At 45.4% G+C, this 275,530-nt stretch overlaps 19 protein-coding genes, 4 long non-coding RNA genes and 2 other non-coding genes across 45 annotated transcripts; 12 read left to right on the top strand and 13 right to left on the bottom strand.

Moving 5' to 3' along the window:
* The first annotated feature begins 8,043 nt into the window (after window positions 1-8,043).
* Window positions 8,044-16,321, top strand: LOC111853202 (cdc42 effector protein 1-like). The gene is made up of 4 exons (XM_023829891.2): window positions 8,044-8,198; window positions 10,617-11,080; window positions 11,632-12,587; window positions 14,363-16,321. Exons 3-4 carry the CDS (start codon window positions 12,176-12,178, stop codon window positions 14,977-14,979), a joined length of 1,029 nt encoding a protein of 342 aa, XP_023685659.1. The 5' UTR covers window positions 8,044-8,198; window positions 10,617-11,080; window positions 11,632-12,175; the 3' UTR covers window positions 14,980-16,321.
* On the bottom strand, window positions 15,670-26,169 carry LOC111853192 (SH3 domain-binding protein 1-like). The gene is made up of 18 exons (XM_023829878.2): window positions 25,952-26,169; window positions 24,340-24,382; window positions 24,135-24,239; window positions 23,957-24,033; window positions 23,705-23,816; window positions 23,183-23,259; window positions 22,954-23,041; window positions 22,619-22,687; window positions 22,416-22,506; window positions 22,059-22,195; window positions 20,458-20,569; window positions 19,943-20,024; window positions 19,765-19,845; window positions 19,544-19,657; window positions 18,766-18,863; window positions 18,552-18,672; window positions 17,991-18,163; window positions 15,670-16,692 (listed from the first exon to the last, which is right to left on the bottom strand). Exons 1-18 carry the CDS (start codon window positions 25,996-25,998, stop codon window positions 16,442-16,444), a joined length of 1,878 nt encoding a protein of 625 aa, XP_023685646.1. The 5' UTR covers window positions 25,999-26,169; the 3' UTR covers window positions 15,670-16,441.
* Window positions 26,170-33,723: 7,554 nt separating this feature from the next.
* On the top strand, window positions 33,724-44,040 carry LOC111853184 (interferon-induced very large GTPase 1-like). 5 transcript variants are annotated; one of them, XM_072704716.1, is made up of 5 exons: window positions 33,724-33,837; window positions 36,050-36,116; window positions 37,274-37,915; window positions 38,100-38,149; window positions 38,341-44,040. In XM_072704716.1, exons 2-5 carry the CDS (start codon window positions 36,071-36,073, stop codon window positions 43,222-43,224), a joined length of 5,622 nt encoding a protein of 1,873 aa, XP_072560817.1. In that variant the 5' UTR covers window positions 33,724-33,837; window positions 36,050-36,070; the 3' UTR covers window positions 43,225-44,040. The 5 variants fall into 5 exon arrangements, with proteins under 5 accessions (XP_072560817.1, XP_023685607.2, XP_023685611.2 ...); XM_023829839.2 differs by having other exon boundaries at window positions 33,724-33,814; XM_023829843.2 differs by having other exon boundaries at window positions 33,724-33,810.
* A 2,160-nt stretch (window positions 44,041-46,200) lies between these two features.
* On the top strand, window positions 46,201-53,726 carry pick1 (protein interacting with prkca 1). The gene is made up of 13 exons (XM_023829885.2): window positions 46,201-46,411; window positions 46,831-46,910; window positions 47,459-47,570; window positions 47,753-47,881; window positions 48,790-48,856; window positions 49,273-49,362; window positions 49,601-49,654; window positions 49,894-49,956; window positions 50,071-50,204; window positions 50,504-50,596; window positions 50,721-50,771; window positions 51,186-51,330; window positions 51,452-53,726. Exons 2-13 carry the CDS (start codon window positions 46,870-46,872, stop codon window positions 51,724-51,726), a joined length of 1,254 nt encoding a protein of 417 aa, XP_023685653.1. The 5' UTR covers window positions 46,201-46,411; window positions 46,831-46,869; the 3' UTR covers window positions 51,727-53,726.
* Window positions 53,727-55,931: 2,205 nt separating this feature from the next.
* On the bottom strand, window positions 55,932-64,410 carry plbd1a (phospholipase B domain containing 1a). Its single transcript, XM_023829880.2, has 11 exons — window positions 64,123-64,410; window positions 63,215-63,437; window positions 62,869-62,952; window positions 62,622-62,763; window positions 60,648-60,788; window positions 60,261-60,405; window positions 58,656-58,856; window positions 58,097-58,237; window positions 57,811-57,996; window positions 57,628-57,734; window positions 55,932-57,511 (listed from the first exon to the last, which is right to left on the bottom strand). Exons 1-11 carry the CDS (start codon window positions 64,193-64,195, stop codon window positions 57,335-57,337), a joined length of 1,620 nt encoding a protein of 539 aa, XP_023685648.2. The 5' UTR covers window positions 64,196-64,410; the 3' UTR covers window positions 55,932-57,334.
* Window positions 64,411-64,671: 261 nt separating this feature from the next.
* trnar-ccu (transfer RNA arginine (anticodon CCU)) lies at window positions 64,672-64,744 on the bottom strand. Its single transcript has one exon. It is a non-coding gene; the product is annotated as a tRNA-Arg (tRNA).
* Window positions 64,745-67,669: 2,925 nt separating this feature from the next.
* LOC111853175 (guanylyl cyclase C-like) lies at window positions 67,670-87,559 on the bottom strand. 4 transcript variants are annotated; one of them, XM_072704937.1, is made up of 28 exons: window positions 87,450-87,559; window positions 86,923-87,164; window positions 86,117-86,229; window positions 85,612-85,679; window positions 83,276-83,494; window positions 82,239-82,342; window positions 81,779-81,875; window positions 79,784-79,901; window positions 78,959-79,118; window positions 78,522-78,607; window positions 77,934-78,051; window positions 77,495-77,567; window positions 77,239-77,341; window positions 76,683-76,745; window positions 76,476-76,547; window positions 76,089-76,193; window positions 75,840-75,926; window positions 75,394-75,526; window positions 74,577-74,714; window positions 74,064-74,152; window positions 73,872-73,963; window positions 73,370-73,528; window positions 72,934-73,126; window positions 72,680-72,854; window positions 71,414-71,512; window positions 71,196-71,290; window positions 69,717-69,793; window positions 67,670-69,612 (listed from the first exon to the last, which is right to left on the bottom strand). In XM_072704937.1, the coding sequence occupies exons 2-28, from the start codon at window positions 87,122-87,124 to the stop codon at window positions 69,411-69,413; spliced, it is 3,240 nt and encodes a 1,079-aa protein (XP_072561038.1). In that variant the 5' UTR covers window positions 87,125-87,164; window positions 87,450-87,559; the 3' UTR covers window positions 67,670-69,410. The 4 variants fall into 4 exon arrangements, with proteins under 4 accessions (XP_072561038.1, XP_023685583.1, XP_023685582.1 ...); XM_023829815.2 differs by having other exon boundaries at window positions 77,928-78,051; XM_023829814.2 differs by having other exon boundaries at window positions 75,840-76,193.
* A 2,806-nt stretch (window positions 87,560-90,365) lies between these two features.
* Window positions 90,366-95,842, bottom strand: LOC111853248 (cold shock domain-containing protein C2-like). Its single transcript, XM_023829958.2, has 4 exons — window positions 95,695-95,842; window positions 92,820-93,141; window positions 92,031-92,153; window positions 90,366-91,391 (listed from the first exon to the last, which is right to left on the bottom strand). Exons 2-4 carry the CDS (start codon window positions 92,996-92,998, stop codon window positions 91,229-91,231), a joined length of 465 nt encoding a protein of 154 aa, XP_023685726.1. The 5' UTR covers window positions 92,999-93,141; window positions 95,695-95,842; the 3' UTR covers window positions 90,366-91,228.
* A 56-nt stretch (window positions 95,843-95,898) lies between these two features.
* Window positions 95,899-100,163, bottom strand: polr3h (polymerase (RNA) III (DNA directed) polypeptide H). Its single transcript, XM_023829957.2, has 7 exons — window positions 100,009-100,163; window positions 99,597-99,708; window positions 99,320-99,416; window positions 98,763-98,849; window positions 98,016-98,079; window positions 97,665-97,881; window positions 95,899-96,734 (listed from the first exon to the last, which is right to left on the bottom strand). The coding sequence occupies exons 2-7, from the start codon at window positions 99,705-99,707 to the stop codon at window positions 96,684-96,686; spliced, it is 627 nt and encodes a 208-aa protein (XP_023685725.1). The 5' UTR covers window position 99,708; window positions 100,009-100,163; the 3' UTR covers window positions 95,899-96,683.
* A 2,392-nt stretch (window positions 100,164-102,555) lies between these two features.
* On the bottom strand, window positions 102,556-117,033 carry LOC111853220 (aconitate hydratase, mitochondrial-like). Its single transcript, XM_023829923.2, has 17 exons — window positions 116,978-117,033; window positions 114,873-115,015; window positions 113,550-113,808; window positions 112,304-112,396; window positions 111,337-111,495; window positions 111,107-111,257; window positions 110,694-110,798; window positions 110,510-110,601; window positions 110,127-110,232; window positions 109,805-109,962; window positions 109,644-109,717; window positions 108,424-108,535; window positions 107,861-108,139; window positions 106,378-106,569; window positions 105,902-106,034; window positions 105,646-105,767; window positions 102,556-105,298 (listed from the first exon to the last, which is right to left on the bottom strand). Exons 1-17 carry the CDS (start codon window positions 117,011-117,013, stop codon window positions 105,164-105,166), a joined length of 2,349 nt encoding a protein of 782 aa, XP_023685691.2. The 5' UTR covers window positions 117,014-117,033; the 3' UTR covers window positions 102,556-105,163.
* Window positions 117,034-118,313: 1,280 nt separating this feature from the next.
* tob2 (transducer of ERBB2, 2) lies at window positions 118,314-123,102 on the top strand. Of its 2 annotated transcripts, none has more exons than XM_023829809.2 (3): window positions 118,314-118,533; window positions 121,206-121,285; window positions 121,563-123,102. In XM_023829809.2, exon 3 carries the CDS (start codon window positions 121,602-121,604, stop codon window positions 122,820-122,822), a length of 1,221 nt encoding a protein of 406 aa, XP_023685577.1. In that variant the 5' UTR covers window positions 118,314-118,533; window positions 121,206-121,285; window positions 121,563-121,601; the 3' UTR covers window positions 122,823-123,102. The 2 variants fall into 2 exon arrangements, with proteins under 2 accessions (XP_023685577.1, XP_023685578.1); XM_023829810.2 differs by having other exon boundaries at window positions 118,319-118,433.
* Window positions 123,103-126,353: 3,251 nt separating this feature from the next.
* LOC111853236 (zinc finger CCCH domain-containing protein 7B-like) lies at window positions 126,354-143,928 on the bottom strand. 3 transcript variants are annotated; one of them, XM_023829947.2, is made up of 24 exons: window positions 143,844-143,928; window positions 143,544-143,653; window positions 142,163-142,223; window positions 141,925-141,961; window positions 141,399-141,596; window positions 140,622-140,780; window positions 140,267-140,347; window positions 140,126-140,182; window positions 139,971-140,013; window positions 139,597-139,841; window positions 138,492-138,762; window positions 137,305-137,363; window positions 136,257-136,356; window positions 135,703-135,864; window positions 135,296-135,501; window positions 134,770-134,870; window positions 134,483-134,664; window positions 134,196-134,272; window positions 133,872-134,086; window positions 133,582-133,687; window positions 132,961-133,069; window positions 132,087-132,220; window positions 131,795-131,964; window positions 126,354-129,672 (listed from the first exon to the last, which is right to left on the bottom strand). In XM_023829947.2, the coding sequence occupies exons 3-24, from the start codon at window positions 142,219-142,221 to the stop codon at window positions 129,492-129,494; spliced, it is 2,952 nt and encodes a 983-aa protein (XP_023685715.1). In that variant the 5' UTR covers window positions 142,222-142,223; window positions 143,544-143,653; window positions 143,844-143,928; the 3' UTR covers window positions 126,354-129,491. The 3 variants fall into 3 exon arrangements, with proteins under 3 accessions (XP_023685715.1, XP_023685716.1, XP_023685714.1); XM_023829948.2 differs by lacking the exons at window positions 143,544-143,653; window positions 143,844-143,928 and adding an exon at window positions 143,380-143,537 and having other exon boundaries at window positions 139,597-139,838; XM_023829946.2 differs by lacking the exons at window positions 143,544-143,653; window positions 143,844-143,928 and adding an exon at window positions 143,380-143,537.
* A 17-nt stretch (window positions 143,929-143,945) lies between these two features.
* On the top strand, window positions 143,946-151,669 carry LOC111853239 (ran GTPase-activating protein 1-like). The gene is made up of 16 exons (XM_072705056.1): window positions 143,946-144,071; window positions 144,704-144,821; window positions 144,919-145,046; window positions 145,270-145,329; window positions 145,692-145,871; window positions 145,959-146,093; window positions 146,211-146,369; window positions 146,555-146,668; window positions 146,912-147,011; window positions 147,121-147,205; window positions 147,790-147,991; window positions 148,666-148,782; window positions 149,398-149,500; window positions 149,807-149,895; window positions 150,058-150,179; window positions 150,835-151,669. The coding sequence occupies exons 2-16, from the start codon at window positions 144,710-144,712 to the stop codon at window positions 150,914-150,916; spliced, it is 1,788 nt and encodes a 595-aa protein (XP_072561157.1). The 5' UTR covers window positions 143,946-144,071; window positions 144,704-144,709; the 3' UTR covers window positions 150,917-151,669.
* LOC111853237 (chondroadherin-like protein) lies at window positions 151,581-159,511 on the top strand. 2 transcript variants are annotated; one of them, XM_023829949.2, is made up of 9 exons: window positions 151,581-151,660; window positions 151,919-152,125; window positions 153,147-153,320; window positions 153,505-153,699; window positions 154,476-154,777; window positions 155,894-156,389; window positions 156,981-157,667; window positions 157,891-158,057; window positions 158,741-159,511. In XM_023829949.2, exons 3-9 carry the CDS (start codon window positions 153,147-153,149, stop codon window positions 159,006-159,008), a joined length of 2,289 nt encoding a protein of 762 aa, XP_023685717.2. In that variant the 5' UTR covers window positions 151,581-151,660; window positions 151,919-152,125; the 3' UTR covers window positions 159,009-159,511. The 2 variants fall into 2 exon arrangements, with proteins under 2 accessions (XP_023685717.2, XP_072561156.1); XM_072705055.1 differs by having other exon boundaries at window positions 151,587-151,660; window positions 151,898-152,125.
* A 19-nt stretch (window positions 159,512-159,530) lies between these two features.
* On the bottom strand, window positions 159,531-161,131 carry LOC111853246 (uncharacterized). Its single transcript, XR_002840415.2, has 3 exons — window positions 160,870-161,131; window positions 159,886-160,066; window positions 159,531-159,756 (listed from the first exon to the last, which is right to left on the bottom strand). It is a non-coding gene; the product is annotated as an uncharacterized lncRNA (long non-coding RNA).
* trnaq-cug (transfer RNA glutamine (anticodon CUG)) lies at window positions 160,578-160,649 on the top strand. Its single transcript has one exon. It is a non-coding gene; the product is annotated as a tRNA-Gln (tRNA).
* Window positions 161,124-162,781, top strand: LOC111853244 (E3 ubiquitin-protein ligase RBX1). The gene is made up of 5 exons (XM_023829956.2): window positions 161,124-161,259; window positions 161,922-162,000; window positions 162,090-162,160; window positions 162,305-162,390; window positions 162,488-162,781. Exons 1-5 carry the CDS (start codon window positions 161,182-161,184, stop codon window positions 162,498-162,500), a joined length of 327 nt encoding a protein of 108 aa, XP_023685724.1. The 5' UTR covers window positions 161,124-161,181; the 3' UTR covers window positions 162,501-162,781.
* A 673-nt stretch (window positions 162,782-163,454) lies between these two features.
* LOC111853241 (hsc70-interacting protein-like) lies at window positions 163,455-168,642 on the bottom strand. Its single transcript, XM_023829953.2, has 13 exons — window positions 168,497-168,642; window positions 167,965-168,117; window positions 167,586-167,643; window positions 167,156-167,240; window positions 166,919-166,992; window positions 166,777-166,843; window positions 166,603-166,687; window positions 166,386-166,496; window positions 165,405-165,507; window positions 165,185-165,301; window positions 165,040-165,088; window positions 164,830-164,912; window positions 163,455-163,990 (listed from the first exon to the last, which is right to left on the bottom strand). Exons 2-13 carry the CDS (start codon window positions 168,072-168,074, stop codon window positions 163,859-163,861), a joined length of 1,074 nt encoding a protein of 357 aa, XP_023685721.1. The 5' UTR covers window positions 168,075-168,117; window positions 168,497-168,642; the 3' UTR covers window positions 163,455-163,858.
* Window positions 168,631-175,845, top strand: LOC111853245 (uncharacterized). 4 transcript variants are annotated; one of them, XR_011984771.1, is made up of 3 exons: window positions 168,632-169,566; window positions 172,674-173,425; window positions 174,274-175,845. It is a non-coding gene; the product is annotated as an uncharacterized lncRNA (long non-coding RNA). The 4 variants fall into 4 exon arrangements; XR_011984770.1 differs by having other exon boundaries at window positions 172,674-173,271; window positions 173,368-175,845; XR_011984769.1 differs by having other exon boundaries at window positions 168,643-169,566; window positions 172,674-172,783; window positions 173,169-175,845.
* A 2,942-nt stretch (window positions 175,846-178,787) lies between these two features.
* LOC111853235 (histone acetyltransferase p300-like) lies at window positions 178,788-205,592 on the top strand. 3 transcript variants are annotated; one of them, XM_023829943.2, is made up of 31 exons: window positions 178,788-181,314; window positions 183,925-184,523; window positions 184,797-184,973; window positions 185,069-185,390; window positions 185,732-185,845; window positions 186,169-186,408; window positions 186,518-186,626; window positions 186,761-186,895; window positions 187,954-188,071; window positions 188,151-188,334; window positions 189,343-189,417; window positions 189,606-189,691; window positions 189,795-189,920; window positions 190,036-190,497; window positions 190,841-191,053; window positions 191,386-191,563; window positions 191,833-191,951; window positions 194,508-194,747; window positions 194,887-194,975; window positions 196,124-196,204; window positions 196,796-196,852; window positions 197,010-197,087; window positions 197,197-197,264; window positions 198,019-198,169; window positions 198,266-198,412; window positions 198,549-198,662; window positions 198,822-198,987; window positions 199,168-199,335; window positions 199,602-199,763; window positions 201,113-201,394; window positions 201,508-205,592. In XM_023829943.2, the coding sequence occupies exons 1-31, from the start codon at window positions 181,227-181,229 to the stop codon at window positions 204,229-204,231; spliced, it is 7,872 nt and encodes a 2,623-aa protein (XP_023685711.2). In that variant the 5' UTR covers window positions 178,788-181,226; the 3' UTR covers window positions 204,232-205,592. The 3 variants fall into 3 exon arrangements, with proteins under 3 accessions (XP_023685711.2, XP_023685713.2, XP_023685712.2); XM_023829945.2 differs by having other exon boundaries at window positions 190,039-190,497; XM_023829944.2 differs by having other exon boundaries at window positions 186,521-186,626.
* Window positions 205,593-211,874: 6,282 nt separating this feature from the next.
* Window positions 211,875-223,079, top strand: LOC111853243 (transmembrane protein 235-like). Of its 5 annotated transcripts, none has more exons than XR_002840412.2 (6): window positions 211,875-212,243; window positions 213,924-214,004; window positions 218,081-218,218; window positions 220,653-221,054; window positions 221,339-221,459; window positions 222,657-223,079. XR_002840412.2 is itself a non-coding variant. In XM_023829954.2 (4 exons), the coding sequence occupies exons 1-4, from the start codon at window positions 212,072-212,074 to the stop codon at window positions 220,898-220,900; spliced, it is 639 nt and encodes a 212-aa protein (XP_023685722.1). In that variant the 5' UTR covers window positions 211,875-212,071; the 3' UTR covers window positions 220,901-222,586. The 5 variants fall into 5 exon arrangements, 1 of the variants encoding a protein (XP_023685722.1); XR_002840413.2 differs by having other exon boundaries at window positions 221,350-221,459; XR_002840410.2 differs by lacking the exon at window positions 222,657-223,079 and having other exon boundaries at window positions 221,339-222,586.
* Window positions 223,080-223,523: 444 nt separating this feature from the next.
* On the bottom strand, window positions 223,524-229,022 carry tha1 (threonine aldolase 1). Its single transcript, XM_072705057.1, has 8 exons — window positions 228,923-229,022; window positions 227,824-228,071; window positions 227,467-227,550; window positions 227,299-227,387; window positions 226,693-226,878; window positions 225,507-225,644; window positions 224,206-224,398; window positions 223,524-223,932 (listed from the first exon to the last, which is right to left on the bottom strand). The coding sequence occupies exons 1-8, from the start codon at window positions 228,970-228,972 to the stop codon at window positions 223,625-223,627; spliced, it is 1,296 nt and encodes a 431-aa protein (XP_072561158.1). The 5' UTR covers window positions 228,973-229,022; the 3' UTR covers window positions 223,524-223,624.
* LOC140581649 (uncharacterized) lies at window positions 226,851-227,969 on the top strand. Its single transcript, XR_011984772.1, has 3 exons — window positions 226,851-226,955; window positions 227,549-227,668; window positions 227,833-227,969. It is a non-coding gene; the product is annotated as an uncharacterized lncRNA (long non-coding RNA).
* Window positions 229,023-248,940: 19,918 nt separating the features above from the next.
* On the bottom strand, window positions 248,941-253,420 carry LOC111853178 (uncharacterized). Its single transcript, XR_011984776.1, has 3 exons — window positions 251,330-253,420; window positions 250,308-250,851; window positions 248,941-250,219 (listed from the first exon to the last, which is right to left on the bottom strand). It is a non-coding gene; the product is annotated as an uncharacterized lncRNA (long non-coding RNA).
* A 9,841-nt stretch (window positions 253,421-263,261) lies between these two features.
* LOC111853173 (suppressor of cytokine signaling 3-like) lies at window positions 263,262-266,012 on the bottom strand. Its single transcript, XM_023829811.2, has 2 exons — window positions 265,856-266,012; window positions 263,262-265,129 (listed from the first exon to the last, which is right to left on the bottom strand). The coding sequence occupies exon 2, from the start codon at window positions 264,996-264,998 to the stop codon at window positions 264,372-264,374; it is 627 nt and encodes a 208-aa protein (XP_023685579.2). The 5' UTR covers window positions 264,999-265,129; window positions 265,856-266,012; the 3' UTR covers window positions 263,262-264,371.
* Window positions 266,013-275,530: the final 9,518 nt, after the last annotated feature.

The raw sequence follows: 275,530 nt of genomic DNA on the forward strand, positions 1-275,530 counted from the left end.
TCATTCTCTACTCATGATAAATAGACCTCTGCATTTAAATTATTAATGTTGATGTGTCTTTCCTCTTGGGACAATAAAGTCCGGTTGATCATTTGAGGGTGTTTTCATACCTGCGGTCCAGGTTCTCTGGTTCGAATCAGTTGATGAGTTTGTAAACCTGTAGCATTTCCCCCTCAGTTTGGTTTGCTTTCACACAGAGAAAAATCCAAGCAAAGCTACAGTGTGCCACTACAAACCACGTGAGAATGTTCATTCTGCTTATTGGTCAGATGTGTCTGTGGCAGGAGCAAGAAAGTAAATACAGGAGGAAGGTCCAGTGTTCTGGGCTATGCAGTAAATACAGGAGGAAGGTCCAGTGTCCTGGGCTATGCAGTAAATACAAAAGGAAGGTCCAGTGTTTTGGGCTATGCAGTAAATACAGGAGGAAGGTCCAGTGTTTTGGGCTATGCAGCAAATACAGGAGGAAGGTCCAGTGTCCTGGGCTATGCAGTAAATACAAGAGGAAGGTCCAGTGTTTTGGGCTATGCAGTAAATACAGGAGGAAGGTCCAGTGTCCTGGGCTATGCAGTAAATACCGGAGGAAGGTCCAGTGTTCTGGGATATGTAGTTGAGCATCTCTCAGTTTTATGTGTTTTTATTTACTTTCACACGGCACTGTTCAGTGGACCAGTCAAATCCTCTCTTCTTCAGCTGTTGATTGAACATTTAGAAAATGTCTGAGTTTTTATGAGTTATTTCAGGAGCTGACAGAAGTAGTCATCTGCCCAGATTTCAAGAAGGCAACGTACCTCCCTGCTAGACCATGTGAGACCTTGAGTCATTTCTCCCTCTCTGTCTAGCTGCTGATCCTGTTTTGCGTGCTCTCCCAGAACACAAAGCACACCTGGCTACAGGAACCATGTAGCTCAAACTTGTGGATTACACCCGGAGGTTGGGTCTGATTGAGGTCGGATCACGCACCACAAATGAACCGTTCCAGAGTTCATTTGGGACCAGTTCGAAACCACTTCCTCTCAAGGGTCTTGGTACAGATGTTTTCATCTGCACCCTAGTGCCCAAACAAACTAACCAGAGTCACTGTGAACCGGACTGAAAAGTCCTGGTGTGAAAACACCCTAAGTCTGCGTCTTTGAGTGTGAGCGCTCACGATTTCAGTCCGACTCAGTGAGCAGTGGGAGAGCACATCTACAACAATGTTACCTAATCCCATGAAAGAGGGGGGGGGACTTGGCGGCCAGAGGACAGGAGGGAATAAAGAGAAGAGTCAAGAGACGGAAAGTATGAAGGCATGAGAAAACTGATCACCAGTCCTGCTGGGCGGAACACCAGATTGCTGGAGCGGGGGTCTATATTTAGCCTGGCTCGTAAAATCCAGAGGTAAGTTATGGGGGGGGGGGGACATCTGTATACTGCTGTGTGTGTCACCAGAGGGCTTCCTGTTCCGGCTGAACAGCAGCCCAGGTCCGCCAGCACAATGGGCCATTGTCCGTGGCTCAGAATTCACGGAAACAGTGATGCAGTTCAAACAACTAGTGAACACATGGGGGTCACCGCAGCCCTCCTCCCCGCTGCATCTGCAAGCCCCTCCCACAAGCCAGCCCAGCACCACCAATCACAAACAGCTTCCTCCAGCAGGACCCGGGACCTGACTTGACCCATTATAGTGGCTGAATCGTTTTACAGAAATAGAGAGCAGACAATGCATGTTGCAAATCTGATGACGTGAATGTGATGTCACTCTGGATCAGAACCAACCTAATCTGGATCAACACCTGATACACCTTCCTACTACTGGCACAATTTTACCATTGAATTTTTGATTCCTCTGGGTCCAAAAATCAAGAATCCCTGCACTTGTACTCTTCTACAAAATGTTCTATAAAACAAATCATAGTAGAATAATTCGTTTAGCAAACAATTCTACAACTAAACACCTCCAGAAGGACATATATAAAACACTGAACGGTGACTCTTATATTAACTAAAGCAAGTAACCCCGTAAAGTACAATCAGTCCTTTGTTTCGTGAATGAGATTAACCAGTTAGTGGTGGTTTTAGGATATTAAGAATTGCCAGTAGGAGACCAGCTGTGCCACTCAATGGTGAGTCAGCTTGAGGTACTTAACAGGGTTTGCTGTAATAAAGCCCCCCAGTTGTATGAATGGCTCAGTACCGGTTATAGAAGCTCTCTCTCTGTCCCCCCCCCCCCCATGACATCTGTGTCCCATAACCAGCCAAAGTCTTCTCACACAATCCCAGGTGCTCTGCTGCCCCTTGCACCCAAGTACAGACTCACCCATCACTCCGCCTGCTTACTTAGATAAATATTTGCTTTTTCTTTGAGAGGATATCGGGAAGAGGTGTGGAGGTTAACCGCTGCCACACCCCCGCAGACGCACAGCGTGCGAGAAAGTCAGGTGCATCTGTGAAGCCATCATCAGCACTGATTTCGTGCGAGTGAATATGGGACACGGGCAGATGTGCCACTTCAGTTCCGCCTGATCTCATGCGCATGTAGCTTCAGGCCAGTTGTGCAAGCCCTCTGTTTTGCTAGAGTCTCCTTCACGAAGGCCAGTAGTTTGTCATGCATGGAGAATGAACAGAGTCGAGCTGCACGGAATTACAAAAGCAGGGACTTTGCAGAATCGGGTGCAGCAGCTGGTGTGGCAGCCCGGTTCCATCCTGATCCATTGTATCAGAACAAGGGCGTAGGTTTGGTTTCAAAATAGGCAAACCTCAACCCCCCACCCCCCTAAACACACAAGGAAGTCCTACAGCTTTGGTAGGGACATGTCACTATCATCCACACAAATCTACGCCTAATTATCAGAAGTACAGTCTTAGGCAGTCCAAAGAAATGTTTAAAGCTGTTTATCTGGGTAGCAAGTGTACTTTGGCTTAGAACAAAAAACACAATTTAACATTAGAACATGTGCACATTAAGAGTAACACAATAAAAACTAGTAATAATTTCTTCTGTTTTCTAAAAAGTTACCTAGTTACTGATACCTAGTTAGATGGCTAGATGAACACCGCTTCAGTTCCCAAACCTCTCCTCAGGGGCACCTCAGCCGTTCCATGATTTTGTTAAATTTCACCAACAGCTCAATTAAATGAATTGGTTTAAAAAGTCAGTGACAGATTGACTCGCTGTATGAGGTGAGCTAGTGGCCAAGTCAAAAAATACATGGCTGCACTGGACAGTCGCTGCAAATACTGGGGTGATTTTAGCAGAGGTTCTGAAATGGCTACGCTGACACACTTTGACAGGCATAATATCATAGTTTTACACCAACACGAGGATAATTTAAACATCATTTTCTTTGCCTGCCTGAGACTTTTGCACAGTACTGTATGTATGTGAAGATTCTCAGTCATCCAGGTGAGACTGTCTGGTGGTTGAATCATGGCAGCTGGGCTTCTCTCTTCTAAGGCAGAAACGTCTCACTGGTCATCCAAGGGGTTTCTTCAGCCAGATTATCAGATTTATCAGAAGAACGCTGGGATCTTGCAGCGGTTTTGGAAAGTGAGGTGAAGCGTGAGCGGAGTCAGCCTGGGATAAGCTGGGAGGCTACCCGCGGTTCTCAGATATAAACATAGGCCTTGGTGAACGCATCTCTCATCACCACCAAATGAAGGTTTTGTTTTACGCCAGTCCCAGATTCACACCAATCAAGGTCATAAACGTGTAAGAAAAGGGGCAATGCTCTCTGGGAGAGTCTGTGTGTCTGTGTGGGGGGGTGGGGTGTTATTTCCTGGAATGCAGCTCTTTTTCTGTCTGGGACACTCATTCTTTCTCTTGTTCTTCGACCTGCCATCCTCTCTCTCCTTCTCCCCACCTTTTCCTGCTTTACCCTTCCTCTCTTCTTTTATTCATTTGGCAGAAGACTTTTTTTTCCTGATCGCCTTAGCGTTCCAGCCCCATAAGACTGGTTCCAACGACCCACATCCAGCACAAGGGCCGACAGGGAAAGCGGAAGGGTCACTCGGCCCAACATTGTTTCCCAGCATGCATCTGAAGGACCACGCCTCACATGTAAAATGATTACAGACTGGCAAATCCCATCCAAGGTATTTCTACGCCTTATGTTGCCTGGGATAGACTGTCCAGGAAAGGCAGTTGGAACATGAATGCAATAATTATTTTGTGTAAATATATTGATTAACTAGTCAGTTTAATTCCCATCGTAATATATTAACAATCACAAAGAAAACGTTCCATGTAGGTCTTTTTTAATTGTTCCTGTTACGTTGCTGACATTTCTCCTAAAACATTTCCACAGATGAAATTCCAAAATTGTCGGCTTATATGGGCTTTTTTACACTTATTTATAGCGACTTACAGCAGAGGGAAGGATTACATTTTATATGAGCTCCCTGGGACGTGAACCCACAACCCTTCCACTGACAGCATAACGCTCTACTTGTTGAACTACAGAGAAGAAATTTTCATCATTAGTTGACACCGACTAACTTATGTGTTTTAATATTAACTCTAAATTTGCTTTAAATTAGTTTCTCAGGATTTGTCCCAAACGCCTCTAGATCTTTGTTTGGGGACGTGTTCGGTGTTGGGGTTCCCTTCTCATAGCACAAGGCAAGGAGCGGGACTCATTTTCAACCCAGGAGTTATTTGCGCAGAACCAGCCCATTCTGTCTCCGTTTTGGTGGAACTTTGATAAATGATGCCACAGTTCATTCATCTTATTATCCCAATAACTTTATTATTAGCATTTCAAGAAGAAAATAAGTAATAAGTAGCATATTAAACTGTAGTAGTCTGACTTTTTCAGCCCTGCCTGGTCTATTTCTAACATCCATCTTTTGAGAAACTTCCAGAGATTAGCGATGGCAAGCGATTGTTGCACCCCTGCAAGAGCATGCTGAGCTCAGTCAGCTTGAAATGACGATCAGACTGATGCTCATGCCATGTATTTATGTGTGTGTGTGTGTGAGAAAACTTGCTGAAGCATTGTTGTGGAGTTTTAAAGCTGCCAATTCATTTTGTTTCTGACACAACAGCTAAGCGGTCCTCCGGGAATTTCTTGCAAGCTTCCCGATTGGCCCCCCCGGGCACAGCACGAAGACAGAGACCCCATTCTACATTCTACGGGGGAGTGGCAGTGGAGGTGTGGAGATCCCACTGAGCGATTGCGCAGAACAAGGCGAAGTGCAATGCGGCAGGTTGTGGGAAGATGGGAGTGAGAGACCAGCCCTCGACAGCAGCCCTGCGGCGCGTCTCCCTCGAATGCGTCCTGTCTGACTCGGACTGACCTGCGCCATTGTTCCCCAGGATGTCCCGATCTGGTAGCACGGACCCCTGACACCCCCCCCCCCCACATGCCTGATTTAACACCCACTCCCCTCCAGTGCCCATATATCCTAAATCTCCAAAGCTGTTAAGTAACAGCCGGCAGAGCCACGAGCCCCCAGCTGAGATGCTGTAACCAAAAAATAAATAACGACGGCATGAAAACATGCCGGCTTCGTGGACTGTGAAGCCGCTTAATGCTGTGGCCCCGTGAAGGCACACCTGCAAAGAACGGAAACAGATTAAGAAAAAATCCATTAAGCACAGACCACAAGGAGGCTCTCTGTGACGGCGCAGCCTTTCCACACTTGTGATTGCTGTCATTGTGCCTTTATTGCACACAGGAAGCAAAGTGCTGATCTGCGATTGAATCTTATCTAGATGAAAGCAGCCTCGGTCCATATACTTTGGTTACGGCCGCCAGGCAGAGGCGCTGAGCTCCCGGTGGTGACCTGGGGTCAGAAGAATTGTGGGAGAAGCTGATAGGCGGGGGGGGTCCTGGCTTCGTGGAAGGAGAGCCTGACCTACTCGCCCGCAGATACGCTAGGCCAAGACGCAAAGAAGCGCGTGGGAATCACAGCCCTTAAGGTGACGAAATACGTGGAGGCCCCACTACACTCCCAGTCCTTGGCAGCTTTTCAGTCGTCCACGCCACTCTTCAAGCAACACGGACCTCTGATTCCTCCTCAATTAATTCCTCTCTTCCCCCATCGAAACAATTCAACTGCTACCACAACAGTGTCACCGCTGGGTGAAACACCAAGTCACTTAGTTCCAGCGAACACCAATTAAAAGCCATAATTGGAGCCATAATTTATCTCATGCGATGGCAGAGGTGAGGCTGAATCCATGAGGCCGTTCCGGGAGAATGACTCCACGGTCCATGACTCCACGGTCCATGACTCGATTCATCGTGCAGAGCTGGCAGAAGGTGGGGGACCAACAGGAAAAAGACAGATTCTGCTACTGGCTTCCGAATCGGTGACTGGTTGCCCAAGCATAGGAATCAATTTCCCATGGAAGGGGAATATGGAAGCGTAAAAAGAACAGGGGAGGGGGGAGGTGTGGTGAATCACTGGGGTCACACTGGCTAACTCTGAAAACCTGCATAGCTTCACTGTTTCCAGTGGCGGTACTGGAATGGCAGCTGCTAGACATAAAAAGAGGGGGGGGGAGGTTGTCCATGGGGAGCTATTTTTTGAGTGGCGTCCAAAAGTTGCAGACTTCATGGCCAGACGACTGCCATACTGCAGCCAAAGGCTGTTTTCCTTGGGTAGGAGTGGAGCAGGAAGGATACCCGGAGAAAAGGGGTATTTAGAGAGTGTGTGTGGGGGGTGGGGGTGCAGGCAGATGGGGAGGGGGAGCAGGAATAACCCTTCCCAAGCCCAGTCTTGTTCGTAACTACGGTCGCTCATTTTCTTTACAGCGTCCCCCATTGTCCAGAAGTCACCGGCCCCTTTCTGATCAGCACAGCCTCCCTGGATGCAGTGTTAATGCCCACTTGGGTGCTTCCTGCCACAGCTGGTACACCAGAAAAAAAACGCGGTCAAAGCTGAATTAGTTCTCTGTGTTTTAGTGTATTTTTACTTAGGAGAAAAAATGTTGTTTTGTGGTGAAGGGCAGGAGCAGTGCGGATTATACGATTTGCTGACAGGAGGGGATTCTCACCGAAAAAAGGGATCGGGCTCTATCCCACTGCCCAAGGGCGTACTTATCACTTAGTGGGGACATAAACCTTCTCCAGTAAATTCACTTTCCTGTGGACTTGGGATCACGAAGAAGTAGAAAAAGGGGATTAAAACTGTGTGGGTGTGTGTACTGGGGCTCAAAGTCAAGATTTTTCAGACTACCGTGGATTTTTCCGGCGCATTAAAACTTGGACGGATAGGGATGTTGGTATGTCCTGTTGGGAGAACGGACTGCCTACTGCAACGATTATCTACGATGTTGCATAACCTATACAGCCCTTTCAAGAGACCTTAATAGTAATGAAGACTTAATTATAATGTCTAGGTTGGGGGGCCTGCACACATACACCAGTGGCTAAAATTGTGGAAACACTTCAAATTTTCAGAGATTGCAGAACTTCGTTCAACTGTTGCCCCAATTTAATCTTCCGATGTATGAGATTTGTAGCATTCTTTGAATGTTTATAAACATTACCGCCAATATTCGTCTAGTAAATTTTCAAGCGTAATGCCAAAAACGCTGGGTGTTTCCACACTTTTGACCACTCGTGTGTAGGCCTATGGCATGTACGGTTATTACCTGAAGAATCCAGACGTATCTAATCATTACATACTTCCAGTTCGCCGTTGACCATATGCTGGACCTCGACGAATAACACTCCGCTCGTCGCTGAGTTTCCTACGGGCTGTTTATCCAGGTGCAGGATTCTGCCCCCACGAGGGACGGGGTTTTACAACCAGCCCGTTCGTCGTGTGTTGTTGGAAGGTTGTAGGAACATGCAGTTATTGGGACGTTTAAATTCTAACTCATTTCAAGGTTCCCAGACTACCAAGAGCAAAAAAACATAAAATATTCTTAATAAGAAAACACGTAAGTGATATGCATCCATAAAACAATCTGGACCGCAAATTACATAACGGTAAAGGTTACTAGAACGCGCCCTGTTACCAAGGTACAGTTACTTCCTTTACTTTCTGATTGAAATCAAACGTGAACAGCATGTCGCCAGCTTTACTTTCTCAGTTCTCCATTTGATTCCTGCAGTGTCGCTCACGTGTTTTGCTCCCGCCCTCTGCTCTCCTCAGTTGGTTCCCTTCATTCGGAATAACTTCTAGTTAATGGATAGTACGGCTTTTTGTGCTGCAAGGAATATATCTTCATCTATATGTAGGACTATATAGGCTACACTTCCTAAAAGGTAATTAAGTCAACATGTATTATTATTATTAATGTCGCCATGAAGATTCTTTAAAAAATATATTATTATTAGTAGCTTTGGCATTACTGTAAAGTATTTTTCATGTTCATCATTTTATTTTTGTAAAAAGTATAATGATGTATATATTAGCTACATTCATTCTGAAAGCAGCTGTTAATCTATAGTCAGTCCTTCTAATGTAACGCAAGTAAATATAATTTGCAACGTCAGACTAGTTAGATAGCCTACCACTGTTTGTAATGTTCAAATAAACCTGTAAATGTTGGAAATGTGAGTTCATTTCGGCTGTTTTGATACGGGTATGTGGTTAAAAGACGCTGCAAATAGAATGGGATACAGGCAAGTAAGATTAATGTATTGGGCTACTTAAATAAGACATTAATTTAATTTGGAAGGACTTTTGCAAAAATCTGTTTTAACGCAGACAAAATTGTGCAGAGACCCGATTGATCCTAGTTGGTAAGCTGTAGAATACTATAGAGGATATCTTTATGACACTTGGCTAGAAGGTTTGCGGTTACGAAATGAAAATATGGGTAAAAATGTGACGTGTTTTGTTGTATGTGTATGACTTGAGGCTGTTAGTCATTGTTTGTGTGTGTGTGTGTGACGTCGGTATAGTGGGTGATGCTTGCGCACTTGGATTGTTTGGAAGAATAATCTGATCTCAAAAAAATCGGGAACCAAATCATCTAAAAACATTATCAGATTTAGTGGCTTTAATGTACAGGAATAGGATTAAAAGAATGTTTTTTTTTCTTTTTTTTCCGAAAATGTCCTGCCGAGCAAAGGACGGGTGACCACGGAACAAAATTAATCAATGAACTGCAAAATATTGCTAATATAGTTTTCTGGAGTACCAATTCTGTGTATTTGTTCTTTTTGACTTTTGTGATGGGGGACGCATCTGCATTTTTATTTACCTGAATCTGCTGGATTTTAGAAACATTGGTAATGGGAAGAGGTACAAAAAGAGGGAGAAAATGCATAAATTTAAATATAAATATAAATATAAAGAATAAATTATTAGAGATGCAGACAGTGACAGCTCGCTCATAGCTGGTGGTCGGTGCGACGGAAGGGTTACCGAATCTGAGTGGCAAAGAGATTTAGAATGATAAAAATGTAATTCTTTTGGCGCAGACTTGCTCTGTTTTTCTCGAAGTGCGATACAGTACACTTCTGGAGAGAACGTTACAGGGTAGACGACTTGGGTGATTGCAAAAGTAATTCCTTATCTAGTGTTTGTCCATTTTGTTCTGTTTTGTTTATAGTTAATGAGGTCAAAAGGACGAATGCTTAGGGGAAGGGGAATAGCGGGAAAAAGATATTCCAAATAACATTTTTGCATGATAAGAGAACCGGATGCTAGTGACATACTGTATGGTCCATAGACGCGTTATTACTTTAGATACGGTTCAGTCGGGTTTTGCGTGGGGGCTTGATGTTCCCACTGAAAGCTTAAGTTATGACATCAGCCCGCAACCCGCATAAATACGTTTGATGCAACAGGAAGCAACCGTTCCGTTCAAACTCCCAAACTTAGGCGCTGGCAGCCGGACAAAATATACAGAAACTGAGAATGACGTTACTCATTTGACAGTTATAATGGCTTAAGGTAATTCCCGGTCATTATCTCACACTTTTTCTGATTAGAATTGTGGTTTCTGAAAACACATTAATTCTATCACGCAGCAGCACATCCTCGTGGCTTTTGTCAGCAAAGCGAATCTTTTCTCAGCGAGAAGTTACTAGTTAAGTAAACTAGAATATATATCCGCCCGCTGAAATAAATACCATTCTTTACATAATGGGGGACGCAAAGCTACAGAAGAAGCAGGATTTGACCCCCAACCCTAGAGTTTGAGGAACCGCCTCTAGCCACTTCACCACCGCTACACCCTTATACTAGCCTTTTTTTTTTTTTTTTAACTTTCAAGACAATATGTTAGCATTCTGAGCTGTGTCAACATCTCCACTTACTCCTCTGTCATCAGTAAGTTACATGTCCATCATAGAAACTGATGGTCTTCAGAGTCATGGTCAATGTCAAAAACAAACAGTTAATTTTCAGGGAATGTATTTGCACACAATGTGATCTATAAACATATCATTCTGAACTCAGAGTTGCTATTTAAGAAATTCAAACTATGCAATCAACAAGTAATAATCCAACACTTGAACAAACGGTGCTATAGTTTATTTTATTCTGTTTACTTTTGAACCTCAGTGCTTGATATTGAATAGCTAAATGGCATGGTGATCCCTTCAGGACTACAGATGGGCAAAACAGCAAGGAAGCAATTCCACACAAGTCAGTGTTTCCTCGGGTGCATTTAACCCTCCGCTCTTGCCTCGTTTTTTCAGTTAGTATCTCTCTTTCTTTTCCACCCACAGGGGACACTTGTCAGAGACAGACTCATGGTATGAGTGTGATTGAAGGCAGCAGAATTGGTGGAGTTTAGGATAATAGAAGATTAAATGGACTGAAGAGCTCAGAGCAAAAGGAGGCATCGCGGGGGGAGAGATATGAGGGATTATGGACTAACCTGGTGAATGACCTGTCCCAGAGCGACTCCTTTCTTTCGAGACCCAGACAAATCGCGTTGCAGATCATTGACTGCCTTTTACCTGCTTCTCGAAACATCTGGCGTGCAGACAAAGCTGAGCTGTGGAGCAGAGGAGTGGAAGAAAGAGAGCAGAGAGAAATACACCAGGTTGTCTGATGCATGTACAATAGGCTCTGCAGACCAGTCATGGGACGGAATCAGCACTTCACCAGTCTCTGAAGAGTCTTCCACAAAATGACCCCACCGGGAATGAAAACGACACGGCCTCTCTGTCATCCGATATCTGATCAGGTTGGGAGTATTTTGTACCTAATTTATAATCATCTGATTCATATGTGTGTGTATAATGATTATGCACAAACCTTCAGTGTGGAACAAATCCTTAACATAGTATTAGTTTATAATCCATTAGAATTAGTAAACAACTTTTGTGTTGTGTGTTTTCTTAGCTGAAACAAGCACTGCTGAATGAGAACGTAAACACGCATTTCCAGGAGTGGAGGAAGCCTCTTGACGCTGAAGTTATTTTAATGCACAGTCTACCGCATGTGTTGCTTTAAAACCTTCTGCTGGGTTCTTGAAATTTATCTGGTATTTCTAAGAAAAATGTTTCCTGGAATGTTCCCGCGAGCGTCCAAACACATCAATGGGTGCTTAAAACCAGATCAAGTCCAAGTATTGGACTCTAATAGATTGTTTTTTTGAAGACTGTATATTATAGGAAAATGTGCATCTATTCCAAGCACATTTTTAGTTCTGTATAAATCAGTCAATATGGTGTGATTACTGTTCAACAATGAAATAACACTTTTGTTTTTCTATTTTGTTTTTATATTCTGCAGAAACTGAGACAGACTCATTCAGACACCATCAGTATTGTAACTGGATTTATCTCCAAAAAAAGCACTGAACTGAGAAATAGTGGTGATTCGACTCTCTGATTGCACACATCCAGCAACATTTGGATTCTTGGTGATCAAAATGCTTCTGTCATAAATCTGGCAGTCACAGACCTTGAAGCGGGACTTCTTGTGATGAAATGCATCGAGTGGGGACCCGAAGCTCCTTTGGATGATTCTGCTGGATGACCACCTGAAGAGCACAAAGACTTAGATAGCGGCCATCGTTTTTCACTCACCCCATGCAAGACCAAGGCTAGTGAATACGCGTGAGGCGTGTCCCACTCAGCCAACGAAAACAGCCGTCACTTTGCCACCATTTTTTCATTTCCACTTAGAATCAAAGGGATATTTCTTTCCCTTTTACTGGAGTTAAAGGCATCCCATTGGGAAATGTTACATTGAACGAGATTTGATTGATCTCTGAATTATAGTTCTGGGGTATTAAATTCACTTCCTGTGTGGGCATTCCCACTAAGTTACAACAATGAGTTTGGGCAAACTGCCTGGAATGAAAAGCTTGATGTCTGGTTCCCAGGGGAGGCGGCCCTTTAAGAGTGATCTGTCAGTGGATATGATCAGCTCTCCGCTGGGCGACTTCCGCCACACCATGCATGTGGGTCGCGGTGGCGACGTCTTTGGTGACACGTCTTTTCTTAGCAACTATGGCGGAGTGGCTGCGGGCGACGGAAGCTCTGGTGGGTTCTTCTCACGCACTCTCCGCCACGTGCGCAAGACCCCATCCCGTCCCCGGTGCGGCTCCAGAGAGCTCTCTCCCCCACCCCCGCCCATATCCCCCATCATCAAGAATGCCATCTCGCTGCCGCAGCTGAACCTTGGCGGTTCCAATGGCTGCCTGCAGAGGGTGCTGTTTCCCAACTCTCCGGGTTCTACCTATGGTGAGGCTGCGCTGCATGACAGGGCACCTAAAGAGCACAGTTCCTTTCACACATAACATCGATTGTTATAACAGCACTGGTATTTATATGTCATCGAGACACTTTATGGAGATTTGTCAAGCTATCATGCTTTGATCGTACTCAGAGAAATTAAACAAGCTGTCACATGGCTGTCTTTATTTGTTTAACTTACCACAGAAGTTTAGATCATACACTCTGCTTCAGGTCCAGCCCTGATTACCAGTCCCATTGGTTCTATATGCCACACACACGTGTCAAAAATGTCATGAAAACTAAATATTTAGTCAAAACTTATTTAGCACATTCACACCCTCCAGCCCTCCTACAGTCAGAAAAAGGTACCAATTTGTACACTTTTAGGTACAGATATGGACTCTGAGGAACACTCCCAAGGTACAACTGACGTTAATGTACCCCCAATGATACAAAAATGTCCTTGAGCCTATTCTGTACCTTAAAAGGTACATTTACTTACAGGTATAGGGTGCAATGGGCAGACCCGTGAGGGTGCAGACCCAGTGAGAAGCAAAGGTACAAATTGGTGCTTTTTTTCTGATAGTGTACACCAGTCATAAAGGGCAAACTAAGCTCTGGTGGGACTGATTTACTACACCCACCCACAAAGAAGCACGTGGTCACAGGCACACACCTCCAAGGCTGGGAGGGGGGGGGGGGTCATGAGGAAGCAGTGGGGGCTGCACAGCCGCAGTTGGAGGACAGGCATCTCCACCAAGTTTCTTTCTGGGGGTGGGCAGGCAGGCGACCGCTAGGATGCCTGGAATTCCCCCCAGCCCCCAGGTATTTACCCAACGCAGAAGGAATTTGTCCCCCCCGAGTATGGGAAACTACAGGATGTGGGGTTTGGCCTTTGGATATATTCATAACTGCCCCCCCCCCCAAGTCATGAAGAATCCTGTAACTTCTTTATGTGGTTTGTTTTGATTCCCCCCCCCACCCTGTCACACATTTGCTAACCTTTGCACCGCTCATATTCACTTAGTTTATTTATTTTTTTTAGTCACGCTCTTTTTCATCATGATTATCTGTTCCGGCTCATCGTGCGCCAGTTAACAACATCTGCCCTTGCAAAGAAAAAAAAATACATGCGAGCAAATGAGTGTTAGTCATGGCACACAGGAATGTCTGTGGGCGGTAGTCAGGGCACTTCGCTGCCAAGCGACAGCTGGGATATACTCCACTAGCTTTTGCTTCCACCTTCTGGTCTGTTGGTGAAACTGCAGGCTTATTATGTTATTTACCTGCTATTTTTCTGTACCTTTTTGTGAGTAAATGGTTAAAGGAGGCAAGGGGGGACATGATCAAGGTATATAAGATTCTAACAGGTCTGGATGCTATTCTACCAAATAGTTATTTCAGTATTAGTTCAAATACAAGAACCTGTGGCCATAGGTGGAACTTAGCAGGAGAACATTTTAAACTGGATTTGAGGAAGCACTTCTTGACACAGCTTATAGTTACAGTATGGAATAGTCTTCCTGTTAGTGTAGAACAAGCTAAAACCCTGGGTTGCTTTAAATCGGAGGTGGATAAGATTTTAACAACTCAGCTACTAATTGAGTTCTTGCTACTTGAGCTTGATGGACCGAATGGCCTCCTCTCGTTTGTAAATTTCTTATGTTCTTAAGAACATTGTATTTGGCTTATTAGGTTATGCATAGCATATAGCACGTTGCCACATGCCGTACTGCAGTTTTACATCTGTTTATGCTTTCTGGATGTTTGCTTTTCTGCAGGTATGCAGTCTGGTTTTCTCACATTGCCTCGCCCATCACGCACCGACCGAGAGCCACCTCCCAGCTCTAATACCTACACCGCAGAGCTTCACTACGAATCCATCTCAGACTGCGCTGGGTTACCTTTGGCGCGCTCTGACTCACTCACCTCGTTCACAGTGGATCTGGGACCCTCCTTGATGAGCGAGGTGTTTGCGCTGATTGACAACCCTGCCTGTGACCTGGGGGCCAATCACAGCTGGATGGGGGAGGAGCTTGAGGTCTCTCCAAGGCCGACTGCCAGTGGCACAGCGGTGACGGCTTCCACAATGGAACTGGGGCTGCTAAAGGACTGGAATGGTAGGAGGAGTCCGGACATCCAGGGGTGCCTAGAGGAAGGAGGGTCTCCCGAAATGGCAATGGCAGATGTGGGTGCGGGACATTCTGTTTGGCAGGAGCCAGCTATGGAGCCTGAGAAGTTTCAAAAGGCTGCCGATGTGCTGGATCATCATTATGGGGGTCGCAGACTCTTAAAATGTCTACAGACTGAAGACAACCCTGGTGGCGACTCCAGAGTCATCACACAGAAGAGAGCCCCCTACGCCTACCCAGAAGAGGAGGACGAAATCAAAGTCTGAAGACTGTCTGGATTTGTTCTCCGATCCTTCTGAGAGTGCCTATATCTCCAGAGACTGTCGGGCAGTGGCTCAGATGCCCTGGCTGAACCGCCCAGCTGACATAAAAAACATGCATGCTCAGCTGCTAGAAAACGGTGATTATTCAACTAATCCAGGACATTCTAGAAAAACTATACTGGGAAAGCACAAGAGCTCGGGCTATAACGTTGCAATTCCTCAGGCCACCTGCTACGTGTGCAGTTATCCACCCATCTTGATGAATCAGGAGTCTATTCCTGAATGTGATGCAGGGGACGACCTAGAAAGGCTGCTAACCTGTTACAGGGCACATGCATCATCGAGAGATAGAAATTCATCTCGGTGTATGTACACCTTAAGGTGTCAGGCCACAGTGATAGTCACTAAGCCACTGTGCCAACCACACATGCACCCTTCCTGAACTGTCACATTCGCTTTGAGCCATGTTGCCTTCACCTCCATGTCAATGGAAACCGTACTGACTTTTCTCAGATTGCTCAGGTTAACAAGTGGCACGTAAAACACAGATTGTTTATTTCACCCAGAAATATTCAGAGCTGGAACTTTGTAAAGGTTGTAGGAAATGGACTGAAATTAACAGACAAGCAGTATTTGTGAAAGCAGCCTTCTGTACATGCGAGTCATTGTGAATAAGCAAGCTTTCCCAGACTGTTTCATTTCACCATTCTGGATCATTTACAGCTGCCTTTATTTTTTAGAAAACAGGTACTTTCAGTTCCCGCTATTTTAATCCAATACGTCACACAGCATTAATGCAAACAGGAAACCACCTGCTTTTAGAACATCAGAAACCAAATGCGAACGGTGTAGCATCCAGTCTTGAAAGATTAACAGATCGTCAAATTTAAGAGCATATTTAGATGGATTTGTGGCTCTTTCTGTAAATTACTGGGGAGATTAGCTGCTCTTACACCTGCAAGACTACAGAAGAAATAGCAGACGAAGTACCATTAAAAAGAAAAGAGTAATTCAGCTGCGGTGAATTTAGCCTTTAGATGAGTCATTGTATTGTTTTCGCTAGTATCTTTGTGCTCACCGCAAGAAATATACTGCACGCGGAAATGTAATGCATAGAAGAAGCAAACTGCAAGCAAGTTATATGAAAGATTAGGCACAATTATAACTGCAAAGCTTTTCACACAGACACAGAGTTTCCTCCATGCATACAGTATGGTAACGGATTATGAGGGAACTAGCTGGCATAGGAACACAAGGGAAAATGTACAAAACCAGAGTGTAACTGGCACACTCACAAATAATATCCTCATCATACAGTATGATAATAAAACGCTTCTGACAAACACAGATGTGTATTTTCTGCTGGGGTCATTTCCCACGTTTAGCGGAAAACAGCACGAAGGGCGTAATGTGCACGAGCGCGGAGGGACCCTCGGCTTACGAAGCCCGTGACGTTCCCAGGTCACTAGCCGAGGAAGCTAAGGTGCTTGTTGATCAGCTGGGGAGGGTTCGGAGGCGGGAAGCTGGGGCATTTCACCGTGCCCTTTTTGACAGGCGGCTTCCTGCTCAGATGGTCACAGGACATCGTCGGTAACAACGGCGCCTCCCCCTGGGCAGGCGGAAGTGACCGACCCGAGGGTTTGCAGAAGTCATCGTTCCCCTTTGGAGCCTCTCTGGGTTGGAAAAACGGTTTCTGTTGCACACTGGGTCTCCAAGCTGTGTTAGATAGAGAAAGACAAACACAACATGGTAGTCAAAAGTTTGGACACACCTATTGGAAGGTTTATTTGAACTATTCTCTACATTTTACAATGATTAAAAGACATAAAACTATAAAATAACATATATGGGATTGTGCACTGACCAGAAAAGTTTTAAACAAGCAAAAAAATACTGGGGGGCAGGTCTGTGGGTTGGAACTCAGAAGGTTGCTGGTTCAAATCCCTGGGTCGGCAGAGTGATCCCACCACTGGGCCCTTGAACAAGGCCTGTAACCCCAGTTGCTCCAGGGACTGACTGACCCTATATTTTCCTATTACCCGTTTTCATGAGGTGGCCTCCTGGGATGCTTTTCCAGCTGTCCTGAAGGAGGTCCCACATATGCTGAGCTCTCATTGGCCGCTTTGTGTTCACTCTCTGGTCAAACTCCTCCAAAGCCATGTGTGTTTCTCAGTATCAAGAAAGCAAAGATGGTACTTGTGGTCTTGGCAAGACCGGTTTGGTGCAATGAATTAAGGGACTGGTCTTATTTGGCGAGGATGCAACCGATGTATCCTTGATATTTGGGGCAGAGCAAAATCGACATCCAGAGATTTTTACTGTCTTCTGTACCTCTGTACTTGAGTACTGGAACTGGTCTTCGGCAATGGACGATGACGTAAAACGGGTACACGAGAACACAAGTACAGACAAGTACACTTTTTGAGAAACACCCCATTTCTAGTGTGTTTAGGTCAGGGGACCTGGTCATGTTATTCGACACCATCACTCTCCTTTCTAGGTGGCTTGGCGTGTGCAAACCTTTGCGCGGTGCTGTATTTGGTGTATCTTTTGTCTGAAGCAAACTGAGGCAAATAGCAGTTAGGCTGAGCTTCCATTGAATGTCCAGGTATAAGTATGAGCAGTATTGGAACAGGAGCTACACAAAAACGTCTAACGAAGCAAGAACCTAATAAAACCTAATAAGACTGGTATTATTACAACAGTTAAAAATTATGTGGCATAAACTACTCTTAAAACAAAGTTCCTCTTTCTGTGTTTCAGACTGATTTATTTGTTAAATCAAATGTCCTTGTTGAATATTTTTGGTCCAAATATGAGTCTCTTTGTTATGTGTCCTTTCCCTAGACATAAAAGCATCCCCCACCCCCACCCCCCCACGCTGACGTGAGTGACACCTCGGGAAAGTGCCCTTTCGTATGCTGAAAAACACTGGTTGTGTCAAACCCACCGAAACCTAAGTAATCGTGTCGCAAAACTGCGGAAGGCGCGTGCAGTGGCGGTATGCGGTCGACCTTTGGGCGGCGCTGCTGCTTGATGGTTGGGGGGTCCGTGTGAGCCAGAGCTGGCGGCGGGGGATTGGTGACTGGTCAGCACAGGATGCCTGCTCTTGGAGTCTGAGGAAGAGCTGTTACCCATGGAGCCCAATTGGGAGAGTGCTTCAGAGATGTTTTGTGACAATGATGGGCTAAACACAGAGAGAGAGAGAGAGAGAGAGAATAGGCAAGACATATACTGACACACTGGTCTGTCACTATCTTTGCTAATACTGCCGCTAATATTGTCATCGCTAATGCTATCGCTAATATTGTCAATGCTAATGTTATCGCTAATACTGTCAATGCTAATGTTATCGCTAATACTGTCAATGCTAATGCTATCACTAATACTGTCAATGCTAATGTTATCGCTAATAATGTCAATGCTACTGCTATGGCTAATACTGTTGTCACTAATGCTATGATTCATTCTATCGCTGATTATGCCAACAACCATACTATGGCTGTGTTCGAAATGAACCAATCTCATGTTATGTCTCAAACACCTTGGGGTGCACGCCCAAAAATATTCAGTACCTGTCAGCAAGAGGTGTTATACTAGGGTCTGTGCAAGAGTGTGGATCTGCAACACAGGGCAGGGACTGTGAGGAAGTCAGATCGGAATTCCCCGGAAGCTCAGGAACCTTAAAGTCCACCTCTAGAAAGGGAGAGAAAGAAAGAGAAGTGAGAGGAGGTAAGGCACGCTGGCGGTCAGAGAGCTGCAGATAGAAAGCGTGCAGGGATGCGATACCTTCAGGGAACAGGCTGCCGGCATGCTGTATCAGCGGCTCTATCACAGAAACCACCTGGACAGAGGAGGCCGATGCCATGTCAAAGGTCACATTCTCCCTAAAAGGGGAGCAGGAGGATTCAGTCATTATTATCATAATCAGTCAATACAAGCTTTATTGATGGAAATTACAATGATACTTCGACAAACAGAAATGCTCAAATCAGCTAATAAATCCTGTGTTTAGAGCCTTAAACAGTCAGCTCTACTTAGCTGGGCCAGCGTGGGGCAAAGCGCGTTACTACCTGTGATCGGAAAGTCACTACTTCCAGGGTTGCCAACTTTGGTCAGCTGACTGGCATGAAATTTTCAATTCGAGACAGGTCTGCACTCTGACTTACATGTATGTAACAGTTTTATTACCTTGCAAATAGTCTGTAGGGGTTACAAACTACCCCAACGCATTTGATGCAGCTAATTTTAGGTTTATAATGGAATGATACAGATTTCTTGCATGAGTGCGAGCGTCTGAAAGCGTGAGCGTCACGCCAGATGCGGGAGAGCTGGCAACCCTCAAATCCCATGATCGGCAGACAGTCGGTTGAGTAAACCCTTAACCTCAGCTGCTCTAGGGACTCTCTGACCATAACTCTCTCCACTCTATGTTGCTTTTGATCAAGGCATCTACTACATGAGAGCATATGACAGAACTGGGTGATATTGTTGGCCCAGAGAATGAGCTCTGGGTGTGTAAAACACAGCACAGAAACAGAAACGTTAACCCCTGCCCCGGACCCACCCCTCCATCTTGGGCCATAGCAGGTTGGGCCCCAACACGATGGCGACGTTACTGGGGGTCATTTTGTTCACGGCCTGCTGCTCCGACAGGCGGGCCAGAAACTGAATCAGGTACCTGAAGCAGGAGGAGGAGGGAGATGGGGGAAAGGAGTAGAGGTTCAGGGCTATGGACATCCCCAATGTCAGCGCACGCGGAGGAGGGCGGGATGGGCACCCACTGACCGAAGGTTGTTGTAGTTCTCCGCAGGAAGCTTCCTCAGTACCTCCCTTAGCCTCCCCACCCGGTCCGAAAGCTCCCTTTCACTGGGGGGGGGGGAGAAAGGGGAGTAAAAACAAAAACATTTCTCATTCTGATGGTCCATCCACTGGCTGTGTGCGTCCCAGCCAATCAGCACCTTACCTGACTGCTTTGAACCACTCATCATAAAGATCAAAGGTCATGAGTGGCTCTGGTAGCTCCCTGAGATATGACTTCAAGGCCCCTGTGAAACACAAAGATGTTACAACACATCGGATGAGGAAGGGAGACGGTCTAAAAGTGACTAGAGCTCTGTAACAACATATAATAATGCTGCACTGTGTAATAACTCAACAGAATGAAACAAATTGTATGATGATGATAATAATAATAGGGTAACGTTGCAATATAAAAGTGTAATGTAGTCTATAAATTTGTTACATTTTGTGACGTTTTTACATAATGCATTGTTACACAGTGTATGTATGTAATAATATCGCTTTGCGTGATGAAAATTTGTTAAATTTTGTCGAGTTATTACATAATGTGTTGTAACAAGCCCTAAATTTGCTTCCTGATAATGGCAGTCTATCTCTTCCTGATCATACTTTCCTTACATAACTGTGACCAAAAGAGCACAATTAAACACCACTTAGCCCACGTCCCCCTGCTCCCACCTGCCACGGCGTGGGGGTCAGAGCTGAATTCACTGTGGTCCACACTGCCGCCGTCCAGGCTGTGTTTCAGCCTCTTTACCACAGAGGCCGCCGCCGCCAGTCGGAAGAGGCCCTGAAATGATGGCAGAGGGGTGAGAGAAAGACAAACATTGGCTGTGTCCGAACTGTCCGCTCGCTCACTCGCTCACTATATAGTGCTCGCTACATAACTCTCACTAGGGGATTAAATCAAACAGTGGTTGATATATTTCAGACACTAGGTGGACATCATGCTGCTAAATAATTATTCGTTGCTATCTGTCGCATAAACAAACGCCAGGACATCCCCTTTAGCGTTAAACTATTATGTTAAAAAATGCACTGTTTTTCTTTATTGTAAATTTTGTGTTAATGTTTATGCCTGTTGTTCTTTATTGTAATAAAAAGGCATCACACCACAACACGGACACTCACGGTTGCCAATTCTCATGCATCTGGTGTGGCAATCATGCTTTCAGACTCTCGCGCTCTAGCAAGAAATCTTATGGCAAATCTATATTATTCCATTGTAAACCTAAAATTAGCTACATCGAAATTGTTGGAGCGGTTTGCAAACACTACAGACTATTTACAAATTAATAAAACTGTTACATACATATAAATGTGTGTGCATGTTTGCGCAGCCTTGTCTAGAAATTGATTATCTCACTCCAGCCAGCTGAGCACAGTTGGTGACCCTGGACACCAAGGTTGCTATTTTTGGATAAGTACGTCGCGGTAATTGACATTTCTCTCCACAACGTGGAAATAAAAATAAAACAAAATTTTACAACACAAGTCACATGAAACTTCGTTTACCACATACTGTACTGTATCTACCTACCAAGCAGGACAAGGGCTGCAACTTTAACTACGGTGTTTTATACTATAAACATCAATATACTGTATTAAATGTGAATTAACGTTACCCATGTAAAGCAATCAAATACATTAAAATAACCGTTTGCCTTTAAAGCAGCAGTAGCCCTGGCACTGTCAATATAGCGCACATGCAAATGGTTTAGAAGCCACTTACTTAGCAACAATTAACGGTTACAGTCTGAGCAAAGTTTGTCAAACATGGTTCCGATACTCACGTGACAGGTCGTCATGGTCTAAGGCAACTGATGCTGGTTACAACTTCTGAACTATTTTGGTGTGCCTCGCACCAATTTTGTAGAGCACTATATAGTAAATGAAGTTTACAGTGGAGAATTCCAACAGCACTACGAAATGGCCTGATTCACTATGTACTGGACTACGTAGTGGGTGAGTGGACATATCGAATACAGCCACAGTATGGTTGTCATTGTCAATGACAGAATTAGCGATAGCATTAGCAGCAACAGCATTAGCGGTTGCGTTAGCATGCCCAGTGCCGCCTCAGTACTGTGACTCTTAACACCATAACCTATATATATATATATTGTATAATGTTTGATTCTTCTTCTGTCCTTATACACAATCTGATGTCAATAAATCACACTGAAATGAAACTGCACCAGATGGAACTGAAAGTGGAAAGCAGACGGTCAGAGACCGTGGGTATCCGCCCCCCGCCCCCCCCACCGGCCTTGCCTCACCTCCTCCTGCATGCCTGTGTTCAGTAGCATGTGGATACACTCCTGAATGGGGGCTGCGATCTCTCGGCCACTGTCCAGCAGGTGGGAGAGCAGCGGCTGGCCGTACACGGGTTTGAAGGAGCCGCTCAGAAGGGGGCCTGTGGGTGCGAGGACGGGGGGTGGGGGGGAGTCAGGTGCTGTGCATGCGGACCACGGACGCGGCACGTGGCACCACCGTATTTAGCGCAGACGGGCCAGATACGTGCGGACAGTGACATGTACACATCCGCTGACAGGTTCACACACGCACCCACACACGCCTACATATGCATTCATGCACATGCACACTCACACGCGCACGCGCGCACTCGGCTGAACCTGATTGGCTGTGGTTCTCCTTCAGCTCTGTAAGGTTCCGCTCCAGAAAGGAAAGAGACTTCTGATGATAATCGGCTTGTAACTCCAGCAGCTTCAAGGACCAACAAAGCAGATGGCACTCAGTGACCACACATCACCGCGTGGAAACGAAGGGGGAGGGTGGGGCAGGGTTAGGAGGTGGGGGGGGGAGGGGGTGGACTCACGCGGGTGAAATAGCTGCTGTATTCGTCCTGTTTGGTGCTGAAGTGGTACAAGTCAGCAGAGTACTGGTCCTGTAACGACACAGACGTCTCTGAGGACCGTACCTCCACCACGACTGCCTGTGTCATTCTCCTGTCTACGTTGTTTAATCTCAAAGTATCAAACAGAATTCAGGTTGGATACACACTGTACACAAGCTCAGGAAGGCCATCTCTGTCTCCCGCCCACCCCCCACCTGTTGCCATGGCGACAGATGGTGCCACTGTAAGGTACCCAATGCCTAGCGCCAGTCACATGACCGGCGACGTGAGCGGCCAGCGAAGTCGGAGACTGACACCTTGGCGCTCTCCAGCTTCCTCCAGGCCTCCTCAACCTCCTCCTTGAGGCCGTCCTGCTTGGCCTGCGGACCCGAGCTGGCCTGGGATCTGGAGGGTGGGTGGAGACAGGGATATGGATGAAGGGGCAGGAGGCGATAGTCTCTGCGACACGATGTGACGGTGGCATGCTGGAAAGCTGCCAAACTGACAGCGGATTTGTGGCTTGTGCTTGTGGGCCCCTCCCCCTACCTGCCGCGGGCGTTGAGCCAGTCCGTGGTCAGCTTGGCAAACTGTTTCTTGTTCTTGAGAATTTCGGGTAGGTCCTCCTGTGAGCAAAAAGGACCTGGTGTTCATTTTCATGCAGTGCACTGTGGGTAGGTACAAATGCTAAGGATCAGGCCTGAGGCGCCTGTGAAGATGTACACTGGCAGCTTTCAGGATATTTTTCAAGCTATATAAATAAGCAACATGTGAAAACACATAGAATCTCAAACATATATTTCAAACGGGCAATTCGACATTACAGTCTCAGTTTATTCTTAGATATATTCCTACTTTCTGAAAAGCAATGACTACACGCTAACCCAGTAATTAATGTTTAAATTTACTCAATCCAAGTCAAACTATAGAGCTGTTCTGCTATTATTCATGTTAGCTGTACTTTGCTGAGCTGTTTATTTCGAACCAGATGAATAAAAAGAATCTTAAGACCATTTAATGAGGTAACTCTAAATACAAGTCCGCTGTGAGGGGGATTACGGGTGATGTGACCTCGCTGAGTTTGTTGAGCGGTTCCAGGACTTCCTTCTCCAGCTGCACCTCGAAGTCGGCCAGCGTCTTCGCCAGGAGAGTTTGCATGAAGCAGCACATTTCCAGAACCCTCCTGCAGGACCCGGGGGACAAAGGGATGAGCGGGACCACAAGGCCAATCAGGCGAGGAGCCCAAAAACCTTTGACCAATAAGGTGCGACTGACACAGGTCGGGGGGGGGGGGGGGGGGTCACACTTCCCCTTCACTCTCACCTTATTGGTGAGTCTCCATCGAAGTCCTTCAGGCTCTCTGCCATGCTCATGGACAGCATCATCAACGGGAGTTTTTTCTGACAGGAGTGAGCAAAAAGCTATGACTCAAGTGCCTTTCCAACTACGCACTGCACACAGCACCACAACTGATGAAACAGAGGGACATCTCCGCGGTTACCGTGCGCTTCTCCGCGTCTAACCCCGACTGGCTCTGCAGGCAAGCGGACAGCTTCTTGTGAATGATCTGGGCAGCCTTCTTGGTTGGCTCAACTCTCTGCTCCACCTGCAAGGACACCTGAGAGTGACGGACGCCTCGGAGAACTGCGCCCATCACGTGACGGGAGCAGCAAAGGTCCCATGACCTGCAGGAGACACTAACTCACCAGCACCAGGTCCTCTGTGAGTAGATCAGTAGCATCTTGCGTCCTAGAAAAAGAAAAGTTCTATAGCCAAACAACTCTTCATAAATCAATTACGTTAATCTTCCTCAGGGCATTCAGCGGAGTTCGGTGCGCTCCAAACCATTTATAAGCAAATTTAAATGCAGTAACACAAACAATGATCTGAGTAACTATCCCGTGGTGCTTGGTTACCTTCATTATAAACGTTAAACATCTTTATGCAGATACCTCCATTCTTCTCCTTTAGCTACGCAGTTACACAGATTATGCTTCTAATACTGCTACAAATACAAAGAACATGTAACAGTAGGTAGCAACAGGAGAGGACACGGAGGGATCTCAGTGTACTAAGTGTTTATTGAGATCTACAAAAAGTTTGGAGTTGTGACCATTACTCTGCGGTTAGAGGTCATTAGAGGAAATGAGCTCGAGGTGAGAGTCAGCATGCACCATGCATCTCTGTATTTATAGACCTGTGCAGACACACTGAACACTTATGACCTAAGGGCTGCAAGTTCGGACAACGCAACTTCAAGAGCATGAAAGGCCATATAAAAGTGGAGGAGTCCATTTGGGGCAAATCCCTCCACCGCGTGTATTGATGTGTATATGGTGTATCGGGACCTTTTGTAGAAACGCATCCTTTGTATACACCCCTCCCGAAGAAGCCCCCACGTTGTCGCAACTCTTTCGAATGATGCTTGAGCCCGGAGCCCGGCTGCTGTTTCATGCACCGGGGGCCTCCAGCTCAGAGTCGCAAATACATTTAAGGGTTTGGTTTGCAGCCATGGCACAGAAAGGCCTCGGGCACATAGATTTGCACTCTGCTGCAAAAGGGCTGAAGTGCACGACAGACCACGCTAGTTCTGGAGCAGAGGTGAAAGGTGCTGCTGCTGGGGGAGGGTTGGTGCTCTCAATAACAGCCAACCCCTGGGCCACAGATACCTACGCAAAAGCTAAAAAAAAAGCCTTTTGTTGTGCTGCTGACTCTAAACAAAAGTCCCTCCAAGTGCCTATAATAGACCTCAGGAAAAAAAAAAGACACAAGAGCTGTGCTTCCAACAGTGTATTTGATTCGCTGAATAACGTTTCATCGTCCCTTCCATCTCTTTGCACAAATGACTCCCACATGCTTGGACAGAAAAATAGTTTGAACGCGGCTCTTTAGCTACTTCGAATCGACAAGCTTGTCGAGTGGCGGCTGTGTACAGACCAAGCTCCGGACCGCCGCACTGGCGCTTGCGGTTGGGCTGTTCTGCAGCTGACATGTGGCCTCGACCCCGATACAGCTGCCGCGGATGAGGCCCCGCAACACCCACAACCCCATAAACAAGAGCACCCCTGCTGTCTGTGGGTAGAATACCAGCGCTTGAGGATTCCAGTGCTGCGCCTTGCACACAGGGACACATCCGAGCTTTGGCTGGACAGATCCTGATCGCCGCGGCAACACTGCAAAGCACATCTGAACTGCCAACTCAGCCCCCAAAATGCAGTATTCAAACAAGTCCCTCATTTCAACCTCACCCCCTCAAAAAGGTATGATTTTCATTGAAATTGAATCCAATTCTGATGTTACCAAATAAATGTGACTTACTTTCCCAGTGATCCAAGCTGTTTTAGGAGATTAAACTGCTTTCTCATGGTTACATTGAAGGCGCCACCTCAGATGTTCCGAGTTTTATGTCTCGTTGTGTAATATTTCTTTCAAATTTTCTCTGGTTCATTCCAAGTCCTGCAGCACTTCATCAGCCAGAAGTTTTAGTTTCAGAACTGCTGTGTGGCTTGAAGTCACACAAGGGTGTGAGCACACGCATGCGTACACACACGCACACACACGCACACACAAACGCCAAAAGAGGAGGAACTTATTCAGAGAAAAAAGGTTCACAGAAGATGTTTGAATATTACAGTGGTGACTGCTGCACATTTGTAATATATAACTTTATCTTTTTCTTGCACAACGAACAAGTAAATGAAACCTTTGAGGTTCATATGCTTCAGAATCTACTTTCAAGCTCATTTCCCTTTTCTTAATGATTACACAGATGTTATCAAACTTATTTTAGTTTGTAACACAACACATGTCTTGTGAAAACAAGCATATCTAAGCAGATCTGTGTAGCCACTTTCTGACGTTGGGGCAATGAAAAGTCAACTTAAAAATGTATTTTTCAATTTAAAAAACGGAAACAAGAAGAATCATTAGGAACAGACGTAATCTATACGCCATTATGGGGTCAGGCTTCGTCCTGAGGGCAGAAAGATGTGTCAGTTGCAGTTAAGGGGAGGAGGACAGGCGGGTACTTTGTTTAATTGAGCACTTCTTCATTTCTTTATTAAAAGTCTAACAAAAGGCTCGTCGCGAGGACCTCAGAGGAGGAAACGATGTTTGCCATAGAAACGTATTCCGATCACAAACCGCAACAGGTTTCAGAATGAACCGGTCACGCCTCCGCGGACCAGAAAAGTGCCGCCTTGTGTGACGGAATGCAACAAGCGACGGTGCCCTAAAAGCAGCTGAAACGTCCAGTAAGACAAGAGCGCCCGGTCGCTCTACAACAATACAACTTCGGGATGGCGGCCAAGCCTCGTCTGCTTCTGCAGACACAGATTAAAGGGCCTGAAAATGTAGTTATCAGATACGATGCAGAGAAAACAGAAGCGAACAATTTATAATTTGTAAATGGAAAAACATAAAACCCAATGTTACGTAATTCCTGTCGATTCAGTAGAATCAAATGCAGTAGCCAACTGGTATAGAAAAAAGCTGTTTAATTCATTTCTTAGTATAAAACACTTCTGAAAATACATTAATTTAAAAAATGGGACAAATCTGGGATTTCTTATGATATGTCTCCATCTAGCGACACAGATAAGAATTGCCTCCCCTGCGCTACAACAATCAACAATCGGAAACTACAAATAACTTAAATCAAGAGGAATGTAAGCTATAACAAAGGCTGAAATAAAACTGACACGATATTCTTCATTTTACCCGTTGATACTAATTAAGTGCCCAGTCACTGTGACTCCACAGGTGTCCTTAGATGTGGTACGGCAAATGACCCGCTCCATCAAACATCCAGATGCACTAATATGAAAAACATGAACGATGTCTTTGCTCATTTCATCATGTTTCGTTACAGTAGCCATGTAAAAACCATTCTCCGTATTTTCAATAAATATATTTTTGGATTCAACAAATAAAGTAAATGCTATTGTTGGCCTATTCAATCTGCAACAAGAAACGATCTTATTTTTTCATCTTAATCTCTGAAAATGTAGCACAAGAAACAACAACAACAATGTAGCACAAGAGTATTTTAAGCACGATTAATCAGATGAGCTTTAACAGACTAGGGCTGAATGATATACCAGATATACCTATGTGATTTGTCTGCGATAAATATTGCGATATTTATAAAGCAAAAAGGAGTTAATACATTTTTCACAAGCCCATCTATGCCTTATTTAAACAGCGAATATGAAAATGGTTACGATTGGCTTGGAATCCGCATGCAGAGCTCATGCAAAAGCAGAAGCGGTAAACTTTTTTACGAAATTCTTCCATGCTCAGCGAATCCAATCACTGGAATTTCAAAAAATCAAAGCTATATTGCAAAGTAACATTGCTTTTGAAAATTCATATTAGGATTACTGCTGTATAATGTCCGGACCGCATGACGGTATGAAAAAGCTTGATCTGAACCCAGCTGGTTATCACAGTCCCCATAACTGTGCATGCAAAGACTGCATGGCACTCACTGGCAACAAACTGCGTGTATCCAGAAACCCCAAATCGGAGTAAAGTACGTAAAACACTTTTCTTATAGATTAGCAATGGAAAATGACAACAGGGCGAGTTGTTCTTTTGCATCAAGCAGCAAACAAGTTGTAACATGATGTGTTTAATGTGATCTGCTGTCCTTGATGTGGAGGCCTCTGTTGTGCCCTAATCTGCCCCCCTGCCACGGATTGCCTCCCCTGACGTCATCGCTCCATTTAAAGGCAAAGTCGCTTCTCCAGTGCAGCAGAAGCGAACGCTCGCTGTAAATTCATTTTCTTGCCTTAAACCGACTGAAAAAACTCAAATTAGTTGTTTATTATGCCTTTTTACATTAGAACCTTAAGTTATCATTCACAACCTCCTGTAATTTGTCACAAATGTGACGGTAACTTTTTCATTAAAACACTACAGTAATGCTTTTCCTCTCGACAATGCTCGTCTGTGCAAATACAGTCGCTTTCAGTCGCAAAAAGGGACTGATTTAGTTGAAAGGTATTTTTGACACGTTGTTGAATCCATTCGGCTGAAAATGTTCTTCTATTCTGTCGTCGTATAATATAATACGGCGTTTAACTTAATACTCAGCACCGTCACTCCTGGAAATCAGGTAACATCGATCCACAGAACAAAAGTAATCAAAAGTCACCAAAATTTCACCACTCACTCTAAACCCCGTGTGTACATTACAGCTAACAAGTCGTATTGCAAATCGTCCATCCATAAGGAAAGGACTCGGGGGGGCATTTTATAGCAGGCCACCTTGCCACAGAATGCCCCCCCGTCTAACTCTGGCTGGGAAACTGCTACATGCACCAAACTTGCACCAGTCACTCATATTTACCCCTTATTTATGCTGTATGAATTACTTTGGGCTGGGCCATAAGACTGAGATTCTAGCTGGGGGGGGGCATTTTATAGCAGGCCACCTTGCCACAGAATGCCCCCCCTGTCTAACTCTGGCAATTACTCATATTTATTCCTTATTTATACTATACAAATTACTTTGGGCTGGGATGTAAAGAAAGTTTCAACTCTGATTGGGACTGTAAGATATGTAAAAATAGAAGAAAAAAAACAGAATTTCATAAACTTTCTCAATAACTCTGTTTTTAACCAATAAGAATACAATTAACAGTAATGACAAAGAAAGAAAGAAAGAAAGAAATATGACATTCGTAATAAATAAAATTATGTGGAGCAATTATTAAATTAACACAAATTAACAAAAAATGTAATCAAATTAAATTAAATCAAATTAACACAACATTATGTGCAATAATTATTAAATTACGTGATTTTTTTTACATGATCTTCACGAGTGGGGAGGCACGAGATTCGCCATGGGGGATGCATGCATTGCACCCTACTGCCTAGTGGCTGGCCAGTATTCATGTGCATACTGGGCACAAGTAGTCCTTCTCCACTGAAGGATGCTGAACACACCTAGACTAATGTTAACACCAAGCCTGCATTGCAGAGTGTAATCTGATTTATCAGAACAATTTTTATATACATTCTCTCTCTCTCTCTCTCTTACACACACACACACACACACACACACAAACATACATATTTATGTGTGTTTTAATTGCATTATTACACAAAGGATAGTGGAGAGTGACTGCAAATGGTAGGAAGAGAGAGGGGTGAGATGACATGCAACAAGCGTCCCTCGAATTTATAATTTAATCGCTACCACAATAGTAACACACTGCTGAGATTGTCTGCAAAAACAAAAAGAGGTTGAATATTAACCTAGAAGTATTTTATAAACATTGAATACTAACAAATGTTTCTTAAATATTATTTCTACATATGATCTTAAAATGCTACATTTAATTATGTTAGTTCTTTTTAATTCATGTCTGATTTAAACATAAAGGGATTATCTATGACCATCAAAAAAGAATCAGAATTACAGAATTGGCTTGCTACTTTCTCTTACATTACAAAAACAAACTCCTGCTGAAAATAAAAGATTTAGGAAAGTTATGTACAGACGATAGAAGAGATTTAGATAGAACTATAGAACAATAAAGTAATAAAATTAAATTAAAATAATAAAATAACCAATAAAAATAAAACCTATAGCAGCAAGTATATTAACATTGGCATATTTTAAACATGATTTGCATAGTACCTGGGTTGTTACAGCAAACATATACACAGTGTACATGGTTATTTAAGGTGATTGTGTTTAGGTTTGTGGTTTGAGTGATCAGATATGTGAGTTAAACAGTTTTATTGCGACTGGCAGGAATGATTTCCTGTGTCTCTCAGTTGTGCAGCATGGAAGTTTTAGCCTGTTGCTGAATGAGCTCCTGTGGCTACTAAGCATATAGTGGAGCAGGTGTGAAGGAAAGTCCAGTATTGTCCTTATTTTGAACAATGTTCTCCTCTCCAACACCGTATTGAAAGAGTCCAGTTCCACTACCACAACTTGGCTGGCCTTCTTAATTTACCATTTACCATCTTGTTGAGTCTGTTAATGTCCATGACCCTCAGGCTGCTGCCCCAGCAGACAACAGCATACATGATGGCACTGACCACCACAGACTCGTAGAACATCCGCAGCATCGTCCAGCAGATGTTGAAGGACCCGAGGGTGTACTCACACTAGGCAGTTTGAACCGTGCCCGAGTGCGTTTGACCACCAAAGCGCGGTTCGTTTGACTAGTGTGAGTGCTCCGAATCGCGCCCGGGCGCGGTTCGTTTAGCCGTCCCTGGCCCGCTTGGAAGAGGTGTGCCAGAGCGCGGTTCAGTTGGACTCGGGCGCGGTTCGCGTGTAGTGTGAGCGCTAACCGTGCTGGAGCGCGAAACAGGACGCGTGACGGCTGTCAACAAAGTAGTTTTCAAGTGCACACATAATAGCGATGTGTCCCATTGAATACAGGTGTCTTAATACAAGAGCTAATGTAGCTAATATTAACCAGCAAGTGATAGTAAGTTACATGATTATTAGCTATAGAACGCTACTGTCATCATTACAAAAAACATTATAAACATTGTATTACAAATTTCATAATACACTTTTCAATTGTATTCAATGACATTTCAGTATATTATTTTTTGCCTTGTCGATGTACGGGAACTGTAGTCGGTAATCAAAGCTGCAAAGTCCTTGCTGCACTTCAGCTGGTACCTTGTAAACCTTCTCATACGAGCAGCACGATAACGTGAAAATTTTCGTGCCACAAAAGCGATAGACCCGTTTAGCAACAGGCTGTGAGAGGGCTGTGGACCATCGCAGACCAAACGACTCAAAATTACTATCAACAAAGCAGGGTTCGAAATAGCCGGTATCGCATCGCAGTTTGCGATGTAAAAACACCCACCTGCGAAACAATTGCCTAATTCCCGTTAAAATGATTCGCAGCCCTCGCTAATCAATATCCAGTTTTTAATTTTATTAGAATTTTAATCATAAAAGTGAAAAAATCCAGCCCCGATCCCCCGATACTCGCTGGCAGCGCTATTGACGATCTTGTCCAAATAACCGCGCTGCCGAATTTGTTTTTCAGGCTTACGCTCTACTCGCTATTCTCAGTCGGGGTAAAGAAACATAAAGAAATGTTTAATTTGAACTTTTTATTCTTTATTCATAAAATTGACTATCCAGAGCATTACATTTTGGAAAAAAGTTCTGAAACTGAACAACAAAGTTATCATTAATTAATTTTAATACAAAAAATTTACGTAAGTACTTTACGACGCTCATGTAGTAGTTTTCCGATGGTCATTTTTAAAACTTGCTCATCAAATTTCAAAACTGCTAATCAAATTGCAACTTTTGAAAACTTCTAATCAAGTTGAAAATCTTATTTGGAACCCTGCAAAGTAACCAGAACGATGGATTACATTGCGTTCAGCGGGAGCGCCGCTCTTCCCGTTTACCCTGAAACCGTCGCACCATAATGACGTAAGCGTGCTCCGGCACGAATGCTGAAACCGTATGTGAGTGCAGGCCAGAGGGGGAGTGGGGAGGGGGGACAATCGTACTCGGGCCCGGTTCACAGCAACCGTGCCTAGTGTGAGTACACCCTTAGCCGTCTCAGAAAATAGAGATGGCTCTAGCCCTTCCTGTAAACAATGTCCACATGTTTAGACCAGATTCCTGGAGGAGGGTGGTGGCTATATCCAGTCTCATTTTCTTTTTCTTTCTTTCTTTCTTTCTTTCTTTGTCATTACTGTTAATTGTATTCTTATTGGTTAAAAACAGAGTTATTGAGAAAGTTTATGAAATTCTGTTTTTTTTCTTCTATTTTTACATATCTTACAGTCCCAATCAGAGTTGAAACTTTCTTTACATCCCAGCCCAAAGTAATTTGTACAGTATAAATAAGGAATAAATATGAGTAATTGCCAGAGTTAGACAGGGGGGGCATTCTGTGGCAAGGTGGCCTGCTATAAAATGCCCCCCCCCCCAGAGTCTTTTCCTTATGGCCCAGCCCAAAGTAATTCATACAGCATATATAAGGGATACATATGAGTAACTGTTGCAAGTTTGATGCATGTAGCATTTTCCCAGCCAGAGTTAGACAGGGGGGGGGCATTCTGTGGCAGGGTTGCCTGCTATAAAATGCCCCCCCAGCTAGAATCTTTTCCTTATGGCCCAGCCCAAAGTAATTCATACAGCATGTATAAGGGATACATATGAGTAACTGTTGCAAGTTTGGTGCATGTGGCAGTTTCCCAGCCAGAGTTAGACAGGGGGGGGCATTCTGTGGCAAGGTGGCCTGCTATAAAATGCCCCCCCAGCTAGAATCTCAGCCTTATGGCCCAGCCCAAAGTAATTCATACAGCATAAATAAGGGGTAAATATGAGTGACTGGTGCAAGTTTGGTGCATGTAGCAGTTTCCCAGCCAGAGTTAGACGGGGGGGGTATTCTGTGGCAAGGTGGCCTGCTATAAAATGCCCCCCCCCCCCCCCCCCCCCCCAGTCCTTTCCTTATGGATGGACGATTTGCAATACGACTTGTTAGCTGTAATGTACACACGGGGTTTAGAGTGAGTGGTGAAATTTTGGTGACTTTTGATTACTTTTGTTCTGTGGATCGATGTTACCTGATTTCCAGGAGTGACGGTGCTGAGTATTAAGTTAAACGCCGTATTATATTATACGACGACAGAATAGAAGAACATTTTCAGCCGAATGGATTCAACAACGTGTCAAAAATACCTTTCAACTAAATCAGTCCCTTTTTGCGACTGAAAGCGACTGTATTTGCACAGACGAGCATTGTCGAGAGGAAAAGCATTACTGTAGCGTTTTAATGAAAAAGTTACCGTCACATTTGTGACAAATTACAGGAGGTTGTGAATGATAACTTAAGGTTCTAATGTAAAAAGGCATAATAAACAACTAATGAGTTTTTTCAGTCGGTTTAAGGCAAGAAAATGAATTTACAGCGAGCGTTCGCTTCTGCTGCACTGGAGAAGCGACTTTGCCTTTAAATGGAGCGATGACGTCAGGGGAGGCAAGAACGGAATGACTTTTGACCCATTCATGCCAAAACAATTTAAGTTATAACTGAAGTTTTCTCTGCCTGATATAGTTAATAAATAACTGAACGGATACTATTACCGTCAGTCCTCCCCTCTCCTCCATGATACGTATGATTGGAGGGGTAGAGTGTAACATCTCCTTCTACTGAGAAGTTGCTGATGTCGGTGAATACAGTCATTGTTTATAGGTTAATTACGTAATTACATCTATCTATCTATCTATCTATCTATCTATCTATCTATCTGTCGTTTTAATTTTTGTCGTATGAAAATTTCAATCTTTATTATTCGGATTACGGTTCTACATACATAGTCTTTTCACTCTGTCGTTAAACCGGTTCTCTGAAGACTTACGTACTGTTATGTGCTTGAGTGTATGCGGCTGCGCGCTAGGTATCATTAAAACGTTTAGAAATTAAAAGTTATATAAATCGGATGCGTGAATGGAATATGGGCATTATAAGAACTAATCAAAGCTTTCCTTGTTTATTTTCTGCGTAAAACCTTATTTACCGTTTATTTCTGGTAGTTTATTACAGGTAGCCTACTTTACGTTATATTATTAAACAAAATTGCGAGAAAAAACTCAAAATTCACAATAAACGGTTTCTTTCACATACTGCAGTGCATTTTCTATATGCTACTGAAAGTTATATAAAATATAGGTTTTAGAATGTCACAAAGTGGTTTCACTTTTGTTTCTGAATAAATAAAACCGAAACTTTGGTCTTGTATTCCCGAATGTCGTTAACGCTACTTGCAGTGGACAGCGCCCTCTGTCCATTTCTCCATTCTACGTAGTGTGTCCGAGGACGATGTTTTTAATCAAAGCTTGAGCAATTACTAGTGGTGTGGAAGACGAATAAAATTACATGAATTCTTGTTTAATCTTATTTGAATCCTCAATGCAGTCATTCTTGAGACACAAAAATTAGTAACTTATTACGTGAACTATACTGCATGACTGTATTTGTCTGTTATAGTTTTATGGCTTTATGTGTGTTCTGATAAACATTCGACGTGCGGGAAAAACAAGTCTACTGCACTGGTACGTACAGTAGCAGCATTTTTAAGTGCATTGGGTAGCAGGGACCCAGCCACTGAGATATTAGGTTCTGGTGAGCAATTAGACGCGCAGCTCTTCCAACTTACGAAGGATGAATCCACAATTTCTTTGACCCTCTTCCTGGGTGTGTTTCATGTAGAGCAACTCAACAGACTCTCAAACAGTATGTCTATTATTCTCTAATAATCATCTAATAATTGTTTTAACATACCGCACCGCCATCAACCGTGTCTCTCACTTTCATAGTACAACTCAAAAAAGAAGACCCATACATGAAACTTATATAACATAAAAAGCAAGGGCGCCATCTATTGACAACATTTAACAGACCCCCAATTAAATTCTGTGCCAATTTGTTTTAGGGTCTCTATCGCTTATACCCCTTTATGGCGCCGGGTAGTAATAGTGGTCAAAGAAGTTAAATAAAATCACGACAATATCATGATGGCAAAATTTGATTCTTTTAAGAAAAAAAATGTTGATTTAACGGATTGTGACTCAATCATGCCAATGTAATTGAAGTTCTATTACACTTCAGTATAATTGACGTTCATGTTTTTTTGTGCTGGAAAGGGTTAATAAAGAGTTCAACTTAACTAAGGGATACTATTGGCGTTTGATCTCCCCCTGCAGGCCAGGGGTATGAGCAACCAGACCGCTCCACATTAACCTGCGTTATCACTATCCGTTGTTAAATACATTAGCTAAAATGAGCATAGTGATATCTCAAAATTGTTAACTTAGGTTAAATTTAAAAATGTAATGTAGAATGTTTGTTAAAAAAGAAAGGTTCTTAAACAAGTACGAATTTTATTGTTTTTTCCCCCAGTGATTATGCTGGAAAGTCAGTTTCGACTCTCAAAGCTTGTGCACAGAAAAAATGATTGACCAAAAAAATTCAAGATAAAAATATCCAATTGAGATCCAGGATGTCAGGCAGTCCTGCAGAGCATGAATCTGAAGGGGTTTCTCCTATTTTAAAATCTCTGGATGTCCCCATGAGATGATAGATGATAGATGAACTAGCATCCCTTCCAACTCAGCCAGGATATTACATGCTTCATGAAAAACTAAGAGGAAGTAAAAGGACAAAACAAAAACACAGTGAGCTGCTCTTAAATGTACAATATTAGAAAAATGGACATTGGCAAACTTGGAAAAAACCACTACTAAAATGGCTGATTGGTATTTGATGTAATGCCTCAGGTCATCCTAGATTATTAAAACATCTTTCTGTATTTTTATATTCATTTTGTAGTAAAACGTGAGCCATCATACAAATATTTTATCAGCAAATTAATCTGACAAAATGAGAATCTCCTTGTGTCTTGCAGAGAAACCTTGAAGTGGAAGAGATGGCTGATGGGAAGTATCCTGATGTACAACCATCAAATGAAAATGGTGAGAATGCATCACAGTGGACTAGTTAACAGACCAATAATTACATGGCATGATACAAATAAACTTCAAAGACTCAAGACAATAGTCCCGTCATGCATCTTACATCTATTAATGTATAATGATTTCCATAATGTTCAAGTGAATATGGACATTTAAGTGATTTTTTACGTCACCCTCCCAAGTAGGACTGAACGGAGGACTCATAATAAGATTAAACAAGGAAGCATTTGCCAACAAACACACCGTAATGATTAAGGTATCATGGATGGTGATCCCTGTGCGGCTTACAGACAAAAAGACATTTACTGGAAAACCAAATTTACAAGTAACAGAAACCAAAGGGTCCATGAGGGGTCAAAACAATGGCAGGCGGGTGAAACAAAAACCCACAAGGGCTGAAACTAAAACACATGCAAACGTGGAGGGAAACACTGGCTAGAAACTATTAACTGCACATACAGGGAACACACAAGACCAAATGCACAGCACTAATAATGCTCACAGTGACTTACAGAGGGACAAGGCATTGGCAGGCACTAATATACATGACAAGGTTTCAACAATGGACAGGTTTGGGCTTGTTACAGATTGATTGCTTGTGAATACCTTGTGCAAACACCATACACTAAGGCTAAACTGGAGACACAGGGAACACAGGTGAAACAGGACATAATTACAAAGCTAGATACAAACAGGAACAACTATCAATGGTATAAAACAAGAAGCTATACAGAAGCACAAGGAAACATAATTAATAGGGATTACGCAACATAATCTAGGGCATAGAACCTAAAATATTCAATCCCTGATGAAGGAGATGCTCAGTGGAACACACTAGGAAAAGAACATAGTGACACCTGCTGGCCAAACAAGGAAATGATGTACAGAATGGGTCTTGACAGAGGCTGACCTTGACACACATTTATAATATGAAAATTTTAAAGGATTTTTTTCTGATATAAACTTGTTCATCATTGGTTGTTCTCTACCTTTTCAACAGAATCTGCTAGTACATTATAATTTAGGCAGACGGCAACAAAAGCACCATGTTTATTACTATCTAAATCTATTGCTTTTTTATTTTGATTAAGCTAAGAGCATAGCAAATGTTTGCATTAAATTATTATTAACTTGAAGTTTCCCTTTTAAAATTGCAGCAGTTTTACATGAAGAGCTGAAAACGGCAGAGCTCACCATGTTGCTGGCTGGATCAGGGACCATTTCCTTAGGAAATCAGAAGTTTCAGCCAGAAATCAGTGGGCGCCCACAGGTAACACTGAAGAAATGCAATGTTTCTGGACGTTGCTTTTCTGTGATCAACATGCTGGGCCTCTGGGACACTGAATTCGTCCAGAAGGTCGACTGGCAGCAGCTGTGGGTCTCCCTCTGTAACCACGAAATCCATGCTTTCCTCCTGCTCGTACCCCTGGGTCAAATCACAGAGAATTGTGGACTGGATTGGCTGCTGGAATCGTTTGGAACAAGATCTCTGGAGTTCACAATCATAGTTTTTACATATGATGATGCACAGGAGGACACAGTCGTGGACGACCTGAAGGGAAACACTGTTTTTGAGAAAATTCTAGATCATTGTGGAGGAAGGTACCACACTTGTCATCAAAGCAAAAATGACTCAGCTTTGGTCACAGAGCTGCTTGAAAAGGTAGAGATCATGATATCAGGGAAGACACAACGTTACTATACCATAGACATGTACAATGTGGAGAAAGCAGATGAAGAGCAGCGAGAACCTTTCACTGGACATGCTGAGACACCAGAAGAGGAGACTCCTGCATCAGGTATTTAAACTGGTTTTGTATTTTCCTGCTGGTAACATTTGGGAGATATTCTGGAGCTTATAATAGAGATATGAGATGGTTATAGAGGTCCAGGGGCAGAGAAGAACTGAAAATTAAAACTTAAAATGTTCACAAATCTGTCATGTCTCATTTTTTAAAAAAGTATATATTTCTAAATCATTAGAGCAAGGAGGTCATTCATCCAGCACTGAAGATGTCACAGTTGAAGTCAAGGTAAATTTTTACTAAATTAATCATTAATATTGTTACAATCACTTCAACTATTGATGCTTCATTGATTTCCACTGTTTTAATGAAGAAAAATATCATTCTGGGTTATTTTCTGGAGGGGCCAGAAGAAAGAAATCAAGAGTGACATTATTTTTGAAATTCCTGCTAACAGTATGATGTAATTGATTTTAAAGGACGCCCGAGTGAGAGCAGGCCAAACCGAGAGTAAGAGGGCTGAAGGTCCACGATGCGAGGACCCGGATATTAAGGAGCTCCTGAGGCGACTTCAGCTACAAGATAAATTAACAACGAATGATTTTCTTCAAATTAGCTGCTCCTCACTGCTGCAGCAGCAGCCGCGAACAGAGCAAGACCTGCCCTATGCTTTTCTGCAGAGATTGTTGATGATGGACTACAGGGCCAGATATGTAACTGTCAAAGAGGAGAACAGTAACGCATGCAGTGAAAGGTCTATTGATAAGGCTAGAATCAATGATGCCCCAACATCTGCTTTTAATGCGCTCTTCAGAAAAACGGTGTATGATGACGAGAGCAACAAAAAGAACCGCATCCACCCAATGGATGTTCAGATGGCTGTGTTTCATTGTGCAGATGATTTCCTTAAGCAGTACATGGTTACTAAGCTGTCCCAGTGTCAGTACGCACTGCCTCTCATTGTGATTAACCCCACTACTCAAGAGATACAATGTCCACTCTGGACATTTCGGCAAATAACCAAAAGCTGGAAGTCACATGGAGACTCCGGTGAAGTGACAAGCAAAGCCATGCCAATCTCCAAAGCCGCATTGCCGATGATCTCAGTGTTCAGGCTAGGCTCAGTGTCTACTTCCAAGTCTTTGCTGTTGAACGGCTTAATCAACCAACGACACAACACATTCTTCCACAGACACTGTCCAGGAAACAGTCAAAAACGATTGTTGATGGATGGAGTTGTGGAAATTGCTTGGTACTGTCCTTCTGGGAAAGATACTGATAATTTCAGGGACTGTGTGGCGTTCTGCAATCTCCATGGTGATGGGGAAGAAAATGAGTTGCAGCAAAAGTTTTTGACCAAATCTGCCTCAGTCAATGTTGTCTTTTTACCAAACCTAACCCAAGATAATAAGGCTTTGGTAATTGTAGAGGAGCTTTTCAGGTCTTCTAAACCTCTAATATGTTTACTTGACGATGATGACAGTGCTATAACTGACATGTCTGAGGGAAAATATAAAATCGGGCTAAAAAATAGAAATCAGTCTGATATATTCAAGGACTTGATAAAGAGCATCAGAGAAAGTTTGTCTAAACCACATCAGGCCTTCAAACTTGAAGATGCATTGCAGACGTCAGGTTTCAAAGTGGATGAGGACAATGAAGACTGTAAAAAGGGGAAGGCATGTGCACTCGACTTGCTGGAGCAACTGAAAGAAACCAAGCTGTTCAAAATCAAAGAGGAGTTTCTACCTTGTCAGGGAAAATTGTGGCAAGACTGGAGCCAGAAAAACAAAGATCTGTATCGCTTACATGGAGACATTGAGAAGCACAAGAGCAAAGTAGAACAGGACATGAGAACAATACGAAGAAAACAAAGAGACTGCGGACTGAGTAACCTCATGGAATCATTTATCAATAATTTGGCAACTCTGGACTCAAATCAAAGAGCATATTTCTTAAAATGGTTGGGGATTCTGATGGATAATCATTCCTCAGGCACACTGCTAAATCTTCAACGTAAGTATGACCAAAAGTGGTCCTCTCTTCTGGCTTTAAAAAAAGATCGTGCTACGTCAAAGAAATTGGAAATGAATCAACAGGAACTGGAAACCATATCGGAGGAGTTAAATGCTGCTACTTTTGGAATTGAACACTTTCTGAGAGAAATTGGTCAGATTTATGAAGCCTGGAGAGGTCAGAAAGATCAGATAACAATAAAAGGAGAAATGAGGAACATTTCTTTGCTACCTGAACTGGCTGCAAAACTCATGATATCTGGGTACCCATTGGAGCTAATGGACGGTGATGCAGCACATGTTCCTCTGAACTGGATAGATGCTGTTTTGAATGAAGTCATTAAGCAGCTTGGGGACAAACACATCTTTGTTCTTTCTGTCTTGGGTGTTCAGAGCACCGGAAAATCTACAATGCTGAATGCAATGTTTGGGTTGCAGTTTGCTGTCAGCGCTGGAAGATGCACACGCGGTGCTTTCATGCAGCTTGTGGAACTCAATGAAGACATGAAAATGCAGCAAAGTTATGACTATGTCCTTGTTGTTGACACAGAGGGCCTAAGAGCTTTGGAGTTGGCTGGTAAAGAAACACTCCACCATGACAATGAATTGGCGACCTTTGTCATAGGTCTTGGAGATACAACCTTGATCAACATATTTGGAGAAAATCCTGCAGAAATGCAAGACATTCTTCAGATTGCAGTTCAGGCTTTTTTAAGAATGAAAAAAGTGAAGCTGTCTCCCAGGTGTGTTTTTGTTCATCAGAATGTGGGAGACATCACAGCTAGCGAGAAGAACATGGAGGGGAAAAGGCGTCTGCAGGAGAAGCTCGATAAGATGACCCAACTGGCTGCCAAAGAAGAAGAGTGTGATGTGGAGTCTTTCAGTGATGTCATCGCTTTTGATGTAACAAGAGATGTCAAGTACTTTGCACAGCTTTGGGAAGGCAGCCCACCAATGGCCCCCCCAAACCCGTGTTACAGTGAGAACATCCAGGACCTAAAGCAAACAATATTCTCTCATACTTCAAAGTTACAGAAAAAAGGAAAAACGGTGTCACATTTCAAAATCAGAATCCATGATCTTTGGAATGCTCTCCTGAATGAAAACTTTGTCTTCAGTTTTAAGAATACTTTGGAAATTGCTGTGTACAGACAGCTGGAGACTGAGTATGGGAAATGGACATGGACACTCAGGAGGGCAATGCTGGTAACTGAAAACAAACTACATAACAGGATTGAAAATGAAACTTTTGACATGATGCTCGAAGCATTTCTTGTTGAAGAACTGATGGAGTCCTATGAGCAGGTTAAGAAAATGATGAATCAATACTTTGAAGAAAGCCAGGATAAGGAGGTCCTGGTTCAATGGAAGGGAAGATTTCTATGCAAGATCCGTGAGCTTCATGATGACCTTGTTAGAGGAACAAAAAGAAAATTTGATGAAGTTATTCAGCAGAGGGAAGCTTGTAAGAAAGTAGATGAAAAGAGAAGACAGTATGAGAATGAGCTTTTCAACAAGAGCAAAGAGCTGGCATTAAAACTGAAAGACATGAGCAATGAAGAGGAATCAAAGAAAGAGTTTGACTCAATGTGGGCAGAGTGGGTTTCAGAGCTGACACAAGGCAAGACTCCCATTAAGAGCATTACGGTAGGAGACGACGTTCTACGCATCCTATCTGAAGACAATGAGAGCAGCCTGGTACACAGTCAAAAAAAATCTGCATCCTACAAAAATATTTTGTGCTTAGGAAATTATTCACCCTGCATATCATTAAAGAAGCCAGACGATCTTTGTGACAGGGACGAACACTCAGTTAAGCAAGATCAAGAGAGAAACGTTTTTGCTGCGTGGTTTCAAAACGCCTTTAAAAAAGTTACTGATTTAATATCAGTGAAAAACAATACAAATCTGGAATCTCCTACATCGAACAATGGGCTAACACCAGAAGATCAGGATGGAATACGAAGACTATTGAATGACGTTGCTAAAGAAATGGAGGCGTACATTAACAACACACCAGTTTCAACAATGGGCTACAATGACAGTTACATTCAGGAAATACAACATGCTGTCAAAAGGAAAGTGAAGGAGTTTGAATCAAAACACCAAAAACTTCTGTTGAAAAAAGAATTAATCATAAACATTTTGCTCTATGTGTGTGAAATGGCAGAGAGAAAGTTTACTGAGTTTCACATGGAGTTCAAGGGAAAAAACGATGTGGAAATGTACCTAGCCAATATGAAACCGCAGTACTACAGCATCTTCAAAAGCTACTGTCAGGGGGCAACATCAGCGGCAGTGTTTGCGGAGTTCATTTGCACCAAACTGAAAGGATCCATTTATCAGGCAGTGTGTGACAAAACAGCCATTGATATAGCTGGTGAAATGAGGGCCAGTTTCCCGGCCTTTAGTGGGAACAGATCAGGTATGGAGGTGCACATCCTGAGATCGCTGGCAGAGGGAGAGAACTTTGACAAGTTCATGGAGTACATACACACCCCAGAGAAACACTTCAAAAATTTCATAAAACATAATGTGAAGATGTACCTCCGCACCAAGAACACCTCCAAAATCCTTCCTTTAATCAAAATCAATATTAAACAGAAACATCAGTCTTTACTTCATGCAACAAACACAGCAACGGCAGAAACCAAACAGAGTAAAGGTGATGTAAACATGTGGCTCAAGGTTTTTTCCAGACAGCTGACTGATGAACTGAGATTTGCAGAAAATGACATCAAAGGTATGAACCATCGAGATATTACTGACTTTGGTTTCCTTCAGGAAGTGATGGAAAGGTCTCTTGGCACAGTCATTGAGCAGGTAGAAGAGAATTTTACTTCAAAGTTCTCCATCAGTTTGAGGAAATTCAGAGAAGGGCCAGATAAGATTCTGATCAAGCAGTTGTGTGAATGCTGCTGGGTGCAGTGTCCCTTCTGCAAAGCCATCTGCACCAACACAGTGAAAGGTCATGATGGGGATCATCAAGTCCCTTTTCACCGCACCAATGGAATCAATGGATGGACATACATAGGGACTGATAGTCTTTGTATTGATTTTTGTACAACTGCAGTAGCCAGCAATAAGCAATTCTACCCCTCACACACCTGTAGAGATGAGGATTTATGTCCGTATAAACAGTACAAACAAGCTGGTCCCAGATACGCATGCTGGAGTATTACTCCCGATAATTCCGAGCTGCCATACTGGAAGTGGTTTGTGTGCCGATTTCAAAGTGACCTGGAGAAGTATTACAACAGAAAATTCCATGGACATGGTGAGATTCCCCAAGACTGGAGAGCATTTACAAAAGAACAAGCACTCAGGAGCTTAGACAATCTCATTTGACTGAAGATTCTGTTGTCTTGTTGAGGAAGAGGAGCTGCAGATTTTACTTAATGCTGATGGTGACCACAACGTAAGTAAAACTGCTAGGCTGTCAATGCAGTGAGACTTTCATCAGATCTACAATCAATAAAATGCAGTATAAATACAGTGGAAATACAAAAAATAGATTCAGTAGAAATTAAATGGAAATTTCAAAGTTCAATCAAATCCAAAAGTATCCTCTGCACTCTGCCTACCCTTTGTAAGCTGTATCTCATACACTGTAACAGCAGATTGAAGGGGTGTCGTTAGTTTCATATAATCATCATTCATTTGTTTCTGGCAAAAAAAAACAACAACATTTTACTCAAGTTATACTTTCCTTTTTAGGATATCAAGTGTTGTGTCATTTTTGGTTTTTCATTCAGGTTTGATCTATATTGTTTTGTTTTAGATCCAGGTAACTGTCTCTTTTCATTTTTATTGCAATTTTTGTTTTTAAAATCCATTTCTTGTGCGGTATAACTTTATACCTTATAACTTCATATATGTTAAAAGTAGTAGGAAAGTACAATATGTGCTTTTTCCAACTCTGTTTCAACTCCATAGACTTTGCTCTGGGTTAAGTATACAAAACTGTTCCCTAACGTTTTCCTTTCATAACCACAGAAATATATTATCAAACAAAAAAAAGCATGTCTTTATTAGTATTTTAATCGATAATCAGTATTTCAGCTGGTTTTAATTTCATTTTCAAGAAAAATCAACATTTTACAATGTTTAGCTTATTAAATGTAATCAATAAATTGCTTCTGACAATAAAGACCTTCATTCAAGTGTTTGCTGTTACTGTGTATTCTGTGCAGAGTTAATCTCATCCTACAGCAGACCGTTTAACAGTTCTTGAAGGAGGTCAGTCTGAAGTGACCTTTGACCTGAACATAAGGTTATACAGCCACCCCAGGTTGATCAGAAGGATAGTGCAGATGGTAGAAAAAGAGCCAAGGAAACCATCCAAAACCATTCAAGCTGAGCTCCAAGGTCAAGGCAAGGCACGTCACATTTTGAACAATAATGGGTTCCATGGAAGAAGACCCAGGAGGGCTCCTCTAATAACAGAATAACATAAAAAAGCCAGAGTGGAATTCGCCAAAATGCATGTTGACAAGCCCCAAAGTTTCTGAGAGAATGCCTGATGAGACAAAACTTGAGCTTTTTGGCCAGTCACATCAATCCTATGTTTACATAAGGAAAAATGAAGCTTTAAATGAAAAGAACACCATACATACTGTGAAGCATGGAGGGGCTTGGTTTTGTCTTGTGGCTGATTTGCTGAATCTGGCATGGGGATCCTTGAATCTGTGCCAGGCACAATGAAGTCTCAATACTACCAAGGCATCCTGGAGCGGAACATACTGCCCAGTGTCAGAAAGCTCAGCCTCAGTCGCAGGTCATGGGTCCCCCAACAGGATAATGACCAAAAACATACAGCTAAAAGCACTCAAGAATGGGTGAGTATGGCCCAACCCCTGAAAAACAACCCCACACCATAATCCCCCCTCCACCATACTTTACACTTAACACAATGCAGCCAGGCAAGTACCGTTCCCCTGGTAACCATCAAACCCAGACTCATAAATTGGATTGCCAGACAGAGAAGCATGATTTGTCACTCCAGTGAATGTGTCTGCACTGCTCTAGAGTCCAGTGGCGGTGTACTTTACATCACTGCATCCAACACTGCATTGCTCTTGATGATGAAAGATTTGGATGCAGCTGCTTGGCCATGGAAACTCCATTCTACAAAGTTCTCTATGCACTGTTCTTGAGATAATCTGAAGGCCCCACAAAGTTTGGAGGTCTGTAGCTATTGACTCTGCAGACAGTTGGTGACTTCTGCACAATGTGCGCCTCAGCATGCGTTGTCCCCGCTCTGTGATTTTACATGGCCTACCACTTTGTGGCTGAGTTGCTGTTGTTCCCAATTGCTTCCACTTTGTTATAATACCACTAACAGTTGACTGTGGAATATTTAGTAGTGAGGAAATTTCACGAATGGACTTATTGCACAGGTGGCATCCTATCACGGTACCACGCTTGAATTCACTGAGCTCCTGAGAGAGACCCATTCTTGCACAGATGTTTGTAGAAGCAGTCTGCACGCCTAGGTGCTAGACATTATACCCCTGTGGCTATGGAAATGATTGGAACACCTGAATTCAATGAGTTGGAGGGGTGTCCCAATACTTTTGGTAATATAGTGTAGTATAATAGTATAGTATAATAAGCTATTACATTTGTGTAACTTAAAAAAGAATGAGCCCGTCGTCCATATAACAGAAGTGTATTTTGTCAATATATCTATTAAAGTTGTTTGTTGTATGAAACAGAAGGTAAAGATCACTGAGCGTATAATACAGCTTACGGTCATGGTGTCAGACAAGCCGACTGGAGGTCTGGGGTTTAACACTGAATTCACAGACAGCAGCAGCCCTCTGAAAGGTACAGCAAATCCCTGCTTTTACAATCTACGGTGAAAACAAACTGAAACGACTGCATTCAAAATACAACCAACTAAACCCTTTGTAAATGATTACCAATTGTTATATTGTAAGAATTTAAATATAAGAGCAATAAACATTTTGCCTTAAAAAGAAGTGCAAGCCTATATCCTTTTATAACTAAATGTATATTTTTCCTATTTAGACTTAATGCAAACATAATGTAAACAATTCATTTCTATTAATAAAAGACTAACGTCACCTAGGTATTCTATATGAGTAAACAAACTACACTGGTTAGCTAAAATCTCTCTACCATAATACTAATATATGTTAAGCACTCACTATTTTAAGATAAGATTACTTTATAGCAGACTATGATTTTGAGTTCCCCCCACTTAATAACACACTGTTCAAAAACTGCTCATCATTTGCGGTGGGACTGATTAACTTGCCCACGGCTCATGCATTATTTATACCGCAACACCGAATAAGACACATTTCCGGTTAACTGCCGGAAATGACGACATTAAGCAAACCGTAACCTGCCCCTGGTATCCGCTTACATGAGAATAAAAATATGAATAATAGTTTTGGCTTGTTTATCTTGTAAATCTCACATGAACACGTATGGTTCCTTTATTTCCCCATGAAACTGTCAGCTTCGGCGGTGTCTGAAATAGCTACCCTGCTAACTAGCCTCAAAGGTGGGTCCATCTCTGAATGTTTTTAAATGTGCGGCTAGCAAAAGCGGCCTTACAAACCGGTAGTGTTTCGTTTGTGTGAGCAGTGCACCTAATTCTCTATTTATTAATGAAGTCTGGCGTTAATTTAATAATGTGCTGTGCTTGCCTGTCGTAGCTGTTGGAATATTTTGTTCTCGCTGTGAAAACCAGGCAGCTAGCAGCAGTACGGGTGACACCAGCTGTGACGGTGGTGGCATGAACACCCCCGATAAGCGGTGCCCAGTCGAAACTGATATTGCTGCTGGTGTTCGTCTTATTAAGTTATTAGCATACGCGGCACTTAGTTAGCCTGCGAATGTATAGATGAATGGCTATTGCATTCTCTGCAAATGCTGCGCCATATGCCTTTTATATTACCTTACACTTTTTTTCACTGGCAGCCAGGATACCAACGCCGGAGACGCTTATAAACTTTCGCGATGTTCACAGACATGGACTATGAGCTGGAGGAAGACAAGCTGTAAGTTTTTAACTAATACTGACAGATCACCTCCCGAATTGGCAATTTTGTTATCAATCTGTTTTCTGTAATGTTATAACATTTTGCCAATTGTTGAAACACCATAAATTCAATAAGAATGTTTTCTTATACTCTTATGTGGCAATTGTAGTACTATAAAATACTATTTGGAAGCTGCCTCAGCCAGTATATACACTCTCAGAAAAATGAATAAAAATTTCTACCTTTGCTTGTTCCTGGTGCTGTACCCTCAAGGATCAGCCAATTGTACCCTTAGCTGTAGATAAATGTACCTTTTAAGGTACAGATATGGACTCATTAACATTTCTGTACTACTGATAGTACATTAATGTTGTTTGTACCTTTGGGATATTCCCCAGAGTCTAATTCTGTACCTTAAAAGGTACAATTACAAAGGTACAGCCTCAGTGACAAGCAAAGGTACAAATTTTTACCTTTTTTTCTGTGAGTAAAAGAACAAGCAATTTTAATATACTTCTACCTTTCAAAAATCGAGACGAGGTAAAGTCAAGGTTTGTCCCCCGTAGAGGGATCCCGACTGTCCCCGGCACTGTGACCCTAAAGAAGGATGCGCAGAACCTCATAGGCATCAGCATTGGAGGGGGGGCCCAGTACTGTCCCTGTCTCTACATAGTACAGGTACGAGAACCTTATGATGACTTTACCTTGTGGAGGGGATGTTTTTCTGCTGCGTGTGTATGAATGAGCGAACTCGTACTTGCAGGTCTTTGTCGGGTTTAGTCCCCGTCGCTGCTCCCTCACCTCTGCGTAATGACACCTGCTACCACATCAGCCTTCAGCTGTTCCTCGTTCCCTTCCAGGTGTTTGACAACACGCCGGCCGCGCTGGAAGGGACCCTGGCAGCCGGAGATGAGATCACCGGGGTGAATGGAAAACCCGTCAAGGGCAAGACCAAGGTGGAGGTGGCTAAGATGATCCAGGCTGTGCAGGTGGGCTTGGAGCTGCAGGGGAGTGAATGGACACTGGCAGATATTCTGCTGTTCTTTTATAGCCTTATATATGATACTCGTATGGTTTTAAATGCATCAGTGATTAAATGGATATGTGACCTTAGAGACATTCTGAATACATCCCCATGGTTCTCTTTTGTTTTTTAATACATTTAAATATTGTAAAGAGGGTTTATTTGAACATTAACTATTCAGTTCAAATATTCACTAATCACTAAAATTCAGTATAATTTTACTGTAATTATAACAGATGCACTTTATAAAATGTCAGCACTCATTTTTGCAGGTATACCTATTAATAAGGAAACTACAATAATAATCATGAAAGGCGGAGTACAGGTACTCACAGGTGGATGCAACGTGCTGCTTTAGTCATGCAGTTGCTGGAAATAGGATGTTTCCCTCGTGCGGCTGTAGTGGCCTGCAGCCGAGCGGGAGGCTTTGTCCTTGTGTCATGTGACATGCCCACGTGCCCATTAGAAGTGTTGTCTTGTCGTCCCTTTGTTCAGAGTCCCTGTAAAGTGCTGGCCTGGTGTGTTTGTTTTTCCAGACACCAGTGGGTAAATGGGTTTGTTGGTTGCTGTCAGAAGTTAAGGATTAGTGTTTGGCTGATGTTGGTCTCTGCTAATATTGCCTGCCTTGCACATTTTTAAAGGATTTCCTTCCATGCATGTTTTAACCACTAAATCAGTACAGGGTCACAGAGGGACCTGGATCTGATCCCAGGTTGGCCCTGGATGTGCCGCTGGTCCTTAAATGTCCATGGTTTGCCTTGGCAGTATGAAATACTGCTGGATTTATAATTAGCTTCAGTTTTTCACATTTCCACGCTCTTATCTTTTGTTAAGCTAATTCTTTATTCCAACTTCTCTCTATTTTCTAAACAGGGAGAAGCGACCATTCATTACAACAAACTGCAGGCTGACCCCAAGCAGGGAAAATCACTGGACATAGGTACTGTGTGGACTAAGGGACGGAGTTACTGTGTGGAGTAAGGGACAGAGGTACTGTGTGGAGTAAGGGACAGAGTTACTGTGTGGAGTAAGGGACGGAGGTACTGTGTGGAGTAAGGGACAGAGTTACTGTGTGGAGTAAGGGACGGAGGTACTGTGTGGAGTAAGGGAGAAGGAGGTACTGTGTGGAGTAAGGGAGAAGGAGGTACTGTGTGGAGTAAGGGAGAAGGAGGTACTGTGTGGAGTAAGGGAGAAGGAGGTACTGTGTGGAGTAAGGGAGAAGGAGGGAGATTGCTAAGCAGACGAAGGCAGCAATGAGACATGGGGGAATGTGACTGCTGAGGTTCACGGCAGTGCGGCCAGGTCGTCGGCATGTTGTGTCTCCTGTGTCTGACATCAGTGCGGTTTGTGTTTCAGTTCTGAAGAAGGTGAAGCATCGGCTGGTGGAGAACATGAGCTCTGGCACGGCCGATGCCCTGGGGCTGAGCCGTGCCATTCTCTGCAACGGTGAGCTGGATGATCTGAGCACCATTTCCCTATTGCAGTGTTTCCCAACTCAGTGCTCAGGGACCCACAGACAGTGCATGTTTTTGCTCCCTCCCAGCTGTCTGGCAGCAAAAATGTGAACCATCTGCGGGTTTCCAAGGACCGGATTGGGAAACGCTGATTTTTCGTATGGAAAGTGTGGAGGCCTCTGTGCTGGGCTTCTCTGTGCAGTGCTGACACACCTGTGGTCTGGTTGCAGACGGACTGGTGAAGAGGCTGGAGGAGTTGGAGAAGACGGCGGAGCTTTACAAAGGTAGCCGCTTCCTGTGAGCTGCATTCATGCTCACTGAGCTGTCGCCGGGCTCAAATGCTTGTCTTTGTCAATTCAGTGCTTTGGCGCTACAAACAAAACAGTTATTGTCCTGCCAAAGCATCTGAGCATACAATTACCAGAAACAAAAATAGATTAAGAAGAATTAAGGTGAATAAGATTATTATGTGGTGAAAATGAAGCAGAGGCTGTGACAGTCGCTGTCGTGTGTCTTGCGTTAGGCCTCATGGAGCACACCAAACGACTGCTCAGGGCGTTCTTCGAGCTGTCGCAGACTCACAGAGGTAATGGCGGCCATGGCAAAAGGCGTTCCCACCTGCTTGTGTTGGTGCAGTCTGCCTCATGTGTCTGACATTCCCACACACATGTGCCCCCCTCCCCTGCCCTGTGCCTGGCAGCTTTTGGTGATGTTTTCTCCGTCATCGGAGTGCGGGAACCCCAGGCCGCGGCCAGCGAGGCCTTCGTGAAGTTCGCTGAGGCCCACCGCAGCATCGAGAAGTTTGGCATCCGTCTGCTTAAGACCGTCAAACCGGTGAGGGCATCGGGATTTGTCACTCTGATTCACACTATACTAATCAAAAGTTTGGACACACCAAGCCGCCTACAAAGCAGAGTGATAGTGTTGCCTCACATAACCAGGTCACCTGACCTAAACACAGTAGAAATGATTTTGGAGGAGTTTGACCAGAGAGTGAAGGACTAGCAGCCAATGAGTGCTCAGCTTATATGGGACCTCCTCCAGGACAGCTGGAAAAGCATCCCAGCTTTTGACTAGTAATGTATACGTGTAAATATTTATTAGAGCCGCCATTCTTTTTTGCTTTGTGCCAGATGCTTCATGACCTGAACACGTACCTGCATAAGGCCATCCCAGATACCAAGTTGACTATTCGGAAGTACCTCGACGTGAAGTTTGAGTACTTGGTGAGAGCCGGTCTCTCCTATCTGTGCTTGGATTTGCCTGTTACTCCTTACAGAATGTACTGGCATGTCGGTGTCCTGTGCTTTTGCCTTGTGGTGGTTAATGTTTCGCCTGCCTTTGTTTCAGTCGTACTGCTTGAAGGTGAAGGAGATGGATGATGAGGAGTACAGCTGCATCGTGAGTAACTTTTGTTCTGGTTTTTAATCGGAAGTAACGAGAAAGGTTCCTCTAAAGTTCATGGGAGTTTTACTTACACAAAAATGTTCTGAGGGCAGAAAGAAAAATGATTGGTTCAGATAAATTACCAATCAAATTGTAGAGGAGGTGGGTCCAAGCAACTAGAGGAGACAGGATCAGGATTGGTTCTCTCTCTGAACCAATCGTTTTTCTTTCTGCCCTCAGAAACTTTTCAGTGTAGGTAAATCTCCCACAAAACTCTTGTGTTGAGATGACATTACGAGGCAGATGGGTGTATCTTGCCGAAAGTAGAGGTTTTATGGTGCGAGCTGGAGCAAAAAAAGAAGCTGAAATGAAGGTTTACAGTGCTGAAGGGTGCTTAGATGTTTCTCTGTGTTTGTTGGGATTCTCTAGGCATTGGGTGAGCCGCTGTACCGCGTCAGCACAGGCAACTACGAGTACCGACTCGTCCTGCGCTGCCGCCAAGAGGCACGGGCCCGCTTTGCCAAGATGAGGAAGGATGTACTGGAGAAGCTGGAGCTGCTGGACCAGAAACACGGTCAGCATTTTATTGTGTCTGTCTCAAACTGGTTTTTAATGGCTTAAAATGTCTTTACTATTTGTCGCCCTCTGCTGTCACTTTGAAGTAATGTTCCTTTATTATCCGTTGCCCCTTACAGTCCAGGACATCGTGTTCCAGCTGCAGCGGTTTGTCTCGGGCATGTCCCGCTACTACGACGAGTGCTACGCAGTGCTGAAGGAGGCTGACGTGTTCCCCATCGAGGTGGACCTCTCTCGCACCACAATCAACTACGGCAGCCAGGCCTCCTCCTACGGTGATGAGGATGAGGAGGAGGAGGAGGAAGGGGGGGGAGGAGGAAAGGCTGGTGAGGAGGGGAGCGGATCTGCCTGTCAGGCAGAGAATGGAGCGGAGAAGCTCATTGATGATGAATGATAGAAGTTATTATCTAGGTAAAGTATTAGCGCCCCTAATTTGAAGTAGTCACCTGAAATGAAGTATTTTTGTACATATTCAGCAATATCTTGAGCTGGGGAGCTGTAGTGAAGATTCCAGGAATGTTAGGGCAGTTCTGCAAAGTTATCAGACGCAATGGGACCATCTGCGGTTTAGCGGTCCAGTCATGTAACTAGAAGTAATTACTGCCTCCAAGATTAGTGAGTGTGCATCTTACAAAATTCACCGAATATATGTCACTTGTTGTAAATATTGTTTTCCCCCTTATCAAATGCATCAGTACGTTGATTAAATCACTGAACGTTTCCGTCCAGTCAGAATACAGATGCAGCTATCACCACATTTCCTGAGTCTAAGCTACCTCTTGACCACATTGCTCTGTGGATCTCGCAGACATACCTGCGTAAAAGAACAGCTCAGTCAATCAATGCTGTTTTTTTGCTGAAGTTTTTCTTTTTTCCCCCCTATCCTTGTCTTGCGCATCTTTACACATTTACGCTCTGTACAGTGGGATGTTTGCTATAAGGTTTGTGGGATGCTGGGACTTTCATCAGTCAGGTGTCAGGTGCCTTTTCCTTACAGCACTACTATATGAATGAGATGTGAAGTTGCCCACCAGCTCTCCATGTTTTTCCTCCATCCTGGTTTTTAGTGATGGACAAAATGAGCCTTTGTGAAGCATTTGCTGTATTTTTTGACCCCACTAGATGGTGCTGTTGCTATGCTTTTGGTCATGCTTTGTGCTCTTTTTTTTTTTTAAGAGAACACCATCTAGTAGAGTCAGAAAATACAGCAAATGGTTCACGAAGCCTCATTCTGTCCATCACTGCTGGTTTCATCTGTGGCCCTTTGCCGTCCTTTTGGCACTTTCATCCCTGCTGGGTGTCGGGTTTGCCTGTCTGTGAAACTGGACTGATCTGCACTGGTACCACCTAGTTACCTCTAGCAGGGCCAGTTCATGCCTTTTAGACTCTAAAATGGCTGAGGGACTTTGATTGCTGATGCTGACATTTCAGTTTTTTTTAATCAATAAACAAAGGGAGGGTTATTTTTTAATGATTTGTAAAGCAGGTAACTAAACTGGAAACTTATTACACTACAACTGTAGCATGCGTGGCAGGCCTCAGGTATTGATGAATTATATAATATGTATCAATTATTCATGTAAACATGGAATAAATACAATTTAATTACAGTGCAATTGCAAGGATTGTGAATGAAATTATATGCATTTTACGTTCTATCACAACTGAGCATTTCAAATGAGGGTGAGGCTGATTTACAGGGGTTTGTTGTGGAGATTGATCCAGTTCTTGCTAACCCTTTGGCATTTACTGTGCAGTGCCATTAGGTCAAGTGGAGCAGCACTGCCCCCTGCTGTTTAATCGGCACCTATGCCCCACAACAGCTTGCTGACTTTTAAAATGGCTAATTGTCACAGCTGTACAGTCGATTGACTTTTTTCATTTCAGTTGCACTACTGGACTGTGCATCCTTAAGGATGAGTCTGGGGTGCCCTGCAAGGCACTATTGTTTACCCAAGACTAACAGACTGGAAAGGTTTTATATATTGAAGTTTTGATGGAAAGAATTCATTCTGCACTAAATTCCTAATTTCTCTTTCACGTGACAGTTTCTGTGTGGAATTGCTCCTATAAAATTTCCGTCAGTGCACAGCTGAGCGTGTGAGAATAAAAACCATGCTGAATACTTACTGTTTGTGATTTGTGTTTACATAATTTAAATTTGTCATACTTTTTAATATTGTAAGCTTTTCGGAAGTGTGATGAGAGTGGTGGGGAAATTTAAAGAATTGTTACATTTCAAATCAATGTATAAAATAAAAGTATTTATGGATAACAACTGCATTAGTCTTATATTTGCATGTTTTTTGGGAACTGCAATAAAAGGTGATCTTCATATTGTTGGATGTTTGACATAATACTATACAATAAACATGCGTATTTAAGTCTCTGGAAGGCTTTGGTGTATTGGGGTGGTGTTCAGAATGAGATTGCTCCAGAAGTTTTCATTTAGCCCACATCCAGGTGATATTGTGAAATGGTAACAGTACTAACTGTTAAACAAATGGAGGCAACAGCACTGTCTTCAGCTTAGTTACAGTTTACAGTTTAAACTGCAACAAGTTACATGGTTACGCCATTTCAGTTTCCTCAGCCTCTGTTTAAACCCAGCCGCCGTATCCCTTTAAATATCACCTAAACGCCACTAGAGGTCGCTTTTCTGCAGTTTATGGTGAATCTCTGCACATAGTTTAGCTGTTGGTAAGGGAACGATGGCCATAGTAAAAGCACCGCTAAAATCAGGTATTACTTATAACCTATTTAATAATTATTTCATTCTTTAGGCTATTGTGCTACCTAGGTGAAACTTATGGAACCTTGAACCCAAGATACAGTATGTGTAATTACATAAGCCAGACATCCATAAACTACATTTAAAATTTCAAAGTCTTTGTAAACTTTTATATCTCGGCCATATACAAATATACAGAGATACGAAGTTGCGCAGCTCAGGGTCTACAGTGTAACAAATTATTATGTGATGAAATAGAAAAAATGAAACAACACAAGACATTGTGCAAAGCCATACAGGTCAGTGGAAAACTAAGACAAGAGTTGATATGCAATATTTACATTGATATAATGTATAGTGTAGTATTTTTGCAGTATGGGTACATTTATATATATATATATATATATATATATATATATATATATATATATATATATATAGCACAATACAGTTTGAGGTAGTAAAGATGATTCTCAGTACTTGAATAGTGATTTTTGGTTGGCATTATATATAGCTTATGTACCCAGGACCCCGGCCACCATGTGGGCTGACCAGCAAATGCTGCTGCAAAGTAAGGTAAAAGCAAGAAGTATTCTACTGAGACTGCCATACTCCTCCTGCCATACTCCTCCTCCCCTGATACTCAGACACACTCAACATGGAGAAAAACTGTCTGAATTAGTGTTTCCCAACCCGGTCCTAGGGGACCTGAGAGCTGAGAAGGAGCAAAAACCTGGACCGCTGTGGGTCCCCAAGGACTGGGTTGGTAAACACTGGTGTAAATTATTGCTTTGATAGGCTGTATCCTTGCTGGAATTACTCCTCACTGAAATGGCTCACTAAGTCTCCTTGAACTCCTTGCAGATACTGATACAGCTTACACTCTCCTCTGCTAGCTCACGGCTATTCACTATGCCCATGATAAAGTGGTAGGTGTGTAGAATCAAATGAATGCTCTTTTATACTCCACTCCTGTTTTCAACAGCAGTCAAGGTGAAAATTGCACACCTCGTTACCCACAATTAATTTCTTTCTTCTTCAACTCGCTTATGAAAGAATACATTTGTCAACCATCCCTTGCCACTAGACCACTCTTCCAACACAACACATTATGAAAGAGCCTACAGTTTAACTGCCTCATTTTTATGCATGAACTACACTGATGAGAATTAGTCCAAAGAACATTGCAGGCAGCTTGCCGGTCTGTTCTGTTCAAAAGCCTCTATTGCTTCACCATAAATACCACCGTGGTGTTTTGTGATTTGCTCCACAAGCAACATGGGGATTATGCATGTGCATCTGTTCATTACTGAGGACGCTTGAGGAGCAACCCTCTGCTGACAAGGCAGGAATGTCAAAAAAAGGAAAGTTTCAGTGCAGCTCCTTTACCTGTTGCCTTGAGAAGGGTCCAACTGCAGACGCCTGTAGAGTGGAGCTCCACCGGAAATACGTCACCTCCACAGGAAACACGTGGCCTCAACTCTGTGTCACAGTGAATAAACCCTAACCTTAAACTTAACCCGGTCCTAAACCCTAACCATAACGTTACCGGACTCCCGGAGCTCCACTTTACGTCCTTAAAGATCACGTGACTTATTACATATTTAAAAAATCTTCTGCTCACCGAGGCACTGGAGAGTGACTCATTTCCTTCCTGCAGTACAGACCTTGAATAACCATACAGCCAGCTGTGTGGTGCACACTACTTGCGCAAGTTCCTTCAGGAATCACTTAAAAGCAGGGCAAAATTCAACTCCCAAGTATAAAAGCCTCTTCTGGTACATACGACATGTACAAGAATATGTAAACACCCTAGATTCGGCAGTGTATGAACCAGAAGAGCAACAGTAACGCCATAAAAAATGAACTCAGCGTAATAATTCATGAATTTTTATTATAAAGGAAGCCCTGAATTATTTACATTACGGTTTAGTAAATTCTGTTTTCTTATTGGTCCAGAGATGTCACGTGGGTGCTAATTATCTTCGCGTGACCGCACAGGTAGCTCCAGTAGCTAAATTCTGTATTAATACGTGTTAATGTTTTAAACATGTTAATATAAAAACCAGTGTGACCTTTTACTCGTAAAAAAGCAGTTATCAGCATAATTTTCAAAACGCAAGCGCCTATCTGCTGTTGGAGCACGGCGTCTCCACCGGGTCCGTGGATGAGAAGAGATTCACAGCTGGCACGGGGAGAAGTTGCAAATCACCGGTTCATTCTCTTGACTGATTATAATCAGGGAGCGACCATCTGACATACATTCAGCATGTACAGGAGGAGGCTCTGCCATATGTATCAGCTGTATCCCCTTTAAAGCCCTTTGGGCATCCCCCCCCCCCCTTTCTCGGTACCTTCCGTGTACGTGACAACCACATGTGTGATTCCAGCCGGCTCGTACAGTAGTTGTCCTTCTGGAAGGCTAAAAGATAAGTAGGGGCCACTGATATTCTCTGTCGCCCCCCCTATCTGTTCCGAATAGGTAGCCTTGCCTTGCCGGCGCGCCAGTCAGTTCTTGTTTTGATTAGTTACAGCCTTATAGAATCATTCCCTTTATTTTATTAATTATTCCCTCAATGCTGACGATTTTCTACGGTAACTTAACGGACTTGCCGCTTCCAGTCAGTAGCTTGACCAGTAGGAACTATATTTTTTAAGAGCATATTTCTAATTGAAATAATTTTCTTCAGAAAAATTAATCGTGATTAGTTCATTATTCTTTTGTTCGTTAGCTGTGGTATAAACGGGATAAACCATTTGCATGTGTGCGGTTATACCGAAATAAGCTACCACCAAGTTGATTATTTTTGTATACCCGTACACCGCATCGTGGATTATCCCATACACGTTGTATTCCTTGGTTCTAACAAAGACTTACAGCCAATGTACGTTTAAACATAAGTGGCAAATCTGGGGGGGGGGAATTCTGAGGTAAAACATGAAATTTTAACACTTAAGAGATCCATATTCTGAGAATACAAAAAGCAAATCAAATAAGACATCTTAAGACGCTCAATACGTTGGTGTGTTTGAAGAACACATAAGTGCAGTACAGGTCATATCAGCATTTACAGAATGATTGGAGTGCCTTCAGAATATATAATGTGATTACCTAATATACTATATACACCTCCTCCCTGTTTTCAATTAACCACCGCATTGCATCAGATTTTCATATCATTCTATCAGCTTTCTATCATCCACTGACAGAACAGAGCACCATCTTTGCCGACCCCCCACCTCCCTGTCCCATGATCCCTCAGAACTCTGCTCACGGCTGGAAAAGTGTGGGTCGCATGGGAACGAAGGGGAAGTTATAGGTGGGGGGTAGCCCGTCGTGCAAGGTGCTGTTGAATTTGTTCCAGGTGAAGGGTGGCAGCCCCCCCTCGGTCGTGGGCCCATTCACTACCTCCGCCTTGAACATCTGTGCCATGTGGAAGTCCGTCACCTATGGGGTTTATGAGAATACAACATCGTTTACATTGTTCAGCACCAACAATCCCCTCCCCCCATATGGAATTACACCCCAAATTTGAGATTAATAATAGCTACCAAAGTGCTTACCTTAGTATCATAGCAACCCATTGTAGTGGGGTGCTCCAACTGGAGGTCATCGCGACAGCAAATGGCCTTACATGGGTCTTCCTTGGAATAGGAGTCATTTTTGTAGTCTGAAATAAAAGAGTAGAGATTCAACGTTGAGACAACGTGGGGCAAAGGGGAGATGCGGGCAGAGACGACGCATACTGTTATATCTCATGATGTGTTTCAGTGACGCAAGGTCTGTGACGCTCCCCTGGTCCCGGCGGAAGATTTTGGCACGTGGACAAAGGTCATAGGAGAAGTCCTCGCCATATTCCTTCCACATCTCCCTGTAGCCACTCAGGTTGTAGATGTCCGGGTGGAATGGAATGTTGTAGGAAGGCCAGTAGCCTAGATGGAGAGATGGATGGCAATCAGGATAAGCATGAGAGCTCAGGTACCCCACCTCATGCACCTTAAAGCCAGACGCACTGGTGCATGGACGCCTCACCTCTGCGGAGGGCCTGAGTCTGGTCAGAGTAGGACACATGTCCAGGGATCTGCTCAACAATGGTCAGAGCACCACTGTCAATGCTTTTGCCCAGAGACACTTTATTCAAGTCCACCACCATGTACTGGTTATTGTAGGTACCTGGGTGGGATCCCCACCCCCAAAGCAAGAGGAAAACAAGATCAAAATTCAAATTAAAGACATTTACGTAATAAAAATAGAGTATGCAGATATAACTATACTGCTATTTGCCGTTTCCTTTTTTTTAAAATAACGTTTGCATTCTTCACTGCACTACACTGCACAATTGCAATCCACTGCACTCATGCACAAACAGTTTTATACACTATATGTATATTGTATTATATTGTATTGTGTGTCATACATTAATTTACTGTATTTGTATTTTTGTATGGCATCATAGGGGCCCAATGAGAAACGGTATTTCAGCGCACTGTGTACTTGTACATGGATGTGTTGACAATAAAGTAAACTCTTGAGTCTTGACCAACTCCAGCCTTAAAATGAAACTCCCACCAGTTTGCCTGGGGAGCCTTACCAGAGTTGTACTTGGAAAACACACGTGCCCATTCTTCCCCGTCATGTGCCAGGTAATGTGCAAGTCGAACTCTCTGCCAGGCCAGCAGGCTCTCAGGTGTGATCAGTGAGAAAAGGGAGTTGTTGAATACCAGGTTGGTGGTTTGGGTCATCAGCAATCCGCTACCCAGTAGGTAGAAGTCATCCAGGGACACCAGGAAACCTACAGCAGAACGTCGAGGGAGGGGTTCAGCAGCAAGTCACTTTCTCTTATCGTTCCCACACTGTTCTGATTAAGTGGAGAAATGCAGAAGGGTTCCTTATGGATGGTTTCAGATCAAGTTCAGACTAGATTTGCAAAGTGAAAAGCAGCACATGCTTCCTCTTTTCACTGTGCTGTTAAACTAGAGAAATTCAGTGCTGCAGTTTAAGACCAAATTTGGTCAATGGTTATTTGAAGATGAATTCAAAGTATAATGATATATATTAAGTTCTACTTTGATACACTATATTACCCAAAGCATGGGGACACTAGCTTGTCCAACATCTCGCTCAAAAGGGTATAAATAAGAAGTTGATCAACCCATTGTTACTATAACAGCCTCTACTCTTTTGAGAACCTAAAAATTAAATGTTGGAACATTGCTGGTGGGACTTGCTGCCATTCAGGTTGGGTGTTGATGTTGGGGGCTCAGGTCCCTGTCTGAGCTCGTGTGGCCAAGCACTTCGTAACTGAATTTGCTCCCAGACATTTTGACTTTCACAATTACATCACTTGCGGTCGACCAGGGAAGCTCTAGCAGGGCAAAAATGTGGCAAATGGACTTGTTGGAAAGACTGTGTCCTATGTTGGTGCCCATGATGTCCCGCCGCCCATCCTGATGCTAATATTTGTTACAGGAAATTGTGTGACTGTATCTAATTATACATCTGTGTCAGCAATTAAAATAATACGGGTGCCCACATACTTTTTGCCATATAGTGTTTGCATTCAGTGTAAGGCAGTGACTCAGCTTCAGGTTCATTCCCACCCCTGGCTCAGTTTGGAGCTCATCTGTTCCCCTGTGTCTTTAGAACGGGTTTGCTGAAAGGATTCTATTTTACCCCTGCAGTCCAAAAACAGCCTGTTAGGAAAATGTGCCTGAGCATGAGTGTTTGTGCCCTGAAATTGACTGGGATCCCATCCAGGGTGTTACTCTGCCTTGTTCCCTGTCACTCCAGGGGTAAGCTCACCATGACACTACACTGAAACAGCCATAAGGAAGTTGGATTCCTGTATATGTTCACAATAAGTGATGTTCAGACTGTCTGAAACATGACTGCGATATTCCCAAGTCCTATAAATCCCAATTTAAGATTACTGTACAATACGACAATATGAAAGATATTCATACCAAAGCAAAGTTATAGCAAAGCAAAGTTGACCAGTAACTGGTCAAACATTTCAGCATCAAATAAAGTTTGAGTAGATGTAACTATTTATTCACTGTCATGGAATTAATTCTACTTCCTGTTATTCAAAATATCCCTCACTGGGCTTTCCCGGGTTTGAGCTCCAATGCCATTTCATCAATAAAATTCAAAGCATGTCCCCAGTTCTCCAGGCAGCCAATCACGTCGCACTGACCAGGGTAGCTGCTGAAGGAGACTTTGCCTGTGGCTGCGTGAGGCTCTGTCATCTTGAAGTCCCAGTACTTGTAGATACGCATTGTGGCGCTATAGACGTACCAGCTTGAGTGAGAAAGCAGGAGGTTCTCATATCCTGGCAGCATCTGAGGGCAGAAAAACAAGGAAGCCATTAGCAAAAAAACGTTAGCAAAAAAACATTAGTAAAAAAATATTAGCAGAAGCTGCTTTGGCAAATACACACGCCCCTTTAAATACATATCCCTTTAAGCAAAGATGATGACGACCTATACCTATTGTGTCCATGGTAAAAATTTGGTTAGGAGGACATCTTAATGCTACCAATGTAAAGTAACTTTAAGCATACAAAGAAACGGTGACCTCTGACCTTAATGAGGGCAGAACAGTGGCCCATAGGAATTTTTAAGTGGTTTTGAGGATGATGGGCTTTATGATGCACCAGGGCAGGTATTAGGTCCAGAAGATCACCCAGTGCATTGAGGAACTGTACTGCAAACATCGGCAGGGGCTGGAGGGGAAGTGAAATCAGATTAAATACAAGATGGCACAGGCCAGAACAATCCATTTCAACAATGAATTATGGTAATAAAAATAAGATGAAGGTCTGGTGACATTAACTGAAAGCAAAGGTCCGCCTGCACGTCGAGCCTGTCTCCTTCAATCTTCCGCTCCAAAACTGCTCTGCTGTGTTCCGGTAACGTGTGCACATCCAGTGGTGCCAGAAGGAGTTTCATATTGGAGAGAACCGAATTTGTCCCGACGGGGGGGGGGGGATGGGTGCATTGTATACCATGACATTGCAATGGGCACTCATACAATACTCACGCCATGCAAGGATGTGATATAAGGAAGATTTTCAAATTATTTCCAAAATTTCAGAATTTAAAATAAGGCTAACACTGTTTAGGGTACAGTTTCACAAAAAAAACATAACACAAGCATAAATGACTCATATAATAAAATGTTTGTCTGACACAGGTTCTACAATCTTCATTAGTATATACACTCACCTAAAGGATTATTAGGAACACCATACTAATATGGTTTTTGACCCCCTTTCGCCTTCAGAACTGCCTTAATTCTACGTGGCATTGATTCAACAAGGTGCTGAAAGCATTCTTTAGAAATGTTGGCCCATATTGATAGGATAGCATCTTGCAGTTGATGGAGATTTGTGGGATGCACATCCAGGGCACGAAGCTCCCGTTCCACCACATCCCAAAGATGCTCTATTGGGTTGAGATCTGGTGAATGTGGGGGCCATTTTAGTACAGTGAACTCATTGTCATGTTCAAGAAACCAATTTGAAATGATTCGAGCTTTGTGACATGGTGCATTATCCTGCTGGAAGTAGCCATCAGAGGATGGGTATATGGTGGTCATAAAGGGATGGACATGGTCAGAAACAATGCTCAGGTAGGCCGTGGCATTTAAACGATGCCCAATTGGCACTAAGGGGCCTAAAGTGTGCCAAGAAAACATCCCCCACACCATTACACTACCACCACCAGCCTGCACAGTGGTAACAAAGCATGATGGATCCATGTTCTCATTCTGTTTACACCAAATTCTGACTCTACCATTTGAATGTCTCAACAGAAATCGAGACTCATCAGACCAGGCAACATTTTTCCAGTCTTCAACTGTCCAATTTTGGTGAGCTCGTGCAAATTGTAGCCTCTTTTTCCTATTTGTAGTGGCGATGAGTGGTACCCGGTGGGATCTTCTGCTGTTGTAGCCCATCCGCCTCAAGGTTGTGCGTGTTGTGGCTTCACAAATGCTTTGCTGCATACCTCGGTTGTAACGAGTGGTTATTTCAGTCAAAGTTGCTCTTCTATCAGCTTGAATCAGTCGGCCCATTCTCCTCTGACCTCTAGCATCAACAAGGCATTTTCGCCCACAGGAATGCCGCATACTGGATGTTTTTCCCTTTGCACACCATTCTTTGTAAACCCTAGAAATGGTTGTGCGTGAAAATCCCAGTAACTGAGCAGATTGTGAAATACTCAGACCGGCCCGTCTGGCACCAACAACCATGCAACGCTCAAAATTGCTTAAATCACCTTTCTTTCCCATTCTGACATACAGTTTGGAGTTCAGGAGATTGTCTTGACCAGGACCACACCCCTAAATGCATTGAAGCAACTGCCATGTGATTGGTTGATTAGATAATTGCATTAATGAGAAATTGAACAGGTGTTCCTAATAATCCTTTAGGTGAGTGTATATTTAGTGCTTCTGTGGGAATTTATAATAGAAGATAAAGGATAAGCTTTTATTTATTTATCTATTTTTACGGGGGGGGGGGGGGCAGTTGATATTCCATTCCCCCATCACCCACCGTCTTTTGCTTCTGTTTCGCCCAGTACGCTGCTCCAGCGTACAGCCCATCCAGTTGGGCCACCACAAAGCCCATATGTCGCCAGAATGGGTCTCCGCTCTTCTGCTGCTTCACCTGGTTCCTCACCCAGGAGTCCTGCTTGCTGTGTGCAGATGGGTAGCATTTGGGCAACAGGGATGAGCAATGTCAGCCTTTTAAAAGGGGGCGGTGATGGTGTCCCGTCTTAGTAAAGGAGCCTCTCTCTTACCTCATAAAATTCTTCACGGCGATCAGTGTTTTTTGGTCAGTAATCAGCTCTGGGTACATGTTCGAATAGTGGCTAAACATCTGCCTGATAAACAGAAAATATTCCATTTCAGCGCTAGGCAATCCGGATCCTGCAGTGCCGGCATTCAGCACGTTCTATTCTACCTGATGAGTTACTACCTGCCCAAGATCAGGTGTGATTTATCATAGAAAACCTGCCTGACTACCTACCCCTGATCTACATATTGCTGTATAATATGTAAGGTAAAGTGTATGTACTTAATACTCATCATCATGTATTAATAAAAACAGGTTTAAGCATACAAAAAAGACTGCTATATACTTACTGGGCAGTGAGGTATCCCTCGAGGTATCCCGCTAGGTAGTGGGTTATCTCATCAGATCTGGGGGTCGCCCCATACCCCGCCCGTAGCTCCAGAACTCCCCAACCCGTTTGGAGCAATGTGTCGTTGAAGTACCCGTAAGCATCACCTTGTTTCTCCATCACCCCTTCTTTCAGCAGCACGGTCTTATGGGCATCATCCCAATACACAGTGGCTACCTGCATTTCTAAGAGACATGCGTGACTCCTTCGTAAAAGTCTCCATTAAACCGTTACCGGCTGTCAAACTGAAAATCTAAGTGTTAATTAGACAGGGGTGAAATAATGATTTTGCTGTAATTAAGCTATTATTATTATAGTATTTTTATTAAATCACAATCTGAGGCATGTAGAGGTAATAGCGCAGCTTTTACAACAGAAAAGGACAGAAAAGGGTGCTTGGATATATGACATGAGGCATGAACATTGTGATTAAAAGTCCAAGCTCATAATCAAATAAAAAACATACGCTTTTCCCCACGTGATTCGGTAAAACTCTCATAACTTGTTTCGTTTTAAAACAACCAAACAAATAAATAAATAAATAGCTTGCGAAACAGAAACAAGGTTTAGAAAGAAAAACCGGGAAATTCCTATTACAGGAAAACAGCTACAAATTAGTTGAATTGCCGGTGTTAACGAATTATTTCATGTCCGTGTAATGATCTGTTTTACGGGAGCGCACCGAATCCAGATCAATCGTACTTTCCACAGAAGAGTTAAGCTTTTTAAAGCTAAAAAATGTATATTCACTTTAAAAAGAAACAAGTGCTTAAGAAAAAGTCGCCACTCAATCACAGAACTGTCTCATTGCAGAAAAGCAACATTAAACGTCAGCGGAATTGTTATTTAAAAGTTATGTAAGTTACTTACTGTCTGCCTTAACGAAGGTCAGGGTCACAGCGCATATAATAACATAAAATTTGCTTTCAAAGCTTAACGCCATTTTTCTTGTTTTACGCTTAAATTATTACTGAATAGCAATTACTAAGCGTTAAAAGCACTCGATGTAAACTCTCGTATTCTCCGCCACAAACCCTGAGTGTGATTTACAAAACTAAGTAGGCTACTGTACTGCGAACGGAGAGTTAAGTACGTAAGTTATGGGTAGAGTCCGCTGATTGGATGAGTGTACCGGGAGCACTTCCCAGCTGGCACGTTCTTCGGCTTTCAGCATTAAATATGACGGGTCGCCCTATACAGTTGAACGGTGAATTTGGCAACTCTTTAAGGTTAACGACAATTTGCACCTAGTGCACGTATTTGAAAAGCGTAAGAGTGTGTACGTTTGCTGTACACGTGCTGAACACGGTTTCGTAATAATATACTATTATCAAGAAAAACGGATGTGCAGCCGACAGCTCGTCGGTATTTTTTATTTTTAATATGACATAGCCAATACACATTAGAACAAAAAACTTCCACCCCAGATGGGACTCGAACCCACAATCCCTGGCTTAGGAGGCCAGTGCCTTATCCATTAGGCCACTGGGGCGACGTTGCAACGCTCGTCGAAATAATTCTTTATATACAGTAATACTTGTTTGCAAGCTAACCAAAAACTATTATTATTATTATTATCATTATACTGTATCTGGTCGTTTTAATGAACCAGTAATTACTCCTTTGTAATCAATCAATTTTTAAAGTGTCAGACAAACGCCATTTCATTTCAGCGTGTGCCTGCATATTTGAAATGACAATAAATTTTTACCTGATTTAACTTTACTCTGCGTTATCTGTATACATGTATGTCTGTGTGTCTTATAGGACTGTAAGATGTGATATGTGAAAAAATAATCCACATGTACCTGTATGCTTGAAATATATATAAGCCTATATGAGACCCAGACCATTACTCCCAATTTACTCCCCCTACCTCTGCCCTTGCCCCTCCCCAGGTGTCACTGGAAAGTACTGGTGACACCCTGCAATCGTTTTTACAGTGCATTTAAGCTTTAGGTGTAGTCAATCATCTTCTGATACATTTGCTATATCATTCTTCTAGTGTAATCTGGCTGTAGTGTGGTGGCAGGCCTCCCCATGGGACCACCTCGGTGATTCATTCTTTTCTACGCTGCAGAGGAAGTCAAATGTCTTGAAGTTGTTCTCTTTTTTTTGTCACCCGCCTCCCCTCTTTCTCTCTGCCAAATGCAGCTCGACGACACGTGTCGCTCCCAGGGACACGCTGTCTTCCTCAGCAGACACGGCCGCGGAGAGTTCGGCGTCCATGGCAGCGGACAAGAGGTGCTCCTGGGACGAGCTGATCAATAAATGCATGCCGGTGAAGGGGACAGGTGAGTCCCAGGAGGAGAGCAGAGTGATGGACGCTGTGGGTTTCCTCTAAAAAGCACAAATGGATATAATCATAGTGTGTGTGTGTGTGTGAGAGAGAGAGAGAGTGTGATAATAGGCAGGCAACTACTGACAGTTATACATTCAGATACAATACCATTAAAACTACTGGGATTTTCTTGGCTGTTTCAATATTGTTCCAACTGGCCCATCTTTATCTGAAATTATACTTTAAAAGCATTTGTTACAGTCTTAACGTCATTTATTTTAGTCAGGCGTTATTTAAGCATGAAAATATGAGTTTAGGGATTGTAATTCAGCATATGTTATATTTCATGTGCAAGATTTTTTTAAAAGTATTGATTTTAATTTGAGCATTTAATAATTTTTATTAGTGATTGTTGTTAATGTTTTCATCCAGACCCCCCTGCCGTCAAGCTGAATACTGTAGCTTTGTGCTCAAAGACCCCTATGGTCAGCAAGTCCGTCTGGGTGTCTGTGGCGGTCATCATAAGCGTGTCCCTTTTAGCTCTGCTGCTGTGGTGCCTGATCTTCAGGAGGGAGAGGAGGCCCGTCCGTGGCGCAGGTAGGCGGGGCTCGCGGTGCCATGGCGACGTGCATCACCGGGTGTTCCGTGTGTCTCAGAAACCGTGGCGACCGCCTCGGCCCGGTTTCAGCTCTCGTTCAACCACTTTCTCAGTTTGTCTGTACATTTCTGACCAGCGGAGTGTGAAGGGAAATGAGGAGGGGATGCATCATACTAATGAAGTGTGACAACCCTCCTCCCACCGCTCGAAATAAAGTTTCTGTTCCCACTTTTACGTGGTGGGGGGGCAGGGGTGCTCTCAAGGGACTCGACATCCGTTGGTTAAAGCAAGGTGTAAGAGTAAAGCGCGTGTAAGCTGATATGAGCACACACTTACGCATACACCCCAGACACAAACAAGCATGTGTGTTTACTCACCATTGCCCTGCACACAACAAGCCTCCATCTTTGAAAATCTGGTCAGTGATTGTGCAAATAAGCAGAGACTGACCAAATTCTGTAAGCTCAGACCAATATATTACAAGGATAAATAAAACCCCTACGGAGTTATTGATGTGCAAAGTAACCGCAGGATTCCTCTGCTTGATGTGTCAGTTGAGGCAGGGAGGCCAGCTGAGGCAGATGCTGAGGCAGGAAGAGACCGGCCTGCGATGGCGGCAGAGGAAGAGGAGCCCCCAGCAGCCTTTCCATACGAGAATGGAGGCCCCGCGGGGGGGCAGGACCCAGTGGACTCCATCTGGAGGGAGGCGGTGAGGTGTGACGAGCGGGGAGAAAGCAGCGCGCACGTGTGCAATGGCAGGAAGGAGCACGGGATCCCACTTCCTGCCACAGAGCTGGGGGACGCCGCGCTGGTGACGACCAAGACGGTGCAGTAGGCGAGCTGAGAGGGGAGCTTTACCTTCGCACATGACCGGCTTCAAGTCACACGTGTCTTTGCACATTTCGGTTCCGGGCTGATCTGAATGGAAATGGATTTGGTTCCCGAGCACCATGCAATCCTCTGTCATCCGTTTGTTATGCTGAGTGGCTCTGGGATGGCGCGTGGGCTTTCCCGCCTTTGTTTTGACCAAACTTTGGCCCTTGCAGTGAGAGGATCCCACAACCAGATCGCAGAGATGAAGCTAAGTCCGACCATTTACCACCTCTGCTCCTCTGAGCCATTAAAATTTGTGGCCTTTTTAGACTCTGATATTTTGCAGATTACTGAATAGATACACTTATATGTAGTTTTACATTAAATTCTGCATCTGCTTGCTGAAATCTGCAATGCATTTATTTTAAAATATGTGTGTAATCATGAAAATGAGATTTGTCTAATCATAGTCTAAGGGTTCAAGAGCCAATTTTATTACTGCTCTCATCTGAATATATGTGCATTTTAAAATCTATTTCTTAGATTTGCTAGTATGATTTATTTTTTACTACTTAACACACTGTTTCATTAGATTAGCAGAGCTGGCTTTGAACCATTCTGGGCAGTCTTTGTTCCTGTAGCCCAGAGACAGACAGGCCTTACACAAAAATGCATAAATTAAGAAATATTATTTACAGAATGCAGTGAGTCTTCAGTCGTCAGCCTTTTTCATTTTGACAGTTTTGTATTTACCTTGATGTAGTAATAAACAATTCCATTCACCTTGGCAGTTGATCCTTCTAATGTCGACATCTGAAGAGAAATCATTTACGAACCAACGTATTTAGGAGACAACTTCCCGCATTTAACGTAAGATACATAACAGTAGCACATACGAGGCTATGCAAAAAGCAACTTTATCACACAATGCACGGATATTGCCAAAGAATGCTGTAATACACAGGGATGGATTACGGACGGGGCCAGCAGGGGTGGGGGCCCTCGCGAACGTTTTGCCCAGGGGCCCACACAACCCATAATCTGTCCCTGGTAATACAACATTTAGTAACATATCACTAGTGTTGTAGTCAAGACCGCCTAAACCGAGACCAAGACATTGCCGAGACCGGAGGGTATCAAGACCAAGACACTGCCGAGACTTGAGGGTACCAAGACCAAGTCCAAGACCAAGACACACTAAGGCGAGACCAAGACCAAGACTGGTCGAGACCAAGACCAAGACCGAAAACAGACTAGGGCTAGAATCGACATCACATTACCCAGATCAACTGTAGAGAAAAAAGGCATTGCTGTAAAGTGTCATTACTCGTTAAATCAAATTCATGTTATCTTTTTAATTATATTGTCCATATGTCCATATGTCTCTCATTTAAAATCTCCCAGATTTGTCATAGTTACGAGACCTGATAGAAAATAATATTCTCAGCAATCCTCTCCTATAACCATTTTATCAGACCTCGTCAAGGGAAAGAGATGGGATGTACCAGAAAGATGTTCATATTAAGTCTCTTATACCAGGGACAGAGGCCTCGGGTAAGCTATGAATACAGCTATGTAATGATCCTTTGCTTTGAATTGAAGAGAATGAGCCTCCAGATTGACTTGCACCTCCAAGACCGTGCTTTCTAATCAATGTAAAATACCTAATTTATTTGAATTATAACTATGCTATAGACTTCGCGGACATTTTAGGACATTTTTTTGCCGATGTATGATATGATGTGTATGATGTGTGTGGACTGTGAAGCACTGGCAGTGTCCGTGGAGAAAATGTATAAAATGTAACGTTTTTGAAATGGATGCATCTGACTGGTTGCATTTGAATTGAGGCGCGTAATAAATAATGATACTGTTCTGTGAGGATGTGCAGTTTTCTCTTTTTTTCCCCATCCCATCGAGACCGCTATGTCCGAGACCAAGACAAGACCGAGACCAAATAGAGTCGAGACCAAGACAAGACCGAGACCACCAAAAATTGGTCTCGAGACCAAGACCGGTCTCGAGAACTACAACACTACATATCACTAACTATCAGAGCTACATGAAATGCAATATTAGGATATCAATAATAAGTGCTGTGAAATAACAAGTGAAAAAAACTCTGGAAAATCAAAAATAAAGTTGCAAAGGAAAAACCAATAGTATTAGAAGAAAAAAAAACATATATAAAGATCATATACTTTTTTGTGGACAACTGGTTTTACAAGATAAATATAGGATATATGGGTTAAATTTGTTAGATTGACATCTCTCTAGGCAGATGATTGGGAGGCAACATTACTGAGTATATTGTCAAGTTGTCTCACAGGTTCAGGCCCTGGTTGTTAGTCGGCTCTTCTGGTTTTAGTGAAGTGTCACTGACAGAATAATGGAGACTCATTGTCTGTGAGAACCACAGAGCTGGACTCCAGCAGAGGCTGCTTTCGTTGTCACCTGCAAGCAGAGCTATAGGTATGTGGTAAAATCGTTGAGTGTGGGCAAGTGAAGGTACTCCGGTTGGTAGTCAGCCTGGCCTTCGTCCCTCTTCCTCCTCCTCCCTCGGATGGAGAGGGTGTTACTCCTGTCCAGCCCCTCCGTGCGCCCCCGCTTCTCCAGGGTGGACCTGATCATCCCCGCCAGGTCCTCCTGCAGTCTCTGGAAGTTCTCCCTGTGAGGAGACAGGAGGAGGAGAGACGGCCGACGTGAGAAATGGCCGACGTGAGAACTGGACAGCGAATGATGGCGCCGAGGGCTCAGCTGGCTGGAACTCACGCCGCGGGGGGGGTGGGCAGGTTATACGCCTCCCCAGTGACGCCCGTCAGCCAGTAGGTCGTCTCAGTGCCTTTACCCTGGAAGACACATGGAGACCCACGGCTCTCTGGTTAGCTGGAGGACCTTTAATTTCATTCGCATCACGGTTTCCAGGGGTGCTTTAATGCACAGGCTTTCCCAGGCTGAAGCCCAGGGGCCTCAAGGTGCTTCAGCTAACAGCATTTAATAAACAGTCGATAGATTTCACCATTGTCCCCCCACCTTCCCAGTCCACACCTACAACATTAGTAGGGGGTCCTCTGGTAACTCAAACAGGCCAGAGAACTCTGACCATGTCATTTCTTTTCTGGAAGCTTCCCAATCCTGCCTTCTGTGACTCAGTGTATTTTCAGAGCAGGTTTGATTATAATGTACAACAACATGTTACTGCTACCCCCGCGACCCGAACCCCGGACAAGCGGAAGATGATGGATGGATGGATGGAGGTTAGACAGGGGTGGCACAGTTATACACAGCATTGTTGCCACCCACCTCTGAGTCTCCACCAGGATTCCATGTGTCATCGTGGAGTTTCCTCTGGGTACTACAGTTTCCACCCAAACATGCTGAAGCTAACTTGTGTTGCCAAATTGCCCGTAGGTGTGTGTGGTGTGTGAGTGTGCCCTGCAGTGGGTTGGCACCCCATCCTGGGTTAGTCCCTGCCTTGTGCCCATGGGTCCTGGGACATGATCCGGACCCCCCATGACCATAAATAGGACATGCGGTTATAGAAAATGGATGGAAATTTTACACATCTGACACATAGGATATGGTAGATAGAACCAAACTGGAGGGCCCTGCATCCAAAATCAGTCATTCATGGCAAACAGGTTCCATCTACTGCCTGCTTCTTCCACACGATGTCATCTGGAGCCCAAACCGGTCGGTGTCTATAGCTGTGACTTCATTGAAGATTTGCACAGATAACTCAACAAAGTTAAACTGCAAGTAGCTTGTGTTTCCCTTAATCGATGGCATGCGAAGGATAAATGCCACGAGTCATTCTACGCGATTAAGATCCATGCCTCGTACTTCAGCACAAAGTGGGGTTTCCGCAAATTAGTAGCTTTATAAGAACTAAGTATCATTTTATCTTATGTTACCTACTAATTTGCAAATTCTATTTCCATTGCAGTTTAGTGAATTGTTTTTCCGACCTGCTACAGAAACAACATCTGAGGGTTGCGGAGGTGGAAAGTTCAGGTCCAGAAAGTACAAATATCAACCAATATTTTGTTTCAACCAAGCAGCACTTTGACTGTGACTCTTTATACTCAACTGGTTGGTTGAAACAAAGTCTTGGTCTAGATTTTTACTTTCTGGACCTGAACTTTCCACCTCTGGGGGGGGTTGTTGAAATTAAACAGATTTTCAGTTCGCATCTCCAAAATGAACAAAATCTAGGTCGATGGAGAAACCACTGACGTCCGGCTTGCTTACTTTAAGGTAGATCTCCCCTCTCCTCTCGTACTCAAACTTGCAGTCTGTCCTCTGGAGGATTTCAATAGTGGGCTGACTGATGTGGATTCGCAGAGCTGGGGAGCACCAGGAGAGGAGTTTAACTTATTACTGCTCAGGTGCGTATTTATGCATCAATAGTAGACATTTCCGTAGCTTCAACGCATGTATGTGTGTATGTCCTGGGAGCTGGTTCTTACGGAGGCCCGTGGACTCCATCCGGGAGGCGGTGTTAACAGTGTCTCCAAACAGGCAGTAACGCGGCATTTTCACACCCACTACCCCAGCAGCGCAGGGACCTTTACAAAGAAACAGATGTAAGAAGCACAGGGTCACACATGGGCACACATGGTCTATAACAGGACAGCCCCATTCGATGAGCGTTTCCTTTAGCATACAAGTAACATCCTGAATTGTGAACGGTCCACCCTGGCATGTGAGGACCAGCAGACAAAAAGTAACTTATAAATGCTTAAAATATACAATGCTGGTTTGGCAACGCCAAGCACGTTTACGGTGGCCTCTCACGTGATGTCTTGCAGTGATCTTTGTATCGCAAGTTTCTCGTGTCTTTTTGCTTTGGGGGGGGGCCTGCGGCCCTAACCCCTACGATGTGGAAGGGTCGACTAATTGCTAAAAATTAACAAGGCTTTAATATTCCTTTTCAGCTGACCCTGAAGTGGGTGGGGCCTGGTGTCTTGTACCTGAGTGGACCCAGAAGTAGGTGTGGCCTGGTGTCTTGTACCTGAGTGGGCCCTGAAGTGGGTGTGATCTGGTGTCTTGTACCTGAGTGGACCCTGAAGTGGGTGTGATCTGGTGTCTTGTACCTGAGTGGACCCTGAAGTGGGTGTGGCTTGGTATGTTCGAGTTGACCCTGAAGTGGGTGTGGCCTGGTGTCATACCTGAGTGGACCCTGAAGTAGGTGTGGCCTGGTGTCTTATACCTGAGTGGACCCTGAAGTGGGTGTGATCTGGTGTCTTGTACCTGAGTGGACCCTAAAGTGGGTGTTATCTGGTGTCTTGTACCTGAGTGGACCCTGAAGTGGGTGTGATCTGGTGTCTTGTACCTGAGTGGACCCTGAAGTGGGTGTGGCTTGGTATGCTCGAGTTGACCCTGAAGTGGGTGTGGCCTGGTGTCTTATACCTGAGTGGACCCTGAAGCGGGTGTGGCCTGGTGTCTTGTACCTGAGTGGACCCTGAAGTGGGTGTGATTTGGTGTCTTGTACCTGAGTGGACCCTGAAGTGGGTGTGATCTGGTGTCTTGTACCTGAGTGGACCCTGAAGTGGGTGTGGCCTGGTGTCTTGTACCTGAGTGGACCCTGAAGTGGTTGTGGCTTGGTATGCTTGAGTTGACCCTGAAGTGGGTGTGGCCTGGTGTCTTGTACTTGAGTGGGCCCTGAAGTGGGTGTGGCCTGGTGTCTTGTACCTGAGTGGACCCTGAAGTGGGTGTGGCCTGGTGTCTTGTACCTGAGTGGACCCCGATGCGCATCCATACAGGCAAGCTGGGTATGTGGCGTAACTTGAAGCTGCCCAGGAAGGACACGATATCCAGAGCCATGCGGGAGATGTCCACAGCATGCCTGTTCCCGTTCCTGCGTGGAAGCCCTGATGCCGCCATGTAGGCATCGCCAATGGTCTCTACCTGATGTGGAAGGACAATAGAAGGTCTCCAAATGGATGTGAGATAGTGTTCCTTCCCAAAATGGCACCACCCTCCTTACCTTGTAAACATCGTGGTTGTCGAGGATGCTATCGAAGTTCCTGTAGATGTCGTTGAGCATGTCCACCACCTCCATGGGCGTGCTGTACTGGCAGAGCGTGGTGAAGCCCACTATGTCGCTGAAGTAGATGGTCACCTCCTCGAAGAGCTCTGGTTCCACGTGGCCCGTCTCCTTCAGGGACCGCACTACGGGACTGCGGGTGGTAGGTTGGGGTCACATGAGGGTCATGTCACGTTACTAATGGATATTGGCCTACACCTTAGTCCTTTCTGTCTCTCTCAATAACACAAACTAAAGGCAGCTAGCCCTATCTTCTCAACTCAGATTGTAAAAGCTTCCTGGTGGCCTGGGATTGGATTCCAAGTGGTTTCTAAAAACCAGCTTCAGATTTAAATGTCATTTCAGCGTTCAGTGCCCCCGCCTCATGCACACTCACGCAGGCAGCAGCATGACATTGAGGCAGTTGGCACGGTCCCTCTCGGCCTTGTACAGCGCCGTCCGCTCCTCCACCAGGTGCTCCAGGTTGCGGGAGTACATCTGCAGCCGCCGGATCAGGTTGTCCATGTAGCTTTCATTGGCGCGGTCATGGAGGTTACTGCAGAGTTACAGACCCCACAAACGCATACTTGTTTATTCTCTTTGTGATCTGTAAGTCTGAGACATGAGGTGCTGTGTGGCTCAATGAGCTAAATCTTTGGACTTGTAATCAGAAGGTTGCTGGTTCAAGCCCTTGCCTTAGCAGAGCAATCTCTATTGGGCCCATCTGCAAGGATCTTAACTCCCCGAAATGCTCCAACAGCACTGGAAGAAGCACTTCAATGTACTCATACTTGTGCAAATGGCAAATAAAGCATCATTTCCTTCAGATGTGGCAATTGTGTCTGACTTTTCCCAGTTTAAAAAGCTGCGGTCACACACTGATAAGCTTTTACACTCACCTGATAATCTTGCTCAGGGAGCTCTCAATCTTCTTGAAGTCCGGTCTTTTCTCTGGGTCCTCCTCCCAGCTGTTCTTAATGAGTCCGTGCAGCTGTGAGCGTCGGGACACACAGATGGAGGGGTGATGCCCTTGGACCAATTCGGGCACATGGTGGGACGACCGAGGAGGTGGTCAGCTGGAGCGGCCGTACCTCCTGTTCTGCCTCTCCCTGCGCCTGAAAGCCGAGGTCAGGTCTGAAGAAGCATGTGGGTGTGGGGTTCTCCACTCTGAACAGCTTCTCTAAAGAAAGAGACCCATAAAAAAATGACCTCCAGTCACCCAATTCATTACGACAGGGCGCTATACTCCTTTGCTCTCCTTTTGACAGAGCACTATGCTCCTTTGCTTTCATTTTGACCGAACATTATACTACTTTGCTCTGCTTTTGACAGAGCACTATACTCCTTTGCTCTCCTTTTGACAGAGCACTATACTCCTTTGCTATCATTTTGACCGAATACTATACTCCTTTGCTCTCCTTTTGACAGAGCACTATACTCCTTTGCTTTCATTTTGACCGAACATTATACTACTTTGCTCTGCTTTTGACAGAGCACTATACTCCTTTGCTATCGTTATGAAAGAGTGCTATACTCCTTTGCTTTCACTTTGACAGAGCACTATACTCCCTTAATTAATTTAGTGTGCATTATCTGGGCCTTACCTGCCGTGTCGGAGCAGGCCCTGGTGTAGAAGGGGGCCTTCCTCAGCATGATCTCATGTGCGATGATGGCGTAGCTGTACACGTCACCCTTCTGGGAGACGCCCCGCCTGCGCAGGTGCTCCGGCGCCGTCCACAGGTCTGACGAGGGAACAGGAGAACGTGCGAGGGGTGAGGAACCAGGGTGAGCAGGGAAAATCACAGGTATCATTGATATGGAAAAATCCAATGCCAAGGAAGTTGTGGGAAACAGACAAAAACAGCAAGCTAGACAGGACATAAAGGTATAAATATATTAGTGAAACAAACTCAGTGCGCAAAACAGAAGGTCTACAAGTGTAGCATTATCTAAATAATCGAATCTTCTGCGAGATAAAAAGCCCACAGCAGTCACAAACGTTTAGACTATGGTATCTTCTTCTGTGGTAGAGTGAAAAATTAAAGTCATGTTGTGCTTCCAATCACTCACTTTCAACTGATAATGATATTTTATGATATTTTGTTTATTGCCTTTTGTACAGGTCTTCATATATCATCTTATTCTCCTATAAAAGACAGAGTGACAAAGGGTTTATGGTTATCGTATAGTGTCAACCAGTTGTCTGGCACCCCTGGAGCACGGTTTGGGATCTTTGGGCCTCACTCAAGGGCCCAAATGACATATGTTCACTCTGCAAGCCACAGGTTTTGAACTAGTGACCTTCCCATCACAGGTGTGGAGTCCTAACTCACAGTGCTTCACACCGTCTCTGCTTTATGACAGCAGTGGGGTTTATTACTGCTTATTAATGACTTTTTATGAGAGTAGGTCAGGCCTTGCCTTTGCCCGGGACCAGGATGGTATTACAGCCGAAGTCGGTGATCTTCACCACCATGCGGTTGTCCACCACACAGTTGGTGGACTTCAGGCGCCCGTGGACACTGATGCTGCTGGAGTGGAGGTAAGACATGCCCTGCACGGGTCACCGTGGATGACAACCTAAGTGAGACACTGGCTACAGACATGACCTGATAACCTAGAGGTTATTCCTCTTGAGGAACTAAGTTCCTGCACTTAAGTATACAAGGACGCATTGGAATGGTGTAAAAGTTACGTAAATCAGGCTAGTTTACGCATTTTTTCACGTGTTGGAATGGTCACCAGCCTGCATGTCACCTACTCACTGCATCAGATTTACTTCCATGTGTTGAATCTCAGATTAAATTTTCCCCTGTAATTACACTCATTTCCTGTGTACAGACACATACCTTCTGCTCATACAGTACCTTGGCAATGTCATACATGACCGAAGTCTTGAACTCCAAGTCCATAAAGGTGTCATCTGGGTAGGAGATTTTATCATCCAGTACATACTGCAAGGAGGAAAGGTATATGGAAGAGAGCTGTGGGTTTGTGACGAGAAGAGCTTTTATTAGCTTGCTAGCTGTAAATACGGCCATATATTCAGTCACTGGGTAAACCCAAATGACAGGCCATCCATCACGGACAGTCCAGCCGGGTACTTCCATTCCTACCCTCAGGGATCCCCGTTCGCAGTACTCGAATACCCCAAAGACGCCGTGCTCGAATTTGACCGTGCCATAGAACTTCGTCAAGTTGTAGTAGTCGATGCGTAGCAGCTGAGGAACGAGAAGGGGGAGGCTAAGGGGGGGCAGGACAGCAAGACTGGCACAAGTAGGCGGGCCAACACTGGTGGTCATGTGACTTGATTGGTAGGTAGTCCAGCAAATAAAAACATGGACATGTTACATGAGGCCCTACTGTTGAACCTGTGAGTGTCGTAGCTAAAATATTACGGCCTATAATATCCAGGTTATGCTAAGAAAATGAGTGAAATGGCTGCAAAAAGGACAGAATAACATACAGATGGGGGACTAGAGGGTATGGCCGATGAGCTTTACCGCATTGAGCTCGATCCTCTGGGTCTCGCTAAAATAGCCGTCTGTGTGGTAGAGCTCTTTAAGGATCACAATCTGAAAGGATAAAAGCTTTGTTATGCGTCTCTCACCAAACTGCCTAATTTTATCACGATTCCTTCAGAGCAAGACAAAGATGAGGAAGCCAGAGGAAAATGGTTGCGGACTACATGCCGAGTCATGTAACAGGACCTTTTTGTCGTAGCGAGCCACATGCATTCTCTCAGTGCTCTCTTTCCTGTGGTCTTCATCAATCTGTTACGCAAGAAATAGAGTGGGATTCATTTAAAGGAAACAACAGAAGACTATTATTATTAAAACAGTCCTCCAAGGGACCCCTAATCCCACATTTCTGTGACACACCAAAATTAATTCTGAACAATATGGATAATTATCAGAAGTGGATAGTTCAGGTCCAGAAAGTAAAAATCCAGTCCAAGATTTTGTTTCAACCAACCAGTTGTGTATAAAGAGTCATAGTGACAAAGTACTCAACTGGTTGGTAGAAACAAAATCTTGGACTGGATTTTTACTTTCTGAACTATCCACATCTGATGTTGCACAAACTTAATTATCATTTGTGTTGAAAATGTACCACCACATACAACAGGATAAAAATATATTTGGAAGCAAAACATGAGCTACATGGACCAGGGATGAAAGTCAGTAATCCATGACAAGCTGGAAGAGAGGAGTAGGGTGAGAGGAGCTTGTTTTTGCCCTGTGGGGTGGACAGGGAAGGCCTCACCTTCAAGGAGACTAGGCTGTGCTCCTTCCCATCCACGGGAAAAATGAGGCCAGACTCGATATGGGACCACCTCTTCTTGATCTCACGTGCTCTTTTGTTTTGCCTACAGCCCGAAAGATATTTTACCACAGCAATGAGCTGCGGATGAGCTGTCCACTGGTCAGCAGCGGTATGGGGTATAAAAGGAGTCAGAAAGGGAATTTGAAAGGATGGGATCTAATCGAAAGTGCAGTGTGAGGTTAGGGGGCACAGTTACCTGTAGAACACGAAAGCAATGGCTGACATCACCAGCAAGACGATCCCCAGGATTAGCACTACGATGTTGAGCTCTAGAGGAGTCAGGAACAATGTGGTCTACCCAAGTTAGGGATTGATGATAGATACGTTCATAACCTATTTCTAATCTATACCATACTACATCATGAAACAGAGGATGTTTCTCAATACAAAGAATGCAAGATCGTACTTGAGGTCTTGGCAAGAGCGGTCTTGCTAACCTGCCTCCCAAGAATAAACTTGGGGGTGCAATGAATCATGCGATTTGTCTTGTTTGGTGATGATGCAACACATGTATCCTTGATATTTGGGGCAAAAACGACATCCGGGGATTTTTACCCTCCTCTGTATTTCTGTTCTTAGTATTGGAACTGGTCTTCGACAATGGAAGATGACGTAAGATGGGTACGCACTGTTACCGTTTACTGGGGGGCGGTCATCCGGGAGACCTCCATCAGTCCACAGGAAGCAACAAGGCTTCTCATTGACGACTGTGGTCACGTTGGTGGACGTGTCAAACTCAAACAGAAGCTTGTACTGTAGGAAGAACAGGTCACATCTGAAGAGAGGGGTGGAGGACAGGGACATGCAGGGGCTGGGGACCGCTGACCACCCGTCCCTTTAACCTAAAAGACTGAAAGTGCCTCCCTTTCGAGGTGCCCCATTAAAGCTCCTTAAAGATCACAATCAGAAGGGACACAAACTGTGTCGTGTCTCTCGCTTTACGAGAGTCTGATCCCTGGGTTTTACTGAATATTGATTTCAGCACCGGCAAAACCATTTCACAGTAGCTCAGTCATATCAGACTTCAGAATCCTTATTCCTCTATTCCTGCACCTCATCTCTTCCCCATTTTAAGAAGCAAAATACATCATCTTCCCTGCTTTTTCATGTGCTACCTGCACTGAAATTAACATTCCCATCATCCTCTTTTCTTGATCTTGACAATGGCATCCACAGACCATTAATCCTGATGGCTGTGCTGTGATTGATAAATGTCAGCTTACCTGATTGTCAACATTGTCCACGTAAAGGATGGAAAGATTCACATCCCTGTCCCCATATTCATCCAGTACATAGTGCCCAGCCATTCCTGAGCAAACAAATACATGTGAATATACCACGTTTTTGCTCCCTCCCAGCTCTCTAACAGACAGTCCACGTTTTTGCTCCCTCCCAGCTCTCTAACAGACAGTCCACATTTTTGCTCCCTCCCAGCTCTCTAACAGACAGTCCACGTTTTTGCTCCCTCCCAGCTCTCTAACAGACAGTCCACATTTTTACTCTAGAGCTGGCGAGCTCTGAGGGAGTCCTTGAAGACCAGTTTGAGAAACACTGATCTAGTGGCCCTACCAGAAGTAACCAGTCCATGTGAGGCTTATTCTGTTCTAGAATGTTCTTAATACACCCTACAAAGTCAGTGTCCTTCCCAGGAACACTGTACCTTCGAAGGAGATGTTCCTGAAGGGACTACTTGTCAAGACCTCCTGCTCGACACTGTTTTCCATGCTGACGGGGGGTGATTCTGCCATCTGCCTTAGCACGTGTCCAAAGAGCAGGACACTGTCATGATACCCTATGACATAGTCACTCAGTCTCTTTATCTGGGGAGGAATGATGGAAAACCAGGCAGACATGAGAGACAAAGATCAAGAGATGATTGGGTTGTCCCTATTTTAGCCATTGTATTCACCTTATAGTAAAAGACCTTGAGACAATGAAGTAATACATATGAAATATTGCAAGGACCATGGGAAATTTTCTCAAATTTTAGACTGTTCAAAATAGCCCTCTTTCGCCTCGATGACAGCATTGCAGACGCTAGGCGTTCATTCAGCTTAAAGATGTATCCACCTAGAATGCTTCTCCAACAGGCCTGAAGGACTTTCCACAAGCTCTGGCCACAAGTACTCTTCTATCCATCTCATCCCAAACCAGTTCTATAGGGTTTAGGTTGGAGGATTGTAGAGGGCCAGGTCATCTGTCACAGCATTCCATCTCTTTCCTCACTCACAAGATAATACGTACTACCTAAACTCGAGGTGCACTTAGGGTCGTTATAAAAAGAAATTTCAGTAGGTGTGCCCAGAATTTTGACTGGCACTGCATACACCCGAACATTCATTCAAATGTTATTCTTCTTGGTACTGGTACAACCAAGTCATATTATTAAAATATTAAAAGGAAAAAAAAATCAACACAATAACCCCCAGTACCCAAAAAGTTAAACTATAAAAGAGAATTTATAAAAACATAGGCAATGTCTTACCTGTTCTAATCCTGAAAGGTTGTAGGAATAACTGGAGTAGTTTCTCTGGTATGGTACTGTGAGGACTAGAACATTCTGCATGGCTGAGTCAGCTGTCGTGTTTCGATGGTAGTCATGGCTGGTAAGGAAAGAAGTTATTTTAGACAGAATTTCAATCGCTGTTTTATTCTCAGCAAAACACTAGAAAAGTACAGTAATCGCCCCCTTATCAGAGGGTGATATGTCCCAAGACCTACCATGAATAATCAAAACCGCGGAAAATAGCAAACCATCCGCAGACCCCATATATAACGTGATTTTTGTGTGTATACATATAATGAAGTTTAATTGATAAAGTACATTGTACATTATTACACAATACTGTACAGTACCTTACTCTCTCGAATGAAAGGGATTCTGGCGTTTTAGCCAAATTCTCAAGAAACGAAAATATGAGCAATGAAAAAATATATCAAGGGATGACGGAGCAACGAACATCATGCTTTATATACATTTTTCATAAAATTCACTGTGATAACGTGGCAACAAATGCAATTAGTGAGAACGCTAGATGTAGACTGGATGAGAGGTCTGTGGGAAGGCGTGGGTAGGAGGACAGAGGGAGAGGTCTGTGGGGAGGCGCGGGTATGAGGACAGGATGAGAGGTCTGTGTGGAGGCACGGGTATGACGACAGGATGAGAAGTCTGTGTGGAGGCACGGGTATGACGACAGGATGAGAAGTCTGTGTGGAGGCACGGGTATGACGACAGGATGAGAGGTCTGTGTGGAGGCACGGGTATGAGGACAGGATGAGAGGTCTGTGTGGAGGCACGGGTATGAGGACAGGATGAGAGGTCTGTGTGGAGGCACGGGTATGAGGACAGGATGAGAGGTCTGTGTGGAGGCACGGGTATGAGGACAGGATGAGAGGTCTGTGTGGAGGCACGGGTATGAGGACAGGATGAGAGGTCTGTGGGGAGGCGCGGGTATGAGGACAGGATGAGAGGTCTGTGTGGAGGCGCGGGTATGAGGACAGGATGAGAGGTCTGTGGGGAGGCGCGGGTATGAGGACAGGATGAGAGGTCTGTGTGGAGGCGCGGGTATGAGGACAGGATGAGAGGTCTGTGTGGAGGCGCGGGTATGACGACAGGATGAGAGGTCTGTGTGGAGGCACGGGTATGAGGACAGGATGAGAGGTCTGTGTGGAGGCACGGGTATGAGGACAGGATGAGAGGTCTGTGTGGAGGCACGGGTATGAGGACAGGATGAGAGGTCTGTGTGGAGGCGCGGGTATGTGGACAGGATGAGAGGTCTGTGTGGAAGCGCGGGTATGAGGACAGGATGAGAGGTCTGTGGGGAGGCGCGGGTATGAGGACAGGATGAGAGGTCTGTGTGGAGGCGCGGGTATGAGGACAGGATGAGAGGTCTGTGGGGAGGCGCGGGTATGAGGACAGGATGAGAGGTCTGTGGGGAGGCGCGGGTATGAGGACAGGATGAGAGGTCTGTGTGGAGGCGCGGGTATGAGGACAGGATGAGAGGTCTGTGTGGAGGCGCGGGTATGAGGACAGGATGAGAGGTCTGTGGGGAGGCGCGGGTATGAGGACAGGATGAGAGGTCTGTGGGGAGGCGCGGGTATGAGGACAGGATGAGAGGTCTGTGTGGAGGCGCGGGTATGAGGACAGGATGAGAGGTCTGTGGGGAGGCGCGGGTATGAGGACAGGATGAGAGGTCTGTGTGGAGGCGCGGGTATGAGGACAGGATGAGAGGTCTGTGGGGAGGCGCGGGTATGAGGACAGGATGAGAGGTCTGTGGGGAGGCGCGGGTATGAGGACAGGATGAGAGGTCTGTGTGTGACGCATTTTCATCATATTACAGCCGGTACTTGCTTGGCACACACTGTTTGAAACTTATGAACTGTTTATTTCTGGAATTTTCCAATTTTTTATTCGGACTGCGTTGGGTAACTGAAACTACGGTTATGTGGGTCACGCTGTAACTGAGAAGGTCAGACTGACTTGTAAAGGTCAATCAGAATGAAGAGTACGCTGGAATCCAGCTTCACCCCCCGTGTCAGATCGAGGAAATCTTCCTGACATCCACAGAGGATGAACACTGCACAAGAAGAGCAAAAACATCTTAGTGTGTCAATGTACTTGGGTCTGTCAGAGGAAGGTATTTTCTGTGCTGTTTTGCTGGCCGTTTGGACCTTGGAGAAATGAGAGGGGCATCAAATACTCTGCAAAGGAAAACACTTGGGGCCTGCTGGGTGTCGATGGAAATGTAGCACTTTCCCTATCCGGTCCTTGGGGACCCACAACCAGTCCACATTTTTGCTCCCTCCCAGCTCCCTGCAGCAAATATGTGGGTGGACTGTCTGGCAGGGAACTGGGATGGAGTAAAAACATGGACCGTCTGTGGGTCCCCAAGGACCGGACTGGTAAGCACTAAAATATAGTGATAGAGGCTTATACATACAGTTGCTTTCCCTGTCTTTCTTCTGTAGTTTCTCCTTCACCTTCTCCTTTGTTCTCAGTATTTCCTTGCTGATTGAGTTGTCAAAATCTAAAGCATTAATATACCTGCATTTGATACAAAAAAAAGCATGTGATGTCGTCACCTGTTTCCATGTGTTGTACAGAAATCAAGGGAAGGCATGTTCCCCTTACAAGTGCTCAGGTGCGCATGAAGCATTCATACAGAGATCCCAGCATCCCCAAAAAACACATGGTTTACATATCACTAGGTGGAGTGGTGGCTCTGAGGCTGGGGATCTATGCCAGCAACTGGAAGGTTTCTGGTTCAAGTCCTGAGAATGCCAGGAGTGATCCTACTCCATTGGGCCTTTCAGCAAGGCCCTTAACCTGCACTTGCTTCATCCTGGGTGTGACGTTATTCTACACTATAGCCCTGCAAGCAGGTCCTCCAACTTACAGGGAAGAGCTTGGGGTTTCGTGGCAGGATTGGCGCTCCAGCCACCAGAAGATAACTCACACTGGTCCATTTGGACTAGGGTGGTGCTGAGGTATCACCTGCCACACAGCTGCACTCGGGTTCTCATCCCTGAGGTGGTTTGTTGTGTGGTGGGAGCAGCATCGCGCTGTAATCAGTTCCTGCTCCTCACCTTACTTATTACTGAACCTTAGACAAGAAGTACGCTTAGATCTTTTATTTTATCTATTTGGGTCAATTATTGTTAGCAGTGCAAACATTCTTCAACCTTTGGACCAGGAAACTTCAATCCTAAACTTCTGCCAACTTAAAGGACTACAGATTAAGCTGTCAGCTTAATTTTAATTATTATATTGAATGTTCACTTATCCAGTGTGGCCTGAAAATCACATTTTCCTCCCTCAAAGCTGAACTTCTTTCGGATTAAGAGCTCACACAGACAGCCTTTACAACATTGGTCTCGAAACACCTCGGCGCTGTCATAAAATACCATAAATCGCCACTTTATGATAATTACCCAAAGGGACAGACTGCGTTGGCAAGCATGCGAGCTGGGACCTCACCAGAAGCAGTCCTCTGTGTTGTCAGGCTTCTTGTAGATGAAAACGGTCTCCCATCGCGGCTTGAGGCCCGGGTGAGTGAAGTTCCAGAAGTACACGAAGAAGCTGGAGATCTTGCGCGCCGGGGGCAGAATCCGGGTGAGGTTGCCCTTGTAGTCGCAGGACAGGCCGAAGCTGCCGGCCGAGATGATGGGGATGCTCAGGTTTATCCCGACCTCCGCGCTGAAAGACGCAAACGGGAGCCGAAGTGCTGGTCAGCAAACGGAGCTCAGTCAGGCTGCACCACCGGCTTCCTGGCTTAGTCAAAAGCACGTATTCAGAAAACATGCCCATTAAAACACCTTTGTTACTCTGAGACTTATCCCAACACACTGCTGTAATCACTGATTGATGCATCAAAATTTATTTACAACTTTTATTACTTATCCTTTACATGATATACTGTAATAATTCCAAGGGCAATCAAAATGCAAAAAATCGATACAGGGGAAAACTAAAAAAATATTAAAGCAGCCCTATTATTCGTATTTTCTCTGTTCATGATTTTATTTTTGGGTCCTACCAGAATAGATTTACATAGCTCAAAGTTCCAAAAAAGCATTGATTTTTATCATACTGTACATCTCTATTCACCCTCTGTCTAAAAGACTCTGTCTGAGCTTTAAGCCCCACCCCCAATGAGCCCTTTGTGCTCTGATTGGTCAGTTCGCCCAATTGGTCCACTTGCCCTGGAATTTCCGCTCCTGTCTTGCAGCCTGCAGCCAGATGCTATTGTGCAGACTAGTGATGTGGTTATCCGTTACTTTTGAGTAATCGTTACTACCGAGTACTCGGCAGTCTAGTATACGTTACTTAATACTCGTTACCCAATACTCATTACAACTTGGGTTGACTATGCATACAATAATGAATGCTGCTACCTATACTGTACCATATAGTCCGTAAGCCTACAGCACTTTGCAGCGTCGCGTTAGTGTGGATAATTTGACACATGATGCTATTGCTGATTGTACGAACTTGCAATCACGATTGCTTTCTCAAAACTGAGAGCCTATATAAAAATATGGCCTACTGAATAAAGATTATAAAGAAAAATCTGAATGTTGTCATTTCTATTATAAATATTTATGCAATAGCTAGGTCTATTCTAACAGTTAAGTAACTATATAGGCTTATCATGCATCAACTCAAAAGTCAATGTGCTGTCAAGCTGCTATTACCTATTTATCATACAGTTTTGAACAAAGATCGTGGTTCTTGTTAAGGAACACGATCATTTGCACTTTTTCAGATGACAACAGTTGTTCTGACGAGTTGAGCTACCTATCGAAACGTGCTATCGAGCCTTTCTGCACATGTGCAGTTCCAGGGTTAGGTTTTAGGGGTTAGGGTTAAGGTAAGGGTTTTAGGGGTTTCTGGGGGGTTGGGGTTAGGGTTAGGGTAAGAGTTAGGGTTATCGATTAGCAGTACGATAGTCTAACTCAACAAAGTAGCTCAACTCGACAGAACACCGGGTACGTCTCTCGTTACTGGCAAGTGCCGATTGGGCGGTTTGATCAGTCATTTAGTTACTGTCAGCAACGAATCATTGAACGGCTGAATACTCGTAACGATTCGTAACAGCCTTGTATTCATTACTTACTTACTCGTTACTACTCAAATCTACACCACTACTGCAGACAGATCCTTGCAGGTGTCACGAAGTGACCTCACCATGTCACTGATATAAGGGCTGGAATTCCAACGCAGAGTTTCAGGCAGATTAGTGATGAGTGGCTTTTGTAGTGAGTTAATTACCCCCTTTGGTGTGTACTTTTGGCCTTAGGACTTTGCAGACCATTTACATGCACAAAAAGCTGTACAACACACTAAAGGAAAGGGGAAAACCAGAAAAGCATAATATGCCCCCTTAAATTGGTTCTGTTGGGAAAACAGGTGTAGAAAATAAATATAATTATGCCTGGACTTGGCTATAAGTGCTATGATACTGTTAAATCAATAGCCGTATATGCGGATTTATGGTATTTTACGACAGCGCTGAGGTGTTGTAAAACGGCGTAAAGGTCGCCTGTGTGAGCTCTTAATTTGAAAGAAGCTGGTCCTGGGAAGTTGACTTGTTCTCAAATGAAACAGCTTCATATAACTCTTTTTTGGTACTTGTTCTTACATTTTTAAATCAAGTAATACTTTACCCTCTTTAGCTGTTTCCCAGTTGGCAGATCGGAAAATATTGCAGCAAGGCTAGAAAAGTCAGTGAGAACGATGAGAGGAGAAGACAGAAGGAGGAAGGCAATAAGGTGTGAGAGGTGTGAGAGAGAGCGACGCGTCGTAGGACTCACTCGACGAGCTGGAAGGTGGCGTACGTGCAGGACGGTCCCAACATGGCGCAGCCGACCTCGTTCTGTTTCTGCAGCAGACGCGGGAGCACACGATATATGCTAAGACACGCCAAAAAGATCCCGTAAACGGTACGCTTTATATGGAATTCCAACTATGGGGCATGAATAAAAACGACAAGCCTCTTTTGGGTTATGTCTTTCAAAGAAGTTTCATTAATTACTGCAAAACACCAAAGAACAATACATTTAGAAAAATCCAGCCTATCCCAGGTTACATAGGGAACAATTCTGGTGTGCACCACCAATGCAGACCATGTCTGCATACACATTAACACATTACTGGTAATTCAGAAATTCGCCTGTTGGCAGGCAATAGATGGACGTCTATGCATTGTAGGGAGATCCCTGATTTGGATTTATACCGCTGCTGAACGTGACAGCGTAGCGGCACATATTATAACACAATTTAGAATCTGTTCCTACTATAATTGGTACTCCTACTTACAATCAGCTCCTTTAATATGCCCACGCCCCCGCAGGCACTGCTGGGACACCCCTTGCGTGTGTACAGGGAGGTGTTGAACCCACGATAGTTAGCAGTTAAGCTGAAATTCACACCTAAAAAAAGTACGTACAGAAGAGATGGTCAGTCCAGTTAAATGTTGATTTCATTTGGTACCTACCTTTCCAATCGTGCTATGAAAAGTGTGTGTGTGTGTGTGTGTGTATACAGTACTGTGCAAAAGTCTCTGGCTGTCAAAAACGATGTTTAAGTGGTCCTCATGTTGCTTTAAAACTATGATATCGTGTTTGTCAGTTTAGTGTCAGATAAGCAGACCTTATACATGTCAGCGTAACCATTTGAAAACTTCTCCTAAAGTCACCCCAGTATTTTCTGCAACCGTCCTATATACCCGTGTAATTTTGACCATGTTTAGATAATCAATATATGATTCAGTAATTAATAAAGTTAATTAATTTAGAGAGCTGGCGGTGACATTTATTGAATACATGGAATGGCTGAGGTGCCCTTGAGGAGAGGTTTGGGTACTGAAACAGTGATCTTCTAGCAATCATACAAGAACAGGAGAAATTCTCTTTAGATTTTATTGTTTTACTGTTCGTTTGCATATGCGCTACTGTTAAATTGTTTTTTTTTCTGAGCAGCTATACACTTACTGCCAAGATAAATAGCTTTGAACAATTTATTTGAGTGCCTAAAACCTACAGTCAAATAATATAATATACATATATGCACACACACACACACACACACACACACATATATATGTATATATATATAATTGTCACCTGCTGCCGCGTTTAGTTCTTTGTCCTTTTCGATGGCGCTATCCACCGCTAATTCCACGTCCTTCATACTCCACTGCGAGCCGTCATCGTCCTCCAGCAGCACGACATTGAGGATGTACGTGGAGTTGAGACAAGCCAGGTTGAGCTGCCTGCCGAGGGCCGCCGGAGCGAAGACGCACAGAAACCAGCAGGCGCCCGGCATCTCCGCTGCGAGACGCCGCTCACTGCCGCTACTGCTGATGCTTGTGGAGGAAAAAAAACAGATACACAACGTTATCAGAGATGCATGTTTTAAGTATAAAGTAATAAAATAAAAAAATAATAATTATTATTTTTTTAATAATATAAAATGTTAGCTATGGGTATAATTAGGGTACTAAAGTTTTCGTTTAAAAGCTGCCGAGTAAATTAATTGTTTTGAAAATGAATTTAATTTCACGAAACTTTAGCCATTCAAATTAAATGTATTACATGTTCCAACCAATATCTGCATGATTTAATTTATCATTTCCCTTTACAATCGTTACCTTCGAGAAGGTAGAAGAGATCCAGTTTACTTCGCAAATGGTTTAAAAAATCGAGTAAGCGCTGTAGACGAGGAGTAAATATGAACGATGTCTCATGTACTGTATTCTCATACAGGTGGAATAAGAGCGTTTCATTTTATTGCCCTGTTTTGATGTTTTTGACTCGTTAATGAACAACCGAAGGCAGGGGAAATTTTGAGGAACAAGGATCAGGAATAAAAGTGAAATTGAAATAAATCATAATGTATACATGAAAGACCAATTTGCATTAATAATATGAAAGTAGATAGTTACGCCCTTATTGCATGCTTAGGCTATATGTAGGCTATATTTATACAGTTAGCGTAGTGTAAAAGTGAAGCGCATTTGTACGCTAATGTAAATGAATATGAGAGCAGGTAAGAAGAAATAAAGCTGAAGGAGCAATGATCTGTACGAGAAAATTCTCTTAGAGACTGCAATTGGTTTAATGTTAAATTAAAATGAGCATGGGAAAGAGAGAACAAATAAGCCCGAAATGACTATAAAAAAGAACGACAGCGCGAATTAGCGCAGGGATTAAGGCGTCAGCATGCAGTCGCCGTAGTGGGACAGCTAAACAAAGGTTCCTGGAGCTGAAAATGAAGGAAGGCGACTGTCAGATAGTCAGTCTTATAATAATGTTTCTCACTCACATTTACATGTAGCTTATATTTACACGGCGAATATTTAGGCACATGACACATCTGGGAGGTTTAATAACAAGGGCTCCTACTACCGGTGGCTGCAGGGAGACTAGCAGCGAAGATCAGCCTCGGCGTTTACCGTCCTGTGGGTCCATTGACCCTAGAACTGTTTATTTCTTATGAGCCATTGTCACGACCTGTGCGGGATTCTCTTAAGTTTTTGTACTGCTTGTAGTAGGGAGGTGTTCTTGTGAGTAGCCTATATTAAAATGTCCCGCAGCAGCAGAAACTAAAAAATAAAAGCTAATAGGAAAAAGTGCATCAAATACTCTGTTTACAGCGCCGTTTAACTATTTATTTCAATTCCGCAGTACAGGATTAGTGCTTGCAATGCCGTCGTTAGGTTCGATCATGGCGGCTCAGCTCTGAACTGTACAACTCGACACCCAAATTACATTTATTTCCACCACTTTGTCTCACATCATCACAGATTTTAAACCCAAGGCTGTTTGTTTTTTCCCCAGTTAGCAAGGCAGCTGCTTCTATTCCCACATCGCACGTTTGACCTTCTTACAATATTTGTATTGCTATACAGCAGCTAATATTTACTCTGAGAACTACTGGTTTAAAACATTTTATATACATATTTTGAATAATACAGTAATACAGGTCCCAAAGAGCTTTGCAGTGTATTTTTGATTTATTCAAAATAATTGTATTGAAATGTCACACAATTGTTTGCAACAAACAGCAGCTAGTTCATATGTTTGGGTACTTTGCAATCTATTGTGTGTGTGTGTGTGTGTGTGTATATATATATATATATATATATATAGAGAGAGAGAGAGAGAGAGAGAGAGAGAGAGATTTCTAGTCTCCGGCTTGGTACCCCATCCTAGGTTGTTCCCTGCATTGTGCCCATAGGCTCCAGACTCTCCGTGACCCTGAATTGGACAAGCAGATTGAGAAATTGGATGGATGAATTTTAGTTCTCCTCTCTGCTGCTTTCTGTGATACTCTTATGCAAATTGATTTGTAATACAAAGGGAACCTGTTCTACATACTGAAGTCAGCTTCATTTTGTCTGCCCAGAGGTTTTTAGTTAAATTGTGGACTGCCAAGTTCAGAGTGAATGCCTGAGTGAATGCCTGTTATTCAGAGAAACACATTTAGTAAAAAATCATTTGTGTGTTCCAGACATCTAGACATCATATTTAAAAAATGACCACCTTTTTTTTGGGGGGGGGGGGGTACTTTGTGTATAGTATAAAAACTTCATCAACTTCACCACAAGAGGCAGCAGAATGTCATTCACTCAGTCCCATTTTAAGTTCCCAAAGGCAGCCATATTTATAGCTTAGCCAGAATAAACAGTTGGAAGATGGATGGATATTTAGCTTCAATGCGTCAACAGATTCCTTGTTTTCATCCCATGCTGACATCTCTTAAACCCCAAAAGCAATGAAGTTATTTGAGGTCATTAGCTTTGCAAAGTAGCAGTGTTCACATTTGGCCAGTGAGTGCCTTACCATGCATTGTCTCTAAGCAGTCCTCCCGCTGAGAAAAAGACATGTACAAGGATTAAGATTTAAAGACTGTTCGAGGTCCCCAGCTATACTGAATCACAATTGTCCTTCCTGTTGTTCACATTTCAGCAAAATTCAGCAGCACCTGTGATGTTCCGGAACTCTTCAATGAAAACACCTGAAGGTGAACTTTCAATATTTGTCTGAATAGGGTTGAAAGGGTATTTGTCCGACATCTCACAGATGAAGTCCAGGAATGAGTTTTTTGTGGAATCTTTGTGAATCGTCCTCCCAAAACGTACAGTTAGACTAATTGGAGTAAACAGACATACAGCTGGTGTGTGTAAATGATGATTTGAGTGGGCATCTACCTGGTGAAGGACTGGCATCCCATCCAGGGAGGATTGTACTCCTGCCTCGTACCCCGTGCTGCCTGGAATAGGCACTGTCGCCCCCACAACTCTGAACAAGATAAGCGTAAATATAAAGTGATAATATTACTTGGAATATATTAATACTTTATAGAAATAATAATGCATATCTGGTGCTCAATTTTTGCTGCAGTTTTTTTTCTCCAGTCATTAACTGAAAGCATTTCATCCAGAGGCGCTCTGATCTTTTACCAAAATCTGGCTTCCTTGATGATCAGTTCGTTTCTTGCAACTAATTGGACCAGCGAATGTCAAAAGAAGATCACACAGAAAGTAAAGGCTGGCAGAGTCCAGTTCTGCTCATAATAATAAAAATTTATTTCTCATTATGATGATGCACCACCCATCACAGTGGACTGACCCAAAGAAGGTACTCTGATTTAACGGTAAAAACAGTCTCCCATTCAAGAAGTCACAATGGTATTTTTTCCCCAGTGAAAATCACCTTTAAACTAAGGACAGAATGGAAGGTACAAAAAAATGCATAGACAGTTCAAAGACATAAAATAAAAAAGATGGGAAAACATGCCATCTGAGCAGTTTAAATGTGTTTCCATTTGAAAATGTTTTCACAATATTTGTAGTTACTATTATCTATTAAAATATGAGATGGGAACTAATAGCACTTCACACCCTGTGAATTCCAGTGATTTACAAAGAATAAAAACATAATATTATTATAGCAATGCAATATTGCCTATTCTGCATCATTTGAAACTGAAGACGAGGGAGTTGTAGTCATTTGGGGCAGTGCTCACTATAGGCAGTCTTTTTACTACATTTCCCAAGTATATGTAATTTGCAGACAACTAAACTAAAGATCACTTTCACATTTGTTAGTGTAAACAAACAAATAAATAAACGTGAACACACAAATAAATACAGGTAACGATGTTTTTGCAATTTAGTAATTCAGGAAGGGACCTAATTTTCCTTTCACAGTAAAACATGTATTACATGGGTTCAGTTTTCATCTGCACTCCATGTTGCTTTTTTCCTTCTTTCCAGCCCTCTTTGAATCTATTTAATCACATAATGTAGTTATGCACCCACCCCCCCGCTCAGCTTTATGACACATTATGATGTCATTTCACACGTCACCAATTTCCTTCAATTTCCTTGCCATTAACATTAACAGCACAGGCCAGGACGTGAGTCTAGGAGCTGATTATCTGTCCAGACCATGTCTCATGCTTCGTCCCCGGGTTCAGGTGAGTGATGACCACCTCCACAGCTTGGATCTTCTGGTTCTTGGGTGGTATGGGGCAGACCTTATACGTCACCTCATCGCCCTCCGCTGGCACATACTCTCCCTCAATGCTGTGAAGAAAAGACACTGAAATACTGTGGATCACACGACTGATCCTTAACCCCTTATTCGTCCTTAAAAATTTCACTGTAATTCACCCAAGCAAGAATAACAAGCCCCAGCCGGCTCCTGCCGGTTTTCCCCAAGACTGTCACTCTGCTGATTTCAAGACCATAGTGTTGATACGCCCCCACCCACTCCCCCTATGGTCATATGCTGTAATATTTATTCTGCTCACAGTATTATTTATTCTGAATTTTGTATATATGTCTATAATGCTCTTTAGCTCATCCATTTACTTACTGTTGCTTTCTGTTCACGACAAATAACATTTTGTATATCTCAGCGCAGATGATAGATGGTTTTTTTCTGCAGCACTTCTAGTATCTGTACATATCTATATATTTCCATATATGGCAGACCCTATATACCTTTCTGGTCTTTTGTACATGCTCTACACTGCTGCACTTTACTGTGAATTATTACAATACTTTCTATAAATAATGCTATTCTTGCACTTCTGGTCAGCTGCATTTCATTAGCATTGAACTTGTACTCTGTGTGGGGATAGTAATGTAGAATCTGAACCAGACACCATCAGAACAAATTAAGACGGGTGACATCACGAATGGAGAGCCTTTCACACTCACTCAGATATATGGACAAAGATGTCCTCGCCACCGTGGGAGGGGCTGATAAAACCGTGGCCTTGTGACCTGGAGAAGTTCTTGCAGACGCCTTTGTACACGGGGCCTCTGTTGGCCCTCACCGTGCTGCAAAGAGAGGAGTGGCACCTCTGTGGGGGGGGGGGGGTCATACAGCGGGGGCACAGGCTCTCTTTAATCTACACCAGTGCTTCCGAATCCGGTCCATGGGGACCTACGGACTCCACAAAGAACTGGACTGTCTGGCAGGAAGCTGGGAGGGAGCAAAAACATGGACTGTCTGGGAGGGAGCAAAAACATGGACCGTCTGGAAGGGAGCAAAAACATGGACTGTCTGGGAGGGAGCAAAAACATGGACCGTCTGGGAGGGAGCAAAAACATGACCGTCTGGGAGGGAGCAAAAACATGGACCGTCTGGGAGGGAGCAAAAACATGGACCGTCTTGGAGTCCCTGAGGACCGGGTTGGGAAACACAATCTACGCAGCTCATGTACATTATGGGGATTTATATTGAAGGGGAAAAGGAGGACTTGCAACTGAAAGCCATGCAATTGTGTGCAAGAAATAATCATAATAATAATAATAATCGATACTTTATTGATTCCTGTGAGGAAATTGTCTTTACGCCTCCCTCAACTTACTCTTTGTAAAGTAAGCTGTCGGCGAAGGGCAGCCACCCTTAGCGGAGCCCAGGGAGCTGGGTGTGTATATATATATATATATATATGGGGTATATAAATGCGCTGCAGCATGCGATGCCGGTGAGGTACTCACGCTGAGTAGGTGCGGGTGCGCTTTGTTGGCAAAGGGCTAGGAAGCTCCCCAGGCTTGGGGGGAGCTCGTTCCCACACTCGGTTTCCCTCCCGCAGGGCAGGGAAGGAGAGGGACAGGGAGGTGGTGCGGGATGACCGAAGCTGGGACTCGGACGGGGACGACAGGCCGGGCTCCCCCATGGCGGCCGGACCTTCTGCGCCCCTTAATGCGTGTGTGATTGTATCGGTGTTTGTGAAAATCACTACTACTGGAGTGTGGCTTCACTGTTGCATCTGGCAGGTTCTTCTCAGAACTGGATGTCTCTCGGGTCTTTACTATCTATCTGCAAGAGGTCAGAATCTGCATTTCAGTTTTTCGGATGGATGTAGGTCGGGTGATTTTTTTCAAAGACATTTTGTGTCGTGGTTGTTTTTTGCTCTATGGGGCCCCCTACTGGTAAAACTGCCATTTGAATGGCATATTTCAATGGCTTTAATGAATGTAACCATGAATGCGTTGAGTAAATAAAAACAATTATATGAGAGGTGCATGTACCAAAGCATTTAACCTGAATTTTTAGAAAGTCAGCCCAGGTCATATAACTGAATGCGCCATTTAAGTTGACCTCAAAGGCAAAATATGGTTAACAGCAGTGAAATATTAGAAATTATGTTACTCTGATAATTCTGTGAAAATTTCAGTTCAGTGAGAGCTGATGAAACACAAAGGCAACCGTCGAAATAACATAAGCTTCCTGAACAGGCCAAGCGCCTCTATCAGTCTGTTGCACTTAAACTGATTGTATTTTATATATGTTGAATGTGAACAAAACTTATTTTTAGCTTGTGTCTGTCAGGCTGTAGAATATTTCCCCGAGTAGCTCTTTATCAAACAATCTATGTCTCAGATTTAATATTACATCACAAATATTACAAAATAACATTTTTTAATTCCTATAAAATGAATTCAAATAAATTAATGACATGTTGGGTATGGACTGCAACATTGCGGCAGTTGAGGTCTCCACCCACTTAGGGGGAAACATGACTATTGGGGGGGGGGGGGGGGTTGTATTAGCTGGATTTGATTATTGAGGGGGTGTAACCCTCCCCCCACCACCACCGTAATTTACGCCCATGATCGAGTATCTAAGAGACTATCACTGCCACTCCTCTTTGTAACTTTCACGGTCCAGATATCAGGGCACAGCTGTGGCCAGAGGTGACATCCCTGCTCGCAGATGGTGTCCTTCATTTGGCCTCATCCAGCACAGACCTCCAGCAGGCGAATTAGGGGTTCAATGCGGAGTGTGAAGCAGCAATGAGTGTCCGCACCTCCAAATCGGGTCGTGGTACCCTCACTGGAAAAAGTCAATGGCTCTTTTCAGGTAAAGGGGTACAAGAGTTCGCTGTGAGTGAAGCAGTTTAGGTACTTCGAGATCCCGTTCATAAATAGCAGTAAGAGGGAATATGAGATCAATCAATTGGTTCGGTGGTTCGAGAGCAGTAAGCTGAAGTGGTTCTGGCGTCTCATAAAGATGCCACCTGGTCAGCTCCCAAGCGGGCTGTTCCAGGCTTATCCCATTGGATGGAGGCCCCAGGGCAGACCCAAAACTCACTGGAGGGATTATTTCATTGAGCTGTATAAGGAATAGGCAGAGATCCCCCAGAACAAGTTACAGAGCCAGTGACTTTAGGGAGAGAGGTCTGGGAGGAGCTACTTGGCATAGTTACCTTTTTATTCTGAAAATTGAATTAAAAATAGTAAGATTCGTTGACAATAGAGTCATAGTAGACCTGTTGTGACCCTGACCAGGAAAGGCAGCTGGAGGAAGGATGAGCGGATATACCTTTAATTAGAGAAATCTTTGCATATACTACATTGCCTATCTTACACAGGCAACCAAAGGAGCGTCTTTAATAGCAGTGACTACATCATCTTCTCTCCCAGGGACAGTCTAGACTATGCAGTGACACAGACAGTTTCCATGTGCCAGAGCGCACTTTGATCTGACGTCAAAGCGCGCAGCGGAACGCGGATCCTCATAAACCTCTTACGTCACGGACGATTTTAATGCTGTATGAAATCTGATTAAACATACACCGCACTACCCTGCAGATAATCCAGCTACTTTACCCGACGGCCGGCACCAAATAACGGAAACAGCGTCGACAGAAAGCTGACACCTTATTTTATCATAATTAAGCACTGAACAATGAGGTTCACATTACGGAGCTTCTTGTAAGAAGCAGCGTCTGTGTTACTGGAATCTGTGCTCCGGAGGAGAGTAAAAAAAAAACAGCTAGACAAAGACGATCATATTGAGATATACATTAATAAACAACGCTGTATAGTTACGCCACCATATATGTAATGGCGGCGAAGCAGTCTAGTGTTTCATTTAAAAATATATTTAAGTGTTTAAGTACCTATGGTATCTAGGTTATAAAACACATCATCTGATTTACAAGTGAAGGGAATAGGGAGAGCCCTTTGAAGTCTGAAGACACTTCAGTTTTGTGCGAATTCTGGAGAAAAGGATCTTAATCTTAATCTTCTCATCTTAATATAATCATACGATCGAGTGATGTCAGATGCCCTGAATCAGGCTAGAGAAACGCCGATCCGACTTCCCGGCCATCAGCTCGCCTCCCTTTGGTTCCAGAACATTCGATAGTTTAACATATCGACGCCTCCAAGGTGTGATAATCACAGCGAAAAGCTGGAAGGTCTCACATTTAATAAAAACTTAGCTCTAAAGAGAAACCGCGAGGCTGTGATTCTGTATCGTGATTTAGATGACAAATACCACAAGGCAGCGGTTTACATAAAACAAACGGCAGAACACTTATATACATACATCCATACACACATGCATGAAACAATCCAATCCTACCGTGATAGACCCTGTTGGCAGTCGGAAGACGGAAGTGCATATGCCTTGAATCTCGCTGTTATATAACATTAAATAAATATATAATGAAAGGGGCAGATCAGTGGAATACCCTCACGTTTTGGGACTGACTAATAGTGTGTGAGCGGGCGTGCAATGTGAGCAATGATCCGGCTGGATTCGGTTGTAACGTGTGCACAGGCAAAACAAGGAAAATGGTTTTTATTAATCGAAAATGCATCCAGCTTGGAAAATAAAAACCAAAAACTCATATGCAGTATAAATTTTCCAAAACGTTCACAACGATCAATATCGAATTAAGCGCGCAAACATCTCCAGTTGATGGTGTTTGGGGCTTAGTGAGCCACTCCAGATGAAACCAAGTCATAGCTAAAAAAAAATTCAATATTATATAAATAAAAAATATTCTAATTTTACATACTCCTTCAGCTGCTACAGTTCATTGGACTGTACACGTTCATTTGAACTGTGGTATTCTCTTAATTATCCAGTCTCACTACAGTTGTGTTGAGAAATGAATAATCATAGCAGTTTGAGGTTATATGTGCACAATACATGCCTCCATAGGTTCGAAGCTTAGAACAAGCATTTCGCAGATGAGATGGAAAACCAATTGAAATCCCAGTCAAGTGCCTTTCTGTTGTGCTCATAAGGGTCTTTCAGCATGAACACTCTTGCAGTTTGACTGCTTAACTCAGCTCTCCCTTATCACTCACATTAAAAGATATACTAAGACATCAGTAGTATTATGGCAACCTTTTCACAGAGTAATGTCCTGGGTACCACTGGAAGGACTGCGGCTCCTAGTACTCGGGCCTTAGGGTCCTTGGCCCGGGCTGCTCCACAGAATTGCAACAAGACGTCATTCGTATGACTTTGCCAGGAGGGCATGGGAACTCCGAGAGGGTCAGATAAATGAGTGTCTGTTACTTTACACCCGCTCATGTTGACCAGTCCATTTGATTCCTTCGCTAGTTGTTCCACCATGAGAGAAGGCCCAAGCCTGGTTCGCTGATAGAGCCCTGGAACACAAGAATAATGATTCTGAAAAAGTGAAACAAAAATATTAACAACAATCCAGTGACAGGGAAATGTACAGAAATGCAATGTGAGAAAAGATCAAGTGATCACAATGCAGAGGTATGTCACCGTTCAGGTAGCATGTGCAACTGAACCACAACTAGCGTACAGTTTATCACTCACTTGATGTGTATTTGCTTTTTATGCTAAGCTCACACTACATGATTTTAGCCCTGATTATCCGCTCGCTAACAGTTTTTAGGGATCGTGGACAAAATCAGAGGCAAACTGGTGTTCACTCGGTGCTGAATTGCTATTTGTGAAGTGTTTAAAGATGCGACTCGACAGAATTGCCGATATGTTGCAAAAGCATGTCTCATATATAGCAGGCTAAATATCTGGATTGGTTGGCGACTCCAAATCCTGTAGCGTGAAAAGTGCTGTGACCTGGTTGCAACTGGCAATCAATGCTGCGAAAAACTACAGCCAATGAGAGCACAAGACAACACCCAAGGATGGAGTTTAAAAAGGTTTTAAAAGTACAATTTGTTTACTAACTGTTCATAATGTTCAGGGGTCACAGTTATGGTTATTTGTGACATATACAAGGGTTAACTTGATTTGATTAAAGTGATTTGATTTAATTTGATGAAAGTGTTTTAACAATTTGCAGCGCATTGACACTAGAGAATTATTTCCCCGTCTCACTTCTCTAGTGTGTTTTCATGACAAAACATAGCTTTGAGACCAGACAGACTCATCGGGGATTCCTCCCGGTGAAAAATCTTGTAGTGTGTGACCTCCTGTTGCTGATCAGTCATGTACTGCGTAAACCACGACTTCAAAATTCCCGATTACAAGAAAAGTTGTGTTTCGTGAACAGTACAGCGTTCTGACGACTTTGAGAGTGGTTAGGGGTTTGTGTCCCTTACGATCAGAGTGTACGGAGCCTCCTTCTTCTGGCTGCTGTCCTCAGTCCCAGGTGTAGCGGCAGAGTCGGCCGTTGCAGCAGAAGGGCCTGTCGGGGACGTGTCTACGAAGAGCTCGTCCACCACTCTGAAGCGGATCTCCTCGCCCTGGTCCATGTAGAGATCGTGGGCCCCCTCATCTGTCTCGTACTCCCATACCCAAACTTGTTCAGCTTCATCACTGATGCGCACGGTGAAGGAATATAGTTGGGCCTTGGATGGCGATGAGCCACCCCCACATTCAGCAACAGTAACATATCGTCAGACATTAACTCATATCATGAGGGCAGAAAAAAATCTCACTGTGCAGGATACAACTTGGCGGCCTGTTGGAGAGACTCCGGGGGAATGATGATGTCATCAAAGAATCCCAGGCTTACTGTGAGACGCAAGCAAGGTAAGCAAAAGTGATATCTTGAATCACGATTATGACCTGGATATTAGACACCCCAGCTCATTTTAATGAGATTAATAGACATAATCTTGAATGAAAATTTTACATCACATTCATTACTAAACAGAAGTGCTCAGAAATGTGTGGTACAATATAAAAATGCAAAATAGTTTAATCAAAGCACACTAAAGTATACTTTTCACTTTATGTATGCTTCTAAGGCCCTTTTTTCAATCTGTTATGAAGACATTTTGGCTCATGGGAGTTTTTACAAAAATGTTCTGAGGGCAGAATGAAAAAAAGACAGATCAGATTGTAGAGGAGGTGGGTCCAAGCAACTAGAGGAGGTGGGTCCAACAGATCAGGTGTCCTGGTCCCGCCTCCTCTTAGTTCTGCCCTCAGAACATTTTTGTGTAAGTAAAACTCCCCTGAGTGATATTATGTGGACCACATTCCCTACTACTAACTTACTATTATGTACATAAAAGACAACTCTCAGAAACACTCCAATAATGGAGAAGTTGGAATACTGTCGACCAAGACAGACAAACACAAAATCAGCATCAGACACTGGCCAGCATTACTAAAAGTTTGCATGGATGCCTAGACAAGAATAGCTGGAAGAAAAAAATTGAAGTGGAAGAACAGCAGTCCATCGCACATCCTACCATGCACTCCTTCCTGGCTGCAGTATTTTATCTTCCCCACTAGGATCTCGTCCAGGAATGGATGGAATACCACATATCTGAAGTGCACTGATCAACAGAAAGTAGGACAGAACAGGAAACTAATGCAGGTTTTTACTAGTTATAGACATCCTGATTGAGGTAATAGTGGGAAATATTTTCAAAGTACACCGATTACAAAGAAAACCATATATTCTAAATTACAAATACAAGATAACCAAACCCAGAACAAAATACTAAACAAAGCTGATTTAAAATTTTATATAAGTCAGGCTTAGCGAGCCAGATCCACAGAGAGCCGGTGCGCGTTTTTGGGATGGCCTCTCAATCAGCCAATAACAGTGGGTCCCCAGGATTGGAGTTGAGAACCACTGTTTTATTATTGACTGATTGAGAGATCATCCCAAAAACCCGCACTGGCTCTCCAGGGATCAGGTTACCCACCCCGATCTAAACTGTCAACTGTATTGCTGTGTGGGCTTTAATTTGTCTGCCAACAGGATGGGGTGTTATAATGCCCCTCCAATCTGCTTTCATACCTTTAGTGTGGGAGGCTCCATCCCCTGGGAATATATAAGAGTCTTCCAGCTTAGTAATGTCATAGAGACAAATGCACAGGCCCACACTGTATACTACCTGATAAGGAAATGAGAAATAAGGGCTACGTGTGACAGAACACCATCAAAAAATTGTACACATAACAGAAAATGTACTTCAGCTTTAATCTTTACACAAACACAAAGTTATTTAGATAAAGAGCCATATTATTGATTGTGTGTCATGTATGATCTGAGTCAGAAGCCGCCGCCCCCCTACCTTGTTGGCCAGCTTCTTATTAAGCTCCTCTGCGATGGTATCATTTAGTTGCCTTTGAAACTGCCATGGAGGAATCCTTACGGTGTCAACCATCTCCACCACCACAAACATACTAACACACGGACATAGGGTCGAGAACGAAAGCAAAAAAAAAAAAATCATGAAACATCTTTTAATAGAAGAATGTAATCCCTACATCGAGAATAGTTAAGATGTCTACTAAAATAATATAGTTTCACTAAAGTAGCAAAAGTTACCTAACACATGTAAATTTCAAAATTGCGACGTTATTATACTATTTTATTTCGCGTTATATGATTTTATGAACACGCGTGGAGCCCGTACACATTTACCTAATTTTAAGTGATAGCAAAACACTGCTCGAGACGCTAAATTCAATTTATCTAGCTACCTTCTTGTGTAGGAAGAACAGCCACTAAGTCTTCGGCTGCAAGCAATCGTGATACAATTCTTTACAATTTCTTCAGCGGAGTCTTAGATTATACATGCCATGAAGCATAAACGATACCGTGTTGTGTCAGGGTAATTCACGACATGCCGTCACTACTACATGTTGTTCATTACGACAAAGGTATCAATTTACGGTAAACATTTAAATCAGCCCGTTTCACAGAATTCTGAACCTGTGCATTTTCAGTGATTTCTACCGCCACAATTAACTCTAATAAAGTGATGAAAAAATGTGTCAGTGCTGACATATTGGTAACTAAAAATATATATATAATTGATTACATGTTAACGTGTCAATGTCAGTGTGTGATCATTAATCAGTCATGAATCTATCAATATTCTAGCTCATATTTTTTTATCATAGGTATATGTACAGTATGTATGTTGGGAATGTCTGCGTTACCATTTAAAATAGCAAATAAAATCCGTGTATCTATTCGTTAATCCGTTTATTTATGGAAGCCCGTTTCCGCCACCGGGGAAAAAAATAATATAAAATTTAAGTCGAAATTTCGACTTAGTTAACTCGTTATTTCGAGATATTATCTCGAAATTTCGATCGACTTATTATCTCGAAATAATGAGATAACTATCTCGAAATTTCGACTTAGTATCTCGAAACAAGTTTCTAGTTTTAATAACTTATCACGGAAGTAAGGTGGTGCGTTTTTAATGACAGAATCGTGTTGCCAGTACACAGACAACGATGCACACCGATTATTTTTGCGCTTCAAACCATTTCGTGATTTGTGCAAAATCGTGTTAATAGCTAATATTATAGGTGCTGTCAGCTGTAATGACATGGTGATTTAGCATTTTGGGCTCATGCATGGCGACTGATGCACACCCCTTTGTTTCCCAGATTGCTTTACGTACAAATTTTAATTAATTTCTGAATGTTTGAATGTATCCGTATAATGTGCAATGGGACAATACATGAATGGGTTAATAACTTTAAAACTAGACAAGACAGGCACTTCTAGTGAAGTGTGCTTTGATCAGTGGACTACAGGGAACAATGCACACCCCTTGGATTTTCAGAATAACTTTCTCTCTATCAGTTATTAATTATACATTGTATCCATATTACATGGCATAGGGGTAATGAACTAAAGGGTTAATAGCTCTGAAACAAAATGAGACAGCCATGTCCTATGCAGTGTGCATGGATCAGGGGAACCTGGGGAACAATGGACACCCCTTGGATTTTCAAGATCACGTTCTCTAAAACAGCTATTAATTAATACACTGTGTGCATATTACATGCCATAAGGGCAATGCACTAAAGGGTTAATTGCTCTGAAACAAAATGAGACAGTCATGTCCTATGAAGTGTGCCTTGATCAGTGGAGTCTGGGGGCAACACACACCCCTTGGATTTTCGAGATCACTTTCTGTCTAACAGTTTAATTATTATTTGAAATATATTACATGCCATTGCTCCATTTCATACATATTGACAGTTAATTGATAACACAAATTAATCCATAAGTAAGTTGTAAAGTGTGATTTAGGCAGTGCACCGTGGGAAAAAGCAAATATTTCACAGCTGAATTGCTTGATTACGTGTTTTGTAATCGGTGTGCATCGATCGTTGTCTGTGTACTGGACAATACGATTCTGTCATTAAAAACGCCCCACCTTACTTCCGTGAAAAGTTATTAAAGCTAGAAACGTTATTTCGAGATACTAAGTCGAAATTTTGAGATAGTTATCTCGTTATTTCGAGATACTATCTCAAAATTTCGAGATAATATCTCGAAATAACGAGATAACTAAGTCGAAATTTCGACTTAAATTTTATAGCCTATTATTTTTTTCCCGGTGGCGGAAACGGGCTTCCATCATATGAATCAAATACAAGATAACCAAATAAAAAAAAAAACCGAAAACCACTCGTATTTTCAGTTTTTGTTTCCAAAACCAAAAACGACAAAACGGATAACGGCTCGTTTTCCGATTTCCCATTTTGTGCTCAAATCAAAAATGGAACAAACGGATAACGGCTCGTTTTCCGATTTTCCATTTTGTGCTCAAATCAAAAATGGAACAAACGGATAACGAGCGCTCAAATCCGCTCAAATCCGGACCCCCCACAACCTTGAATATGATTGATAGATGGATGGATGGATGGATGGATGGAAGGAAGGATGGAATGAATGAATGAATTTATGACATTTCCAAATTGTCTCTAACATGTTAATTATTTCTCTTGGTAAATAAGAGGTATAAAAACTATGGATTAAAAGCTTATTGCCCAGTAAGACCTAAAACCATTGAAATTTTTAGTCCTATAAATTCTGGAGGTATTTATAATGAATTTCTATATACAATGCTGACATCCTAAAATTAAATTACTAACAATATTAGGTAATATATGTAAGTGCATGTACACACAATACTTATCTTGTGAAACACGTGAAGGTCAAACATTTTAAAATGATACAGAATAAGTAGAACGAACAAACTCAAAGAACTGTAAAAGGGATTTAAAATACATTAATACAGCTTTATTATTCATAATGCAAATGAGCTTGTCACCATTACCCTGCTTATACAGACACAAAAACTCAGTGGTCACACAGCACGTACCATTTTCACAGTTTCTGCACTTTATTAACAGTAAGAGAGCAGCTGCTGCAGATTCAATAAAACAGTTTGCAGGTCATGAACCTCAAACAAGCTTTAATCCACACAATTATAAAATGTGCTGCCTGACTTTGATTCTGATTTGAACTGGGAAACTTTTAGCAATCTGTACAAAAGAAAAGTCATTTATGGTTCAAAAATAAACATGTAAATTCAAGGTAAACACAGAGTTTGGGGAAAAATGCAGCATTGATCAGAACTGTTTAGCAGAAATCTTACTGCAACAACACTTTACCTTCAATCATGGAAACCATTCAGAAGACAGTCAGTCCTCCAAGAGTATTCTTGCACAATTTTCAGTAAACAAAGTTAATTGCTATTGTTATTCTACACAGAGAATCACAGATCAGCTCTCAGTCATGTGTTACAGAAGAAATCCTATGAACAATATAACCTTTTAACAAATGGACCAGCTCCCCCAAAAGAATTCAGTTTACTGTTTGATTAACAGTGCCAAAAATACGAAGTTTCAGGGTACCAGTACATATGGTCCAAAGATTGGGCTTACATTCTCAATGCACTAGGAGGAAAACAGAAAAATATTCTGCGAGTAAAGCATTCAACATACTCAAACAGCCCCATGTCACATCCTAAAGTATGGGTTATCTCAGGTCCCTCAAAGGTTAACAGGTTTACCAAAATCAGGTACCGTAATAAGAGATATTCATGTGGACTTTACCCCTTGTTACAGTGAGTACATAAACACACATATACAAGGGCAAAAATCTCCATCCAAAGCCTTAACCAAGAGTTCCAGGATTCAGTTTTAAAACAGACAGACATAGCAGGCAAAACCGTAACAGAATTTGCGGAACAGAATCCACTTGCCAAAAAACTATCTTGGGAGAATTAAAGAGAAATATGTTCATAGTGTGGCTGTGTTGCCAAGTGGCACCGCACTTCGGCACGTTGTGTTAATTGTGCGTATGTTCAGAAGTTGGCCCTTAAAAGACCACCCACACCCCGGCTGGCCGTACAGCCCACACATGATACCACAGGGGAATGGAGACCACGCACTCTGACTGCATCGCTGACAGTACGGTGTCTCACACACCCACCCTAGTCAGACAATCACCAGGGCAACGCTTAGTCAGATGGCCTTCGTTCCACACAAACACAAAACAAAAAGAACAACACATGAAACACATCACCATGGATCACAGTGACATTCAGTCATCGAGACAAACGGAATTGGGGGTGGGGCAAAATCTCTTGGATGAGGATAGAGTAAATAATCTGGGCATGTGAGGAGTGTATAAGTGCGTGTAGAAGGGAAGCTTCAAGTAATTTTGGGTGGACCAGGCTGCTTGAAGTATGTCTATAATGTCTGTGGGACATTGTTAAAAGGCTAGAGGCCCAGGTGCGTCCCCGGGCAGTTTAATGCTGAGTATTACAAAAAAGTCACCTCACAATACAAACCTGCAATAAAAATAAAACGGAAAAGGACCCCCCAGTAAAGAATCTGGCCACCTACCATGCTCACAGAAAGCCTTGGGACACTTGCTTAACTTTTCCAAATTGTTGCAAACTTTGGCTTCACAACAAACGTCCATTGACTGTTTATCACACCTGCACATGTCTTTCGCACAGACATTATCTTTTATCACTGACTCGTTCAGTCTTGTTCTTGACATTTTGCTTAAATGAAATGTTTGGTGTTTTTTTGTTATGGCAAAGGTGTTATTAAGTACAATGCGCCCAGTGAGACTGCTTAACTATTAACTTAACTCAGAGCAGCTCTTTTAGAGCCAAAATTTGGGTTTCAATTTATTACTACTTGAAATGAATATTTTACTTAAAACAACTGGTCGTTGCTAATGTAATAGGTATTAACAAATGAAGTAGTGATTTTTGTTATAAAACCAATTTTTTTACTGAATGAAGCACATTCTGTCAGCACTGTCGTAGGCCTGTGCTGTGTGGCTCAGTTCCTGCACCTTGAGTGCGTATAAAAGATGGACAAAATACGTTGTCAAACAGAGCTGCGTCAAAGCGGCAGGTCCACAGGGAGGCGCGAGCGTCCGGGAACTGCAGCGCCATACAGGAGAAAGCGCATTTCCATCTGGATCTCCAGAAAAGTACAAATAAATAGCTGTGAAATATGAAAACACAGAGCGACTATTAAAAATGACCTAATGCATTAGAAAAACGGGTGTGTCTGATCCCCAAGGATTATCATACGCAGCTGATACATGAAAGCGTGTCAAAATGGATGAGAGGCATAATCAGTGGAAGTGAGTCATGGTGAGTGGCAATGAAAAGTGATTTTTGGGTGCGTCAGTGGCATTTTGAACCGCAAGAGTGCACTGTCACCTTCACAGACGTATCTTTAGTACAGACCATAATTGTACTGCACCGTAGGGTTGTGACTTCTTTCTTCACATAGGTCTATAACCCCTCCCCCTTTTGCCAGACTCCTCCCTATCATCTGTAGGCCCCGCCCCCCATCACTGCTGCAGCACTTTCATCCTGTTAAGGGCACTCCCGGCCAGAAACCACTCGATCTGCGTCTCGTTGAAGGTGTGGTTGAGCAGGATGGTGTCCTGGCGGCCGTCACTGTGCTTCAGCACGGCCTTCAGAGGCTGGGAAAGGAAGCACAGCAGAGCATAAGTACATTCAATACAATACTCTCAAAAATACATGGCCAGTACTAAGGCATATGAGTAATAGGGAGGATGAGTAAATAGGGATTCCTATGATGGGAGTATATTATACACATTACTATGCATGAGCTATAAGGTAAATCAAATTGACCCGTTTGCATGGACTGCCCATCTGTAATTCCGACTGAAATTCTCCTTAATGTAGACACAGAATGGGTAATAGTCTCTCACTTAAAATGGCATACGTGGGTGTCACACAAAAAGCCAAGGAAGACCAAAGGATCGATAGCACTGTCAACAGTGAGGGTATCAAATGTCATCTTCACCTTCCCCGGAGCAAAGTCCTTCAGGCCAATGATGGAGATTTTGTCATCGGGGCGGATCTTTTCATAGTCCTGGGGGTCGGAAAAGGTCAGAGGAAGCAGGCCCTGCTTTTTCAGGTTGGTCTCTGGGGTACGAGAGGGGAAAATTGTTTTCTGGAAATTAGCGCTGCCAAGGTTATGGAGAACCCAGTGCAGGTATTGATTCAGTGACACGTAGAAAGGCCAAGCCTCAGCCCCTGCACCTTCCCTGCAGACGAACCGTGGATCCGGGCGAAGCTCTTAGTGACGATGGCCCGGCCGCCCAAGTGTCGTGGCTCCAGGGCTGCGTGCTCCCTGCTGGAGCCCTCGCCATAGTTCTCGTCTCCCACGACAACCCACTGCACGCCATGCTTCTGCAAAGTCACCCCCCCCATACGGTCAGGGCACCATATAAAATCACATACACTGCGTGGCTCTGGCTGTCATGTCCATCAATCGACTGCAATTAGCTTAAATCTATGGCTAAACTTGGTTAGCAAGTATCAAGCATAGCGGCTAAAGGGCCATGATGAAGGATCCTTAAACAGGGCTCCTAGTCATCTTATCAATAAACACCCATCTGCATACCTTGGTAACTAAAAGCTCGCTATTTTACAGGAAAGTCTCGTTAGCAAATAAAGGCTAACGACCTAATGGGAGGAGGTCCATCAAACTGCAACATTTGGAGCAACTCCAGCATGTGGGCTGAACTCCCACCTTGTAGTGCCGGGCCACATCGGGTACGCCGTCGTACTCGCCCGTCAGGTGATTGCGGATCTTGTTGACGGCGTCGTTCTCGACGTTGACCGCGCCGATCAGCAGGTTGTTGGAGATGTTGTCCAGGTGGCCGCGGAACTTCAGCCAGGGCCCAGCGGCGCTGATGTGGTCCGTGGTGCACTTACCCTTCACCTGTGTGGGTCGGGGTGCGTAATTAGCACTGTAGCCTCACACCTCCAGGGTCGCGGGTTCGAATCCCGCCTCGACGCTGTGTGTGGAGTTTGCATGACTAACCTCCCACAGTCAAAACATACGTCATTTTCAAGTTTCTAAATTTTTGTCACGTGCACAAATGCAGTGGCACATCACGTGAAAGTAAATTGCAGCTCTAGATTGTATATTAAACAATAAACAGAATCTACAAAATAAAATATTAACAAAATAAGCACTAAAAATATAGACATATATACAAAGTATATAAAGGGATGATAAAAGTTATAAGAAAAAATGAGAAAATATTTAAAGTGCAGGCTGCAGTGGCAGCTTATTTTAGTTTGTAACCGGGGGTGTTGATGATCCTAATGGCCTCTGGGGGAAGAATGTTCACCTCAGCCTGTCAGTCCTGGCCGTAAGGCACTGAGTGCAGCCACTGTTTATGGCGGGGGGGTGAGTTTCTCTAATGATACTAAATTCCCTGGACTTACATCGCTGGATGCAGATGTTCTGCCGGGAGGGCAATTTTGGCCAGGGGTGGAAATTTTAGGTCCAGGAAGTAAAAATCCAGACCAAGATTTTGTTTCAACCAACCAGCTGCGTATAAAGGGTCACAGTCATAGACTACCCACCTGGTTGGTTGAAACAAAATCTTGGTCTGGATTTTCACTTTCTGGATTGGGATTGTCCACCTCTGATTTTGACCTGAGGCACCAGTGTCTCTAAATGGCCCGCAGAGTGTGTAGCTGTGTGAGCCCTGCGATAACCCGACAGCCACCCGGTATGCCTCCGTCCTGCAATTCCCCAGAAGCTTGTCGCTCTCTAATCAATGAAAGCAACATGCGAGGTAGATGGATGGATGTATAACAACACAGACGTCTCCCACTTTGTTTCTATCCAGTAATACAACCATTTATTTTTACTTTACTGGTTAAATACCCTTACAGCCTCCTGAAGCAAGAGGGGGAGACTTGAGGTAATGACCTTTCAGCGTACCAGGGCCCATCCTTACCCATCAGCCTATTTTGGTCCATGTTTAAATTAGCAGGAGACAGAAAATCTGCACGCTTCCAGCCTCCGTCCTCCTTCTGCCTTTGCTGTGCGCCACAGGCTGTTGCTCCGCCGCCACAGTTACCGTGGGGCTTCAGCAGCGACCTTAACCTGAGCGCAACACAGGCTCCTCCCATCCGCACGTTTTTGTTAGGCTCCCCCGTCGGCCCCCTACTGAGCGCACCCGGAAATGCAGCCAGAACACCCCCGAGTCTCCCACCTTGATAAGCACCCGCAGGTCCTCCAGGTCCTTGCCGTCCCACTTGTCGAAGGGCTCTAGCAGCTGTAGGCGGTTGCTCTGGGGGTTCACGTCTACGCGCAGGGAGACTCCGTCTGCCGGTGGGTGCTGGTAGGTGTCCTGGCCGGGGTCGAAGTCTTGCGCTGGCAGCTCGTCACCTGTAGGGGGCGTCAGTTTAAACTTCTCCCCGTTGGCGGCTGTGAGATAGTCCTTCTCGGGGTTGAACTTCAGGGTGCCGGCTATGGCCAGGGCAGTGACTATCTGAAAAGGACACACAGGCAAGACCAGAGTATGTCAAGGTTTTGGAGGATTGCGGACAGGAAAAACTAACACAGATCCCAAGCCAGAGTATTACAGATTTTAGGGAATAAATGTGAATTCATCACTGATAGAGACTTGGCAAGGTGAGGCGATTTTCTGCCAAAATGATCAATTCAATAAAGGGAACAGGAACATAGACATTCTGTTTGTGAGGGGATTGGCGTCCCGTTATTAGGAAACTGAATGGAGCGTGACTAAGTGTGCGAGCGAGGGCTCATGGGTACCTCGGGAGAGGTGACAAAGGCGTGGGTGGCCGGGTTGGCGTCGTTCCTGGCTGTGAAGTTCCTGTTGAAGGACGTTACGATGGTGTTCTTCTCACCCATCTTCACGTCGCGCCTGAGACAGGAGGCGAGGGCAGTCAGGGCCGCTGGCACCGCGCCGCACGAGGCCCGGAGCCGCCCCCTTATCCCGGCCGAAAAGGCCGCTGGCACCGCGCCCAATTCCCCCTTCTGCCATGACTACCGCTACTGGCACCACTGCAGGTGTCCACGCCAGTCCACGATCGAGCCAACAGAAAGGCTTATGGGATTATGTCACCGCACAGCGCTCTGGGTTAAGCTCGCTTGTGAAAACGTGCCATAATACATAAAATGGGGCCGAACGATAAGAAAAGCAGAAATGATAACGAAAGCGTGTCCGACGCTAAGGAAATGCTACTTCCAGTGATGGGATGGCTATGGTGGCAAGAGGAGAGCAAGAATAACACACCCACCATCTCTGCTGCGTAACATGAACAGATTTTATACTCTATAAACACAATCAAAGTCGGAGTTTATGGAAAACGGTGAGATGCACGATATTTCAGTTAACAAATCTGCATCGGTCGATATTCATCAAAAATCTAGGTCTGGTGTGTCAGTCTTGGCTGATATTGCCGGCCGATGTTTAGACTTTATCAAAATCCAACGTTATCAGCACCAGAGCTAAAAATGATGGAGATGCTCGCATTGGACAATCAGCCGTTTTAAGTAGCTGAGGATGAGGGATTTCATCGGCTCAATCAGATGCCTTGATTCCGCCTCCTCTAGTTGCTTGGACCCATCTCCACTGCAATCTGATTGGTTATTCCTCTGAACCAATCATTGTTCCTTCTATCCCCAGAACATTTCTGTGTAAGTAAAACTCCCATAAGCTCAATGCGAGCATAAAAGAGGTCTCAAAGTACTGGCCTGCTGTACGTTTACAATCTATTATTAAATCTGAGCCACAGTCTGATCTTTTCTTTTCCACAGAATAAAACATGATGTAGCGTCATTCTGCTAATCTGCGCCTGCATCTCGGCAAGCAGGTCACAAGATAGCTGGTTATCAGTATCGGTGATGTTAGACAAAAATATATTGGTTATCGTATCAGTCAAAATTTCCGCATCCGTGCACCAGTATTACACGCCCCCGCCTTTGTCCTCACCATCTGAACAGGCTCAGCAGGGGCGAGGGTGACGTACCTGTCCCATTGGCCAATGCAGGGCCCGCAGGCATTAGCCAGAACCACCCCACCAACATCTCTCAGGACCTCAGCCTGCAGTCAGGACAGAGAACATGAGTGTCAGGTCGCCCATCGCCCGCCTCATGGAAAGCAGCCACGCAGACGGCCCCAGGGACTCACATAGCCATCCCTCTCGATGGTGGCGCGGATCTGCTCTGACCCCGGGGTCACCGTGAACTGGGCCTTGCACTTGAGGCCGCGGTCCAGGGCCTGCTTGGCCAGCGATGCGGCCCGACCCATATCCTCGTAGCTGGAGTTGGTGCAGCTACCAATCAGGCCTGTAGGGCGCATGCATGCACAAGGCACCCAATCAGGGCAAAGGAGAAAATAACAAAAGGACAGGAACTTCACGTTTAGAGATTTTTTTCCAAGCCCTTTGCATAAAATCTTGGCATCAGCCACTTGGCATTCGGACATCTGGGCCAGCGGCCGGCGCACTGACCCACTTTGACCTCCAAGGGCCAACCATTCCTCTCAGCCACGGCGCCGATGTCCTCCACGGAATGTGCCAGGTCGGGGGTGAAGGGCCCATTGATGTGTGGCTTCAGCTGCGAGGTGGGACGCAAGGGGGGACAAACAGGACACACTGAGTGGGACACTGTGACTGCACCTCTCCGCGCGAGAGGCCCACACACTAACCGAACTAAAGGGTGCGTAGCCGCAGTGATTTAATAATCGAAATCGCCATAACAATCGGTCTATTGAGTATAAAGAGTCACAGTCACAGAGTACTCAACTGAAAACAAAATCTTGATCTGGATTTTTACTTTTTGGACCTGGACTTTCTACCTCTGGCTGCCGCCTGGGGCTACGTGCGAGCGTTACCTCGCTCAGGTCGACCTCGATGACCTGGTCGTACTGGCATCCGGTGTCAGGCACTAGGTCATCTTTGTATTCGTCCGCCAAAGTGGCGATGTCTGCAGACGGGGAAGACACACGGAACAAGCTGGTACCACTCACTCTCTATTTTGACCCAGCCAGACCTTAAACTAAATGCTCCGGTACCGACCTGCTCTGCCAGTTTTCTCCAGGTAGGTCTTCATGCGGTTGTTGTAGGGGAACACAGACGTGGTGGCCCCGATTTCGGCCCCCATGTTACAGATGGTGGCCATGCCTGTGGGGGGGACGGCCTTAGTGACATCAGCAAGGGTCAGGTGACCTGCAGGATGATTATCTATTTCTCTGCTAATGTCTAAGAGCTTCTAGCTGATGTTTTTGGAGGCATTTCTGTGGACCTGAATTTAGCATTTTCTCCCGCATGCGGTGCCTGAGCCTGACCGGCCATCCATCTCTGTCCTTGTCTTCCTCACGCCTGACAGGAAGGGTTAACAAGGTGTGCTTGGGAGTCTGTCATGCACTTGGTTAAATCTGATCCCCATCTGCACTCTGAAGCATCTTAGCAGGGTCAGCAGAAGCTCTCACCGGTGCAGGAGATGGAGTCCACCCCCGGGCCGTGGTACTCCACGATGGCCCCCGTACCCCCCTTCACCGTCAGGATCCCGGCCACCTTCAGGATCACATCCTTCGGGGAGGTCCAGCCTGACAGGGTACCGGTCAGCTTCACGCCGATCACCTGGGGAAGGAGAAGGTGAGGAGAGGAGGCCGGACAAAAATCAAAAGAGCAGAGGCATTGGACCCAAAAGGGGACTGACTTTGGGGCACTTGAGCTCCCAGGGGATTCCGGCCATGACGTCAACAGCGTCGGCTCCGCCCACTCCGATACAGATCCCGCCTAGGCCGCCCCCGTTGGGGGTGTGTGAGTCGGTGCCAATCAGCATGGCCCCGGGGTAGGCGTAGTTCTCCAGAATGATCTGATGAGGAACAGTGACAACATGTGAAGGTACAAAACTGAACACGAACACTCAGCAGCCACCTTACGTACACCACTGCTTCAAGGGTGGATGAGCTGTGAATTAAAAGAAGCCACTTTCAGGCTACTGCTATACTGAGCTGCCATTATGGCATTTGGGGCCTTCCTGTTAGCTTTAAAAAGTCTCACCATTCTTCTAGCCCAGTGTTTCCCAATCCGCTCCTCAGAGACCCACAGACCACATTTCTGCTCCCTCACAGCTGTCTGGCAGGGTATTCGGTGGGAGCAAAAATGTGGACCAGCTGTGGACCCCCGTGGATCAGACTGGGAAGCACTGTTGTAACCTATCAGCCAGAAAAAGAGCCATGGGCTGGATATTTTTTGTTTACTGCACCCTTTTCTGTAAACTCTAGACACTGCGGTGTGTGAAAATCCCAGGAGGGCAGCTGTTTCCGAGATGCAAGAACCGCCACATCTGGCACCAGCAATTGCATCACAAAGTTGCTTAGCGACGCGTATTAGCCATGCTAATGCTTAGCCAAACAGTGGCCCAGCCTCTTAGGCCCGTCTGCATGCTGTGTATATTCAGCTGCAGCCACATGATTCACTATTTGATGAAACAGGCTGTTTATGTTAACCTGCAGGTATCCGAAATATAGCAACCATTGAGTACACATGCAGTTATCAAAAATAACACTAGTAGACACTCCACAAAACAGTCATTTATTGCATAATCCTTAAGAAATAGGCAAGATTATTCCTGCTTTTAGAGTTTTAAAGCCTCGCAGAAAATCATAGATATACAGTACCTGATGGATGATTCCAGAACCTGGTTTCCAGAAACCGACTCCATACTTCGCTCCAGCACTGGACAGGAAGTTATAAACCTCTTGATTCACTTCCTATGAGAACAGAGCAGGAAATGGCCTGATGTTCAACAACAACAACAACAAATTTATTTTTGTATAGCGCATTATCACAACATTACATTGTCTCAAAGCACTTTACAGCATCCCCACCCAAAGCCCCCAGTGAGTAAGCCATAGGCGACAGGGGCAAGGAAAAGCTCCCGAGAAGGAAGAAACCTTGGGAGGGACCAGACTCAAAGGGGGAGCCCATCCACTGTTACAGAGTCTTGCTATACCACCTGCAGGTCATACTAGATCTGGGCCTGGCCAGTACTTAGATAGGAGACCAACTACGGAAGCTGGGCTGCTGCTGGAAGAGGTGTTGGTGTGGCCAGCAGGCTAGATAGGACTGACAGCTTCACAGCCTTCTTTGTGTTTAACATTTTGATTTTTACTTAAATCAACGCCAAAGGTTAAAAGGAGCCGAAAACCCCCTCCAGATGGATGGGAACTAATTGAACCCAATTTGGATGAACTTGACCAGAAAATGAGAGAAGACAAGAAGATGACAAATGACAAGGTTAAAGGGGCAGCTCACCCCCAAACTGAAAAAAGATATGTTTTAGAGGGGATTTAGTGCTATCTATCCATCTAGGTTGTTCTTCTCCAAACACCAATCCCATCACTGTGCAGAAGATATGAGCATGAACACCCTTGCGGTATCTTCAGCACATTGATCCGATTGGAGTGTGGAGTTTGGTAGGAGAAAACCGTTCCCACATGAAACTGCTCACTACGAAGTCTGTGGATTATCTTCAGTAATAGGGTCATGATTTCTGGTGAAAAACATTGCTGTTGAATTTTTCAAATGAATTCTTTGGCCCTTAAATCACCAGAGAAAGAATGCCATTCTCTCCCACTATATTTGAGAGAAGACCAACAGTTCTACAGCCGATATCTCTAAAACTAGGCAACGCCCAGCAGAGCAACCTAGATGGATAATAGCACTACAGCCCCTCAAAAGCATTTTGTTTTTTAGCTTTGGGGTGAACCGGCCCTTTAATCAAATTTTGTTTAGGGCCTCAAAAATGGTTGGTTCAGCCCTGGCTGACTATCAATGAGTGTAACTAGAACTCCATCTCACTCCAATCCACTCCTTGACCCACTGGAGTCTCAGCTTCCTCTGCCCACACCCCTCGCCACCCACCTTGGCCCGCTGCAGATCCTGTGCCCCCCCAATCTGAGCCTCGATCAGGTGGTCGCAGTGGATGGTGGAGGGAACAGCCACGCGGGGGAGCCCGCTGCTGATGAACTGCAGCATGGCCATTTGCGCAGTGGCGTCCTGCATGGCCACGCGGTCCGGCCGCAGCCGCAGGTAGGTCCTGCCGCGGGCAATCTCCTGGCCGGCGGGGTCGTCCAAGTGGCCGTACACGATCTTTTCGGACAAGGTGAGGGGTCGGTTGAGCCTGGAACGTTTGCGGGATGTGAGAAAAACTGCCGAACACGTACAGAAACACGTAATGTGAGAGGAAAGGATGGATATCAAGGCGAGACACGTTTCAGGCAGAACGGCCAATGGGCCTATGTGACACAGTGGAAAGGAATAAAGAGGGACTCTGGGGACGGGAGATGGGAATGAGGAAAGCGGGAAGGAGAAATTAAAACATGGCAGCCATACTGGTGTCAGTGCAGGCAAAACGTACAAGAAAACAAAAGGATGATCAGATTGTGGAAAGCAGATGAGGGGTCTGGGCACATTTGCTGGGTGAGAGAAACATCAGTCCTATACTGTAACTGGAAATAAAGAGTGGACGTGCATTTCAGCAGACCGTGCTCAAGTTGCGGGGCATCCACCTCCCACAAAAACCACCCACCCCTGAAAATATATCCCATCTAAATTAATGAATATTATCTACTGGCAGATAAGCATATTGACTGGAGGGAGGGGTAAAAACTGGCCCAAAACGCTTCAGATTCAGCTCCTTGTTTCTCTATCCAGACCCATCACACGTAAATAATTTTTCCACAAAAAATAAAGCATTTTTGTAACTCTTCTTGCCAGCATATGCCTTGTTATTTCATTATTTCTTTCAAAAATTGCGCCGGAATGATCATTGAAATGTTTCTTTAACACCAAGGATGTGAACATCCACGGACACACATCTGGTTGGGGTTACTCCAACAGCCATATCTCAAAATACAATAAAGATAATGACATGAATGCTTTTATGTCTTTATTTGGTATTGATGTAAAACATTCTGGATTATCAAATCTAACCTGGGCCAATGTTTAGCTGCCAGTACAAATAAATTAAGGTGAGCAAGTGCCAAATATTAGAAAACTGGAAAAAGAAATTGTTTGCCAAAGAAAACTGTAGAGATACTAAAGTATAAATGTCAAATACTGAAAAGATCTGCAAGGAAGAAGAGATTGAGATCGGTAACAAGACAGTCTCACGGCCATGACATGGTCGGGTAGTCATGCTGATGGAGGACAGACAGGCTAAGGAATGGAGGAGCAAAGGCTGACCTCTTACGGACAACGTTGATGTTGGAATGCAGCTTGACGTAGTTTATGCTAGTGTTTGGCTCGAACCGACTCATAGCCACCTGGGCCCTGGCACTGAGAGCTGCCGACACATGCAGCTTCCTCAAGCCCCGCCCCAGGATGAGCTGGGAGGAAGCAAAAGGCCAAAGGTCATTAGAATACAGTGGAGAAATCTCTGCTTTCAAATTAAAAGTCCCTTCACCTGAACTGTTTACCAGTCACTTATCAGACCTCAGAGAAAATCAAGAGAGGCATCTGCAATCAGAAGAATTAATACGCTGAGACCGACTGTGAATTACTGAAATTAGCTGAAATTCTTACAGAACTGCTGTCATTTCCCAGTACAGCATCCCCCCCCAGTCATCTTCCAGTGATGTTGCAATGTGCTTATTTGCTGAAATCTGCTTAAATGCAAGTGAATGAGGTAGTCTATCTAGCCCAGACTACCTTAAATCCAACAAATTATCTGGCTAAGCAAGAAATTTTGCTTCGTGGAACACTGAAATTTGGAAGGGAAAACTGCTAAAAAATAACTTTACAAATTTAAAAAAAGAACAAAAAAGGGCGCCTTCTAGTAGGTGAAATCAGTAAAACTGGACTTACGTCTATATTTATACAGATTAAACAGGCCATGAACTGAAATCAGCTCGGTTTATGGAAGGCTATTTATCATTTTGGTTGTTTACTGTTTGCATATTTAAAGAGATAAATTCGATGTATCGGAAGACAAATCATAAGGAAAGACAGTTGTATGACACTTGCATAACCCTGTGTATGACATTTGTTATTGGAATGATCATGGAGAACTAGGAAAACTACAAAGGCCTGCATGAGAGAATGTTGTGAATTTATTAAATACTGGGTATTTTTTTATAGTCTGCTGTTCTTATCTACTGGAGGAAAACCCATAGCTGAGCACCAAGATCAGCATCTGTCAGGCCTCCTAACTCGCCGGTGCAGTGCATGGATTGGCACTTAAACATGGCTGCCCCTTGGATGAACACCCTCTGCAAGCCGAAGAAATCTTTGACAAGGGTGCGGAGAAGACAATTTTACTACTATATTGTCCCAGGTACAGTGAATGAAGTTACGACACATCTGCTATATGAATGACAGGGTTCTTGTATTTCCACAGCAAGAACTTGAGATTTCGTTGATGAATTTAAACTTTGCTGAGTATTACTTTGTTAATGAGAAATAAACACACTGGGAATAAAGATCTTTTATTTGGTCGAATAAAATTTATTTGTGAAACAAACTGTCCTTAGCCAATTGCTTCTAGAGTTGTAGTAAAATGGGCCAGTGCAACACAGGATGGATAATAATGGCCTTTGCAAACCAGCATTGAAAAATTTCGATCATTTAAATTTTGAGAAAAGAGGACGGTGCCCAAATGAGAATCATCGTATAGAGTACCTTCAACTCATCCTCACTACAATGATTCGTAGTATTGCCTACTCGTGAAATTAAATAACACACAAAGACACAAACAAAATTTAAAAAGTAAAATAAAAAATAAAATTGAAACTACTAATAGTGGTTTCTAACTGATCCTTGACGGTAGCGCTCACATTGTTTAAATTCAAATCCGTTTCCTTACTATATTATGAAATACTATGGTAATATTTCAAAAGGCTCTATAACATATTTTGTTTTGTGGTATATCTTTATGGACACAGTTATGTAAGTCGGACCAACATGACAATTAAAGCTAGTTAAGCGCGCACTCGTTTCTGTAACCTTGCGATCACCTTGCGCACATTGGAGCGCATAACATTTGCGACTATATAAACATATATATATGTATCTACCACAAGCTTTAAGTATTTCGAACATTTTCTGCATGAATATTACCAGCTTTTCATTGCTCTGACAACAGAGGCGAACTTCCGCCTATTTCTACGCAGCAGCAGGACACCTAACCGGGACACCATGACCTGGTACAACTTATCATTTATGACAGTAAGGATTCTGGAGGGATTTAAAAACCACCATCCAGAAAGAGTGTTTACGACTACAGTCAGCAAGTGTTCGTGATGGTGAACTACATATACATTCAACAATAATAATAATAAAAACTAATTTACCTGGAGCCGAGCGACAGTCAAAGTGTAGGACGCCATTTTGTTCAATACACTGTCGCATTAAGTTGACGTCAGAAATAATTTTACACATTTTTTGTTGCATGTAACCTGGCAAATAACAGAAATGTCTCTATAAAATCTGTTAATGAATTTGCAGTCTAGCCATTCATTTTACATTTTGGTCACTTCACCTGTAAATTAAGTAGGTTGCAATATAATGATGACCTTTAGTCTTGTTTAATTATCTTCCTAGACTTGATTAAATGTATAGCATGGCGCAAGTGTACGGTTATCTAGCAATTTTCTAATACTGAAGACGTCCTCTAAAATCGTGTTGTATTATAACCTAGGTGGTTGGGGGGTGGGCAGGGATTACATACATACGCATAATTATCCACAAAGAGCGATTTAGAGATGCCAATTAGCCCAACGGTATGACTTTGGACTGCATGAGGACCAGAACTAGTGCAGCCGTGCTTGCTTGGGATAAACTCCAAACGCATAGCAGAGGCAGGATTTGAACCTCCAACACTACACTGTGAGAAGCCGGATTATCTGGTGGAAACACGGAAAGAACAAGTAAACTCCACACACATCAGGCAGAAGTGGAATTAAAAACTGCAACCCTCGAGATGTGAGTCAGATGCATCACTCAGAGAGATACCCAAATGCTGGTTGTAATAACCAATATATAGTAACTTCTGTGACCAAGGGAAGGCACAAACAACATTACCCAAAAGCCCTAGAAATGCCCAGCCTTCTGGTGTAGCCTGTGCCTTACATGCTGACTGGCCAAGCTTTATTACCCAATTGATTTCGGGGTTCTTGCTTTTCTCAGCCAATGAGGTTTCTGTTGCTATCACCGCCTGTATTTTTAGCATATGGCATAGAACTGCCGCCACAACAGGAATATTCCTTCGCAAAAGGAATTAGACACCCTTTGGAAATTTTATTACACAAATTATTCACAGACGGCTAGTATTTTATTTTCATTCAGAGTTTATGTGCGGGCATTTGGCAAAATGAAACCCGGGGCATTTAATAATGTTTAAAATAAGTAATATTTCTTATGGTACGGCTATATTTGGCGTGTATTTGGATACACGCGTGATTTTTATACATTATGTATTAATGTATTTTGAACATTTTGTATTTGCAGTCAGTTGTTTTCAAGTCACAAAGCAAACAGTGTATCTTTGCATGAAATAGAAAGCCCCTGTCCAGCTTTTAAGCAGTAACGAGAAAGGCATTCAGAAAGTAGTCCCAGCTTGAAGCACGTCACAGACCAGGGGGGTGCGGGCTGGAAGCTCTGGTATAATTGCGCAAGGTTGTCAAACAGTAAAGTTTCTCTGGTACCTTCATTCACCGTCGGCCGGTTGCCGGGGAGTGTGCTGTATTCTTCTCTGATTACATCCAAATGAAATTAAGTAAAATACAATGAAACAAACGACGATCGCTGGTACGATGCTTGAATAACTGATTTGCATAACCATATTGCTTGACACTCTTTACACTTAAGGGAGTTTAAACAGCAAGAACAGAACGCAGGCTTTGCATCAGTAAGTATGCTTAGCGTGTATGTGTATATTTATGTCTATATATATGTGATTCGATGATTCTATTTATGGGGGGCTGTCTGGCATATTATAATTCTTTGTAAAATATTATATAAATGCAATACAACTCCGTATTTTTCTAAAAAATAGTTTCGTTATTGAGATATATATATTTTACAAATAAAGATTGGCAGTGTCGAAAAATGTTGAATGTTTAATTGGTGTGGTCATCCATTTTAGAAGCTGTTTTGAAAATACCATTTAACCATGGATGCACCTAGACGGATAACGTCTTTGCTTGTAATAATTAAACTAGAATTCAGCAGTTGGTAAAGACAGTTGCAGGTTCGGTTAGTTTAAAACATATATATGTTTGGATCAGTATAACTTATCAAGTATTAGGATATAGATGTTATATCGTTATGACTCGAGTTTATTCTAGGCCTTTGTTAAGTTACATTGTCCGTCCGCTGCCTACATTTACTTAAGCTTAATTAATTCTGTTGTTAATTCGGGAACAGTGCTTATCTTGTATTGCAACAAAGGTTGTTTACCACTGACTGGTGAATTTACCAACACACCAAAGCAGTATGCATAGCACTTTTCTCGGGGATATTTCTGTAAGGCTCATTTTTGCGGTATAAACAAAAAACATGGCAATATAGTTGTATCCTATAATCGATAATATTAAAGGAAATTGTTGGTGTCGTTTCTTAAGCAAATCTACGTGTTCACCACCCACTCTCTCTTTCACCCATGAAGACACCTTCATAAATCACTCCTTTTCTACGGGATCATTAAATCGTGTGTGGACTGCCTGGAGGTTTTAGAATAACTCAGACTTCTGTACCCCTCGATTTAATGTTTCATGCTTTGTCAAAATTTAATACATTTATATAATATTAAGAAGTGTAAATAAAACAGATGTCAAGATTATTGCCTGCTGTTAACTTATCAGCTGAATCTAACAGGCCGTCCAGGTTACAGTCGGAGTGATGTATACTACTTTTAACTTATTCATTTATACGTGTAAACAATATGGATCCGAAAAGAAATAACACGATGATTGTATATGATAATAATGAGGTAAGATAATCAAACCAGCAACCAAAAGCAGTAACGCTACCCATCTTAGGAAAACCAGATACATTCAATATTTCGACGTTAGTTTCTGAAGGATGATGCGAGGAAGTTTGGTATGGATTTCATTTTGCGTCTTGCGTTTTAATAACTACGAAATTTTACCTCGAATGTTCCTATTTCTCTAATTTATCGAAGGTTAGCGTTTACAGCGTACAGTCAGATTGACATTGAATGACATTGGACAACAAAATGCTAAGAACTGCTTTCGTTTTCTTGTTTGTCAATTTATGGGTCGTTGCAATTCTGTGTGCTTTACCAATGCATGGGGAAAAATCACTGAACAAAACGGAGCCAATGAAATCATAATTACAAGCACTGGCACATTTTCGACAATTAGATAACCGGTTGTTTGCATTCAGTGCGTGGCCAATGTGTGTTTACAATCGACGCAGGCGGCGTACTGTATTTATTTAAAGGAACAGATTCCTCTGTCTACATGCATCAGATAATGTATTAAAGGTTATTATACGGAACAGAAGATATTTCCAAAAAACTGATCAGCTAAAGCTAAATCGCTAATAACTGGCTAATGTTATGTAGCCTTCTTAAAATTATGTTTCTCGTTATATAGCAACTGCAGCCGAAGATTTCCGTCTGCAAAGAAGCTATGTAAAGAGAATATTGATATCGAAATAGGACATGTAGTGGCGTTCTAGCTAGCTAGAAACAAAAATGTCACCTTAAGATACATTGGCAGGTGAATTCTAATATTCCGTTGGACCCTCAATAATACAACAAATCTCTATTCTTAAATGTCTCTATTCAGTAGCGTTTTGCATATAGGTAGCTAGCATATGACTCAAGCCAGTATATTTAGGTACCTGCAACAACATATTGTTTTGGTGATGGTGCTTCTTGTGATGCCTGTGTCACGCGTGATGACGCAATTGTTTGCATGTTCCCTTTGCATTTTGGGAAGGGTAGTTCTATTTTTGCTTTTGTAGTCGAATTTCTGGGTTACAAATTATACAGAATTTCGACGGTTTCAGTATTGCAGAAAACCTGTTTGCAGAGTCCACATTTTGGCTACTCTAGACTTAAGTTATCTGGTACTGAAGAAGAAACGTAAATGCATACTGATTTATGTATCAATTTCTCTTCCTGTCGCATATTTCAGGAGACTGAGGAAACGCATCTTCTGATGTCTGAAAAAATATTGTTAAATTCAAACTATCTGCCAGATGAAACAGCCTCTATTTAATGTGTGCAATCCTTGTTTTGGGTTAAAATTAAGAGTTAAGGGAATTGTTAGGCGGGTTTTCTGCCACTAACACCCACACGTTCTTTCACTCATCCCTCCTCCACTCATCCCTCTTCCGTCTGTGTAATCCGCAAGAGACGAGTCCTTAGCAGAAGGGAAACTTTCAGGGATGTTAGATTCAGCATTTTCCTGTTGAATTATAGAATCGCTGACAATGTTAATTCTACCTACTCACCCTTTTCCCCTGGACTTTGAAATTCTTTTCGTCGTATCTTTTTGCGTGTCCCCCCCCCCCCCCCCCCCCATTGGTGATTTTCTTTTCATTTCCTAGGTTTTCAAATGGAGTGATGGAGAGCTGACAGCTTTGTAAAGTTTGGGCAATTGTGCAGTTCTGCTTACAGTGTCTAACAGGTAGGGAAGGATGTTTTTTTTTTTTTTACTCATACCTGCAAAAATACACATCCCAGTGTGTCGTTCAAAGGAAAGCAATTATAGGACAAAATTAAACACCAAAAGATGTGGGGTTTGTTTCAAGATGAGTTAAGGGAAAAAGAGTAAACTTTAATATATATAGTCTTGTTTTGGATTAATTTAATTTTTAATAGAAAATGTAGCCAATATGCACACAAATACACGTACAGAACAGGAGAAAATATTTAGATTGTGTTTCGTTTGCTATCCCACCTAGAACCCTGGACTGACTCGACCATCTCTGTTTATCAAAGCCATGCACCTGGAAGTAAAGGTGGCCCTGAACTTTATTGTGTCCTACTTGTACAACAAACTGCCCCGTCGCCGGGCTGACCTGTTCGGGGAAGAGCTGGAGCGTCTTTTGATGTCACGGTTTGAGGGTCACTGGTATCCCGACGCACCGCTGCGGGGCTCGGCATTTCGCTGCCTGCATTTGGGAGTGCCGTGCGACCCTGTGGTGGAACTTGCCGCCAAAAGGAGCGGCCTAGACACAGAGGAGGTGCGAGCCAACGTTCCCGCCGAGCTGAGCGTGTGGATCGACCCGTACGAGGTGTCCTATCAAATCGGCGAGAAGGGAGCAGTGAAAGTGCTGTACCTGGAAGACCAGCCTGGTCTGGCTGGAGAAGCCGAGCGGGCTGACGGCATCCATCCCGGAAGTAAAGGGGAGATGGAAGTGGACGAGGCCAAGAGTTTGGGGTTTAACCCTGAAGCGCAGGTATTTGTGCCTATCGGGGGTCAGGTTTCCCCAGTGCTTCTGCCGTCCCTCTCCAGTTCGCCCCCCCCACTTCCTGCAACATCCTGCTCCAGCCTGTTTGGGTACCCAACTGCCAGCAGCACTGGTAACTCGGCGGGCCACTCCACAAATACCTCGTCTCCGCCGCCTCCCCAAGGCTCGGGAATCACCTTCTTGCCCTCTCAGCAGCAGCCCCTGGCCCCCCCGAACCCACGCCCACCCCCGCAGCCCATCACCTTCACCACCGCTAGTTTCGCTGCCACCAAATTTGGCTCCACCAAGATGAAGAAGTGCAGCGGCTCGGGGCCGGCGTCCGGCTCGGCGGTCGGCATCCCACCTCAGCCGCGGATGCTCTCCCGCTCCCCCACCACCGTCTCCTCCCCAGGGCTGCTGAAGCACAAGCCCCTCTCCCTCTCCCTGCACTCCTTGGGGGGTCAGATCTCCAGCCAGCTCTCTCCTAATGCCAAAGAGTTTGTTTACCCAGCATCCCCTGGGGCCGTCTACTTCGACACTGATGCGCAGCCGCTGCCCCCCCAGGCCGGGCCCTTCCAGTCCCCTCACTCCCACCCCGCCCACCCCCACTCCCAATCATCCTTCGACCCCTTTTCGAGCACGGCTCCCGGAATAATCAGAGGCAACGGTGGGATTTCCTATGTGGAGAAGACCCCGTTTGCAGAAGGTCTGGGTGGATATAACCTGCAGTATCCCAGCCAAGCCTTCCAGCCTGTGGTCCTCGCCAACTAACCTTGCCGTAATTCTTAAACTGATAGTAATCCTAAAACATGCGTTCACAAGAGGACTTATTTGCTAACACACTTCTTACTAATATTACAGTATTACTACCATTGGCATATGTTGTGGTAATTATGATTTTTGTTAAGGATGTCATTTTTATTTCAGCATGGGGAGTGATCAGCCTCCTGTTGCACAGTACCTTTATTTTTTTGCATTGAATGTTAAACTGATTTTAATGTTAAACTTTTCTGGTTCTGCACATACTTTCCAGTAAAGCAAGTCTAATTGACCCCGGCTAGCTCCATGCTGTGACGCTGTGAAAAAAGACCCATCGATACACTGACACGCTGATTGATTACTGTGAAGTACTGATGGACGTGCAGCACTGTGCCGCCTGTACTCAGGCCTTGCTTACCACGGAACGTGGACCCCATTTCTGCTGGGGTCATGAAGTGCCCCATAGGACCTCTCCCATCCCTCAGCCCAAGTCTGCTGGAACTGTGATGTCACTGCATGGTCACATGATCAGGAGAAGAGGTGGCTGGTCAGAATGTAGCTGGACTGACACGGACCACAGCATCATGTATTTGTAGTGTTTCCTGCAAGTTGCACAAATAGGCAAGTTAGGCATATAACTGTGGCATTAAACGGGTTTACATGGCGAGTGAGTGAAAGCTGCGGAAAGGCTGAGGAACTGCTGCTAGTCTTCGGACGCGAAATGCGACCAGACGTGCGTGGGTGTCTGCACGCATGTCCCGCAGGCTCACACCTATGCAGAGCCCCAGCCAGCGTGCCTTGAAGGTGCGCAGCATCACGCTGGAGGGAGATGGAGGGAAGTAGTGAAGCGTCAGGGATCGTGACATGCTGTGCGGCTCTCGTGGAAGAGAATGCGAGACGGGAGTTCAGTTAGAGAGAAGTGGATTCAAAACCCAGGGTCTTATAAGTGTTTGAGCTTCAGTGCTGTTGTATCCAATGGCCACATTTCCTGCTCTTTAATCTTGCACTTCTCATATGCAAATGTGTTATTCGTGCTGAGTTTTACCTCTCATGGTAACATGCGTCGTATGTCCTTACGAAATGGGATAGTCGCTTTATAATTCTCTGCCCTACTGCCTGTGTAAGAAGCCCAGCAAGGCCTCTCATGCATAATGGTGAAAATGAACCAAACCCGAGGATGGCTCTGGTTTCACTGGAATCTCGCCAGAATATTACTCAGATGGTCATTACTGGCCCCCGCAGCGGTGAGGCTGGAATGGGAAGCTGCCAGTGCTCCTCTGACATCATTCCAGCCAAGGCCCTTTTGTAACTGCTGAAAAGAGGTAGATAAAAGCTGAAGGCGATCGTTGGATGGGAAGAATGGCGCGGATGGCACAGTTAGAGCTTAGGTCTGTCGCAACAGGGCATTGGGAAGGTTCACTGCATCCACGTCGAATGTTTTATTCCCTATGCCCGCAGCAAACATGCGTATAAGCGAACGTGCCGACACTAGCACAGTCCGGGTACCAGACGTCTCCCTTAGTTAATTTACGTTTTTTTCTGGGGTGGGGGGGGTGGGGTGGTTCATTTTCTTTACAAATCGGGGGGGACTGAGGGGGGAGCATTTTTACATTAGTTTCTAATTTATTTACAGTTTTTATACTTTTTCCTGTGTGTTTTTTCAAAGAATTATCTAAAACATTTATAACAGCAAGAGATAATATATATATACTATAGCTATATAAGTATGTATATTTATGTTAAGATTCCCTGTATTATTTAGTTTCTTACGTGCTGGAGTTATTTTTTCAAGAAGTAACTAAAATAGATGTATATAAATCGGCAGGTGGAGGAATAGAGTAAGTATTGGATGTGTTATTGTATGTTATACGGAATTTAAATAAAAGACGGGTAACTGTAATGTCACATTTCTTGGTGGGTTTCAGGACGTACATGTGGGACGAAACCTACGTGACCATTTTCACTTTGCTCATGGTGTCTTTATAGTGAAATATTATTTTCTGTCTTTAAATGTACTTCTGCTGTGTGTCTCGCTCACGTTTCACGTCATTTGCAGATCTTGGCTTCTCCATTAGTGTGGGTTTCTGTCTCCTTTTTTTTCCCCCCGATTCTCTTAATCAGCAGCATGGGACATCAAAACCCAACTCCAGTACTGACATTTCGTTGCTGTTCCTTTCATACCTGTTGTTTTTTTCATGCACTAATATGCTGGACGCTGCTCTAAAATGCCGAGTCTGTGCAGGTAATGGACACAACGCAGGTTGCCAGTCTAGTTGGTTTTCCACCTTTGAAAAGCTGATAGATTTCAGATTGAAGCCTGTGATTCCTCTGTTCATGTTGAATGCGTCATTATCAATAATGGCCATTTCTACTCCCAGGGGACGCTGTGGTATTTTTGGGTGATTTTATTTTCTGAGGAAACTATGTATTCTGTTCTTCCCCCACATTCCCAGACGCTTAAATGGTGATCAGTTGATCCATTTAATCTGATGAATTCTCTTAAAATGCTGTGGGTCTGTACAAAAGACCCACGCTGCTGCCGGAAGTGAATCACAGGTCGAAATCCTAGTAATTCAAAATGGGGATCAAAGGACTCCATACAACAGGAAAAACAGTGTCGCAGGTTAAATTTATTGGCCAAGTGGTAAGGTGGAAATATTTATTATTGAGGTGACAAACATACCATTGCAATGGCCTCCCCATGTATATTTCAAAATCCTATATTCAAGTGGGTGAAATGGGGAGGGCAGTGTGAGGAGGAAATGTAGATGTTTATGCATATTTTTGTGTGTTGCTCAGTGAAATATTATTTTGAGAAATTATTTTATATGGAGATTATAACATTTAAGAAAAATGTCAGATGTTTTCCTTTTGCCTCTATTATATTATTTTCCTATTTTCTATATGACAAACACCCTGTGTTATCAAATGGAACTTTCACTACTGAAATGCAATGACCTGCTTTCTGTAGTCCCTTGGAGGGGACTGTCTACTACAGTTTCTTATTGTATTCTTTTTTTAAGTTTCTAATAAAAAGGTTACTAAAATGAGCATGAAATAACAGCTGTGTTATTTGATTTTTAAATACTGAATTCTTCACATCAATAAATATTTTTACTTGCCAATGTAGTTAAGTGAAATTATGAATCACCCACCACACACTAAAATAGATGTTTAACTTTAGATTATTGTAACTAGTTCTCATTTCGGTTTAGTTCACCTGCGATTATTAGGAAAAAGCGCCATATCTTCTTCTTAATGATTTGCGCAAGCAGTCCATGAAACTTAATTATAAATATATTATAAGTGGAATAGAAGGTTGATGCCTGATTGTTGCAGGCATTTGCTTCCATAGAGATGAACATATGGACAAGTCCAAAAACGATAGTCTACTGACTACATTAATAACAATTAAACCTGTCCATCATCCTAATCTTAATGCTGACAAACAGCTGTTGTAACCGTACCAAACACACCAGGTGTCACTATATAAGCCAGGCCTCATTTAACGGGGCCTGCGACTGGATCGCCATGGACGCGGTGGCGCGAGACCAGCACACGCAGTCTACGCGGGCTTACGTGAACCCAACAGGCGCACAACCTAAAGTTCTCTTCATTCAGAGCGGGAAGAGAAGCTGACCATCTACTCAGACTTACAGTATATACTTCCTGTGGAATCAAGAAAACTAACACTTTTTTTTTTTAAAACGATCTGTTTATTGTTAAACATTTTTCTTTTTTTCTTTTTTTTTCTTTTTTATACAAAATTTGGTCCACTGCTTTCATAATTCAGTCTCAGCCAGGAAGGACAAAGAAAAACAAACGCGAAAAAAAAAAAAAAAAATCCAACAGGCTTCCTTTTTCCCCCTTTTAAATCTTCTTTGCATTCACTTATGAGGTGTCCTTAAGAAATAAGACATTTATAATATTTACTCTCTGCATACAGATCCATTTTCACAGGGGCGAATTTGTCATTCATTACACTCTATATTGAATTTGTGTTGCTTTAGAAATGCGTTATGCGGCTACTGATGAACAGTTTAGGAAACACTGGCCTTGTGTACTTACACCCCCGGTGTAGATGAGCTCACACTTTTGACCCCAAGTGAACTCTATACGAAGGGTGGGGTGAGTGTACAGCTGTGTGCAAGCTGGGTCCCATCTCCCTCCCCTGCGCATCTTCATTTCAGATCCCCCAATACTACATGGACCTGGTCCTTACCAGCAAAATTTCCTGGATGCACCCAACACACTACAATCATAATCATTAAGCAAAAGAATAACAATAATGGAGATAATTAAGCAATTAAGAGGAAGATGGAGAGGGATAAACCTGCAAACACACATGCCTCAGAAAATGAATTGGATGTCCTTGGTGCAGGGTATGAACTGCCCTCGCAATAAGCAAAATGCGATACAATCCACGGGTAATCGGTTGTCGATATAGGCCCAAACCAGAGCTATTTGAACAATAAACAAAACAGCAGTTAATGCATATATATCAATAGCATAAGGAGAACCAAAAATAGTAATAGTAATCATACTCATAATCAATAATAATAACAAACATAAAACAACTCTCTCAATATAGAAAGTCATTCCAGACAGCAGTCCCTCAACCGTCCACCAGGGGTGCAGGGCTACAATCCACTGGCCACCTTGTCTGCATGGACACCAGCAGTCACCTTGCATTAACTGAATCTCAGCCTTTTCCTTGGTCACGGCTCCGCTCAGCCCAAAGGGCCCGTCTGTTACTGCTCCAGAGCCGCAGAGCCATGGTGTTTGTCAGCAGCCTTGATACCACAGCTTACATTCTAGCCGCAATGAGCCCAGCGAGCATCTGGCCTATCTTACTACACAACATCTAATGTGCGCTAAAACCGCCGGCTGACGACCTCCAGAGAACTGCCAGTAAGACACTGAAAGATCTTGCTGGTCTTTTCTGGAACTGCACCAGTTACTCTGTACAGGCAGGCGACTTCATAGTTCAAATCAGATAAAAGGTGATTACGGTAGAAGACTCTCAAAACACACCAACATATTTTCCTAGGTTAGTTCTTACACAATGATTAATGAAACAAGTTAAATATAAAAATTAGGAAGAAGCTGCAGTTTGAGGTACAGTCGGCACTGGAACCAGTATTCATGGAGCACAAACCAGTTTGCACCATGTAATATCCACTTTTATTCCAGTCTATCAAGATGTTCAAGGTTCTCCCCAAAGACTCGCACTCCTTATTTTTCTGCTGTTTTCAGTACATTTCTGACCAGGATTATGGATCTCATTCACTATAAGGTTCTGCATTTAAATCACCATTGTCTGGAATGACCCTTACAAAAACAAAATGTCTACTCATCTATCCGTACAGTTCATATAGTATAGCGTAAGAGTCAATAAGAAGTTGTACTATGTAATCCATACAAGTATGATCTTATTTAATTAAGCATAATGGCTAAGTTGTCTATTATTAGTATACAGATTTATTTTGGATTTATATACCTTATATACGTATACATGTGTATGCGTAAATATACACACACATACTTTTATATATAAATTTTCAATGATGGCATATAAGGACAAGTGGTTAGATGATATTAGCAAGTTATATTCATTATTCTTGAACTTCTGCTAACTTCACCCACTTCAGGTGCCCCCTTACAAAATTCCCCCATAATAAAGGCTTTGTCTAGTCGACCTCGAGTATACGCATAGTGCACCGACCAGCCCCAACTAAAAATAAACTGCTAATCCCGCTGTACTACAGACCAAAATTCATTAAAGTAAATTTACCAAACTTAAAAACCGCGATTAGCATTGGAGCAGGATACCTTCAAGAATTTATTTAAATGCTGACGTGTGTACAGGCCAGAGCGCCCCCACCACCATGTGGTCGTCTGATAATTATGGCTAATTAGGCCCTTCTCAGCACTGTGGCCCTTGCCCACCTGCCGTCACGTCAGAGCTGCCCCCCCCCCCCCTGCATGGACCGAGGGGCGTCTGCTGACTGCCAAGTGAGAGGAGTCTGGTCCTGCGGTGGTCACCTCTCCGATCCCCAGAGAAACACCATGTGATCTGAGAACTGCTCACATTCGACAAGTCTAGTGTGACATCCATGTCCTGCTACCAATATGGCAGATAAAGGTGTGGGGGGGTGAACCTCGGTCCACACGAGCCCAGGGTTTCGCGGGGTCTCACACTACTGTAGCTGTACAACTGTTTCAAGACTTTAATCATCCAGATGCTCGCTCACGTTCTCTGGTGTTTCTCAAGGCTCTGGATGACCAGGGCTGGACTCTCTCTCTCTCTCTCCCCCCCCCCCCCCACCGTCACCCAGCCTGCGAGGACTCGATGACTCTGCCTGTGTGGGAGCTGCTGGGATCTTACCTGCTTGTCTCCATTTAGGCTCACTTCCAGCTCTAAGGGACAAGTGTTGGGGAAGGATGTAGCAATCATATTTGGGGGGTGGGGGGGGCAGAGAAAAGAAAAGAAAAAAAAATGTCCTCTTCACCAGCGCTTTAACATGTGCACCTCTGACTCTGCGTGTATCGGTTAAGGGATGTCGGAAGGGCTTCTCGATAATAGAAGTCCGACACTTTTTCCGCTTGTACGTGATTATGCCTGTGTGTGTGTGTGTGTGTGTGTGTGTGTGTGTGTTCGGCTATAAGCGCCATGGCGACTCAGTCCTGCAGGAGGAAGTTGTACTTCCCAAAGTCGATATCGTTGGGCGCGATCAGCATGTCGTCACGGGCTTTGGCCAGCTTACGCCGCAGGAAGTCCCGCCTCTCCAGCCACTCTGTGAGCTCCTCCTCGCCATGGGCGTAGTCACAGCTCACTCCGTCCGGACAGCCACCCTCTAACCTGGTAAGCACAATTGTAAACAAGACCACACATTCATATCTTTGTGGGGACCGTCCATTCATTTCTATGGTAAAAACCCTAAACCAAACAATGACAACCTTAACCCCTTCCCACCCGTAACCAAACAAAATACAGTGGTACCTTGGTTTGGGAGCATAATTCGTACCGGAAACGTGCTTGTAATCCAAAGCACTGGTATGTCAAAGCGTATTTTCCCATTAGAGATACTGGAAACTAGAGGCCGGCCGATATTTGGCATTTTTTAATGTATCGGCATCGGCCGATATCCTTGTGTAGTACGCCGGTTTACAGACAGGCACGTCTGTGGGCAGCCCTGTGTTATTGTTGCTGGGAAAAACGTGACCCATACTGCCTTGTGCAGGAACCCAGCCAGAAGTTTTGGAAGAGTCCTGGGAGAAAACGGTAAGGCTTAAATTCTGATCTTTCAAAGACCTGGTTTGCTATGAAATGTTGCTTTAAAAGAAAACGCGAGCACTTTTGAAAGAGAACGCGAATTACGTGTTTGGGAACTGGTGTAATGATAATGAGCCTTCAACCAACTGTAGCCTACAGGTAACAATAACCCTCCTCTTCTCTCATCTCCCTCACACCATTCACGATTCTTTTCAGAGGTAAAGTGCAGGTTAATTTGTTTTACGTATTTTTACTTTATATTTTGTATTAATTTTTATATGAATATTTTTGGGTTGTGGAACGAATAATCTGAGTTTAAATAACAAAAACACAATACAACTTAAACTTGGCTTGGTGAAATGCTGCCATACAGGATTAGATTTTTATCTTACAAGCCAAATTTACAATCAGAATAAAAAAATAACTTTCCCATACTACATAGCCTTGTATGCAAGGACAACGTGAGCCCCTAGTGATTGTGACATTGTCGACGGATAAACCCGTATAAAGGATAGACATGTTTAATGAGGAAACTGCGCAAAGTCGTGCACTTTTTATCTAGACATCTAACAAATTATTTGAATCTCCGCTGATTTTTAACAATTAAAAAACCGTCTGTGAGCCCACCAACAAGCACACAAAATTAACTCTGTCAGAATCAATGATTCTTATTTTGTAGTACGACTTTCATCATAACTAACGGAATCACTGCTATCTGTTGGCTCACTGGAATCTTTTTCTTTTTGTGCGACTTCAACAAGCAACCTATCCAATGACAGCTGCTTTTGCCTCCTTTTCGATTTTGCGGAAATGTGGACATTGCATTGTTATTAAACAGTTCATCGTACGCCCTTATTCAGGTGGTGCTTTTCTACTAAATTTTGACTATGATTGAGGAATGCAGACCGAGACGGAACATGGGAAACGATTACCCACAATCCCGCAGCGAGAGAGAGAGAGAGAGAGAGAGAGAGAGAGAAAGAACCATCGGTTCAGTTGTGATCACGTGACTAGGCGGACAAAGTGTATACGTAATACTCGTATTGCAAGACCTCGCTCGTTTATAAAATTTATTAATTTTTGCTTGTCTTGCAATACACTTGCAGATCAAGTTACTCGCAATCTAAGGTTTTACTGTACAAGGCTTCTGGAATTTATAGTTTTTGATAGTTTTATAAAACTGAGTTTCACCTTGTGGGGGAGTAAAAAAAAAAAATGATCCACAAGGCCAAAATCACAGGTTTTCAGATTTTTGGGTGATTAGTTGTCATTGTTGACACACCACAGCACAAAGTGCACAACAACAAAATGTGTCCCCTGCATTTAACGCATATGTGACATAGCACGGGGCAGCTAATTCAGCACCGGGGGAGCAGTGCTTGGGGGGGGGGTACGCTGGTCAGGGTACCTCAGTGGTCAGGAATTCAAACCAGCAGCAATCTTTCAATTACAAGTGCACTTCCCCAACACACACACACACACACACACACACACACACACAGCTAGCTAAAGCAGCTAGAATCACAGCGGGATTCTGCTTGAAGGAGAGGCTGTCGATGACACAGTGGAGCAGATGGCCGCGACACCCAGCGGCAGAGACGCTCCCTTTCCCTCCGTCTAACCGTAACCTGAGAGCGCCTTGCTTTAGTGGGGGTCACTGAGGGCGAGGGACCGCTGCGGCACAAACCGTACTCGGAGATCCGCTTACCTGGGACAGAGCGTGAACCTGGGCCCTGGGAAACGGTGCATCCACGCCAGGCCCTCGTCCTCGGCCTCGCAGCTGAACACGCGGTCCTTGTGCTTCTCCGAGGAGATGTGCTGCTGCCACTGGCGCTCGCTGTTGCTGTGCTTGCCACAGAGGCGGCAGTGGAAGCCGCTCTGGAAGGATACCGCAGGACTGAGGAGACTCACACTCTCACCGTAATATACAGCGACTGTACAAGGCAATGGCTTGGTCTCCTTCAGGCCTGGACAGAGAATCGCCCATGCCGATCGCTCACCATTGGCTCCGCGTAGTCCGTTGGCAAGGCAACGTGTTTCTCCTCTGGAGGTGGAGTCACCAGTGTGCCATCCGGGTGACGGTTCTGATTGGTCAGCGTCAACCACATGTCATACATCTGCTGCATGTCCCGCACTGAAATGAGGCGAAAAGGCCAAAGCTGAAATGATGCATCTGCCATATTGCTGTGCTGTTGGGAGTTTCTCAAAGGAAAATCTGACTCACTACGGATAAATACCCATAATGCATTGAAAAATAGTGAACAACGTACCCTATGACGCTGCCTGTATACATGGTGAAATGTAAAGGTGATACCTGGTGCAAGAGAGCAACATTGTTGCAACTAATGTGAGCACATCTTTAAAAATTAACTAGCGATCTCTGAAAAGCCTGAAGCTGACATTTCAAAATTAAATAATTCAATAATTGAAATCCCTGACAGGCTCACACACTCAAGTGCACCTCATGCCCTTTATCCTGTTTATGTTGCTGTGTTTAGCCATCTCCAAATGTCAGATGTCAAAGGTTGCTAGGATACAGACACGGAGCATCGCGGAGTGTCCTGCCTGAAACCATCGTTTTGATTTGCTAATTCCCTACACAGCGCACTACCTGTGTAAGGAATCCAGAGTGATCATGTGAACCAAACCCAATGACTAACCTATTTTCCGGAAAAAAGGGGCAAGCAAAATGTAGGAATACTGACAGATAATACAAAAAACAAGGTCATAGCATAGCTCTTGCCCTGTTTTTTCCAGAAAAGAGGTTATTCTTTGTTTTTGGTATGTGTATCTGGAGTTTTGGCTTAGGGATTAGCTGGGAGCTGCTGCAGCACAGTCCATCACCGTCACTAAATGGGGGGGGGGGGGACTCACGGTTGTTGTTCTTCATGTAGGTCCAGACGTCCCTCTCCTCCAGGCTGTGGGCGAACGAGCAGTTCCCGATGTAGTGGCATTTCTTCTGCTTCATGACGTGGACGCACATCTGAATGGAGACACGGATATGGAGATAGATTTATAACTAAAGCAATCGCACTTAAATGTCACAGTGATATTGTAATTTTATGAAACGCAAATCCTGATCTGGTAATCAGGAGTTGCAAATGTGTGCCTGTGCTTACTGCCTAAGTTTCAGGAGTACAATCCTCATTTAACATTTATGAATCCTAGTTTCCCAGTTTCTGATGTTCAGGTTGCGATTCTGCATTTCTGTTTTCACATTTACGACTTCAGCACTACATATACGAATCACTGGTTAGCTGAGGAAAGTTACACTGCCAGTGGCCAATGGGTTTTAACAAAAAAAAAAAAAAATCTCACTGTCATTAAGTAATCATTAATGTAATTGTGCGTAAAAAATAAACTGCAAATCCGAAATCGCACTGATTTTTTTTTGTCAAAACCCATTGGTCATTGGCAACGTAACCTTCCCCACATAATTAAGGATTCATCAATGTAGTACTGAAGATGCAAATGCATGAACCGTGATTGGCTCACGTCATACTGCTGCGGGTAGCTCCTGGAGAACGGCAGCGGCCGAACCACCACCCACTTCTTCTTCTCAAAGGACTTGACCAGCAGCACCCTGCGCTCTTTCGTCCAGCTGGAAGGAACAGTGGGAAGAGACAGGGTGAGGGGATGGAAAGTGGGACGGGTCAAGCTTCTCTCTGATTGGTTCCCATGTCCTGCCGACAAGCCACATGCTACCTACCGAATGATGCAGGAGGACAGTGAGAGACCCCTATGTGTGATACCCCGCCCCCCCCGGCCTGGAGCCCGCCTCCCACCTGTGCCGGGCCTTGGCGGTGCAGTATTTGAGCGCCTTGTCGGGCTCGCTGACCAGGCCGTCCCTCCAGCACTGGCCGCACACAAACTTCATCTTCAGGTTCAGCCCGCGAGCTCGTCCGCCGCCACCTCCTCCTCCTCCGATGGCATCGCCGCCTCCTCCTCCGCCTCCCCCACCTCCTCCCGCCACACTGGCCGGGGCCGGCATGTGCAGAGGCTGCGGATCAGAGCCGGTGGCAGACCAATGTTAAGCACAGTAAACTAGGGGAATCCCCGTGGGGTGGGAAAAAAAAAAAATGGCCAGTTTGCCTGTCACGGCTCGTCACCTTCTGCCGCTGCGCGCTCTGCTCCAGCCGGTGCCAGTGCCTTTTCGACTCCTGAACGATCTCCTCGTGCGTGATGCCTACCGAGGTAACACATGGGGCTTAGAGCCAATCAGAAGCAGGGACATTGGAGGCAACTGCCTGAACATCCAATAGGAGCTGCTGTTCATAACGCTGCTGTATTGGTAGGGCCTGATTTTTCTCTTTAATCCAAAACAGTGGTGCGATGGCCTTTTGTTCCTGTTGCCACAGTGACAGTGAAGAGTGCGTGTCTGTGCATGCGCACGTACCAGTGTCCTGCTGCAGCACCCAGCACTTGAGCTCGATGACGGAGTGGGCGAAGGAGCAGCTGTCCTCGCGCTGGCAGCCGTAACGCACCTCGTGGCGGCACACGTCGAACTGGCAGAGCGGGTGCAGCGGGCGTACTTTGCTGTAGCGCACGTTGGCCGAACGCACCACGTGTACCAGGCACCTGTAGGAGGGGACAGCCGGGGAGATTAAACGGGGCAAACCTTGGAGGCTCGATGCCGAGTAAATTTCAGTGGAAGAGAGACAGACGTGGGCGGGGAAGACTGACTTGTTGTCATCAAATGGGTGCCGGGCGGTGAGATTGGAGCAAACCGCGAGGTTCTCTTTGCTCCGTTTGCTGATGATTCGAGGTTTGCTGTCATAACACTCCTAGGGGGAGGGGGGGGGGGGGGGGGGGGGAGAGGAGAGAGAGTGTGAATGAGTGAGTGTGTGTGAAAGAGCGTGTGAGAGAGCGAGAGGAGCGCAGTGTAGGTGTGTGGAGTGACTGCTTGTGTATGTGTGTGTGGATTAAGTTTATATCACATTGTGGGGACCAAACGTCCCCCACAATGCAATAAAAGCCAGTTATTTTGACCATTTTTCAGGTCCCCACAAAGATCTGTGCAATCCAGAAACTGAAAATGCCTAGAGTCTCCTATCTTGTCTGGTTACTTATGGTTGAGGTTAGGGCTGGGTGGGGGTTAGGGCCATCATGTTGGGAACAGAGTCTTCCCCGTAGAAATGAATGGAGAGTCCCCACGAAGATAATTAAAAAACCTGGGTGTGTGTTTGCGTGTGCGTGAGCATATGCGTACCTCACAGAGGAACATAAACATGCCCATGTGCAGTTGCAGCAGCCGCGTGACGCTCAGTGCCCGCCTCTCGGTGCTGCCCAGCGGGTCGAACAGCAGCTCCCGGCTCAGAGCGCCCTTCCGCTCCTGCGTCCACACGTCGATCTCCTCCTGACAGTAGGCGAACGTGCAGTTCTCTCCATACTTGCACTCTTGGCGCTCCTGCACCTCTGTGGGGTGGGATTATAAGGAGCAACGTTAACACATGGCACTCACACACCACTACAGAGTGCATGTGATCTTATAAGAGCTGGTGGCTAAATAAATTAAATTATTAGGTGAGGAACTAGCAGCATGATAACCTAAACCAGCCCAATTGATGCTTCTAGCTTAGCTGGGAGGCAGAGAACTTTAGCTTCTTCTCTTCATACCTTTGCAGAGCACAAATGCCCCCAGGAAGTTGTTGCGGGCGGGGCGGGGCCGCACCCTCTTCCAGGTGGGGTCTTCGCTGTCTTTGAGTCGGCATAGCAGGATGTCTCGCTTACAGCGGTGCGCCGCCTCTGGCTGGTACTTGTAGTCCATGACCCGCGGGCCTGAGCGGAAACGGAGAGAGAGGGGTGCTGAAACTGCGAAGGGGCCCCACCCTGCTTGCTGGCTGCCATGGCCAGGGATGGGAAGGGCGGGGGCTGCCTGGATCCAAGGATGCTAGTTTGAATCCCTATGATGGCACTCAGGGACGTAGCTAGAAATTCTGGGCCCCCCCTCATAAAACATCACCTTGGACCCCTATTTTTTATATTCAGGGGCCCCGATAAAGTGCTGGGGCCCCTCAGTCTGTCAGGGTCTCTCTGCCCCACCGACACCCCTGACGTACCCAGTCTGATATTTACATGCAGGATGTACCTCATTACCCACAGCACCTGCTACATGCTAAAGTAACAGGCTAGCCTGGGATGGGCAGGGGGGCGGAGTAGGGCCGCATTACCGATGCGGCTGTAGCAGGCGGGACACGCCTGACGGAACTCGTGGGTGGCAGCCAGTGGGTTGCGGGACAGCAGGGAGAGGTTTGAGCCGACTGGGCCATTCTGCATGGAGAGAGAGACGTGCCGCTAAATGAGTAACCTCATCGTTTCAGCTCATAAATGTGCTCTCCAACCATTTTCACAGCTCAGAATAAACTAAAAACGCAGTTTAAATGAATCAGGTACAGTACTATGCAAAAGTCTTAGGCAGTTAAATCATCTTCATTTTGGTGCAAAACTATGATTTTATGTCTGTCAAAGGGTGTGAGCTTAATTTCAAAACCACTTTTAAAGTTACCCCAGTATTTGCAGCAACCTTTCAAAACACCCACGTATTTTTGGCATGATCACTAGCACACCGTTTTTGGATCATCGATACCTCACTGACCTTTTTTAAACTTAATTAACTGAGCAATTTAACAAACATGGAACGGCTGAGATGCCCCAGAGGAGAGGTTTGGGAACTGAACCGGTGTTCATCTAGCCATCCAACAATATTAGTAACTTTATGGAGAACGGGAGAAATTCTTGATAGTTTTTATTGTTTTACTCTTAATTTGCTTATGTTCTAATGTTAAATTGTGTTTTTTGTTCTAAACACCCATAAAACATTTCCTTTGACTGCCTAAGACTTTTGCACAGTATGGTATGTAATAAGGAAACATAGAGAGGGGCACTTGTGAACAAGATCCAGAAGTGATCAGACCTGTTCACTAAGCCATGAGCAACGACCAAGAGAACAAATCTCCACATACATGTGGTTGGAGCGAGATTTTTCTACAGGATTCCTATGCTCAGTGACAAGAAGGATAATATCTCCCAGGCGGCTTGGGAATGCCTGCGGATTCCCCAGAACAACCTAGAATGAATCTAAAGCCATGGAAAGACCATCGGCACGCTGCCACCGCGACCAATACAGCGATGATGATGATGATGATGATGATGATGATGATGGGGCAGACATGCAGCTAACAGCATCTATAAAATCTTTCAGACTGACGTCGCACTTACGCTATGGGAAGATTTTGTATTCCGCAGCCCGGGGATGAAACTATGCGAGACTCTTCCTCCTGAGGTAAAGTGAAAGAGGAAAGATCATGATTAGTACAAAGAGAATGAGCCCTAAAGATGCCATTCTGCCTGTTATCTTGTAATGCAGGAATGAGGCCGAACAGGACTGCAACATGACAACTGCATGGCACTGCAAACAAAGAACCTTAATGTCTACAAAAAAATGCAAAGAAACTAGACTTGCAACTTTAACAATGGAAGTGCGCTTATGGCTAAATTAACAGTATTCTAACTAGACCTTGAATTAGAGCTCCTGACCTTGAATTAGAGTTGTTAGACTTTCAGATCACAAACTGTACAGCTAGGATTAGAATATCAACAGCATAAAACAAAACATTTCAGACTAAGAACAGAAGAAACAGACAATGCGACATCAGAATATTTACTCTATTACTTCACTTTCGACGTTTACTGGAAATTTTTCTAAAGGGACTTCATGAAACAACCCTCCGTTAGCTTAGTACAGATATTTCTGATGACTGTGTTTGACCCCTGATGAAACACCACACTGAAAAGACCAAACCGCTCGCTGCCTCTGGTCATGAGGGTTAATTATATGAAGCAGAGCCGTAACAAGGTCTCAACATAAAAAAACAAAGTCTTCCATACTACGTACCACTTTAATATAGCATCAGCTACCATGAAACCAATAATTTAGCCAAAGTACAGATGCTCCTTGACTTATGATAGGGTTACGTTCCTGAACCCATTGAAAATATCGTGAGTCAAATATGAGTACGATATATGACACGACAATCTTGGGCGTTTAGTGGACCTAATAGGCTTGGGAAATTTTGTTTAAACACAGAAAATTAACACCAAACGATACACTGTGAAAGACTGCATGAGATGTTAAAGCTCGTGATCACGAGAGACTGGGAACGTGGCTGTCCCCATTGCCAAGAATCAGAAGTATTATACGGCATATTGCTGGTGCGTGAACAGATCAAAAGTCAACTTTCATGACTAATGAATGTGCATCCTAAAATCAAAATATCATAAGTCAAACCATCGCAAAAGCAAGGAGCGCCTGTATACGATATTTTTTTTATGTTGGGGTACAAGACTCTTCCCAGTTACCCCCAACAGGCCACCACATCCATCCATCTATCAATCAATCAACTGACCAGGAAGGGTGAACTCTGACAAGGAGTCCAGTGTCCCTCCCCCACCAGCCCCAGTCGAGAAGGAGTCCAAGGAATCCAGAACTTGACTGGAGCCATCGGCTGTGCTGGGGGTGGAGAAACTCTCCAGGGAGTTGAGCGTGCTGATGGAGGAGTTGAAAAAGGGGGAAGGCAGCTGGGGCGATGAAGCAGGTATGTTGGAAGAGTAGGGGGGCCGCAGGCCAACGGCTGTGTTGGGAAGGTTGGTAGGAATGGCACCCTGGACCGGAGAAGACTGGAGAGAAAAGAGGCAGAAATGAGACAAACATAATGAAGAGTTATGGAACCATTTAAAGATTAATCTGACCCTTTTAACTGGGTGAGATTTTATTACGAAAGAAAAATTCAAGACGGGCCTGTTTGAGTTTATTTTGGATTTTAAAGGATCAAAAATAGATCATCATCATCATCAAAATGGGGACATGTGGAGGAGAAGCCTGCGCTGTGACCGGTCGCCGCAGGGCTGAGAATCGCTGCACTAAATTATTCTTTCAGCCTGCGAATAAAAACATTTCATGAGTTTGTAGGACTTTCCCTGGGCGGGACGGCAAACGGACCTGCGCAATGAGGGAACTGGAGGACAGAAGCGAGTAGGAAAGAGCGGGAGAACAGGCAGGGGTCCGATCTACTGTTGGGTGGTCTGTATGGTCTGTATCCAGTGACGGCATAGAGTTGCGTTTTACATGACCTCACCATGCGTTGAGACGTTCAAACCTCCATATCTTTACAGCATTTTTCAGAATCTTTGGGTGTTTTTCAATATGTGTACTTCACCATACAGCCGTTTTACGTCATCCTCCAGCTCCAATATTCAAGAACATAAGTACAGAAGACGGTAAAAAAACCCTGGATGTCATTCTTGCCACATCGGTTGCATCCTCACCAAACAAGAGCAATCCCATGATTCAATGCAATTGTTATTGTCAGGCAAGATGGCAAGATCGGTCTTAACAAGAACACAAGTACGATCTTTGCTTTCCTGGTACTGAGAAAGACCCTTTGTTTGAATGGAATTGAACTATACTGTTCAGCTTAGGTGATAAATGCAGTTACCGAAATTGTCACTCACCCCGCTGACTTCAGCCCCCTTGGGGATGCAGTCCAGCAGGCCATCGATCTCCCCTCCGATGACCTCACACTGCGCCAGGTGCTCCGACACTGGCACAGAGAAGGGCACGCGAGGGGTGCCCTGGTTGGGGCTCTCGGGGGAATCCTGGGGCACCGTGGGGCCCTTGGTGGGAGAGGGAGAGTCGTCGCTGACGGGGATGGGCGTGGCCAGCGGGGCCGGAATGCACTGAACACTGGATATTCCTGCTGAGGGGAGGCGGGAGGGAGAGAGTCGACCAGGACGAGAAGAGACGAGAGGAAGAGCACAAAGAATCAGAATGCAGATGCAAATAATTTAAAATGCCCATAAGAAAAATCACATATAAAACAGGGTACCTGAGCTGATGTCACTTAAAGATTCCAGACCATTAGCAGATATCTGGGGAGAGAAATTGTAAAAACTCTTGAGCATTAGCACCTGGAAATATACAAGATTTCTTTTCCCCGTTGTCTGCAAGTCAGGCCCCCCCCCATCCCCCGTCCCCCTTTACCTCTTCAGTACTGTTGGTGTCCCCATTGCTATCTCCCCCACCTGTGACAGATTCGGCCTGTGAAGAGCCACGGGACATGCATATAAACACATGTGAGCTACATTACCGATCCAAGGACCTGAGGACGGGGAGTGCTGGTACCTGCGTGCGGACATAGGCTTTACGGATCTTCAGGCCCAGTTTAGTGGCGAGCTCCTGGGCCAGATCACTGACCTGCTTGTCCTGTAAAGAAACACCCGCACATGAATATCGATGCATAAGGAATTAATACACATATGTTTACAAAAACATGTTTGGGTGAACTCCTTTAAATATTACATACAAGCGTTACCCAAGTCGCAAAATCCATTAATTCCCATGCAGTCCCACAAAATGGAAAATTTCTGCCAATTTATCAACCCTTATGTGTTGATAAAGGGTCTGCATCTTTCATAAATAAAACACGACCACTTTGGCTGGTAAACTCTGCCCCCCTACTCCATCCCTGTCCTCTCACATGGGGGGCGATGAGCAGGCAGGCTGTCCCACACTCATAAGCCTCCCTCAGTCGGCCCATCTCCTGCAGGCACAGGGTCTTCCTGTACATTGCCCTGCGGCTCCCCTCACAGATAGCCAGGGCGCTCTCGCAATCCTGAAGAGCCCTCTCATAGTCTGTCTGAAAGTGTGAAGGACACAGACATAGTGCTACAACAGAGAACATAAGAACATAAGAACTATACAAACGAGAGGAGGCCATCGAGCTCGCTTGGGGAGAACTTAACTAATAGCTCAGAGTTGTTAAAATCTTATCTAGCTCTGATTTAAAGGAACCCAAGGATTCAGCTTGCACTACGTTATCAGGAAGACTATTCCATACTCTGACTACACGCTGTGTAAAGAAGTGCTTCCTTAAATCCAGTTTGAAATGTTCTCCCGCTAATTTCCACCTATGGCCACGAGTTCTTGTATTTGAACTAATGCTGAAGTAACTATTCGGTTGAACAGCATCCAAACCTGTTAAACAGCAAAGTCGTCAACGACGAAACAGCAAAAACCCTACACACACTTCAGGGAAATTTAACTCAGGGTCTGGGATATAAAAGAATTATTTAAATAGTATAAAAGTCAAAATAATACTAGAGTAGATACAGGACAAACATTGCATCCTTGCCTGTGAAGCAAAATGTTAAATAGTATCAAAATAAAAGAAAAATGAAGCTGATGTTGCACTACTGAACAAACCCATGTGTTGCCACGATGGCACCACAATGGCTGCTGACACTGAAACACTCACGGTGTTGTAGTACGCCGCCGCCCTGTTGACATAGAGGCTCTCCAGAAGTGCAGGGGGGATGAGCAAGGCCTCGGCTTGAGCGTAGCGTGCCACACTGATCCCCTCACTGTAGTTAACCGTCGCATCCCTCCAATCTCCATCACGGAAGACTGCGTTGCCCTCGTCGAGCAGATTGCAAACTAGCTGGGTCAGGAACGCCTAAGGGAGATGCCAGGGAATCACTTACGGCAAGCAAGGAAAGGAATGGATGGTGAAACCATTACTAAACATTTCTAGATGCAGATGTAAGACTAGGAAATTACAATTAGTATGAGCTTCAACCAAAACATTTTAAGTCAAACCCAAACTGTACAAAACAAACAGGCTGTTTAGTATTGCTGTCAGATACTCAATTAAACAATTTCCTTCGAGGATAATAGTTTTCTGATGCTGAAAAGTGACAAGCTGCGGGATCCTCTGTAAGTCAGTTACAATAAATGTTCATAATAAGGAAAACGAAGATTCTTCGGTAATTTAAAAAAAATACCTCATAGCCTTCGGGCTCTGGATAAGGCAAAGACGACCTGGCACATGAGACAAACAGTTAGCATTACAAATAAAATTGTTTTCCCTCCAAGTGCTATCAAAGCATTCTAAGTACAAAGAAACAAAAATACTATCAAAATTTGTGGAAGACAAATAGGATATATAATTGTATTCAGACGCAGTGAAACTATCACAATAGACCAAGTAACTTGTTAACTGGCCAAACTAGAGTTTCTTACTGTATAAATCCAAGGGCTTTCTGTATTTCTTCCTTGCGCCTCTGTCTTTCCAAATCCATTACTGCACAGGGTAAAGAAAGAGCTTTTGTTATTTTTCATGTCTGAAATTAACACATGCATATTTAACGTCAGCGATCGACTCTGATCGACAAAAATACATGTTAATAAGTATGTGCTGCCAGCCAGGTCCGCAGCCACGGTAGCTAGCTGTATATAAACAACGCACCTTCCAGTACGAAAAACCCACACGTATTTAACCATTTTTCAGCCGTATAAATTCAGGTTTATTTGACATTTGTAGTGCAGACATTTGAATTCTGAAACATGAAGAGGGACAACACAAAAATATTATCCCCGACACGTCCAAACGAGTAGAACTTTCGTGCCTTTTTCATGGCCTATCGCATTTGGCTCATCCCCGAGGTCGCCTACAGCACCGGGGCCGCGTCCGGCACTCTGAAAACGGCCGACCTGAAGCGCTTAAAGCCGCAGGACGCAGACGGAGCGCGTCTTCTTTCAGGAGAAACATGCAGTGACTCAAAGTGCATTAAAAACACAAAACTCCGATTCCACTTCGCCCCCTCTCCAACTAGCTAAGCTAGCTGCATATAAACGAACTGTGGTGACCTGCACATTTAAACTTCCTAGAGTTGTATTTCTATTACTTAAAATGGGGAGGTGTGCTTTTTAAGAAACCAACAACGGCAATATATCGATTTGACAAGAGTCTGCGTTTATTTCCAGTTTTCACAGTCATTGTAGCGAGTTTTACAAGCTAACTAGCTAGCCGCAATGCCTCCATAATATTTTGGACAAACTGGATGACAGTTTAGCATTACCTAGCTGTCTCACGCAAAAGACTGGACAAAACCGATGGTTTCATCAACACTGGGCCTGACGTGTGCAGATACCGAGCAATATCGAGCTTGATTAAAATAAAAACAACAAAATAAAATCTGCTGCCCCTTGTCCCGGAGAGATGAGTCAATGTAGAAAAATACCCAGGCTAGCTTAGCAAGTAAACATTCCGTCATCGTCTCCAGAACGTAGTAGGCAAACTCAGTAGGTAAACTAGATAACTAGCGATGCATACGCTGCCTTGTAAATTATATCAGGATACTGCAGTTATATTACTATTAAATAATTTAGCATTAGCTAACTCACACTGCAAACATTCAAACAAGCCGTTTTCCCCAGCATGCCATCTAACCACCTACCTTCCACAGAAACAGTCGTGTAGACGAAGACCGTTATGCGGTGCAGAAATTAAACTTTGCACATTAATGTTACAAGTGGTCCGCTCCGATCCTACGGTCTCATAATTTCGGGACTTCTACGGCCATAACACTGCCGTGCACGGACACAACATGTGAGTACTCACTTTCAGTTCTTTTCGGACGCTCTCAAGTTTGCGATCTGTCCCCGGGTCCTATAGACAGTTTAGTTTCAGGACTCTCACGTTTGCATCGAGACTGGAACCAATCTGTGGAGCTAAGCATGCACACGACGACACTGATAAGTATCCGTAAGTTTCCGATACATCAGTGTATCTTATGACGTATTACACCAAATGGATCTGTCAGTTACGAAAATTTAAGAATCTTTAATTATACAATTGTTTGGTGCCCGTCTGTCAATTCCATATTATTTTAGATAACATATGTGCTTATAAACGACTCACAGTCCTACTGCAGCTCTGCGATATCCTGCAGTATCATTATGTTATGCTCGACTCCACTACTGGCCTCTGCTTACTTTTATTAAATGAACTTCAACTCCCGTCAGCCTTTGCGAAAGTCGCGGTCAAACCGTTGCACGTCGTAACAACGAAGAGTGTGTAAAGCGGCGTGACATTAAATATTCTTGATCCCAGTCGGTTTTGGGCCTTAAAAACCCTCGTTGCATTTTGGTAATTTTTTTTCTTATTTCTACAGTGCTAGCAATCTTTTGTAAGATGTAAATCGCGTACCAGGTCGAGTTGAAACACTTGATACTTTATACATACATTTCTTGGTCTGATAGTGTATGTGGTAGCTAGCTACTCACACTCCGAGCATCCAAGTATCTGAGATTACAGTAGGTGTATAAGTTCTGCGAAATCTGTTTATTACATGTAAAGTTATGTTTAATAATTAGGATTGGAGGTGTAACTCACGCAAGCGTGCTACGAAAACTACGCCATACGCTGCTTTAAGTAGCTACATAAATAACATTAGATATATTATCTTGAGATGATCAGTTCATTGAATTTACTGTGTATGATCTGTGTGCAGAGCGGCTCTACAGCCTGTGCTTTCTGCGATAGAGCGCTTTCAATAAGCTGATATAGAAAAATGAACGGTCGGTTGTCAACTTCGGGTACTTGATGACAAATACTGTATCAGCCGGTTGTATTGTTGATAATGATATTTGCTTTATATGTTTAAGTTATCTGTGAGAATGCTGCCATACTTTAGTATTTTGCGATTTGCTAGTTAACGACACCCGTGTACCGTCCATGCCCTGCGTGATAGGGGTTGTGACATTATCGCTCTTTTTAAGGTGACCATGGCGTCAGAAGATGTGGCACAGCTGGCTGACTCCCTAGCCAAAACGCAGGTCAGAGAGGGAGAGCTGAGCTACAAAGGCCGAGGGCTGAAGTTTGACAATGCAAAGTCTGGTGAGAAATGTATCTATAGTTAGTCGTAATGTAGGACAAACACAGCTTTCTGTTTTGAAGGTTTTGCATATTGATCGGTCTGTGATGTGTCTTGTAGTGGAGGGCCTGGTGCGTGAGGTGGAGGAGTTTCAGGGGTTGCGGGCCTTGAGGCTGGAGGGGAACACGTTTGGAGTGGAAGCAGCCCAGGCGATCGCTAAAACTCTGGAGAAAAAAGGGGAGTTTGAGGTACCAATCGCCTGTGGGTTTTTTTGGGGGGGGGTGCAGGAGTGTTTTTTAGACTGACACCACCCACAGTAACATTTATATAACAACATACGAGCAAAGTCGGCATATGTACATAGCAGCCAATGTTTCTTTATTGAGTGGTTCTGCGGTTGGTCGCTCATTGTTTTTCTGAGAAAGTGGACTTGATTCTTGAGTTGACTTTGTGCAATTTGTCCCCCTACAGTGCTGCTACTGGAGCGACATGTTCACGGGGCGGCTGCGATCAGAAATCCCCCCAGCCTTGGTGAGCTGCCGCTTTCCTGCACTCTCCACATGTGCGCAACTTTAGCTGAAAGCGTTCGATGGCTTGTCTTCTGTGTGCTGCTAGATGGAAGCTGTATTTTCCCGAGCAGTACAATCTAGACATTCTGGTAGCCTAGATCTAGTCTTATGTTTTCATACATAGTAAATATTAGCTGTAATAAATACATTTCAATTTATCTGACACTTTTATCCAAAGAGACCCACATGACTTATAAGGGTCATGATTTATGTGTGCTTCCTGGGATTTGAAGCCACGACCCTACTTGTTGAGCTAAAGAAGCAGGAGAACGCTGTAGTGTACGCTCTTAGCATCCTCTTGTTGCCCTTTCCTCCGTTTTGTAGACCTCCCTAGGAGGAGCCTTGATGACAGCGGGTGCTCGCTTGAAGGTGCTGGACCTCAGTGACAACGCCTTTGGTCCTGATGGAGTGAAAGGAATAGATACGCTGCTCAGGAGCACCGTCTGTCACACCTTGCAGGAGCTGCATCTCAACAACTGTGGCATGGGCATTGGCGGAGGGAAGGCAAGTATTGAGCTGCCGGTGACAAAGCCTTGCGGCAAGCATTGCACCTGCACACAATGACGCATTTGTCGGTCTGTATGATTCCAGATCCTAGCTGCAGCCCTAATGGAGTGTCACAAACAGTCCAGCGCGGTGGGCTCCCCGCTCTCACTGAAGATTTTCATCGCTGGAAGGAACCGGCTCGAGAACGATGGGGCTACTGCTCTCGCTCAAGCTTTTCAAGTAACAGGCTCCACATTAGCATGCCTACTAACCGAATTGCACGCCAGACAGCCTGCGATTATTGTCCGGATTTTGGAAGCTCTCTCATTACTTCTTCTTCCTGCCCCTCTGTGTTAGATGATGGGAAGCCTGGAGGAGGTGCACATGCCCCAGAACGGCATCAACCACCCTGGGGTGACGGCGCTCGCCAGAGCCATGCAGTCCAATCAGAAGCTGCGCGTCCTCAACCTTAACGACAACACCTTCACTAAGAAAGGGGCCATCGCCATGGCACAGGTATTGTGCAGGGATGAATATTCATACGTTACTGCATTGTGCTTTGACTTATTAAAACAGAGACAGTTCAGGTGACATGCGATGTGCCTGACACTGCACACTGTTTCTGATGACGTCATGCACTGTCGTGCAGTTTACTTATCTCTTTGGTTCTTTGTATTCCTTCTTCCGATTGTTCTGTTCAGACTTTGAAGGGACTCCACAGTGTCCAAGTGATCAATTTCGGTGACTGCTTGGTGCGTTCTGAGGGTGCGGCCGCCATTGCTGACGCGCTGATGACGGGCCTGCCCATCCTTAAGGTACTGTCCCTCGCGTCCCCTCCATGCAGACCTGCCCCACTTCCTTGCCTGCCTGACCGTACTGGGAATGTCTTCAACCCAGTCCTTGGGGTCCCCACATTTTTGTTCCCTCCCAGCATACCTGTACCAGGTATTTGGTGTTATTGATTGGCTGGGGGGTCCCTGAAGACTGGGTTGAGACTGCTCTAAGTAAAGGATGGTGCAGTGTAAGGTACATTACATGTCTCTTGTGTGTCTCTACAGGAGCTCAACCTATCCTTCGGTGAGATCAAAGAAGAGGCTGCACTAATGGTGGCTAAGGCTGTGAGGAATAAAGCCCTTCTGGAGAAGCTGGACCTCAACGGTATGCTGGGCACATAAGTACCACCATTACCAGGCCGACCTGTACTTGTGGGGGGGCCTCACCCGTCTCGGTGTGTTATCAATGTGATCGAATGCGCTTCTCTGTCCAGGCAACTATCTGGGGGTGGATGGCTGTAAAATACTGAAGCAGATCATGGATGACATGAAGATTGGGAACCTGCTGGGTTCGCTCAGGTACCTGCCACGTGGCTTGGCCCGCAGGTGGCACCACTGAGCTACAATGCAAAGTGGCATGTGCTAGTGATGGACAAAATGACAGTTAATGACACTTCATGTATTTTTTGACCCCTCCTAGATGGTGCTCTCTGTTCAAGGTGCCAAAGCAAACCAAGAGCACCATCTAGTGGGGTTAAAAAATACAGCAAATGGTTCATGAAGCATCATTTTGTCCATCACTAGAAAGCCCTTGCTTGAACGAGGAAGAGCTGAAGGGAAATTGCTAAATATATAGAATAATGTACCAAAAATGGTGTTCCTATATATGAAATAATGTTACTGGAACTAGATGATCCAGTTCAACCGATGTGTGTGTATTATGTTCATATATCTCTAATGGATGGTTACAACACGACTAGTCTGATCTTTTGGACACAGCCCTGGCTCCCTTAAGCATCTCAAATGTCTGTATTAAAGCTGAACTTCATTTCATTGTCATAGAGCTGTTACGAGGTTGAGGCCACTGACATTTCTTCTAACCATTCGCATGAGAGATGTTGCTGACAGCGCCGTGTTTGCGTACGCATGCACCATATCTGCAGTGATGATGAAGGAGAGCTGGAAGATGAGGAGGAGGATGACGAAGAGGAGGAGGAAGATGAGGATGAAGAAGGTAAGGATGGTGAAGATGAAGAAGAGGAGGAGGAGGAAGAGGAGGAGGAAGATGAGGATGAAGAAGACAATAGAGTGAAAGCTGACCAGGATGTGGATGCTGTGGTGACCCCAGCCAAGCCCCAGAACACTGTAAGCTGCGCAATACATCTGCTGGCCACTAGGGGTGACAGGTGTAGCACGTTCACACAACATTAAAAGCAGACACTTAATGAGTAGTTTATTTTTAATGATAGTATTATTTATATATAAACTCCAGAAACTAACATACAGTACTGTGCAAAAGTCTTGGGCAGTCAAAGAAAAAGTTTAAGGCTTTTCATCTGGGTAGTAAGTGTATATTTGCTCAAATGCTATGTAACATTAGAATGTATGCAAAGTAAGAGTACGTTCTCCAAAAAGTTACTGATATCACACTGAATGGCTAGAAGAACAATGCTTTGGTTCCCAGACCTCTCCTCAGGGGCACCTCAGCCTTTCGACGTATCTCTTCATTTTCACCGCCAGCTCAGTTGTAAGTAAGGTGCTCTAGTGGCAGAGTCAAAACATACATGGTTGTGTTGGACAGTTGCTGCAAATACTGGGGTGACGTTATGAGAGATTTTGAAGGGGCTAAGCTAACTTCGTCAGACGTGTTATAGTTTTATGCCAACATGAAGATCATTTAAACATCATTTTCTTTGACTGCCTCAGACTTTCGCACAGTGCTGTAATTATTTCTGACACATTTTCAGTAGTTTGAAGTTTCTAGGACATTTTACGTGGCTTGTCTCTCATCGTGTGCTAAGAAGTCTCTCCTCCCACAGGTTTCCACCCCGGTGTCGTCCTCTCGGCCCCCCGACGTCACTTCTTTCCTCAGCTTCCCCTCCCCCGACAAGCTGCTGAAACTGGGGGCCAAACGAGCACTGCTCATCGAACAGCAGGCGAGCGGCCGGGGCCGTACGCAAAGCGGGTCGCTGGAGCTTAACCTTCAATTCAATTCAATAGGTTTATTTCACTTGGCATCTTTTCATTCATTATTACTTCACAAACAAACATCAAATAGAAACAGTCAAGTGAAAAGGGAGGAGGAAGAAGAACAATCTTATATAACCTGCCCCCTTCTATGAAATACAAAGTAATTTACTACATGGCCTTACAAACATACATCATCTTATTTCCTTTTTTTAAATTTTTTTTTTATTTATTTGCAAGTATTATTACAATTAAACATGTCAATATCCTTCATTATTAACTCAACATAAGATTTTATAATGTTTTCTTTATAAAGTTTCTTAAATTGACCAATTGTCGGACATTTCCTCAAATCATCATCCAGGTTGTTCCATAGTTTTACTCCTTGCACTGAAACACACATCTGCTTTAGTGTTGTTCGTACAATTATCCTTTTAAACTCAGACTATCCCTTTAAACTCAGAATTATTTCCATAATTAGGGATCAAAACAAAAAACTTCTGTAATTTCATTGGCAATAACATCTTTTTAGCTTTAAACATAATTAGCAACCTGCAAGGCTGATGCCTTGGCTTCTCCTGCAGGTAGATGTGCTGGATGCGGGGAGGACGGTGGAGGCCTTCCTGAAAGTCTCCTCCGTGTACAAAGACGAGCATGAGGTCAAGAAGGCTGTGCTGGACACTGTTGGTGAGGGAAGCTACCAGCTCTGTTTCTGTCTGTCGGGAAATCAGTCCCCTCAAGTGGAGACTCGGTTTTATAAAAATCTGTAATTGTGAACAAAAAAAACTTTAAAATGTCAAAAGTCTTTAAGTTGTTTGCTTACTAATGGTTAAAGTTAGGCCAGGGTAGGGGTTTAGGTTGTCATTGTTGGGACTAAGGTTTTGCCCATAGAAATGAATGGACGGTCCCCACAAAGATATGACTACAAATGTGTTTGTGTGTGTGTGTGTATGTGTGTGGACATGTCTGAGCCCCACTGCCCCTGTCTTTAAGATGCCGTGCTGAGGAAGGCCTTCTCACCCCCCATCATCCACAGTTACAGCTTCATCTCAGCTCTCCTGGTCATGTTAGGCCTGATCAAGGTAAATGGCTACCAGTGCTGTCCCGTAAGAAGCGTGCACTGTTATCAACCGTGAAGTGGCCCGTACCGGCTCACCCGGTCTTTATCCGGCTGGGCGTTCGCTCCTTTCCCACTCGTTTTGCTGTTATGCGATCAGTAGCCCACTCTCTGGTTCCCCCGGCAGAGTGAGGAGAAGATAAAGCCGGTGAAGGTGGTACCCGGTCATCTGCTGGCCCTGGATCACGCTGTGCAGCAGGACTATTTCCCCCGGGAGCATGTGGCCGTGCTGCATGCTTTCATGTCCCGGTAAGACCCTCACACACTTGCAATATTCAGAACCACATCCCAGTGCTGCATATCCTGCGTGTGCAGTAACCCCAGCATGCACAAACAGTGCACCTTTACATTTCTGTGTTTGTGACGGTACTGGTTTACAAGTTTTTAGACCCCTCCCCATCAAAAAAGTTGGGAATAATTGGTGCTTCTCCACATCTGTTTCAGAAGTTACCATTTCTGTGGGAATGTTCTGTCAATATTTGTCTCCATCGAGATGAGGAAATGGGCATTACGCACACAGAGTGCAGTGTCTGCGGCTGTGTCGTAGTGAAAGGCAGCTTAGTTTGTGGATATTTCTGCAGGAAGTTCCCTTGAATATTTTGCACCGAGCTTCTGAACACCATGGACTGTCCATTCATCACTGTACCATCTGTGTTCTTGCTGCGGGACGCTGAGGTTTCCAGGCCTTTGTGAGGTCCCAGTAGCTCGACTGAACTGGGAAGATATGGACAAATGCTCTAAACAGTCTCTTGCAGAGGTGGTGGACGTGTGCTAATGTGGCACAGCTGATGCTGGGGTCCAGCACCCAGTTAATGATGCCATTATGCACCATGTTGGCTTGACTAGCATTAACTGTGTGTGTGTGTGTGTGTGTGTTTGTGTGTGTGTGTGTCTTGCCCTGCAGCCGCTGCAAGTCTCTGGAGTCCTGCAGCAGCGCCAGAAACTCCCTCATCTCCACGCTGGAGCAACTGAGGTCCAAATGTTGACCATTATGTCTCCGGCTCTGTCTAGAAGGCGTGTCTCGACAGACTGCATCACCCTGTGCACCCTTTACTGTGTTGGCTTTTCCCAGTATCCTGCCCACTGGATAGTTACACTGACGTAAAGGACGATGATGCTCCACAGACAAACTCATTGTGTGGCATTAAGACACACACACACAGAGACTGACGCACCCATGACCAATCCGGCTTCACTCTCTGATCTACGGCAGCCCGCTGAGGACAAAAAGAACTGGAAATATTTCTATAAACTTGATAGGACTGTTTTATGCAACAGGTCAACAATAAAAATTCCCCCTTTTTGATACATGTAAATAACTTGGAAAAAAGAGATAAAGATTTATAAATTGGTGATGAATAAAGGCATGGTGTCCTGCTACTTATGCCTTTGAAGTAACAGTATGCATTCCAAGGCATTAATTAAAAAAAATGTATATCTCCAAACAAGGGAGAAAAGTTGAATGTTAATGAGCACATTGGATCTTTTTTTAAATAGTTGTTAAAGCTTTATCAATGAAGCAGGATGTAAAACACACAATCAGGACTTCTAATTGTCAAGTCGTCCCATTTTGTGCCCCTTTTCCTTGTGCCTACGACCGATTGTTAAGCTGATTTGTGGGGTGGGGGGACAGTCACGATGTATTTGTTAGGTAGACTAACGGACACGGCCTCGTCGCGGGGTGTTTTGCAGATCTGCTTTAACAGCATCGGAATAAAACCATGACGCGGGTAAATCAACTCGTACAGTTTGAAAGTGTCACTTTTTTGACGTTACTCGGTGTTAGCAATATAGATGTTATACAGACATTTTGGCCATTTTCACATAACGTGACATATTGGATATGTTTAAGCGTTGGTCGATCCTTATGCGAAATTTTAAGTTGGTGAGAAGGAGACCGATTAAATGAGATTCGCGGTGTGTGTGTTTTTAATAAAGCTGGTGCGCTGCCCTTTCCGCGCATATAGCGCTTCTTTGTGCGCTCCTAGGTGCACCAGAGGTGAAAACCGAAGGCACCCCCTCAGTCTCTGCCGCCGGGACCGAGTAATCCCTCTGCAAGTGAGACACGTTCGTGGATAAGACACCGGATGCCCTTCACCGTGCAATTTTTATTGTTCTAGCTTTTTCAATATATATTTTTTCTGAAGGACTTTTTTTTTTTAATCACTGAGTGGGATACGTGGCTTCTGCTGGAGGTAGTATCGACTGGCCGCTATGAATGTACCCAGTGTAATATCTGGTATCCTGTTGGGGAAGAGCGTTATTTATTGCAGAGCTGCTCAAGCTGCTCCACTGGAAAGCTATTCATTCAAACTGTTTTCATTGAAAACGACTATATGCTTATTTGATCAAAAGCTGGATAGTACTTATACTTTAGTCTTGCCGTTAAATATATTGCAGGTGGAATCAGACGTATTTTTATTATTTCGGCTAACAGAAGCGAAGTATGGTCATTTCATAAGAATTTGTCAGGGCGCATTAGGGCAGGTACTCCAGCTATACGTCAAGTTTCGGCTCATTTGAGCTTTAACCCGAGAGTAATCGGGAATATATAGTATAATAAATAAATTAGTCGCTTTCTTTTTTCGTGTAAACCACACAAAATGTTATTGTGAAATGATTTGTTTGTGTATGTGTGTAAGACTTAAGGGAGAAATAAAATTACAGTTACCTATATACTACTAAAAAGTTAAATTCACGTAATGCAAATCGGTGAATTATTTTAGGCTACGGTAAATATCGGTATCAATTTCACGCGTATACAATGGTCAATAAAAATAAACTGTACTACTGCAAATGTCACATTGGATTCTTATGTATGTCCCGTGTATTCGTAATGTTATTTATATATAATATTCTCGGTTATATACGACTGCGTATAGCTGAAAGGCATTTCTTTATTGTGTATTTCGTTAGAGGTCGGGTGAATTAAGTTGCATTGATTTCTTTTTGCGCTTTTAAGTCAGCCTTCTTAAAACGTGCGGGCCTACTAAAATTAGAAGGTGCGTTTCACTGGACTGTGACTTATCCTTTGGAATGTGTTAGCGGAATGCGTTTAATTATGTCCCCTAAAGATAAGTTAGTTTTTTTGTTAAAATCAAAACATCAATAGCAATGTTGCACTGACGCAAAACGAAAATGTTAATGCGGTGCTAGCTTTGGCATACAGAATGTGGATTTCATTTATACTAGCGAAATGTTATTTTGATTTTGCAGATGTTTGTCGTGTCTGCGGTCTCCGTGTGGCCCCACGTGGCGCTCATTCTCTCTCTCGGAGTGGCTACCGTGCACCCAAGTAAATGTCCCAGAGCTTGTGTTTGTGACAACATTCAACTTACCGTGGCCTGCGTCGGCAAGAACCTGACCGAGGTGCCTTCAACTATCAATGAGGTGAGGGATCATTTTAAAAATGTAATTTTTAAAGCCTTCTTTCGAGTCAACAAACACAAAGACCACCTGCGAAACAGATGGTACTGTTTTATCAAGTGTTGCAGAGTATGTGGCAAGGATAGTCATTTGCTTGTGTTATTTTTTAACATGATGCCTGTATGTAATTTTAATATCCCTGCCCCAGATCACCGTGAAGTTGAACCTGAGAGGCAATAGCATTCAGGAGCTGCCTTCCGGAGCTTTCCGGCACACGCCCTACCTCACCCATCTATACCTACAGTGGTGTGACCTCCGCCGTGTGCGTGAGGGGGCCTTTCGCAGCCTGGGGCGCCTGGTGTTTCTCAACCTGGCCAACAACAACATCGAGATACTGTACCAGGTAGTGGGCTTCTTTGATGGGCCCTGTTCGGTTCATTTGCTGTATGTCAGTACTGCTGGAGTTAAGACCAAGTGTTCAATATAAGTTTCAAGGAATTTATTTGTCAAGTGCACAGTTATACATGTACAGCATACAGTGAAATGTAGCGCTGAATCACTGTTGAGAATGTGCTTTGGTTTGGCTAAAAACAGATTTGAGAGACTAAAAAAAAACTAAAAAATATATACAAAAAATATAATATCATAAATATAACAAATAGATAAATAACAAATAAGCAATATGTACTACAAATAAACAATCCATCCATCCATCCATCCATTTTCTGAAACCAGCTATCCTGTTCAGGGTCGTGGGGGGTCCGGGGTCTATCCTGGCGGCCATGGGCACAAGGCAGGGAACAACCCAGGATGGGGCGCCAACCCATCGCAGGGCACAAGGCAGGGAACTACCCAGGATGGGGCGCCAACCCATCACAGGGCACACATACATTACAAATAAACAGTATGTACTTAATTAAGATTTTTAAGTGGCAATGTACTTATTAGAACAGATGTGCAAATGGCATTTTGGTGAAGACATATGTAGGACAGCAGCAACCGTAAAGATGATAAGTTATTACCAAAACCAGTGGTCATTGCGATATCGTGTAAAACTGGCAGTTGTATGCATGCTCTGTCCTTTCTGATGGTGTCTCTATTCTATCCTGGTGCTCTTCCTCATACATTTTAACACGCAGTTCAATTTATTAGTCTCTGCTTCCTCCTGTCTTTTTGCAGGAGACTTTTGATGGACTATCATCCCTTAAGCAGCTCCTGCTGGACCACAACCGTGTGGAGGAGATCCAGCCTGGTGCCTTCTCCCAGCTGGGCCTCCTCAACCTGCTCTCCCTCACGCACAACCGCCTGGAGTACCTGCCCAACCTGGCCTTCCAAGGCCTCCAGAACATCAGGTGGCTGCGGCTCAGTCACAACACTGTCAACTATCTGGCCGTGGAGGCCTTCGCTGGCCTTTTCAGCCTGGCCCGCCTTAGCCTGGACCACAATGAGCTGCAGTTCTTCCCCACCGAGGTCATGACCAGGTATAATATAGCCAGCTGACCAGTCCCTGTACAGATACAGTCTCAACTAATGACAGGTACTCTAGTATTGGCACAAAGACCATATAAAATATATTACAAATGAGAGCAAGTCATTCAAGGTAACTTGCATGTAGACATATTAAATGTCATTATTGTGATTGCTATACAGGGGTTGGACAATGAAACTGAAACACTGGCCAAAATAGTATTTGAGGTTTCACCCTTATATGTGTGTATGGTGGTCAGTCTTCACTGATCGCACGTTTCATCAGTAAGAGCAGCGTGTGAAGGTTGAATTAGCAGAGCAATAGCACAGCTGTACATAAAATACTGCGATCCGCACAACATAACGGGAGACATTTCAGAGTTCAAAAGAGGACAGATTATTGGTGAGTGTCTCGCCGGTGCGTCTGTGACCAGGACAGCAAGTCTATCCAGGGTAATGTCGGCAGACCACCATGAAGGACGGACTACATCCGGCAGGAGTAACTGTGGAGGAAGGAGGAAGCCGTCTGAAAGGGACGTTCGGGCACTAATCCAGATTATATCCAATTATAATTAGTCCACCCTCACTGTCTTTCCCACATCCAGGAGCATTACAATGTGGAGAAGCCCCAAAGAGGCTCACCACCCAGACTGTTATGTACCCAGAGTGCAGCACAGGGCTGCATCAGTGATGGTTTGGCCTGCAAAATCATGGCATTCCCCAGACCCACCACTTTTTCTAGGTGGTTCGCTAGTGTTTGGCAGTAACGCGTCTACCTGGAGGACCATTTTCACCCAGTGATTTAAACATTGTACCCCAAAGGTGATGCCGTGTACCAGGGTGATAATGCACCAATACACACAGCAAGAACTGTGACATCGTGATGAACATGAAAGGGAAAGTGAAGCAGTGAAGCGGCCTTCAGCCTTAGCAGTGAAGCAGCCTTCAGTCATGATCATGACTGTTTCCTCCTAACCTTTTTGTATTTGAATCCAACTTCCTGAGTTTCCCGTGCTTGGGATAAATATTCAATATGCTCTTTGGCTATTAGTGAGGGTGGTCACTTTTTCACACATTATCCCAATCTAATAAATTTTAATATATATATTTTTTTGTCTAATGCCATTCAGACTCCCAGAGCTGACCCGGCTGGAGCTGAGCTACAATCCCATGACCTATCTGGGAGAGGAGACGGTGGCCATGCCTAAACTTACCCACCTCTTCTTGGACCACATGTCACTGCAGGACTTCTCTTACATGGCACTGGCCTTGGCACCTGGCCTTGTCCACCTGGACCTCAGCCACAACCAGCTTCAGAGCCTCCAACCTCTGATGGGCCCCGAAAAGCTGACCAGGCTCAACCTGACCGGCAACCCGGTCTACTGCAGCTGCTACCTGCGGCCGCTGCGGGAATGGGCCGCCCGGGGCCGGCTGCGGCTGGCGGGCGTCTGTGCCAACCCCCAGCACCTCTCTGGGGAGAGCCTGGACGGTCTTCATCCTAATGACCTGCGCTGCCAGAGCCAGGAGGCCATGTTAAGGGCTGAGCAGGAGTACCAGAACAGGGCCCGCCCACCCGCCACCCCCAGGCCTGACAGGGTGCAGTGCCCTGATAACTGTAATTGTGAGGTGAGGCGAATGAGGATGGGGATGCAGAGTAATGAGCTGGGCTCTATTCCTGGAAACAGGATGAAGTATTTGCAGCTTTATGTAGGCATCTTATTAAAGCTGTTTGTTTTACTTATTGCAATGTGAATACTTAGCGATAAATATTGTGATATTTATAAATCCCATAAGCCAGGGGTGTCCAGTCGTATCCGCAAAGGGCCGGTGTGTGTGCAGGTTCTTGGGATAACCTTTAGGTCAGCTGTTCTAACCCAGGAGTGAGGACTCTACAGCCAATCAATCCTCTAATTAGGGAGTTGCAGAGAAAACCTGCATGCGCAAAGGCCCTTTCTGGATAAGATTGGCCACTCTTGCCATAAGCAGTTGAAAATGTACTAAAAATACCGCCAAGGCCTAATTTCAACCTAGCTACTGCAGTCTTTGCAATGTGATGATCGCATAACATGCAACATCGATACTGTCACGCATCACCCAGCACTAACTCACTTTGATGATATTCTGCAAAGTTGCTTAAATCCTTTGTCTCTATCATTTGCTCTTTTCAAATCCTACAATTTTACCCTCCCCCCCCACTCCTACTCTTCTCACCCTCAGAACGAGACCCTCCACTCTTCCTGTGAAAACCGTGGCTTCACCAAGATCCCCAGAGGCTTCTTCCCGGACACCCGGCTCCTGGACTTACGTGGCAACCACTTCCACTACATCCCTGGGAACAGCTTCCCGGGCCTGTCCCAGGTGGTCTCCCTGCACCTTCAGCGCTGCAAGATCCATGAGGTTGAGTCAGGTGCCTTCAAAGGCATGAAGAACCTCGTCTATTTGTACCTCTCAGAGAATGACCTCTTTTCCCTGAGCGCTGATGCATTCACAGGCCTTCCCCAGCTCACCTACTTGCACCTAGAGAGGAACAAGTTTACCAGATTCCCCAGAGAGGCCTTCAAACTCCTGCCCAACCTTCTAGCTTTGCACCTAGAGCACAACCTCATGAGCAAACTGGAACTGGGTATTCTGGTTGGGGCTGAGAAGCTGAGGGACCTGTATTTGACCAGTAACAGCATCGGCACAGTGGCACCCGGGGCTTTCGATCGGGCTCCTGGCCTTGAAGTCCTCCACTTGGGAGCCAACCAGCTGACTGAAGTGCCAACGGACTCGCTCCGTAATACGCCGAGCTTGGCGGAGCTTCGCCTCTCAGCCAATCCCATTCGCTGGATTGGACCAAAGGCTTTTTTCCCATTTGCTCATAGTTTGAAGCATCTGTTTTTGGATGGAATGAAGTTAGAGAAGGTAAGACTTTAAGGGCAGTTATGTTTGTTTGTAGTTTTGTCGTTCGTAACATTTAAAACGATCTGAACGTGAATTCATGTTAGATATCTGCATGTTCTTTAGGTGTTCACTCTGCTCCTGTCTTTCAATCCATATTCTGCTCTTCTCCTGAATGACTTTCTTCAGTCCTCCACCGATGTTACATCCCATTCTTCTCCGTCTCCCCCCATCTGCAATCCCCCAGATGTCCAAAGACTCCTTGGAGGGCCTGGGTGCTGGGCTCCGCAGCCTCCTCCTAGAGGGGAACCGGCTGGAGGAGCTGCCCAGCCTTTTCCCGCTTGCAGGGCTGGAGGTTATCAATCTGGCTGAAAACCCTCTTCTGTGTGACTGTCCCCTGCTGCCGCTTCGCGAGTGAGAAATGCAGGCAGAAGCAAAACATAATTTGTTGATGAACGGTGTTTGTCTCTGAGGACTTTTTCCTCCATGACTCTGAGGTTGTGGATCATTGTCGAGAAGGAAAATTCACATCAATACTGATTTGTTTGCACAGTAAATAATATGGTAATTTGATGGGTCCCAAATAGTTAGTAATAACCCAGTTACTATTGAAGTACAAATCATGAACATATTATAGCTGCTATTTGAGATAAAAGATTCATCATGATTCATTTATCGTGAGATCAGTATTTAACTTCATTATTAACTTATTCATTGTTCCTTCAGTAGTTCCTTCAGTAGTTCACAAAGATTTACAGAATTAACAGGTATAGTAACAAGTATAGTGACTACTTGACATAAAACATGCATCACAATTCATTAATGATGAATTAACATGAAATCAGTATGTGACTAACACTTAGTTTGTGGTTAACGCATAAGTAATAACATACTACTATATTATCTGTGCCCCATTAAGTGAAGTGTTACCAATAATGTAAACTTAAAAAAATGCAACCTGCCACTAGTTCACATGTTCACAGGCCAAACATGGAGTTGCTCTCAGAGAACAGGGCTTGGCTGTATTTGTCAAAGCCACTTGTGATTATGGGGATTCTGCCATTGCTCTGTCTGACGGCGTTGTCTTCCCTGCTTAGGTGGATCGAAAAGGTTAACCTGAAAGTGAGGGCCAGCTGTGGACATCCTCCTGAGCTGAAGGGCCGCAGAGTCAAAGATGTCCACGTATTCAAAAGCTGCCCGGGAGAAAGACCGCTCCCCAATGAACCCCCAAAGAGCCCCAGGGCCCCGAAAGCTGCTCAACCCAAAGCTGCCCACGTAAAAGCCACCGCTGTCAAACTGCGCCACGCTGGAGGCCAGAAATCTTCAGTGAGCAAAAGTACAGCCAAAAAGAAAAAGTTACAGTAGCTTCACCACCAGGGGGCGCGTGGAACATAAAATGTAACACTGCAGTGGCGGTAGCTTCAGGGCCAAGCTGCGTTGTCTTTTTCAACCTGTTTTCTCTGGTGGAGCATATGCAGTCGTTGCACGTTAAACTGAGGTAACGTTTTGGCAGTGTTAGGAGGTATAAATGTATATAACTGCTTTCTGAACAATATATTAACAATATATTAATCCTTAAATTATACTATCACAGCTGTTCCTGAGTTTTAATGAACTGTGGGGTTGATGGTAAGGATTTTCTGAATCTTATGCAATAAAATGTTTGATAGTTTCCACCTACTTTTGGCAAACTTTTAGATATACTAGGACACCATTTTGCGTATGAGTTGGAAAGGATTTTAGGTGTAAAAGCTGAAATAGCTGTACGATCACTCACATTGAGCATCCAGTCTGAACCACTGTTTGTATTACTATATTACTGCGAACAGTAACTACAGAGAACTAAATGTCAGGTATATGTGGGGGGGAAAAAACAGTAAGGACATCTTCTGTTTGGAACTAATTAGAATGTAATACCTTTTAATTCTTCTTATGGGGCTGGCTTAGTAGCTTAGTATTGGGCGGTGATTGTCTCAGCAGGTAAGTCTCACTCGCCAATTCATGCCCCAGCCTCAACAAAACAGTCACATGTCCATGGGACATTGAGCAAGGCCTTTAACCCCCAGTTCTGGGGGTGTCACACGACGGTTGACCTTGTGCTGTGATCCTCATGCTATGAAGAGCAAGATGGGGTAGACAAAGAGACAAATTACTATATGCTTTTACTTCTGCAATGGCCAATGAAGGGTTATACTATTACTAGCTAGCACTGTAGCCTAGCATTTCCAGATTTCATTCTCACCTCTGCCATGTGTGTGCAGTTGGTATGTTCTCCTCATGTCACTTTGATTTCCTCTCACAGTCCATGCATTCTTGGTAATTGTGTTTTCCGTGCTGGACAGCTGTCCCATATCCATGCTTTTTACCCCGTTCTGTCTCAGCTGGGTTCCAGGCTCTCCATGAAATCCTTCTCAGAATAACCACTTGAAATATGGACAGATGGATGACATTATTTTTAAAATCCACTTTAAAATATGATTTTTTTCAGAAAAAATTCAACAATGTTAAAATTCAGTAGTTTAGTTTGGCTCACTGGATCAATCATTTTAATTAACTTCAGAGTCAGTATCACACTGGGCCCTATTCATATGATTTGAATTTATATCCATTCTTGCTTTAAAAAAACATCCTTCACTATACATACGTATACATACAGCTATAGTAAATGATTCAGTGAATCAATGATTAAGATAAATCCATAATTTGTCAGATTCAGTAGCTGTACATGATAAATATGGATTAAGACCGTGCATGCTGAGTAGCTTGTCCTTTCGTTTGATAGAGAACATTGAGAATTTCCGTGTCTATGAAGTTAAGATAAACTGAAGTTTAAATGTAACAAATTAATCGTCATTCCATACAAAATGCGCAGTTGAAAACATACCAAGATTAGTTAAATATGATATGATTATGTGGTAGTGCGTCTTGACGTATGGTTCTATGGTGTAATGGTTAGCACTCTGGACTCTGAATCCAGCGATCCGAGTTCAAATCTCGGTAGAACCTGACATTTTCTTCAGTTTCGTTTATGCTTGTATAAACTGGCAATAAAATCGCATTTAAGTGCTGAAGAATAACCAAACTGAAAAACTTAACTCTCCCTCGATTCGGACACAGTACCCGGGTAAAGGTAGAACATGACAACTCTGAGTCATCTTTACTTGAAAAAAGATTTTCATTACTAATACCTTTGATTCTACCTTTGAGTTTTAAACTCTGGTATTACCTTCAATGATCTGGTCATTCAGTTCACTTGACCATAAAGTTTTAATCAACAATTTTATCGTTATCTATTTTTGTACAATTGTTAAGAAGGAAATATCCCTAATCAAACAAATACCGTCATGTATTTTTACTCTGCATCTGTAAATAATGTCGACCATACAACCCATTGGGTCACAGTTCTAAATGATTGGAATGAGTTGCGCTTAAAGAATATCGTTGAAATAAAATGTTCGAAAATAACTTCTCCTTTAACTGGCAACTTCAAAGCCGTGCGCATGCTCAGTGGTGATTTCACAAATATCTGGACGGAAAGATGGCGGCTGCTATGGATGTTGATACCCCAAGTGGCACAAACAGCGGAGGTAGCAAGAAACGATTTGAAGTGAAGAAGGTGAGTGTTCAACATGATGACATGTACATTTAAGTGGTTACTAAATGTGAAATTCCAAGAGTGGAGCCGTGGCGTGTATTAGCTTGGTGGTCTTCTTGTTAAATCGCAGCTGTTCTACGTTAGGTGGCAAATCCGTTTTACACTACAACATTGAGCAAAAGGGAGGTACAGTCTGTTTAACCTGGTTTGTTTCGTCGGGTTTGTTTTTCTACCGAAACAAGGAACCCGGACCGGGCCCGAATTGTGAGGCGATGACGTAATTAAACGCGACAATGCCGGTCACGAGGTAGACGTTCCATGATGGCGCAAAGTTTCAGATTCGGTTGTTCGTAAAATACGGGGTGGTGCCCTTTAAATGCACAACTTTACATTGTCTTGTAAATGAAAATGTCTACATATAAGTTAATAAATAAAGCCTTTAATCTGTATAATTAACAAAATTCATCAATCTATATGTCATTTTATTGTATTGTGACCATGGAGTCCACATAACGACTTGTGTGCATTGTGGTTCTGCATATGTTTGGCTTTCTTACTAAAACAAGAGACATGGACTGAATTAACTTAATCCAGTTGCGAACTCAGGTGTGATACCCGCTCTCTTTTTTTTTTTGATCGAACGATTGTTGGAGTTGTTCAGTGTGACATTCGTGTTTTTGCAGTGGAATGCCGTGGCGTTGTGGGCCTGGGACATCGTGGTTGACAACTGTGCCATTTGCCGGAATCACATTATGGATCTCTGTAAGTAGTAAAGCTTAACCCCTGGTCCATTTTGATTGGCCCTAAAAATGAAGACAGTTTCCTCTATTTGATTTCCCCCCTGTTTTTAGGTATTGAGTGTCAAGCCAACCAGGCCTCTGCTACATCTGAGGAGTGCACTGTTGCTTGGGGAGTTTGCAATGTACGTTTACCTCTTTTTTTTTTTTTTTTTACACAAAATGTGCTATGTCATTCTTATTGCTTGATTGTTCACTTTTTTAAAAAGCATCTTCCTGTCAGAACACGTATGTAGTTTGCCTTTATCTCCTTTTTCCTCTTCTCTCAGCATGCTTTCCATTTCCATTGTATCTCGCGTTGGCTGAAGACCCGACAAGTGTGTCCTCTGGATAACAGGGAGTGGGAATTTCAGAAGTGAGTATCCTGCATATATACTGCATTTGAAACTTATTTCTTGAAGTCAGTGTGGAATTGTACAGCAAATACTTAAAATGACTTTCTTCAAATGCAGGTATGGACACTAAGCACGCATGTCAAGGTCACCTTTAGACCATGGTCCACGGCTGCTCTGCATGGGAGCGGTTGCACATCTGTCTAGGAAAGTCCATTTTGTTTTGTTTTTTTCTTATCTTACTGACTTTACTTGGGGGACAGTTGGTGTTGCTTCTATATAAGATTTCATGTGGTATCTATGTTGTAATAAGTTGCTCAGAAGGTCTCACGTTTTGTTTTGAGGATTGTAATTTCCGGCATGCTGTTTTCATACTGGAAATAAATAAATAAATAAAGCATAACCCTCAAGATGGATGAGGGTAGTGATTGGTAAAAATGAGAGGGTAGTCAATCTTATTGGCAAAGGCCAGTATGTATGCACATTTTAGTGATAAGCTTTAAGTCAGCTGTTCAAACCCAGGTGTGAGGACTCTTCAGCCAATCAGTCCTCTAATTAGTAATCTAATTAGGGAGTTGCAGTGAAAACCTGCACACACACTGGCCCTTTGTGGATAAGATTGGCTGGATAGCGTGTTGTCCTCTGTTGATTGATTTAGATCAGTGTTTCCCAATCTGGTCCTTGGGGACATGCAGATAGTGCATGTTTTTGCTTCTCTCAGGGAACTGGAAGGTAGCAAAAACGTGGACTGTCTGTGGGTCCCTGAAGACCGGGTTGGGAAACACTGATTTAGATGGTTCAGTCCTGTGGAAGTTAACCCAGCCTGTGTCTAAATAACTAATGCACAGCCAGTGTTCATTAAGATACAAAGGGCCTTCATAACTTAGGTGTAGGTTACATTTGACCTAAGTTCAGCACTTAAGACACCAACATGAGGTAGGCAACATTGCTGCTATAGAAATGTGGGTAAGACAGAACAAAATAGACATAAATCATAAGAGTGTGATCCAGGTGGCGATGCCAAATACTGTGTTCATCACCAACCAAAAAGGGATTTGAACGTCCGATTCAAAGAAGTGCCCAGAACAACCACTTCACAATGTTTAATCGTTTACTCATTTTTCCATGACATTGAAAAACCTAAAGCGCTTTTATTGGAACTGGAAAGACAGACAATGCAATTTATGTTGGAAACACAAAAGTATGGAATCTTAAATGGTCAAACTATCAAAACAACCTTAAATGACAGATGTCCAAACTAGCATAAAACAGGCATGTTATACTAAACAACTCAAACACTCATTTGATCCATTTTGCCTCTGGACAAAAATCTTTTTGGAGGGCAAAGCCAGGAGGAGAGTAATTTGTGAGTTCTCATTATCTGTGTGCTGGTGTGCCTGGAGTGAGGTCACTAACCTTGCCATGTTTGAGACAGCCCTAGGTGGAGGCCCTACTTTAGAATTAAAAGCCTTTGAGAAGTCAGTGTCATACCTAAGCCTGGGCCCCCCCAAACTTTGTGCTCAGTTTGCTGATGAGAGCCATGATCTTGGGGTTGTTCTGATACTTGGTGATGTTGGCCGGATTCTGGGCAACATCCTGGAAGGCTGCCATTACCTCCGGGTCCTGACAACCAAACAGAAAAGGGGACATTTAATTTATTAGTCTTATCAGTACTATTTTCCCCTTCTGAGATTGAAATCATCAGTTCTCCCCCCCCCCCCCCATCCCATATAGGGTGTGCAATTTGATATTTTGTTGTGAACGATTAAAATGTCTCCTTTACAGAGAGATCGTTAGAATGTGCACTGTAGCACAATGCTATCAGTTGCACTTCTACGGCTCATACACGCATCTGAAGTTGTTTTGTCAGCCGAATCTGTTTCGACACACCAATAAACCGGTAATAACTAACAGCAGGGAGTGCTTTAGCTTTCTTTCCCTCTCTCCCTTTTGCACCCTCGTCCAGACATGCAGCACATTCCCTATTTGGCGAAGCAGCGGTTTGGGTGACATGGAGGAGTTGGTCCCTAAAATGAATTTGACCTCTGTAATATCGAGCTTGTTTGGATCTTTCAAAACCAGTAAGCTGCACACAAAATTTAATTGCACGGATAAGGTTTGCATGCTGGATGGCAACACAACGAACCTTTTCAACCACCTCAAATGAAAACACACCAAAAAATATGCTGAGTATGCTTTTCTTTTAGGATTTATTGCCTTATAAGGCTAATTTTTTAAAAAATAGGGAAACTAATTTTGTTGTACTGTTCAGTAAAGTACAACAGTCTTAATTAAAAACCAGCATCGTGGACTGTGATTCTGTCTGAAAAAAAATTGTGATATGGAATTTTTGCCATACCGCCCACCCTTAATCGCATGCCTGTAAGTAAGTGGTCCCTGCATAATGAATGTAACACCAGGTTATGGAGAATGAACGGTGGTGACAGACGAGAACGCCCTACCTTCATGGCCATAAGCAGCTCAGGGTCATTCAGGAGATCTCCAAGGCCTGGCATGCCGAAGGGCGGAGCTCCCCCCGGAAAACCTGCGGCGTCATCGGATAAAATGGTAGCAGCCTTGTCACCAGGGACTCACAGCTACCATCAGACCACAAAAGCTGGCCATACTTATAACTCTCCTTCATCTGCCATCGAATGCAGCATCACACTCACCTGGGAATCCCCCAGGGGTTCCCCCTGCTTGCTGCCTGGCCTCCTGCTCCTGGTCACAAACAGGATAAGAGGTACATTGTATCCGTAACAAGGTTCTCAGCGGACATCCCCACCTCTGGCCATTCCTCCTGCCGCCCCCACATACCCTCTGTGCTCTCGTGTGCTCCTCCCTGGCCTTCTTCACTCTCTCCTGCCTCTCACGGATCTCCCGCTCCTCTCTCTTGCGCTCATACTTGCGCCGATGCTCGATAATTTTGTTTGCCTTCATAAAGGAGGGGGAGGGTCGGTGAGTCATGGGTTGCTTAATGACAGCATCAGTAGAGATGTGGATGAGTGACAGCCACAGGGTCCTAGTGCCCCAGTACCTTCGGTTGCACCTCCTTCAGCATCATGCTGGCGTCGTCATCATAGTCCAGCTTGCAGGCTGTGGCCAGATCCCGCGCTGCCTCCTCCCAGTTTCCCAGCATCCTGAATAAACGGAGATCAGTCAGCACAGCAAAGACACAGTGTGTCTGCATGTCTGGGCTCATCTGAGGTACATTTACAATCAGAATACTATTAATCCCGGAGGAAACTGCTTATGTTAAACTGCTCAGACGACAGGAAAAGGTGCAAAAGGCACAGATCAAAAAATACAATAAACAATATATTTGCTATAATTATTGCATTGTCTTGTAATTTTTTTGTTTTGATTTAAACGTGCCTGACTGCTATGACAATTTAATTTCCCTCAAGAGGTTAATAAAGTTATCTGTCTTATACAGCTAAGTAAAACGGATTTAAATGTGATTTAAATAAAATACTATGTGAGGATGAGTCAAGCTGAAAGTATCCAAAATAGCATTATGCAGGCCATGATGAGTACATAAGTAATGTTGCACACTGGTGAAATGTTATTACGCATAATAATATTAAATTGCACATAGTGTGTACATTTAACCATTATAATATTATAATATATTGCAAATACCAAATAGTTATTACACATTTAGATGACATGAGGGACAGGGAGGACATCTTATTGTCTGGGTGACGATTTACGAGAGGAGAAGGATTTTCACGTTAAGTGATTCAGTTAAGTTGACAAAAATAGTGATGAGTAGAAAATTCAATTCATGACGTTCAATGAAGTTTGCATGCGTTTCTGAGTGGATACTAGTGCTGCGCGGGTCGGCTATTTTTCCAACCCGCGGGTCCCGCTTTTATGAAACCCCAGCCCGCCCTGCAAATAAAGTGACAATTTCCCGGGGTCCGCGGGTTACGAGACGACCCGCGCATCACTAGTGGCTACTATCCGCACTGGGTTGCCCATGTGCACTGCCAGCAGAGGGCGTGTGTGAGCTTACCTATGAGCCATCCCCCTCCATTTGTAGGGCTGGGCAGAGTCGGGGTTGATGTCGATGGCCCGGTTGCAATCTCTCACTGCTGCGTTGGGCTTCTGCATTTTTACATACACGCTGAGGGAAAGACAGTCGGTCATCTTTGGACAAAGGCGCGTCTGACTCATGCACAGATTCAGCAATGGACGCTGCCGTACTTTCCCGATTCGGGCTGCACACTCACCAGGCTCTCTTGGCGTACAGGATGGCGAGGCACGGGTTAAGCTTGATGGCCTCGGTGAACAGTTCCAGGGATTTTTGCAGCTCCCCTGCCACACAGTGGCACACAGACATTGAGACACTCACCATACAGCTATTGGAAGAAGACTGACCGGGTTTCCTCAGTTCCGCCACATACCCTCTCCCAGCGCTGCGATGGCCTCCATCTTCTTCTCATTCGCCTGATCCATCATTTCATCAGTCACCTTGGTGTGAGAACGCATCCGTTAAAACAACAAACTCAGAAACACGGAAAAGTCAGGTTTGGTCAGACTCAGTACCTCCAAATTCTCAAAGTCTCCCATCTCTTGCGGCTCATCTGTGTCAGGCTCAATCACTCCCTCATCATCAATCTCTAAAATAAAAACATAAACAATGAATAATTAGTGAAATTTACTGCATTCAATGGCATACATACAATGGTTATTATAAGTAGAAACACTCAGTATTTTATTCCTGGTTGTTACACCCATTTTCTTTCAAAAAATTCTAGCATAGTATGAGTGGTGCAGCCATACCTAGTTCACTTTCCTCACTCTCTGGAAACACAGGTTCCTCTGGCGCTGAAGTGGGCGCAGAAGCTCCAGAACAAGGACACTCGGTCTGAAAACAGTGATACCACACAAAACTGGAAGGATGGTTTCAAATTCTCTACCACGGGTACATGGCAGTGTAATTGTGCAAACAAAATGAAGGGTACTGCTGTAGCGTGTACTCTACCGGCTCAGCCCACATAATAATGATATGACTTCATGCTCTCCGTTGGCTTTATTCACAATGTCTCCCTTATTTATTTGAAAGTTAAAGAATAAACCAATGGAAAATGTAACATAATAAAATGCACGTGTCATTGCATTATATTTATTTATGCGCCACCCTCCGATAGAGTGCGAAAGTCAGTGGAGTACGTGCTTATTAAAGGAGAACCAAATGAAGTGACATTTTTACCCTCGGGCATGAAGATGGTGCACCCTTTGTGCTTGGTGGTGGGATTGTAGCTCCCATCCTGAAATGAGAAAACTCATGATAAATCAAATTCCCAAATTTAATAATTAATTGCGTCATTCTGTCATTTACTCCCTGTTGGACGTATGTAGTTGCCATGACGATCTCTTCACACCTTGACAACTAAACTGTCGTATTATTACTAATTATGCTGTCCTTGATTCAAGCATTCTTGAGTGCCGCCTTTTATTGTCCATATGCCCATGTTGAACTGCGGTTCGTTTCATAATCATTAAAGCTGATCATATCCACGACTAGTCGGGTTCTGCTATACATCAGTATGTCAAGCTATGAGCATAAAGGCGAGCGAGAGAACACTGACCCTGTCAGCCAAGTGCGTAGGAAATCAAGCTCAGGTAGGTGCAAGACTGAGGGATTCTGGCCGCACAGCTGAACGAAGGCCTTGAGCTCTGACACTTTCCGCGGGTCCATTCCAATTTTGCACGGCCAGCACACGACAGTCACTAGGAAGAATCTACAGAGACACTGGATTAGTTTTTCTTGACTGTAAAAGGCACAAAATGAACAACCGACAAAACGCAGAACACGTTTTCTTCAATTGATCAGCTATACGTGCATACATACACATATCCGTGAATAAATCATACATAGAAATAAAATAACGCACGTATCGCACGTATTATTGCAATACATTTTTGGAGCACTAAATTCAAAACTACTTCCATACAAAAATGCATCCAATATATCGTCTAGAACCGGATGACACCACCACTGCTAAGTAGACCAAGTGGCGATATAAGCGGTTCCCAATAGACGTATGCAGGTCAATAAATAATACTCAGATAGATAACAATCCCCGCTGCTTGCAAAAATCAACCAGAATTGCTAGCTACCCGCTTAATCTCAGCCTCGTGTAATCTCTCTTTAGCAGACAACACAAGACTCCACCATCACCCTTCGAACGCGCTAAAGACTACTGCCTGGCAAGACTGCTATTTTTACACAGGCATTTGATTAAACGGCACAATAATGAGCAAACAAAACAGGTCCTTAGCGAGTGCGAGGGATATGTCGCACAGAATAGTGGTCAGAGAGGGTTTGTCCAATCTCGTCGATACTGTCGGGTGGTTATTCTCGTTAGTAGTTAAAGGGAAATTTACAGCATCTGTCGTAGATTGTGCAAGTGCTTGGTGTATAGTACTATTTTGTGTATAGATTACTGCAGTGGTTTTCTTTTGAGCTCGCCCTGTGTGGTTCTTTTTTGGTTTATTTTATTAACTCTGAGACAGCCCATACCACGCTGCTACTACGAAAACGGTCCAGTGATATAGTTCCCCCCTGCGGTTTTAAGTTCACTGTTCTTATGGCGTCGCGCTGTTTGGAACCGAGGTTAGGGTTCTTCCACGATTAAACCAGTTTATAACAATAAAAAACAAGAAGCTGAAATATTGTAGCTGTTGTATAAAGCGACATAACAAGTTCAAAGCACTTCTCGTCTTCCCCCCTTCTGTTCGATTCCACATTCCTTTCGGCGATCAAACACTTGTCGTATTGCTTAGTCACTAAGCCTTAGTGGTAGACTATTCACTGTATTTAAATTTGTAAATGCGCCGAAGCTATATTAGAAATCGTCGTTATGTCATTTTTATACCACATCTCGAGTATACGTGTGACGTCAGTATATGAATTTTGGCGTGACGGCATGATGAAGACAACGGAAGAATCGGCCCAGTGACTCTTGGGTCAGCCTATCGTGTACATCCACTCACATCTTTTTAAAGCCTGTGAGTAGGGGAGATCGGGGATGATTGTAACATTAGTTGTAACAAAGTCTATTTCTCAAATCTGGAACGAGGTACAGATCAAGTCGCTCGGCACATGCTCAGTTTAGTCTTAATTTCACATGTGAAGAAGGAGCACCCTGCAACAAACACACTCAGGTTTGTAAGGAAAATAATTTGAGGTAAGAAAGTAATTTTTTTGGCTTCAATTATTTTTGCGATAGCACTGCAAGCTTTGTACTTTGTATATTATTCAAACTTAAATTATTTTTATGATATGCCTATGCAAATATGTTTTATACAAGTTCTGTGTGGTAATATTATTGCTCTTAGGTGCAAGGTAAACTTGTTCACAGGCACTTCTCAAGCCCAGGAAACCTCTGCATTGTGTGTGTGGAACATTTCAAAATCAAAGGAAAATTGGGTGAAATGCAAAGACCAGGGTTGGGGGACCTGATCCATGGAGAGCTGGTGCGGGTTTTTGGGATGACCTCTCAATCCGCCTATAACAGTGAGTCCCCAGGACGGGAGCTGGGAATCACTGTTTTATTGGCTGATTGAGAGATCATCCCAAAAACCCGCACCAGCTCTCCATGGATCAGGTCCCCCACCCCTGGCATGGACTTTCCAAGGTGGGCCCATTAAGCTGGTACACCAGGAGGAGTTCAATACATCTGTCACCACTGTGATTCTGATTGTGACTAACACTGCGTGCACACACACACATGCAGACATGCACACTATTATTCAGTTATTAAAACTGGTGCACAGTTTAAATTAAAATTGCATTAAAAATGCACATGTGTTTGACAACCCTGGCAGCTGTGTTTGCACATTGTAGCCAACAGCCACTTTGAGGCAGTGTGGAGCTTATCCACCTGCAGCTGCTGCTTGGCCTATAACAGTTGAAGTTGGCACAAATCAAGGGGTTCTGACGACCTCAGCCTCGGTTTCTCAGAATCCCTCTGCAGCTGGTGTGGCGGTGAAATTAGTTTTGGTTTAAAAAACAAATACACATTCACCATCACCATCTTTTCAGCCCAGCTATGCCTTAATTTAAGCAGAGTTGGTAGGTTCTAGGTATGTGTAGTTTTCAGAGTAAACTGAATATTTCCCTTAATATTACACATTTCGTCTAGAATAACTAAGCCAAACAATTCTAAGGGAATATGTAAAGCATCCCTGTTTGCTAAGAAAAAAAAGTGCTGGTAACAGAAATGCTAATATCAATGTATGTGCTTGTCTGCTCTAATTTCTTTGAGGTCATTGTGTACCTGATCCCAGAATTTAGATGATTAGATTTGGGGTTGTGAAGTGGTGTCCCTTTTGACAGCTCATGCCCAGGGTAATGGGGCTGCAGGTTCCACCAGCCATATTCGCACTTGTCACATGTCTAGCGTCATCCCCTATCCCTTGAACCACAACCCAGAGACCTACAGGTGGACCTACAGGGGTGGCCAATCTTATCCGCAAAGGGCCGGTGTGTATGCAGGTTTTTGGGATAACCTTTAAGTCAGCTGTTCAAACCCAGATGTGAGGACTCTTCAGTCAATCAGTCCTCTCTAATTAGTAATCTAATTAGGGAATTGCAGTGAAAACCTGCACACACACTGGCCCTTTCTAGATAAGATTGGCTGGATAACGTGTTGTCCTCTGGTCCGATGGGCACCAGGTGGTCATCTTTGTAACTTGTGGAGACTTAACTTCAGATATCCCACCTTAGGGACATTGATTTCAGGCTGGCAGATGAGGGGTATCCAGGAGGGCAGGGGTGCTGGCTAATTTTTGGCTGGTATTGTGATAATACCGTATATACACTCACCTAAAGGATTATTAGGAACACCTGTTCAATTTCTCATTAATGCAATTATCTAATCAACCAATCACATGGCAGTTGCTTCAATGCATTTAGGGGTGTGGTCCTGGTCAAGACAATCTCCTGAACTCCAAACTGAATGTCAGAATTGGAAAGAAAGGTGATTCAAGCAATTTTGAGCGTGGCATGGTTGTTGGTGCCAGACGGGCCGGTCTGAGTATTTCACAATCTGCTCAGTTACTGGGATTTTCACGCACAACCATTTCTAGGGTTTACAAAGAATGGTCTGCAAAGGGAAAAACATCCAGTATGCGGCAGTCCTGTGGGCGAAAATGCCTTGTTGATGCTAGAGGTCAGAGGAGAATGGGCCGACTGATTCAAGCTGATAGAAGAGCAACTTTGACTGAAATAACCACTCGTTACAACCGAGGTATGCAGCAAAGCATTTGTTAAGCCACAACACGCACAACCTTGAGGCGGATGGGCTACAACAGCAGAAGACCCCACCGGGTACCACTCATCTCCACTACAAATAGGAAAAAGAGGCTACAATTTGCACGAGCTCACCAAAATTGGACAGTTGAAGACTGGAAAAATGTTGCCTGGTCTGATGAGTCTCGATTTCTGTTGAGACATTCAAATGGTAGTCAGAATTTGGTGTAAACAGAATGAGAACATGGATCCATCATGCCTTGTTACCACTGTGCAGGCTGGTGGTGGTGGTGTAATGGTGTGAGGGATGTTTTCTTGTTTTCTATGTGTTTGTTTCTCTTTAGGCCCCTTAGTGCCAATTGGGCATCGTTTAAATGCCACGGCCTACCTGAGCATTGTTTCTGACCATGTCCATCCCTTTATGACCACCATGTACCCATCCTCTGATGGCTACTTCCAGCAGGATAATGCACCATGTCACAAAGCTCGAATCATTTCAAATTGGTTTCTTGAACATGACAATGAGTTCACTGTACTACAATGGCCCCCACAGTCACCAGATCTCGACCCAATAGAGCATCTTTGGGATGTGGTGGAACGGGAGCTTCGTACCCTGGATGTGCATCCCACAAATCTCCATCAACTGCAAGATGCTATCCTATGAATATGGGCCAACATTTCTAAAGAATGCTTTCAGCACCTTGTTGAATCAATGCCACGTAGAATTAAGGCAGTTCTGAAGGCGAAAGGGGGTCAAACACCGTATTAGTATGGTGTTCCTAATAATCCTTTAGGTGAGTGTATATTGACTGGGATGGGCTTTTATCACTGCTGAACGACAGATTTCCGGGACGTTGCGTATCATTTACGGATGTGAGGAAGCTGCTGTCAGTTTGCTTGGGACTCCTGGAACTTCACACGCACATTTCCCACCACTGTCATAACAAAAATGTCAGGTGATTGCCATGCCCAACATTCCCAACATGTCTCAGGTAGTGCACAGCCTGATCCATGCTACCCACATCTTCTCAAAATTCACAGGTGCCCCCTGCTGGAGGGGAGGCCCCTGATGCAGTACTTCAGACACTTCATTCACTGCCCAAGGACCATGGAAAAACCTAGAAATGGAGGTGGAGGGTATTACCACACAGGTATAACAGGGAACAGCAGGTCCTTGTGGATCAGAGGACTGGAGAGCAGTGTATGCTAGGGTGCTAGCACCAACTATATTGTTAGAGATATTTTATTGTTTTGTCCTTTCTTAGAGCTACATGGTAATGTAATATTAGGCTGCATTTTAGTTTGTGGTATATTTAGAATGTTCTTGAAAATCCTTTTGGTATTTTAAAACACAAGATCTTTTCATTGCTTAAATATAACCTAGGAAAAGTCGATCTTTATGTTATTTTGCATAATGTATGCCTTATTTTGCTTAATATTGGTGTTGTGATACAGCACAGCATGACATCTTAGGGTGAACTTGGGGCCCCGCTGAATGGCCTGCTAGCTAATCATAATCCCCTTTATCTGTTTCAGAAGTTGAATGAACCCTATGACTCTTTCTATCCATGATGTCTATCATCCATTGTGCTCTGAATGCATGTAAGGCACAGTCCATACGGAGCTGGTAGCTCTCCAGGTCAGGTCTGAAGTCGCCTCGTTCTGCTTTGATGCACCATACATGGTGCAAAATGTACATCAGGCTTCAGCTAATGATCTCTGCTCCGCCCACCAGTCATGGAAGGTTCATTGTGACTTGAATTCTGATTCTGATTATTGAACCTGTACATGAGGTTAGTATGTGTTGCTTTTTTTGGAATCCTGTCTCTACCCCCCCCCCCCCCCACACCCACACACACACACACACACCCATGACCCTGAACATTCAGACACCGGAACTATAACAGATTAATTACTTACATTAATAATAGTTGATATATTCCAGTTTAGGGACACCAAGGGCCAAGCTTGGAGCTTGTTGTAGAGTTAAGCATGTCGGAATGGCATGGGTTCAAATCCCATGAATGACAAAGTGATCATATCACTGGTGGGCCCTTGAGCCCAGTTGCTCCAGAGAGGCTGGTTGACCTGGTTCTCAGATCCTCAGTTATTGTTATGAGCAAAAGCATCTCATGAATAAATGTTGTGCTTGCCTTGAATTGTGTATGTGAGAATATACTATGTGTTTCTACCCCAGTTAATATTCATGTTTATTATTGATATCGGTTTGAGTTTGAGGCTAAGGTGCAGTCTCCGGAGTAATGCTAGAATATGCGCTTGTTGGTGTGTTTTGAAACGGGTGACTGAACTCTGCTCTTGATGAATCTTTCCACACACGCACTGATGGATTTAGTGTGTTGGCTTGCGAGAGATGAGTGTGTTTGGAAACGCTAATAAGAATCTGCTCATGTGTGTTGCCAAAATGCCTGTAATGGCATATATGTGATGTGCCCTTACAAACACTCCCCCAAAGTCACTTGAATGAGACAAGTTTCTTTTGGGGTATCTGACTGTCTGTGGCTTTTCTGTTTCTTGCATTATGGGTATAAAAGTTGTTTGAGGAAGATCATAATGAATCTTATCTCCACACCATGAAAACCATGATTTTATATGTGCCTGCTTCCTTTTCCTGTTGACCCAGGTTCTTACCTGTGAGGCCACCCTGGAGATCCAGATGGAATGAGTGTCATCATGCTCCTTTGCTCTGAACACCACGGTAATGCTGTTGGGCCCAAACCTGGGCCTTCTATATAGTGCAGCTATGTCCTCATCGGTGCTGCTGCAGTCTGTCCCTTTGTTATTGGTTACTTATTTAATAAAGTTTGAGATGATTGAAATCTGTATTTTAAAGGCCTGATAGGAAATTGAGGCTTTGAAACATGTGGGTAGGTCTGTTGCACAGTGTCAAGTCAGTACAACCAAGAAAGAAGCTGGTTTAGTTTTCTTAGGATTTCGGCTTTTTATGTCACTTTTTCTGGCCGCGCAGATACTGTCACCATCTGGGTGTGGATGTACATGACATCTCTGAGCCGTTTCCCTCAATGCCCCTGCATCCTGGAATGGTCATCATGAGCTCATGTGCTCCACACACTCATACTGTAAGACTCCTAATGATGTGGTTTACATACCTCTGCATGTGACAATACCTGTCTTAGTGAATCTTGACAGACAGACAAACCCGCCTTTATACTGATGGGGGGAGTGGGTTAGTGGGTTAAGCCTCTGTGCCTCTAAATGGAAGGTTGCAGGTTTGAGCCCCAGCCTCAGCAGAACAGTGACGTCTCCACCGGGCCCTTCACCTACCCCCTTCACCCTCTTTGAAATGCACCAGATAAATAGCCTGATCCTGCACTTGGGCCTCAAGGTTTGCGCTCACCTGTAGCCAAAACGTCATGAATGACCACCACCATGTGAAGCAAATAATGTGTACGATCCAGTGAAAAAGGTGCATGTCATGGTCTGGGATATATTAGACTAGTGTTCTTCAAACCAAACCTCAGGGACCCCCCCCCCGACCAGACAGTCCGTGTTTTTGCTCTCTCCCACTTCCCTGAGAGGACTGGTTTGAGAAACACTATTAGACAGTAAGCTAAAATTCAGTGCTCATAGTTGACATGTTGAATGGAGCAGGGCTCCATGCCCTGTGTGTCATGAGATATTACTCCCATGATGATCATCAAAATAATCTGCTATTTGTGCCACAGTAGCTCATCAGTTGGCTTGTACCACACAAGATAGCCGTCATTCAGATCCCACATTAATGAATCTCGGCCGCCAAACACCCTGTTAGCAGTTGGTGGTCTGTCCCTCCTCAGATCACTCTCAGTAGGTACTCTCCATAGCGGATTGTGAGCACCCCACAAGCCGTGCTGTTCTGGGGAAGCTCTCACCCAGCTGTCTGCCATAATGATTTAGCCCTTGTCAGAATCACTCAGATCTTTATCCCTGCCCAATTTCTTCTGCATATCGTCTACGAACACCGAAAGTTAGCTTATCGTGTAATACATCCCAAACCTTAACACACACCTTTTTTTTTTTTGAGATAATCAAAATTATTTGCTTTGCATGGAGGTGGTCATAATGTTTTGGCACAGCAGTATGTGTATGTCTCGAAGTAGACAGGAGAGTAAGATGAGATATGAAAAAAGACAGACTATGTGTACTTGTGCAAATGGCAAATAAAGGATCATTTCATTATGGTTGTGGAATGACACCACGAAAGACAGTGACTACTTTATATAAGAATGATCACTTAAGCAAAAGCCAATGAAAATGTCTCAGTGGGAGCAACACAGTAGCTGGCTGGATAGCACTTCTGTCCCACACCTCCAGGGCTGGGGGGCACAAACGCCACTTCTGCTGTGTGTGTGTGGAGTTTGTTCGTTCTCTGGTTTCTACAATCGCATTTCCCAATCCGGAACTTGAGGACTTAGACAGTCCATGTTTTTGCTCCCTCCCAACTCAAGGTAAGGAGCAAAAATATTCACATCTACCTTGAGTTGGGAGGGAGAGAAAACACGGGACAGACGGTGGGTCCTCAAGGACCGGATTGGGAAATACTGGACTACAGATTTCCTTCCATAATTCAAAGACATGCAGCAGGGTGAACTGGTGTCTAAACTTCCCATAGCCTGTGGTTGTGTGTGGCTTATGCTTCCTCACATACAGTTGCAAGAAGAATTATGTTACCCTAGTTTTCTGCATTAAGTGGTCAAATAATGTGATCTGATCTTGATCCGAGTTCCAATAATGAAGAAACTAATTAGTGTTTAACTAATGATACACAAATTATTTTGTTCTTGTACGTATTCAAACATCATTCAAACAGTCACAGCGTAGCTTAGAAAAAGTAAGTGAACCTGTGGATTTAATAACTGGCTGAACTACTTCTAATAGTCGCACATCAGACCTGTGCAACATTCAGGAGGACTTTTGAACAATTCTTCTTTACACAACTGCTTCAGATCGGCCTTATTCTTAGGATGTCTAGTGTGAATAGCGTCTCTCTTAAGTTGCGGTCTGTTCTGGGACACTCTAAATTGCAGATTTTCTATTCTGAAGCCACTCTGTAGTAGATCTATTTCAATGTTTAGGGTCATTGTCCTACTGCATCACCCAACTCCTACTGAGCCCCGTCCAGCAGACAGCCACCCTGACATTATCCTGTAGGAGACCTTGATAATCTTGAGCAGTAATTTTCCCCTTGATGATGGCATGCTGTCCAGGCCCTGAGGCAGCAAAGCAGCCCGAAATCATGATGCTCCCTCCGCCATAGGTCACCATGGTGATGATGTTTTCATATTGGTATGCTGTGCCCTTTGAATGCAATATAAAATGCTGCACGTTCTTTCCTCGAACAATTCGAACCTTAGTTTCATCTGTCCACATTAGCACAGTAGCACAGTGGCGTGTGACATGGTCTTCGGCAAACAGCAGTGTTCCTTTTGGAGCACAGTGGCTTCCTCTGTGCTGTCCTGCCACGGACACCATGAATGTTTAATGCTTTGCATATGGAAGACCAATGAACAGAGATGGTAACCGGTTCCAATGATTCCTTCAAACCCTTAGGGTCACTCTTGAATTCATTTTTACCTCATTGAACAGTGCAAGCTGCGTCTTTGGAGTCGTTCGGGCTGGATGTCTACTCATAGACAGTTTAGCCACAGTACTAAATTGTCTCCATTTATAGACAGGCTATCAACTTCTGAATATCTAAACCCTGAATATCTAAACCCTTTCAGGTGGCTTGTAGCCCTCTCCAGCTTTATCCAAATCAGCACTTCTTGATCGTAGGTCTTCTGAGTTCTCTCTTTTTTTTTTTTTTTGCTTGGCATAGTTCACATTAACAGATGTTTTTTGTGAACAGCAAACTCAAAATGTTTGAGTATTCTTTTAGAAGTCAAAGTAGCTGTAACCTACACCTCCAATCTCATTTCATTGATTCCACTCCACTCCAGACTCCATTTAGCTTTTGTTGAAGTCATTAGCCCAGGGACTCCGACACTTTTTTGATTAATTCAATGCGTACTAGAACAATACAATATTAGGTGTGTCATCAGTTAAAACCGATTGTGTTTGTTCATTATTGTAACTAAGATGAAAATCAGATCACATATTATGACTAATGAATGCAGACAACTACGTTATTCTAATTGGCTCACATACATATTCCATACAATAGTAGACTCCACATTCATGGCATTCTTGTACTAGACAACCAGTTATGAAAGTTAGATAATACTATGAAAACCAACATATACCAAAACTCAAAGCAGAATACTTTTTAGCTAACTTACCCACTCAACCTCTTCTTCCCAGATTTGTACATTTCTGAAAATGATGAGGGGTATCTAGAGATACCACAGACTACGCATGGAAAATGATGTCCTGAGTCAGAAGGATGGTGGGGGCCCGTCGAACCATCTCCTGAGTCACCTAAAAGCACCACTGACATTGAGGGCACGTGTGCACAAAGGAGAACGGTTAAATTAGTAAAGCACAATTTATAACTGTCCTGAGGAGTTAAGTGGCAAAGGAGCAAAAATATATGGCAAACAGTCGGGCCAGACACTGTCAGCCGACAGCCTGTGAGAGTGTGGCTATCACTGGGAATAACCTTTTGTTCAATGCACAAAATATATTGTTCTGTTGAAAATTAAAAATTTAAAACTTTTTGTTGTATTCCACTAGCAGTCAGAATATAGGAGCTGCACTGTACTGGGACACAATATTTCTATTTAAAAGACCAATATGCTTCGGATTTGGTGATTTCTTTATGATGCATGATTGGGAACAAATAGCAATATCAATATCACACATACGCCAATCCTAAATAGCAACATACAGTACAGATTAATGGCCAGAAATAACACAAAAAAATCTGTATATCGGTCCAATTTGACTGCTCTAAACTATTTAAACCAAGATAATATGTTGGCATGTTGTCAACAACCAGGAAATATATGAGAATTTCTCAATGTAACCTTTTCGCCGGCTGCTCAACCGCGGTCGACAGTGTCTAAACAGTGGCACGACACCACTGCCCCCCGTCGACAAACATGTAGCTACTGCAGCTCCGAAAGGCTACGAGAGTCCTTTCCGGGAATTTCCGAGCGCCGACTACCCCCCCTTCCAATGCTGCTGTACCTCCAACCCTCCCCCCCGTATCTGAGGAGTAGAAACAACAAGCCGCCATTTTGTTTGTGCGGAGAGACGGAGAGAGGCAGGAGAGACCGAGAGAGAGAACGACTTCTACGCCGACTATAGCGATTCCGAAAGCCGCCGGACACGCAAGAGTGGCGGTGCCGTCTCGGAACAATAAAAAAAAATTCAAGAGACACATCCGAACGGAGGAGGAAGCGGGAAATAAAAGGCAAATTCTCCGTTGAATATCCAAGGAAGGGTTTTTTACGGAGCGGAGAGGAGAGGCGGAAGAAGACGATATATTAAACGAAGGAAAAACCTGCGAGGAAGAGAAGGAGAAATTAAACCACCTAATCGCAAAAATAATCGCTAATTGACCAATCGTCACGGGAGGAAAACGCCATGAAAGACAAAAAAACGAGAAAGTGAGACATTAAAGACCAGAAAAGAGGGAAGAGAAAAGGAATTAAACTGAAGAAAGAAAATAAAAAGGATAAACGCGAAGGGGGGGACACACCATCACAAAGACTTAATGAAAGGATTTTGAGGAGCCAGCTATTTCGGGAGGTGTATATTTTTTGGATCCGAAGCTTCCCACTTCTAAAATAACCCATAATATTGTAGCGACACCCCTCGCTTTATCCGATTTTCGCTCATAGACATATTCTCTTGTTCTTGGTTTGAGGTTTTCTTTGCTAGCCTTTACCAGCTCCGGTCGTTATACGCAGTGTAAGATTATTTCTTGCCAAATTTGCCAATCAGTCCACATGCGCGAAGCACCAATGGATAAATATTAGTATAAGACCGTAGTTTGTCGGTATGATGAGAAAGAAGCTACTCTTTTCAACATACAGCAAGCCCTCGCAATAGGAGACCCTCGCTGCAAAATAAAACGGGCTAATTGGATCAATTTTAATGCCAATTAACCAGTTATCGAAATAATTTGGAGAAATAAATTTATAGCAAGAATCGATCTGATAGACTACGCATCGCAAGCGGGACCGTACAGTAAAGGCAGCTTCGCTTTGCACGGGTTTGACATTTTTTTCGCAAATATTTTTGAAAACCTGTCTTTGCATACAGTTATTAATTCAGAGAGGGCGCAAGATCCAAATTTGTTCGATGTTCGAATAGATGCACGAACAGTATTGTCGATCGAAGTAATATCCAGTATATCCGGAATCTCCGAAGTCATTTTATATGTCAGATGCGCGAGGGAATAATTTGTTTAACTGTTTTCTGGGTATGTTAGCTGTTAGCATCGCAGCTAGCATCACTATTGTATTATGAACACGCATTAGAATTTTATTTCCCCCTCTTACGGTGTGGTGATATTACAGTTTCTACAGTATTGAAATCGACAGTTTTTCAAATTAGGGATATATGTACTTTTATCGAACGGTGGATGCTGAATGTTTAAGAACCATCCTCGCAAGGTATCGCCTAGTTGATGTGGTTGGCAAATTTAAGGTTCAAAATCTGACGCCTGTCCCGTGCTTTTATTTTTCAATGAATAAATTTGACATCGAAGTACTTTTTCTGCATTTAAGCTCGCTGCCGTGCCTTCAGACAGCAGTTTTGGGGAACTGAACTGAAAAGTCGGCCGCTTTCCTGCGTAAGGTAGCCGACTGATGAACGGGAAGGAAGCGTCGGACAGAAACTGGGTTTCTGAACTCCTGTTTTAAGAATAAATGCGATAATAAGACATGAAATAAGCAATTAGTGAAAGGGAACCAGCTACTGCATTATTTTGGTGGTTGTTCCTCCCCTTGTGCGGACATATTTTCTCTTTTTTTCAAAAAAAAAAAAATCATGCTTCTGCTGGGATCAAGATGTACTGACTGCAATGGCATCCCGGTCGAAATCCACGGTTTGTCCGCCCTGGGACTCATTCGTATTGTTGTATGAGGCGAAGCCCTCGAAGTAGCAGCCGGGGTTCGGTCGGGTCGCGGTCCTTCGCTCTCGTCTCGCCGCCTGCTGCCACGACTCCGCGGCACGGCTCGTTCGGATTGAAAGCTCGGTGTGGCCGCCGACGATGGCGGAGAAAGCGGACGCGGCCGCGGAGGACAGGTCCCGGGACAGCTTCGCCGTCGCAGAAGAGGCTACATGAGTTAGTGCAGGGCCCGCCGGCTCATCTCTCTCCACTCACCGACTCCACCTTCCCTCCTCCTCGACTTGCCGAAATCTATAAAGGAACAAGAAAGAAAAAAAAATCGACAGCAGAGGGGGGAGGCTGATACGCCGAGGCTGAAATAGAGGGGAGCCCTGGAAAGAGGAGTGTATTTAAAATACATATACACAAGACGGCCCCCTCCGCATCGGCCCGAAAAAGGAGGGGGGGGGAAAGTCGCGGACGTTCGATAAGAACGGACACTGGACGACGGAAAGGAGAATAACGCGTTTTATTTCTGGATAACGAGCTTATATTTTTGATTCGTGGAGAAAAAAAATATGGCCGATAATGGTCTGGACTCCGGCCCGCCTTCAGCCAAGAGGCCTAAACTCTCTTCGCCGGCACTGTCTGCCAGTGATGGAAATGGTAAATATCAATAATTCATTTTTTGACATGCTTCGTCGTCGCCGTACATTTTAATTTTAAGTTTCAGCAGTGTTGCGTTTGTTTGACTTATTAGACAGATGTGATGTGCTAGCAGCGTAATTACCTTCCTCTCCTCTAGTGCAGTCGTGGGGAATTCAGCGAAGTCAGCTAGCTACTGTTTGTATTTCTGCTGAAGATGTGTTAAATCTCTCCGATTTCATGTAAACTAATTTAATACGATGCATTTTAAGTCGTAAAGCGTCGCTTGTGTCGAGCAAGACGAATGTATGTTTGCAGACCCGGTAGTGGCTGCGTTAGCCGGTTAGCTCGGTGTCTGGGGAGCGTTTCGGGCTCTGGATGCCGGAACTCGTCCACTTTGGAAACACGACAAATCACCGGGGAAAGTTGGTAGATGGACGTGTTATGGAGCATCCAAAGGAAAGTGAGTGAGGGAGCCGGTCATTTAAATCGGTGCAAACTTCGATTTTTGTGTCTCAGTACCGGTCAGCTAGGTGAACCTGGTCTGTGAAAGTCAATAGCCGGGTGTGAGGGATTTTTATTTCCCGATCCCCTGTAAATGCAATAGGTGTTTAGGAGGAATGCGATGCCGCCCCCCTCTGCCTGGCTGTCCACATACATACGGTGTCTTTCTCCCGGCTTTGCTCCTTTGGAGCCTTCCCGGTACCGCATATCCCGGTTTCCGAGGCCTGTCGGTTCCGATCCGTGGCCATTTGGCCCGCATGGAGTCCCGGACATTTCCATTGTACTGGGACCCTTTTGTTCGTCCGCAGTCGGCAGCTCCGCGCATCTTCTGGGAAAGAGACCCACGCAGGTCAGATCCAGTCTGCCGGGCGACGAGATTCGTACCTGATGAATTTAGGTATTTAAAAAGAATTGGTTGATGGACTCCGTGAAGACAAGAAACTTCTTGTAGAGTCGGGGAAACTCATCAGTTTGCCATTTTGTCTGCCCGTCTAAGGCTCGCTGATTGCTGGACAATAGGTTGTTTGTCTGTCGTGATAGTACTTTTGTTTAATGGCTAGTGTACGATACGTTACTAATACAGGAATGATGAGAGATTACAGCCGTGTCGTTTTTGGTTGTGTCTCGATGGCGTACAGATTCATGGCAGAAGTGCCTTTCACATTCGCTTATTACATCTGACATGCAAAACGTTAATACCGGGTCTCGGTCTGTAATTTAGAAGATGGATCCTTGCGTAGACTATTGCTGACAAAGTGCTGTGGCCGCGAAGGGAACTTCGGTGATGCCACTATAGTTATTTTTTTTAGTTGTGCACAGACGACAGCCTAAAACGAGAATTTTACTAGCGTCAATAATATAGATGTTCCTGTGACCTGCTGCACCTGTCACATCAATTAATTTCAATACCCCTGTTTACACAGCAAAACTTTGTGTTGCTAAACTCCGTGGTGCCACTAATAACGTTAATTTAACGTCTAGAAAGATTAGAAACTTTGTGCCTATGGCCTAAATTGATTTATTGAGCTGTTGATCAAATCATGATGGGTTCTTTAACAGTTGTGAATGTAGACGGGTGGGTGTCTCAATCGCTTGTGCCTGTGTTACCATTCTTATGTAGAAACGATTTTCAGGCACGTGAGCATAGCGTACGATGTTTTGAGTCAGCTTGCTGTGCAGAGGTGTGAGTAAATGCTTAATAAAGGACTGATTTTTTTTTTTCCCTCATGAGTATTTGCCTGTATTGTAGCCTAGTATGTGGATGTAGTTCTGCTAAGCTGAAATGAGTATGCATCACACTAAAGACTATATTAATAGTTTAATCTATTAATTTATTTTGGTTGTGATTAGTTTGGTTGGTGCCTCAGCAGTTATGTGCCACCCTTGGATTTGATGTGTGGCAGGAAAGCCACCAGCGTAAGTGGTGCGTTTTCTGTCAAGGTTTTGTTCCCCGGCAAAGCCTGGCGGCTAACGCTTCTCGCTACATCCTGGCCGGGCCTCCTTAACACAGCCACCTTAACACAGCGGCGCGGTCGGGGGACAGGGAGGCGTCCTGGTGTGCTCACTGCACCCCCAGGCAGGTGGTGGCCCTGCGGCACATCTTGTTAGCGTTTAGTGTATGCTTGTGAGTGTGTAATTTGGTAAAGGATGTATTTGGTCACATGCCTGCACTACTGTCTGCCTTCTTGTGGCTTTATACCCAGCAGTATGGTATCTGTTGGGTGCGCTGGCATGCCCTGGGTTATGGGACATGGGGGGTTGTAGGGCACTGAGGACCAGGGGCTTTGGGTATATGTGTGGGGATTTTTGTCTTTCTGCAGTTTTTGTTTGTTTTCGTTTTTTTCCCCAGCTTTTGTTCGCAATGTACAAATGTGCTGCTCGTCTGACCTCGAGCTGCTGTTGTTCCATCTCATACAAAGTTGTTAGTTTGGGCGGACCTCCTCCATGTCCCATTTTTATAAATATGTAATTCTATTCCCACCCAACAGGAGTTGATTTCGTAGCTAGTCAGAGCTGTCGCATCCAAACGCCAGCAACCCGACGGCTGATGTGACTACCCGTGATGGCAGCGTCCGCCGTCAGCTCTCATCTCACTGACACTTGTTTCCCCCGTTTCTCTCCCGACAGATTTCAGCTCACTGTTTGACCTGGAGCATGACCTCCCAGACGAGCTCATCAGCTCAGAGCTGGGCTTGCCCAATGGCGGGGATCTGGGCCAGCTGCACGCTGGCGTGGGCGGGGGTCCCCACGGGGTGCAGGACGCAGCAGCCAAGCACAAGCAGCTGTCGGAGCTCCTGCGCTCCAGCGGGCCGCCCGGACCTCCCTCTGGCCAGCAGGTGGCGGGGGCGAGCCCGGGAGGGGGTGCGATGGGGCTCCATAGTGGTATGAACGCTTCCGCGGGACCGGCCGGCATGGGCGGCCCACCTCAGCAGCCCTCCCCTCAGCATGCGTCCATGATGCACCCAGCTGGGATGGGCGGGCCCGGCATGATCAGAGGCATGGCGGGAGCCCCCAAGGGGAATGGGCAGCAGCAGGCGCCCACGTCGCAGCAGCAAGGCATGATGGGTGGACAGGTCATGAACGGATCCCCCAGGATGGGCTACCCAAACATGACTCTGGGGAACAACATGCTGCCCGACTCTTTACAGCAGCTGCAGGGTGTCCAGCAGCTGGGTGCGGCAGCGCAGGCTGGACTGAGGGGGCAGCAGCCAGGAGCAGTGAACAAGGTACCCGCCCCGCCCCCGCCTGCACGCATGAATCTGTACAGAGGGGTGATGAAAGCAGCCTTCAACCCTTGATAAGATTCATATTGTCATGTGGTGGGTTGAAAATTGTGATTAAGGGCTTTGTGGAGCCACTGCTACTCCATTTCTCATTATCTCTGCCCCCCCCCCCCCCAGTGTTTTATGTCTCTGTTACACTACAGGTAGATTAAGTCACAGCGTTTTTGTGCAAAGTGTGTTTGAAAGACGTTTGGCCCTTTTTCCCCCCCCCCCCAGATGGGCATGATGGGTAATCCAGGCCCCTATGGCAGCCCTTACAGTCAGCCGGCGGGCCAAGGTCTCGGTGGCACCGGACTGGGCCCGCAGCTCCAGAACAAGACCGGTTTGCCCAGCAACCTGGGCCAGTTTAACCTGGATAAGAAGACTCCGCCGATGCAGGGCATGGCTGGCATGGTGAGTGTCTGTCGGCCTGTGGGAGGAGCTCCTCGGCCATGTTTGGGGCTGCTCTGAGTGGAAACTTACCCCCCCCCTCTTTAATATCTGTCCAGGCCTCCCAGCAGCCGCCAGCAGGGGTGGCAGGACCCGTAGCAGGAACGGCGGCAGCAGCCGGCATGATGTCCGGCGCACCGGGTGGCCTCGGTACCGTGGCGACGCCCCCTGGCCCTGCGGGGGCCCCGCCGCCCCCCACGGCCGACCCGGAGAAGCGCAAACTGATCCAGCAGCAGCTGGTTCTCCTGCTGCACGCCCACAAGTGCCAGCGGCGTGAGCAGGCCAACGGGGAGGTGCGGCCGTGCTCCCTGCCCCACTGCCGCACCATGAAGAACGTGCTGAACCACATGACCCACTGCCAGGCCGGCAAGTCCTGCCAGGGTGAGTGCGGGGGGAGAGTGAGCCCTCTACGCCTAGCTCTGGTCCTCAGCTTTGATCTTTGTTACGTACAGCTTTCATGCCACAAGCTCTTGTAGCTCAACAAGTAGAGCATTGTGCTAACATTGCACAGGTTGTGGGTTCGAATCCCAAGGACCACATAAAATTGTAACCTGTCCTTCTGCTGTCGGTCACTTAATGGCCAGATAAATGAGTAAATGTCTCCTTTGTTTATCCTTGCGTGAAGTTTAACACGCACGATTAAATTTGCCCTCTTATTTACGATATCCCCGGCGAGGCCTGTCTGAGTCGCCGTTAACCGGTCTCTCTGTCCGAACCCACAGTAGCGCACTGCGCCTCGTCAAGACAGATCATCTCGCACTGGAAGAACTGCACGCGTCACGACTGCCCAGTTTGCCTGCCGCTGAAGAACGCCGGGGACAAGAGGAACCAGCAGAGTGAGTCTGCCACCCCCCCCCTGCCTGCGGGAGAGGGAGAGGGAGAGAGGAAGGGGGAGGGGCCTGTGCACTTGGCTGTCTGACGCTGAAATATAGATGAAAACAAATAAATACTTCAGTGGTTTTTGACATCACACCCTTTTTTGGGTCTCGGGTGACGCGGCCCATGGTACGCATGAGGCCACCTGAAATGGGAGGGCCACGTGGGAGGTGCCGCTTCCGTGTCGCGGCTAAAGCTGCGCGGTAATTACAGCCGGGCCATTAAATGCCTCTCCTCGGGGTGGGCGTGGCCTAAACTGACAGCCTGCCTCTGATCCGCGCAGCGCTGCTGGGCTCCGCTGGAGTGGGCTTGGGAAGCGCCCTGGGGACCGTGCCAGGAGGCCAGCCTAGCTCACCCAGCCTGAACCCGCCCAGCCAGATCGACCCCAGCTCCATAGAGAGGGCTTATGCCGCCTTGGGCCTCACCTACCAGGGTGCCCAGATGCCCGCTCAGGCTCCCCAGACACAGCTGCCCGCTCAGGGCCTGCAGGGGCAGCCGGGGATGCGACCCCTGGGGAGTATGGGTGAGTAAGCGGTTTCCGGCAGGGAGCCCTGGGGATGGGAGGGGCTGTAATGCCAAGCTCAGAAGGGGGGGGCTGGATTTTTATTTAATTTCTTCTCGCTCCCCCCCAGCAGGAGGGAGCCCCATGGGTGTCAATGGAGGCGTCGGGGTCCAGTCGGCCAATCAGCAGTCCAGCCTGCTGCAGGACTCCATGCTGCACGGTGGCATGAACGCGCAGAGGTGCGTCACGGAAAGTCTCCCTCCGTCCAGGCACGCCCCCCCCCCCCCAATTTGATGTTAATCCCCTGATGTTAACTATAATTATTCATGCCAATTATTCCCCCGTCCCTTTACTACGCCCCCCCCCCCCTCAGTCTAATGAACGACACTGCCGGGGTGGGTGTCTTGGGCTCCATGCCCACAGCGGCTCCCCCGTCCGCGTCGGGCATGAGGAAGAACTGGCATGAGGACATCACGCAGGACCTGCGCAACCACCTGGTGCACAAACTGTAAGTCCCTCGCTCTTGCCCCGTCGCCGTGGCGACGCCGGCGGTCGTGACCTTAAAAACGGTGCTCGCAGTGAACTTGTCTCTTCAGGAAGTAGCATTTTTATAGGGACAGCAGTAGATCAACAGACGTGCAGTGGGGCTGTGACCCTCAGCCACCCTCCCACCAGAGTTATTGTTGTTAGCTTGGACTAAGAAAACAAATACCTAATAGCTAAAAAAAAAAAATATGAAAATAAACTATAACTCAATGAAAACTATTAATATTGCTTCTGAAGCTAACAAATAAAAACAAACGTCATATACTTTCCATTACTGTTTTTAAATGTTATTAGCTAAATAGATTTTTTTTTTATCCTTAATGATCATTAATAATACTTGGAACATGTTTTCTTCATTTTGAGGATATTGGTACATAATGTGTACTGTATATTCATGTAAGGTTCTCTAAATATCAGACACATAAAATGCTCTACAATTTTCAGTCTGCCCTTAGAAATAAATTTACTAAAACATCAACTGAAAATAAAATATAAAAACTAATATAGGCACACTGAAAATGAATTAAAACTACAATTGATTTCAAATGAAAATTGAAAATAGTATTAACATTTTTTTCCACAGTGCGTTTTAACAATATTGCGTTGTCTCAAAGTGCTTTACATTATCCTCGCCCTAAGCCCGAAGAGAGCTAGCCGGAGGGACAGTGGTTAGGAATAACTCCCCAGTAGTAAGAAACCACACATAACTCCCCAGTAGTAAGAAACCACAGTCAAAAGGGGCGCTCATCCTCCAGGGGCCGGCAAAGCAAGTTCAAAACAGCAAAGTCCAGGTTCAGAAAATAAAATTGTTTATAGTGCAGGTATAAATGGGGAAGGTCCAGCTGATGTGGGGAATGGTAGGTGAGGGAGCTGCTTTCTTCGGCGGAATAGAGGGGTAAAAATCCTGATCTAGCACCGCTGCCCCTCACGCATACTCTGCATGTTGACAGCATTCCCACCGTGTCACATGATTCACTCCATCCACCCACCCACCCATCCATCTGTTTCTCCCCTGAGCAGGGTGCAGGCCATCTTCCCCACGCCCGACCCAGCTGCCCTCAAGGACCGGCGGATGGAGAACCTGGTGGCCTACGCCCGCAAGGTGGAGGGTGACATGTACGAGTCGGCCAACAGCAGGGTGCGTACCCCTCCTCCACCCGTCCTCTCACGCCGGCGGCACCGACTTGTAACAGCGTCTCTCTGCTTACCCCTCACAGGCTGAGTACTACCATCTCCTGGCGGAGAAGATCTACAAGATCCAGAAGGAGCTGGAAGAGAAGCGGCGAACCCGGCTGCAGAAGCAAGGCATGTTGCCCACGCAGCCTGGCATGCCGCCTTCCGGCCTGGGCCAGGGTCCCCCCGGAATGGGGCATCCCCCTATGCCTCCCGGACAGCCGCCCAGTGAGTTCACTCGCTCATTACTGTGCCATGGGGTTATTGGATTTCAGCGTCATCCAGTCTCAGCTCTGACTTTGTGTCATATTCTCAATGGGTGAGTCGTTTTCAATGGCAGATGCCAGGAGAATGTTACCTGCCTGACTGCATTATGCCAACTGTAAAGTTTGGTGGAGGAGGGATAATGGTATGGGGTTGTTTTTCAGGGGTTGGGCTAGACCCCTTAGTTCCAGGGAAGGGAACTCTTAATGCTTCAGCATACCAAGACATTTTGGACAATTCTATGCTTCCAACCTTGTGGGAACAGTGAGGAAAGCCCTTTTCTGTTCCAGCATGACTGTGGTCCATATTTGGTAAAAGTATGTTTGGTGTGGAAGAACTTGACTGGCCTGCACAGATCCCTGACCTCAACCCCATCGAGCACCTTTGGGATGAACTAGAATGGAGATTGTGAGCCAGGTCTTCACATCCAACATCAGTGCCTGACCCCACAAATGCTCTTCTGGATGAATGGGCAAATATTCCCACAGATACACTCCAAAATCTTGTGGAAAGCCTTTACAGAAGAGTGGCAGCTGTTATAGCTGCAAAGGGGGGACCAGCTCCATACTGATGCCTATGGATTTAGAATGTCATGTCATAAAAGTTCTTGTGGGTATAATGGCCAGGTGTCCCAGTACTTTTGTCCATATAGTGAAGCCCTTAGGTACACGAGTCACATGGAATGGAGAGTAATAATGACCATGAAATGGGTGCAGGTCCATGTAGAGCGGGGGTGGTGAACCTGATCCATGGAGGGCCGGCTGTTATTGGCCTCTCAATCAGCCAATAACAGCGGGTCCCCGGGACTGTAGCTGGGAACCACTGCTTTATTATTGGCTGATGGAGAGGTCATCCCACAAACCGGCATGGGACAGGTTCCCCACCCCTGATGTAGAGGGTTCTCTTACAATGGCAGCGGTATGAGCAGCCACACTGCGGATATCCATCCTGACTGAGTTGTCTCTTTTGCAGACGGACCTCATTCTGATCCCTCTCTTGTCCGGCCCCCGGTGCCCAACCAGATGAACCGGATGCAGAACCCTTCAGGTGGGCACCCCCCCCCCTCTCAGGCCGAGATGCTCGTATTCACTCTCTCTCGTTTTACCTTAAGTCTGACATCCCTCTGGGATGCTTAGCCGATGAGCTCAGCTCCTTTGGGCAAAACAGCCTGACGCTTCCTAAGAGCCTGAGTGTGCGCACTCCTGCCCTCACACTAAACCATTTCCTCTCATCAGGTATGGGCCAGTTCAGTCAGATGGGAATGCAGTCCATGGGCCAGAGGTCCACGCCGCCCCTGCAGATGGGCGTCCCCGTTGGCCAGGTCTGTGCTCCATCCCTGAGCAGTCGACCGCGAGGCAGAGAGCAGTAATGGCTGCACCATTCTCGGATCGGTTTTGTGTTTAACTCGAGTGTCTCTCATTTAGGTGGGTATGGGAACCCCAAGAATGGGCCAGCCAAATGTGAACCAGCTCCAGAACCAGTACCTGCCCCCCAATCAGTGTCCCGGATCAGGACCTGGGCTCGGGCCCGGCTCAGTTGGCATGGCACAGGTTCGAAGCTGCGCCCCCCCCCCCATATGAAACGCAGATGTGCTGTTACTTGAGCCATTTTATTTGGGGCATTTATTATCGCTAATTTATTTACCTTGTACCTCCCCCCACCCAGCAGTCTCAGATGGCCACACCCCCACCGCTTCCTGTAAGCAGTCCACTCCCCCAGACAGGACCAGTGGGGGGTGGGGCCCTCGTGGGGCCCATGGGACCTGGCGGCCTTGGTGGAGGCCCTCCCCCCGGCCTGCCTCCCCCCTCAGCCCAAGCCAGCAGCTCTCACCCGCACTGCCCCCCCCAGCTGCGGCAGAACTCGCCGTCCCCTGCCCGTAGCCTAACTCCCACCCCCCACCACACTCCGCCGGCGCTGGCGAGCTCCCAGACGCCCCAGCCGCAGTTGGCTCAGGCCATGGGCCCAGGGATGGGCTCGGACAAACCCGCTCAATCGCTGCAGCAGCAGCAGCAGCAGCAGCAGCAGCAGCAGATGGCAGGAGGTGCCCCCGGTGTGCCCCAGCCGGGGCTGACTTCTTCAGTGTCCACCCCGACTGCCCCCCTGCCGCCCCAAATGCCACGCACTCCGGTGAGTCTGTCTACCTGCTGCGTCCCCTAAACCACTCCCCACCTTCCACAAACCAGGAGTCAGATTTATGCCTCATTTCATTCACGACAACTTATAATAAAAATAGAGTAGAAGATGAAAAATATACCAGTCGTATGTACTAAAAAACTCGTATTAAATAAATGTAAAGTGCAAATTTACATACCGACTTGCGTCGCCTTTTTGCGTTACACAAAGTTTACAGAAATGCTATCAGATATTTTTTGTCCCGATTTAAGTCAGTTTTACGTCCGTCGAGAGCTGTGTCGACTTGGGCTTTTCTCATTTGTCCCTCGTGCCCTAACCTGCCTCTCCGCTCCTCCAGCTGTCCCAAAGATCATCCCTGACTGCGGACGGCCAGGTCTCCACGCCTGCATCTGTTAGTAGCGCCGACGCCGGCTCTCAGCACGCCCCGCCTGACCCCAAGATGGAGATCAAGCAGAACGACGAGGAGGATGAGGACGAGGCCTCGGACGGGAAATCCTCGGGGAAGATGGCCGCGATGCACGCCGACATGAAGGCCGAGGAGAAGCTTGATGTGAGAGAGCGAGTGTGCAAGAGGGGGCGCTCTAGCGGGAAGGCCGGCGTGGCTGCCATACGTCAATAGTCTTACTAGGCTGGGTCACCTTGCCACTACCTCTCAGCTGATCTGATGCTTTGATCAGTTATGAAGGAATTTTAAATTGAATTCATGTTTACCACCAAGGAACAGTTGTGAGATGAGCAGGACTACTTTGTAGCACATGGAGTATTGAATAGATAGATCTACGAAGAGGTGCTACTGATCCTCTTTGCTTGAGTTGAGCTGAACAGCACTGATGATGTTTGTCTGTTCTTCTCCTCCGTGTCTTTAATTCCATCTCCCTTCAGCTTAAAAAGGAAGAAGCGGCAGGTGATCGGTGCAAAGTGGAGCCCATGGAGACTGTGCTGGGGCCGGGACTTGAGGACAGGAAGCCAGATGTGAAAGTGGAGCCTAAAGAGGAAGAGGAGGGGTCAGGTTCGGCCGGCCCTCTGAGCTCTCCGTCTAGCGCTCAGAGCAAGAGAAAAAGTAAGGCTGCCACGCCCACTGGGCCTGGTCTGTATTCGTATACCGTGTGATGCGATGCCTGCACTTTGCCTCTGTGGTGTCGGTGCATGGAAGCCGTCAGCCGCTTGAAGTGCGACGGCAGAATTAGCTGGAGGTTTGGTTTGTCTGTCACCTTTCTAGCGTAGCTTCCTGTGAGCCCTGTGGCAGCCCGTGTTTGCCGGGTTGTCTGTGGTTTGACCCCGTGTGAGTCTGTGCCCGAAGCGCTGACCTCGCCCTCTCCTCCATGCCAGTCTTCAAGCCAGAGGAACTGCGCCAGGCTCTCATGCCCACCCTGGAGGCGCTGTACCGGCAGGATCCTGAGTCGCTGCCCTTCCGACAGCCGGTGGACCCCCAGTTACTGGGAATACCCGTACGTATTCGAACTAGTAACCGAACTAACCTGGTAAGGGACTGCGCTGGCTTCCATTTTTGCCTCCACTTAGATGCCCCCCTTTCCCCCCCCCCCCCCACCTCCTGTAGTTCTTTTCTCATCACGCCTGCTTTTCCTCCTGGCCCTGGCTGTCCTCTCCTTTTCATGACCGTTAGTGAGTGTGTGTAAGTGTGTGTGTGTGTGTGAGTGTGAGTGGACCTCTGATACCGTGTGGGGGTGTGTGTGTGTGGGTTAGTGTTATATTACATTGTGGGGACCAAACATCCCCCGCAGTGTAGTAAAAACCTGTTGTTTTGACGTTGTGGGGACTGTTTCTCAGCTTCCCACTAAGATCTGTGAATTCAATCCAAAAAGTAAAAATGCCAAAAGTCTTGTATTTTGTCTGGTTACTTATGGTTAAGGTTAGGGCTGGGTGGGGGTTAAGGGTGTCATGTTGTGATTTGAGTTCTCCATAGAAATGAATGGAGAGTCCCCACAAAGATATAATTACATGACCATAAACCTGTGTGTGTGTGTGTGTGTTTACACGTCCACGGCATGGGAGGCCGTCTCCCCACCTCCCTGGCGCTCTGCTGGCGTGAGGGAATCCAAAGTGTCTGTATGTCTGTCTCTGTGAGCTCATGCTTGCTTCTCTCCGGCTCCCTTCATTTTATCTTCTGCCTAAAATTCTTCAAATGAAATGAAGCAACACCAGAAACGTTCCGAAGTCTGAAAGAAAATCACTTCAGTTATTGAACTCGTTGGGGGGTGGGGAGGCAGAGGGAGGGCAGAAGCTCATTAATCGGCATGAAATCGATCAGTGTAGCCGGCCATGCCGTTTTGGGGACGCCTCCCTTAAAAACGAGCTCCCCGTCTGTCTGCTGCCTGTCTAAAGCTTCTAGTTGCCTGGATACGCAGAGCCCCCCCCCCCTTTCCGGGAGACGCCACCTGCCGTTTCCCGGGGGTCAGCTTGGCACGCCGACCTCTGTACCCTCCCTCTCATGCCCTGCTCTGTCAGACAGACGGAGCAGTAATTGGGCCCCAGCGAGTTGGGGAGGGTCTGGTTCAGGGCTTGCAGGTTCGAGGGCGCGGGGTGGGCGTGCCTGTTTACGCCCCGCAGACAGTTCCAGGGGCATTTTGACGTTTTTCTCCTCTTGCTTCATTTCGATTTGAACTATTTCCATTCGCCGCACGCATCGAAGCAGCTTTGATGCTTTGAAGCGTTGAGATTCTGATGATGAGTTTCGGGGGCTAGTGGAGCATCTCCGCGGCCCCCCAGCTCTGTGCCGGACGTGGTTGGGCCTGGGGTCAAATGGGGGAGTGTGCTTCAGCCGAACAAATGTGCAGGACCACCTTTCGCACACTCGCTGCCGTCAGAAGCCTGTTCTGACTCGTCCGCGACATACTGACCTTGTTCTGGATGCCAGCTCGTGCAGTAACGGTACCTGTCAGGATGCTAGGCGCGGTGAATGCTCCTCCTTCGTGCACTTTGACCCATATGCAGGTGACGCAGGCCGCAAACGGCTCTGATGTGTGAGAGAGGTGGTCTAGGGTAGGGGGTGACTCGGCTCGCGTTCGGCGCCACATTGATGCGATTCGTCCCCAAAATGTGAATCTTAATGGTTCCCCACTTGTCTGTACTGCTACCTGCAGGCAGACATACTGTTATTTTAAAAAGTTTTTTCCCCCCAGTATTTATTTGTACTGGCATGGGGTCACACTTCTCCGTATGGTCCAGCTTGCAGTGCCGGTCGTCCCAGTGTCGTGTTCCTGCCAGTATTAGCCTGTCCTCACTGTACAGCTCACTGCGGATACCCCCCTCTGCAATTCACATGGATATGTCATGTATATGTACTCTGTGCTATTGAACGATTAGCGGGAACATTCCCGTAACTTCACGGCTGTTACGTTAGCATAACGTGCAGGAACACGTGCGCTAGGGCAGCCAGGCTGGATGCTGGATGCTGGCTGCTTGCCCGTTGGTTCCCATGACGACCCTTCCACCGAAGGCATCTCTATGGCTTGTTTCTGCTCGCTCCTGGGCGCTTGGCTTTTAAACGTGCTGCCCGTTTTGCTGCCCGTTGCCTGGCGCTGTCAGCGTGCGTTACCATGTCCGCTGATTTTTCTCCGCCTCGCCTCAACTTTGCACTCGGTCAGTAGTAATGAAGTGGGAGGGGACTGATGGCCTGTTTAATGGTCACGGAGCGAAAATGTGTCTACTGGTCCTGAGCGATGCCCTCAGGCGGCTTCGCAGCAAGACCTGGGGCTTTAAGGTAATACCCCTAATTCGAAACTCAGCTGGATAAAAAGGTGCAAAGTTCAGACAAGGACGGAGAACGTTTTTTCTGTGTGCGTGTGAAGCTCCTGGTGGTTCTTATTGCTGATGATCGTTCTCTTCCTCTTCTCAATGTTCTACTTCGACGATGACAATGATGACAACACTGACCTCTGCCGCCAACTTCCTCCTTCATTCTACCGTGGGCCAAACCCACGATGCCTCAAACTCCTTCCACCCCACCCCCTCCCTCTTTCCGAACCATCCTGGGGAAATCCCAGGACTACTTTGACATTGTGAAGAACCCAATGGACCTGTCCACCATTAAGCGTAAGCTGGACACGGGTCAGTACCAGGAGCCCTGGCAGTACGTGGACGACATCTGGCTCATGTTCAACAACGCCTGGCTCTACAACCGCAAGACCTCGCGCGTCTACAAGTACTGCTCCAAGCTGGCTGAGGTCTTCGAGCAAGAGATCGACCCGGTCATGCAGAGTCTGGGCTACTGCTGTGGCAGGAAGGTACGTGTCAGAGAGAGAGAGGGCGTCAATATCGACGTGTCAAAGCACGTTGTACGATTGGCTGTTCTTCGCCAGCTGTTCGGCAACTTGGCCATTAACACCGCCCCTTTTTTTTTTTTTGCCTGTTGCCGTGGCGCAGCTGGAGTTCTCCCCCCAGACCCTGTGTTGCTACGGCAAACAGCTGTGCACCATTCCCCGTGATGCTGCGTACTTCAGCTACCAGAACAGGTGAGGCCCTGCCGGGCACTCCCGCGGAATACTACCCCTGGCCGGTGTGGGCGGTGGCCAGCGTGGGCGGTGCCCCCCGTCCGCAGTGTAGATTCCGTATGGAATTCGAGAGCGGAGGTGGCCATCTTATGACTTAATGGCCGGTGTTTCAGCCTGCATGCGGCGCACACGCGTCAGCGGTCCCGTGTACAGGCCTGCATGTGGCGCACACGCGTCAGCGGTCCCGTGTACAGGCCTGCATGCGGCGCACACGCCGATGTGTATGTGTCACTTTGGCCACCCCATGTTGGTCTGAATGGGGAGTTTTATCTCATTGCTTATGAACAGCATGGCATTTATAAAGGGGCTCCTTTTTGCTAAACTGTAACGGTTTGCTGGTATAATTGGCTTTGAATGTTGGGTTGTGCCTCTCGGGGGATTTGCGCTCGCCTCACCGACATGATGTCCGGGGGCAGTGGGGGTGTCCCAGCGTAGCTCGCCGGTGCCAGTGACTTGCCTGAGCAGGTCCAAATGGGGCTCTTCTGTCCCTCAGCGCTTTTTATTTTTAAACTGCCATGTGCCAAAAAGGGCCCTCTTTGAAATGAGCTGACAAGTCGATGTAAATCCTTTGTTAATGTGTCCCTCATTTGTGCATAATGACCCCCCCCCCTCCCCACCTCCTGTTACTACCTAGCTGTGCTGTTTTTGCCCATTGACTTGTCTGGAAGCTAATATGCGCTTTGCTTGGCTTTTCTGCTCTCTGTTTATCTTGGATGTTATCGTGTCCTCCTCCCTCCCCTGCCATCCCATCCACTTTGTCCTCGTCTTGTCTGTAACGTTTTATTTTTCACTTATTTTAATACTCATTGTACCCTTCTCCCGACTCCCCCTCTCCCTTTCTCTCTTTTTTTAACGCTTGTGATGTCTGCATTGGCCTGCTTTGCTGTGACCAATCATCCACTCCGAAATTTTACACACACACAAAACAAATCCTGCATCATGATTGGCTGCCCCGACGATGATCGACCCTGCCCTCTGCTCCTCCCGTGTGCCCGCTCCCCTTGGCCTGCCCTGCCCTGATTGGTGGCTGCTCCTTGGTGCCCTCTCTGTGATTGGCTGTACTGTGGCGAACGGTATAGTTCACCAAAATATGGGCTTCTTGCTGACAGGTACCACTTCTGTGAGAAGTGTTTCAACGAAATCCAGGGCGAGAGCGTGTCCCTGGGGGACGACCCCTCTCAGCCACAGACGTGAGTATCTACAGCTCCATCTCTCATCTCCATCTCGTCTCCTGGCATGATTCTGCAGGATGTTTTTGACCGTTCAGTACTGCTGGAGTGATTCTTCAGGATGTAGAAAGCTGTTTTAGTGTTTCTGTACAATGGCTGTTCTCACACTGACAACTTTTTCTCTCCCCTTTATCCTCCGTTTTCTCTTTCTCTGTTGCTCTCCCACTTCTTCCCTTCCATTTTTTTTTCTTCCTATGTTTCTGCTTCCTTCAGTTGGTCTCTTGCTTTAATCTGCCCAGTATTCTGCTTTTTAACTGGAAGGCCATTCTAAACCTCCGGACTCCTGTGTGCCCAGTTGTGTGAATAATAGGGCAGACTGTTTGAAAGTAACTGGATTTGTTTAAATGTATAAATGCTATTGTATTGAATCTTAGTTCTTGAAAGGAGAGTTTGGCTGTCAGAGGTAGTCTAATGTAGCTTAGCATCCCTTGGAAATCCCAGTTAGATTGCTACCAGTAAATTAGCCCCAAGGCCACCATGAGACCCAGTGTGAAGTGAGCCCATGACCGGTGCTGACGGCCCACTTGGGGGCGCTCTCCCTCTCGTTTTCAGATCCATCAACAAAGAGCAGTTTGAGAGGAAGAAGAACGACACGCTGGACCCTGAGCTGTAAGCGCTCTTCCGGCTGCCCTAAAGGGAGTCTCCCATTAAAGTGTAACTTTGCACTGTCTAAAGGCCTGTCAGTGGCTCGATTGCAGGGTCCCCACCTCCAAGGTGGGCGGCTTCTCCGTGCTTCTGGACTCACTCCGGGCTCGTCTCTTCACAGGCTTGTTGAGTGCATCGACTGCGGTCGCAAAATGCACCAGATCTGCGTCCTTCATAACGAGACCATTTGGCCAACGGGGTGAGCTGGTATTTGCTTGTAGATCCCCCAAGCCCCCCCTTTCTGGTGTCCTTTTTCTTCTTTCTGCCATTACACTCAAGGCCTGCCCACCTCTTGCCCCCCCCCACAGCTTCGTGTGTGATAGATGCCTGAAGAAGTCCAATAAAACACGCAAGGAGAACAAGTATGCAGCTAAAAGTGAGTGATGGGCCGTCCTGGTAGCTTTTTACTCCGTTCACTTGGTTACTTAAATACTTAAACCCCACTTGAAGACACATGATTGCAGATGTCTGCCTTGTTTGCTGGGGCATGTTACTCTTTGATTTGACCTCCTTCACCATACTGAAGCTCCTGCTGAAGAACTGCGTCTGTAGGGTGCATGTTGGGTTGTGAAACTGTTGGTTGAGTTCTTGAGTTTTATTTAAGATGTACAGCACTGTGCAAAAAGTCTTAGGCAGCCAAATAAAATCTCTAAATGATCTTCATGTTGGTGTAAAACCGATATTATTATGCCTGTCAAAGTGTGCTAGCTTAGCCAATTCAGAACTTCTGCTAAAATCACCTCAGAATGTGCAGCACTCGACCACTAGCATAGCTCGTCTGGCTGGTCAATATCTCTTTGACTTTTACTTAATTAAATTAGTCAGTTGGGGGAGAAAGTTGACATACAAGGAATGGTTGAGGTCCCCAGGTTTGAGAACTGAAGCGGTGTTCATCTAGCCATCCAGAGAGATATCAGTAACTTTTTGGAAAACACAAGAAATAGTTTTGGTTACTCCTAAGTTGCAAGTTCTAATGCTCTCTTTTTTTTTAGCTTTAAACATTTCTTTTGACTGCCTAAGACTTTAGCAGAGTGTTTGTATATTGACCTCAGGATGTAGCCCTGACCTCTCTTGCCTCCCCCCCCCCCCCCCCCCCCATCCACTTTCCCCTTCCATTCTGGCCACATCAGGGCTGCCACATACGAAGCTCGGAAACTTCCTGGAAACGCGTGTCAACGAGTACCTCAGGAGGCAGAACCATCCGGAATCAGGCGAGGTCACCATCCGCGTGGTCCACGTGTCCGACAAGGTGGTGGAAGTCAAACCGGGCATGAAGGCCAGGTGGGAACAGAGTCTCTCTAACCTCTTTTTCTTGTCGAGGGAGTGGCACGACGCACGTTCTTGACTTCATATCGTTGGCATGGTTCCCCCATGTAGGTTCGTGGACAGTGGCGAGATGGCAGAGTCATTCCCTTACAGAACCAAGGCGCTGTTTGCCTTTGAGGACATCGACGGCGCCGACGTCTGCTTCTTCGGCATGCACGTGCAGGAGTACGGGTCCGACTGCCCGCCGCCCAACCAGAGGTCAGGAGAAATGCACTCGCTGTCGCATCTGTTTTTGTCACCCCTGCGTTTCGCTGGGGCAGCTCAGTACCTTACTTTTAAAGCTTGCTCACTTCAGTCGCGTTTTCCCCATGGACTCCAACCTTCTCTCCCTCAGGCGCGTGTACATCTCCTACCTGGACAGTGTACACTTCTTCCAGCCACGACACCTACGCACAGGCGTCTACCACGAGATCCTCATCGGGTACCTGGAGTACGTCAAGAAGCTGGGGTACGATATCCTCACTGCTCCCCTTGTTGCCATGGTACCTTGCACTGTGGATTTCACTGGTTGCCGTCATACATGATTGAGGCATCCTGCTGTGATGTCATTGCTCGAATGATGGTGGTTTGGGTCTTAATCCACCTCCTCCTTCCAACTCTGTCCCAGGTTCACAACTGGGCACATCTGGGCCTGTCCTCCCAGTGAGGGGGATGATTACATCTTCCACTGCCACCCAATGGACCAGAAGATCCCCAAGCCTAAGCGTCTGCAGGAGTGGTACAAGAAGATGCTGGACAAGGCCGTGTCTGAGCGCATCGTGCATGACTACAAGGTGCGCTGGGCCAGAGCAACTTCTGGTTTTTATCCTGAGCGGGTAGCAGGATGTGAAGGGTGTCATTCATCGACCCACCTCAAGTTTAGTGTTCTTGGTCGTACTACCTGCCCTGTTGCTATGTGTGCTGTTTATCTTGATGGTCAGTGTTAATGAGATGTTCCTTTTGCGCATCCTTAGGACATCTTCAAGCAAGCCACAGAAGATCGTTTAACCAGTGCCAAGGAGCTGCCCTACTTTGAGGGTGACTTCTGGCCTAACGTGCTGGAGGAGAGCATCAAGGAGCTGGAGCAGGAAGAGGAGGAGCGGAAGAGGGAGGAAAACAGCACCTCCAGCGAGAGCATCGATGTGAGTCTCACGGGTGTTCGTCCCAAGAGGGGGCTCCACTGTACCAAGTCTTCCCCTCCTAGTTGGAGAACTGGCCAATTAAGCAAATTTTTTATTGATGGAAGCTGGCAAAGGCGGTTTCAGTGCTCTAGTTAAACAGGCCCCTAATGAGCCTGGTTCCAAGGCATATTTGTAATATTTTGCATCTTGGAAATTGCTTATTAGCTTCTTGTAGGTGTCAGGTGACTGTGCCAACGTTGTCTCCATGCCTCCCCCCACCACTGCAGGCTACCAAGGGCGACAGCAAAAACGCCAAGAAAAAGAACAGTAAGAAGACGAGCAAGAACAAGAGCAGCCTGAGCCGAGCCAACAAGAAGAAGCCGGGGATGCCCAACGTGTCCAACGACCTGTCGCAGAAGCTCTACGCCACCATGGAGAAGCACAAGGAGGTATGCGAGTGTTCCGGCTGTCTGTCTCATCAGCAGGGAATGAATGGATGAATGACATTAAAAATTAACTTAGATCTAGGTATAGTTATTGGGTTATTCCTTGGAAGATGAAATCTATATCCACAAAAAAGGAGCAACATCCTTTGAAAACTGTATAATTGTATCGATATTTTAACTCCTGTGAATCAGTCTTCAAAATGACCAGCATCCTTGACCTTATCAGTCCATACACTCCGGCGGCACTCGTTGGCATGATGATAATTTGCCAGGCGTCTTCAGTAACCCAGTGTTGTGAAGAATAGATGCGTTTTCCTGAGTAAATAACACTCCTGCACAGTCTGAAATGTGCACTCCGTGCTTCCTCATGAGGGGCTTGATCCCCGAAACCCTCCTTCCCGTCAGCGCTGTACATGCTGCCTTTTGCTTTGACGGGAGCAGACTTCCATTCCGGATGGCTTTGGTGGCTCGATTTCCTGCTCTCTAACTGCCTGAGACTTATTTGCATACATGCCAGCGTATAATTTTATTTATTTGTTGGCAGCATCTTCCTGACAATTGAGAAACGCATAATTCTTCACTGTGGAATAGACGCTGTTCTCATTGCTTACTCATCAGCTCTTAATTCTCCATAAGACATGTTTCCTGTCTCTGCTCCAGGAGTTTTTTTTCATCTCTCCTGCTTAACATCTCTGAGAAGTTGGCAAACTCTTTCAGCTTGTGTCCATGTTAAATGGCTGAATGATCCTAATTAAAATGTCCCTTAGGTCAGAATCCTGAGTGACTGTGTCCCACAAACCACAGGGTTGTGTTCAGAGGAATTTCATCCCGAGAAATATCGATTGTGGGAGTTGAACTGTGTTTGTGTTTCACATGATTACTAGCCAGCATCTACCAGCCGCTGGAGCTAGATAAGTGGAGCAATTTACCCTCTAGCGCTGAAGCTGACCTGTGTATGGCAGACGGGCTTATTTTGAACCTTATATGAGTGACAGACAAAGCCATCTATTCGGTGGTCTTGTGGCATCTTGTCTGCGGGACCATGGTGGACTTGAGGGGTTTAATGAATCTGCAGGCAATGGGGAGGGACAGCGAATGGCTTCTTAACATCATTCTGTTTTTAAAATGCCACACTTGTCTTTGCAAACAAGCTTGACAAGTCATTTCAAAGGTATAGCAGGTGTAAGTGCTCATTAGGGCAAAAAAGGGGAGGATGGGGTCGGAGAAGATCTCAACCCCCCAAGCATGAGGTGATGGGCGGAGGAATGGATAGGAAATCCTTGCTTTTGGCTGACTGGGACATTAGCGCAGTGTTGCTTAGACTCATGCTGTCCCCTCCCTCCCATCGTAAGGTGTTCTTCGTGATTCGTCTGATTGCTGGGCCCGCCGCAAACTCCCTGCCGCTCATCGTGGAGCCGGACCCGCTGATGGCGTGCGACCTGATGGACGGCCGCGACGCATTCCTGACGCTGGCGCGCGACAAGCACCTGGAGTTCTCCTCGCTGCGACGTTCCAAGTGGAGCACCATGTGCATGCTGGTGGAGCTGCACAACCAGAGCCAGGACCGCTTCGTCTACACCTGCAACGAGTGCAAGCACCACGTGGAGACGCGCTTCCACTGCACCGTCTGCGAGGTGCGCTGGGGAGGCGGGGTGTCTTGGGGCCGCGATTTCTCTGAGAGGGGTGGCTTTCTGTCTGCTCAAGTTTATGAACGAGACCATTTGCTTATTTCCTCTTTTCCCTGCAGGACTATGACCTGTGCATCAACTGCTATAATAACAAGGGCCACGAGCACAAGATGGAGAAGCTGGGCCTGGGCCTGGATGACGAGAGCAACAGCCAGGCTGCAGCAGCCACGCAGAGCCCCGGCGACTCACGGCGCCTCAGCATCCAGCGCTGCATCCAGTCGCTGGTGCACGCTTGCCAGTGCCGTAACGCCAACTGCTCGCTACCATCCTGCCAGAAGATGAAGCGCGTGGTGCAGCACACCAAGGGCTGCAAGCGCAAGACCAACGGCGGCTGCCCCATCTGCAAGCAGCTGATCGCGCTCTGCTGCTACCACGCCAAGCACTGCCAGGAAAACAAGTGCCCCGTGCCCTTCTGCCTCAACATCAAGCAAAAGCTGCGCCAGCAGCAGATCCAACACCGGCTGCAACAGGCGCAGATGCTGCGCCGGCGCATGGCCAGCATGCAGCGCACCGGCCAGCCCACAGGGGGCAGCGGAGCAGGAGGTCTGCCTTCCCCGGGGAACAGCAACTGCACCACCGCGCCTAGCACCCCCACGTCAGTTGGGGCTCAGCCTCCGACGCCACAGACACCCACCCAACCCAGTGTGCCGTCTGTGCCCCCGCCGGGGGTGGGTGGGGGCGGCCCCCAACCGCACCACCTGCAACAGATGCCCGCTGGCGGCTTGATGAACTCGCCGCAGCAGCAGCAGCAGCAGCAGATGATGCCCCAGGTGCCGCCACCACAGCAGCCGCAGCCTCCCCAGGCCCAGCAGCTCCAGCACGCTAACAGCCTGCCACCCTATGTGCCCCGCCATCCATTCTCCTCCCCACAGTCCCAGGGAAAGCCGGGGCTGGGTCCGGCCACTCCACCCCAGCAGCAGCAACAGCCGCAGCCCCTGCAGCCCAACCCTGGGCAGCCACCCATGGCCCCGCAGCAGCAGCCGCCGCCACCTTCGTCGGGGCCCCCCCCAGCGGCTGTCGAGATCGCCATGAAAATCCAACGAGTAGCTGAGACCCAGCGCAAGATGGCCCAGGCACAGATCCTGAAGAGACAGGCGCCCAACATGATGCCTCCTCACCCCCACCACCAGCCCCCACAGCCCCAGGCCCCCATAGGCATGGGCCACCCCGGCGCCGGCATGGTTGGGGCGCCCGGTCTGTCCCCGCAGGCTGCCAGGGCCCACATGGAGCAGCAGCAGACCCCCCAGCAAGGCATGATGGTGGGCATGCAGCAGCCTCTGCCGCAGGGTAACCCTCAGAATCAGCTCCCGCCGCAAATGCCACTCCCACAACAAGGTGCCCCCCAGCTCCAGCCGCCCCAGCAGCAACCGCAGCAGCAGGCTTGGGGCAACCCATCCATGCAGATCCAGCCGAGGTCTGGCATGATGGGCCAGGCTGGTCACCCAGCCATGATGGTGGCCCAGCAGCAGCAGCCAGGCCAGGGGCCCGTGATGGGTGTCCCGGCCGGAGCCGGTGGGTTGGCGGGTGGCGGCAGCCTCCCACAGGCTGCCCTGCAGGAGCTACTGCGTGCCCTTCGCTCGCCCAGTTCGCCGCTGCAGCAGCAGCAAGTGCTGGAGATCCTGCGTGCCAACCCGCAACTCATGGCTGCCTTCATCAAGCAGCGTGCTTCCCGCTATAAGGGCGGGGCCCCGGGAGGGGGGGGTGGCATTGCTCCCGGCCCAGGAGCCATGGGTCCCTCTGCCGTCAACGTGAATGCCGGTGCTGTGGCCGCAGGTATGCACATGGGCCAAGGAATGGGCATGCCCCCTATGGGTCCGCTGCAGCAACAGCCGCAGCCACAGCAACAGCAGCAGCAAGCTGGCCTGCAGGGCCAAGCTGCCAATATGACCCCCCAGTTCAGAGAGCTGCTGATGCGGAGGCAGCTCCAGCAACAACAACAGCAGCAGCAGCAGCAGCAGATGGGCGCCCACGGCCAATTCCAGCAGCCGCAGCCGCCCCAGCAGCAGGCCTACCTGGGCCAGCAGCCCGGCCAGCCTCAGCCCGCGGGGCCGCAGCCCGGCCAGCCGCAGCAGGCCTACCCGGGCCCTGCGCTCCAGCAGCGGCTCCAGTCACATCAGCACCACCTGCAGATGCAGCAGCAGCAGAACGCAATGTTGCAGGGGGGAGACGGTGGGGGCGGAGGCCCCCCCCTCCAGCAGCCACAGCAGCCCCCGCCCCCTCAGGGCGGCCCCCAGGCCGCGTCCTCCCAGCCCATGTCCATGCTTCCGCAGGTCCTGCACCAGCGGCTCATGCAACAGCAGCAGCAACACTTGGGCGGCGGCTCCCCGGCCCAGCACGGCAGCCCCATGAGCCCCCAGCAGAACCCCATGTCGCAGTCGCCCCACCCGCACCTGCAGGGGGCGCCCCTAACGGCTGCCGCCTCGCTGAGCAGCCAGGTGCGCTCGCCCCAGCTGTCGCCGCGGCCGCAGTCGCAGCCGCCGCGCTCCAGCCCCTCGCCCCGCATGCAACCCCAGCCCTCCCCCCACCACATCTCCCCCCAGACCCAGACAGGCTCCCCGCATCAGGGCCACCTGCCCCAGCACCACCCAGCCATGGGAGTCCCCCAGCCCCTGGCCCAGCAGCAACAGCAGCAAGGCCCCATGGACCCAGGGCCGTTCGGCAGCGATCCGAACGCCATGCTGTCTCAGCTTAGCAGCATGGGGGCGCTACACGGACCCGGGGCCACAGAGCTAATGAGCGGCAACAGTCAGGACGTTAATCACAGTACCTTAGACATGATGTAGCATCGCAAGTGCATCACAAACCGGGGGCAGTGTTAGGATTTTTATCATTATTATTGTTATTATTATTATTAACATTATTTAATATTTTTCCAGTACAATAAAAATGAACTGAACTTCCTATGGGAGACTCTACAATAAGGCAATGAATGAATAAAAATTTAATGAATGGTAAGTTATTGCTGTTAATATATATATTTTTTTTTGCTAATTGTGTACAAAATGGGGGATAATTTTGTCTGTCTCCTGCAGAGAATAAGACACAGGTAATATTTTTTGGGGTGGGGAGGGAGAATTTGCCTTTTTAAAGAAATATTTTTAAGATTTTAAAAGTGGTGGAGAATTAATGAACAAAATGGTTTAATGCAAGGACTTTTTTTATTGTAAATTTTCCTCCATAAATCAGTCTCTGTTTTCGGTTTTGCAGAGTGATGTGGGATTATTATTATTATTATTATTATTATTATTATTAATCAATCCAAACATTGCAGCATATCTTCCTTTAAAGTTTGGGTTTGTTTTATTTATTTTAGTTTTTTTTTGACGGTTTAATGGTATGTGTACTTTGAGACTGCTACATTGAGAGTATATTTTTGTTAACTGTCTGAATGGATTATCATTCTTTTCCTCTTTTGGGGTGGGGATTTTTTTATGTTGGTTGGAGGTTAAGGTTTGGTTCACGGTGTAAGCGGCCAATTTTTTTTGGTTTTGGTTTTTATTTCGTTTTCTGTTCTTTCATGCCGTATCGGACAGGCCGAGCCATTAGACATCAGTGTTCTGCTGGGGCGCCCCCCCCCCCATCCACCCCCCACCCATGACTGTGGGTCAGCTCCCTGCATTGAGACACATTTATCAGAAGTGGTGGGGGTACAGAAGAAGCATTTACTGTACCTGTGTGTGGGGTAGGTTATGATGGGAGGTAGTGGGGGATTTGTTCATGGGGTGGGGAGGGCGGTCAATCTGGAGACCTTTAAATTCTGCCAGGAGGATTTTCAGTGAGGGGGAGTGTACTAGAAGGCGAAGCTTCTGCCTTCCATGGACTGTACTGAAGAAAAAGGAGGAGGAACCAGGAGGTGCAGGAGGAACCAGGAGGTGCAGGAGGAGGAAAAGGGACATGTCAGACTAACCCTTTCTCCTCGGCGTCAGACCCTTGCTGCTCCCTCTGGGCTGAGACCCTATGCACTCCAAAAACGCTGACGCTCCACAGCGCCCCCTCAGGAGGTCATGGCCTGCCTGCCTGCCTTCCCTACAGCCCCCTCTTTGTGCTCAGAACTTTGGGATTTTAATTTAATATTTTTTACTGTACAAAGTAAAACTGTGGACTTAAGTACTTTTTTTAAATAAAATTGAAAGTTAAAAAAAAAGTTGTACAGGTTTTTATGAGTACTACCAGATGTTCAGTTTTATTAGAAATATTGATTTCTTTATTCTCTCCCCCCCCCCCCCCAAATAGAAAAGCGTCTTGTGACATCACAGAAATGAAGAAGGAATGAGGAATGGGCAGATCAAATGTTTTATTACACCCAGGTATGTTTGCCTGGAAATGTCTCTTTTAATGGTCTGAAGCAAAATTTGATTGATCCAGGTGTTATTTGTCATCATCATTCCCATTCTGACAGGCAGAATAAGGACTTAGTTAACTTAAGCCTTGGTACTTTATGGAAATTATAAGTATTGTCTGTTTTTGCTAAGTTAGACATGTTGAAATGTTAGATATGAGATGGAAAAACAATTTTCAGTGAAAATGTCAAACCATTCAAAGACCTTTGTGAATGTACATTTGTAAATTCAACAAAGCCTCTAATGGTGATGCTTTCTAATTCTTCACGCAACTTCTCAAAAAGTTCTGACACACCAAGGTGCTTACGACGGAAAGTGATAGTGTCATGTGACCTGGCTATCTGATCTGAACACATGCCCTAGGAAAAGTTTGACCAGAGTTAAGGAAAAGCAGCCAATGAGTGCTCAGCATATGTAGGACCTTCAGGACAGTTGGATCATCCCAGGAGGCCACCTCATGGAACTGGTGTAGAGGAGACAGTAGGGTCAACCAGGGCCTGGAGCATTTGGGATTAAGGGCCTTGCTGGGGGGCACAATAGTGGGAACATTCTGAACCAGCAACCTTCTGAGTCCCAACCCACAGAGCTGCCCCCCCACAAATTAATTTGTTTAATACTTTTTTGGTCAGTGGATAATTTCTGGTATCTTATTTTATAGTTGTTATATCTTTGTAGTTATTCTAAAATGTAGAGAAAATTACAAATGAACATTTCTATGGGTAGGGTTGTCCATACTTTTGAGTGGTACATCTACTCATCTGTCCATCTTTTAGGTATTCAATACGAGGGAGTGGACAGCATGCATTGTATCCCAGGCAAAATAAGGACCACAGGGTGAGGGTGTGGTCATTATTGTGTGTGTGTGTGTGTGTGTGTGTTTTGTTGATTGACATCACATCTAGGGTGCAGCCCAGTCTCGTGCTGCACATTAGCAAGAACGCTTTTTCCTTCAAAATACTGACACCTTATAACTTAAACAAAATACTGCAGACTTTTATGACAAAATGATACTAAATTACTCCTTAAGTTCAAACTGAAAAATGAACTTGGGTTAACGAGTTTAGGCTAAGCCACTGACACCAATTTGTAATGATCCGCACTTAATTCCTTTCAGGTAATGCCGCAAACCTCGAGGGCAATGCAATCATATATTGCACATTGAATTAAATCTCTTATACTGCGGCTATTGCGTGATATGACACTTAGTATACGGTTAACGAATGAATTATGGACGTTTCGTTTTTATCGTCGCTATAAATGAACGCATCTGAACCCGTATATATATTCAGCGACAAAATAAGTGAAAATCTCCCTAGTCAAGCTTCACAGCAGGCAGGTGATTATCAGATTATTACCGTTGCATCAGTTTTATTCTCAAATAAGATCCGCTCGGGATCTTTCTACTCGGTGCCCCTCAGGTTATTTAAGACCCCTGCCATTACGCATGTTGTGTGTATAAGAATTATAAAACGATCGTGTATTATTACGCTATTACTGATTACAGCAGCTTAAAAATGTTATACCGATTTTACGAGTTAATGCACTGCAGTTTGTTTATACAGGGTTCCCCAATTCCAGTCCCGTACGGCCAGAATCTAACACAGTTTGCAGATTTCCCTGCTCAAACACATCTAAATCAGCTAATTTCCAGGTTTACTGCGTGTGTTCAGGTCCCCCAGAACAATACTCTCTATTCTCCACAAGATGGCAGTATGCAGCCAGAAAAGACTATTTGCCCCAAATAACAGTTTTTTTTACAGTTGTCTCAATTTTATGTCCACGTTTTGAAAACACTTAACACATGCACCATATCAGTAGACTACGTGAACTAAACTGTATATACCTTTGCATTGGTTTAATAAAAAATGCATTCAATCAACACTTAGATCACTAGATGAATATATGCTGCATTTTGACAAATTATACATATGCTTGAAATTAGATTATTCTGATTTTCTGAGCCCAGCAGCTGGGTTGCAGGTGGGGTAGACATAGTGACCCCACCTGTTAGGCTGGAAAATGCAAAGGTGACACCCAGTGGGGGGACACTGACATCTGACGGGGGGGCGGTACCAAGGTTGTCAACTTTAGTCAGTTGGCTGGCGGGAGATTTTCAATTCGAGACAAGTCTATACAGACATTATGTCACGCCCCGCTCCGTCCGCTCCCGATGTGTGCCACGCCCACCTCATTACCTCCTGTTTCGCCCTAATTGTTCCCACCTGTAGCTCGTTATCTGTTGCCTAGTCCTGTGTATTTAGTCCGAGTCTCAGTCTGTATTCCCCAGATCTGTCATCGTTGTATGGTCCGTCGTTGTCTGCACCTGTCCTTTTGCCTTCAATAAACCCTTCACCGGACCTTTTGGCTTCGTTCGCCTGCTTCCGTGCTCGCGTTCACCTCCGAAGCTGACAGAATGACAGATCTCCGGAAGAAAGGATCCCCCCTAGCCGAGGAAGAGTACCTCGGCTTGGTCGACGAGGTCCTACACTGGCTGACCCAGCCCGAGATCCGGGAGGATCCCGCAGCTCGCCGGTTAGCTCACCAAAGCCGGGATATCCTGGAGGGGATGCCTGTACCCGGCGACGCGCACCAAGCGGACGTGGTGCGCGACAACCTCCAGCAGCTTCGGGAGGTAGCGGCTGCAGCCATGCTGAGGCAGGTGGAACACGACAGCGGGCTGGTGTACAGCTCACCACCCGCTGCTGCGACCCCGCTGCCGCCTGCCGGATCCGGAAGGAGAAAGAAGAAGCGAAGGGGAAAGGCGGAAGAAGCCGCCCCAACTCTCTTCTTGGGGGCGTGCTCCCTTCTCCCCGCCTTGGAGGACGCCTGGGTGATAGGTGGGCCCCAAGACGCGGAGGACCTGCCTCCTTTGGAGACTGGGGATGCCTGGCCAGAGCGCTGTCCTGGGAGATGGAACAGCGCTGTCAGAGACGCCAGTCCCCGGGTCCCTAAAGCGCGAAAAGGGAGGGCGCATACGCGCTCAGCACCCCTCCTTCCTGCACCGGACCGGTTCGATCCGGACCTGCCGGCTGTTGATGCCGCCGCTCTGCCCGCGGCACCGCCGGCTGCTGATGTCGCCGCTCTGCCAGCGACGTCGCCTGCTGCAGCTGCCGCCGCTCTGCCTGCGGCACCGCCTGCTGCAGCTTCCGCCGATCGGCCAGCAGCACTGCCTTTCCTGCCTGCTGCCTCCGCCGATCCGCCTGCGGCTGCGCTGCCTGCTGCCGCCGCCGTTCTGCCTGTGGCTGTGCTGCCTGCTGCCGCCGCTCCGGATCTGCCCGCGGCTGCGCTGCCTGCCGCTGCTCCGGATCTGCCCGCGGCTGCGCTGCCTGCAGCCCCGCCTGCTGCAGCCGCCGCGAGGACAGCAGCACCGCCCGACCTGCCAGTCCTGCCTGTCTTCCCTGCTGCAGCTGCCGCCGCTCTGCCTGCGGCACCGCCTGCTGCAGCTACCGCCGCTTCGTCAGCGGCACCGCCCGTCCTGCCTGTCTTCCCTGCTGCAGCTGCCGCCGCTCTGCCTGCGGCACCGCCTGCTGCAGCTTCCGCCGCTTTGTTAGCGGCACCGCCTGTCCTGCCTGACCCGTCTGTCCCATTTGACCCGCCTGTCCTGCCTGGCTTACCTGCAGTCCCGGTGGCTGGCCGCATGGAGGCTGCGCCCGCCGAGGCGCCCCCTGCTGGCCGCGTGCTGGTGGCGCCTGCCGAGACGCCCCCTGCTGGCCGCGTGGAGGCTGCGCCTGCCGAGACGCCCCCTGCTGGCCGCGTGGAGGCTGCGCCCGCCGAGACGCCCCCTGCTGGCCGCGTGGAGGCTGCGCCCGCCGAGACGCCCCCTGTTGGCCGCGTGGAGACGGCGCCCGCCGAGGCGTCCCTCTCTGGCGCGCCCGGAGTGCGCGCCTTTGGGGGGGGGGTTCTGCCCCGCGACGGCGCCCCCTGCTGGCCGCGGGAGGGCAGCGCCCATCCTGCCGGCACCTGAACTGCCTGTCCTGCCGGCACCTGAACTGCCTGTCCTGCCGGCACCTGAACTGCCTGTCCTGCCGGCACCTGAACTGCCTGTCCTGCCGGCACCTGAACTGCCTAAGGTTGCCACGGTTGTGCCCCCTGCTGCCTGCGTGCTGGTGGCGCTAGCTGAGGCGCCCCCTGCGGGCCGCACGCCCGAGCCCGTCTCACCTGACCGGCCCGTCTCGCCTGTCCAGCCGGCCCAGCCCTGCTCACCTGTCCAGATCACCTGTCCTGTCCTGAGGCCGCCGTTCCAGTCCTGCCCGTGGCCCCGCCTGAGGCCGCCGCTCTGCCCGCGGCCCCGCCTGAGGCCGCCGCTCTGCCTGCGGCCACACCCGAGGCTCCGGCTGCCCCGCCTGTTGCCTCTTTTGAGGCCAAGACACTTGTCTGCCCAGACTCGACCTCCCTCCTGACTCCTTCTCCCTTACCCCGGCCAGACCGACACCGCCCAGGACCCCGCCAATCGGTGTCCCGTAAGGGACGGGGACACAGGCGTCGGGCCTGGGTCCCGCCCGCCATGCCCCCTGGCTCGCCCGTTCGGCCCCTAGCTGTGGCTCGGTGGCTGCCTGCGGGTCCTGCGCCTCGGGGTCGGCGGTCGCCGCCGGGTCCCCCCCTGGTCCCTGGGTGCCGGTCCTCGGTCCCGCCTCCGGCTCCCGGTCGGCCGCCTCCGGGCCCCCCTGCTCCGGCTTGGCGTCGGACGGCGCCTTCGCCGGCTTCGGCTGCGCCTCCGCCTGCCGCGGCTTCCCCCTCCTGCCTGCCTTCCCTGGTGTTCCCTCCTGCTCCCTCCTGGTCCCCTCCGTCACTCCCTCGTCCCGTCCCCTTGGTCCCTGGGTGGTCCCCTCCTGCTCCCTTCTCCCTCTCCCCTGCGGCCCCTCCGGCCGCTGCCCGTCGCCCGCCTGGGCCTTTTCGTGCTCCCCTTGTTCCTCCTCCCTTTCCGTTCGTCCCGCCTGTCTCTCCCTCTGGTCCCTTTGTTCCTCCTTTTGGCACCCCTGGCCCTTTCGTGTCGCCTGTGGGTGTTCCCCCTGTGTCTCCCTTCTGGGTCTGTCTCTCCGCCTTCCCTGTCCTCTGTCAGGTCTTGTCCTTCTTTTCGTCCCTGTTCGTGTTTTGCGTCTCCGTCCTGTTCCCTGGGTTTGGTTGACGTTCTGTTTTGTCTTTCAGGTCCTGTTCCCTCGTCCCGTCCGTCGCCTCCTCTCGGGCGCGCCCGGTGGGCGCGCCTTTGGGGGGGGGTTATGTCACGCCCCGCTCCGTCCGCTCCCGATGTGTGCCACGCCCACCTCATTACCTCCTGTTTCGCCCTAATTATTCCCACCTGTAGCTCGTTATCTGTTGCCTAGTCCTGTGTATTTAGTCCGAGTCTCAGTCTGTATTCCCCAGATCTGTCATCGTTGTATGGTCCGTCGTTGTCTGCACCTGTCCTTTTGCCTTCAATAAACCCTTCACCGGACCTTTTGGCTTCGTTCGCCTGCTTCCGTGCTCGCGTTCACCTCCGAAGCTGACACATTACATGTATGTATTAGTTTTATTCTTACGCCCCTAGGTCCGATGACCTATTACAGTACTAGCTGCTGATCTGTAGTATAAACTACGAGATTTGATGGCCGTGGCTTCATAAGGGTGAGAAAGGTTAAGTTAACGTTTTGATTTGCTTATGGCTTCATCATGGTTGCTAGATTTGGTCAGCTGGCTGACGTGAGATTTTCAATTCGAGATTGGTCTGCGCATTCATTTACAATTTTACATGTAACAGTTTTATTACCTTGTGAATAGTCTGTAGGGTTTATAAACTATCCCAACGTTTTTTGATGTTGCTAATTTTAAGTTTGTAATTGAATAACACAGATTTGCAGTAAAATTTCTTGCGTGAGCGTGAGAGTCAGAAAGCGAGTGAGTGTCACACCAGATGCGAGAGAGTTGGCAGCCATGCCCGGTACCGTCTCCCACTACACCATGCCACGATCAGGGTCTATAATGCAACCCTGAGAGAGAGCACAGGAAATTACTTTGGGTCTGGAAGGTCGCCTCAAGTACAAGGAAGAATGACAGAGAACGGACCATCCAGATTGGACGACAGTAGGCAGCACTGCCGTCTCACACTCACACCGCAGAGTTGCACACTGAGCTGGTTACCAGTTCCACTTCAAGCCAGGCAGAGGCGTCCGATGATCATTTTATTCTGTGTCCACTGCTGCAACAAGTGACCCTTGATAAAGTAATTACAGAATCATCGCTTAAACTCCCTATGCAGTTTTAAGCATCGTCCGTCCCCGCATGATGTATCAGGGTAAATAGCTGCGAGATGAACTTCGGCACAGTGGTCGTTATTGCGGGGGTAACGGGACTGCTTAGCTTCGGCTTCTTGGCTGTGGCGATCGGAAGCGATTACTGGTACATCATTGAGGTGAACGCACCGAACAACACAAATTCAGAGGAGCTCAACTCCCATTCCGGACTCTGGAGAATATACGAAGGTATTAAAATAATTACACAGTTAGTGGTGATTTGATGCATGATTTTTGGTTATAGCACGCTCGTCAACGTTCCATCTTTTAGCCTACAAATGCATGTAAAAGAAAAAATGTCGCGATCATTTTTATGCCTTGTAAATAAACGCTTTAATAAATAGCGATTACAATCGCTGTTAATTATATCTGCTTTAAAAAACCGTGTGTGGAGGCAATTCTAGCGTCTTTTAGAATATAGTTTTAATGCAAAGTAAAATGTATAAGTTATGCATGCTTCATTAGATTTAGAAAACACCTGGGCATAAGTACTTTATAGTAGGGATATTAAATAATGCCACGTACAGTATACATGTGTGTTGCCGTATAGAGAAAGCATTGATTGTTCAATCGAGATACGGAGATAGTCATAAACCAAATGTAAGTCCGCTAGAAAATACGGTAACAGATACTTTGAGAAATTTAGATTTCCCTAGAATTAGGTATTTTATTAGCGAAAATTTGCAGTTCGGTGTATGTATAACGACATTTTATTTCTATATGTTTGGCAAAAATGTCTATATTTGTAATTGCAAATTAGGTTACTTCTACATTTGTACTGTGTTATACTTTACAATTTGTACTGTCTACGGTTTTCCAGATAAAGCTAATCTACATAGTACAGCATAAGTAATTCGATGTGTAATAATTAACATGCATGAAATTGCAGATGAGCTAATGAGCTCTTGTTGCAAAATTAATCCACAGTCACAACTGGCCACGCGGTAAGCATTAATTGGCTTACTGACTGTAATATAATAACGTAATGCTGTGATAACAGATAAAGTCAATTTTTTTCCGAAAACCAAAATGAGGTACAACGTACGTATGCCTCTCTGATATAGCCATTTTTGCGGGGGTCGGTGTCTTATTGGGGTCCTTGGTAAGTCTATACAGTCTTGTTAGCACTCCTGGTAACACTTTATAATACTGTTCCGTAGTTAACAGGTAAATATGCAGGAAGTAAGCAGCAACAAAGGAGTAGCGCTTCATTAACACCTAAATTGGTACTATTAACTACTAAGGAGTTATGCTTATAATTACTCAATAGGTAATAGTGAACTAATTATTATAGTAGTTCTCTTACTTCATTAGGAACTATTGAGTATTGCTGGTCTCATTGGGAATTATGTACTAACTATGGATTATTTCTAATAACTGCTAGTTCATTACTCATCAAATGAACAGTGCTTTTTTTTTGGACTAACAGGAACTTACAGGCTACTGTTCTCAATGGTTTTTACCATTTTTTTCCCCTTTTGGAATAACAGGCTTGTTTCTTCCTACTTGTTTGTATGACATACAACTTATTCTACAAAATATTACTGCCTAAAATATGTATACAGTACCTACATTTTAATTATTTACCTCACTTCAGTCCGTGTGCCAGCGTTCTTCAAACTGTGCTTTGAAGTCCAACTGAAGGGATGGTCAAACAGAGACTCGTGTTTTGCCACATGATGTGCTCCACCACATATTGTTAATCTTTTCTAAACATTAAGAAATTAATGTGTCCCTCTTGGGATTGAGTGGAGAATTTTCCGGTGCTTATCAACCATCTGCACTGCAGAGTAGGGACACGGTAGCTGAGTCTGGTCCCCGAATTCAGTTACCTTGGTTCACTTATGCATCCCTGGTTATGGTTTCCAGGTAAAAACGGCAGTTCCCATTTCATCCCCTCCATCCTTGCAGAGACGGCGAATTACACCGACCAGGAGAGGAATCTGCTCGGTGAGTCCTGGCATTTTATCCATATTAAATGCTGGCATTATGGTTTGTTCTGAATAATTTTCTAACACACTTTTAGCAAAAGTGTAAACATTGGTCTCGATATTCCAGCACTATTGTGCCGATTGCCTTTCTACATTGACAAAAAGAATGAGATTTAAGCATTTTTTCTGTTCTTTTTCTAGCACAAATGATTTTTCTTTTTTCTACTGTACTTTTGCTGTCTGAGCAGTGTTAGAACATTTTGGGAAAAAAATAAAATAAATGCCTTTAATCCCCCTTATTTGTATTGATAATGTCTTATGTTGGGAACATAAATCCATACTTTATATATTTGGATACCTGTATATTTGTGTGATGGCAGCAATTTTTTGAAAACTGTTACACTCGGCACACAGAAAAGGCTAAAGCCACAAGCGTTTTTCATTTAGACTGTCAGTGTGTGGTTGGGGCTTCGTGCGCGAATTCAATTGATGGTTTGTGTCACTGTATTGATAGGAAAACACGTTTTTTGAAAGAGCTTGAAGTATTATGCAAGATCTGTTGACGTTTTCAAGAGATCTTTCGTTTTGCTGGTTCAGTGTAAGGTTTTGGGGATAGTGTGTACAGTTTTGGAAAAATAGGCTATTGTTTCAAGGATAGTGATAAAGCAATCAGAAAAAAATGTAACACATTGAGAAAAAAGGTGGGGTTTTGAGAAAGTGGACACCATGAAAGCAAAAAGGAAGGTTACATTCATTTAACTTTTCCATCCATCCATCCATCCATCCATCCATCCATCCATCCTTCCTTTATAAGGGTTGCATGTGATGAATGCGTCATAACTATTTTTTTGACTTTACAGAAACTGAATCTGAAATCCAGAAATCAATTTAATGACTTTAACTCGTGGCCATAGGTGGAAATTTGTGAGAGAACATTTTAAAATGGATTTGAAAAAACATTTCTTTACACAGCGTGTAGTTAGATTATGGAACAGTCTCCCGGTTAATATAGTGCAAGCTAAAACCCTGGGGTCCTTTAAATCAGAGCTAGATAAAATTTTAACAACTTTAAGCTATTAGTTGAGTTTGATGAACTGAATGGTCCCCTCTTGTTTGTAAATGTCTTATGTTCTTATGTTTTCCTTGGGGGGGCAGCATAGTGGTGCCTCAGACCTCTGGAACCTGGGTTCAAGTCTCCACCAGGGTTCCATATGTCTGGAGTTTGCATGCCCCCCCCCCTGTCGTCATGTGGTTTTCTCCAGGTAGATCAAAATTGGAATTACCAAATTACCCATAGGTGTGAATGGTGTGTGAGTGTGCCCTGCGATGGGTTGGCACCCCATCCCGGGTTGTTCCTGCCTTGTGCCCTGCGGTGGGTTGGCACCCCATCCCGGGTTGTTCCCTGCCTTGTGCCCTGCGATGGGTTGGCGCCCCATCCCGGGTTGTTCCCTGCCTTGTGCCCTGCGATGGGTTGGCACCCCATCCCGGGTTGTTCCCTGCCTTGCACCCATAGACTCCAGACCTCTCACTGCCCTGAACTAGACAAGCAGTTTCAGAAAGATGGATGGATGCTTTGCTTGCTTCATTTTATTTTGTTCTTCAAAACTTAGTAAATATTTTTAAGGGGTCTATGAAGCTGTTTCATAAATAGTGGATTAAAAAAACGTCCATCCGCCTATCTGCTAAAAAAAGCATCCATCCAGCAGTTTAGTCACAGCCCACGCGGTGCCCAAGCCAAGCTTCACTCTACCTGCCTCTCCAGACAGGGTTGGCTGGGGGGATAGAGGGAGAAACTAGCTGCCCCCTCAGAAGAAGGTGCTTATGGCAGTTGCCTGGGTTGAACAGCATGGATCCATCCATCTACCCATCCATCCCCTATACTTATCCTGGTCAGGGTAGGACCTGTAGCCTTTCCCAGGCAGCACAGGGTGCAAGGCTTGGGAACACCCTGGACACGAAGTGTAAATATTCACTTCTTTTACATTTTTCTAAATTTCGTAAGTATAGCATATCAAACACCACACTGACGGTATAGTAAATATCCTGGATGTCAGTGTACTTAGGCATTCTTACATGAAACTCAGAGCTTGAAACTCTTTAGGGTTTTTTTTTGTTTTTAGCAAACAACTGCAACAAAAAAGATGGTGAATGTCACGATCCGCACGTCGGCCTGTACGCCTGTCTGCTTTTATTCCTTTTGTAAGGCCTTTACATGTAGGTCTGTGTGTGGGTGTACATTGTTGTTATTATGTCATCAGTTTGCAGTCCCTTTTATCCAGAACAACTCATTGTTACTCAAAATATTACTCTATACCAGGGGTGTTAAACTGCAGTCCTGGGGGACCGGAGTCTTGTATAGCTTAGTTCTTTTCCTGATCCACCACAAATGATTCAGCTCAAGAACTATGTGGTAATTAGCACAAGAACTTTAATCAGGTGTGTTAAATGAGGGGAAACCCAAAAATGTGCAGGGCTCTAGCCCCCCAGGACTGGAGCCTGACACCTGTGCTCTATACTGTGTATCAGGGGTGGGGGAGCAATCAAGGTGTCCCCTCAGTCACGCAGATGTTTATGTTTAGCAGACGCTTCTGTGGGGGTCAGAGGGTAGGCCCTCATCCCATGAGCAGTTAGGGCTAAGGGCCTTAAGATGCGATTACTCCACCTGCTGTAGGCTTTGAACTCATAGCCTTCTGGAGCTAGTGACAGCTCCCTACCCCACTGAGATACCCACCACCCATACAATGCTTTTCAAACATTTTAAAAGGATGAGAAACACTAAAATAATAAACTTGCAACCTATAAAAACTGGCAAAGCTATCAATAAACTAATACACGATTGTAACGACTCTTTCCAAACAAGGCCTACATAACGATGTTTTGGTCAGCGGCGGACAACATGTACGACTGTGATCCCATAAGATTATACTATAATGGAGCTGAAATATTCCTATCACCTTGTGATGTTGTACTCATGTGTTTATGGTGATGCTGGTGTAAACAGACCTACTGCCCTGCCATCCATATAACAGTATAGCACATAGTTATGTAAAGTGCATGATAATAAACAGCCAAATTACTGGTTTATGTATTTACTATACTGTACTTGTTATTGTAGAGTGTACTATTTCTACTTATAAAAGGTTTGCTGTTGCCTAGATGTGTAGTAGGTTATACCATCTAATTTTGTTTAAGTACACTCTTGTTACGAATGGACATAATGAAGGTTGGATAATCCACATAGTGGCTCACAAAAAGAGACTTTAATTACTCAAAAAAAGGACACCGAAAACAAAATGAACCACGGGAGGTCAAAAACAAAGCAGGTAAACAACTAAGAACTAAGGCAGGGAGCAACAAAGGAACAACCCTAGTAGGACAGCAGCAATCACAGGGCAACAACAACTACAAGCGCGGAAATGACCGATTGGGGAAAAGAGTAGGGTTAGGCACTTAAACACACTTAACACGGGCTTCAACAAGAGACAGGTTTGAGCAGTAACAGTTACTAGGAATACCAACACAGGTGAGAGCAATCAACAGATGGGGGACCCCAACAGGAAAGGAGACTAGAAAACAGGGGTAACTGAACATTGCTAAAAACAGGGAACCGGAAGGAACCATAACATATTACATAGATCAAGAAAATAAAGAAACATAAACAATGAACATTACAAACAACAAAAAGGAATCCTGTATCACACAGCCATCCACTCACCCCATTAAGCCATGTGGCAGGCAAGGAACCACATTAAGGTGCTAAACACTGGAAAAAAAGGGGAAAACGGAACGGGTTTACCAGTGACACCAGCTGGCCAAACGGGGAATTGACAGATATAACAAAAAGAGGGCAGGGTAGGGCATGGACCAGTCCTGACGCACTCTACGAAGTTCCAGCAATGACAAAATCACTTCACAGCATATTTCTCAGAATGTCTGACAGTACATTAAAGATCTTAGCGTTGCTAACCTGTGTATTAATAATGAACAACAGCTCATTTCAATGCTGTTATTGTACATATGCAATACCAAGATGTTGGTCATCGTGACGGTGTGCAGGGTCCCTCACACAGGCTTGCACTCTGTCGCCCCCTGCAGACATGCACAGGGTGATCGTCATCCTGTTACCCCTCAGCCTGGTGCTGCTGGTGTGCGGCTGGGTCTTTGGCTTGGTCAGTTCCCTGGCTCGCAGTCCCACCCTCCTCTCTGGCACCTCCTCCTACTTCCTCATCTGCAGTAAGTGATCACCTGGTGATGGTCATGCCTGTCTCCATTCTCCTGCCTCTGCTACAATGCTTTTTTCGGCCCTGAGCTGGAAGGTTAAGTCGACATTAGATAAAAGAGATGAGCGACTCCATAAATGGACACAGACACCTGTGCGGATGCAAGCTGAGGATTTAAGTCCAGGTACTGAGAGCACTAATGCTCTCCAGTGTTCCTCAACGAAGAGCCGGCAAACAAAACACTTGAAATGAGCTTTGCTATTCAGTTCGACAAAAAAAGACACAGTTTTCTACACTGGAAAGTAGCAGAGTTTTTTTCAATATGACTTAATGGTGTTGAATGAAAAAAACTGGAACCACACTAAACAGGTTTGCAGAAATCCAGCACCTGGTTTTCAATAAGCAGCCCCGGAATTAATTATCGTACCAATGACATGCTTAAAATTTCATTAAATTGCGCCGAACCTTTGGCAAGTGCCCCTTAGACAGGTTGCCCACTTTACTCGGTTTGCAAAGAAATGCAAAGCCAGGAATTTAATTGCAAAATGACCCCCCCCCACCTATGACCACGATGATTGGACCATGATGCCGATAGACTGCAAGAAATACAAATCAGAAGACAAGAAAGGTCAGAGCTGAATTAGATGAGGATAAAAGAATCCAACACTCCTTTTTTTTCTCTTTTTTTTACTCGCAGTGACACCCACACATCATTTACTCCCTGCTTGGTTTAGTTGCTGCCGAACCTTTTATGCCACCATCAGTCATTACGACAATGGGCTTGACGCAATTACAGAAGACAAATGAGGTCACAGGCTGCTTTCAGCACAGAAAACACGATGATTTTCTCATGCTTGTTCCAGGCACCGAGTTGAAGGTTGAGGGGCCCGTCTTGAGAGTGACATGGAACAGCGTGACATGGTATCTTTAGTGCATAGTGTGGGCTGCATCGAGTCACCCTTTCACTGTTGGGTGCCGGCTGAATGTGTGAAGACAAGATCCTTGGGTTAAACACTCTTCAACACAAAGGAGTATGAAGCTTGTTTCACGTACCACTTCTGACAAAAACCTTGTACTGGCGCAGGCACTGTACACAATGACGTGAAACCTGTGAATTTTCATGAGACTTTGGAGGTCTTTCAACACCTACGCGGTTGGCTTGTCCTTGGTTATCTATTTCTAAGAAAGTCAGCTGCCGTATCAGTACAGACGAGAACTGAGGACAAAGGTGAAAGAGCCGAATAAGCTGGAAAAACACGCATGGGTTGACAGTGTCGTTTTTAAACACCAGTATTTTTAATTTGCAATTCGTAGGCAAGTCAGAAAAATGATACAGTACATAATAATAATTATACATAAATAATATAACTATATACTGTACTGAACCGCTGACGCCATGCAATGTTTTCATGAGCGTCACAAAGCAGTACATGTGTTTGTTATTACGAACGACTGTATTTAACCCAAATTTTTATAAAACAGGCTTATTGTCAGTCCATTCTTAAGTGAGAGTTATCCATAAGTCAGACATTCTTAACCTATGGACTGTCTAATAAAGAGATGGTTCTAGTGTGTACTTTGGGGTGTCAGTCGGCCATAGTTGGATAATTCTGTTTCAGAAAGAAAAAATCCAAACCAAGATTTTGTACCAACCAACTGATTAAACACTCTGTGACTCTTTATACTCAATATCAATATTCAGTATTAGTTTAAATACTAGACCTTGTGGCCATTGGCAGAAACTAGCGGGAGAACATTTTAAAATGGATTTGAGGAAGCACTTCTTTACACAGCGCGTAGTTAGAGTATGGAATAGTCTTCCTGTTAGTGTAGCGGAAGCTAAAACCCTGGGTTCCTTTAAATCAGAGCTAGATGAGATTTTAACAACTCTGAGCTATTAGTTAAGTTATCCCCAAACAAGCTTGATAGGCCGAATGGCCTCCTCTCGTTTGTAAATTTATGTTCTTACTCAACTTGAACTATCCACCTCTGCAGTTGGCTTTGTGAACTTTCTTGCTCATTAAATGCAGCCCTTCAACAGCCATTTTCTTGTGCCACTGGTTGCTTGTTTGTTTTTTGCTGTTGTTTTTGCTGCAAGGGATGAAGTGGTCAAAGGTCTAGAACATGTGTAAGTGTAGCATTCGTTTAAGTTGCCCAGTCAGTGAAGCACTTAGCTCTGTTCCAATCAGCTTCCTAATGCTCCTATAGCTGGCAGCATAAACACTATGCTGACTACTGATTGGATATATCTTTGGATACAAGCCATCATGACAGTATTTATGAGCAGCCCTCACATGCAGCCTCTCTTTGCTTTCTTCACATCGGTATGTAGAACCGAAAAGGTCTAGGAGCAGAGGGAGCCGTCTCGTGTTTTGCCAAGCCTGGCCGTGCTAGCGTGTGACTGATAGCACGCTCCTCACCGCCTGTCCGTTGTGCCTTTCCCACAGGCATCCTGACGCTATCTGGCGTGAGCCTCTACATCAGCTATTCGCAGAAAGCCCTGGAGGAGATTGAAAACCAGTTTGGGGCACTGCTGTTAGCCCAAGTGCACGTGTCCTTCGGCTGGTCCCTCGCTGTGGCCTGGCTCTCCTTCAGCCTGGAGGTCTCTACAGGTCTTCTTCTCCTGCTGGCTGCCAGGATGATCCTTCTGGAAGCCCGTCTAGAAGCCTCCTCTGTCGCCGACTCGCCAATCTAGAGTTCCAGCTCAGTTTTGTCTCCACCTACAGACTCCATCTCTGCTCGCCCTGCAGCCAACCGTACACCTCTCCACAGAACTGCTGTGTTTGACTAATTCGGCAAACATCTCGATATGCTCTCTCTCTCGCACATGAACACCTCATGACAACTAGGTATGGAGGGGAAAATTAATAGCATGAAATGAATATTGGCTACAGAGAGGAAAATTAATATTTATATAAAATATTCATTACAAATTGCCACCACTCTCGGCAATCATTACTATGGTTGCAGGAAATGACTGAAATGTTAATTAGACCAGACTAATAGAGACCCTAGGGTCAGTCTTCACACCTCGCCTCATACTAGTCTTCTTTTATAGTGTCTGTGAAAACTGACATTTACGCTTAGCTACATGTAATTTAACCTTTGAAATATGTTTTGTAAATCACTGTAGTGTTTTCCTAGTGAGAAGATCTGATGCCTGCTGCTGTCTGTGCATAAGCATCATTTGTGATTCAGAAGGACATGAAGCAACTTCATTTCCCTGCCTATTTAACAAGCAGCTGTTTCACCCAGTAAGTGACACATTTACAAGGTGTACCACTGCAGTATAACCAAACAGGCCAGCGCTCTGCCAGAGCTCAGACACTCTTTAATCTTCTCTCAGATCCCTGAATAAGAAAAGCAACTCAAATAAGATTTAGGACCAGGGTGGCTGGCTAATCTAAAATGCTAAGAGTCTCTGAATTTTCAGTTTACTTACAAGCCTTACTGGTCATAAATTGTGTGACTATATTTAAAAGTAATTTTGTACTGTGAAGAGCAAAAACTTAAAACCAAGGACTCGCGCCCCACTTGGCTTTCCAAACGCTGTGCTAAATGAATGTTTCCCTCCTCTTACTGATGACTGTACAGCAGTGGCGTACGGCAGTGTATCGCTGCCAAGACAAAAAGAAAATCCCGGCGAATTTCTCATTATAACAAGAAAAAAATTCACGTCATAACGAGATCCATTTCACGTTTTAATCCATTTCACGAGTCATCCTTCACGATTCAGGCATTTTCGGTCCATTGGATTAACTAATGCTGGACATCGAGGAACTATCTCTAAGAGGTCTGACTGATTCTTCTGTACAACCCCAAGCTTTTCAAACACACATTTCAGACAATACCACCTACCGAGCTCAATAACAGCAGAATTTCACTCTCATCCACAGCATTAAAAAAAACAAACCATATAAACAAATCATTATCAGTTTTCATCTTCCCTTTTCCTTTGAGCTTCTTCTCGTAACGTATCCGCTACATTACGAGAAACGTTTGTGATTTTAACTAAATCGTTTAGCTTCTCGTTTAATTAGAGTCTTATGTTATTTCTTGTTTTAACCAGGTAATTATGTTGTTGAAGCACAAAACCTTTCTTGTTTTAATGAGAAGATTTCATAACTTATAACAAGAACATTTTCAAGACACTGGGCAAATATTATTTTTGTTTTAGTGGCAGCAAATACCCTGTCATACATAAGCCGCTGTTACATGGTATCAAACCATTTTCTCCTGCCTATAGTGTGAATTTCATGTTATTGCAGCAGAAAGGAGAAATCTTGAAGTCCTTGTTTTGATGTAGAACTTTTAATGTATTTTTTTTCTCCTTGAAGTCTTTCGAGGTTAAAACAGAATAACTAAATCTGCTCAAAGTTCACTGATCGTTCCTTGGTGACTGTCTTGTGTGTCAAAGCTCATTTATGGTGAAGTCACTATTTTCCTTTTAGTTGGCACTTGGCGAACAAGGCAGAACTTCTCGGTGTTCCGGATGTTTCTGGAGGTCACGTATGTTCTTACTTGGGAACTATGATGCTAATACTGTATGTCCCTTAATTTACTAATTTAGCATACTCTACTTGTACTTTCATTTTTGAATCTAATTATTGTCAATTGTTCCCAGAATGCTTTGGGGTTTATGAAAAGCCTTAGAGCCCTAGGTGGTGCAATCAGGTTCCTCGCCAAGGAGTGCAGAGGAACATGGGTCACAGTGCTGGAGAGAGAGAGTGGAAGAGGAGCAGCACAGCTCGTACCAACCCAGGGTGGAGTTTGGGGGGGGGGGGGGGTGTCGGTGTCATCTTAGACCGATGGAAGCACAGCAACTGACAACACAGTGACAGTCTCCAGATCTGGCATCATAAGGACCTGGGTGATGCAGGTCCTGTTCCACCCTCCAGGTACCATGAAGCTCTATCTCCACCTCTCTTCCAAGCTTCCGAAGCTCTAACTGAAAGTATGGACAAGGGCGTAGTATTCGGGGACCATGTCCCTCACAATATTTAATTCATTCCACCAATAAACATATCATTGTATTTAAATTATTAAATTGTGCCCCCCCCTCCCCCCAACATCACACTCCTTGGGGCTGTATTGATCACCCTTTAACTCACTCAATTCAACTCAAATTCTTCCGCCTCTGGGTTTGACATTGCAGTATTTGGAGCGCTGCAGCTACATAAAAGATAATGATTAAAACGTTGAAGGGAAATCTAGACGCCAAAGTACAGTCCATCTGACATAAACCTTGTCGCTGCTTTTTCATTTTAATGATTAACTGGAAGAGATGAATGCATGACTGAGGACGCAGCATCGCAGGATTCTCTCCAAACAGCTCTGATCAATTATTGTTTGGAATAATTCTGCTAAGTGTGTCCACTCTGGGCAATGTTATGACTGGCCAGGTTCTCCCCGGCGCGCCTCACTGGATCCGATCGGCCGCCCGTGCGTACCGCCGAGCCAGGAAGCCCATCTTCGCGACGGCAGCCCGGGTGTCGTCATCGGTGACGCCCAGGTGCCAGACGGCCCGGATGGAGCCCCCAACATGCGGGAACATGAGCAGCCGCACGCCTTGGCCCAGCACCCGGACCTCGTCGTCACACACGCTGGCTGCATGCTCGCAGAACTCCGCCGGGCTCAGGCTCGGCGCACGCAGGTAGAAGCGCAGGATGTTGGTCTCCACGGCAGTCATGTCCACTTGGTAGAGGGGTGGGTCGCACTGCATCAGTGCTGGAAGGGGGGGGGGGGTTGAGCAAACGGCAAACGGTCCTCAGCTCCCTTAGCAAATCTACAGCCAGGAAGCGGACATAAATGATGGATCTATAAGATTTTTTATCCACCCTGTTATAAAAGGCAGCTCTGGTACTATTTAATTTCCTGTCAATGACTTTTGGTACCATAACTCATGGTCGCACACCGCCTTCAGGACTGGCGAATGGAGTCTGACGGGATGGTGTGTGTGGGATCCTCCCCCGGATGATGGAGGGGGGGGGGGCGCGTTACCTTCCGCAAAGCTCCTGGCTCGCTGGTGATCCTCCTGCAATCGGCCCACCATGTCCGTCAAGGCCAGCCTGCCCGCGGCGGCCAGGATGCCCGCCTGACGCATCCCCCCGCCCAGGGCCTTGCGGGCACGCACCGCCCTCTGCACAAAGTCCCCCGGGCCAGCCAGTATGGTGCCCACTGGTGCACCGAGGCCCTGTGCCACACGGACGGATAGGTCCAATCACACACAGCAGCAAAGAAAGAGTGATTAGGCGGCTACAGACTCAAAAATCTGTGCTGCCACACTGATCGCCGCGTTGGCAGATAAGCCAAACATGCAGGTGACAAAATGGCGATATACAGGCTGTCCCCAGGTTAAGAACGTCCGAGTTATGGACAACTCATACTTACAGACAGGCTGCCATAAAGCCTGCTACATTAAAAATTGACATAAAATATAACGGTCCATAATAAGGAACGTGCATACTATTCTGTGACACTCATGAAAACTGCATAAGTGTCACAGCTTCAGCTTCAGCAGTTTGGCGACTTGAGGTACAGTACAGTACTGTATGTAGTTACTTTTATTATTACTCTATAATTATTACTATTATGCACTGTAGTATTTTTCAAACTTACCTACATATTCAACTTAAAGAGAAACTTAGGGAATCGATCTCGTTCATAACTTGGACTGTCTGTACTCAATTTTGGGTGCGCGTGGCGTTTTACAAATGAGATGGTCAGCCCACTCATAATAATTATGATGTTTTATTTTTCCAACTTGTCTATAAATTTAACTTAAAGACAGATCAGACAGATCTTGTTCATAACCTGGGGATCTGCCTGTATTCGTTTTTATTCCTTCAGCTCAGATGTAGATGCATGTCTGATGTAACTTCAGAGCGAGGTGTCTGAAAGAGGCCCAAAGCCCTCTGCCACCCACTCGCATCCACGGGGCTGAGATTAACAGCGACCTCCCAGCCATGCCATGATGCCCCAGAGCACCAAGCTTTCAGACGGCTGCCCTTACTGCGAAGCGACAAGGATGGATTTTAAATGTCGCCTTCGGACCTCCCCGTGGCCCACGAGCCACGAGCCACCATCCGCCAGCTAAGTGTTAAATCCAACCCCGCGTCCAAATGCATGCTGGGGGTGAACATCACCAGGGTGTGAAGGGTGTGCAGATGTGGGGAATATTGCTAATTATTAAGTGACGATGTGGGATTTGCAGTGTGCAATCACAACCCATGTGTCGTGCTAATGGAAGTGGACTGATAGGGGGAGAGAGAGAGAGAGAGAGAGAGAGAGAGAGGAGCTACCTTGGACAGGCAGACGCTGACGGTGTGACAGTGCCGCAGGATGACAGAAGGGGCCACACCCAGTGCCACCACTGCGTTCATCAGCCGGGCGCCGTCCATGTGCACTTTCAGATCATAGCGGTCCGCCAGTGAGCGCAGCTGTGGACACACACACATAAAGACACACACGGGTGCGGGATGGTCAGCACAATGTACACATACTTCAAGAGCTCCTGTTCGTAAACAGATTTCTGTGATCCATGCGTGATTCTAAACATAATGTTGTCCAACCGCCACTGGGGGCAGTACAGACACTGTACTGTTTGGGTTCCAGGCTGCATTCAGTTTATCTTAAGGGTCATCAGTTGGAGCTGCGAATGACGTCACACCTGAGTTAACCGCGTTCCAGCAACAAAAGTCGAAAGGCCATTCACCAATACCAATTCTAGCCAGGTTCAATGCATGATGCAGTATTTTGTGCATACAAACACTGCAGCAACATGCCCACAGATAGGTGAACAGTCTGCATGTACAACTAAATAAGACATAAGTGCTAATTAACTATATAACTACAGATTTCACTTCTGCTGACAAAGGGTGCAGACATCTTGAATTCTGAGGTTGGGGTTGTGTAGATTCCTCCGACTTTCTGTCGGAATTTCGACTTCAGGGGGCGTTCCAGATGAAATTTCTGACTAGGAATTTGGAAATTCCGACTTCAAATGGAACACAGTATCAGATCTGCACGGGACACTGCCCTCACCTTCGTGGGATAAAATTCAATTCATTCAATTTTATTTATATAGCGCTTTTAACAACAGTCATTGTCACAAAGCACTTTACATTTAACCGGCCCGAACCCCCACCAAGCACTGAGGCGACAGTGGCAGGGAAAAACTCCCTCTAGCAGGAAGAAACCTTGAGAGGAACCTAGACTCAGAAGGGGACCCCATCCTCCTCTGGGCGACCGGGGAGCATGAAACTGCATTTACATTGACATTAATTTCAGTCCATATAGTTAGAGTAGGAGTAGATGGTAATACCCACATTCCTCTAGCTAATCAACAAGATGATCTGTAGCCTTTCTCCTCTCTCACCGCAACCCAATGGTTGTTCTCTGTGCTTTAACACACAGGCTGCCTGTGTGGCTACACACAATTCTGTGTATTAAGGACACAGGTTCGATGCTAGACCAAAGGGGCCTCACCTCCTGGAGAAAGGAGAGAGGGAGCACACGCCCCCCCTGGATGTTCTGCGTGTTCTCCACACACACCAAGCGGGAGCGAGGGTAGTGCGCGTCTGGGTAGCCGTGCCGGATCTTGGCCTCCACCTCTGCCAAGTCGAAGGTGCCATCGGGCAGGTTGGCTACCATGGAGGAGGGAACGCCAGCCAGCTAAACAGACACAAACAGGCAGGTGGATGGATGGACGACCTGCATAGTGTCACAGTGGAGGCTCGCACACCCTCCCAGTATGTAAAAAGCCCAACTGAAATTCCAAATATCCAACTTCATGTAACTTCATTCTTGGTTCCTTAAAGATTTTGTGGCAAAAATACATCATATTGTTTATATATTGCCACACCCTCCAAAATTTCTGCCCTAAATACTTGGCATTTTTCTTAAAAAAAAATTCTCATGTTGCGAGAAATTCCAGAGTTCCTGATTCAAGTACAGAGCAGATAAGGAAGTGAGAAAGATACAGCCCAAGGGCATAAACGATTTACTGACTGGTGGCATCATCACAAAAGTCACAATTCTGTATTTATACCAGACTCAACTTTTGCTTTCCTACCAGCACTATTCTGTCCGTACCTGTGCACTTCCACCCTGCTCATAGACGTGCATGTGTGACCGATCTCCCACAATCATCTCGTCTCCCCTTTCTTTGCAATGCACCATGACTGAAACAGACGAAGATGCGCTGTAGTCCGTCAGCTGATCAAAAGACTTTCGCACTAAAATTGACTTAATTTACGCTACCTGCAATAAGGTTACTCATGGTCCCTGAAGGCACGAACAGGGCAGCCTCCATGCCAAACATCTCTGCCGCTTGCTTTTGCAGTTCTGTTGGAAAACGCACATCAAGAGCGGCAGTGGCGTCCAGAGTGTGTAACAAGTTCAGTTGAGCAAACACTAAACTTACTGCTTAATCGAATATATTGGGCAGGATGTGAATGCAACGGTAAGTGTTTTTTTTTTTTTAATGCAAATGCCTGTGTGCATAATTTTGCACAATTTGTTACAGTATTTCTTACAGAATAAGATATATTCTGACAAGTACAGTGGTCATAACCCCAGCTAAAGAGATCATATTAACAACAGTAACTTTTCCCCAACCGTTTACAGACGGGTCCTCTCCAAACACATCGTCTCCAACTTCTGCTTCGGCCATGGCTTTGCGCATTGCTGCTCCGGGCTTGGTGATAGTATCACTTCGGAGGTCCACAGTCCGAACCGGAGTGGAGGCGCCCAGGCCATGGTCTGCAGGCTTACCATAGTAAAACCTGACAGAATGACCCATCCCAGCCACCGTAAACCCACGATTCCCAACATGCTTGGCACCATGTTTAATAAACTGCAACAGACTGAAAGCAGAAACAGTAAGGCTTTTCAAAGACATGGCGACTTCTGGAGACACAAGAAACAGGTGACGGTAAAGGATTGCATCTCCGTATTCCCGACCCCCGGTCACGCATCACGGCACGAGAGCTATTACTACTGTACATGGACTTTGGATCATTGCACTCGACAATCATCTAGTGTACTTCAATTGCTTCACAACGCAAGGCAGTTTTAATCGATATGGCATCGTCGATATCTCCTAACTTGTTTAAAGTTTTAAGCAAAATTACGTGTAATGAGATTTATATATGTCTTCCTGAGACCCCACCCATTAATTTATGTCTATTGTAGTGGACATGTTATTTTTACATCTATCTTTTCACTGATGTAAGGAAACATATTCATTCCTGTTGTACACTAAAGAGGACATGCTGTGAAATTAAAAATAAAAATAAATTTGAAAAAATCTAAATTGTAAGATGTCTTATTTCCTCCAAAGACAAATAACCTAAAATCGAAGGACACTTTTTCCCTTGGGTCTCAGGAGGATATATCAGGGTTGCCAACTCTAGCGCATCTGGCATGACCGTTTCAGACACTCACGCGCACACAAAAAATCTTACGGCAAATTATATTCCATTATAAACCTAAATTGGCGACATCAAAAGCGTTGTAATAGTTTGCAAACCCTACAGACTTTTTACAAGGTAATAAAGCTGATACATACATGTAAATGCCTGTGCATACTTCTCTCGAATAGAAAATCTCACGCCAGCCAGCCTACCGAAGTTGGCAGCTCTGATATATTTTTAGATATATATAGTACGGATTAATATTATGATTCTATATGTTATAAACGGTATTTGTGACTCACTAATGAATATATGATCCCTTTTTTTCGATCAGTGCCCGTTTTATGTACATGATCTACATTCTCGGTATTCACAGTGAAGTCGACATAAATATGACTTACGCTTCTTGGGAACGGAAGTGGAAACATTCCGTAGAAATAGGCTGATAGTGACAGTCCGAAATTCTTCTTTACCACTAGATGTCGCTTTAGTATAAAGAAATGATGCGGCGTGTCGCGAGTAGCTCGGTGAAAGGGTTCATTGTTTAAGACTGAAAATGATCCCCAGCTCTTGAAATTCATGCGGACTGCAAACGTCTGGGATTCCACCCACACAACATGTTTTTTGAAAAAAAGTAACTTGCTTATCTTTTTATTTGTTTTCGTCATCTTCTTTTACTTTCATCATTTGAATACCAGCATACATGCAAACAGTATACAACAACAGCTGAATGAAAGGTTTTGAGCAGCGTGCCCCCCCCCCACCCCCCGAAGCTTGGGGAATACTTTTCTTGAGGCGGTTATGGTCGTATGGCTAAGATTAATGCTGATCCATTGCTTGGGAAACGCAGGCGTGACACACGCAGCATCTTGTGGGCACATCTCGGACTCTTGGAAATTTGAGAAATATGTGAAGCAACACAGCGATTCTTAAATGACAAAATCCCAGTTGCTCAAGAATTTGGCTTTCTTCAGAACGCCAATTCACTTAATAGCACACAGGTTTCCTGCCAGGCAGTAGAAAAATTATGACTTCGCAAGGAAGATGGTCTCTTGGGAGCGGGATGATTGCCAGTATTCTTCTGCGTGCTTAGTAATGCTGTATAAGGTATTGCACTTTTTAAAACACTGCACCATAGGCAGTACATTCAACATAAACAGCAAAACAGCTGCAGTCCTTGAATGTAATTATAAAGTCAAAACTATTAAAGCTAAACCTCCAATTAGATAGTTAAAATGCTGTAGCCAGTGAGTCCAAACGTGCGTCTCTCCGAATTAAGCCACGCAGTATTGTCTTACATAAAAGTTCAGAGTAAAATAGTATTAATAACTGTCTACTGCACTATAAACTAAAAAGTCTCCTATTGTAGATGTTTTTTACAGAATTGACCAAAAACGATCGACAGATCCTGAAGATAATAGGATATTCTGCACAACAGAGAGCAATGGATGTTACCCTGATAACATAAAGCACATTAAGTGTGTAGCAGTGCCATTTCATGTCAATGCAGGACACAAACAATTCATCACCTGCCCCTCTAGTGACATTTCAGTGAGGTACAGATTTAATACAGTAGGACGGACTTGGTGCAGAGGGACAGACTGGTGTATAGACTTTAGGACAGAGGTCCCTCAGTCCTAGCAGGGTTCAACATGGCGCTCTGATTGGTTGGGGATGCCCAAGAGCATAACGCTGGTTTGAACATTGGGGGAGTTGAGGTCTCCATCCATATAGGGGGAGACGTGATTAAAACCTGCAGCCGGTTTTGATTACTGGGGGTTACAACCCCCACATCCGACCCGTAATTTACACTTATGGGGATGTCAATAAATAAAAGCCCCCCACCCCAAGCATCCAAAGTGCTCCACAGTCAACATGCATGAATAATGCTGATCACAGACACCAAATGGACTGTTGCACATATGTAGAGATGCAACTCAGCTTGCATACCCATGTAAACTCAGCACTTCAACAAATGGCACATAGTGTAAGCAATGCAATGGTTATGGGTTCAAATCACAGGGAGCATGCATGAGTTGTGACCCTTCCCTCTACTGTAAGTCGCTTTAGATAAGAGCATCAGCTATGTACCTGTGCTGAGGTCAGTCACCTTGGCTATGAAGTTCAATGCTTTGGTGTCTTGTTAGCAGGTCACTGACAGGTGAGGCTGATCAAGGGACAGAGTTCCATGGCCTGAGGCTTACGCAACCTCAAAAGTCCATTTCTTGGAACTTTGCTCTTTTTACAGCCTTTCACTGCAGTTAGCCCTTCCGTCCACTAGGCTGACACAAGCTGAACGCCACGGTGGGCATGGCTAGGGCCCTTGATCGACAGAGCTGGTGTCCTGAGGATGTTTTCGATGCACAGAGGAAGAGTCAGAGGCAGTACGTTCGTCTGTGGCGTGCCTGATCTAAATTACCCACACCAGACATGCAAGTCAGTGCACAGCATGGACACGTTCCTCAACCCGGGGGGATGTTATGCAGACATATAGCAACAATTACAACAATGATATCACCGTGTCTCACCACTGAAATCATGCATGGACTCCAAGGGCAGACATACTCCTACGTCATGCACCTAAATACCATGTATGTGACATCAGTCTTAGGAAAGGCAAGATGGCAATTATCCATCTGAGGGGTGCCCCCCCCCCCCCCCCCCGGTACACTCCCTCCTGCCCATTTGACAATTGTCACCATCCCCAACCCTCAGATTTTGCCCAGGTACGCTAGAACCTCCTCTGTGTATCCTATGTATTGCAGATGGGTCTTGTGTCCTGCTATCACAACTGTTTAACTATTTAAGGCCAAAATTCCTTTTCCCCATCAACCTTCTTTGAGGAGCTGAGCTCCATATTGCATGTGTGACTCCTAAGAGACCTTTCACTGCAATTTCCAACTGTTCCGGAGCGCACTGCTATCCAAAGAAGGACAATGCGGTCCAGCGTTTGTGAAGGTCATCTCAAACGGGCCCATTGTGTCTCTACTCAATCCTGCACAAGTTTCTCCATTGTCTCGAAAAGTGTTTTCACGTTTTTTGGAGCGGCTGAATGACAGGAAAGATAGCCATCTGGCTTTCGTGTGGGAGACACAGGACGTCCATACTTAGAGACAAAATGTATCCTTTGTGTCTCTTAACCCCAGAGGACAAGGGAAACGTTTTGGAAGCCCATGCTAAACAAGTCCAGTTCTCGTGGGATCTTTGGCTGGCATGTAAACACTGCAGCTGTGAGTGACTCGAGGGCAGTGACCTCGTCACACTGGCAGCATAATCGCTGGACAGTATGATTAGGGGGGGGGGGCGGAGCCTCAGGTAGAAGATGGCTGTCTCTCACTGCACCCTCGGTCCTTCTTGGACCAAGGGTGCAGTGAGCCCAGACGCTGGCATACCTTCAGAGGGCTTGTTCACCGCGTGAGCCTCACCGGGGCTGGCATTCGGCACGCATGAGCTCACGCCCGTGGTCCCTGCCAGCTCTCCCCCCACTAGGGTGTCACTCACACCCCATGGTTGGTGGGGGGAGGGGGGGGGGGGCGGGCAGGAGAATTTATGTTGGCACCCTAGACAGGACTCAAGCCAAGCGTTACGGTAAGCATTTGTCGGTACCTTAATGCATCACACCCAGCACCCACTGTAATATTGTTACACACACACACAGAGCAGACATCCAGGTCAGCACTGGTCCCTGCCCTCGACTACAAAGGCGGGTTACAGAAAGCAATCTCACAAATTCGTTATCATACACGTTATCAGGCCTAAGTGTTGAATCAGGGTGTTAATCGGTACCGTGCGGGAACTGTTTGTGTTTGCTTGTGAAGTGGGAGGGGCTGTTCTGTTGGGGGGGGGGGGGGCATTAGTCAGGCAAAAGTCAGGAACATGGAGAAGCTGAGGATGTGATGAGCTGGCCCTGGAACGGTGTCATGAGAAATGAGCGTCGGAGGCGCCTGCGGGTGATGACACTGGGATGGCAGCATGAAAGCAGAGGGAAAGAAAAACGCGTTACTCAGCATTACTAAGGTTGAGGAGGAGCAGCCACGACCTCAGGCGCTGGGGAGATGAACCGCTACAATCCTCAGTCCCTTGGGATCAGCCATGGGGAGTGTGTTGGGCGTGAATCGGCTCATTTACCCCCAGCGGTGGCCGGGGGGAGCTCAGCGTGCGGCGGATCGACCTCAGCGGGAGGTACAGCGGCCTGCAAAAAAAAGAAAGAAAATAAGTGACCACAGGCATTGAGTCATAAAATAATACGAGGGACCCATATAAGGGGGGGGGCGGGGGGCGCTGGCGAGACGGCCGCCAGACTGTCCACAGCGACTGACTGATCTGGCGAGTCTGCACTAAAACCCGAGATGAGGTCATGGCCGATAATGCAAGGTCGTGTGCCGTGATTTGGAGCGCTTGCCGTTCGCCAGTTAATGGGGGGGGGGGGGGCAGCTAAGGTTCCAGGAAGAGATGGCGGAATGCTGACCCCCCCCCCCCCCCATCCCGGACTCTTTTGAACGGGGATGATTTAGAAGCTCTTTGGTGAGAGCCTGCTGCCCAGTAATCCCAGCCTCCCTTCCAGGCCCGTTCCTACGCCTGGGAAACACTGCGGCTGGTGCTGTGTTCCTGTGAGGACGCAGCCAGTTCATGACTCGCAAATGAATAACCTCACTGCAAATAAAACACAGATAGACCCAAATCGCCAGCTGTGAGCGGGCATCCTCCCCGGGCATCTTCTTAACCAGTTCACGCAGGCCGGGCGTTATTGGCCGGGTGCCAGGAGGCGCTTATCGGAGTTCCCGTCCTGCTGTTTGTCAGCCGCAGTCCCGCCCCTGTGCTCTGGAAGGACACCGGTATGGTGAAGCTACCTCAGCAGGTGCTATAAATAGCAGCAGGGCTGGAGTTACAGTAAGGAAGGCAGGTACAGTACATACCAGCGCCGGCATTAACTCCGCTTACATGTTTCTTGAATAAAAACACAGCTCGTCTTCACTTACGTACGCAAACGCCTGGTGGGTCCGGCTGTGTTCCGGGTGCTCGCTTGCCTACATACACACACACGCACACGCACATCTGTATTTTGTATGTCTAATTCAGCATAAAGGAAAACGGAGCGTAATACCACATGAGATATGACTGTTATTTTAGGCAGGAGTTTCCCAAACAGGGGAGTGTCCACTTTATTTATAATGCATAAGTTCAAAATATCCAGTAACTGGCACCGTGTTTGAATACCAGAATGTTTGCATAGCATTCTATGGAAGAGCAGTCCGATCCTGTGGAAAGAGCCTCAGGCCATTCTCCAGTGATGGGGGGGACGGGACTCAGCCTGCCTGTGTGTGAACGTGTGTGTGAATGTGTGTGTGTTGGGTGGGGGGGTGGCTCATGTATGTATTATATTTTGGGGACCAAATGTGATAAAAACCTTTTATATTGACCTTGTGGGGACTATTTTTTCAGTCACCACAAGGATAAATCCAATTTTCTAAAAAATCTGTGAATGCAATCAAAAAACCTCATATTTTGCTTGGTTACTTATAGTTAAGGTTAGGGTTGGGTAGGGGTTAAGGTCATCATTGTTGGGATTAGGGTTTTGCATATGAATGTTTGTGTGTGTGTGTTTTTAAATAAAAATCTGTGACTGCAATGAAAAAACTAAAAATGCAAAAACTCTTGTATTTTGCTTGGTTACTTATGGTTATGGTTAGGGCAGGGTGGGGGTTAGGGCAGTCATAGTTAGCGTTAGCATTTTTTCCATAGAAATGAATGAGCGGTCCCCATAAAGATATGTTTACCCGACCTGTGTGTGTGTGCGTGAGAGGCACAGATCCATGTGTATCGCTGTGTGGAGCAGGTTTGCACGGCCCTTGGGTGTGGTGTACATACAGGGTGAAGTAGGCCATGTGCAGCTGGGTGGCTAATATTTGTTAATGACAGGAATGCCTTTCAGTTGCAGTAGTACGAAGGGCCTCTTGCGTCCTGTCAGCATCTGTGTAAATTCTCTTTGCATCCCCGTCCTCACGGTGCCATCTGATCCACTCTGGTGTTGTCTGAAGAGGCCCGAACATTACCTCAGCAAAGAGGAGATTGGGTTACTTCATCCCAGCTCGGCACAATGGGAGCCCCCCCCCCCCCCCACACTTCAGGCCACCCCCACCCTCTCAGCAGTCTTTCCCAGAATACTTGGCAGCGTAGATAAATACGCTCTGCCCCCAGGTTGGGGTTGAGGAAGCAGGAGACACACATAACTGGATGGTTTGAATTATGTCAAAGCCGGTGTTCAGTGCACTGCAGAGCCAGCAGATCCTGAACACCGAAGCCTGCATCTGCCGTGTTCAGGGTTACGCTTTTACTCAGCACCCGACCGACAGCTGAAATCCCAGGCGAGGAGAGTACCCCCCCCTCCCCCCCCTCCGGAAAGGCCACTGCACAGCTGTCCCATAAGACGTGACTGTTGCCGGGGGAGGGCATGGATGCGGGGAGAAGATGCTGACCTGAGATCAGTGCATAGATTAGGTAGCGAAGGTTAGTAAGTTTGGAGGAATGGTTGCGTGACACATGGAGCGAAAAGGACATAAAAGAGAGAGAGAGAGAGAGAGAGGAGAAAGTGGTGATTCCCACACACACAAAGGCCACAAAACAGGCTCTGCATGCATCTGTAAGAACAGACTGTTCCCTCATTATACGATAGTTACATCCTGAAATTTTATACAGCAAACAATAAAAAAGTTCATGCTGAACCATGTCTGTCACTTTCCGTTACCGGGGGGCTGCGGGTGCTGGGATCAACACATAACACACATCTGCGCTGTGGGAGGAGATGCAAACTGGTCCAGATGTGATGCCACCTTGAGGCCGGAGTCAGCAATTGCAGCTCAGTGTTGTAAAGTCAGTGTTTCCACGTTTCCAGACAGTCCACGTTTTTGCCTCCTCTCAGCTCCCAGCGCACCTGTACCAGGTATTCGGTGTTCCTGATTGGCTGGGAGCTGGGAGGAAGCAAAAACGTGGGCTGTCCGGGGTTCCTTGAGGACTGTGTTGGGAAACACTGGTCAAAATGATGTCAAGAACACAGTCTGTGGAAATGTTAACTTTGCTATTCAGATTCACCACAACTGCACTACTTGATGTCATCTTAGATGCTCACGCGTTAAGCTCTTCCCACAGTGAGAGCAATTTCAACAAACCGCAACTATGTCCCTTAACATATCATGGTGCAAGCATGGAAAATATCACAATCTTAGTCTTTGCCAACCAATCCTCTTGCTGAGTGTATATTTCGGGTTTGGGAAAGGTCACATCCTCCCCATGTTCACCATTGTGCTGTCAGTGATGATCACACTAGTGCACGTGGTGTGGGACGAGTAGCGTATGTTTCTCATGAAAACAGTGCTTCACCAGCCTATCATTATAGATGCATTGTGCAAATACAGAAAGCCATGTTCCCCCCCAATCCCAGAGCTCTGGCCTAACTGCGAAGCCATGGTGGAGAAGGAGATTAGATTCTTTTTCTTTTCAGCATCAGAAAGCCCAGATTGTTGTGCTGTCTTCGGTCATCAGCCTTTTTCTCCAAAAGTCTGGGTGCTTTGCAAAGCACAGTTGCCACAGTGTCGCCTCAGCTCAGCAGCCGGGCCAATCCCGCGATAAGCGGCGTCCGCTCACTCTGCTGCCGTCTTCTGGGCTGCTGGACTTGTTAATGTACACACCAGACTAGTTTCCAAGCAGTCACGTGACAGGGCACCTGGTCGCCATAGTGACACTGCTCCCAGCCCTCTTTGGTAATGCCCGGCTCATAGTGGCTTAGGCTCAGGTTCTGGTAGCAGGATCCCTCCGTTTTGCCAAACCACTTTTCCCGTAAATGTTTTGAGAATAGGCTGGAGTGAATTCCAGCCACCACAAGTCAGCGAATCACCCTAGATGGGATGCTAGGCTAATGCAGTGAACTGTTTACAAATGCCAATTCACCCTTCATCTTTTTAGTCTTTAATCTAATTTTTCTATAATTTAGTATTTTTTTCCATTCCCTCTTCCCTTTTCTGTTTCATGCATCATTTTTTAAATAAACACCGTAGTAATTGCTACACACTCTTGCCAAGTGCCTTGGGGGCGAGTCTATATAAAAATTATAAGAAAGAAAGGTCCCGTATCTGAAAAGTATTTGAAAATTAAGTTTCTGAGACAACACCAATGGCTGGCATGTCCACGTTTCTGAAACAAACATGGCCGCCACACGCAGCTTAGCAATGGTCTCTGTAGGTGTCCGGTCTCACAGTCACCAGTTGTTCTTGCTTCAAAAGTGCACTGAAAATGGAGCATGGGGTGTGCAGGTGGCTCATTCATAAAAGTGCCATATTTTAGTTCTCATATGTGTTCACGGTTCTTCCCGTAACGGCCACGCGCGGGCCCCGGCAGAAGCCATAGAAAGAGGAAATGCAGTGGCGTAGCTTCTGATTTCCGGCACATTCTCAGCACTTGAGACCACGGGGTGCTCACCAGTGTCGTCTTCTGCCAGAATCTGAGGCAGTTTTGCTTAAAAATTTCCCAGAATCCACCAGATGGTCCCAAACCACTACTCGCCAAGCACTACTTGCCGCATCACATAGCTATGCAAATGAGATAAAAATGCTTATTTATGTAGGAAATGGATGGAGCTGACTGTACAAGGTAATGGGGGGGGGGGGGGGGGGGGCGCTGGAGCCTGTCCCAGACAGCGCTGGGTCTAAGGCCAGGGGTGCACCCTAGACGGGATGCCAGGCCCTCATACGTATTAGGCAACATCGCTTCCAACCGTGCCGCCGTGTCACCACTCCTCAATTGCCCTCCTAAAAAATCCAATTTTACAAATAATAATAGAATGTGCTGAAAGCATTAGTGTACTTTGCGCAAGTGTACAAAGTCACACATATTATTCACCTAACCCTCCTCCCCCCCCACCCCACCATGGACACACACGCATAAAAATTCAGAAAGAGGTTATGCACACTACACCAGGAATGCAGCAAACAGGGAGAGTTCGGGGGGTGGTATGACAAATAGTATATAGGTTTTTAAAAAGTAAATAAAACGGTCTGTGTTGACTGGGCTGAGGGGGACAGCCAAGGTCCCCATTGGAGAATCAGCCTCATTGGTCGGCCCCCCTTCCAGGGGCCTGTTTTATCTCCCTTTAATTGTGTCCCTTCCCATGTAACGGTAAGAGGCGTGGCCATGTTAGCGATAAGCGCAGCGCTAACGCTGCCCAGTTACAGGACTGTCTCCTTTGGGGGGTGGGCTCCTCAGCAGCAGAGATAAATAAAATTAAACATGGAGTTAATGTGCCGCGGTCTGAAAGAGCACTGTCTGGCATGACGCAGCCTTGGGAAGATTCACCTGAAGACAGAGATTACGGTGAAAAGCCCCATTTGCATTGAGGTCAATGTGCACGACCTCTGTAGGCTGCGTAACCTCCAGTTCACACCGCCTGGTCTGAAGCTAAAACGGAACTGCTATCAGCCCTGCGGTCTCTGCGCTACCTGCTAGCCTGCAGTAATGCAGCTGTTCTCAGCGGTTGTTTTAGTCAAAGCACCATTCACACAAACCCAACTTGTAGCCAGAAATTAATTTCAGGGGGTGTCCAGCAACCCTACTGATAGGTTTGTTACCTGGCTACATGCCTGAACAGTAGTAAACAATTTTTTTATTTTTTTTTTGTGGGGGGGGAGGGTTACACTGAGCCATCTTGTACCACCAAGCGCAGACAGTTTCTTCCTATTTAGAGTTCCTGGAAACTAAATTTGAGCGACACTCCGCTCACAGTCTCGGGCCGGCAGTTAGATAACGGCCCCGGAGGCCGCTGCGAGCGAGAGAGAGATCAGCGTTGGCCAGAAAAGTAACAGCAGCAGGTGAGAGGGTGGAACAGAGGGCAGGGGAAGAGCTGTATTCATAGGAAATTCCTCCGCGGGCAAGTTTGGCGAGGAAAGCACCAGCAGCAGTGATGTGGTGGCTTGTCATTTTAAGAGAGTAAGAAATACACAGGAAGATTCTTTGTAGTGAACTTCCTTGGTATAATCACACTGAAAGTCAATAAAACCATAAGCGAGCTCTGTGGAAGTGGGCAGAGTTAGGGGAGGGTAGAACGCAGCCCGGCCTTCGTGTGATTCCTATGAACTGGCGATAATGGCATCACTTTAATTACTTTACCGCTGAGTAACTGAATTACAATCGACTATTGTGCGACTTATATAAAGACCAGACGAGATTTTCAAGGTTAGCAAACCAAAACAGTAAACTAATGTAATACTGCCCTGCAAACGCATAACTGACAAATTGTCTCTTTTTATTACCTGGGTAATAACGATGACTCAGTTCATTGGAAGTGCTGAAAATTTCAGGTACTTGCAAGATATGTTTAGTCAGGCATTATTTGTTTTCCTTTTAATAAGCACAAGCTGTACACTGGGACGATTAAATCCTGGGTACAATTGTTTCTCTGGAATTGCCCTGCCCTGACATGCACAATGTGGAGTCCTGCCAGAGGTCATCGCTTGCGCAAGCATGTTGATGGCTTCTCAAATCACATGCCGGTTAGTCCGCGCTCGTGCCAATAAATGTGCCTTTTTATAAAAAAGTGGTATCCCATCCAACCCAGTTTAAGCAGAAGTTTGTGGAGATTCCTGTGCCGTACATCATTCGGCGTTGGGAACTCCATGGATGGCTGTCGGCATAAGAACATAAGAAATTTAAAAACAAGAGGAGGCCATTTGGCCCATCAAGCTCGTTCGGGGAGAACTCAACTATTAGCTCAGAGTTGTTAAAAACTTATCTAGCTCTGATTTAAAGGAACCCAGGGTTTTAGCTTGAGCTACACTAACAGGAAGACTATTCCATACTCTAACTACATGCTGTGTAAAGAAGTGTTTTCTCAAATTCAGGTCTTTCTCATAATCAGCTACCTTTATTTCAGTGGAATCCATAAAATATCTGTACTTTATATTTCTGCTCCCTGCATGGATTACCTTATATTAATCTATGTTAAATTTCATCTGCCAGTTATCAGCCCAGTTGCTAATTCAATCAAGATCCCCTTGTTGCCTCTGTGCTGCTAATTTAGTATCTGCTACACCACCCACCTTGGCGTCGTCTGCAAATGTAACCAGTTTACTGTATGTATTGTCAATATCATTCATGTAAATTAGGAACAATAATGGTCCTGAAACTGAACCCTGCGGTACCCCACTATGAACGCAGGCCCACTGTGACATTGTGCCTCTAATAACTACCCGCTGCTTCCTGTCTGTTAACCAGTTTTCAATCCAAGCTGCCATAGTTCCTAAAATCCCTGCAGTTTTGAGCTTTAGCAAGAGCCGTTTGTGGGGGACAACATCAAAGGCCTTCTGGAAATCTAAGTAGATCACATCGTAGGCCTTTTTGTGATCAATTTCTCTTGTAGCTTCCTCAAAGAACTCAAGTAGATTAGTTAAACAGGACCTACCTCTCCTAAATCCATGTTGGCTATCCCTCAGAATGTTATTTGAATCCAGGTAATCTACCATTTTCACTTGGATTATAGCTTCCATTACCTTTCCAGTTATGCAGGTTAAACTGATTGGTCTATAGTTTGCTGGATTACTTCTATCCCCTATACTGTACTAAAACAAACAAGAGACATCTATAAAGCGAAGCCAAGTCCCAGCAAATGAGGAATGGCAGCTTTGCTATAGATTTCCATAGCTGGTCTGTAAAAGCAGGCAGAAGTGGAAAAATCATACTGACTGTGACTGTGATTCTTTATACTCAACTGGTTGGTTGAAACAAAATCCATCCATCCATTCATACATTTTCCAAACCGCTTATCCTTCTGGGTTGCGGGGGGTCTAGAGCCTATCCTGGAAGCTACGGGCATGAGGCAGGGAACTACCCAGGATGGGGGGCCAGCCCAACGCAGGGCACATGAAACAAAATCTTGGTCTGAATATTTGCTTTGTGGACCTGAACTTTTCACCTCTGAAAGCAAGAGGTCTCACTGTCCTACCTCAGCGACTCTGCAGAACAAACAGGAGGCTGCTGCTGAGTCTGTGGCCAGAGACCACACTGGATTCCTGGGCACTTATGACACACACAGACTGAGACGCTCAGCTTCTTTCTAAGGCAGTCTGTTCCGGGTATCCCCACTGGTCGACCTCTGGAGCGCATTGAACGTTCCTCTGTTCTCATGCCAGGCTAAGTTGCCGCACAGAAACAGTGTCAGGGCGCCAGTGGGAATGACATATGCGGCCGTCAATGGAACAGCACCTCCCTACATTGACTTGCCGATCGTGACCCCCAAGTCATTTCCACCTCCAAGAAACATCTCCTATTTCTCATATGAAATCCATATTTCAGTTCCTTATAACCTATGGCAATGTAATACCTTTAGTACAGTGTTTATAATGCTTTTAGTATTGCATTTAGTATCTGTACTCTGGTGTTTCTAATGTACTATACTGTAATACCCAAATTTCAGTGTCTGTATAGTATGGAAAGGTTACAGGGCTTATATTAGCCATATAAAAGTGCCTTTAGTATACTGTATTATAATACTCAAACTATAGTATCTATAATATACTGTACTATAATACCACACTTTGTACCAGTAGTATACTGTATTGCAATATCTGTCTTATGGTGTTTGTTTTGTGTTATACTGGTATTAAAGTGTTTATAATACCATTTCTATAGTGCTTATAGTATTTTGCATTTAAAGGGGCTCTACAGTATTATACTCATTTTCACAGTTCATAATTTTATTTTTGGGATCTAATGGAAAAGATTTACATTGTCCTGCCCCGATCGTCTGTTGCTTCTGTGTGCCGGTTCGGTCATTGACGTCTGACTTCTGTTTTGTGCCCTGCCTTGTCGGTCTCCATAATAAATCCCTCGTTCCCTAATTATCCGTCTCCCTGCTCTTGCTTCCCCAGTCCGAGGTGTGACATACATGCCTCAATGTTCCAAAAACACATGATTTTTCTCACACTGTACATCTCCACCCTCTGTCTGAAATGCTCTGTTGGAGCTTTAAGCCCCACCCCCAATGAGCCCTTTGTGCTCTGATTGGTCAGTCTGCCCTACATGTTCCGCCCCTGCCTTGCAGTCTGCAGACAAATCCTAGCAGGTAGGCGGCCAATAAGGATTGTATCACAAGGTGACCTCATCATGTCACGGAAGTAAAGAATGGAATTCCAATGAGGCACTTCAGGCAGATTAGAGAAGAGTGTTTTCTGTGGTGAGAGTTACTCACTTTGGTGTGTACTTTGGGCCTTAAGACTTTGTAGACCATTTACATGCACATAAAGCTATATAACACACTAGAGGGTAAGGGAAACTCCAGAAAGGTATAATAATATCTATACTCCCGTGTTTATAATGTACTATATTATGATACCCAAATTTCAATGTCTGAGTTATAATTATGTTGTTCCTATAGTATTTTGTATTGTAATACCTGCACTGCCCTGCCTGTAGTACAATACGTTATGGTACCGGTGGTATACACAGTTAATTAGTGAAAAATCTTCTATTTTGCTTGGACACGGTATCTGGCCCAAAGCTGACATGCGCTCAGTGATATGAGCACCTGTAAACAAGGCTTTAACTAGCAGCTAGGAGGCTACAGTGTCACTGTCTTAAACCTCAAGCTCCTGTTTCCGACCAGGTTGCACACACGCGCAGGCACGTCGTGTGTGCATGCTAACCGCTACTCGTGGTGATGAGAAATTAGCATCCCACGTGTTCAGCGAGGAGCTGTTTGAGAGAAACGCCCAAACGGACACCTACAGTTTATGCAGTATTCGTTTGGCCTTTGTCAGTGAGCGCGTCCCCACAGACTAGTGGGTGGCTTGTAGCTATTTTTGTTTTTTTGTTTTTTCTTTTATACTTTTTTTTCTTTTAGCAGGAAAATCCGCCTCCAGAGACTAGAAAGCCCAACTACTGAAAAGACACGGTTTGAGTCAGAATGATATAACCTCGAGGGGACATAAGTATAGACAGTCCATGTTTTTGCTCACTCTCAGCTCCTCATATAGACACTCAGGCATCCCCGTGCACACAGAACTCACTCAGAACCACAGACAAATAAACAGGGCTTATCGAACCAATACATATAGTACGGGTCAGGACTCTCCATCAGAAAGCCTCCGGTAGGTCATTGGTTCAAGCCCCAAGGCTGGCAGAGTGATGCCAGTGATGGGCCCTTGGGCAAGGCCCTTAATCCTCAATGGCTTCAGGAACTGGTTGATTTCTCTGCTCTCTTGCTTGCATGTTGCTTTGGACAGAAACATCTACAAAATAAATGTCATCTGACATGTAGTTCCAGGTGTCTCCGTACACATCAATGAGGCCCTTGCGGAGCTGAAGTCGAGTATTATGGCTGACTGCAGCCCACGCTGCACACTGATATGACTGTGCCCCCCCCCCCCCCATACACACACACACACACACACACATATGCAGGGGTCTCGTGGCCAGGCACATGCAGTGCCCCCTCACACATTTCCGTGGGCACAGTAATAACAGAAGGCACACCTGCAGTGACAAAGCAGTGAAATGGGGGGGGGGGGCTTCCCAGCAGTCATTCTGCAGAGTTGGCTAGAGTTTCCATCCACAAACCAACGGGGAGTTTCGCTGCAGTGCCCCTTAGTGCCCTCCCAGTAGAGGGCAACGTTGTATCCCATGCTGAATTTTTTGCATCTCTTTCAAACTGCAAACCATGAGGTGAAAATCTATTTAGAATGAGCTTCTCATGCAAGTTTTGACATTGTACTGACATCTCCTTAGGCATGCCCATACATCTTCATAAAGTTGCATATGACATCACCCTGGTTGGCAGTGCCAACGAGGGAGGTGGCCTGTGGTACTGCACGGTGTTCCCACAATGAATCTCAAAACAATGGAAATGCTGACAGGCTTCTGAAAACTCCTTCCTCCACCACCCTGCCGGGGACCGAAATCACCAACATCCCAAGACGGGAAACCCGCAGCAGTGCCAATACCACAGAAAAACACTCAAGCCCCTCAACACCAGGTCACCAGGGCTGCAAGCAAAAATATCCCAGTCAGCAGAAAACATTCACCTTCCCCTCCAGGCCAGGGAGGAACCCCTCCAGTAGGGGGTGCTCTAATGCATGGGCTGAAGTGCAGGGGTTTCCTCTAAAAAGTGGCCAAATAAGCCCCCCCCCCCCCGGTCAATAACTTTTACCATTTTGCCATTGCTTGGTGCTGGTAGGGGAGGCCTCCGGCAACTAAAATAGCCTGTGGGCCACTAAACATGTTCACGAGCCTCTGCCTGCCAGCCTACCGGAAAACGCCTCCACCCCCACCAGCTGAATCATGCCACCCAGGCCCCCTCTATCCCCCCTCCCACTGCTACGCTGTTCGTAGATTATAGCAAATTCAGCGGCTCATCTAGGAGTACTTGTTGGCCATACATATACTGTATCACACAGCCTATGTGGGCTGGGGGGGGAGCATCCATGTCACTGAACATGACAAAGCTGGTCTGGTTTATGGTGCACTACTAAGCACTGGGGTGGTGAGTAGTGAAAATTGATGCCGATTTTCAGTGCCAGTCCATGATTGATGGCCACTTGGGATAAGGGTTTGTTTGTTTTTGCCTTGTCTGATTTAAAGAAATAATAAGATCTCTCCACAAGTCACTGAGCATCTCAGGGGCCAGATTTCACACAAAGAAAACATCTGGTTCTTGGAAGTGACCGAGGCTTTGGGCTGGAGCCTTCGGAAAAGGGGAAGTGTGTTTTATTCATGCTCTGGTTTGGGATTTAAGGGAACAGAAGAGGAAACGGCAATAACGGTAAACAAGTTTCATCATGGACACTCTCGCTGTCCAGCACGCTCTTCACTGTGCCTGTCACGCGGGCGGCTTCTCTTTCTTTGTGATCGCTGTGGTCCTAGCTGGCCTCAGCAGCGTTTGTTTCCTGTGCCTCTGAGAGGGTCTCGCTGGTGCTGAAACACTTGCTAAATAATGTTCATTTATGTATTAATGCCACTTCCGACTGTTTGTTGCATGCTAGGTTCCAGGGAACACAAGGTGGCCGTGGAATGCCAATCCATCGCAGGCCACATAAAGGCACTCACACACCACGGGGCAATGTAGAACAACCTGCAGACAGTACACATTTTTGGTCCCTCCCAGTCCTCGGTAGCAAAAATGTGGACTGTCTGGCAGGGAGCTGGGAGGTAGCGAAAATGTGAACTACATGTTTTTGGACTATGGAAGGAAGCCAGAGTACCTGGATAACAACCATGCAAATGGAGAGAGATCTATAATTTAACGATAGTAATGTGAAAAACAATAAGAAATCCAGCAGCTAAAACTCAGATATAATCTTTTTGTCTTAAAAGGCGCACATAAGGTTCACATCTGCGGCACATGCTCTCATTCTAACCCAATGCCTCCCTGCGTGAGTGAGTTGGCCCCGTTCCGGTAGGTGGTGACTTTGGCTTTGGAGCAGGGCTCTCCAGTGTAAACACCAGCACAGAGGGAGGCTCTTTCTAATACCCTGAATGCACGGAGAGTGCTCGCATTCCAGCACGGTGACGCCGTCGTGTAGGAGAAGAGGCAGCGCGTCCTGCACCTCGCTCCTTTCTCCCCTGGCTTTGGGAGAGCTGTGCTGCTGTCTTATTTCACTATGGTAACTGGCAGAAATTTCAGAGTTAAAAGTGTTATGGGGCAATACTAAAGGCCTTATGCCACACAAATGAAAATGATGATTCATTAATAACAGCTGTTAGGATGCATCAAGAAAATATAGGTACACTGATGGTAGAGGCTGTGAAGCTGGGATGTGTAAATAACCTCACAGAAGCTCACAGTATCCTGATTACAGCTGCTCTGTAGCGTGAATCAAAACTTGTGAGCGTAAATGTACTTGGGGAAAGACAGTGAACCAAATACCTGAGAATGTAAATGGAGCTGGGAGGGAGAGTGAGAGAGTGAACAGTATCAACTGATTCAGACTCTGGGTCACAGCCGATTGTTGTCAACATCTGCTTGGTTTCCTAACGCCACTCATGAGTCACACTTCTGAGAGACGGCAGTTCCTTGAAAAGCAGAGAGTGACGCTGATCAGAGAGGACTCCCCCACCCCCGTCGCACGCACACACACACACACACGCACACACACACGCACACACAGAGTGGTGTAATCATATCTTTTTGGGGACCATTCATTCATTTCTATGGGGAAAAAGCGTAATCCCAGCTATAACAACTGCAAGTAACCAAAGGAAATAAAAGCCGTTTTGTCACTTTTAGTATTTTGATTGCATTCACAGATGTTACAGAGGTTATCGTTGTCCCCGCACTTGGAGAAATTTGGTCCACACAAAAACATACAGACAATGACACACACAGGTTTGTAATTGTATCTTTTTGGGGAAAACCCTACTCCGTACAAGACAACCTTAACCCATACCCAGCCCTAACCTTAACCATAAGTAACTAAACTAAATATGAGACTTTTGGCATTTTTAGTTTTTTGATTCCATTAACAGATCTTTGTGAGGACCAGAGAAATCTAAGCCACACACACTTCTAACTGGACTTTACACATCACATTTGTCAGGTTTCACACAAATCTGTCTTTATAAGCAATACTAATGCTGGCAGGAGTGTTTATTATAAATTAAATAGCAAGCCCACTAATCCCAATACGCTCACAGCTACACCCACATTCCCTAGAAGGAATAAAATACATATTGTGAGTAGCACTTTGGTGATGTGAAGGCTGCTTCTGTGTTTCCCTTGCAAAAGGTTGGGATTCTTGTAATACCTCAGCTTTATCTAATATTATGTCACAGTAGTTTCCTAATGAATGTTCAACATGTCGAGGTACACATGCATGCTGCAGGTCAAACCACAAATCCTAAAAACACGGCAGTGAGGTCTGTGCCCCATAGCCACCTCAGTATGACAAAGGCGCCGTCGCATGGCAAGAAGCAGCACAAGGTGTTTCTGAGCAAACAATTACTCACCGCTTACAGGAAGCACGCGTGTGACAAAACCACTTGAGAAATGTTCTTTGTTTTTTCAAAAATAAAGACATTTCAAAGCATGTGGCGGGTCATTAGTCAGGCGGGTGCTCCATCCTGTTAAAAAATTGCATTTAACGTTGTCGGGAAATGGACAATGCCTTGGGGTAAATGTTTAATGACACTTCGCTAAGAAATTCTGCGAATCGCAAGATCTTGCTCCTCTAACCAAAGATTTCTGATAGTCCCCATGAACAGGTCCAGATATAGGCAGGATGGGCAGCTGGCTAGTGGTGCCAAACTACCTGTGCTTTGGAGGAAGTGAAACAATCATCAATTTTCTCCCAAGTAAAGGCCTCTGAAATGGTAGAGCCAGGTCAGATTCCACTTCCCGTACCCTGTCTGCCTGTCAGCCAGAGGTGAAGAGTTCAAGTCCAAAAAGTAAAAATTCAGACCAAGGTTTCATTTCAACCAACCAGCTGAGCATGAAGTGTCACAGTCACAGAGTACTCAACTGGTTGTTTGAAACAAACGCCACTTTCCCACTGCCACCAGGAACCAAGCAGTACTCAACCCATACCGCGAACTGATGGTTTCCCATTACAAAGTAGTATCGCAAATAGCAATGCATTCCCGATAACTCGGAACTTAAAAATTTTCAACCTCCTACATAAAAAAGTACTGTGCAACAGTTGAATGGAATGGATTCGTAATGCAAATTTACACAAGTAAATGCTAATTCTAGTAGAGTTTGATGCTAACATAAGACGGCAATTATCACAGACTTGCTAACAGAAATGAACCCATAGTAAATCATGATGTACACTGTGTTTTACGTCTCACTCTTCAAACCCAGCAACGCCTTTACTGAGCAGACCCTTCTATACTGGAAAACCTACTGCAGCTGTAACTGATCTCTCTGTGAAGTACGGCCTGGGTATGGCTTGCTTCCTGTATGCTCGTGGAAAAATGCCAAAAACCTTGGTCTGGATTTGTACCGTCTCAACCTGAACTTTTCACCTTTCCAGTGTGCCTTGCTGGTTCAGTACTAGGTCTCCACACGGGCCTGCACTCTTCAAATGGACTGCTCTCGCAATCAGGCACAAGCTTTCTGTCACACATAAACAGTGTAGACCACCTAAACATGCAGTTGCACAGACAGACCCACATTACACTAGATGGGCTTGCAGATAAAATTCTCACAGGTTTAGTCAGTCGTAATATTGGATTTTCACAACGGCTGTTGCACAAATTGTACATTGCTCAGTCGGGCAGGATTCTGTCAATAGTACAGTATCCAGGAAATACATTCTTAGTGTTGAGAAATCTATCCGGGCAATCATTACAGTGCTTAGCATTGTAGTGATGGGGAGTGATGTCATACATGTGGATAGGTAGTGGGTCCATTCTCAGACTGGGCAATGCTGAACTGATTCCATCTACTGTGTTTATGGCATGCTTGCCATGGGATGTGAGTGTTCCAGCATGCGTCCCATGGGATATGAGTGTTCCAGCATGAGTCCCATGGGATGTGAGTGTTCCAGCATGCGTCCCATGGGATGTGAGTGTTCCAACATGTGCTCAGACAGTGCTGGATTAATGGTTAGGGTGCATAAGCCCAGAATTCAAAATTTATGCACTACACACTTCCAGTATGAGGTGAAACATGTGGCAAAATATGCAAAAGTTCCTAGATCCAGCACAAAGGCAACAAAGCAGTTTAAGAATGATTTACAGGATCCTACGTTTTACCTGGAAACGAGAGTATGCTGTTCCAAAACATGTTTGTACTGTGAAGCATACAGGAAAACAAAGTAGATTCATGAGGAAATATTCTGCAGAAAAAAACTGAAAATCCCAAATCTAACATAACAAACAGAAACTAGAACACAGAAGAAGAAGAAATGCAATGGTTATTTATTGTGATTGACAAAAATAAAAGAGATGATTGTCTTCAGTTTATCTGAAAGCCTTCCAAGGTCAGAAGCTACATTGCCATTAAACGCTCACCATAAAAATAAGGCGACGCATTTAGGGGTAACAACTAACACCCTCATGGCTTCCTCTCTGCTCCCTACATGATAGCGAAGTGACACCGAGAGCCAATCAGCCGGCCAGGGCAAGGACATGTGACACTGACCACACGATGGCCAGATCAATGGACCGATTTGCTACCCAGGGGAACTGGAAGACTGAACTTCATCATCTAATTGTAATTTCCTTTTCCTGTAACCACGCAGTGGGAATGGGATTTGTGTCGGGCCAAAAACTTATCCCAGGTAGTAGAGCATGAGGCTGGGGTTACGCCGGGCAGGAAGTCAGGCCCTCGCAGGGTACACGCGCACACACAATGGAGTCCTGATTTAAGATCGTACACTATGGGCTGTTAAAGATTTCGATCCGCATGAGCCGTGTCTTCGGACCTTGACAGGAGATGCTAACGCCCAGCGGAACTAATGCACATGAGGGATTCCAATGAAACGTCACACAAACCTACAGGTATAAGGAAGACGGTCTTGATTTAATAACACCAAACACGTGTTAATTCACAGGTACACTGTTTACTAGGAAACTGACAATCTAGCGTGAATTGTGACTGACTTTCCACTGAAGGTGATTGGCACACATGTATTTAAAGTATCAGACCAGGCCTGTCTAGCACCTCCTGATCTGATAGTACTGCAGGTTGTGCAACGACTCTGAATGGTTTCCTATACCGCGGGCTTCCACAGAATCAGCATGCAAGCTGCACGGCTGCGCAGGTCTTTCTGCACATGCATGTTAGAATCTTTGCCCATTTCACTTTAGACACGTACCTCAGACTTTGTGCAGACGACGAGGATCATCACCTCTTTGTATTGTTTCCCCGTACAACAAAATATGACTTTTTATCATCTAAAACATTCTAGACTTATTTTTTAAATAGTCTTGTCCCTTATGTAAACCTCTAATTGTGGCCAACCCCCCCCCGGGATTGATATTGTGACTTTATATCTCCCCAGCTTTTTTTAAATTTATTTTTTAGATTTATTTTTTATCAGTAGCTGTCAAGGCCGGAGTCCCTTGCACTACATTATAGCCTCGAACATTAGACCATGATTTGGTTTCAGGATAAATTAATGTTCAGTGTAATCAAGGCTTGAAATTAAGCTCGCCTTCTTGGCTGAAGAGGCAATTTACACTGGCCCAGTACAAAAAAAACAAACCAGTGCTAGCCTGTTGGCTAAAAAAAATGTGCATGTCAGACTGCATTTTTTACTGAATACGGCCTCAGGATCTAATGAGCTCAGTTATCTCCATGGTTACGCAAGCAGCCATCATACACCATAGTACCAGTATAGGCCAGTAAACCCCAGCAAGCATGACCAGTCCTGTCCGGGATTCTCACACTCACAGTTTTTCCATCCTGCCCCGCCACTCTTTCCCAACCTCTGAAGGCCAAGGGTAGAATGAGCAAGAAAGAAAAATCCTATCCATACAAATTTTACTCATGGCAGTCTTTGGAAACGGCACAGCTGTCCCTATGGATACGAAGCCAGCAGGCCAGTGAGTTGACAGTGTTCCGTTTCATAATCCAGAGTCAACAGCGGTGAAGTTCGCTCGCAGGTTCAGAAGGCGCCCTTATGCAAAGGACAAAGTCAAAGTCAAGAAAACAACAACATTCCACAAGCTTGTCTGTAGAAAAAACAACATACAATTCATGCTTACTTGTTTTCTTGACCTGCCTGAGTAGCCGTCTGCTTGCATACTCTTTTTATTATTACTATTTTTGGTAGTTGTTCTTTTTTCTTTGTGTTTTGTTTTGATGGCACTTTTGTTTTAGCACTGTACGGCACTAAGTGACCTCTTGTCTGTGAAAGGTGCTTCATCAATAAATTTTACTTGCTTATTTACTTACTTATTCCTAAGCGAACCTGCAAAATTACTGATATTTGTATTCCAGAGGAGAGCGGATTCTGTTGCCCAGGAAAACAGCAGTTTATCCTCTGAGGAAAAAAAACAATGAAAAACCACAATTTTTGTTTCACATTTGCCTGCTGCCTGATGACTTGTCTTGTTTGTTTTGGAAGTGTGCTGTGATATGCCTGTATTCTATGATCTTCATTATATGGATTATATTCAGGATGTATGGGTACGATACAGGATGGGTAGCACCAAGGTTTCGGGTTTGAATCCTGCCTCCTGGCTGGGTGTGGAGTTTGCATGTTCGCCGCATATTCTGCAGGTTTTGACCAGATCCTCTGGTTTCCTCCTGTAGGCCAAAGACATGCAATAAGGTTAACTGGCATCTCTGAACTAGTCAGAGTGAATGATTGTGTTTGCACGCTGTGTTACACTGTCATCCCATGAAGGATGTCCATCTGCTTTGTACACTAACCCCACATAGGTAAGATGAGTCTGAATCGGATTCCGGCCAAATGTTCTGAAATCGCCACAGATCCATGAACTGGATCTGGCCTGGCCCTAATCTGCACCTGGTCTAATTCTCTGTGTCTGTGGGCAGAAGGTTGCTGGTTCTAGTCCTGACCCCAGCAGAGGGTGCTGTGCATTAGCTGACCCCGTACTGTGACCCCCCCGAGCTGCAGAGAGTAAGATGGGGGTCAGTGAAGAGAAGCATTCTGATGCACCAGTACTTATGCAAATAAAGAATGTTTGTTGAATGTGGCTCAGACTCCTTTTATATTCCAGGCTGACTACTGACCAGTTCTGCTCCAGGATCCTCCCTTTACCTCTGAAGCTGGTAAGTGGCTCAGTGGACTAAGCCTCTGTGTTTGTAAGCAGGTCACTGGTTCAAGCCCTGGCCCCAGTGGAGTGGTTGTACATCTGTGGATCCTTGAATAAGGCCTTTAACCCCCACCTCTGGGGGTGTTGGCTGCCCCTGTGCTCTGAAACAAAGAAATGGTTTTTAAAGTGTGTATACCAGCATCCTTAGTTATGATTCTGGAGCAGAACCTAAGTTTTTATTTGAACAGACAGTTATACTGGAATGCTTCTCTTCACCTACCCTCATCTTACTCACCATGGCTCAGAGATCAGACAGCATGCAGCACCCCAGAGTCACTCACCAGCCACATATATTAAGGGAGGATCCTGGAGCCAAACTGCTCAGCAGACAAGAGTCTGAGCCACATTCAACAAAACAAACATGTGTTATTGGCACAAACACAGGTACATTGGGATGCTTCCCTTCACTGACCCCAACACACTTGGCATACCTTAGGGGAGGGAGGGGGGACACAGACCAAGGGCAGCTAATACACAGGGTCTTCTGCTGAAGGTTTGAACCAGCAACTTTTGGATCACCAGCACAGAGCTACTGAGCCACTTACTGCCCCTATTTCAGCCACCTCTGAATTTAACTTTTGCCTGTGGTGCAGATACAGGCCAGATTTGGTAACATTCGACGTAAACCTAGCCCATATTTGGCCTTTATCTGTTTCAAATCCAAAAAGTGGACTCAGACCAGTTTTGATCTTTGGAACAGGTTATGCAAAAAGACACTGGGCCAGATCTGTTTTACGGATCTGCAGCAATTTCTGAACAACATTAAGCACGGATTTGGTTCAAACTCATCTTGCTATGTGGGCTAATCCACCCGTCCATCCATCTTCTAACCCCTCTGGCTCTATGCAGGCCGGGTCACAGAGGCCAGAGCAAAGACTAAATGGACATATTACTTCTGGGCTGAAATTACTGCCACTACGGACCTGACTCCAATAAAGCATGAACAAATAAAGCATGTGGCAGCACAGTAGGTACAATGATGGCTTTAAACTTCTAAAGTTGTGGCCTGTTTGCACTGTATGTACATGTATAGTGGTTAATTCATAAAGTAAAGTTTTTATTTATACTTCAACATCACGTTAAAATGATGTTCAAATAATAATGTTATTGCGCTAACATTGACAGCGCCTTTGTTAAAACGTAAAATGTGTAAACAAAGTTCCATTAACGTTACAGTAGGAATGTTCTCTGCCAACTTTGAATACACCTCTATACAGTGTTAACTGAAATTCCGGGAATGTTCCCTGTCAGCTGGGAGAAAACAAGCTCGATAGTTATTTGGAAAAGTTCACCATTATGGGCAGCTTGGCGGTTCTGTGGTTAACACTGTAGCCTGCAGGCTTAATGTTCTCTCTGTGTTTCTGCGGGTTTCCTCCATCAGTTAAAAACATGCAGTTTTGAGGATATTGTGTCTTTTTTTGCATAAACCAGCTTCCTATCCAAGATGTTCTGTGCATTATGCCCCATGCTCACCAGGACCGTGTACTAGATAGGAGTGTATTGCGTTGTAACTCGATCAATAGGGATAGCACATCTGTGGTCATTTTCCGGATGGTCTTGGTATAGTTCTGTCTGTTGCTTGTAAATATTACAAACGTTAATGTCCGGGAAAAAAGCGAGAGATTTCGTTAGAACATGGTCATATTGCGCTATTAAGATTTGGAATGAAGATTACACCACACGATCCTTTACATTTAATATGTAGTCGTTATAATGTGATAAGCCGTTAAAACGCGAGCAGGGAATAATATTATAATTCGTCAACCGGCATCCTGTAGCCTATATCTCATATTCTGCATGTGGAAGTGTTATGCTTTCTGCCGGAAGGCGATATATTAATTTCTTTTGTGCAAGTAAAAGTGTTTTGAAAACAATCATAAGCTCCCACAGAGGAGTCATTCTGCAGGTCGACTGCCAAGCGTTTTTTTTATATTCTGTCGCAACAATTACCCAGTCGTCCAAAACTTTTTGAAAAATTATCAATGTAGTATGATTTGCAAGAATTTGTTTCGCAAAACTTACAATTTAAACCTCCACGTTATTTCTCGTTACCTGTGTTTATACTGTAATATCGAAGACTGTACTGCTGCTAGGAAACCATTCAGGAATTTGAGTGTACTGTTTCGTTTCTATGGAGACAATACGCCTCTAGCTTTGCGACATGCTGTGACGTATTTGGGTGCGTAGCTACTAGCGTAGTGCTGGAGATGATGTAAACCTAGTTTCTATGGTAGCCGTGTGTTTTCATTAAATATAGCCTAGTTGAGCTTTTTCGTTTTGCCAAAAGGAATCATGTGTACGTATCTGTGTTTTGCTTTATTAATGTTCCAATTACCTAGCTATTTATCTACTTTTAATTTTTATTTCTAGCCAACAATTAGTTATTATCCATAGTACGAAGACAGCAAAGCTTTCTGTATGTTTTTGCCCGTACTACGAACTGTTCCTTGGCAGTCACTCTTTCGCTATTGATCAGAATCCTCCAATATACTACAAGCGAAATAAATGTGCAACTAATGAAATTTGCATAGCATGAGTAACTAGCAAGGACTCGAGGCACGAGTCTTAAATAGTACCACTCTGTTTGTTAATGGAGAATGAAAACTGAATGGGTAAAAATGATTGTGTATCGGAAACTCCAGGCTCATCGGGAGCATGTAGGTGGGTTTATTGAATCCGAAGGATTAAACTACTTGTTACAGTACCGAATTACTACATGTAGGCCTAGTTTGTAGGACGTTAATACGCAGTGTGTAGCGGATATGGAATTAGTGCTACGTGCTACGCCGCTTTAAATGCGCCGAAGAGTTGTTTTACCCGTTTTCTTTATCTTTTTAAAGTTTACATTACAAGGCGTAAAAGTAATTAAACCGATCAAGGCTAACCACACATACAACCTTTCAACTTGCCTTCAGATATCAGTAGTTCTCTGGACCAATCCATCACCATATTACGAATTAGAATTCCTGCGTGTGTTTGGGAAATACGCTACAGTCATAGACCCAGAGATGTGAAATACTGGCATTGGTGGAGTGCACGAGGGGGTGCTATTCTGGTAAAGCAGATTTGCCAAGGATGCATCATTAGAGGAGGGCTGAGTATTAGACAGCTGAAGATTCTGTTAATTTGGTTTACTGCACATTCCTTACTGTCAGATCATCGGCAGTGATGAAGCGTCGGTTCACATTACCCGGAAAGGATGAATAGTGTATGCAGTATGCAGCACTGCTGGGAGGACACCTATTGTCACAAGTCACCGCTATTACAGGAAACACCATGTTTTTTTCCCTGTCACTTTTACGCTTAACTCATTTTTCCCCATCATTGCTGAATTTTTAACATGCACGCCGCCCTTCATAGTTACTGCATTGTTTAGTCCTCACACATCAGCTGGGAAATTTTCAATGCCCGAAATTAACTTCCAGTTAACTTCTAATAAAAGCAACCATCCAACTCACTTGTTTGCCTGAACTGTAAACAACCAGTCCTTGAGACCAGCTTAATTTAGGCAAACAGGGAGAGCATTGAAATTGAGAGATGGAGGCAACACGAGAAGGACGGGCGTGCATCATATGATATTTGGAGGGACGCTCCTTCCCACAAATCGCCGTTGCGTCATCTTCCGAAAAGTTAGCGCAGGCACATCCAGAAGGAACCTCACAAGAGTCCAGAACTGCTGCTAGTACGACTTCGGGTCGCCGTTCCAGAGAAACAGCATGCTTAACATTCTTTTGTGTTAGCCTGCGTAACCTGTGAGACTATCTTCATCGTAACACAGATTCCACTCAATGGTTTAGCAACTCTATTTAACTATCGAACAGCTCTACTGTTTCGGAATACTTCTATTCCAACAAACCAAGATACAATCTAATTCTGAATAGGGGAAAAGAAACCAAGAGGGCTGTTTAGAAATCAAAATAAGGAAGTTAAAGATAAAAATCACCTAAATGTCCTGAAGAGCACACACTTATTTAGAATTATAAATCGCCCTTAAACTTGAATTTAGCTATTTGATTACAGATTTTAAACTGATGACTCATAAATGTTGCACAAAAGAAAACAAGTAACCAAAATAGTTGATACATGTTTTTAATGTTAATAAACTGCATACCATGCTTGTAACACCGCATTAAATGCCCCACCATGACATTTCTGTACAAGTCCTGGCAGTTACTGGAACAGGATCTTTGGACATTCAAGCATTGTCTGTCTTAATGTGTATGTCATTTATACAACAACGTGAAGGAATGAAGATGCGATTCTCCTTCCACTTTAAAATGAAACATCCTCAGTGCTGAGGTTGAGCCAAGAGGTGATATTATAGAGTGTGAATGACTGTGTGCCGCCCCCCCCCCCCAAACCCTATATGTCTGGCGACTTTTTAAAAATCATCCACTGAGTACAGGATTGATTATGCATCACAGAAATGGAGCTTGTAGTCCAAAGCTGTCTGTCACTCAGAGAGTTTCTCTCTCTACTCAGAGCTGGTCATATGTAGCTTCTCAGACAAGGAAATGAGTACAAGCACATTTGCACCTTATTGTGAGATTATGGAGTTCACAATAACAGGCTGCAATAAACTGGCTTAAATGAGTTTGAGTTTCACACACGAGCTGCTGAAAGACAAGCTCTGTTTAGTCTGTAGTTCCAGGCTGGTGACAGGTAATTTGAAGGGGCGTTTCTTAAAGACAGGAACATAGCATTCCAGCACTCTGTGTTCCAGGGAACAGTTACTTAAGAGAGATGGATTCGATAGAGAGAAATGACTCAGTCTGCAGATGATCTGACTGCTGATGTTAATGGTGGATTGAAGATGTAAGCTGAGAATGTCCCAGCGATTCTGTAAACGCAGCCAAAAGCTAGTTACGCACACAGTCTCACTGTGGCCTGATTGGGCAACCGTTGCACTTAACCCCCAACCCCCCCCCCCCAACACACAGAGAACTTCCTGCCAGGAAGCCAAGCATGGAAATTAACCCCAGGAATTATCAACAATGCAAATGACAGCCATGTAAACTGTCCCGTTTAGGGCCTGCGGCATTTGAGGTTGCTGTGACATCATAAACAATCTCATTCTATGGCGTCAGTGTTCCGTGAACTCTGGGAATCACCTCTGTACAGATGGAAATCGGAATGCTGTTCCTTCAAAACAGTAAAAAAAAAACAAAGGCTCACTGTTTATAAACCCATTTCCGAATGAAGGCCAGAGTTCAGGGATGGAGACTTGTGGAGATGGCAGCTGGAGGCTGAACCCAGTGGCAGTACTTCACAAAAAACTGGACAATCTAGTTATACCATCAGGAAAGATATTCCCCCCCCCCCCCCCCCCCGCTTTCACTCTCAGTGGTGGGTGACGCCACCGTGCCTTACAACGTGACCTATTGAGCGTGGGATGGATTGACGTTTCAGGGGAACAAGCCCCTGGCAAAACACCATATGTGAAAACTCCTGCTTACAGACCGCATGCAAAGTTACACTGTATATGTAAATGCAGGATTCTGGCTAGGGCCTGATGCCGGTGTGCAGAGTGTTCAGATCCCTCCGTCGTCCCTCTATGTTGTCCTGTTGTTTGTTCTTGTAAAAAAAAAAAAAAAGTTGAAAAACTCCCGGAACCTGGTTTCGACTTGGCATGTGGCGTCACCCACGCTGCCGGGGCTCCTGGTTACCGTGGTGATTTTCTGGTAGTTTCTCAGTCTGGATGGGGCTACGCACCGCGATGGTGTCTGATTTCAGTTTCGCGGGACCGCTGCAGCTGTTTACCAGCGCCCCTAAAATACATGAACCCACTCACCCGGATATTGCCCACATCCCCTCTACAGGGAAAGCCTGGGGACTCTCTGTTTGTGGCCCAAAGTGGGGCACGCGTTTGTGCCTGGTGCTGAGGATGACGACAGCAGACTGTGAGAGCGCTGCCCTGGCCCTCAGTCAAGCAGGGGGTCACTCTGCCTTGCAATGTTTAACACAATCCCTGCCACTGCTTTGCTTTCATGCGCCATTCTTCTCAGTAAATATTTTTTTTCGTCTGGTGCTGGTAAGTGGGCTGGCGACACTGTAAGGAATTTCTCTGTAATTAGCTCCTGTATTAGGACAAAAATACCTACGGTATCACAGTCAGAGGCGAAGATGTAGAAGTGGGCGGGGACAGCGGGACCAGGATAACACAGCCAATCAGAGCGAATGGTGAAACACCAGCTGAGCTAATACGTTCCGTGCACTTGGGTGACTCATTACGTTTTACTCTAACTGCACCTTTGGAAATGGGAACACCCTCTGAAACAAGCTTTAGAGAATTACTCAAAAAGAGAACTGGGAGCTGAAAGAGAAATGAGTCGTGTGTGGGTTACAATTCCAGAGAGCTACTCTCTCACTCCTAATGCTAGTATTTCGTCCTAATGAAAAGAAGCCCCACGGCAGACTCTGGGTTGTAAGAGCAGTCCTGATTGGTCATCCACCAGGATGCATGACTAGTTTTGATTTGACCTTGTTTAAGGCTACTCCAATCCTCAGGTGAAAGTCTTACAAAACCCACACACACAGCCTGTCTGACCAGGCTGGAAAAAGCTGACAGCGTGTGAGGTGAACCGTTTACTGTAATCTGTCTCACCACGTCATTTCTGTGTGCCAAGTCACATGGGACACGGTTCCCCCACGTCCCCCACTGACCCTGTAAAAGCGCTCGACGTTAGGGAGAGTGCCAGCTCACACACATGGCATCTCTAGCAATCGTGTGTTTACATTACGGGCCAATTTGGAGAAGATGTCACAGCTTATGCAAGGTGCCACGAGCTACGCCTGGGAAGACTTTGGGTGCTGGGCCAGCCCCCACCGAATCACCCCCACCCTCAGGAGGGCATCTGGAGTTCGTCGACTGCATAGAGGAGCTGTGGCTGTCGCCGCGGCAACGCCCACTTGTGGAAACAATGGGAGGTGTTCTGTGGCCCCTTTCGCATCTGTTCACTCGGGCTGCACTTTTTCCCAAAAGCTTGGCAAATTTGACATTGCGAAACAAAAAATAAATTACCCAGCGTGACTGGAACCTGCTGGAACCTGGCCTCTTCTTAAGCTCAGCCGCTCAGAGCACTTCTCATTGGCCAACTCTAATTAGTTGCTCCAAATAAGCCAAATTTTCACCTGTTTGGGTGGAGACCATGAGATACCTTTAATATAATGTGTCAGTTAATAAACAACAGGCAGTTATTTAACCTCAGTAACAGAGCCATCATATTTGTGAAGTCTGATTCCAATATACTGATATATGCAGCTTTTGTAATGTCATGTGTAAACAAACGTGCCGGGAAATTGGAAAGATGGCCCCCTGCCCCGGAATCACTGTGAAGGACAGCCTAGTAATTAGCCTAGTATGGGTGAGATTTATATCGGTACTGCACACTTAGCTGAATAAGTATTTCATAGGTCAGGGCAAAACACCTGCATTCGAATAATACTATTCATCTTATTTTTAGTTTCACTGCACACTCTAAAATCTCCACCATTGTGTGATTTAATAACTCCCCTTTGTCTTAGGTCACACACACCCAGAGAGAGAGAAAATATATTTCATATTTAGCAGTTCAACTGAAGTAACACTCCATGAAATCAGATAAGGATGTTAGTGTATGAGCTTTCCTCAGAAGAGCTTTGGTTAGAGGCTATGTCTGAAGGCACTTCCATGGAAACCCAGCTCGGGGGAGGCGGGGCTACCCTTTCTGTCAGCCGCAGAGAACTCACAGACCGGCAGGCAGGCGGTCGGGCGAACGGACTGGCACTGGTTGGACAGCGGGTCACATCGGCCTTTCGTGCACCATCCTATGCATTCAAACTATTTCTTCAGCTCCTGATTCTCAAATAAATGCACAGAGGAAGCCATTAATGCAGTCTTTAAGAGCTTTGAACCATTTTAATATTAACAAGTCTGTCAATAGTGTGCAGAAGCAATGTAAATAAACTGCAAGCACTGGAATGGAAAGTAAAACTGGCATCTTGGTGTGATCATGCGTTTGGAACTAATGATTTGTGGTAAACTCTGGGATTTCCATTCACTGGCTTGTGTCTGAGTTAGCGTAGAATTTTCAACTATTATTATTTTATTGGACGTCAAAGAAAACATCCACATTCAGCACATTATTTTTTGAAAAACTTTTATTGAGTAAAGATTTTCATAAAACTACCTATTTTTCAAACTGTTCAGGTTACATGTCCTTCATAAAGGGACAGTTTGGAAATAAATGCATCTCAGACTACCCTGAAATCAGACGCTGTTCCTGGAGCTGTGCATGTCTGTGGTCCTGGGAGATCCTGGTCTGGAGTATCAGTCCAAAAGTCCTGGTCACACGGAAGAAACAATTTTGAAAATAAAAGTTTCCAGTAACCACCATGACAGCCCAGCTGACCCAGAGTTCACACCTATATTCAACACACAATGATAAACGCCAGGCTTCCCGGCACAGTTGGCTCACTGCCATCTTCACGCCAAACACCTGCTTTGGAAAGCAATGTACTTTCGGGATGCGATCCTCCCCTCCCCAGTGTCCCCCTCCCCACACAGTGTCACAGTGACTATACAACAAAACCACCTGCACAAATAATAAACAGCTGGGAATCTCATTCTGAGGGAAACAAGAAAATTGGCAGAAACCCGAAAATGGGTATCAGTATACAGTAGGCACAGATAGTGTGCAATGCTGTACCAGAGAACGCACACACACACACACACACACACACACACACACACACACACAGACAGACACACACACACACAGACACACACACACACACAGACAGACACACACACACACAGACAGACACACACACACACAGACACACACACACACACAGACAGACACACACACAGACAGACACACACACACACACACACACACACACACAGACAGACACACACACACACACACACACACACACACAGACAGACACACACACACACACACACACACACACACACACAGACAGACAGACACACAGACACACACACACACAGACAGACACACACACACACACACACACACACACACACACACACAGACAGACACACACACAGACAGACACACAGACAGACACACACACACACACACACACACACACACACACACAGACAGACACACAGACACACACACACACAGACAGACACACACACACACACACACACACAGACAGACACACACACACACACACACAGACACACACAGACACACACACACACACACAGACAGACACACACACACACAGACACACACACACACACACACACAGACAGACACACACACACACAGACACACACACACACACACACACACACACACACAGACAGACACACACACACACACACACACACAGACAGACACACACACACACAGACACACACACACACAGACAGACACACACACACACACACACAGACAGACACACACACACACACACACAGACACACACACACACACACACACACACAGACAGACAGACACACACACAGACACACACACACACACAGACAGACACACACACACACACAGACACACACACACACAGACAGACAGACACACACACACACACACACACACACACACAGACAGACACACACACACACACACACACAGACAGACACACACACACACACACAGACACACACACACACAGACAGACACACACACACACAGACACACACACACACAGACAGACAGACACACACACACACACAGACAGACAGACACACACAGACACACACACACACAGACAGACAGACACACACACACAGACACACACACACACACACACACACAAACACACACACAGACCTTGATACAAGTTATATAGAAAGCTTGCTGCATTCCATTCCTGTTAGATCTGCCATAATAATAAAAGAATTATAAAGTCACTGACCAACACAAAGGAGCTGAGTAGGCTTTGCACGCTTCACTGACAGTAGAAGGCTAAGCTGGTTGGAGACTGGGGGGGTTGTGATTTTTTTGTGCTCCCCCAGGCACAATGAGGCTGAAAAACCATGCTTTTTCTAAAAACGAGGTCTGTGGGGACGACTCTTCTGGAAGGTTCACGAGCCGTGTGGCCAAACGCTAGCGAGTTCCCTGTGAGAAATGACCAAGGCGGCTTTTGGCGCCTACCTCAGACTCCTGAGGTGACCCCCCAGGCCCACGGCGGCGTCCCATCAGACAGGGAAACAGGCATGAGTGCTCGTATTCTGAGCCAGACACCTAAGTGAAAGGACCACCTTGGCTTCCGCAAAAAAAGCATCACCATGCCAGTGTCACCTTAACAGCTGCCATCAGACAATGACCTAATACCTCTGTGAGGGAAGCCTCCAAACTGGCCTGCTGAAGGAGCATGTTGCCATTCCCAGGCAACGCGAGGGCAGGCCTCAGGAGTTACCGTGTGTGGATGTGCATGAGCCAAGTCCTCCGTCTCTTTTCTCATTATTTCCTCACCCCACTTCTGTGGCCTCTCCAGTTTTCCACCCAAGGATTCTGTTTGCCTCAGCTCTGCCCCTTTCCATAGTCCATCTTTGGAAAGCAGTGCCTTTGACTAGCTCTCTAACCATCACCACAGTCCTGTCCGTGGCGACCATTATCAACTGGGAATGTTGTTGACGTTTGATGTCACAGACAGGCATGGAGGTGCCTGAGCATGAGAACCATACTGAAGAAAAAGGGTAGTTTTTACTACACAGCCATTGGGGGTCTGGGGGTGCAGTAGTGGTGAGTGGCCTCCGGATCCACATCGTCTGGTATAAAGTCCAGCTCCACACCGCTGCACTATTTGTTTACCTAACTTTTAAATAAAAAGACATTTTAGGTGCCGAGAATTGTGGAATGTGATATCCTGGGGAGGGGGTTGGTGCTGCTCCTCCTATAGAGCCTGTGTGCGACTGAGGTACCTTCCTTCCACAGGTGGAACACGGCACACTCCGTTCCTGGAACAACACACACCTGCACGCTATCACAATCTGCGCTCCAGCAGCGACATTTGAAGGCTGTTATTTGTAATGGATTCAAACACTAAACTGATACCAGTTGCCCAACAGTACAAAATTGTCTCTTGTGTTTATCTGACTTTTTCATGGTTCTCATCAAATCTGTGGAATATATATAGAAATGTCAATTTCTTGACACATTCCTAACATCATTAACCCAGAATAATTCAGTCAGATTCATACTCTTCCAATCAGACTGCTACGTAAATCGAACAGAATAGTATCATGTGCATTGTGGAAGTTTCCATAGTTTTTGAAACTATTTCGCAAATGAGTAACAGAAGCTTCTGTTATTTAATTAGAAGCTATAGGGGAAAAAAAATAAAAATCACACGCATAGGTTTAATTAAAGGCTCCTGGGGAATTCGCACACACACACATTAGAGGCTCTTGGGGGATTCACATGCATAATTGAAAGGTTATTATAGAATTCACAGACAGACACATTCAATTAGAGATTCTGGGGGAATTCACATATTAGGGATTTGTGCAGTACAGATTATGGTTGGGTTGCTTGTATTTTGCAGGCAACCATCTAGAATTTCTTTACAAAAAGAATTTTGGGGAAAGACTTTAAAGTTACTTCAGTTGCTCCACGATTTTTTCCCCCCCTCGAGGGTAAACAAAGTGCACATCGGTGTGAATGTTAATGAGGTATCGATTCCTAAGCATGTGTATGACCTGAAGATCTGAATGGTAACATATGGACCAAATGCTTTATGAACCTGAAATCAGCCTAAACAAGGGGTAGGGTTTGGAAATTTCAGTTCTTTTCTTAGGTAAAGGGAGGAATAGAAATATTACACAGTTTTCCCATTTTATACCACCTGGTCAACTTATGTTAAGGGATCTCAACTCAGCACACAAACCACAGACAGTTTTCACTTGGTAAAAAATAGGTCTTTAATATAAATTACTGAAAACATCATAAATATAAATAATGTGCAAAGTTTTCATTTTGTTTCTTTCATATCTTCACATGTGTAAAATGCCAGGTCAGCTGGCCCCACATTTGAACATAGTTGGTACATCTTTATAAAAGACGGAATAACATTTGGCCCTTCTGAAGATAGATCTCTCCAATCTGGACATGTTCTATAAACCAGGTGAGGAGTCCTATTCGAGGGGCAGACCTGTCACTCAATGGAGGAAGATAACAGATCTGCCTTATCCCGCAGAGACATCTTCAAAAGGTCCGTTTCTCCTGTGGTCACAGGATACAGCACCAGAGTGGCCTTCATGTCTGAATCTGGACCACCTGGGACCACAGAGTGCACCCATCAAGTCAGATCTTGGGAAAAAAAAAAAGTCACTCTTCAATCCGCTCTTCTAAACACAGGGTTTTGGCACGGAGGAGCAGCCTTTTAAACCGCTGTGAAGAGCGACGCCACTGTCTGCTTCAGGGTGTGTTTGACTCCCCACAGTACATGCTCACGCGTTACTGGCTGCATATTGCCAGAAGGCAGTGGACTTCTATGCAGTCTAGTCACATATTTATCCATGTGGCAGTTTCCTGGCACTGCGGCCGGGAAACACGTCCCATGAGTGTCACGTTCCCAGTTGATCTGTAGGCATCACCCTCACCCAGTACCCGAGTCCCTCCATTTTCTTGGCAGGAAACGGCGGAAGCACCAGTCATCACATACGGGAAGGTCGGCATTTCTTGCCCGGAGCACCGACAAACCCGAAATCTCAAAGGGTGGAGATTGTCGCTTTTCACGCCCGAGGGATTAGCAGCAGAGTCCAACTCAATACACGATAGAACCGGCTGTTCCCAAGGCGGCTTCGGGGGGGGCTCTTAATCACCACCCACCAACTATCACCAGCTGTTGGCCTCCATCTGCCCTTCCCCCCCATCATCTTAAGGCTCTTGTCTCAGGCCCACCGGGACGAGACAGCCAGCTTTGGGCCCCAACGGTAAGCCCGTCACCCAGGACCGACCGATCAGATCCTGAGAACCACCTGGATAGAGCAGCAGTCCAGGAAGACTAGATGGAGGAGTCGTATTTCTCAAGGAATTCCTTGACTGGTCTGGGCAGCAGGTCCCTCTTGTCAGACATGTCCAGGTGGCCGTTGACGGCCTTGCGGCACAGGTGCTGCAGCGTGGACATGCTGGAGGACAGGGGTCGCAGCAGTTCCAGGGGGATCTTCTCACCCCCGGTGTGGATGAAGTAGACGCCACACATGCCCCCCTTGCCGTCTGTCACCTTGGCAGGCATGTAGTGATGCACTAGCTTGAGCACGCAGTTGAAATGTGGTGCCGTGGACGAGCCCCTCGGGTCTGCTTGCAGGAAGAAGGAGTTGCCGTCACATTGGATGCGCAGGTTCTTTGGGCCAAACGCGGTCTTGATGCTCAGGGCGAAGAAGTGGCGCCGGTCTGAACTGTCCCTCACCAGGAAGGTGCCCACAGGCTCCTCGCTGAGCAGACTGTTGGCCTCCTTGCCACTTATGGCTCCCCAGTAGAAGCCACTCTCCTGAAGCTTGCAAACGGTGCCGATGACCAGCTGGTACTGCAGTTGGGAGCTAAAGATCTTGTAGTGGTGGGGGGTGAGCCTGGCACCGGCATCGAGCAGGGTGCTGGACATCATGGGCTCAAACTTACTTTGGGTTACCATGGCGCTGGGTGCACAGGTTCGACAACGGGGGTTAAACGCCCTCGACAAGGCAGGTAAAGCTTCTTGTGCAGCCTTTCCCGTCAGCACATCTGGAACACTTTCACTAGGATCTGAGGCAGCTGGAGAGAACACTGGAAAGAAAGAGAGAGAGAGAAAGAAAAAAAAAATTAGCTTCAGATGTCAGGCAACTTCAGAGCAGAAAAAGACTTGGCAGCCTTCTTTTTTCTTCAAAAAAAAAAAAAAAATTATAAGAAAATACATATGGGAGGAAAAAACTGTTTTGAGAGGTGTGAAAAAAGCATTTTCCCCCCAAACATATTTGATTATTCGCAAACCGAAGTCACCCTGTCACAGATGCTGAAGTTTAGCAACAGTCACTGGAAAACTAAGCTATCACTTGGGACTTTCACAGCCAGCTCATTAAATTAAAAAGGCTATTTTAAAAATAACCCGTCTGCGTTACAGATTAACAGTTAAAGAAAGCCTCTTTAACTCTGAAAGTAATTTTCGGTAGAGGACAGTCCCTGATAAGAGGACAGCCTTCCTGAGAAATTTACTTCACATCGAGTACTTTTCAGCAGACTGACCCTATTATTATTTAACCCAGTTCGGGGAACCATATCGTAGACCAGACACTAGTCCACTGACAAAAAAATGCAATATCGTAGCCCTTTGTACAAGTCCTGCGAAAACTGTACCAAAAGCGGTCAGAATACCTATCCAGGAATACAATCCAACCAAACATAAAATAATCAAAAATCGTGTTCCCGTACTGCAAATTCAGCTCGCATTTCGTCTCTTTTCAGGCACGAAGCAGCCAACAATAACTAGTATTCCGATCAACAATAGACAATTACCTTGAGGTCGTGTGCGGCTTGCTTTTTTCTCGTTGCTTTCCTCTAATCAATGAGTTCAGCGTGTTTAATGCTGTAATCCACGACTCACTGCTCGCGAGCTGCGTCTGTTGAAGTCCCAGCGCTCTTCGCCACCACTGTATTTATATGGTGCGGAGCTCCGCCCTCGCTGCTTTTCCAGTAACATACGACTTCACTAACATCGCTTCTGGTAACGGCAGTGTAATCGGGTTTTATGAACACACACTCACATGCATGCACACGCCTAGAAGCAATCGTGATTTTTTTCCCCCTCTGTCTTTCTTCCTTTAGGAAACCATTCCTGGTAGTCGTGGAAGAGGAATAGTGACTTGTTTTTTTCCCCTCGTATATCAAACGGCAAAACAAAAACATTAACTAAGTTTCCCAGGTCAAATAGATATTCTTTATGATAAAAAAAAATGCAGCTCATGATATATTATCTCAAAACATGAATTTAAGAAATAAGCTTTTCGGTGTGTTACGCGTGCCCGTAGACTGGAAGCACGCCACCTGCTGGCTTTTATTTCATTATACGTGGAATGCTCATAGGTAGTATTGAAAACGTCTTCATCTTGGGTGTTGTGTGTTTTGCTTTAAAAACAATACGTATGCTACGTTACTCACCAAAAAGCGCAGTATCTTATCGGTAGATCCGTTTCATGTGTTACGTTGAACTTTATTTTTCTTTTTAACACAATCACGCTGATAATCCACATAACAATCACATGAAAAATAGAACTGCTATCTCACCGTGAGATAAAGGTCCCGTCTAAATATCCTTTCGAAATTTATGATTGCGATGCAATAATTAATGTCAGTTGAAATATCAATGAAACACACAAATTAAGAAATTAACTAATTAAATCCACAAAAAAGTATTTTAAATTCACAGGGTAAACTAGTTTACAGTTTTGTAGTGGTTCATGTTCCGTTGGGTCCTATTAATGTTTTGTATTATTAAAATGATTACAAATAAATTAAAAGTGGCCTCTTTAAGGTAATTACTAAAGGCGATTGTTTGAAATCGGCCAACCAGCAGATGTCATTGGGCAATTCAGTTACACAATAGTTCCTCCCTATGGTTTCCAATGAATGGATGACCGACTGATCAGGAGTAAGAACTGATAGTCAAAGTTTTACACTCATCAGTTCCAAGTCCCAAGGGAAATACTTAGGAGATCTTTTTTAAAAATTCCTCCGAGGCCCGTAAGTAAAAAAAAAATAAATAAAAAAAAAATACATAATTGATCTGTGGTATGTATGCATTTACAGTGTTAACTTCTCCTTTCAGACAGAACTAGATAAAAGCAAAACTCCCTAATTTGTAAGGCACATACAGAGGACAAAAATGCTTCCATTAGAACCTTAAGGTTTTGCTTTGCTGACCCAGAATTTATGGGCAGGATTTAAAAGTTTCAATCAGGACATATTTCAGTGTTTGTAGAAATCGTCCTGATCCCAGGCCGCAGCCTTTAGAACCGGATCGGTGAGGCTGCGTATTGTCCATCCCTCGATGTCACTCCAAGCAAACGGGGACAGCATAGCCGCAGTGTGACGCGACGGCCCTCCTTTATAGCGCACCATTTCAGTCATGATGCATGTTCTCCACCTTCATGAGGAGACCAAAGTCAGGCTCACCTTCTCCCACCACTCAGTGTCTCTCCAGGAGGGATGATTCAGGTATCAGTTGTGGCCCACATGCAGGTGTGTGTGGGGGTTGCACTCAGGATGTTGGGTGATTCCTGAAACACGCCCAGGCATGACTGCACCGGGGAACATCGGACAAAGCTTTCATGTTTTCATGTGGTTGGATGCCACCAGCTAATGTTGGATAAGGCCTATTTTGCAGAATGAGTTGGCTGGGCGTGGGGGGGGGGGAGGGGGGGGGGCGCTACTGACGAATTCCTCTTGCCTCCTGATAAGCTATAGTCTCATGCTCTTCTGAAGAGCACAGATGGCTTTCTCTGCATGATTCTGTTTTAGGGAACTGAAGGTGGAGAATTCTGGACGGGGCCACATAAAACAAAAAAAGCACCACCTCCCCCCCCCCCCCCAGAAAGAGGAAGGCGCCTTCCGCAGAAGGCTGCGCCGAGAATCGCAGTTTGCTGTTAGGTGTCCTTTCCAGCCACCCGCCCTGTTTCTCTCCCAGCTGTTGAATCATCGGCGTTCTTCTCTGCTGCATCACTGGGATGATTGACATGCCAGTAAAAACCGCGGGACACCAGTGCAAAGTCCAGGCAATGTCCAGCAAGCCCCAGGCAGCCGGTCCACAGCTCACCTGCAGAGTCCGGACCGGACCTCCAGGCCTTTGCTGCCTTCTAGAGGGGGGAGGAAAGTATGCATCTTTGTGTTGGAATGAACATTCGTTACTAATGGCTGCTGGCTATGAAGGGGAGGGATCATGTGGGATTCTATGGGAAACAAAGTGTTCTTTTGTTGCAGGCAAAGCAGAACTTGCTGGACTCATAATGTAATTACTGGAGAAACTGCATTGTCTGTAGTTAGAAGCATTCAGGTCCAGAAAGTAAAAATCCAGACTAAGATTTTGTTTCAACCGACTTGTTGAATCTAAAGAGTCACAGTCACAGATGCTCAACTGGTTTATTGAAGCAAAATCTTGGTCTGGATTTGTACTTTTTGGGCCTGAACCTTCCACCTCTGCACAACACGCCTCACTGACAGCCGGGGTTGGCTGGTGAGAGATAGCGTGTGTCACACAGGCGCGACTGTTACAGCGCTGGGCAAGCGGTGTGCAGCTCCAGGCCTAAATGCCCCATTTCCTCAGCTCTGTTTTCTCCATCCTCTCTGCCAAGCTGGTTTCCAAGCGATCAGGTGAAGCTTCAGTGCCGCATTACTTTGCGAAGATGGTGCTGGATGTTTTCCATCGATGGGGAGTAAGCGGCAGAGTGCTGCTGTGACAGGCCGTCTCTGCGTCGTGTCACAACTCCCAGGCTCCATCTCTGAAGCTCTTCAGGTAAGACAGGTGGCCCAAAGAGGTGCTAGCCTAGCCTGGTGGCTAACGCTGGGACTTGGTAACCACATGGTTGCTGGGTCAAATCCCAGTGCAGCAGCCGCAGCGATAATAATCATATAGCTCATAAGACACACCTGACATGTGTGAAATATATGTTTGCATTCTGGTTACACTCAGGGCTGTTTCTGTGAAATCTATAGTGTATTTTGGCATTTACACGGTCGGTGCACTTCTAACAAATGAAAAGGAACTGACAATGACTCATCACAGCCCTCGTGAAACCAACCCACATGTACAAACAGGGTGGCAGTGCGAGGGACAAACACCCCACCAGGACTCTGGACCTTTTGGGTGAAGTGCAAAGTCCTAGAAACATCTGCCATGGGTGAGGTTGATGAGAGGGGGGCACAGTTCAATTACCAAGAAGTATCAATTTGTACTTTTGATGGTATAATTACTTGTCACTGGGGCTGTACCCTCAAGGATCTACCAGTTGTACCCTAGCTGTAGATAAATGTACCTTATAAGGTACTGAGATACACTTTGAGGAACATTTTTGTATCATTGGGGTACGTTAATGTTGTTTGTACCCATTTTTCTGACACTGTACGTACTCCAGTGCCTCAAAGAACGTTTCACGACGTGAACCTATCCAAAAAGACACAAGTTTGAGAAGAAAACATGATAACCCTGCTTTGGCGACCTTCTGCTTCCGGGCATCGTGGAGAACCAGGCCGTATTCACTTGACTGGGCATTTCCTCCATAAGCGGTGACACTGGGTGACACCCCGGTTGGCAAGGTGGCAGAGGAGGAATAAACAGGAAGAATCATGTCCTGTGCTCTCAGGCAGCAGGCATCTGAAGTGGCTCTGTATCCGCGTCTGAGAAATGCTCCAAAGAGGATTCCCATTGGCTGCAAACACCACGCCGGCTCCCCTTGTAGCTGTAGTTATGTCATCGGTGACCTCCACAATATCCTTAAAGAACCTTCTTTTCCTGTAGCTACTAATAATATCCTGTTGCTCGAATTGCTGTTGTCCTGCCTGTATTTCTGGCCCTGCTTGTGCTACTATCGACAAAAAAGTCTTATGCCGTTTCTGATAATCTAGGTTATATGCAGAGGTGGAAAGTTCAGGTTCAGAAAGTACAATTCCAGTCCAAGATTTTGTTTCAACCAACCAACTGAGTATACAGAGTCACATTCACATTCAACTGGTTGGTTGAAACAAAATCTTGGTCTGGATTTTTACTTTCTGGACATGAACTTTCCACCTCTGGTTATACAGTGATTTTATTTCCCTTTGGTGCTTATCCAGTCCAATCGCAGGGCACAAAGCAGGAAACACCTTATATCGGTCCGCAGTCAATTGCAGGGTAACCCCCCACACCTGTATGGTAAACTTAGAGAGCCAAATATTACTAAACTGTACACATTTGACACATGACCAGGGGTGTCAAACAGGCATGGATACCCTGGCAGATTCTGGGGCCCCAGTTCAGGAGAACTGACTGAGGGAACCCCCCCATCAGCTCGGCAAATTCTATCTATTATGGCACCTCTATTTCTTCATGATAAAAGTACCGACCCAAGTGGAGGGTCCGTGTGACATTTTGTCAGGGGACCCACATCTCTGTCCATGTCAGAGAACTGGTTGCTTTTTCCTGTCTCTATGATGCATGATTGTGACCTTTTGGGACGGACCGCGGCTCCTCATCATGTCCCCTTGCCGCTCGCTGGCTGCCCGGTGAGTGTATTTCTGTATAATTGCGCACAATGGGCCTTTGAAGGGCCGCATGCAGGAAGCCAGCGTTTGCGCTGAACAGAATCACGCGGATGTCATCAGATAGGTGTCCTTCTGGCTATGGCTTTTCCCGCAAAGCGGGGGCTGTTTATTGCCACGGGCGGCTGCAGCACAAGGAACAGGAAGGGCTGAGAGGGAGGTGTAGCGTCAAAACGAGAACGACGACATTTCGGGTGGCGCGCGGTAACGACAGAACGCAACTCCATCTCCACCTGTGAACTACAGGTCAAACGCAGCCAGACTCCTGCAGCTGGATGCAAACATACAGTGGAAATTATACAGTGATGTTATGAAAAGGAAGACAGATACCAAACGCTGGATTCCAGGTACTGTAAGTCACACTGGCTGGGTGGGGGAAGGGGCCATTATGTAGATGGCAGGCAGCGGTTGTAAGCTGCTATAAGAGTGAATATAAGTATTATAAGGTCCCATCATGCCAAAGGGAAACACAGCGGCATGCCCCCCCCCCGGCTCAGGCCCCTCCTCTTGGAAAATGGCCACAAATTCTTTTTATATTTTTTGTCTTATGTGTTTTACAGCTCAACATGTCAGTTTTGCAGTTATTTTACAAAACCTGTCTAAAGTAGGGGGGAGGGGTTAGAGTTAGGGGGGCGCATAAGTTTAATCATTTCCATTTTTAAATGTGTGATCAGTATGAATGAACACAAGGGTCATAAGAAAGGTCATGGCTTGAAAGTCCATTCATCCATTTTGGAAATTACCCAACCCTTCCCCAAAAGCCCCAGTGTTCCACAGTCCGCTGGAGTAACGCCTGGGGGTTCGGAACTGCTAGTCTGAAGGATTTTCCAAAACAGCAGAAGCTCCCTTAACCACTTCAATTACCATTCAACCTCATTTTACAGATTTACGCTGTGAGGCCTTTACTCAATGCAATCATACCTCTATTTTGAGGGTACAAGAGCAATGCCCCTTGTGGGATTTGACCCGACAACCTCCACGTGTCCCGAATCAGCTGGCCTCCTGCTGCCGGCTTGTCCATGCCAGAGCGCCCAACTGTTAGGGGCAGCGACTGACATCAGCGGGTTAAAGACGGCCGCGGCCGCTGGAAATAGCCGCGTGACGTCACGGCACTGGCGGTAAGCGATGCTCGGAGGCGCTGAGAGGAAGCCAGCAGCCGGCGCTCAGAACCTCGTTAATGTTTAATCTGTGTGTTGCTGGAAGCTAGTGGCATCCTTCCGTGATCCTCATTCATCCGTCTCTTAGCACAGTGGGGGGGGGGGGTGTTCCCAAAGGCAGTCAATATGACTGAGTCGTTCATTCATCCCGGCTCTCTCTCTCTCTCTCTGAAGCAGGTTTCTCCTCTCACACTGGCTGTGCCCTGCCCCACCCCAGCGGTCTGCCAGAGCCCACCATAGCTACTCCGTGTTGCTATCTGAAACCCAATCCCCTCTGGTGCCGGTAAACTGGGGCCCAGAGTAGCGGCCCCTGCCCCCCTCCCCCCGGTGGTCAACCCTGCCCTTGACCCAGATTCTGCCCTCGCTCCCTCAGAGCGACTGTATGGTGGGCGGGGGGGGATGGCGCTGGCCTGGCCTGGCCTACTGAAGTCATGGGAGCTTTCTAGGCGATGGAATGAGTTCATTTAATTAACCGCACGGTGCGGCAATCAGGCATTACCGGCTCTTTCAGGCGAGGTGGCGCCTTTTCCCTCTGAGGCCCGATCCTGCCACACCGGGTTTGCACCCAGGATTTGCTGCCCTTTTCCTCTCCTCCGTTACATTTTTCCAGTATGAACAAATCCCTAAAACTACAGGATTTCCTGGAACAGATTTGATTTTCTGATTTCTGTTATAATTCATCGGAAGGTGACCGTCATGTTGGCCACCCATGCCGGTGGAATCATGTTTTGGTGCTAATATTTTTTTTTTTTGACAAGTCACTGCATGAAGCACATGGTTAAAAAAAAGCATTTTTAGTCAAAAGGGGAAGAGAATCAAACCTGTCTCAATAGGGGGCTTTTGGGATTTATTCTGGTGACTATGAGGGAAAATACTACGACACCAACCCTGACATACATAATCCGAGAAATCTCCTAACAGGAAGAGTTTGATTTATTGTTCTGGAAAGTTCTAACAGTGCATTTAAAAGTAAACACAATGAATTGCCGCGTGATGTTTGGCGTCTCCAGTTTTGGCAGCTACATAGTCTTTTGTTATGGCGCTACGCCAGTGTGGTTATCTGAATGGTTTCAGTCCTTTGGTCAGGCCAGTCATTTTCAAACTTAAAAAGGAAAGATTATTTCATATTTCTGATGTGGCATTGGTTTCTAACGGCGTCTGACCGGGTGACTTGGGGAAGCGTGGTAAACTCAGACTTCAGCTTTCGAATTCAGTTTTATGCTCTGGTTAATGCGAGTGCGCGCATGTGTGCAGTGCGGCGTGCGTGAGCCGGACTTATTAGATAAAGCTGCTTCTCGCTGTCGTTTCCAGGAAAAGGACTAAAGGATATTATCAACAATTAGCCTAAGTTACCTCCCTTCCAGCGGCACACGGTGAGACAGCGGTTAAGAGCCCACATGTGATAGCCGGTCAACGAGGACAATACATTGTACAGGCAGCGCTGAGTGCGGCCGCACCGGGAACGAGTCCCAGAGCAGGACGTGAAGCTGGAGCCGCTGTGCTTCCACGTGCAGGACAGTAGGTGGCGACACACCCAGGCAATGCCGCAACGCCTTTACTGTATTTTTTATTATTATTAGAAGCTCACTGCTTACTAACGATTGGGTACAATCCCAAGCAAATACTTCACTGCATCTTCCTGGTGGTGCCTGTTGTATTTTATTTTTTGTTCATTTTTGGATCCACAGGCCCTAAGAGGCACCCTGATTTGGTCATACTTAGCCTATACACAGTTACTCATAAATCATAATAATTGCCTGGTTCTTAGGCCACAAATGTCATTCCAGCTCCATGGAGCTAAAACCCGCAGTTCCGTTCCATAAAGTTAAATAGGCGAGGGCCAGGATGAGCTATTGTCTGCGTTTTGTCTGCGTTTTGTTTGCGCTCACAGACCATGCATAGGAAGCTCTGAATCGCTGCCAGTTTGCAGTTCTCAGTAAATCGACCCACACCTGCGGCCTTCCTGCTAAATCTCGTTCTCCTTACCGCCACGTGTGGCCCCCACCTGGGATGAAATCTGACCCTCTCATATTCAAGACATGAGATTTCCAAATGAGAGTCCATAGTAAAGGAGGGTCGTTTTTTTAACGTTATCTACCAAACCAGGAGGGAAGTGTATCTCACAAAGAGGTTTGTTTGACTGGGGTGGGCATGAGCTGGAAAACACAGCCCAGTTCCCATTCGTAATTATGGGAACTGCCTGAGGCTGATCATCGTACATACAGTGAATTGGACAGAATGATGTTCCTGTTACTCACGTCTTGCCCCTGAGACCAATGAGCAAATGCTGCTCTGAAGACTGACGCATTTCCACAATTTCACGGCAATACTAACTGCACTTCCTGTATTTTACTGAGAAGGGAGAACATACCCCCTCCCCCCAGTGAGCTTCCTAGCAATTATTTACATATATAATACTTCTTCTATTTCACGTTGTGGTCAAGGTTGCAACTATACCCAGAAAAAAAGATTTCTGTAAATCAGTTGCCATGGACAGTATGAATATCTAAATGTGTGGAAGAGTCATTTATCGACAGAGCAAACCTCTTAAAATTGCTAACTGTTAAATGCGCGACATAAACGCCACCCCCCCCACAAAAAAAAAACGTACTGGGAAGCCTCACTAATGAGCACAATGCGTGCTATTAAATACTGTTTTATGGTGACTTAGAGCACAATTTGATGGACGTTTTCCAGACACTCCTATTTTAAAGGCAAACCTTATCAGTTCCCTTATAAATTTCCATTACGTATGAATTGTACTCGCTTGCGGGAACTGAAAGTGTCCGACCCGGGCAGCTTCCCAAGAACACCTGTAATTAATTGCAGCGTTCAGATCCCGTTAAAACCTATGTGTTGGTCCTAAAAGAGGGATTTTCATACCCTTATGGCTAGGAGCTCCGCCGTTCTGCTATAACACCCCCTGGCCACTGAGGCACTCACTTCGTTCTAGGAGCATAAATTGCAATTAAACAGAAATAATCGCAATAAAATAGATTGAAGATTTTTTATTCACGCCAACAGACTTGAAAAGAAGGGGGGCAATTTTTATGCCGTCATGAAAAAAATGCCTTTTCTTCCGCCACCACCAGCATCACCTTCCTTTCTTCGTACAATTACATCGTGTCAACAATTAAGAACACACTTCGTCGAAATGGGGTTTCTAGAATATCGCGTTCATCACCAGCCCTGAAAAGTTGGGTGACTGACAGCTGAAGTTGATTTGCGATTCCTATTTGCTTAATTTAGCAATTGCAAAAACTTAAGTCTTGTACGATAAAAACGATTAACGAAATAAAGCGAATAAGGCTCAGTAAGGATATCTTACGTCCTAGATGTAAATAACGGGGTTCTAAATGTCGTGTCGGTAAGAAACGGCATTTTAACAAGTGGTCAAAGAACTGCAGTAAAGACTGCCCCCTTGTGTTCACGGCGTTAACCTGTAGGAGAGTAAAACTTCAAGACCTACAATGCCCCACAAAGGCAAAACACGGTAAGTACGCTAACCCAGCAACTAAGAAACACGGTAAGTACGCTAACCCAGCAACTAAGAAACACGGTGTTTGACTTAGTTTTACTATGTCTTTGGTTGTTACTCCAAATAAAATTAAAAAATCCAAAATTAAATATACTTGAAGATATTTTGGCAGAAATAAAATTGCATCTGAGACCTGATTCTGGTCATAATTCAATGTTGATAAAATGCACAAGGCTTTGCCTTTGTATGTCAGTACAATAAGCATAC

The sequence above is a fragment of the Paramormyrops kingsleyae genome, chromosome 22, assembly GCF_048594095.1.
Source record: "Paramormyrops kingsleyae isolate MSU_618 chromosome 22, PKINGS_0.4, whole genome shotgun sequence".
NCBI classification, from domain to species: Eukaryota; Metazoa; Chordata; class Actinopteri; order Osteoglossiformes; family Mormyridae; genus Paramormyrops; species Paramormyrops kingsleyae.

Bases quoted from the DNA above. Each gene is read 5' to 3' on its own strand.
- LOC111853202 (XM_023829891.2), top strand. From the start codon at position 12,176: ATGAGTTTGGGCAAACTGCCTGGAATGAAAAGCTTGATGTCTGGTTCC. The intron at 12,588-14,362 runs GTGAGGCTGCGC...GCTTTTCTGCAG, and splicing joins CTCTCCGGGTTCTACCTATG to GTATGCAGTCTGGTTTTCTC.
- LOC111853192 (XM_023829878.2), bottom strand. From the start codon at position 25,998: ATGAGAAAGCAGTTTAATCTCCTAAAACAGCTTGGATCACTGGGAAA. The intron at 20,025-20,457 runs GTGGGAGCAGGG...TGTGTTTCACAG, and splicing joins TGACCCCCACGCCGTGGCAG to GGGCCTTGAAGTCATATCTC. The intron at 18,864-19,543 runs GTGGGTCCGGGG...CTCCCCTTTTAG, and splicing joins CTATGGCCCAAGATGGAGGG to GGAGAATGTGACCTTTGACA.
- LOC111853184 (XM_023829839.2), top strand. The intron at 36,117-37,273 runs GTGAGAATGCAT...TTAAAATTGCAG, and splicing joins ACAACCATCAAATGAAAATG to CAGTTTTACATGAAGAGCTG. The intron at 38,150-38,340 runs GTAAATTTTTAC...TTGATTTTAAAG, and splicing joins ATGTCACAGTTGAAGTCAAG to GACGCCCGAGTGAGAGCAGG.
- pick1 (XM_023829885.2), top strand. From the start codon at position 46,870: ATGTTCACAGACATGGACTATGAGCTGGAGGAAGACAAGCT. The intron at 47,882-48,789 runs GTGGGCTTGGAG...TTTTCTAAACAG, and splicing joins AGATGATCCAGGCTGTGCAG to GGAGAAGCGACCATTCATTA. The intron at 48,857-49,272 runs GTACTGTGTGGA...TTTGTGTTTCAG, and splicing joins GGGAAAATCACTGGACATAG to TTCTGAAGAAGGTGAAGCAT.
- plbd1a (XM_023829880.2), bottom strand. From the start codon at position 64,195: ATGGCGTTAAGCTTTGAAAGCAAATTTTATGTTATTATATGCGCTGTG. The intron at 60,789-62,621 runs GTGGGTGATGGG...CTTCCCCTCCAG, and splicing joins CGAAACAGAAGCAAAAGACG to CCCCTGCCGATGTTTGCAGT. The intron at 57,735-57,810 runs GTATGCGTCGTC...CTTTTATTTCAG, and splicing joins ACACATCATGAGATATAACA to ACTACAAAAATGACTCCTAT.
- LOC111853175 (XM_023829813.2), bottom strand. From the start codon at position 87,124: ATGCCGGGCGCCTGCTGGTTTCTGTGCGTCTTCGCTCCGGCGGCCCTC. The intron at 79,902-81,778 runs GTCAGTCTGACC...TTTCCTTACCAG, and splicing joins ATTCTGATTGACCTTTACAA to CCATGACTACCATCGAAACA. The intron at 77,342-77,494 runs GTAACTGTGCCC...TTCGGGCTGTAG, and splicing joins ATTGCTTTCGTGTTCTACAG to GCAAAACAAAAGAGCACGTG.
- LOC111853248 (XM_023829958.2), bottom strand. From the start codon at position 92,998: ATGGGGGAGCCCGGCCTGTCGTCCCCGTCCGAGTCCCAGCTTCGGTCA. The intron at 92,154-92,819 runs GTGAGTACCTCA...CTCTCTTTGCAG, and splicing joins CGCACCCGCACCTACTCAGC to CACGGTGAGGGCCAACAGAG. The intron at 91,392-92,030 runs GTGAGTGTGAAA...TTTTCTTCACAG, and splicing joins ATCTTTGTCCATATATCTGA to CATTGAGGGAGAGTATGTGC.
- polr3h (XM_023829957.2), bottom strand. From the start codon at position 99,707: ATGTTTGTGGTGGTGGAGATGGTTGACACCGTAAGGATTCCTCCATGG. The intron at 98,850-99,319 runs GTATGAAAGCAG...TCTGTTGATCAG, and splicing joins TGGAGCCTCCCACACTAAAG to TGCACTTCAGATATGTGGTA. The intron at 98,080-98,762 runs GTAGGATGTGCG...TGCGTCTCACAG, and splicing joins CAGCCAGGAAGGAGTGCATG to TAAGCCTGGGATTCTTTGAT.
- LOC111853220 (XM_023829923.2), bottom strand. From the start codon at position 117,013: ATGGCGTCCTACACTTTGACTGTCGCTCGGCTCCAG. The intron at 106,570-107,860 runs GTGGGAGACTCG...CGACCCACACAG, and splicing joins ACCTGCGGGTGCTTATCAAG to GTGAAGGGTAAGTGCACCAC. The intron at 105,768-105,901 runs GTTCGTCTGCAG...CTCGTACCCCAG, and splicing joins GAGCTTCGCCCGGATCCACG to AGACCAACCTGAAAAAGCAG.
- tob2 (XM_023829809.2), top strand. From the start codon at position 121,602: ATGCACCTGGAAGTAAAGGTGGCCCTGAACTTTATTGTGTCCTACTTG.
- LOC111853236 (XM_023829947.2), bottom strand. From the start codon at position 142,221: ATGGATTTGGAAAGACAGAGGCGCAAGGAAGAAATACAGAAAGCCCTT. The intron at 141,597-141,924 runs GTATTTTTTTTA...CATCTCCCTTAG, and splicing joins CAGAGCCCGAAGGCTATGAG to GCGTTCCTGACCCAGCTAGT. The intron at 134,871-135,295 runs GTACGCATATGC...CCCTCCCCCTAG, and splicing joins TGTTTATGTTCCTCTGTGAG to GAGTGTTATGACAGCAAACC.
- LOC111853239 (XM_072705056.1), top strand. From the start codon at position 144,710: ATGGCGTCAGAAGATGTGGCACAGCTGGCTGACTCCCTAGCCAAAACG. The intron at 144,822-144,918 runs GTGAGAAATGTA...TGTGTCTTGTAG, and splicing joins GTTTGACAATGCAAAGTCTG to TGGAGGGCCTGGTGCGTGAG. The intron at 150,180-150,834 runs GTAAGACCCTCA...CTTGCCCTGCAG, and splicing joins CTGCATGCTTTCATGTCCCG to CCGCTGCAAGTCTCTGGAGT.
- LOC111853237 (XM_023829949.2), top strand. From the start codon at position 153,147: ATGTTTGTCGTGTCTGCGGTCTCCGTGTGGCCCCACGTGGCGCTCATT. The intron at 156,390-156,980 runs GTGAGGCGAATG...TCTCACCCTCAG, and splicing joins CTGATAACTGTAATTGTGAG to AACGAGACCCTCCACTCTTC. The intron at 158,058-158,740 runs GTGAGAAATGCA...TTCCCTGCTTAG, and splicing joins CCCCTGCTGCCGCTTCGCGA to GTGGATCGAAAAGGTTAACC.
- LOC111853244 (XM_023829956.2), top strand. From the start codon at position 161,182: ATGGCGGCTGCTATGGATGTTGATACCCCAAGTGGCACAAACAGCGGA. The intron at 161,260-161,921 runs GTGAGTGTTCAA...GTGTTTTTGCAG, and splicing joins AACGATTTGAAGTGAAGAAG to TGGAATGCCGTGGCGTTGTG. The intron at 162,161-162,304 runs GTACGTTTACCT...CTCTTCTCTCAG, and splicing joins TTGCTTGGGGAGTTTGCAAT to CATGCTTTCCATTTCCATTG.
- LOC111853241 (XM_023829953.2), bottom strand. From the start codon at position 168,074: ATGGACCCGCGGAAAGTGTCAGAGCTCAAGGCCTTCGTTCAGCTGTGC. The intron at 167,241-167,585 runs GTAAAAATGTCA...CACTGTTTTCAG, and splicing joins CACCATCTTCATGCCCGAGG to ACCGAGTGTCCTTGTTCTGG. The intron at 164,913-165,039 runs GTGAGTGTGATG...ATGACGCCGCAG, and splicing joins AACCCCTGGGGGATTCCCAG to GTTTTCCGGGGGGAGCTCCG.
- LOC111853235 (XM_023829943.2), top strand. From the start codon at position 181,227: ATGGCCGATAATGGTCTGGACTCCGGCCCGCCTTCAGCCAAGAGGCCT. The intron at 186,896-187,953 runs GTAAGTCCCTCG...TCCCCTGAGCAG, and splicing joins AACCACCTGGTGCACAAACT to GGTGCAGGCCATCTTCCCCA. The intron at 198,170-198,265 runs GTGGGAACAGAG...TCCCCCATGTAG, and splicing joins AAACCGGGCATGAAGGCCAG to GTTCGTGGACAGTGGCGAGA.
- LOC111853243 (XM_023829954.2), top strand. From the start codon at position 212,072: ATGAACTTCGGCACAGTGGTCGTTATTGCGGGGGTAACGGGACTGCTT. The intron at 212,244-213,923 runs GTATTAAAATAA...TATGGTTTCCAG, and splicing joins ACTCTGGAGAATATACGAAG to GTAAAAACGGCAGTTCCCAT. The intron at 218,219-220,652 runs GTAAGTGATCAC...CCTTTCCCACAG, and splicing joins CTCCTACTTCCTCATCTGCA to GCATCCTGACGCTATCTGGC.
- tha1 (XM_072705057.1), bottom strand. From the start codon at position 228,972: ATGTACATAAAACGGGCACTGATCGAAAAAAAGGGATCATATATTCAT. The intron at 226,879-227,298 runs GTACGGACAGAA...GTGTCTGTTTAG, and splicing joins AGCAGGGTGGAAGTGCACAG to CTGGCTGGCGTTCCCTCCTC. The intron at 224,399-225,506 runs GTAGCTCCTCTC...CGTGTGGCACAG, and splicing joins TCAGCGTCTGCCTGTCCAAG to GGCCTCGGTGCACCAGTGGG.
- LOC111853173 (XM_023829811.2), bottom strand. From the start codon at position 264,998: ATGGTAACCCAAAGTAAGTTTGAGCCCATGATGTCCAGCACCCTGCTC.